Consider the following 288,358-nt stretch of genomic DNA (forward strand, 5'->3'; position numbering starts at 1 on the left):
TGGTGGTTTAGTAAAAATGTCCATCGTTGGTTGCTTTACTTTGGTCTTGCCATCCTTTGCGCCATCGTCTCTGTTGCCTGCTGGTTGGATTCTTGACGCGCAGCATCTTATGCCCTTACTGCAGTGCTTTTCTTTTGTTAGGCCACAATCCTCCTACTGCTAGTGTTTGAAGTTTCCGGTGGAACAGTTTCCTGGGTATTGTTCATTCTATTCCCCTTCTAGGGAGAGGGGGGTTTCACTGTGTGTTATGGTCTGCTTCTCTCTTGTGCTGGCCCACTGGCCTGTGCTGTCTTTTGGGGGGCCCCAGTGGGAGTTCTCTGCTGACTTTTGGCTGGTTTCATTCAGTTTACTGCAAAGCCCCACGGGCGCCTCTCCAGCGCGCTTTCAGTGGCCTCATTGTGTATTACGGCAGTGTTGTTTGCTCAGGGATAATTGCCCCGTGGGGCCTCCTTGGCACTCCTGTGCCTGGTCATCCGTCTGGCAGCACCCTGTCCAGTTAATATATCACCAGCCTAACCTTTGGCCGTGGCCCCCCAGGTCTTGGTTGCGCCTTCTGCTGTTGTTGCCCCGGGCCTGGCCTCTATGGTGCTGCTCTCCTATGCGCGCCAAGTCCCACGAAGGATCGGGTTCTGAGGGGGGAGCTCTCTCCCTTCCTCCAGTTATAACAGCCTCATTTGCGTTCGTGGCTATCGAGTGCCATTGGCCGTATCATGCCCTTTCTGGGCTCTCAGCCTCTCTTATTGCCTGCGGGTCCCAGGGCTGGCCGGCGGCACCCTGTATTTGATCTCGCATTGTTCGGGTCCCCTGAGGGTTTATTACCGCACGTCCCTGGCATGCTCTGGCTCTGTACTTACACCGGGGTCCGTAGTGCACCCGTGCCCCTTACTGCTCTGCTGAGCTGGGCTGTGCGCAGGGCTCTTCACCGGCACCTCCAGCTCCGTTTCTCACTTCCTTCCAAGACTGTGTGCCGCAACAATGTATATCTTGATACACACCCGGCTTGCCACAATGTATCGCTCGAGCTTGCTGTGTATGCAGCCGTCAAGAGCAGCCTGCTCTCTCTCTCGATGGTCGCTGTGGTGTTCAGGCGATCAGCATAAATGTCCATAGGGTGCGTCGCGGGCACTGTATCCCTATGTCTCTGTGGGTCTGCCATCTTGTTGTTTCGACTCAGGGTCCCTCTTTGTTTCGGGGCGATATCTTGTCTATATGACATACGTTCCGAGCGGCCAGGAGCTCAATGAGTGCACTACATGTTACGATCCCCATTAATCTCAGTATTTCTTCTTGTGGATTTTGCACGTAGCGTGTGGCAGGATCACCGTAGGATGTTTGGGAACCCACCGGAATCGCAGCATACTCCATGGCTGCCAAGTCATGCCCCCCCATGCTGTGCAAATATTGGGACACAATTATAGAGCTACGTTACCTCCAGATCGGTTCCATGTGAATATATCGCCTGATAAATGGAGTCAGGAAGGCAAATCTCTTTTCCTGACCCCCTAAAATACTTTCCCCAAATATGCTAGGAGAGGTGCCATTTACGATTATAAACTCCAATCTTAGAATATTTGGGGAACGTGTTGGATTTTACAAAGGGTGCATAGTTGGGGAAATGTCGCCCCTTGCCGTCATTTTCCTTGAAGAGATGATCACTGGATACCTCCAAATCCATAAGTAAATCCTTGCTTATAAATAGGTTTTCTTGCTTGTTGTGTAGCTCCTCAATTAAGGGAGTGCTTAAAATCTTTAAATCTAGCATAATACAGGGAATTTTATATGGCTTGGTAATATTCCCTGAAAATCACATTAATTGGCTTAACATCTCAGAAGGAAAGATCTGGCATTTAGCCTTAGGTTGCATCAGCGCTTTCTGGTTCATTCAATGAGGCTAGAATTGAGATTGACCTCTTCAACTCTACTTAAAATAAAGCGTATTCTTTTTATACTTCAAATGGTCTCTTCCCATGGCCACTCCTTACTGGGTTACTTTGGTGAACTTATTTTGTGAATGAAAAATGTTTGATGTGTTTGTTGAGTCATGTGTCTCATTTCAGGAAAACTATCAATTTATTTTATTTATTTTTTAAAATCACAGGGAAAGCAATGCATTTTTGGCACAAAAAAGCATACAGAATTTACCATTGATTAAAGAACGGAGAACCTGGGTCCTTTGCAATAGGGTGAGAGAATGTGACTTGAAGATCAGATCTTGCAGGGGAAGGTGGAAACATGAACCAGGGGCGAGGACAGGACAGAATGACATAGGCATGGGATGGTGGAGAAAGTGCTGAATTAATGATGGAGGGGTGACAGAAATGTGTTGTAGGGTTGTCCATAAGGTGTAGGGAGAGAGGAAACAGTGTCATGTATTAGCATACAGTGCTAGGAAAAAGGTTCTTCAGAAAGTAGAGCTTTGAGGTTGGATGTAAATAGTTGGATGTGTTGGAGTAGTACAGAGAGGGAGAGGAAGAGCATCCCAGAGTAGGTGAGAGAAGAGATAGAGATTGGAAAGGAGAAGGAGGTGAGCGGAGTATGATCTTAATGAGCAAGGTGGAGGGTAGGGAGTGAGATGAGCAGATAGGTAGCGTGGGTCGAGTCCAACGTCAGTTTTGAAAATGATGAGAAGAAGTTTATACTTAGCCCTTTGTTTCATAGAAAGCCAACCAATCTGGCGACGGCTAGAGGCTGTAGAGGTAAAGCGAAAAAGGTTGAAATATGAGCAGACTGCCAAGTTGAGGACTTTGTCCAGATGTGAAAAAGCATAGAGGAGACAGGTACAGTAGTCGGATCTAGAAAGCACTAAGGAGGATATTAGCTGTTAAGCAGTATCGAAAGGAAGAAGATGACAGAGTTTTCTGCTATTGAGGAGGATGAGTCTGGCTGCAGTGACAAATTTGGAGAGGAGGAACAAGAAGTTGTGTAATGGGTCGAAGATGACACCAAGGTTACGAGTGGAAGCAGAGTAAGGAATGTAGTCAGGAGAGAAGAGGAGAAGAGGAAAAGATAGCCTCTTTGGCTGGGAAGTAGAGAACTTTAATCTTAGTGGAGTTAAGCATTAACTATTGAGACCCCATTTAATAGTTGATAGTTCAGGGACAGTTTTAAATGTATAACAACAGCTTCTCGGATAAGGAGTGAAAGGAGAAGATCTGAGTGCCTTCAGCCAAGAGTTGATAGGAGAAGCTGTAAGAGGCGATCAGAGCGCCAAGAGCTGAAGTATAGAGAGTGAAGAGAAGAGGCCCAAGGACAGACCCTTGGAGAACTCCAACAGTAACGGGTGACTGGGACGTACAGCTGTTCCAGGTCACCTGAAAGTGTCTAGGGGCAAGGTATGAAGCAAACCAAGGGAGGGTTTTATCTCTGATGCCAAGGAGAGATAAAGTAGAGGGAAGGGCAGAATGGTATACAGTATTGAAGTCAGTAGAGAGGTTGAGAAGAATAAGAATAGATGAAAGGTTTGCTTGCCGAACGGAAGAGATAATGTTGCTGAAATTGAGGAGAGCTGTCTCAGTAGAATGCAGAGGTCAGAAGCCAGTTTGAAGAGGGTCCCAGAGGCTGTGAGTATCAAAGGAACTCAGTGAATTGATTGACTATTACTCGCTATAGATTTTGGAATAGTGTGGTAGAAGAGAGACATGATTACAATTGGCAGGACAGTTGGGAACTAGACCTGGTTTCTTAAGGAGAGGGGTGACAGTAGCTCTTTGTATAGCGTGAGGGAAAAATGGCATTGTCAAACGAGGAGTTGAAGAGGGAAGTAAGATGTGGAGAAATACTGGGAACTGCATGATTCAAAATGTGCTGGAACAGTCAGTAGGGGCATAGGAAGGGACATACTAGCGGGAGAGCAGGGTAGGAGTGGTGGATAAAAGTGAGCACAAGGAGGGGATACAAGGTAATTAGCAAGGGTATTGTGAATAGTAGAAATTTTAGATGCAAAGTAAAGAGCATGATCATTTGCAGAAAGAGTAGAGGAGATGGAGGTAGATTTAGGAAGTGTGAGGATTGAGATGAGAGATTGTTTTGCAGGTGCCTAGGTTGGGCGGATTACGCCAAAATAAGAGAGATAGAAGTCACGTTTGGCAGAGTCAAGAGTAGAGGAATGATTTTGAAGAGCGGTGACATAAGAGTTAGAGATCAGAGGAGTGTCTTGACCTATTCCAAGTGCAAAGCTTTCCCGCCTTGTTGTTTTCAGGGAGCGGATGAGAGGTATAATTCAGAGCCGAGGAGGGGAGGATTTAGGAGTGAGTGTAGTAAGAGGGCAGTGAGAGGAAAATGGAGTATAAAGAGCAGTGTTAAAGTTAGTGAAGGCTTCTTCAGTGGATGGAAAGGTGAGTTCAGCATAGGAGGAGCGAGATTGGTGTAGATTAGAGAGGTAGGGAGTTTGGAGGAGGGAAACCTTCATTTAGTTATAGTTCTAGGAGATGGAGAGAGGAAGAAGCAGAAGTGGAGATTGAGGAAAAGACGATAGTGATTGGAAGGAGAAGGCGCAGTGGAGATATTATTGGAGATATTAGAGGCGAGAGTTGAGAGGAGATGAGAATAATGTCAAGAGAGTTTACATTTGAATGGCAGAGGAGTGAGTGGTTAAGCAGAAGGGAGTTAAAGTCAGTGGATAGGGCATAGAGGGGAGATTGAATTCACCAATAACAATGAGGTGGTGATTGGGAGGGAGAGAATCAATTAGATGGGAGAGGTGGCTGAAGAATTGACCTACCAGAATAGGTGGTCAGGGGTCTAACCTCTATCCCTGGCTTTTCAACCACTATCTGACACCTCTTGCCCACCGCATCTCGACCTTCTGCTTTAACTTCCAGTGTTATGCAGATGACACCCAACTCTCCTTCAGGCTCCCCTCAGCCACCTCTGCTCCTTCTCTCATACCAGACTGCCTGTCCACAATTCAGGAATGGTGTGCCACCAATGATCTCTGCATTAATGCCAGTAAGACTGAGATCCTCCTCATCGAGACACCTGCTCCCTTCTTTCCTCTCTCTCTCTGGCCGCCCACCATGAGCACTCTACTTGCTCCTTCCTGTGAGGCTAAGAACCTTGGGGTCATCTTCGACTCCACCCTCTCACTTCTCTCCTCACATGTCTCTAAGAAGTCACACTATCAGCTACACCTCCTCAGAGGTATTCTTCCTTTTCTCACATTCCCGCAGCAGCTCCCTGTCTCCTGAGCCCTGGTCCTCTCTAGGCTGGACTACTGCAACACCCTCTTTCTAAATCTACCTGCCTCTAATCGTCACCCTTTACAACTTATCCAGAACACTGTGAGACTTGTCCTTGGTCTCAAGCCTTGTATCTCTCTAGCTCTGAAATCTCTTCACAAGGCTTTTTAGGGCCTGGGGCCGCACTACCTCCAACTTTCTCTTCCTAAACATCTTCCTTCTTGAGCTCTCCACTCATCCACCTCCAACTCTCTGAGAGTCAGACGCTTCTCTAAGCAGAGAGTGGGAGGTAGATCTCTTTTCTCGGCTGGGGCCTCTCTCTGGAACAGCCTCCCTGCCTCTCTCAAACTTGAGCAGGACCACCTCTGGTTCCGGAAGCAACTCAATACCTTCCTTTTTGCTTCTGCTTTCTCTCTCACTCTCCACTTCTGACTCACCTGACTGGTCCACGCACTGGTCACCTGGCCACCCACTGAACTTCAGGCCCAGGCTCCTGCATGTCCAATTCCCCTTGCACTGTCTCCAGCCCTCACTACACTTACAGGCCTTTATCTGCAACCCTACAGTCCCCTGTTTCTCTGCACTTATGAGCCACTCACTGGCAGCACTTATGAGCTACCTGCACTTTCCCTCCCCGTCACTGCTCACCCTCCAACCCCCCGCACTTGAGCGATCTGAATGACACAAGGCCTAGTATGATCGTTGTTTTGTCCTCCCTTTGTCCTCCCTTCTTTGTCTTGTTGTGCTTAGAAACACTTGTGTACAGGCACGTTATAAATGACTTATCATATCATGTCATATCATATCAGAGAGATAATATGTATGCCATAGGGGGCAGTGATTGTGGAGTCTGTTTAAATGAGGGAGAATTAGCGGGAGATAGGAGAGTAGGAGAGATAGGAAGTTTGGAGAATGAAAACAGTCCTACACCACCACCCCTGCCAGTGGGGCGGGGAGAGTGGGGCTCCACCAGTCCATCCTTGGAGCCCAGATGCAACTCAGGGGAGATGGCCACATGGACAGCCACCGTGCGTCTCCCCCTCCTTCCAGAGGGACCATAATACCGCAAGAACTCGGTGGTGTATCATTCGCCTTGGGATCCGAGACTGGGAAACCCATAACCACTCCCCTAACGAGACTGAGGCAAGGATTGCATTGTCCATGTGAACCCATTGTTTACTGGACTGGGGGTCCATGTGATCAACCAACACCCACAAGTGAGGGGCCTTGTAATAGGTCTGAAAATCTGGGAATCACACCCCACCCTCCTCCTTCGGGAGAATCAATGCCTTGTTGGCAACCCTGTGCCTAGCCCCAGCCCATAGGAATTTCAACCGGGCACCTTAACTTCATCAAAGGAGGACGGTGGAATCACAACCGGGAGTATCTGAAATAAAAACAAAAATATAGGTAACACTGCCATTTTGAAGAGGGATGGGGAAGCCTGCCACCACCCCCTCCTCCTACTAAATTCATGACAAGGAAGAAGGCTAGAAAACACAGCAATCACCCATTCTATTTTGGATGAATTCCCTATGGACCCATGATTGACAACGAGAGGTGTCCCCTCAACCAGCCATACTGTCCACAGGCCATGATCAGAGACACCTGTATGGACAGATTGGACTAAACACCAAGAAGCCATGGTGCTGACGTCATTAGAGAAACCACAACATAGCAGCGTTAGACGTGAAGCATATGTGCCGTGCGCACTTCGGGACACAAACACGCACTTGAATTCATGAAGAACAAGAGCGTACAGTTCTATAGTTAGAGGACAGATACATATACATAATATAATTGCTTTTATTATTTTTACCATTAGCCAAACACAGCAACACAGAAACCGCAAGGCGCAGGAGATCTCGAGCAGAGCTTGTAGATGCTTACACACGAATAACCATATGGAACTGCAGGAGCACCTATGGGACCCAACAGAGCCAAGTGTAACTAACCTATGGAAATGTAGCATAGCATGGACACTGTAGGAACCGCATTATAAGTTTAGAAGATTTACAGCAGGCCTCAAGCCTCTGAGCAAGAGACGAGCTGAGCTGATTCAGCTGGACAGAGAGCAAGAGCTGTGAGACAGGACCCACAGCCTAGGGCAATAGAGACGGATGACATTCCAAACCCCAGACGACAAAGGGACCAGCTGCCGAAAATACTAATACGGCCAAAGCAGACAATGGGCAGCGATCGACGGCGGGCGAAAGAGGGCCACTCTCAGCTGAAAACAAGCGTGCATGGTGACATTTGTTGCAACGTCTGAGGCACATTCTCATGAGTGAAAGGGGATACACACAAGTTACAATGCTGACACATAGCCATTCCCATCACCTTGAAGAGGTGAACCGGGTGCTGTGAGCAGGTTCAAGTTCCAGGCCTGGGGACGACAGCACTGACCAATCACAGTTTAGTATCCAGGGGTGGATGGAAGGGGGAGAGGGGCCAATGATGAGACCATTACTCTGCAACAATGTAGAAGATAGATGTCATGGGGATGGGACAGGCCAGCCACCTGACATGCAAGGGGCAGTATAATAACATCTATAATGCCCTATATAGGTAATAGAATCCTCAATACCCAATCACTTGGCCTGATAGGTTTTCTGGAGAAGGACCCAAGTTGTGACGAAGTGCTGATGACATTTGGAAGTAAAACCGGCCTGCGAGCCGAGGAAGAGCGAGATGTGCATGTATATTTTCTGTTCCTGTACTGAATTCATCATGCCTGAAGTCAGCGAGGAGTCCAGGCAGAACAGGACGGGGAAATGAGCACCTTCTGGAGGAGTCGGCACCCGAGCAGCACCAGCAGACCATGGAGACCCAGTCTAACGGCAACTGTGGGTGTGACAGAGGGTATTGAGTATTGTGAAGTATTGTGCAAGTGGGTGCCCCAGCGAGACGCGCTGTTGGAACGTTGTCACCAGCTGCTTTTAAAATTCAATCTGAATAGTGCACCTGCCGCTTTAAGGATCATTTTCCATAAATACGTTTGGACTACGCGAAGCGTAGCGGACGTGTTGTGCAATTGTTTGGCAACATGTTGGGCAACGGCGGGGGAGCAGCTCCTTGCGTTCTGTGCTCCAACTGGAAGCTGCAGGATTTATTGAATTTACTGGAGTTGGACCCTCATGGCGGTAACGTGATTGTTCCAGTTTTGTTCTTAAACCTTGATTTGTCAAGCATTTTCAGATACTCTAACGGGGCTTTATACAAGTACTATGAGCAGTGCACTGTGAATCAGTGTCTCCAAGCCTGCTTTTGTCTCTCCAGGCCGGGGGGGGGGAGAGACGGTCTCAGGTGGCTCCTCGAGCTTTCGGGCGTTTCCTGTGCCTGAGAGAGTTCATTTTGTCCCAGCACACGTCGTCTTGCAACGTGGTTTAGGCTCTTTCTTGTATGAATGGTAGTACTGCTCTATGTGAGTTGGGGCTGCGAGCAAGGCTCTCCCCATTGTGAAATATAAAATAGGGCATTCATAACATACCTATTGTTGGTGTTACCGTAGATAGTTTGGGGTTACAAGAAGTCTCTCACCACTCCAGCGGCAGCGGGCGAGACTGAGAAGCTGTGTCTTGGTAGTTTACGACAATCGCCATATTTATTGCCTGTTTTGTTTTAAGACCAGGGATTGGGGCTTGGAGTAAGTCTCTCCCCATTTCCCATGGTTGCAGTTCAGGCTGACAGAGTCATCCCAGGGGGAGACATTTTATGACAACTACAATATTTACTGCTTGCGTCGCCACAATACAGGGTTTCGGATAGTAAGCAAGTCTCTTCTTCATTTTATTCCCGTGTTAACTCAGAAAATTGGTAACTGAGTACAGGGGTCAGCAATTTTATTGACTGGGTAACGAGTGTGGTGGGGCTGCAAGCTTGTTTCCCCTAGGTATTTTCATGGTCTAAGGACACACTTGGACATTTTTAAAGTGTAAAAAAAAACCTTTTACATATTTACAGTTTTTTATTAAGCAAGGTTTAAATCCAATAACTTTGCAGCGTTCTTGGATAAACTACTGGAGGTGATCAATTGCCTGACCTAACCACAATAAATGGGTGTCACACTTAGAAGTATGGGTGGTTTGCCAGGGGAGGCCACACAACAGGGGGGTAGGTGTCCTCCTCAGGTAGTAATCACTCTCCCTTGGCCATCTCAATTGCTCCCAGTAGGTGTTGGGGGTGTTTCACAAATGACAGTCGAAGACATCCCGGCAGGTAGTCCATTTAGAGCCTCTAGGTTAGAGAAGGAGGTTCAGGAGGACGCCATGCAGGGACCTACAAAGTCTGTGGATTCTATGGCTGAGGTTGTGGGGAATATAAATCAGGTTCTCTCTAATATCGAATTAAATGGTGACAGAGGCAGTGATGGGGGAGATTGATCTAGTTTCAGAAAACTCAATCTTGACACCTTTGCTTTCACACGAGTTAGCCAGGTTTACTGGATTTTAAATCCAAAGAATGGCTAATCCCGGAATCCCCACTACGAGAAAGGGGCTGTATAGAGGGCCCACGTTATCAGCATTTTTTTTTGCAAACAAGCTAAGGGTGGTGGCTTAATGGGCTTTGGCTTCTCAAGGGGAGAGGGGTAATGTCAAGAAGGGTTAGGAACGACCCCAAACAAATAGTATGGGGATAGGTCCCGACGTAGAGAAAGAAGGATTAGAGGTATGAAAAGATGGCCCCCTTCAGGAGCAGTTGCCTCTAATTAATGAGCTCTCATTTCCAGTCCTCATGGATTCTATGGACAGAGGCAATGACACGTTAAACTTTGAAATCTGGGATCTTAGGAAATAAGTGAAGCAAGTCTTGAATAAGATGCATTTACTAGAGGGCTACATAATGGCTGTGTCAGTTTTTAACACTCTGCATCTAAAAGGGAATGGTTTGGTAGGGGCTGGCTCTCTGGAGCAAGGGGGGGTGCCCACAAACACGCAAGGCCTGGCGGCAAATGGGCGGTCTGGGGGGTGTGACTGTTCAGGCAGAGGCAGCAGATCAATCTGTTATAGGCCCTCCATTGGTGTCTTGCCTTGGTTTGGCACTAGATCAGGGAAATAAGCCCCTGGGTAGTAGCCCCAAGGGTAAGACACTTGTTAATGGAAATAGTTCGGGGCAAAAACAAAAAAAGTCTACAAATTGTAAGCTCCCCACTATCCAACAGAATACGGGGTCTAGGAAATGTTTGTGAAACATAAGGATGGAAGTGGATAAACATATGCAGATCGATAGGGACGCATTGGAGAGGGGAAAAAGAGACTTCTTCAACATTAAGTAAGGAGTAGTCAGCAAAGAGAGGGCAATAATAGTTGAAGTTGGGAAGCCCACATTTTGTGCAGATAACAAGAAGGAGAAGGACAGCCCCTCGTTTGATTTTAGCAACATTTCGGTATACCCGGTGGACGGGGATGGCTCAGAGGGTGAGCAGGTTGTGGGCATGGAGGATTTGTCTAACATCGACTATGGGGAGGGCAAGGGTTTAGAGAAGTGTTTCTTACTAAGGGAGGGTAGTGTGGTTCCCCTGCATGGCCCACAAGACATGCATGGTGGAACGCCCCCCGTAGAGGGTCCAAAGAGCCAGCCACTAAAGGTGGAGAAACTCTATGCTATATTTGCAAAACCGGTGGTGGTTAAGGATTTACCAGGGGAGCTACCCTTGACAGAGGTTCACTTGACTATGCCAGCACCACCATCAAGGACAGTGGAAGAAGTAGGTTTGGGTGTCCCAAAAAGTAAGTCTGTTGAAGTTTTTAGGGGGCCTGGAACCAGGGAGGAGATGCAGAGTAGGTCTCCTAAAAAATGGTTGCGGCAACAGCACGATAATCCTCCACAAAAAGTGGTAAAGGAGGGTGACTACCTATGTATTTTCTTGAACCGACTTTTTGAGAGTTCCAATAGGTACCCCTTGAACAGACATTATATTCTGGCTTTAATGCATGAAATCCCTAATTTGTGATTGTTATCATCAGTGGATATTAGAACTGTCGAATTTGTGTTTGACGACTGTTTCGATACGGTAAAGCTCCATTTGAAGTCACCTTTAACAAAGGAAATTATCATGGCTAAGAGAGAGCGCTTCTTGACATTGGGCTTCGAGGTAACCGTTACAGGACCCTCGATATTGTCAATCAAGATAGGAAGATGCATTAATCAAGTGACACCTATAACAATGAGATCTATAGCTCATGAGGTTATTCTCAAGACCCGATGAAAGGGAGTGGGGAGGGCTCGTGAGGGGGGGGGCAGAAATTCATATTACACATGATGGGCCAACTGGTCACTTATTACATGGAGTTCTAGAGGTTACAAGAATATTATGAATAATTACAATCTATTTGTATCATTCGATATAATCTGTTTATGCTTTTGGCCGGCCCTCCTCCAAAGGTCCCGATCCTGGCCCCATGTAACACGTTCTTCTTCCTCTGTTCCCTCTCTTTCACGCTGCAGCCGCCGGAGCGGCTGTAGAAGCTCCTTCTCCTTCTCCAGCTGATGCCTTCCAGTGCACCTCCATTTTCCCATGGCATGCCCCTGGGCAGTAGCGAGCGGCGCACATTTGCGCACAACACCGGAATTAAGGTACAATATTCATGTGAAGAACGCGATCGTCTCGCTGGACTTTCATCACTTTATGGAGCAAAGATCGCTCCGTTGCACTGAACTTTCTTGTGTGCGCTCACTGAAAGCCATTGTGAGCATGCCATTCCAAGATGACTGTGCCCTCTTGATTCGCACTGGAGTACTGGGGCTGGCGTGAGTGGGGCCCAGGATTGGCTGTGGCCTGCAACATCTTGGCCAATGAGGAGGCCGGCAGGCTTTTGGCCGGCCCTCCTCCAAAGGCCCGATCCTAAGTCCCCCTGTCTATGCCTGTCCACCACGGTTCGCCACTAGCCACTCTTGTATGCCCTGTGTGTGTCTCCTTGTCCCCCCTGCTCCCTGCCAGTGTCTCTTTGTCCCCCCTGCCCCCCGCCAGTGTCTCCTTGTCCCCCCTGCCCCCCGCCAGTGCCTCCTTGTCCCCCCACCCCCACCAGTGTCTCCTTGTCCCCCCTGCTCTCTGCCAGTGCCTCTTTGTCCACGCTGCCCCCCGCCAGTGTCTCCTTGTCCCCCTATCCCCCTGCCAGTGTCTCCTTGTACACCTTGTTCCCCGCCAATGTCTCCTTCTCCACCCTGCCCCCTCTCCCTGCCCCCTTGTATCTCCCTTTGTATGTTCTCCTGCCCCCACTCTCCCCTCTTTGGCCTTTAAGCCCTTGCCCCACCTTTTCCTTCTACCTCTCCCTTCCACCCCCCTTCCCTTCTTTCCCTCCCTCTGGCAATTCCAGCACTACCCCAATTGCTGTCAGGCTTAGTAATTCGTAGCTGCCTGTCTTATCAGCCTTTCTTCCCCCCCTCCTCCTTGAACTTTTATCTACTGCACTTACTTTTATCATCGTCCCTTAGACCGCTGATATCAGCTTGTCTGTCCCCCCCTTTACCCCCATTACCCTTCCTGTCCCCCCCCCTTCCCTTCCTAGCACTATCTTAACAGTCATTGACATTTTTGGTAGTCACTTGTTTTGTTCCTCTCCCTATCCCTTCTCTCCTCCCACCCCCTGCACTCACCCTACCCATCCTCTTGTCACTCTTGCACTGCAACAATTGTCGTCAGGCATAGTAATGTCACTGCTAGTTTTGTCTCCTGCCTTCCTCCCTCTCCTCTCCCTTTTTTGTTACATGCACTTGTACTATCTGTTATGATTGATAGTTAATTTTTCACATTCTGAATTGTTTCAAGGACCTGTAAGAATGTAACTGTATTTTCCCATGTTCCCTCCCTCCTGGAAGCGCTTTGAAACACATTGTGTATAGGCGCTATACAAATAAACAATCAATCAATCAATACAGGAAACCTTTTTGCAGGACATACCAATGATTGATGGATTTGATGTTGCATACATCAAGGCACGCAGGGGTCTGAGAGGAAGGCCGCATGAGGGACTAATAACAGCTGTTAAACGGTCTTTGGGAGTTAGTATGCCGAAAATTGAAACAGATAGGCCGGACATCCTGGTTGTCCTTTGGAATGGGAAGAGGCCGAGGGGGGGGGGGCTCTAAGTAAATTCTTCCTGGTAATTGTTTATTTTAGTCCTATAATGGACCAGTTGGAGGAGGCCCTTACAATTTTGTCCTTTACACTGCTGGGTGAGTTCCCTGTGGACGGGGCCTCGGTGATAATCGTTGGAGATTTCAATGCTGAATGTCCAGAGGATGAGTGGTACCTGGATCAAAACAGGAAAACTATGGGTAAAGAAGCTTGGGAGAGGGGCGGAAGAATCAGGCAAGAATTTGAGGCATGGAATCTAGTAATCGTGAATGGTAACATACAAATGGACATCCCCCTGCTTTTACATTGCAGAATGGGTTATGGAAGACGACATTGGCCTATGTTTTTGTATCACAAGATTTAGTTGAAAGAGGAGACCCCTTGGAAGTTAGATTAATGTCTTGGGGCGACCACTGTCTTCTGGTATATAGATCACTTGGCCCTGTGAAGACCAGGCAGCCCGAAAATGTTGTCAGTGGCAATAAATCCAGGCAAGAACGAGGTAAAATGGGTCCCAAGAATAGCAAAAGCTTTCCTTGGGGAAATAGTAAACCTCCCCGCAGTCAAGATGGTATTTTTATGCACGGCAGAGGGTTTTCCAGAGATAATCGGGGAGTTGCTGGGTAGGTTAACTTCAGACAGAGGCTTAAACCAGGGGCAGAAAAAGTTGAAAGGAACCCATTCCTTTGATCTAGAGATACAGGAACATAATAAACAACTGCATAGAGAGGTAAGGTTCCTCAAAAGGTCCTCGCCGGAAGATTATAAGAACGAGCTACGGAGATTAAGACAAATTTACAGGAATTGGGTGAAAGGTATGAAATTTGTGCTGTTGATCAAAGATGCTGAGAGAATGTTGGCATGTATGTCAGAAAACAAGACAGATAAGTTTTGGGAACTAATAAAGTCATCAGGGACACAGGCTTATCTACAGGCACAGGCGGTTAGTAATATAGCATGGGTTAACTACTTTTCTGACTTGTATAGGGTAGAAGGATTGGAATGCCCAGTGGTCAGGTCCCAGGCAGATTTGTGTGGGGCTATGGTTTGGGACTTGGAGGATGTCATCTACTTGATAAAGAGATCCAACGGTCAAATGTGTCGGGGCCAGACAGCCTTTCAAACATGACTTACAAAGACAACATGGCAGTTTGGTCAACAGTACTCTCAGACCTATTTAGCAGCATTCTTGCAAACAAAAGGTTTTCTAGGACCTGGTCTGCCGCCACAAAATTTGTGACATTTAAGGGGGGAGATAAGTCCTCACCTTTGTATTACAGACCAATATCCCTGTTGGATGCTTCAAATACGTTTTTTGCGAAATGCTATTGAAAGTTTTGCAAAAATGGGCATTGGAATCCAAGTCTCTTGACGTTTTTCAGTCAGGTTTTCGCCAGGGCTTGAGTACTGCCACAAATTGCTTTGTTTTAGATCTACTAGCACACCAAGCCAAGATCCAATCTAGGCCTGTCTTCATTGCTTTTCTAGACATTAGCAAAGCTTTTGATTTGGTGAACAGGTCTCTTTTGTGGAAAAAGTTACATGAGCGAGGGTGTCCGGCCAATTTGCTGGGTATCCTGGAGGCCTTGCACACAGATACAAAGATTAGGGTTAGGCTGGATGCTTTTGGCAGTTATACTCCCTGGATTCAGACAAACAGGGGCTTAAGGCAGGGGTGTGTATTGGCCCCGTTCCTTTTCTGCTTTTATCTGTTTGGGCCTGGAGGTCATCTTAGAATACTCAATACCTTCCCCCCCCAGGCTAGGCTCCCTGGTAATCCAATATTTACTGTATGTGGACAACATTGTTTTGTGAGATTTGACAGCTATCGGTCTGCAGAGAGCTCTATCAGCAGTAGAGGGCTTTCTGGGGATTCTGGACCTATCGTTAAACACAGCAAAATCGAAGGTGCTTGTTTTAAAAGGGGGGATAAAAAGCTGTAAAACTCTACCCTGGTCTTTGTAAAATGGCAAGCTTGAAGTAGCAAAACAAAAGAGGTGATGGCTGGAAGGTTTAGAAAAATCTTAAGTAGCGTGGGTCTCTAGGCCCAGCAGGCACGGGACCCACGTCTGGGCATACCCGTCCCAGTCGGGATGACAATAGCAAAACAAAAGAGGTGATGTCTGGAAGGTTTAGAATGACTCTTAACCTCTGGCATTGCTCTGGGCAACCCTCCAGACCATCATTCTTCACCTGCCAAGCCATTACAAAAGGGGAAAGACCATATGCAAATCAGGCTTGGTCCCACCCCCAAAGGGGTAGTCCAGCCCGAACTGCTAGGTTGAAGTAGCGAACAATTTTGTTTATTTGGGCCTTGCAGTTAACGATAAAGTTATAGGGTCAGAGCCGCAAGAAGATCTGAAGGCCAATTTCCTTGGGGCACTCGTGAACCTCCGAGGTTTCGATGGCAAATTCAGTAGATTTTCACTTCTACCAGCTCTGAAATTATATAAGCAGAAACTGATTCCCAAACTAATCGATGGTGCTCAAACTTGGAGTCAGTTTATAGATTGGAAAAAATTGGAGGGTGCTTTGTGGAGCGGTCTTTTGCAATTGCCACAGTCAGTTCCCCTTGCAGGGATTTTGTTTGAGCTGGGTCAGCTCCCTATCGACACTACGGTAGATTGGGTGAAACTCCAGCTCTTTATAAACATTTTGAACCCTCCAATAACCTCGGTTCTGGCGGAACATAACCTTGTAAGGATACAGGGTGGTTGTAGAGTTTTTAATGATTGAGTTCTAAGTTGTGAATCAATGCTCCTACGTGCAGACATCTTGCTGGAAGAACTGGGCTTTACACCAAAAGTGGCCAAGTTAAGATGGTGTAGGTACATCTGGTCAAATGTGAGATCAATGATTATGGGTGCTAAATGTTTTGGGGATCACTTTGTGGGGACTTGCAAAAGCTTCAATGTTCTCACTCCCTATTTGAAAAAACACCCTTCGAGGAGCTTCAAGTCTCAACTATTAAGAATTAGGTTGAATCTTACCCCAACTAACGAAATATTGGGCAGGCGCCTTAATATTCCACAAGATCAAAGACTGTGCCGCCACTGCAAGACTGAGATTGAGACTCTGAAGCACTTATGTGTTAGGTGTCCCAATTTGGAAACTTTGAGAATTCAAATTTTCTCTGGGAGAAGGCATTCATCTGAAGAACTGTGAAGGAGGATTCTAAATTGCAATGAACTGAGTGTGTGTATCCAGGTTTTAGAATTTTTAAAGAACGCTACAATACTTTTTTAAGACTTAAATTATTGTGGATAACATTTCCTTTCGTGTGGTTGTTTTGTGAATCGTATGAAATGGGAATTTGGTACTGTATTTGTATGACTTAACTATGTGATGTGTTAAAAGTACATTTGTACCGTGGTACAACAAAATAAATTAAAAAAATTAAAATAAATTGTGAAGTATTGTTTAGTATCGTCAAATATTGTCAAAGCATTGTCTAGTATTGGCAAAGTTAATAAGGACAGGAGCGGAGGCACAAGTCCTTCTTCTATGTTTAGGGCACATTCTGTTTTAGAGGTAAACGGTTCTGGTGAATAACCTAGACTATTGCCTCGAGGGCACGGATGACAGAAGATATGTAAATAAGTGGTTTTCCTGTGGGTTGAGTGTTTTAGCCCGGATCATAGATGACGGTATCTCCGTAAGGGTTAGCAAGGGAGCTGGCCTAGATTGCGGAAGGTGAGTCAGCTGGTTAAGTCTCCTGGAGTGAGGTGTTTTGCACATGAGGCGACGACGCAGGTACAGTTTGAATATTGGTATACTCTACCTAGGGGTGGGAAGACAGCTGCGGGGTTTTTTGTGTGGGTTGGGAGTAACGGGCTATTACAGTGTGCGCGCAGTATTTGATTTTTCTGCTCCACCTGGGTCAATAGATTGGTGACGTCACCCATAGGTTTGCACATAGGACACCGAGATCATGAGATGGTGAGGAGCTAGTATTGGAAACTTGAGATTGGCAGATGAGGTAAACCAGTGGCGGTGCGGTGAAGGCGCATGCGCAAGAATGTGGGTGTGCCTGAGGAGGCAGAGATTGTGAAGGAGGAGCAGTGTGCAGAGCACGCCTGATAAGTTATGGAGCCAGAGAGGCTTGTGGAAACTGAAAAGTATTGCCATTATACTGTACCTTCTTCCCTAAACAGCAGACTCTCGAAACCCTCCACTTGAGGTCAGATAAGGGAACTGAATATGTATCAGGGGAAGTGCGGGGGGGGGGACATGCCGCTTCAGCACCTGTGTAAGACACACCCGTTTTACAGGGACAAGATTTGAAAGTATAGTATAGAGTGGTGCAAAAGTACAGAGGGGAAGTTAACTAAACCATGGCCACCTTGTGGAAGTTTCTGCAAAGACGTGCAGCAATCATTACTGACGCACAAGGGGAAGAAGTTGATGAACCGCATAGCTATATTCGAGTTGTGGCGCATGTTTCAGGAGGGCGAGGAGGATGCAGCAAGGCGTCAGTGGATGCAGAGCTAGCAGGAGGTGAAGGAGCCAGGGACTCATCCCTCCGCACCTCCCCATGTTCCTCCGAGTGTAGCAACCAATGACACAGATGATGAGCAAGGAATGTACCCAATGCGAGAATTAGGGGCAGCAGGGGGAACTCAAATCCGACATATAAACCACCACCATATACTAAGGAGGAGATAGCGGTAGGTGCAGAGCAGCAAGCTATCGAGCGAGAGGTGAGCAGCGAGGCGCAGAACGGCGCGAAAGAGGGGCTCTGGAGCATAGCCGTGAACGAGTGGATAGGAGGACAGATACTCCTGAAGCGTGAAGGTAAAACAGATGGAGAGGCAGAAGGGGTGACTAAGGCAATGGAGGCTCTGAAGAGAAGCAGCAAAGCATCAGACCGGGCAGAGATTATGGATGAGGAGGATAAGAGGGAGAAGGACCGGGAGGAGAGATTAGAATGAGAGGACAGGACAAGGAAAGGAGGAGGGAAGAGAGGCTGGAGACAGAGGATAGGGAACGAAGGAAGGAGGAGGAAAAGGAGCGCATAGAAAGGGAGAGGTAGGAGAGGATCGAGAGAGACCTCAAGGAAAGGAAGAGAGCAGAGTAAGAGCAGCGGAATAGAAAGACAAGGGAAGTGGAAGAGATCAAAAGGCGAAGATGAGTAGCAGAGTGAGAAAAGCACAAGTTAGCTGAGAGGGAACAGAGGAAGTTACAGTTGGATAGATTGGCAAGGGAACGGGTGCGCAGGGAGGAGGACTTGTGAGCAATAAGGGCAGTAAAGACACAAGGTGCTCTAGACAGGGGAAGCAACAGACTTGAGGAGGACAGATGGACAGAACCAGAGAGCACAAGCTCAGGGGGTAGGATTTGAGGGACATTGACCTCAGCATGAAATCTAACACGGACTGGACATTGAGAAGACTGAGTTTCGCAGACAGCTTTTGTAGTAACAGGAACACAGGGTCTGATAATGAAGACAGGGACAGTGGGGATGTGAGGGGGAGCAATATCGATCCCAGTCAACAGGGGCGGGGCAGACAAGCGGGTGTCATGGGAGTTTAGGACACACACAGGGGGAGAAGGAGAGGGCACCTCGAATGAGCAGACACGACTGGCAACCGACTTGCACACCCTACATGACACCACTACATACATCGATAGGCTTAGAGACCTCCCAGGAACTCCACGACAGAAAACCATCTCTCTATTCTTTCAAAATCTATTTTGTACTAGCTCAGAAAAGAGCGGGAAAATTGTGGGAGGGGCTTCTTAATGGTTTGGTGCCTTGCGTGCCATTCAAGGGATAAAAGGCTAACACTGCTTTCAAATTCCTCAAAGCCCCCGTGATGTTCTCTGTGTCCCCCTCACCCCGCACTTGCCCCTGTGATGTTCTCTGTGTCCCCCCCATCCCCGTTTGGCCCATATGATGGTCTCTGTGTCTGGCCCCCGTGATGAGCTCTGTGTCCCCCACCCACCTCTGGCCCCATGATGTTCTCTGTGTCCCCCAAACACCCTCTGGCCCCCGTGATGTTCTCTGTGTCTCCCCACCCCCTCTATCTTCCGTGATGTACTCTGTGTCCCTCCACCCCCCTCTTGCCCCTGTAATGTTCTCTGTGTCCTCCCAACCCTCACTGGCCCCCTTGATAATCTCTGTGTCCCCCCACACCCCTCTGCCCCCCCATGATGTTCTCTGTGTCTGCCTACCCCCTCCGGCCCCCGTGATGTTCTCTGTGTCCCCCTGCCCCCCTCTGGCTCCCCTGATGTACTCTGTGTCCCCCCCACCCCCTCTTGCCCCCGTGATGTTCTCTGTGTCCTCCCACCCCTCTCTGGCCCCCTTGATGATCTCTGCGTCCCCCTACCCCCCTCTGCCCCGCCCATGATGTTCTCTGTGTCCCCCACCCCCTCTGGCCCCTGTGATGTTCTATGTGTCCCCCCACCCCCCTCTGCACCTCTCTTTTCTTGCCACCCTTCTTCCCCCCCCCCTTCCCTTTCTTGCATGAGTTCTCCTGGTCCTCAAAGGGTTCATGATTAATGATTTTCCCAGTGCTTGGATTTCAACTTTTGGACACTTTGACTCTTGGTGCTTCACCCCTTCAACTCTCTTGCTTGACCTCCCCTGGATCTCGCACTCAGGCCGCGCCTGTATTATGTTGTGCCCATCGTCATCGTTAATCCGTGCCTTCATTTTTCTGTTCCCTTGCAACACTGTATTTTTGCTGACCTCTGCACCTGTTGTCGCTCTTCCCTCTGCTTCTCTGCTCTTTTCATTGTTTTTCTTCTCAGATCTCCTCTCCTCTCCCTTCTATCTTTTTCATCCCCCCCCTACTTTTTTCTATGCACTTAATCTGTCAGAATTGTCCCTGCACCTAGTACGATAGTAACAAATGTCTGTCTCATCCCCCCCTCCTCCTCCCTTCCCCCTCCAGCACTATCTGAAATGTCGTCAGGCCTAGTACGATAGTCGCTCGTTTTGTTCCTCTCCCTCCTTCTCTTCCCCTCCCTCACCTCATGTAATTCTCCGGCTCTCAGAAATGTCGTCAGGCCTAGTACGGTAGTCGCCTGTCTGTCCCCTTTCCCTTCCTATCTGTGTCTTAGCACTATATGAAATGTTGCTAGTCCGAGTACGATAGTTATTTCACATTCTTGTTGTTCATGGCATGTAAGAATGTTTTGTATTTTTCCTTGTTCCCTTCCTTGTCATGAAGTGCTTTGAAACACATTGTGTATAGGCGCTATATTAATAAACAATCATATCATATCAAGACGAAGGAAAAGGGAGACAGCAATGGCATGTTCTAGGGGACAGTTGACAAGGAGATATAACGACAGCACCAGAGCAGCCATACTAGATAGATCTATGTGCTGGCATTGGGAGCGAGCGAGCGAGGGGACCGACAAGTCAGGTTGACTAGAAGGATGCATGAGGAGGAGGCAGGGTTGACTCAGATGCCCTTATTAGAGAGAGGAGGGGTACGCCCTCAGTATGTACCATGGAAGCACACAGATGAGGAGAATGTGATGTGTAGGGGCTGGAAAGTGGATCTATGAGATGGAGAAAATGACAGCGGGACATAGGTTAGCTGTGGGAGACCTAAAGGGACTCTTTGGGCCTCATCACGGGTTGGACCTTAACGGTAAATCCCTATTCCTGATTGGGTTCATTGGATCCTATGGGGAATTTTCTGTGCTAATACTGCAGGCTAATACAGCCGGCTGTAATGCAGCCCAAAACAGGGATTTTCACCTCCAGAAAAAAGCTGGAGATAAAACAGCCGATTTAGCGCCCAACTCGCGATAGGGCAAGCCCTTAAATGTGGCGGTAATAACTTTACCACCGCATTTAAGGGCTACAGCCCAACTCGTGATGAGGCCCTTAGTGTCAATTTTAGGAGATGCAGCTGATGACGTATGGAAAAGGGCGGGGTTTCAGGGGTGACGACACAAAACACAGCACACGATGGTTCGCCATTTGCGAACTGCAGAGCAGCAGTATGACAAGCACTAAGGAGACAATACCCAGACACATCAGATAATGGGCCGATTACATCTCAGAAAATGAGGGAAGATGACGACCCCGTGCAGTACATTCAGGAGATTCAAGAGTTTTGGTGCCTTGAAATCTCGAGAGCCTTGGGACAAAACAGTAGCAATATTTTATCACTTACTAGTACATGGGCTATCAGAACCTGTCCAGGAAAGATTAAGGAAATTGGTAGGGATGGAGACGAAATGGTGGCCAGAAATACAACTCACGATAGTTCACCATTGTAGGCTATGGCAGGTGAAGATTAAGGAAAAGGCAGAGGACAGGAAGATAGATAAAGCAAAACTAGTACAGAGAAAACTATTGAAGTACGCGATAGAAGGGGCAGTCTTGCCTAGCCCCACCGAACAGGGACAGCAGTCGCAGGAGCTGCCACAACCACAGCAGTTTGCACCGTCCATGGGGGAGGGTTCATGGAGTGGCGTGACCCACAGCAAGGGTTCAGAGGAAGGGAGGGCCAAGAGAGAATCGGGCATGGATTCGGACCACAGATGCATCACAACCAAGGGGTTTTCCAGGAGGGTTTTGAGGATATGGGCAACAGGTGCAGCAGAACCCAGGGGAGTTCTCGGGGGGGGGGTTCCAAGGGCAAGGGAGCCACCAGTTGGATGTGTGGGCAGTTAGGACACATTTAGAGAGTGCCAGGTACAGGGGGATGCAGCAGAATTGGGGAGCAGAGGGCCAGCAGCCATATCAATGGGACCAGGACGATTATTATGCACAGGGCCAACAACAAGGACAGATGCAGGGCACACATCAACAAATGCCACAAGCACAAATGAAGGTACCTCAGATGCCAGCACTGGTACCGCAGTATTCACGAGCACCACAGGTTTGAGGGAATACACAGCAACTAGCACAGATACAGAGCACTGACGCAGCAGCACATGTGGACTCAATTGCGACAGTTCCCTTCAGACAACTGGGAGAAGTTACCATGGTGTGGAACAACCCATTTACAGAGAATGGGATGTCCCTGTACCCTCAATAGGACAGCCCACAGACGAACTTGATGTGTCCCATCCTGTCGCTCACACCCAACCCTGCGGAGGCACCTCGCATAGGGGTGGCAATAGGTAACAAAACAGTGCATTAAGGAAGGAGCATTCACATTGTCAGGCAATGCCATGAACACTCAAGGATTCTCTGGGGCTTGGGAAGTGGTTCCTTTCACAGAAAATATTTCACTTCCTATGGAAGATCACAATATATCTCTGCCTTTACTTTACTCTTGGAAGACACCTGTAAATATACTAGGACGAGACATTATGAGCAGACTGAACATGACCATATAATTCACAGACAAGGGAATAGTGTACTCCACACCAGGAATACATATGCTCAATGTAAGACGGATTGTCCAAGCATATTGTGGACGTAAGGTACAGAGAGGGTGCCAGTGGACGCAGAAATGTTCCAGTATGGAACTGACATTGCCATTGCATGGCTTCCAGGAATTGCAGGGAAGATGTGGCAAGTTCCAAACGAGTACCTATTCAGGCCTGAACTACCAATGGACGAGGAAGAGGGAACTATAGTGCCAATAGAAATAGAGGCAGTGGTTGCGAGAGAGGATTGGATAGCAGTCCATGGGATGGATAACATAGGACGGGCTTGGAGAGCAGTGATTGAAGTGGCATAGGGGTGCAGGTTGACCTCAGTGACAGATATACAGCTATTCAGGGAAGAGAGACTAGAAATAGAGATGGTGTTCGAGATGAGGGTGACTTACTGGCTAAAAATACACTACAGGGAAGTACCACAGAGAATGGCAATGGAGGTGGAGGCGCCACACCCATTCTGGGAGGAGGACATGGCCAAGGTACCCAGCACCCTATGGACCACAGGTCCTTATGACGTAGGTCACATAAAGAGCATAGCGGGAGCGAAGATGAAGCTGAAGCCAGGAGCAATTTTACCAAGAGTGAAGCAGTACCCACTAACTAAAGAAGCAGATGGGGGCTGTTATGAGACAATGACCACCCTGATTGAGAGAGGCATCCAGGTACCATCAGAGTTCCCATGCAATACTGCAGTGAACCCTGTGAGGAAAGCGAAAGGGGAGGTCATGACGTTTCATAAAGGATTTAAGACCTTTTAAGCACATTGTCTAATCAGAATATCCTTTAGTTGCAAACTCAGTGACACGTGTGTGCAGCATTCTGTCGGAAGATGCCTGCTTCGCGGTCATTAATTTGAAAATGCATTCTTCTCAGTACCACTACACCCAGACTCATATGACTTGACCAGCTTTATGTATAGAAACCAGAAGTGGAAACATACTCGTCTTCCACATGAGTACTTCGAGTCACCATCTATCTTTAACAGAGTGATACAGATGGATTTAAGAAACATACAGATGGAGAGCATAGTTTTACAGTACATGGATGACATTTTGATTTGCAGCATGACAGAAGATCAGTGTAGTAAGGACTCAGTACATAGGCTGACTGTTAGCTGACAATGGATACAAGGTGGACGAAGCCAAGTTACAGTACTGTCAGAAAGAGGTGCTATACATTGGACAGACAATATCCCGAAATGGCCGACAGATCACCCAAGAGAGAGCAGAGACAATATGCAAAACACCTAAGCTCACGACAGTGAGGGAAATGCCACAGTTCTTAGGGTTATGCAACTACTGCAGAGCATGGGTCTTTGACTACAGCACTTACACAAGGCCACTACTGGGCACCCTAAAGGAAGCACAGAAAGGAAACAAGACACTAACATGGACCTCTGAGATGACTGAGGCATTCAGTGAACTGAAGGAAGCAATAGGCACAGCACCAGGGGTAGGGATCCCAGACTATAAAAAGGAATTTTTCCTATTCTCTCACACTGACGGTGTAGTGATGAAGGCAGTACTGACACAAAGGACAAATATAGGACACAAGTTACTAGCTTACAACAGTGGAAAACCCGACCCAGTAATGAGAGGTCACTATCAGTGTGAACAAGCTTTGGCAGCTGCCGCATTTGCAGTGGAGAAGTCAGCAGCAATAACCCTGCGGTGCACCACCACTCTTTACGTGGAGAACGCCCTCTTTGCAATACTGCAGAAGCTAGAGAGCACTCTGACTACACAAAGAGCATCAGGATACGAGGTGATACTATCAAATGTAGGACTGAAGATACTGAGGTGCAGACTTGTCAACCCAGCAACATTTCTAGCAGATGTCCTACAGGTAGGAGACTATGCACACAACTGTCCAGCAAACATAGAGATGTTCAGTGGCACTCCGAAGGTATAGGAGGATGCAGTTGAGGGGGTGACGTGCTCTACATTGACAGTTTGTCAACAATTGATCAAATAGATGGGGTCAGGCATATAGGGACTGCAGTAGTAAGACTGAAGGAGGACGGGACAAGTGAAGTGGTAGCCAGTGCGCGACTACCATCCCATTACTCAGCACAAGCAGCAGAACTAGTGGCCCTAATACTAGCAATGGAACACAGCATAGAGAAGGAGGTGACAATCTACTCTGACTCTGCCTATGTGACATCCACAGTACGCTCTGGACTGTCACAATGGCTGAGGAGAGGGTTCAGGAGGGTGGTCGGATCTCCAGTATAGCATGCACTTTTACTGGGCAGATTGATTGAGGTAATTACTTATCCAAGATAGGTAGCAATAGTGAAGTGAAAGGTGAAGATCCCATCTAAAGGGGGCAGCAGACCTTGAGGCAAAATGTGCAGTTTATTTTGGGGAGCCATGGGAACTAGGAGGAGCTCCGAACGCGCGAGTGTGCACCAGGTAAATGGTACTCAAGGAGGGGTGCAACGTACTGGCAGAAGCACAGATCATGGAGTTGCAGGGAGCTGCGCCCAGAGAACAGAAGGATCTGTGGACAAGGAGAGGATGCACACCATCTCCGACAGATGCCCTATGGTGGCAGGATAATACACGGAATGTGGTTATGCCACTAGCATTATTGAACACGGCATTGACACAATTGCACTACCCAAAAGACAGAGGGAAGGAGGTCATCGCTACACGCATTGGAGAAACATGGTTCTGTCCTAATTTGGTGGAACACATGGCTGAATTTGTGAGCAATTGTTTGATTTGTCAGCAGGGCATACTCTGAGAGCTGTAAGAGGATTCATACCAAGGCCAGTAGGCCCATTCCAGCATTCACATGTGGATTATGTAGACATGATCCAGGTTTGCCAAGGATACCGCTAGATGATAGTGGTTGTATGCCCATTCGCCAGGTGGTTTGAGGCTGGCTCCTGTTCACATGCTGACACCCTTAGAGCGGCTAGGTTCCTGGTCAGGGAAGTGTTCCCAAGATGGGGCATTTGTGAGTTCCTGCAATATGACAATGAGCCTCACTTCGCCAGTGAAATGTTCCAAAACATTACAGCACTGTTGGGCATTCAACACAAGTTCGCCTATATGTACCACTCTCAAGCAAATGGGGTGTGTGAATGTTTGAATGGCCTCCTGAAGGAGTGGATAGCCAGGACACAAAGAGAAATTGGCTGCACTGCTTACCACTCGCACTGTTCGCATGGTGCAATAAGCCTGGGTCTGACCACCATTTAACACCCCATGAGGTAGTGACGGGACGACGCATGCATTTCCCCCTGGCTTCTCCCACAAGAGCACTGAAGGATTGTGATAATAGTGCAGATGTGTTAGGGCAAGCGATGCATGACTATGTTACTTCTTTGGTGGCTAGCGCTTCTTTATCTCTCGCTAGATACGACGACAATGGGGAGGCCGAGAAGAGCGCAACTGCAACAGTGTACCACAAGACTTTGGATTTAAAAACCCTGTGAATGTGGGGGACATTGTCCTTCTCAGGAACTTCATCCGGCACTGGAATGCACCAAGGTTCACGAGTCCACACGTTGTGGAGAAAGTGGCCAACCGCGCTGTCAAACTAGAAGGGAAGCTGGTCTGGAACCACTTGGTGGATGTCAAGCCCTACAAAGCAGTAGCCTCGCCTGGCAACAAGGTCACCTTGACCGACAGGGCCAACGGTCAGCACGTAGGAGAGCTACAAGCGCGTTTTGAATTTATACGACCAGGAGGAGGACATCCAATGGACATACTCTACGAGCAGCAGACGTAGAGACCGACTTCTTGGGGGCATAGATTAGAGCACACTGTCTGTTATTTTACTTTTCCGCACACAGTCTACATGAAAGCCGATGGAACTGTTGCTGTTTGTTCATATCCATGTTGCCCCCTGCCCATCACCCAGATACTTTCTCAAACCAATTTGTCCATACCATGAGGAGACCCAGCAGATTCCGAGCCCGATCCCCCGGAGTGTACTATCTTGCCTTTATAGAGTATTTGGCCCAAATCTACACAAAGCTTGAACATGGCAATCCTCCCGTCCTCGCCACACCGAGACACCCATTGGTAAGAAAAATGTGGGAAGAAGTGTTTGCATTCGCTATAAGTGATTATTAGGTCCGCAGGGCTTAATAGCATTTACAATACTAAAAAAACTACGCATTTCTTTGCGCATTTCAGGCGGACAACTATATCTTCAAGCTGTAAAGATCAAGCAGTGTACATGAAAATGAATGACATATTTAAAAATGTGATGGTTCTGTTGGTTTACTTATTTCTAGCGATGTTATTATATCCGTATTTTGGAAAGTTACTTGCATTGCTTGTGCTACCGCTGTACCCTCTACTAACAGTCCCCCAACCCAAGCAGGTGGAACGACGATGTCAGGTGGACAGGGGAACACTGCTGATAAGGTAAGGAGAGGTAAGCGCAGTGTTGACACAGGCGTGAAGGGGGTAGACATGAATCTCAATGACACTGCTTGAGTGTCTAATAACATGTGGTACAAGCACATGGCCAAAGTAGGTAAGGAAACCAGCGGGGAGAGCTGTTATGTCTGCTCCTTAATCCCCTATGCCATGAGTGCCTCCAGAATGTTCATAGCAACTGAAATACCAGTAGCAAGAGCACAGTGCCTAATGTATCTCTCAATGGTGGCAACTCGAGGAAAATTTCAAGGGAAGACAGCAACGCTGAGATGGATGTCTAAAGCAACGTTCCCGTATGAAGCTAATTACATAAAGACATTAGACATGATGAACAATTATTGGCAGCTAGATGAAGCTATACAGTACATAATTGAATGGCCTGACAAAGGAGAAACAAGGACCATTACTCTTAAGGAACTACCATGTCCATGGACAAAAGTGAAGGAGACAGGAGGAGAGCCAGCTTTCTGGGAAAGACCACAGATTCTAGTGTATGGCCAAGTGCACACAGAAGATGGATGAAAGGATGGATTGGTGGGAAGCAAAGCACTGACACTAGCACAGTTGCCAGTGAACAAGGTACATGAAGAAAACAAGTGCCTGAAAGAATGGGAGGTGAGTGCAAAGCTACTGACATGGGTGGAAAATGAAGGTGGTCCAATTCCAATAATACCTCTGAAGACAGCAGCACTGTGCTACCAGAACAATGATGAAGTTGGCAAGAATGTTTGATGCAGAAGCATTGAACAACACACAGCTTTGAAGGCAGGAACAGCAGTACTGATGGACCACTACTGGGCTTGTGGATTGAAAGCACATGAGAAGCTGCCACCCGACTGGGGAGGAATTTGTTCACTGGTACACATCAACATGCCTTTGTTGGTCTTGCCAAAGAATGATGTGAAGCTCGATGAGTTCCAGAAGATGGACAATAACAAAAGAAAGAAGAGGTTGATCGAAGTGGTACCAACAGCCAAGGTAGAGAAGGCAGAGAAGCCAGCAGGATTGAGCAGAGTAATGAGAGGAGGAAATTAATTCTCAGAAGCATCAGAGACAGCACTAGATGTATATAAATACGTAGTGGTTACAGTTCACCCCCTGGGAGCTGATGGTAACGATCAATTCCACTGTGAAGGGGTTCAATACAATAAAGGAAGAGCTCAGAGCAATAAGATTGGTGGCACTACAGAATAGATATGTTCTGGACCTCCTCACAGCCATGGAAGGAGGAGTTTGTGCAAAATAGGGTGTTTGTGTGGCACATTCCTACAAGCCAACAATGAAGATAACGGAACACTATCAGATGCAGTGGCGCAGCTGACGCAAATGCATGCCAAAATGGAAGAAGAAGCAAGGGCGGCAGGAAAGGACCAGCGCTGGATAACGTACATATGAAATGATATTATAGTTTATTCATATAGTGCCCCCACTCAGATAGTCATCCCCCTATCTGGTTCCCTTGTTCAAGATGAGGCAAGAATTAACAATATTTATAAGAAAATTCAGGACTGGATGGTACTCAATGGCCTAGCCTTGAATAGCGCAAAGACCGAGCTTCTAATCATCGGCTCAGAAGCCAAATTAGACAAACTAGGGCCTAGCTATAAATCGCTCATTATTGATGACTGCCGCATTGAGGTCATGAGCAAGGTGAAAACCTTAGGCATTTACTTGGACAAAAACCTTAGCATGAACGCACAAGTGAATAACTTGGTCTCTTCCGCTTCCTATTTTCTCAAATTGTTTCGATGTTTGAGACCTTTCATATCGGAAGCCAACGCAGAAACATTGGCAACGGCCATAATCAGCTCTAAGATCGACTATTGCTGCAGCCTTCTCATAGGGCTGCCGGTATCTGACATCCACCGGTTGCAAGTCATTCAGAATGGAGCAGTTAGGGTAGTGAAAGGCTTAGCAAGAAGAGACCATGTGTCTGAGGCCCGGTGCAGCCTTCACTGGTTGCCGGTTAAGGCCAGAATTATGTTTAGACTGCTTCTTATCACCCTGAAATGCATACATGGAGTTATGCCACTATATCTAAAAGAACTAGTTTCAGTAAAAAACAACATCCGTACCCTTCGTTCTGATGAAACAAACATGTTGACCATCCCACGGGGGAAAACCAAAAAATCCAGAGATTCAGCCTTCTTCTCAGCAGCTCCCCTTAATTGGAATTTATTGTCTGTTACATTGAGGAATACCACCTCGGTAGAAATCTTTAAAAAAGGGCTTAAAACTGCGCTTTTCTCATAGGTCGGATTCACTTCCCGATTACTCTCCCCGCTTATGAACCTTTTTGCGTCCAACTGGGTTTGTCTCTCCTGTCCGTTTTTTTGTTTTGTGAGTGTTTCGTTTTGAAGCGCCCTTAAGCCCTCGGGTACCTGGTGCGCTATATAAGTGTTAAACATAAACATAAACATATACACAATGGGCCTCATCACGAGTTGGGCGGTAATGCCAGCGCTATTACTGCCGGCGCTATTAGCCCTACCGTCAAACCCCCGGCGCTATTAGCGCCGGATCACGGGTTTGGCGGAATGGTTAGTGCCCATCCCCCATTGGGCTCATTTGGGAATTCCTCATCCCCCATTGGGCCCAATGGGGAAAATGTATGCTATTACCGCCGGTGGATTTCCTGCCGGCGGTAATAGCACCGAAAATCGGTAAATTTGCTGCAGCTTTCCCCCAGCTCAGAGCTGGGGAAAATCCGCCATGGCCATGATCTGGCGGATCCTTAAATGCGGCAGTAATAGCGCTACCGCCCCATTTAAGGGTTACCGCCATTCTTGTGATGAGGCCCAATGTGCTTCAAAGTGCTTCACGGCAAGGGAGGGAACAAGGGAAACATACAATGACATTCTTACAGACTATGAACAACAAGAATATGAAATTAACTATCATTCTCGGCCTGGTGGCATTTCAGATAGAACAAGTGCAAAGACACAGACAGAAAAAAATGGGAAACAGACAGGCGACTACCATACTAGGCCGGACGACATTTCTGGTAGAGCTGGAATTTTACAAGAGGAGAGGGAGAAGGGATGAGAAGGAGGGAGAGGAACAAAACAAGCGATTATCGTACTAGGCCTAATGACATTTCAGATAGTGCTGAAAGGGGCGGAGGAGAACAAGTATGGGAGGGGGGAGGACACAAACATTGTTGCTATCATACTAGGTCAAGGCACATTTCTGATAGAATAAGTGCATAGAAGAGAAAGGGAGGGCGGGAGGACGGAGGGAGAAGGGAGAGGAGGAGAGAACAGAGAATAAACAGTGAAAAAGAGGAGAGAAGCAGAGGGGAGAGTGAATACAGTTGCAGAGGTCATTAAAACACATAATGTTGCAGGGAACAGAGAATATAGGCAAGGAAACAAGAAGGGTACAGCATGATCCAGGGCCACCCTGAGTGCGAGATCCCGGGGAGGTCCAGCATGAGAGTTGAGAAGGTGAAACACCAGGTCAATGTGTCCATAAAGTCAAATCCAACCGTTGGCAACAGGTCGGTGATGGTGAGACAATAGTGAATCGAAACAACTTCTGTAGTGAAAGAGGTGTAGGGTCATGTAGGTGTATATGGTCATGGATGCCATCATGGCTGTCAGATGGACTAACAGTGATGATGGGAGCCCTTTTGCTGGCAGCAACATCAATATGTGGGATCATAATCAGCATAGCAAGGTGCAAGAAAACAGCAGAGGAGGCTATTGGGATGAAGGACCTGATGGATTTGAATATAGGAGGAGCAAAAGATGAGATTGTGGCAGAAAGGAACAAAATAAGAGAAAGAATAGCACAATGTGAACAGTTCCCACTTGGAGCAATGAAGCTGGACAACTCATTTGATGCAAAGTACTATGAAGGGAAGTGTGTTTGGTGCAAGGAGTATGCTGTTATATAAACTGGCCATTTGATGATCACACAAAGTACTATGGCCACCTCGGAGGAATAACTAAGTTATGGCAGCCAAAAGCAAAAGGACTGTCGTATAAGGATGTGGTCGACAGGTTAAACAGAGGGGGACTGAAGAGGGATGGGGAAGCCTGCTACCACCTCCTCCTCCTACTAAATTCATGCCATGGAAGAAGGCTAGAAAACACTGTAATCACCCATTCTACATTGGAGGAATTCCAAACGGACCAATGATTGACAAGTACATCGAGAGGTATCCCCTCAGCCAGCCAAACCGACCACGGGACATACAGATCTATCCATGTTTGGATGAAGAGCCACAGGCCATGATCAGAGACACCTAAATGGACAGCTTCGACTAAACCCCAAGAAGCCATGGTGCTGACATCGTTAGAGACACCACAACCTAGCAGCGTTAGAAATGAAGCATACGTGCCATCCGCACTTCGGGACACAAGAACGCACTTGAATGCAAGAAGAACACGAGAGTGTAGTTCTATAGTTAGCGGACAGATACATATACATAATGTCATTGCTTTATTTTTACTATTAGCCAAACGCAGCAAAGTAGAAACGGCAAGACAAGAGATAGTGAGCAGAGCTTTCAGATGCTTTCACACAAATACTCTATGGAACTGCAGGAGCACCTATGGGACCTGACCGAGCCAAGTGTAACGAACATATGGAAATTTAGCATAGCATGGACACTGTAGGAACCGCGTTATAAGGTTTAGGAAATGTACAGCAGGCCTCAAGCCTCTGATCAAGAGACGAGCTGAGCTGATTCAGGCTGGACAGAGAGCAAGACGTGTGAGACAGGACCCCCAGCCAAAGTCAAGAGATACGGATGACATTCCAAACCCCAGATGTCAAAGGGGCCAGCTGCATAAAATACTAATAAATCCTCATAAATCAGAGCTGCACAGCTCGAATTCGTGGTCTCTGAACACTTGACGCGGCCGAAGCAGACAGTGGACAGCGATCAATGGTGGGAAAGAGAGCCACTCCCAGCTGAAAACAAGCACAGAGGGTGACAATTGTTGCAACGTTTGAGGCACATTCTAATGAGCTAAAGGTGGTACACAGAAGTTACAATGCAGACTCACAGCCATTCTCATCACCTTGAAGAGGTGCACTGGGGGCTGTGAGCTAGTTCAAGTCCCAGGCTTGGGGGCGACAGCACTGACCTATCACAGCTTAGTATCCAGGAGCGGATGGAAGGGGGACAGGAGCCTATGATGAGACCATTACTCTGCAACAATGTAGAAGACAGACGTCACGGGAAGGGTACAGGCTAACCACCTGACATGCAAGGGCCAGTAGAATAACCCAAGACTCTGCAAATGCTAAGTCAGATTGGGTTGTTCAAAATACTAATGTAGACAATATATCCTCTCTGAGAAATGCTCTGCGGATGGCTCCTGTAAGATAGCAAACGGACTCCACCATGTAACTAAGACCCTTACTAAGGCTGTTGCTCCTGCAAAACAATATACTTCATCATAGGATTCCTGGCAATTATAAGAATGTCCATGTGAGATTCTTTCCTGGCACACTCGTGGATTCATGCATTTATTTAAGGATTTTAGCATTTCCCTGGAGAAAATGTTCGTCATCTGCTTACAAGAAACGTGGTTGCGGATTGCACCCTCGAGAGATGGTTTCATCACGCTGCGTAATCCAGCAAAATAAAATGCTACGGGCGACCCTTTTCAGGTTTGGTAACAATGATAAAACAATCTCAAGCATGGACTATTCTGGACTCAGTCAACCCAAATCCATTCATACAGGCCACAATCATTTACACCAGCAATTTGGCTAAGATCCAACGTAAACATCTACGTATTATAAATGGATACTGGAATCCTGCTATGATTAATACAACGAACTTTGTACCAACAGCAAAACAATTAATAGATCATGCAACGATGGCCTATAAAAATCTTTCAATCATATGCTGTCGAGACTTAAATATGACATGGTTCGAACACAATATCGTTAAGGGAGTAAATACGCGAATTTCAAAAAACGCTCTTTTGTCTATAGCAAAGACCTGGCTATCCGCAGTGATAACCAGAAACTGCTCAATGTTGAACGGACATGTGAAGGGGGATATTCCCCCAAAGTCGACTTGGCATCGTACCACGAATCATTGAATACTTGACTATATATGGGCCTCTCAGAATCTTATTGATAAAGTTGTTGACTTACAAGTCGTATCCATGAAGTATAGCGATCAAAGCCTGCTGCGATTGCCTTGTCAACTTGATATGATACCATTTACACAGAAATATCATGGGATTGTTTCCAGCAATGCTCGTGGGAATCGCCTGTGTTTAAATCGTACACAAATTCATCAGTTAAACAAGATGTTTTCAACGCTTGACCATGCACAAAGCACTGATTATGAACCTTTATTAATTGGATTTACCCATTCTGCGACAAGAACATGTAGTTTGATGCACCCTCACAAGCATCTATATATATTTTTTATTTTTTTATTATTTGTTTAGTTGCATAACAACTTTTCTAATATATATAATCATAAAATTCATTTCATTACAATTCATTTCATTTACAATAAAACTATCAATTAAATTGACACTTAAAGTTCAAATTTAAAGCATCATTATTCACCTTCAGCCTTCCTACTTTGACTGTGGCCAGGCACTGTGATTTCTAAAAAGTGAACAATTGCTACTTTTACCGATACTCTTGGGCATGAGAAAACCATTTGCCAAGTTTCCTGTACATTTAGGTATGCTGTAATATCAAACACTCTTTGAAAAAATTGTTTGAGAATCGCAATTAAAGCAGGACATTGCACCAATAAATGTTTCAATGTTTCAGGTTCACATTCATTTAAACAGTACCGGCAATGTATTAACTTTTTAGAAATTATTCTCCTTCGCACCAATACATCGCACGTATGCCACAAATGAAGCCTAAAACGCATGTACTCACATCGAATGCGTGGTGAGGGACATTTGATCAGATATTCAGCCATTTGTCTATACCTTTTTGTCCCAAACAATGATCTATCAAAGTCCTTATATGGAGCACAGTTCTCCACATTCTGAATCCAATCAAATTGGTAGAGTTTGATTTTTGCTCGCCCAGGGTTGTTCAATAACAATTCCAAATCAATAGATGCTTCTGTCATAGCATTGTATGTTATTTTACATCAGGTTTTTGATGGTGTGTTGCAGTTTGATAGTAGATGTTTGGCTGCTATGCTCAACACATTGTGCATTTGAGTGCTCAGTATACATTTGCGTAACAAGGAACACATTTTCCATAACAATTGACAATATAGAGTGAGTGACCCCATTTTGTATCGGATCAGGGGTATAGGGGTGCAGTTGGGTAAATTCAATACTTTCTTCCAAAAACTGGTTCCAGTTTATTCCACTCCTCTTTTTTTATAACACAAAAGGCCTCCATGCCATATATTAAAATTGGTGTTACTTTCATTTATCTATATAGTAAAGTCATCCATGATGTGAACAAAACTTTGAGGAAGGACCTAAGACTTTTGAAAAAGAATCTGTCTAAAGAAGCTGTGATAGAGGCAGTTAAAATCACAAGAAGACAATATCGTCAATCGGCAAAATCAAATGCAATCATAATTTACCAAAATAGGGTGGAAATAATGATGGCATTGTAGGTTACTAAAAATACAAGAGCAATCTGGCAAATTCTGAATGTTGGGCATATGAATGGTTCATCTAAGATCATTAATGAACTTGAAAGTGCTGTATGGGAAAGAAACGTTGGCACAGTTTATAAGAAGCCAGAAAATGAACCTGTCATTTTGGCTCCACCTAATGCCACTGTTTGGGCTGTGGAAATGGAGCTCAGTGACATTGAAATGGCAATCCGAGGATTAACCAACTCACGCACAGCCGGCCCTGATGCAATTACAAATGTAATGCTAAAGAAACATGCTGCGATCAGGGCCATCTTTATTAAAAAAAGCTGTTCACTCGAATAGCAGAGAATAAAAGGATTCATGAGTCCTGGCTATGTCCCGTAATTTTGCCAACAATCTACAAGAATGGCAATCGTCTTGATCCGACGAACTGTCGCCCATTTGCCCTTCTTGATACTATTGGCAAGATTTTCAGATCTTTTCTCAGATGCAAGTCGACTATCTGGGCAGAGTCGGCTCAGATTTGTGACTCACGTCAAACGGAGTTTACCAAGGGAGTAGGGGTAGAGGTAAACTTGTTGATCTTGACCATCTTAAAATTGGAAGCAATGAAAGCTAAAAGAAAATTGTTCCTTTCTGACATTGATATGAAGCAAGCCTTTGACAGTCTTAATCGTGGCTAGCTTTGGGCAGAATTATATGACTGGAAGTGCCCGGATAACATCATAGAACCAGTCATCGCACTTCATTCGAACCCGTCTGTACGCATTTGTTTAAATAACAACGGCAACCTTTCTGACCAAATAACTACAGAGAAAGGGGTAAAACAAGAGTGCCCTCTTGCCGCTGAGCTGTTTAAATTATTCATGGCAGACTTACCACAACATCTTGAACAATTTAATTGCTTTCCGCCAAAGATCAATAAAGTTCCTGTGAGGTGCATAACCTATGCAGATGATCTAGTATTGATAGACTGTGCCCAGATTGGACTGCAGCGGTTACTCACTAAACTATATGAGTATCTCTCCATCAATGACCTCGAAAAAAATACAACTAAATAAAAAATATTGACTATTGGAGGCCCAGGCAATAAAAAAGATAAAGCCTTTAGATGGTCGATCTCTAGTCAACCTCTTAGTGTGGTTCGAGCGATAAGATATCTGGGTATCCAATTCAACAATTCAATCTGCGAACAACCATGGAGCCATGCTCTTCAACAACGGATGACACAGTTTGCCCTACAAGGTGCAAAGATACTTAGAGATCATGGAAAATGTACTATTGCACCTGTCTTGATATTTTATTTGCAAACGGTTGCTTCCTCGATTAACTTTGGTGCCGAAGCAGGCTGGAACATCGAAGCTCGTATTTGGCAACAACTTAAAGGGCGCTTTTGGCGTTGAGTGCTAAATTTAGCACAACACATTCCTATGATCCTATGTGGTAAGGCATGAATTGGCACTCAACTCCTTTTATTCTAAGGTTATGTGGAAATCGCTTGCAGCCTTGCGCAAAATGCTATCATCTCCACCAAACCGAGCATACCAGATCTTTACTGGCGGAAATAATCAACTGCAGCCTGGTCTTCTAAAGGAATGGAACAGTTGTTTATCGAATGTTATGTCCTCTGCAGACATTAGTATAACAGACTTGTTGAATCGCCCACAAATCGCTAAGAAAAAATGGGAAACTTGGCCTGGATAACGAATTTAGAACAACAAAATAGCTTTCAGTCTGCACTTCATCTGGGTACTTGCACTAACAAACTGAATAGTCCAGCAAGATATATCTGCTGTATTGCCCTTCACGATATCACCGTAATCAATTTTGGAGAATAATCTCTGCCGATTTTGCATACTAGACGTTGAATCTTCTGAGCATTTACTAATCCCATGTGTAGGCACGTGTGATCAACAAACCAAATATCTTGTGAACTTTGCGCCTGTAAATGATGACATTGGTGCGTGGTGTCTTATGTGGTTGGAGGAAACAACACAAAACTTATCTGCGCAGTGGTCGACTATAGATTCTGTCTTAGCGATTGAATTTAAATGAAATAATTTTGGGCCATGAGTTGAGTGAAACGGGGCTTCCTATTGGTTATGATTGTAAAAGACTTAGTGAATGATTGGAATTTCTGTCTTCTTAAATTAGAGAGTGGTGGACTGAATGTATGGATTTATGAATGAATGTATGAAACAATGCTTATGTATTAAACTGAAGTCTTTTTTCAATAAAAAAAAGAATAACATCTATAATGTCCTATATAGGTAATAGAATACTCAATACCCAATCACTTGGCCCGATAGGTTTTCTGGAGAAGGGCGCAGGTTGTGACGAAGTGCTGGTGACATTTGGAAGTAAAACCAGCCTGCGAGCCGAGGAAGAGTGAGATGTGTAAGGCTATTGTCTCTTCCTGTGCTAATCCATGTTGGTTTTGTCTGTAATAAAGAACAGTTTGAAGTTGTCATTGACAAAGTCCTCTGTGTATCCTGGGGGAGGGTGTTGGGTCCTCCAAGTCCGCGGACTTCCAGTGTCCCTCTGGGGTACCTGGGTGTCGGTCCCCAACATGTTTGATGCAGTTTAGACGTGCCATCCACGAGAGTGTCAACTTTTCCCATCTGTTCAGATCATCCCGGACCGACGACCATGCAAGAAGTTACCCAAACTACCTGTATGTCACTTTGCCTCCAGACGCAGGCTTATATTGCGTCTGGCAAATATTTGTCTTTATATTATGTTAATTATAGATTATGGAATCAAATTGTTGTTATGCTTAACAATCAAAAAGTATTAATGTGTCACTTATATATTTTTTACTTGGGTTTTATATACATTTGTATATTGTATGTAAGTAATGTTAACAATCTAATGAGATTAACTGCAAATTGTTTAATGGCCACAATTAAAAAGTCGATGCTCTTAACTGTAACAGAGTACCTTTAAAAGAGAAGTGCAATGTCTCTGCGAGAGAGCCAAAGCTCTGTCTAGTCGGAACTAAAAAAGGCGTGCAGTGCTGTTGCCAGCGCTGTTTGTACAGATGCGAAATGACCCGCATGTGCAGTGTTCATTGTTGCACGTTGTTCTGATGGGTGATTTGGTTTCTTCTTTATATCAATAAAGGGACTATATGCCCGCACTTAGAGGGCGGAGTTAGAAAGAGAGTCCACCCTCTTCTTAACTCAAAACGATGCCTCTTAGCAGGGACATGCGTGTATCCTGTGTGCACCTGCCTTGTGCCCATAACGTGGTGTCCTATGGGCCAGATTACAGAAAGTTTGCACCAGTGCAAGTGCAAGGTTTGCACAGTATTAGCACTAGGGCAAAGTTTGCCCTATTTTTAAAAACACTGGGACACATTAAAAAATCATTGCACCTCGACAAGTGCAGTTTGGCATGTTAACAGCACTAGGGTTTAAATTGCCCTCGTGCTAAAAAGATACATTTTTGATGCATTTTTGGATTAGGGAAAAGTGTGCCCTAGTGTTAAACCATTCCGTATTACCACTAGTGCCAATTTTGCCATGGTGCAAAAACGTATTGAAAATGTATCTTTTTTGCAATAGGGCAATTTTTGCCCTGGTGCTTTCAATATGCCGAACTTTGCACTTGTACCCGTGCAAAGTTTCTGTAATCTGGCCCCTGGCTGAGAGAGCACAGGTTTGTTCCTGTGACAGCTCCGTCTGCGCAGAGACTCCACCCCTCCGTCCTGGAGCCGGCCCTCACCTCTGAGCAAACAGAGCGCCCGGAGAGCCGCCGAGTACACTAGCAACAGACCTCTCCCTGCCCGGGCACAACACAGAGGGGCTGGAGCGGCACAGGAGAGCGGGCGAGACACGGGGAGAGCGACGCCTGTCCCGGCAAGCACCCAGAGAAGGGGGGGCACCCCCAGACCCGGCAACATGGCAACCGAGTTTGCCCCCAAGATTAGCTCTGCGCTGATGACCCCAGACCCGCATTACATCCCAGGGTAAGTGCTGGCTACACTTGACCAGCTGGTTACGACACGAGTGACCCTCGGAAAGTATCTGTTCCAGAACTGCTTTGGATGTGCGCTTATGTATGTGTCTTTGCCTTTGCCAGCCACTCTGCAACGGTGCCACTAACTTTTCATTTGCCGAGCAGACTCTAGCTTTACTGAGCGCATAGAAGCCGCCAGTTTGTGACATGATGGCGCTATACGAGCAATGGGACTGCCGCATCCACCAGTTAAAGAGAGAAAGTCACTGCTTAAAAGTGACCCACCTTGAGATCCAGGTGGTGCGATGCCAGCAGCCCTCTGTATGCGAAATGAACTCGTTGTGCGAGGAGTGTACCGTTCAAAGATAACCTGATTTTTAGTATTTCAGAGTCTTCAGTGTGTAATCGGAAGCGTTGGCATAAGTGCGCCCGGCATGTCTGGGATGTGGCGCTGCGTGTATTGGAATGTGCCTTCCTCCCGCAGTGGAGAAAGCGGGTACTGCACGTGAGAGGGCGTCCATGTCCAGGGCACTGGTTGCTATAGCAATGGCACCTGTGCGCATGTGATCGTTTCAAACACTCTAGACAACTTTACAGCGATGCTTCCGGCCCCGGGGTGTTGTTGAAGCCAAGCATGGATACAGCAGGTGTGCCTGACGCACTTTATCTATGCCCATAAAAGCGCAGTTTCTAGTCGCTATAGCGCTCAGAAGGACAGGGTAGAATGCGCAACTCCCATATGCAATCTCTGCACTTCACCGCCGCAACAACATTATCAAATCATTCAATGTAGACACCAACAAAAAAAATGTGTACTACAGAAACATTTACATTATCCATAATACATAATTGTTGGTTTTGTCACTGCCGCATTATAGTTTAGTAAACTATGACTGCCATGTGTTCTTATGGCGTAGACTGCAAACTGATTCACTTCTGGGGACTCTCAATATTGGCAGGTAAGGCATAGGGAGATGAAAGCATTTGCCCAGGAGCAAACACTTTAAGTGCCTGGATTACGGATGGTAATCTTCATTGCCCCAGTCCTCCTGACTCATCACCGTCTTTAAAGTTTGGAGGCCTCTCTGCCTTGCACACAGTCCCTAGATGTACCCTTTTTAGTAACCCCCCATCAGTGGTGTAACACAAACTGTGGGGGCCCCCCTGCGAGCCATGCTGAGGGGGCCCCCCAACTCGGCAACAAATCACGGGTCGCGCCACACTCTGGGCCGGCCTAGATTGTCACGCGTGCACAATATACACAAACGTGCTGCTGAAGGGGTATGCCGCACACTGCACTAGGAGAAAGATATAAATATGTATTTTAATGCAATATACAGCACACTTTCTGAGAAAAATTGGCTATAAAGCCACAGTGTTTGCAATTGTTTTGTAGGGTAACACCAATCCAATACATGCAAGTCACCAACAGTGCACAGGAACATTAATGCTTTGCTATTAAAAATGCCATGGCACAATGAAAACATGTCCCACTGGCTGCACAATGTAGACCAGTGTAGACACATGACATTACAGTAAAGCATGCCAGGCCACATTTAGACATAGCTAGACTGGTTGCACCAAAATGCCAGTCAAAGCAATAACACTCATCAAGAAGAGAGCACACATTCAAGCCTGCGTCCCCGCGGCCTCTACCAAACTCTTTAAAATCTGCAAGGAACTGGTCAATCCTTTTGCGGTCTCTACCTCTCCTGTTCCCTCAAAGGCCCTATGTACGGCTCTGGCCTCTCACTTCTCCGCTAAATCTCAGGACATCCTGTCCTCTATCTCCTCTTCCTCTCCCTCCTCCTCTCTGAGCCCCCTTTGGCCATCTCTACCTCTCCCCCTCATTTTTCATCTTTCTCTCTGACAACACCTGATGAGGTTTCTAGACAAGTCTGATCTATGAAAGTGTCGTCCAAACAGGTACTCCCCTGCTCCTCCAGATCCATCAAGGACCATATTGACACCCTCGCTCCAGCCTTGGCTGATGTTTGTAATCACTCTTTAGCCACTCGGTCGTTCCCCTCTCCACTTAAGCACTCCCTTGTGCACCCACTCCTCAAGAAGCCATCTGCTGATCCTACCTGCCTGGCAAACTATTACCCAATCTCCATCACCCCTTTCTTGGGCAAACACTTGGAAAAGCTTGCCATCTCCCAGCTTACTCTCCACACTGAATCTGTTGGTTGTCTCCATGACCATCAGTCTGGCTTCAGAGCTGCCACAGGCATGGAAACTGCTCTTCTGAACACGCATGAAGATCTGCTCTCTAACCTTGATTCCAGCATTCCTTCTGTCCTCACCCTCCTTCTTTCCTCTGCTTTCGACACAGTTAACAACACCATCCTGATCAATCGACTCCTTGAGAACCTGGGCATCACGGATCAGGCCCTGGAGTGACTGACCTCCTTCCTCTTGGACCGCCCCCTCTCCTCCTATGTCCAGCCTGGTCCCAATCTCTCTGCCACCTCTCTCTACCTGTGGAGTTACCCAGGGCTCTATACTCTCACCCTGGTTTTTCAACCTCTACTTGGCCCTTTGCCCACCTGATCTCTACCTTCTCCTCTAACTTTCTGTGTTATGGGGATGGCTCATCTTTCCTTCAGGCTCGCCTCAGCCTCCTCTCCACTCTTGCTCATTCCTGACTGTATCCACGATTCAGGATTGGTGCACCTCCAACAATGCCTGCCTTAATGCCAGTACGACGGAGATCCTTCTCATTGGGACCCTGACACCAGCTTTCCCTCTCTCGCTCTGGCCGTCCGCTTTGGGCCCTCTTCCTTCACCTTCCTGCGATGCAAAAAACCTTGGTGTCATCTTCTATGCCACTCTCTCTTTCTCCCCTCACATCTCGGATGTCACCAAGAAGTTCCACTACCAGCTGCTCCTCCTCATAGGGACTCTTCTCTTTCTCACTTTCCACCAGATGCTCACTGTCTACAGAGTCCCGGTTCTCTCTAGGCTGGACTACTGCAACAGCATCTTTCCCATTCTGCCTTCCTCTACTCTCCGTCATCTGCAACTAATCCAGAACAGGACTGCAAGTCTTATCCTTGGCCTCAAGCCTAGGGATCATATATCTCCAGCCCTGAAATCTCTCCACTGGCTCCCGGTGGTTGCAAGGATCAAGTTCAAGACCCTATGCATTGTCCACAAGGCTTTCTGGGGTTGGGCCCGCACTACATCCAACGCTCTCTTCCAAAATACCTTACTTACGAGCCCTTCGCTCAGCTACCTCCAACTCTCTAAGGGTTCGACGCTTCTCCAGGCAGAGAGTGGGGGGTAGACCTCTCTCCTCTGCTGGTGCCTCCCTCTGGAATGGCCTCCCTGCCCCTCTCAAACTTGAGCCAGACCATTTGAAGTTTCGGATGCAGCTCATAACTTTCCTTTTCTCCTCTGCTTTCTCTCACTCCCTCCCCTGCTGACCTACCTGTCCGCTCTATCGACCAGTTGCTTGGATCCCCTCAGAGTCTCTCTAAGTCCAGGCTCTTTCTTGATTGGTCACCCTTGCACTGTCTCCGTGCTTACCATGCACTTAGGGGCTGTAACTGTAACCCTGCAGCACCTTGTTTGCCTTGCACTACCAATAGCCGCTCTGCCCTGGCTGCACTTACTCAGAGCATTGCAGCCCTGTTTTCCTCTCCCCTCTCCCTTGCTCTTCCCCCCTCCCTTTTCTCTTGCACCTCTCATTCTCACAATGACACAATGCCTAGTGAGATTGTTTGTCTTGTCCTCCCTCTATCTTCCCTCCCTTGTCTTGTCGCGCATAGAAACACTTGTGTACAGGTGCATTATAAATGACTTTTATCATATAATTTTATCACAGATGCCCAGAAAAATATACAATGCCGCAGTAAGAAATGGCTAGACTGGCAGCACCCAAATGCCAATTTTTAGGCAGAAACCTGCGCAGTTCCCTTTGGGACCACTGCAAAAGGCTTAACACTACAGGTGTTGGCAGTAAACCCAATTGGTAGCAGTCTGTACCACCCAGATTTACCTGGTAGCTGTGGCTGAGCAGCCAGACTTCTCTCAAGAAGAGTTAAAGATGGCACTCCAATAAGTTAAGAAAAAGGGGAGGGAAAAGGCAGAAATTAGACTTAGCACACAACACAATACTTTAGAAGCACTCAGCAAGGCAGGAAAGTCAAAGTCTACTTGTCAGCAAAAAGTTCAGAGGCCAGGCTTGACTTCGAATTCGGGTTCCCCCTCTATGAGGATAGGTTCAGGTGGGGTGGTTAGTCTAGTTCCTGGTTGCACAGGCTTCAAAAGAGACACGTGAAAAACAGGATGAACACGCATATGACCAGGCAGGTCCAACTTGACGGCCACTGGGTTAATAATAGCCTTAATAGAATAAGGTCCCAAGTACCTGGGGTTAAATGTCCGTGTTCCCTTGAGTGGTAAGTACTTGGTGGCTAACCATACTTGGTCCCCTACTTGGTATTTACTCCTGTGTTGATCAGCATCCTTCTTGTATTTATCCTTAGCCTTTTGTAAATGTGCAGTCGCTTCTTTAAAGGCTTGTGTGATAACAGCATGAAGATGGTCCACCGCAGGCATCTCTAAATGCTGGGGAGAATCTAAGTCTGAGGTTCGAGGATGGTGACCATATATGGTAAAAAAAGGGCTTTGTTTAGTTCCTGAGTGTACAGAATTATTGTATGCATACTCGGCGATCCAAAGAATGTCTTTCCAATCCTCCTCAGATTGATGTAGCATACAACGTAGGTATTGTTCAAGAGTCTGGTTGGTTCTCTCAGTTTGACCGTCGGTCTGGGGATGGTGGCTGGTTGAAAGCCTAACATCAATTTGTGCCAGCTGGCAGCACTTCCTCCAAAAATGTGAAATAAATTGACTTCCCCGGTCTGAAATTAACACGGAAGGAAAACCATGTAGACGGACAACATTTTCAAGGAACTCCTTGGCCAGGATTGAAGCTGAAGGTATTCCTTTTAAAGGAATGAAATGGGCCATTTTAGAAAAAAGATCTACAATAACTAGAATGGTGTTATAACCTTTGCACGGGGGTAAATCCGTGATAAAGTCTAATGACAAGGTATGCCAAGGAGTAGGTGGTATGTCTAACGGTTGTAATAATCCAGCGGGTTTTTTCTTTTCCCCTTTATTTTGAGCGCAAATGCCACAAGACATGACAAACAACTTGACATCTTTTCGCCAGGTGGGCCACCGAAACTGTTTTTTGATTTTGGTTTCAGTTTTAGCAATGCCAGGATGTCCTTCCATCAAGGTGTCGTGGTAATGAGAAATGACACGTTTCTGTAGTTCCTCTAGTGGCAAAAATAGCCGGCCTTGGTAATAAGGTAGATTGTTGGTGACAGAATACTCTGGGCCTTTCCTTGTAATTATGGGTACAGGTTCTAAAGCTCTTTCTGTTTCTCCCATTCCTATTCGGGACAGGGCGTCAGCTTTTCCATTTTTACAACCTGGTCGATAGGTTATTACAAAATCAAACTCGGCGAAGAACAATGCCCAACAGAGTTGGCGTGAAGATTGGGCCTTGGCTACCTTTAGGTATCGTAAGTTGCGGTGATCAGTGATGACCGCAATGGTATGCCTGGCGCCCAGCAGATAGTGCCGCCAAGCCTTGAAGGCGGACTTGATGGCCAACAGTTCCTTGTCGGTTATAGCATAATTTAATTCGTGAGCCGAAAACTTTCTTGACCAAAACGCCACTGGGTGCAGCTGGTTAGTTTCGGGATCCTTTTGGGAGAGCACTGCTCCCATAGCTGAACTGGATGCATCTGTTTCCACTATGTAGGGAAGCTCTGGGCGCGGGTGTCGTAATACAGGAGCGGACGTGAATTTCTTTTTTAACTCTTGGAAAGCGTTCTCGGCTTCTTCTGTCCATGTAAAGCGTTTATTCTTTCGCAATAGTGTTGTAATTGGATGTACAAAGTGTGAGAAGTCCGGGAGAAACCTGCGGTAGAAACTGGCAAAGCCGAGCATGCTTTGCGCTCCTTTGACTGAGCTTGGCGAAGGCCAATTAAGAATTGCGTCCACCTTCCGTGTATCCATCCGGATTCTTTTCGGGGTCAGAATAAATTCAAGAAACTCTACTTCCGTAGTGTGAAAGATGCACTTTTCCAGTTTAGCGTATAACTTATACTGGCATAACTTTTCTAGGACTGCTCGGACGTGCTTTACATGATCGGATTCTGATAGGGAGTATACTAAGATATCGTCGATGTAAACGACTACACAAACATCGATGAGCTCTCGGAATACATCGTTCATGAAGAACTGGAAGGCTGCTGGTGCGTTACACAGTCCGAAAGGCATCACCTGGTACTCAAATAATCCGTACTTGTTGCGAAAAGCAGTCTTCCATTCGTCACCCTCTTTGACGCGTACCAGATGATATGCCCCCCAAAAGTCTAGTTTTGTGTATATACAAGTGTTCTTTACCTGGTCTAGTAGTTCAGGGATCAAAGGCAATGGGTACCGATTCTTGATAGTTATCTGATTCAGCGTGCGGTAGTCAATGCATGTTCTAAGGTCGCCTTCCTTTTTTGGCACGAAGAACAAAGTGGAAGATGCAGGGGACTTGTACGGGCGGATGAAGCCATTAGCAAGATACTGGTATAGGTACTGGCACAAGTGGAGATTTTCAGGTTCCGTGAGGGCATAGATTCTGCTGCAAGGTGGTTGTGCTCCTGGTATGAGATCTATTTGACAATCATACGATCTGTGTGGCGGTAAGGTGTTTGTCATGATGCCTACCCCCGGAGCACCAGGCCAGGCCCAGCACCCCCGGGAGCAGGCATCATGCCCCCGGGTAAAAGCCCAGCGGCCCCTTATAGGGGCTCTTTGGACTCTGTCCTGGCGCCTCTGGTGCCAGGCTCATAAAGGAAAGTGTTTGGTGCACTTACCTGATGCAGACCATGCTGCATACTCACCTGATGCATACCATGCTGTATGAAGACCCAAGTCAAATGAGGTTTAGGAGGGACTATTTTACTGAAGGGACTATTTTGTTACTCGGTGGGTCTGTGGAAGAATACTTACCTAGGACTTCTTCCAAGGCTACTTAAGCCACGCCCGGACAGCCACACGTGCTTCGCGTTGTTCTGCATCCCAGCAGCTGAACGCTCACCGTGTCTGCTCCTGCCCCTGGACTCCACCCACGCCCGCCTCAAACCTGGAACACCTGTAAGGAAAGAAGAGAAGAGAAAGGTGAAAACCAAGAACTTATTCAAACTTCTTACCTGCATCCGGAATCTTCACGCCAGCATTCTTGAAGAAAGACTTCCATTTAAAAGCATCGTGTTGCTCGCTGCAGTGCCGCGCTTCACTCACCTGTCCTCGAGACATCTCCCGGCTCCATCGCGGCTGTCAGCACCGGTCGCCACATCTCTGCACCTAGGGGAAAGAAGAAGAGACAAAAGGTGAGCAGAGGGAACACAGGAGGAAAGCCGAATTTTCAGCCATAATACTTACCGGCTTTTCTTGGTGAACCATTCCACATTTCGGGTCGGCGCCGCTTCGTTGGCAGGTAGCGCACCCCGGCCCCTATGGGGAAAGGACAAAAGACATTACTGGGGAATTATAAAGACATTTAGAGGGGTCGCCCTCATCGCTAACTCACCTGATTTTACCATCGGCAATTTAACCCCTCAACGCATCGCCTTCGTTCTGCACCTGAAATAAAGGACAGATCACAGGTTAGGAAGACAACATAAAAAGAGGCTCACACTTGAACTTTTGAATCTTCATACTTACGGTGTATCGCTCAGAAAAGTCAAGTGGATTTTGCCAGCGCCATTCTGAAAACCAGTGAAGTAACTGGACGAACGCGCGCCCCTGCACCAGAAGCAGGATGGAGAGTTCATCCTTCCAAACCATAAGGTGAGCTTAAACCGGGGGTTTTGGAGGAAGTCAGAGAAGAACGAAGGGGGAAAGTGGGGAGCAAGCACACTATTCTGCAGGCAGTTAATCCCTTTTCTCATCTGCAGAAGGATATTCCTACGGGCCAGACAAGCAAGATTTGGGGGTCCTGTTCAATCGGTGGTCCGAGTTCTGCGCATCACGCTTGAAGAGGCCACAGCAACCCAGACTAGACCAGCGCCTCCGTGGGAGCCAGGTGAGCGTTACAGTGTTTGCCTGCTCCTTTTGAAAGACATCCCGAAAGTCTTGGTATTCAGCAGGTAATTGTATGGCAGCTGGGATTATTGGGGCCAGTACTGAATTTAGAGTTCTCTTTGGGTAACAGGTGTTAGCAGATTCTGGGAAGGTTAGTCTCTTCTCTCGCCAATCAATACAGGGATTGTGTTTTTCCAACCAAGGGATTCCCAGTATCAGTTGAAACTGTGGAGCCTTGATTAAATCAAACACCATAACCTCTCGGTGTCCATCCTGACCCAGCAAAGTCATCTCTGCAGTGGAATGAGTTACGGGCCCAGAGGCAATTTCAGTTCCATCAACAGTGGTGACGACATCGGTAGTGGTCTTTCGGGTGAGAGGTAGATTCATCCTGGAAGCCAATCCGTAGTCCAAATAGTTTCCTATGGCTCCACCATCTACGTACGCCTTTACCGCGTGCATGCGTGATGGCTGCTCTGGATCTATAAGGACCATGGGTATGGTGAAATGCGAGGTCAGAGTGTCCTTCTTTAAGCTCAGCAAGCTGACCTCTACGCTTGCCGGGCGTGATCGTTTCCCGAGTCAGGCTTCAAGTGGTTTTCGTCTGCTGCTCCTATAGTTTTCTTGGGTGGTTTTACAGGGCAGTTCCGAAGGAAATGACCAGTAGCTCCGCAATATGAACATAATTGCTGTTGCCGTCTTCTTTCCCTTTCCTTCTGAGTTAAGGGTCCTCTAACCCCCCCGATTTGCATGGGTTCTGAGGCATCTACCCCCTTCGAGGGTACGTAGGTTTTAACCAAGACCTTGTTTTCAAACTTGGTTCGATCAGCCTTTCTGGTTTGAAGTCTGTGATCTAACTGGACCACAAAATCTATATATTCAGCACAGTCTAAAGGCGGGTTCACGACTTGGGCTAAAACATCCTTGAGTTCTCCCCGAAGCCCTCGATGGAATAATGTAATTCGCTTGGCTTCAGGCCATTCGGTTTCCACAACTAATCTATTGAAAGTTGCAATGTAAGATAAAAGATCCTGATTACCTTGCCGTAAGGATAAAAGTTCGTTATCCAAAGCCTGTCCTTGGGAATGTCGGGCGAACAGTCTTTCCATGCTAGTTCGAAAACCTTGGAAATCTCGAAGAATCGGGTCATCCTGATTTACTAGCGGAATGGACCAGTCTGCACTGCCGCTGAGATATGACAGTACAAAAACTACCTTGGCTTGATCGTTTGGGAAAGCTCCAGGTCTACATAAAAAGTGTAAGCGACATTGATTCATGAATATAGCAAACCTTTTAGGGTCTCCGGCAAAGCGTTCAGGCGGAGCTAAGGGAACGGCTCCAGGAAGGTTTATCTGCACAGGGTTACTCGGTGGCACTGGAGCTGGGCTGGCCCCGAGTCCAGGTAGAGGTGTTTGTCCAGCCTGGCTTTGTAATAGCTGTCTGGCCAAATCATCAGTTCGTTCTTTTGACACTATCAATTCCCTCCTGAGGGCATTGGTTTCCTGGCGGGCGGAATGCACTTCGGCCCTTAGTTCCCCTAACAATTGGGCCAACTGATCGGTTTCTGAGGTCTCCATGACGCCCAGGTGGGTATTTGTGGGTAGGCTTCCCGTTCTGTTACACTCACCTGATTCCCACGGGGGCGTCAATCTGGACTGGCCCGCTGTTGCTTCCACCAGAGTAACACGTAGAGCGGAGATGACAGACTGGACAGACCCCCTTAGCTTCGTTTGTTGGACTCGTACGAATAACTTTCTGCAATGGAAAAAGGGAATTAACCTCCCGTAATCTGAGCGTTAACCCGCCTTCCCACTCCCCTTGTCTGCTCACAGAACACTCCTGAAGTTCCCTCTTAATCTCACCTGAAGATTTGGAAAGATGAGCTCTCCATCCTGCGTCGAGCGCAGGGGCGCGTAGACGACCAGTTACTTCACTAGCGTGGAGGAATTGGTGAGTTCCAGTATTGACTCTAAGTCCAATTGTTCGTAAGAGTTCAAAAGTCTGATCTTCACTCTGCCAGATTCCTTGCAGGTTGCGGATTTAAACCACAAGAAGAGGTCCAAGTGGCAATTGGTAAGATCCTGGTAAGTCTATTGTGGTTCTCCTCTTTGGGGCTGGGGGACAGCAATGATGCAGAATTAACTGCGCCGACCCGAATGAGGTGAGTACCCCCCTGTGGTAATCAGGTAAGTCTTTGGGGGTGATTTGTATTGTCCTTGTTTTTTCCCCTTAGGGGCCGGGGTGCGGCAGTGATGCAGAATTGACTACGCCGACCCGAGATGAGGTGAGTACCCCCCTATGGTAAATCAGGTAAGTCTTTGGGGGTGGTTTGTATTGCCCTTGCTCACCTATCTGTTCTTGTCTCCCCCAGGTGTTGAAGAATGGCCTGGAGATGCTGGATTCGCGATGGAGTAAAGGAATGCAGCCTCGGTTGGTGAGTTCAGCGCGGCTCTGCGAGGTGCATGGCAATGCACCTGAGAAGGCTTCTCTCTTCCAGATCGACGATGTGCTGGATCAAGGATTCAGGTAAGGGTTTTGTTCTGACCTCTTCCCCTTCTCCTTTTCTTGTTCCAGGTGTTCCAGGGCTGAAGCGGGCGTGGCTGAAGACTGGAGCTGCTGAAGACATGGTGAGCGTTACGCTGCAGCAAGCAGAATAACGCGAAGCACGTGTGGCTGTCCGGGTGTGGCTTAAATAGCCTTGGAAGAAGTCCCAGGCAGGTAAGTATTCTTCCACAGCCCCACCGAAGAGGAAAGGAGTCCCTGAGATAAAGTAGTCCCTTTAAGCCTCATTTGGCTTCTGGCTTCGTGCAGCATGGTCTGCATCATGTAGGTATGCAGCATGGTCTGCAACAGGTAAGATTTCTGTAATAAGCCTGGCGCTGACTTTATTCTTATGAGCCTGGCGCCATAGGCGCCAGGACTGTAGCCAAAGAGCCCCTAGCTGGGGTTTTTGGGCATGCTTCAAGTGGCATGATGCCTGCTTCCAGGGTTGCTGGGCCTGGTCTGGCTTTCCGGGGGCAGGCATTGTGACACAGGCTCCCTCTTGGAGAGAGTAGAACACCAATGCGCCCAAGATCACACAGTTTAAAAGGCTTGGAGAGTCTTGCAGAGAGTTTAAAAAGGAATCAGTTCAGCTCAGAAAAGTTCAGTTAGCCAGCCTAGGGCCAACCCAAGTGGTAGGTTGAGGATTTAAGAGACACCCCACACAGACCGTTGCGAGGGAGGCCAGGCAGACACAGTACCTTGAAAGTGGAGAGAATCCTCCAGCAGGGGCAGTTGTTCCTGGCAGCGGGTGCAAGTCGCGGCGTCGTCCAGAGGAAGAGATGGTCTCGACGTGGAGGAAAGCTGAAGGTCATTGCACTGCCAGGGAAGAAACCAGCCGCAGAGTTCTCCGGTTAAAAGGTACTACCCTTTTATTTGCGGTAGTGGAAAAACGTGATATTCCGGTTGCTGGGGTGCTTGGCACAGGCAAGGCGGCCATGAGATGATCCGGGAAGGCGAAAAGGCGGGCAAACTGGTTATCCCCACCAGTCAAAGGAAGAAGACTATTCGGGACGAAGATCTCCTCTGTCGTTGGAAGAAGTGGTGAGTCGGTTCAGCAGGGCTCCACCGGTGGTGTCGTAATTGCAGGTCGGCTCAGCTTCTCCCTCTTTGGATTCTTTGGTCCTGTGGTGACATCTGAAGTCTGAGTCCCCAAAGCCCTGCTTTTATGCAGAAAACCCCCATTCATCAGTCCTAGCTGTCACTCAAACATGCTAAGTGGTGAGCCGGGCGGCTCACCACTGGGCCAATCACACAAGAGTGGAACTTGAGTTGCCGAGGCAACTCAGTCCAGGGTGCCTAAACTCCCTCCCACACCCCTTGTGGTACCCAGACAGAGTGGCACCACTTTTGGAGGTTTCTGTGGAGAAGCCCACCAAACAGTGGGACTAAGGGCTCGACTTGGGTTGGAGTCACAGAAGCGAACACAAACACCATTTTGGAACCGAGTTCTGGCAAAAAATACCAACCGGTGAATTAATATTAAATAAATAAACCGGCGGTATGTTTGAGGCTATGTTAAAAAGTATTAGCCTCGAACAATGGGAAAATCCCATAGGAAGATATTTGCGGTTGAATATAAAAAGTAGTATCCACTGCCACCCGACAAAACTCGCTCACGGGGGACTAACCGTGCCCCCTCGAACAACAGACCCAGGGGCAATCGGATTGCCTCTACCAGAACGCCCACAATATGATGGTTTGTACTGGTTCTGTTCACAATTTAGGACTAGTAAAGCCAATGGTGACTATACATGCCCTGGGAGACAGTAGTCAGTCCTAGGGTACGGAGTCTATGTTTGGGGGTCACTATGACATCCCTGTGTTACGGCACGGAGGGTGCTGTGTAACACTCATACCAAAAACACATGAAGCCCTATGGAGTAAAGGACCCCATAGTCCATAAAACACATACAAAGTCAAAGGATATCTCAAATCATGTCTAAGAGTGGGAGAAAAAGAGTCTCACTCTTAGCAGGAGAAAAAAAAAAAACCCAAAAATCCAGCAAAGCTGCTGGGGGACTCACTAGGTTTGGGAAATTAGCCTTTACAGAGAATTCTCCCTAACACCAATCCAGCCAGGTAATTACACTTAGCAGGACTGCTTTATCAGAAATTCCCAGTAAAAAGAAAGTCATACCAAACTGAGGAATGACTAGACTGGCTGCACCAAAATGCCTCTCTAGCCACTAATACTACATATCACGCCTGCTTAGCCTGGACATGGACAACCATTAAGATTTATCGCACAGTCCCGCCCACCCACACATCCCCTCTCCCTCCACCCCCTACCCGAACCTCCAAAATCATCTCCTTGGGCAAGAATTACCTCCACGTCCCTCTTCCTTGTCCCAGAGCTTACGTATGAGGTTCCTTGCATCATAGGTAAGTACTGGGATGAGGAAGAGTGGGACTAGGAGTAATGGAGATTACAGCTGGTTAAGTCAGGCATTACCTCCATGTACCTCTACCTCATCCCAGTACTTGTGTATGAGGCAGAGTACAAACTGGGACGAGGAAGAATAGGGCTAGGAGTAATCAATGCATTAAACACAAATAGTGGCGTAACACCATTGAGTTGACTGGGCTTTAGCACTCCCACCCACTGACATTTTGGGCTATGTTGACTCGACCTGGCTGACCTTTAGAGCAGTTGCCGGAAAGAACAGGACCCAGATGTTAAACGGCACCTGGGTTTTGCTGTTAATAAGGGCCCAGCAATTACCAACGTAAAGCATTTTACTGCTAGTACCTGCATTCAAATGCCACATTTTTTAGGCAATTGAAATCGCGATTTGGGTCTAGTACTTGCATGCCAGGGGAGTGATTGGAAAGGTAGAGAGGGAATAGGAGACTTAAAGGAGAGAGTTAACTGCTTGTAACATTGAAGCTGCACTAGAATAGTCTCATTAAAACGCGTAAAGAAGTTAGATGCCCCCACACAAATAGGTTTGACCCTCCCCCACCACCCATGAAGTTAGCGCCTCTCCCAACATTTGAAGGGTTAGCCCCCGAAATGTAGGTTTTGTTGTGCCCCTGTATACAAGCACACACACCATTCACCATATACACACCAAGACATCCTTACATTTAAGTGTGCACCCTTTCACCATACAGGCACACTTAGGCAGCCACCCATACATTTAAGTGTGCACCCTTTCACCATACAGGCACACCCAGGCAGCCACCCATACATTTAAGTGTGCACCCTTTCACTGTACACGCACACACGCACACCCAGCGACCCATACATTTGTGTGTATCCTTTCACCATAAAGGCACACCCAGGCAGCCACCTATAAATTTAAGTGTGCACCCTTTCACCATAAACTCACACGCACACGTCATGGGGTTGAGGGTAGCCCTATTACTTCAAAAAGAAATTGGGGCTCATTATGGGTCCGGTGGTAACCGTGCCGGTGGTACCGGCGGGTTGCCGCCAGACCTGTAAAAAATTACTGGCACCTGACTTACGGTGCCACCGGCTCTTCCAAGTCCAGCGGCCGGGAAGTCAGGCACCGGTAATTTCGGTAATCGCCATTCCCGTGGAGACCCATAGGACTCCATGGGATTGGGGACACGGAAGCTCCGCCACCGTTGTTAACGGTGCCGGTGCTTCCGTGACGGGTCTGCCTCCCGTGGCCGCTGTGCCCGGCAGAGTCAGACCTGTCGGGCACAGCGGCCCAGCAGGTAGACCTGTAATATGCCGGTCCAGAAACAATGGTGCCGGTAAGATTGCCAGCACCGTTGTTTCCGGGCCGGCATGGTCAGAATGAGCCCCATTGTTTCTTTTTGAAGTCACTCTAATTTCATTAAGAAATTATTTATGAAGGCAGAGTGACTTCAAAAATAAACAATTTATTTTTGAAGTCATAGGGCTCCCCTTCACGCCATGACATGGATCGCTCCAGCCTACGGTGTTCCATGTCATGGGTTGGGGGTAGCCCTCAGCCTTCAAAAAGAAAGTTTCTTTTTGTAGTCACTCTGCCTTCATAAAGAAATGAGTTATATTTCAGAAATAATTTCTTTATTAATGCAGAGTGAATTCAAAACGATACTTTTTTTTTTGTTGAGAATGTTTTTATTTATTTATTTTTATTCATTGGGGCCCCCTCCCAGGACAGGGGCTGCGGGGGCCCCTGTTACGCCAGTGCCCCCCATCTTTAGCTGGCCCCTCCCCTTAATCCACCTGTGTTTTCTAGACTACTGTAGGACAGGGAGATGGGAGCGGGCCATAAGGACTGTGACGAGTCAGGTGGACTGGGTCCATGAAGATTACCATCCGTAATCCAGGCATTACTCCCAGACCTCCCTCCTCGTCGCAGTCATTAAAGAATGAAGACATAGCAAGCAGTACAGGCCTACCCTGGACGCCCCTTGTTGAAGAAGGGATAAGACAAACAGAAGCCTAAATGTCAGGGGTGTTCAATAGAAAAAGCACAATCCACCATGTGAAAGGCGTAAAACTCCAGAACCCAAGTCCGTAGACCCGGGCACCGCCCAAGGACAAGCAGTAATGTCTCATGAAGGTGTGTGGAGAGGCCCCAGTGGCAGCACTGCAGATATCCCTAAGGGACATGCCCTGAGCCTCCGTCCATGAAGCTGCAATATTTCTGGTAGACGCGCCCTGTGGAAGGGCCGGGAGGGGAACATCCGCCACTGAGTAGGCAGCCATAATGGCAGGCTGCACCCATATGCTGAGGGTGGAGGTAGCTGCTTTCTCACCTTTGGTGCAACCACCATAGGCTACGAACAGCGGATCGGATTGTCGAAAGGATGCAGTGCGATCGGTTTGGGGTTGTTTGTTCGTCGAATAATTGATCGTGGCGAACTTTCAGAAAAAACTGCCTGCATGCGATCAATTATCAGAGGAACAAACTGCAACCCAAATGCGCACGACCAAACCCCACCCCTAACCCCTTGATCTGATAGGTTATTTATAACGCTCTTAATACCCAGAGGTTTCAGGGATCAAACCTGTGTTGCTTCTTGTCGTCTTGTTTCCAAGGGGAGCACGTTGCCGCTGAGCAATCCTCCCAATGACAATTACCTTCCTCTAATTACCTGTTTGCTCACCGCCAGGTTCCTTTCACCCCTGTGGCATCAGATCCATCCCTCTAACGCAGGTCAGAACTGAGGCCGCAGGGTCCCTTTTTCTTTTTTTCGGTCCCCCGCCTCCCATGTTGAGGAAGCGGGGAACAGCCCGCAACCCCCCAAGGCTTATACATACCGAACAAGGGGAGCGGGGGAGACCCGCGCAAACCCGGCTACAACTTTAGACCTGCCTAGCAATTACCCACCTATGTCAAAGTCGAATCAGCCTATCTTACTAAAAGTAAATTGCTGCTGCCTACATTGTTAGATTACAGCATCTTGGTATCACATACATCAACTACGCCGATGATGCTCAGATTCTCCTCCCACTTTCAGGGGATTACGTTAAGGATTTGGCCTTGGTGAATACAGTGTACCTCATCATCCAGGCATGGATGCCTACCCATGGTCTATGCCTGAATGATGACAAAACAGAGTTTATCATCCTGGGCACCCACGCTAATCTCAAAAAATTAGATCAGGTCTATTCCTCCTTCTTAATTGATGGCAACCTCATCAAGGTTGCAAAGGAGGTTAAGACCCTTGGCTTCTACATCGATTCTCCCCTCTCTTTTACCAAACAAGTGAACGCTATGGTATCTGCCACAGCTTACACTTGCAAGCTCCTTAGAACTGGCAACCCCTTTTTCTCTAACGAAATCTGCATTATCCTGGCCAGAGCCCCTATACTCTTGAGGCTCAATTATTGCAATACCCTCTGTATCGGGGCTAACAAATCTATCATCCAGAGGATACAAATGCTCCAAAACAACACCTTAAGACCGGCTCTAGGTGTGGCTAGAAAATCACACATAACTATAATTAGGTACCAAAATAACTGCCTCTCGATCTTCAACAGAATTCAGCTTAAAACCGCATTCCTCACACACAAAGCACTGAACAACGTAGCCCCCATCTAACTTATGGACAGATTCCACAGAAGAACCTCTACTAGACCCACAAGACTTTCCAATTCCAACTGTCTCATTATCCCTAGATTTAATCTTTCAAAGGTTGGCGGCTGTAGATACCCCGTCAAAGTTGCCCAACTATGGAACTCCCTGCCACATACCATTAGAGAAGATCAACCGTACTTGAAATTCCGACTCAACTATATAAACTGGCTCAAGTCCTCTGATCTTTAGCCCCTTCCACGCGAGTACCCTGCATTGTAATGATGTTTTCACCTTTTGTATATATTTGACTTTTCTGCTTTGTAATATTGCCACTGTGTAACAATTTATATACTTAATTTGTCAATGTCCTGTAATTACTTATTGTGTAACTGGTGAACCTAAGCTTTGCATATCCTGTAACTGCTGCGCCCTGATACCCTTGGGTCTGGTGCGCATTCGAAATTAATAAACAAACAACAAACAAACAAGTTCGGTATGGAGTAGCCTATTTGTTCGTTTTTAATCAATCAAATGGTACTGGTCATATTCAGTCAAATGTATAATTCGATCAATCAAAAATGAACAATTAGGCTAATACCGTGCGATCCACCTATATTTGGAGCGTCCTGACAGGATCCATGGTATGTAGCCTTTTTTTTTCAGGGTTTTGTGTTGAAGGAAAAAAGGCTGGCATGGCAATGTTCTGGTTTTGACGAAAATAGGAAGCAATTTTAGGCAAGAATGATGGACCTGTCCGAAGAATAACCATCTCTGGGATAAATTGGATATAAGGCTCCCTCACGAGAAGATCCCCTGTTTGCCTATTCATCTTGCTGAAGTAACCACCACCAGGAGAAAAACCTTCCAGGAAAGGAACCTGAAATCCACATCTGTCAGGGGTTCGAAGGGTGGTTCTGGAGTTGATGTAGGACCAAGTTCAAGTAGGCAGGAGAGACCTGGTAGGAGGTAGTTGAAGCCAAAGGCTTTGAAAGAGGCACTTGACGAGGAGTCCCACTCCTGCCAAGGATACCACTAGCTCCCTAAAGGCCAGGATAGCCGCACACTGAGACCTAAGCGTGGGTATGGCGAGAGGCAGAGTAAAGCCATCCTTGAAAAAGAGTAGAATTTACCACTGGTTTATCGAAATTGGAAGCTGGTTTCTGGCTGAACACCACACCTGGAAGCAAGCCCAATGAGGTCTATCTGAGGCTACAGTGGAATAATGCCTACACCTCTGTTGTGAAGGCTGCGTCACAAGTCCTTGCAATTCAAACTTCAGGCCATCAAGAGGAGACAATAAACCGACTCCCGGCATAGGACAGGACTGAGAGGCGGGGAAGTATGAGCTGGAAGATGAAATGGAGCCCAGGATGCTAGGCCCTGCAGGAGGAGAGATCATGTCATCTGAGGCCATACAGGAGCAATCAAGATGACGCTGCATGCTTCCAGGTGAATTTTCTGGTGGACCCTCACCAGCAGAGGAAAGGGTGTGAATGTTTACAACAGACCTGCCGACCACCGGGCTGAGAGGGCATCCACATTCCGGAGGTTCCAGGTGAAGAGTGCTGCAACAAGGCTGAAGAGAATGGGCCTCCAAGACCAACAGGTCTATCCATGGGCAACCCCATCTGTGCGCCACCAGTTGAAAAACCCTGGGATGCAGGGAAAACTCAACTGATGATGGAAAGCACCTGCTCAAGTGATCCACAGTGTGATTCTCCTTCCCGAATAGGTAGGCTGGTCACAGATCCAGTCCATTTTGAGCTGAGCCACAGTGTTGGGGCTGGGGGACTGCGTCCCCCCCCTGGCAGTAGATATACGCCCTACCAACCTAGGTGTCCGTCCGGACCAGAACTCGGCGCCAGTCACCTCCCGCTGTAATTCCTACAAGGCTTTCCAGATCACTGTCAATTCTCCCCATTTAGAGGAGCTTGAGGCCCCACTGCAGGGTGAGGTCCTCTGGTCTTCAGGGGACACCAGAGTGGTCCCTCAATTCCTGTCATAATTGTCACTGACGGGTCTGGATCTAGTTACATTCACCTCAGAAGATTCTATTGCTGCTCCCACCACGCCAGGGAGTTCCAGACCTTTGTTGTTACCGGTATCCGCCTCTCGTAATTCCTGGAGTCAGGAGACCAGTACTGAAGAATGTGGCAAACAATGGGTTTCAGATGGAATCGGGCCCATGGGAACTGTCGCCGTGCATGCCACCAAATATCCCTGCAGCCTCAATCGCAGTCTTGCGGTGGGAGCCCGATGGTCAAGTCTGCTAGGTGCTCATGGATCTTGGTAACTCTGTTCCCTGGACGAGCCGCTAATCTGAGCTAGTACAGAAGTGCATCCCAATAAAACTGCATGTCCTGCCTTGGCAGAGGGATGACTTCCCCAGCCAATTGTGGAGGTAGGGATGAACCATGATCCCTTTCTGGTGGAAAAGTGTGAAAATAAGTGCAACAATTGGAGCCACGATCTTTGTAAACATCCAAGGAGCGGTGGAGACCAAATGGTAGTACCTAGGACCGGAAGATCCTTTGGACAAGAGTAAATCACAAAAAGGGCTGGTGACACCCCCTGAGCGGTACATGTGGATAGGCTATTCGCAATCTATGGCTGTTAGCCAATCTCCATGATGGATATCCGAAATGACCTGCTGAGGAGTGACCGTGCGGAACTGCTTGTACTCTATATAGTGGTTTTACCCCTTGAGGTCCAGGATGGGGCGATGATTCCTAAAGGTTTTCTGCAGGTGGAAAAGTATGGAAAAGAATCCAGACGTGGCCTTTCCTGTAGAGTCACAGATAGCATTTTACGCTAGAAGATGCGCCACTTGCCGTTTGACTTGATTCCTGGTGAGAGGATTCCATTTCTCCTTTGAGAGTGGAGGTTGCTTTCTGGATTCCAGAGCATAACTTGCCTTGACAATCTCCCAAGCCCAGGCATCCTCCACATACTGCCAGGCCTCTCTGAAGAGGAGAAGATGGCCCCCTACCAGCATGGATGCGGCATACTGACTCTCGCCTCTGCACCATAAACAGTAGAATGCAGCTATCCCCCATGATTAATTCGACTTAGCTGCACACATAATTATACACCACCTTGCACACTTTAACGACCTTTAGAATGCAACTATCCCCCACGATAAATTCGCCCTCGCTAGACACATAATCTCATATACACGCACCACCCCTGCTAGAATGCAGCTACCCCCAAGACAATTCTGCCTAGCTGCACACATACTACTCGTCTCACACAGCCTTCACACTACTCCGAGCATTAGAATACAGCTACCCACCACGAAAAAGTCGGCCTAGCTGCACACATGCAGATCGCACACACGCACTACTTACGATCCCACTTTCTCCGCTGACTTGGACTATGGTCTTTGAGGCCGTTCAACCCACAGCGTGTTGAGATCATACCAATGGTGATCAGTGCTATACAAATGCTCAATGACTTAACATAATGTAGTCCTGCCTTATGCAGGGTAGGTGCCGATGAGACTGGGGTACCTGCAAGGTAAGGCTAAAACGAAAAGCACATAAAAATGGTAAGTCAGAGCTGCCACCATCTTGTCCATTTAGCACACCTAGAGTAACCAAAAATCCTTTGAGTGTTAGTCTAGGGCAAAAGAAAAAAGTGTACCCCATTGTACTGCATTGTAAGATGCATTGTACATTGATAAAAGTTACCACAAGTGATAACAAGTTGCTAAAAGTAGTAACTAAGTACTGACAGCCTGAAGGACGTGTCAGTTTCCCCATAACAGATGAGCAATAGACAGTGTAGTGAAGCTTAAGGCTTCACTGCACTGTGAAAAGTACAGGTCAGGATCAAAAATAAAATCTAAATCTTTGGGGGTCCATAAAAATGAAAGGGAAAGGTGCAGTAAAGAGAAATCTTCCCTAACACTGTGTTTGCAGTGTCTTGCTGTTCGGTGACGCCGCTGCAGCCTGTGGTGCCGCTATAGCCTGTGGTGCCGCTGCTCCTGCCTGGTGGAGTGGGAGGAAGAGGTTTGTTCTTGGATTGGATCTAAAAAAAAAATGAAGGCGAGTGCGTGGCCCAGCCTCCTGCAAGCGGCAGTGCCAGCTTGCATTTCGTTGTGCCGCCAAAACCCCCAGGGTGATCCTGGGCCAAACGGCATTGAATAATAAAGTGCGCTGTAAAAAAAAAAAGGGAAAAAATGGGAGGAAAAGGAGCAACGGGTCACGTGGCTGCCCACGCTCCTTCATAAGACGGGGCAGTGCCTGCCTGTACTCTGTCGTGCCGGCAACCCTCCTGGGGTTTCCGGGCCTTAGGCAGAGTTGTGCTCCGTGGTCGGAGCTCCGAATAGAAAAGGTACTCTCAACGATCCTGGACTGATAAAAGTGTATGGTCTCCCAAACCCATGGTTGTGCCTATCCTGGTGGCCACGATACACAGCATGTATCAGGAGCCGTTCACGCCCTCTACTCCCCACAGTCAGTGATGTGTGTGATGTTAAACTGTCGTCCTGCATTGCCTGAAATGCTCATGACTGACTCCCAATGAAAGGAGCCTCAGCTGGTACGTGCACCAGAACGGTGGCAGACTGCATGAATGGCACTTCTGCCTCGTGTCTCATTTATTGGGACTGCAGGCTGATGCCGTGTGACCACGGTACTGCAGCCATCACTGATCTGGGTGCCCCCAGATCAGTATGTGCACCCTGTGTGCCCCTACGCCACTGTCCAGCTGTGTGATCATGGCCATCCTGATAAGTCTGGCTGCCCCCAGCAACCACTTAAGCCTGTGTTATCACAGCAATCAGGGTGATCCCTGCCACTCTTCCACGCTGTGTGACCACCAGAACTGACTGGACTGGCCTATAGGGAACTCTGGAGATTTCCCTCTAGGCCTCTGCACCCTGGGCCTCTTCTGTGTGTTAATTCCACATTTGATCATAGGGAAAAGTTTGTGTATGCTCAAAATGTGTAATTCGGAGCCACTATGAAAATTATTTCCAGGGATTCTTTTGATTCCCAGTCCACCCCTGGTGACCACGGCGACACAGTCCTCAGCTGTGTGACCACAGCAGTGTCCTGGCTGTTTAGTGACTTCAATTCAGCACTCCAACTGAGTCAATGCCTAGTCTGGGATGCCCAACGGAAGCCCTTATTTATACATTTTTATGACAAGTTCATAGATCTGGATGATACACCCCTGTATAACGCCCCTCTCTTTGAATCCCCCTGACCTCACTGAGCCAAGAAGTAGGTTTGTTTTGCAAATGAAAAGATTTATTTTACAAATTAAACAATATATATATCACACTTTTATAAATAAATTAATATTTGATAGCACACTGATGAATATGACAGCGATCAACTCTGGATAATATTACACTAGCACACTTTTTTTAATCACTTAGGAGTTGGTATAGAAAGGATAAGGTAGCTGAGAATACTTTATGGTTTCAAGGAAATGCAATGATGAAAAAGAATGCAGCACAGGGATAAACTGATATGGTTTCAACAAGAGATAATATGATCACTTTTCCCCTTGTGGCAATTCACTCCCCCCTATGCAATATAAGGAGATGGAAGGAGAGCACACAGTTTTCAGGAATACAATCAAATGCAATACCAATTCCCCCCTAGCAGGCTTAGAGCAACCGGTATGCTTTTAAACAGTCAAAAATACTTTTAAATGTGATTTGCAATGAAGTGAAAAATATGATAAAAATGATTTTAATTCCCTATAGGAGATTCAGGGTAGGTGACAGCTACTTAGGATTGGTTCAGGTCAACACTATCAGTGATTCATGAGGGATTGTCAGGTTGAAAACGAATTTCAGCAGTTGCAAGCAAAAGAGAGCGATTTTTACAGGTGGAGAAATTGAGTCAAATTGCAATTCGCAGCACTTTTTCTGAGTGCGTCGAGCACAATTACGGGAAAACTATAAGGAGTAGAAAGTCGGTTTTGGGCTTGTGGCTTGTTGGAAATCCTGGATTCTTAGCTTTAAAATGAAAGTTAAATCTCGCTCCTAGGACACGCGCTTCAAAAGATACGGACGATTTAGTGGAGGTAGATTCTCCAAAATAAAGTAAGATTCAAATGACAAATGACACTTTCACAGGTTTGAAATCACAGAATGGACACACGATTTCTATGCAGTTCTAAATAGGTTGAAATGGATGGGATGAGATTATTTTAGACTAAGAGATTGGTTCTGCATAGTTCTGGCTGGATACTCACACTATAAATTTAAAATAGGCCATCAAGATCTGGTCAACAGGTTTAGACTGGACTTCTAGCGGGTGGTTCTGAAGTCACAGCTATCTGGGTCAGCTCTGCTCTGCTGGTCTGGATCTCTGGTTCTGGCAAAAGTTCTGGCACTGCACAGCGGTTTGGTCTTGGTCTTGGTCTGGTCTGCGGTTTGGATACAGCTCTGCTTTCTGGGTCTGGTACTGGCACCGCGGTCTGGTCTGGGTCTCTGGTTCCAGCAAAAGTTCTAGCCAGAAGCGAACAGCACAGCCCGGCTGTTGAATAGTTTGGTTAGGTGGCTGGATTCTGAGGCCTGCTGAGAAGGATTCAGCTTTTGGACTAGGCCTCTCTGCTGCAAGTTCTGAAGTCTGGATTCTAAGTTCTGGTTCTGGAGTCTTCTGGCAAAGCGCTTCGCAAGAAATCAGTTTGAAGTGGAAAGTGAATGTCTCTACCTGGGTCTCAGTGGCTCTTTTTATGTCTTTTGAAAGTGGGTGGGAAGGCTGACTTTCTATGCCCAACCCTCTGAGGATCCTGATAGGCTATAGGATTCTCTGTCGCCTGACTGGGGAACTGAGTTGTGAGTCATCCCGTGTCATGAAACATCATTTTTATAGCATACAGAAAGAACACTCCCCTTGTCACTTTGCACACAAATCTATTCTTGACTTAAATGCATATTTATCTATCTACAATTTTTCTAATATTATATGTCCAGTTAACATATTTTCTGTAGTGCCAAAGCATCTGATCTCTGTCTTTGTAAGATGTTGTGTTCACTTCTGACAGAATTCTGCCCTTTCATCCAGAACACAATCTCTAAACTTTTCCAGAATTTACACAAATCTGCGCAAGGAATATGGGCATCAGATGATGAAGTGTCAGATTTTTAACATACATACATTTGGAGTAATACCCTATTTTCCACTACTACCCCCCAGAACATACCACAGAGTCCTAACACCTCTTAAAATGTGCACAGAAAGATCACAGGAATAATGATATTATTGATATAATTTTGACAATGATGTACTATGAATTATCCATCTTTTCAAATGTATGCTCTGGCCCAGAGGGGTGTGGTTTCTGAAAGCACATGGGGGAATTTCTGGTTTGTCCACTTCCTCCAAGCTCAGCTGGCTCACAGATGCAGTGCCCCTCCTATTTCCTTCCAAGAGGAAGGCATTTACGACCCCCTGATTTAGCAATTGCTTGGAGCAAAGGGAGGTTCATTGTTCTGTTTTCCTGCAGTCCAGGTACCCCTCCCCATATTCAATCAGAGAGGTGTAATCTCCTTTTGGTGGGGCAGCAGAAGGCAGGCCAGGCCTGTGAATGCAGTTGCTGGGCAAGTTTCAACTCCTGTCGGGGGTAGTTGCCGGGCAGAATTCAATCTCCTTAAGCCAGGCTTCAGCCAAAGGTTACTTTTGTTCCCATTTTTCTTCATTCAAATCAAACTTACAATTTTGACACATGCAGCTAGAACGCTGATTCTAAGTTCAAAACCATGACATTTAAGCAGTTGCAACCTATGTGACACTCAAAAGTAGGTCACTCATTTATTTTAAACATTTCGATTTTAGTGGCTTTAAATCCCATTTCACTTAAGCTGCTGACATCCACAGCTCTGCCAGTTTTGTTATGAACATTATTTTAGGCACTTCATCTTTCCAGATTTGGTATGCACACAAGACATCATTCTACCAGACGTCTGCTGGTGTTCAGTAAGATTTCTGAATATCTTGCAATGTTTGAAATAGGCATTTTGAGCTTGCATTCAGAGGAACAAAGGTGATTTCAAAGCGCTCTTTGAGCTAACAGGCACTGCTGTTTTTCCTTTGGCACCACATTTCACTCATGGCGCTTCTGGCCCATCATGCTCGCACTGGTGGGTGGCAGGTCAGGCGACCATTTTGGTGTGTGCAAAAACTGCGCGGTTTTCCTGGATTCTGGCGCAAGTGTGGGTTTTTCGGCCATCTTGGATTTTCTAAGCCCACAACACCAAATGTTGCAGCATAATAACTTGAACGTGGGTCGATACACCTGACATGGCCTGCTGGGTGCCCCCACACTGATTGGGCTGGCCTGTGTGTCCTCAGATTTAGCCCACAACAGTCACCAGCAAGTACTCTAAAATTGTCCTTAAGTACTGTCTGTGCCAGAAAACACCAGTGAATTAGGGGGAGGGCGGGGCTTTATAGCCTCTTCTAGGAATGGTGGGAAAATACTAAAGAGGGTAAATGTGTGGACTGTTTTGGAAGGCAGAAGCAGTTTCAATCTGCAAGGACTGTGACGAGGAAGGAGGGCTGGAGCTAATGTCCACACCATGATTTTATCTCTGTCTGCAATCTATGTGCTCTACCACATCTTCCCTGCTTTAGTTGGCAATAATACTTGCTAGTATTTGGTTTGAAGCACATTTCGTTTTATAGAGATGTCTTAAACTGTACACACATCACATAATAACCCAACCTGACAATATATACATTGTTATAGTGACAATGCTGGGTTAAACGTGTCTGACTGTAGCTTAATGTTTCCCATAACCAATACAGAAAACAATGGGTGCTGCCAACAAATCTCAAAACAGACACGCAGTGAATGAAAAGGCGTGACAAGGTCACCTACTTGTAGTCTTTACCCCCACACCCCATTTCATCATCTGAGTACTTATGCTTCTTTACTAATAAAGGCACCAACCTTCTCACGTCTATTCAAAAATATCTTTATTAATTTTTTTTTTAATGTATGGTTCTGTCTCTTATTTCCGATGCATTAAACACTTCCATGGTTCCACATCCCTGCTTTCTTTCATTGTCCTCCCAGAAGGCAGCGATGACAGCTCAACCAGAGTGTGACAACATCATGGATGGAGCTAAGAGACGCACCCTTGTGGGAGTCCGTAAGGACTGCCATCTAGCCCACCTAACCCCCCCTGCCTCTCATCCGGTAGATGAGTCCTGAAGGACGGCCTATGCCCTCTCTGGTCTCCCATCCTGTAGATGACTCCTTAAGGATGGCCTATGCCCTCTATGGTCTCCCCTCAGATATATGAGTGCTTTATACAGACAGGCGTCCTCCAGTGGCCCTCTCTGGGGCACAGTGTGTCACACCGGGGCATCTCTAGGTCCCGAACTACTAGCCGGGCTTCATTTCTTGGAAGATGTGAGGGTCTGATCTTCTTTGGTATGCTTTAGTAGCAAGTGTGGGAACAATGGAGAGTGACATGGGGTCAAGTTCTCATTACTTACTGGTAATCTTCATTAATCCTGTCCTACTCTTCCTTGTCACAGTACTTATGCCCACCTCTACTTTCCTAAAGAGCACCTCGTCCCATCCTTGGGTATAAACAGGAGGATTGTGGGATAATGGGGGGAGTGGGGTTTATACCCAGGTTTAAAAGGGAGAGGAATAAAGTTTTGGAATTGACTGCTGTCAGAAGTGTGGTGCCTTTATCGGTAGGTAATGTGACGGGGAAGAGTGGGACTTAGAGTAATGAGGATTACAGTTACACCATGTATGCATTGTTTGACCCCGCATTCACACTTCGTAGTGGAGAGGAGACAGACAATAGTCACTCTCAATGACCCACTCACCCATCAACCACTAATCGCGTTTGTTTTAAGTGTGCTGGTGACACCAAGAGATGTATGCAAACAGTGTTTGTTTGTTTGTTTTATTATTTATAATGTGCAACATACCCTACGGTAACAGGGTGCAGCAATACATGAATATGCAAAGCTTAGTTACAGTAGAGTCAATAATTACATAATTACATACAGGTATTATGTACATGGGAATATACAGATAGAACATACATCTAGGCGGATGCTAGAATAGTAAAAAAAACAAATGATCCATACAACATATTTACAGCAGCAATATATACAGGTATAGGCAATGGTAGGGTGAATGTGTGTCAGTGTAGAAAAAAGGCAGAATGGCGGGGTAGTGGTAGCTCCGCGCAGTGAATCCTGAATGCTTGCTACATTTAGTGATCATTCGCTTTCAGCCACAGGATAGTGTTGGTCCTAACATTGTGGTAGGAAAGGTCAGATCTCAGTGTAGGTGGTAGGGAGTTCCACAGTTTGGCTGCTTTCACCGGGAAACTGTTGCCGCCGATAGTGGAGCGGTTGAAATTAGGAATTGAAAGGCAGTCTTTATAAGCTGTTCTGGAGGGTCTCAGGGAGATATGTCTGTTTGACAGACCTGCCAGGGAATACTGTGGGGGTCTCTTTCTTGCAAAGCAGCACAGTAGAAAGCTCAGACGTAAGATGGCTGTGCACAGCTGATCCTGTGCCAGGGGCAGCTGCCAGTTCCACCCACTGGCCCTTACCCTTTAAACACAGATGTGTTTGCGTGGACGTGATTCGTTGTTCGTGAGAAGCGATGTTGTAGCCATTGATTTGAGGGACTAACACCTAATACAATTTACTGATGAATTGATTGATCAACGTGAGTCCCATGGAGTTTTCAAGGGGTTTGTTTCAAAGCTGCTTTTTTTTAATGCAAATCGTCCACTATTTGACAAAGAAATAGAAAGAAAGAAAAAATACAAATGAAAGGAATTACATTTACTTTGCCATGCATAGTTTATGACTGGTCATTTGGGCAGTGCTTTCAAATGTGTGACCTAGAACGGTGACCAATGGTAAGCTAGATAGTGGTCATTATGTGCCCATCCATATGTTTGGTACTACAACTCCCATGATTCTTCACCGCTAAGTATGCTGGGAGAATAACAAAAGGGCAAGAGGTTGGAATCGCAGATCCGCGCTTAGAAATTGAACTCGGGTATGGTAGTAGGCACGTTATTAAGAAGCAATTAAATAAATAAATAAGATGGCTAGGAGTGGAGTGAAGTCAGCTGGGGAGGGGGCACATGAGAAACGATGCCCCGGGCTGATGTGCGCTTTAAAAATCCAAACAAATAAATAAATAAGGAGTGCTAGTCTTGCCCTGGTCTCAAATGGCAGCGATGGGGAGGCTGCGGAGGCTCAACGTGTCCTATAGCCGTAACTGGAGACCCAAAGCTAGAATGGGAGGTCATGGAAACTTTGGTGTAGGTATCAATTTGCCAAAGTGGCAAGAGAGGTCAGTGGTCACGTGATGCAGTGATCTTGATTTGGCGCAGGGCCAACTCAGCCTTTTATTCTGCCAATCTGATGCGGATGTAGGTTAGCGGATCTGCGCATGGTGGGGTACAAAACCCGCAAAATAAACAACGTGTCTATGTAGTTATCGGGAGAAGGTGTGCGAACTTTCAGTAAGCCGAGCAATCCTGTATCGGGTGCCTACGGTAAGGGGGAATGGCAATGAGTAATTGACCAGGTGATGTTAGTGAATGCCAGGAACATAGAAGAGGGAAAGGACAAGAGACACGACTGAGGGCACTCAGTATGCACAGGGTCCTACATGCAGTGGGGCAAGGCACAGGGTAGTTATGGAGGGGACGTTATGTCGCGAGGAGTTGAGTGTGTTTCTTCCAGTCTTAGAATGTTGAGCTTCAGAGCAGATTTAGGAGTAGATGGCGATGTTTTTTTGACGGTTCGGGTCTATTTGACCTAAAACATTTGACCTAATCACATTTGATCTAATTTATTTGATCTTTTTTTTTCTTTTTTTTTAATACTTTGGTTTGCAATCAAACCTCTCATTTTGTTTCCTTTTATTCTGATTGATCATCTAAAAAAAGGGTCAGGGTAGCTGGCAAGCCTTTCTAGTCTTTCGGAATCTTGAGGAATGAGCAATATGAAGCAACAGCTGGCAGGATTTTTGGGATCAGTAAAAGAATACATGCCTCGAATCAGAAAGGAAATATCTCCAGGGAAAGGAAGGCCTTAAAAGAGGAGAGAGACACAGCAGCCAGCAGGGGTGTAAACAAGTCCCGCCTAAAGGGGATAGAGACACAGCAGCAGGGGTGTAAACAAGTCCATCTTAAAGAGGAGAGAGACACAGCAGCAGGGGTGTAAACAAGTCCAACTTAAAGAGGAGAGAGACACAGCAGCTGGGGTGTAAACAAGTCCAGCTTAAAGAGGAGAGAGACACAGCAGCAGGGGTGTAAACAAGTCCTGCCTAAAGAGGATAGAGACACAGCAGCAGGGGTGTAAACAAGTCCATCTTAAAGAGGAGAGAGACACAGCAGCAGAGGTGTAAACAAGTCATGCCTAAAGAGGAGAGAGACACAGCAGCAGGGGTGTAAACCAGTCCTGCTTAAAGAGGAGAGAGACACAGCAGCAGAGGTGTAAACAAATCATGCCTAAAGAGGAGAGAGACACAGCAGCAGGGGTGTAAACCAGTCCTGCTTAAAGGCGAGAGAGACACAGCAGCAGGGGTGTAAACAAGTCCCGCTTAAAGAGGAGAGAGACACAGCAGCAGGGGGTGTATACAAGTCCTGCCTAAAGAGGATAGAGACACAGCAGCAGGCGTGTAACCAAGTCCAGCTTAAAGAGGAGAGAGACACAGCAGCAGGGGTATAAACAAATTCTGCTTAGTGTCGTAAGCATGGCACCAATTTTCTCGGAAAATAGGTGATCTTTGCGCCATATACCAGACACCCCTTCAGTATAACATTATCCAACCTCCAAAAAGAGGCCCTCTTCTGTACTCTGTGCTCTTTTCGACTGGTCAGTATTATCGTTGCATGAGGAAAAAGGTAAGAAGAGACTCATGGACACGTTTGGCCCAGGCGAATGGCTCAGGGGCAACGTGCTCGCCTTGGAAGCAAGACAATGGAGAGCAACACAGGTTCGATCCCCGGATCCTCGCTTAGAAACCAAAACATTGAAAAACTATGCTGTTCCATCAGATGCCACAGGGATTTGGGTTAAAATCTGAGAGAGGCTTTTCTTCAAAACAGGCACATGTTTTAAATGTCAAAGGTCCTTCTGGACTAGAGCAAACTAGGAGATACCCTACTGAGCCTCTCACCTTTGCACCTACTTCCGTGCACTGTGTTCCCAAAGCCTGGACATTCCAGGGATGTCCCAGGCATTCCTGAGATTACTCCAGCCTCAAGCTGTGTGAATCTGGAGCATGGTAGCAGGTGCACATCCCAAGGCATCTTAAGTATCTCCTGATTTGCTCCATCGAAGCCACTGCACTCCCCACAGGACCACCCATAGGTGATATGCATTGAATACAAAATAGATGTCTCGACGTCCAATATCACGTGACTCATCACTGTGCCACGCCAAGTGTAAAAACTACGAGAACGGCGAAAACATCATGGTCATTTGCAACTCCGGGGGCCACTCACAGTAAGCATATGCATTTCCAGAGAAAGCCTGGATAGCTCTGCAGGTTAATGCACATACTGTCGACATGTGTGTTCACCCCTGCAGGCACGTGATACGTCTCACTCAGATTTGCATCGTTATGAAGTAGATACAGTGGGTATTGTTTGGGGGCAAACTAAAGCACGAGATTACCGCACTTCAGAGCCACAGAACTACAGCACCAAGACACGTGATTATGTTAAGCAGGTATATGCGTTTTTCCTTAGTCCACACCGTGTAAAGAAGAGTCGCCTGTGCCCTAGGATGTTACACTTTCTTGAACTTTTCTGAAGTTGGCTGGGTTGGGAGCAGAGCCTGTTCCTTTGCTTGTTCATTCTTCCGCCCCCCTCCCCTTTCCCTAATTCATGGCTTCACTGACACACGAGTCCAACATTGCCTGCCATGGCAACGCGCCAAGGAAACCTGCTCTGTGACAGTGGCGGCACTACAGGGGCTGTCCTGTCGGTCTGTGTGGACTGTTAGCAACCCGGGGGCAGGCTGGAACTGGGGGCTGAGAGTGGGAGGCGTAAAATGCCCCACCCCCGACAGCCAGGGCTTGTCCAACCATGCCACGCCAGGCAGTGTTTTGTTTGGGCGCAGCCTCGGTTCCCCTCGTCCTGTCAGCGCCCAATTGTGCTGCGTTCCACAGCGTCCCAGTATCATTACAGGTTACCCTAGCAACCGACCTGTCTGTGGGGCACGCGCAGTGCAAGCCGGGCGCGTGCACTGAGCTCGGTGTCAAGGTTGTGCCTTTCAGCTCTCAGGTCTCAGGTGACCAAGCAGCAGCCTGGGCTGGTGGCAAAGGGGAACATTTTCCGATAGACGGGTGCCTTCCAGGCAGGACAGTTTCTAGCCAACTTGGTGCCCAGTGCTAAACACCAGATTGCGCCGCCCTCGAACCCCCACAAATGGCACATGTCACTCCCAAACTACACCTATATGTCGTGCGACGAAACGCCTCCTCGGTATGAATAAATAATTGCTATATAAATGAAACGGATGTGAAATCAGCTGTTGTTGTTCCAGTAAATGTTTTTTTCTGTCACCTGATCTTAGGGAAGGCTTTGCCTGAATGCAGTTTCAAACTGTCAATACTGGCACAATACCTGGGTCTGAGAGCCCACTGACAACTGGCCCTGTGTTGCAGGTGTTTTGTTCGTACTCCCTCACTTGTATTTCGCAAGGGGCAATACTAGACTAACCATATGAATTATTTTCTGAGGGAAGGTTATCATTCCAAGATGGATAGTCTGGTACACTTTTATTCTACTCTTTCAAACTACCTCTTTGAAAGCGGGAAAGGGGACAAATAGCACCAATGAGGGTTCCTGTATGATTTGCATTAAATCATTGAGCCTTTCAGGACTAGAACATCTTTAGGGAATTCTATAGACAGGACAGGATACCTTAGAAGAGAGACCCAATAAACAATGCACAGAAAGGCTACACAGAAAGGAATGTACCTCTTGCAAACTTTAGCCTTACCAGTAATACGCTGTAGAAGCGTTTTACACAAAACTGGCTTCTAATGCATGGTCTACAGTTCCTCAGCCACTACCCCCTCACTGTTACGCAGGCCTCGTGGGTTATTTTGGCAAATAAGAGCAGGCCCATGCTTTATCTAACCCAGCTGGCATTAGCATCTCTTATTAGTGCTGGCCTGAAGCTAGTGAAAATCATGGTGTGGCAGTGTAGAAAGGGTGTTTGTCCTAGTGGATGCACAATTTGAGGCAACTTCTTTGATTGCTTCATGCGAGTGTCTGCACAGAGGGGCATGCTCGTCAGCGTCACATACACAAAACATTCCAGTATGCTATTCTATGGACTTGGGAGGTTACCAGTCATTTGGTCGAAAACCAAATGGTCGAATGACCATTTGATCGAAGTAAAATGGTTGAAAAAAAAAGGTCGATTTTTTTTTTTAATTATTTTTTTTATTTTATGGGGGGTTCTCCCCTCAACCCCCCTTTTTCTTTATTAAAACATATTTTTTAAGCAACCAAAACTAAAAAACGAAAAAAATATATAAATAAATAAATAAATAAATAAATTCGACCTTTTTTTCCGACCATTTTGATTCGATCAAATGGTAATTCAACCATTTATTTTCGACCAAATGACCGAACACCGACTTGGGACACATAAGCAAAAAACAGGCATATGTGCTCTTACAGGAGTGCCACATAGATGTCATTACCCAGCAGGGTGGTGGCTTGTGCAGCGCACAAAACATTGCTGCACACATATCACTGCTTTGATATGCATGGACTACTGTCTACATGGTGACACTCAATGAACTCTACTTTCCTAATCAAGGTGCCAAGTGACATTGAGTTGTAATGTTATGCTGGTCAGAAGAGGCAGAGGGATCACCTGCTGCCGCTACTCGCCACAGTACAATCGCATCCCCCAGGCCAATCGCACCCTCCCAGGCTTAATTTCCTGCCGTTGGCAAATTGCGCCCCTCAGGGCAATTGGGCCCGGGCAAACGCTTGCTTCGCCTGGGCCAAGAAACAGGCCTGCTTCCAGGGCTGTCCTATCCGCCTGTCTGAGATTCTTCACTACACGGCCTTTGTCACAATTTGACCACCAACACTCTTCGTCCTTCCCACAGTTCCAGGGGCATTACACATTCTGTAATGGCCCCCCTAGCTGTGTTACCTGAAACATTCAGGACCACCTTTGAGGGAGATTTTGTCACAGAAATCTCCCGCATTGGACGAAATTAATTTCCCCATAGGACTGCATTGGGGTTAAAATTATTTTAGGCGGGAGAAAATAAAAAAAGCAATATTCTTAACGGAGACATCGGGAGTCTCCGGCCTAAATTGGGAGGGTCGGCATGTATGCTGGTTCCCCACACATAGCCCCACCCTCCTCTCCTGCAGCCACTTGTCAATCCTAATCTTTTTATTGGTGTGCAGTCATAATGTCGACTGCAAAAAGTCGTAAACAATAATATCGAGAAAAAAAATGTCGAAAAAAAAAACAGAATGTGTTTTTTTTTTTTTTTTTTTTTTGGGTTTAGCTATAAAAAATTAACAGGAGTTTGGGGAGGGAACGGGAGGGAACCCTCCCATAAAAAAAATGGGGGGGTTTTCGACTTTTTTGTTTTCGACATTTTGACTATAAACCCTTTTTATCCTACGCTGAAAATATTTTGGGACTTCTGCTTCACCGCCAACCTTTTTTTCAACCTTTGAACCATGGAATGCGCTCCGAGAGCCTCTGGGTAGGGCCAGAGTCTGAACAAAAATTAAAATACAATGACATAAAAAAAAGACTATTGCAAAGGCAGGTGTGCAAATCTTTCAATCGGGCGGAGCATGAAATGAAGGCGTAAAAAAAAGGGGTAATGCTCTGCCCCATTTTTGTGCATTTTCCATTTCCGCGTAGGTTTCCTGCTCCTTTTTTGAGGAGCTGCTGGTTTTATGTCTCTCTTACATTTGCATGTAGGGGTAAAACCAGTGGGTTCCAATGCAATACGCCTCGCATTTACAGCTGCAGGTGTATTCCATTGGAATCCATTCTAAAATACCACCTCAGAAAGCGGAGAGTGAAGGTGAAGAGTAAAGGAGATTTCGCCTTGATTTTCTCTTCAGGATTACACTCCACTTTGTGAGTGTTGAAAAGTGCATGCACGGGCCCAGCAGCACGTGAGTGCAAACATTTGCGGTCCCCTGCATGCAATTTGAATTTTGTGCAAAAGGCCCCCAATAATAGACATTGGGAGAGTATTGGAAAACCCGTAATGCTGGCCATCAATATGACACAGCAGGCTGAAGAATCTAGCTACAGGAAAGACTGTGTGGTGATAAAGTCAATAGGTCTGGCTTCATTGCATGCTGAGGTACGTTTAACGGAGGCTAGCAGAGGGGCAACGTGCTTGTCTTGGAAGCAAGACCATGCAGAGCAACAGAGGTTCGAATCCCGGATCTGCACTTAGAAACCAAACTCAGGTATTAAGCGCGTTATAGAAAAAGGGACAACCCCACATGCCCTGGTGCAAACCTTATATATGCTCATAATTCCTACATTCATGTAGCCTGGACTCACCAAAGCATGCCCAGATACAGCTCATATACCAATGCAGCCTTTTACGGTAGGTTCAGTGGCAGATCTTGACATCACATCCCCAGGCTCCTCACAGACTGTATGCACCTCTTGAGGAAAGAACCACATTGCCTCATCTCCAATAATCTACCCTGACCCAGCAGGACATTTCCCAGAAAATGTTCTGTGCCTCACTTAGCACACATGCCGCCGTCAACAATGTACGCTGCAGATCCAAATGCAGAAGCCCCAGAGAACCACACGTCACGGAATGCACTCTGCATTACTCCGCACAGGTGTTGTGAAAGAACTAGTTGCCCACGTGCAAAATCCCTGATAGCTTCCTCAACAATAAACTACATCAAGATCATGATCCCGAGATCAGAGCTACCCACTGTCGTGGAGGTCTCGGTAGAGTCTAGATCCGAACTGCGTAATTCTTTGGGGTTGTGCCATCATAAAAATAGGTTTCCCCTCTGTAAAGACTGGAAGGGGTTGTCTGTACTCCTGCTCTCTATATGGCAGAGTAGAGGCACAGAGGACCCCAGCCAAGATTCTCAATAGGGCAGCGCAGGTCGAGCAATCAAGGCCTAGCTTCTCAGAAGGTGATGCAGACTGGTTCTTAAGTACAGTGTAGTCCCCAAGCACCCACAAAGGAATGTCCGCACACTGTATTAGTTAAAACACAGTCTTTATATAATTAAGGATCAAGGTTATATACACAATCGCAATAACTCACTTTGTGCTCAGTTAATCTACAATGGCAAATATATACAATTCTAAGTGTTACCACAATTATTATCAGATTTCATGAAAGTGCATCAACTGTACTCTGGTCAAATGTCACACAAATCAATTAATAAAGGTAACCAACAATAGACATAGGAGGAAAGCAGTTGTTTAGAACAATTGGCAGGATACTGGCCCTGTTACCTAGACACAGTTCTGTGTGGAGACCCTGCCCCCCCCGGGCAAACTGTAAACTAAAGATATACTACAAGACCAGTCCATATATTGTTCAATGAGTCTTATTTCCTTCTATAATGTTTCTACCATCCCAATGTACTTGGAATAGCAGAGTTCGACGGGTCGTCGACGGATCCTTCTTGAGCGGCTCCCTTTAAAGCAGGAGCTGCAGATCATCGAGATCCTATGAAGAAAAGGGTGAACAACGGCGGTAAGGTGGCAGCTCTGGTCCTGGAGGTGCTCGCCCATGGTCGGTCGTGGACGTCCTGCGAGGAACAGGCGTGCGGGGCACCTCGGTGAAGATAGGTCAGGACCGCAAAGAGTTTGTGAAGAACTGTGGCCCAGCAAGGGCGTTGAGTCGTCTGGCATCTCTATGGTCTTTGGGTGGCGGCAAACCCGCCGGCGGATGCTCCTCGGCGCGTCAACCACCTGGCCTTCTCTGGCGGGATAGGGCGGTCGGCGATGCGGACGAGCGCGTTCGGGAATCAAATGTCTTGATTAATGGAGTGTTGCGGCTCCAGTCGTCAACGGCACAACGTCAAGCAGTCCCCACTTCTGGGCAACTAACTTCGACGTGCCTCCAGCGGTTATAGCAAACCTGCGAACCCTGGTCGACGATGGTGGACGGCTGTCCGGTGCTTCTCTTCGCTTCTCGTTGGCGGTGCCCGTCTCCGGTTGACAGTCTTTCGTAGGCTGACTTCCAGGGCAAATACTTCCAGGACTTTCAGCAAAGGTTAGCAGTGCACGATGGTCCCTCGTAGCTCAGGAAGAGGGCGCCTAACCAGGTCCTCTCTGGATCAGTTCCTGAAGACACGGCAGCTTTCAGATCGACGAAGTAGAGCAGCAGCAATCCTTCTCTTCCAGCAGGGTTTCAAGGTTAAGCTTCAGTTTCAATGTCAGTTTCAACTCCAGCTTCTGAACGATTTCGGGCAGTGAGAGGCCCCCAGATATACTGTTGATCTCCCATTCATTCTGCTGGGTCACACTCGGGCAACCAATCACTCAGAAGGGCATTCAGGCAGTCAGTCAGCCAATCAGGCGCACAGTGTATTCAGGCCATTCTTCTCCATCCAGACACTCAAAACACAGAATGTGGATTCGGACAAGTACCACGGCATTCAACACTACACACTGCATTCATACCAGTTTCGGGCAGTGCTGTCTCAGTCATTGTGTCAAATACTAGAAACCCACAACACAGAATGCATATTCGTCACACACTCCATTCACCCAGGTCCCACTCACAGGCGTACCCACAACATACGGTCGCTGGGAACGCTCCAGCCAGTCTGTTTGGCACTTCCCCACACTACCATACGGAACTTCCATCCAACAGCCAGTCAGGGGGAAGGGACAGAGTCAGGGGTTCCCGGGACTTCAGGAAAATAACGGTAACAGGTGATGGAAGGTAAGAGGCCACAGGGGCCATCTTGTTTCCATCACAAATCTACTGATTCCAATGACAGGGCCTGGGTACCCCGAAATGGAGGATACTCAGAGCACCTGTCAAATTCATCATGGAGCTGCCACCAGCCCATACCCTGCTCTGTGGGCCACACACAGGTGCCTAAAAACATATACTAGGGGCGCAGGGTTGTACCTCCGCCCATGGGTGCCATATGGGTTTACCAGGGATCTGTACACCAAACCAAAAGAGAGAGCTGCACCGCCAGGATACCCACATGAACTCCTGCGTGGAAAACATGACAGAACACACGATAAAAAGCAGTAAAGTACAAGGATACAGAGGCACTGTCCCTCCGATGCATTTCTAGCATCACACCCTCCTGTGGCAGTTAGTGACGCAACCCACAGATAGATTTGCGACACCTGCAGATTTGGTCATATCACCATATCTGGCTACCCCCCAGGAAGCCTGCTCCATCTCCAGGGAACGCTGCCTAACCTAGAAGGCCACTCTGCTCCACGTCACAAATTATCTGGCAGATACCTTTGCACCTCAGAGTCCCCTGAGATCTTCACAGTTAACCAGAAGTATGCCAGGAAATACTCTTTTTCAAGAATTATTATAAACGTTAGGAGTCCATTTTAGGTAGAGCTCTGAGAATATGGAACTTGCCACTTTCTGATCTTCATGCTAAACCCAGCCTCCTCACTTTTTCTAAGGAAAGGAACATCTTTTTCAGGACCCCCTTCATCTGTGATTTCTGGCCTTGCCCATACTCTTCATGGTCCCTAACTCTTGACTCTCCATAACGTTTGTTGAACCCTCCCATGGTATGGTGCCTTACACCTCACCTACTCCTGAATTTCCTCTGTACACTCATTTGATTATGTCCTGAATACCCTGGTATACAGATCCCACTTTGTTTCTTCGGACCTCCATACTGCTATGCTTCTTGCCCCGTGGACCTCGTATATGTAATTCTGCTGTTTTTACGTTTTGTTCAACCTCTTCAAGATCCTCCACCACTTAGGTGGCTGCACCCATCCTAAGACTTGACTGTAACAAACCCCATTGGTTGTGTTGCCCCGACCCCACGTTTACCTTCTGGATGACCCTCTTCTTAGGGGAAGGTGCTTGAAACAAACCCAATATTTACATGTGTTCATAAAGGGGTCGTTTGGCCAGAGGAGAATTGTGGAACATGGATATCCTTGTAAGTCTGGGGCGCTCTCTCCTTGTCGAAAAGGTGGTCCTTGGCAGTGAGCTTGAAACTGTACTTGCAGATTATCAGATTTTTGATGTATTTGAAGAGACCTATAATTAATTATACATTCATCTGTTATGGGATCAATACCTCTGCATGTTCAGTAAGATTCTGTACGCAAGATTGTGCATATAGCGCAGGTGTAATGAAATCTATATATTTGAATATGCATATAAATGTAACAGTGAGTATGACCGCCTCTCAGTGAACACTGGTCCTGGTATGTTGTTGTGTGGTGTGCTGCGTGGCTAGCATAGTGGGGCCCTACCCTTAACCTACTAAATTAAGAAAATTAACAGGTTACCCTAGTGATACGCGCTTGCCAACAAATAACATTTTGAATATTCTCCAATTATGTCATATACAGTATTCTTGATTAATTAGAGTCCACTTTTTCTAGGAAGAAACAGCCAACACGTGTTTCGACACTAGTAGGCAGATTCATGGAATCAATGTGCACCGAAAATTTCGGCGCAAGCATGCGAAAACGTGCGATCCGCAGTGAAAGAGCAAAAATCGCAGTGCAAGTACGAATATCACAGGGAAACCATCGCACATCTATTCAAGGAAGTCCGTGCGCGAGTAAAATCAGGGATGTGCGCTGAAAAAGTGCGCGGCGCACGCCGGCCCACAGGTCATCTAATGGCGTGCGCCAAGGCCACAGCGAAAGCGCACATAGCGCAGCGCACATAACAAAAGTAGGCGGGACACGGGGCAGAACACTCGGAATGGGGAACAACTCGTGAAAATGTGGGCGTCACGGGGGAAGTACAGGAGGCAAGTCCGGGGAACGCCCACACGCTCGCCTACAACACGTATTCATGGAATCGAATAGGGCAAACCAGCGCACGGGCAAAGACGCGCACTGACCCAAACCCGTCCGCCACAGGAAGGCAGGCGGTAGCATACCTGTGCTGGAAAAAAATTTGCGCCAAAATGTGCGCTAACAAAAAGCTCGAATAAACAGCTCTGATGAATGGCCCATATTGTGGCCCCCTAGGACAAATGACGTGCAAAGGGGTACGCGACAAACAGCGACACCCGCTGTGTGAAAAATTAGCTTGTGCGTGTATTTCGTGTGTGCGCGTGAAGTTTCAAACGTGATCGGGCATGGGGGAGCGGGGTACGTGTATTTCAGTGGTGTGCATGAAGTTCCACACGCGATCTTGCCTGGGGGAGCGGGATACGTGTATTCCAGGGGTTCGCGGGAAGTTTCAAACGCGATAGGACCTGTGCGATTGTGGTGCATGTATTCCTGGGGTTCGCGTGAAGTTTCACACGCGATTAGGCTGGGTACATGTAAATCTGGGGTGCGCGGGAAGTTTCACACGCGATTGGCCTTGGTCGAGCAGGGAACATGTATTTCGGGGGTGCGCAGGAATTATCACACGCGACAGGCCCTGTGTGAGTGGGGTACGTGTATATCTGGGGTGCAGGGGAGTCCTACACGTGAATTGGCAGTGTGGGTCCTCCGAGGTGTTCCCTCTACACCCTCCACAGCCCCTGCAGGCAGCCCACACCACAGGCGACTTCATGTTCTGCAGGCAGCCCATCCACCATGGGCATGCCCCCCAGGCAAGCCACATGTCAGCTTGCACCACTACTACTACTGATCACCAACGCATGACCCCCTGCACCCCCACCCCCCACCAGTGCGGGGCACCTGCCAACAGGCCCCCACTCATGTCCCCCTGCACCCCCATCCCCCAGCAGTGCGGGGTACCTGCCAGCAGGCTCCCACTCATGACCCCTTGCACACCCACCCCCCAGCAGTGAGGGGCACCTGCCAGCAGGCCCCCACTCATGTCCCATTCATGTCCCCCTGCACCCCCACCCCCCACCAGTGCGGGGCACCTGCCAGCAGGCCCCCACTCATGTCCCCTTGCAAACCCACCCCCCAGCAGTGCGGGGCACCTGCCAGCAGGCCCCCACTCATGTCCCACTCATGTCCCCCAGCACCCCCACCCCCCACCAGTGCGGGGTACCTGCCAGCAGGCCCCCACTCATGTCCCCTTGCACACCCACCCCCCAGCAGTGCGGGGCACCTGCCAGCAGGCCCCCACTCATGTCCCACTCATGTCCCCCTACACCCCTAATCCCCAGCAGTGTGGGGCACCTGCCAGCAGGAGCCCACACATGTCCCCTTGCACACCCACCCCCCACCAGTGTGGGGCACCTGCCAGCAGGCCCCCACTCATGTCCCCCTGCACCCCCACCCCCCAGCAGTGTGGGGCACCTGCCAGCAGGCCCCCACTCATGTCCCCTTGCACACCCACCCCCCAGCAGTGCGGGGCACCTGCCAGCAGGCCCCCACTCATGTCACACTCATGTCCCTCTGCACCCCCACCCCCAACCAGTGCAGGGCACCTGCCTGCAGGCCCCCACTCATGTCCCCTTGCACACCCACCGCCCAGCAGTGCGGGGCACCTGCAAGCAGGCCCCCACTCATGTCCCACTCATGTCCCCCTGCACCCCCACCCCCCACCAGTGCGGGGTAACTGCCAGCAGGCCCCCACTCATGTCCCCTTGCACACCCACCCCCCAGCAGTGCGGGGCACCTGCCAGCATGCCCCCACTCATGTCCCACTCATGTCCCCTGCACCCCCAGCCCCCACCAGTGCGGGGTACCTGCCAGCAGGCCCCCACTCATGTCCCCTTGCACACCCACCCCCCAGCAGTGCGGGGCACCTGCCAGCAGGCCCCCACTCATGTCCCCTTGCACACCCACCCCCCAGCGGTGCGGGGCACCTGCCAGCAGGCCCCCACTCATGTCCCACTCATGTCCCCCTGCACCCCCACCCCCCACCAGTGAGGGGCACCTGCCAGCAGGCCCCCACTCATGTCCCACTAAGTCCCCCTGCACCCCCACCCCCCACCAGTGCGGGGTACCTGCCAGCAGGCCCCCACTCATGTCCCCTTGCACACCCACCCCACAGCAGTGCGGGGCACCTGCCAGCAGGCCCCCACTCATGTCCCACTCATGTCCCCCTGCACCCCAACCCCCCAGTAGTGCGGGGCACTTGCCAGCAGGCCCCCACTCATGTCCCCTTGCACACCCACCCCCCCACCAGTGCGGGGCACCTGCCAGCAGGCCCCCACTCATGTCCCCCTGCACCCCCACCCCCAGCAGTGCGGGGCACCTGCCCGCAGGCCCCCACTCATGTCCCCCTGTACCCCCACCCCCGAGCAGTGCGGGGCACCTGCCAGCAGGCCCCCACTCATGTCCCGCTCATGTCCCCCTGCACCCCCACCCCCCAGCAGTGCGGGACACCTGCCAGCAGGCCCCCACTCATGTCCCACTCATGTCCCCCTGCACCTCAACCCCCCACCAGTGCGGGCACCTGCCAGCAGGCCCCCACTCATGTCCCACTCATGTCCCCCTGCACCCCCACCCCCCACCAGTGCGGGGTACCTGCCAGCAGGCCCCCACTCATGTCCCACTCATGTCCCCCTGCACCCCCACCCCCCACCAGTGCGGGGTACCTGCCAGCAGGCCCCAACTCATGTCCTCTTGCACACCCACCCCCCAGCAGTACGGGGCACCTGCCAGAAGGCCCCCACTCATGTCCCCTTGCCCACCCACCCCCCACCAGTGCGGGGCACCTGCCAGCAGGCCCCCACTCATGTCCCCCTGCACCCCCACCCCCCACCAGTACGGGGCACCTGCCGGCAGTCCCCCACTCATGTCCCCCTGCAACCCCAACCCCCACTAGTGCAGGGTACCTGCCAGCAGGCCCCCACTCATGTCCCCTTGCACACCCACCCCCCAGCAGTGCGGGGCACCTGCCAGCAGGCCCCCACTCATGTTGCACTCATGTCCCCCTGCACCCCCACCCCCAGCAGTGCGGGGCACCTGCCAGCAGGCCCCCACTCATGTCCCCTTGCACACCCACCCACCAGCAGTGCGGGGCACCTGCCAGCAGGCCCCCACTCATGTCCCACTCATGTCCCCCTGCACCCCCACCCCGCACCAGTGCAGGGGAACCTGCCAGCAGGCTCCCACTCATGTCCCACTCATGTCCCCCTGGACCCCCACCCCCCACCAGTGCGGGGTACCTGCCAGCAGGCCCCCACTCATGTCCCCTTGTACACCCACCCCCCACCAGTGCGGGGTACCTGCCAGCAGGCCCCCACTCATGTCCCCTTGTACACCCACCCCCCAGCAGTGCGGGGCACCTGCCAGCAGGCCCCCACTCATGTCCCCCTGCACCCCCACCCCCCACCAGTGCAGGGTACCTGCCAGCAGGCCCCCACTCATGTCCCACTCATGTCCCCCTGCACCCCCACCCCCCACCAGTGCGGGGTACCTGCCAGCAGGCCCCCACTCATGTCCCCCTGTACCCCCACACCCCAGCAGTGCTGGGCACCTGCCAGCAGGCCCCCACTCATGTCCCCTTGCACACCCAACCCCCAGCAGTGCGGGGCACCTGCCAGCAGGCCCCCACTCGTGTCCCCCTGCACCCCCACCCCACACAAGTGCGGGGCACCTGCCAGCAGGCCCCCACTCATGTCCCCTTGCACACCCACCCCCCAGCAGTGAAATGGCGATCCCACGACACAAACCAAAAGTCAACTATGTACTTCAACACATGTCCGCCACATGAAGGCAGGCGGTAGCGTCCGTGCGCATTAAAAAAATGTGCGCTAACGAAAAGCCGTATATACAGCACGAGGAATGTCCCATACTGTGGCCCTCTAGGACAAATGACGTGCAAAGGGTTACGCAACAAACACGGGCACCCGCTGTGTCAAAAATAGTGTGTATTTTGGGTGCTCACGGGAAGTTTCACACTCGATTGGGCCTGGGCGAGCGGGGTACGTGTACTTCAGGGGCTCGCGGGAAGTTTCACACGTGATTGGGCCTGGCCGAGCGGGGTACGTGTACTTCAGGGGCTCGTGGGAAGTTTCACAGGTGATTGGGCCTGGCCGAGCAGGGTACGTGTACTTCAGGGGCTCGTGGGAAGTTATACACACGATTGGGCCTGGCCGAGCGGGGTACGTGTACTTCAGGGGCTCGCGGGAAGTTTCACACGCGATTGGGCCTGGGCGAGCGGGGTACGTGTACTTCAGGGGCTCGCGGGAAATTTCACACGCGATTGGGCCTGGGCGAGCGGGGTACGTGTACTTCAGGGGCTCGTGGGAAGTTTCGCATGCGATTGGGCCTGACCGAGCGGGGTACGTGTATCACTGTGTTGGGCGTGGAAGTACAGGAAGAAAAAGTGCGGAACGCCCACACACACACGCAAAAAAAGTCACGCTAATCCGGAAACACGTTCGCAAGCAGGAAGCAGGCGTAGGTCGACCCGCGCAGCATAAAAGTGCACGCAAACAACAAACAAGCTCAGACGCCAGGATGAATATACCGTTCCTAGCAGCAGTCGCCGTGGGATACCGCAGGAGGAGGAAAGGATAGCCAGGGCCAGAATTTTTACACCCAGAACCAGCCTTTTTGCCATGCCTGATGACCACGTGTATGGGAGGTGTAGGTTTCCACCTCACATAATACTCAACCTGATCAGTGAGTAGGAGGATGAACTCACATCACCCACCCTCTGCTCCCAAGCACTCAGCCCCCTGGTGAAGGTCCTTAATGTACTGTACCTCTTGGCCACTGGATCATTTCAGCAGACAAGTGCCATAGTGGGGGGGGGGTCACAGGCCACGCAGTCACGCTGCCTACACCAGGTCTTGGCCATCATGACTGCACGCCCCTCAGTCTGCAGGCACATATACCTGCCCAGAACACCTGCAGAAAGGCAGGCTGTCGTTCAGGATTTTTACGTGGTGGCACACTTCCCCAAAGTGCTAGGTGCCATTGACTGCACCCATGTGGCTCAACGTCCCCCCAGGGCATCTGAGCACATCTATAGTAACCGCAAGCACTGGCATTCCATCAACGTGCAGGTAGTATGTGATGCCAAGGGAATCATCACCTCAGTATATGCCAACTATCCAGGGTCCACCCACGACAATTTCATTTACAGAATGTCAACCCTAAACCGGGACCTAGAAGCTGGTCGGCATGGCGATACATGGCTGGTTGGTGAGTATAAATGCCACAGCACATGCATGCATTTCAGATACTGAGTAATGTCACAATCCCACTAATGATACCCATCACCACCTCCCCAGGGGACAGTGCCTACCCTCTGAGCACCCACATGATGACGCCAATTCGGAACCCCATCATGCCACTCAAGGTAAGATACAACACAGCCCATATTGCAAGCCGGGGCATAGTGGAGCGCACATTCGGAGTGCTCAAGTCACGCTTTCGCTCCCTTGACCGCTCTGGTGGGCAGCTGTTATATGCTCCCCCATTAGTGTGCAGGATCATAGTGGCAGCATGTGTCCTGCACAATGTTGCAACACGCAGGAGCCTGCCGCGGACATGGTGGTGCCCCCACATCCCCAACCACATGCACGCCCGCTGAGGGGAAAGGGCACGGTGTGAGGCAGCCCGTACGCAGCTGGTGGCTAATTACTTAACCTAAAATCACACCGCTGTGGAGTGCACACAGCCCTGGCACATACCAGCTGACTATCAATGATGATGAGTCAACTGACAGTCAACTGTCACAACCATACCAGCCTGAGATTGTTCACCTGGTAGTGTTCCATTGTGTGCATCCCTACCTACACAAACACCACCAATGCTGTGTCATCAAAAGACACACTTCTATGCTGCTAAAATCATTACCCCCTTGCAAGATACAACATGACAACAGTGCCATGTCACCCAACACCTCCCCAGCACCGCCCCCCAACACACCATGGCATGTCATGCTATGTGAGAGCAAACAAAGGAATCCCCAAAACATGACACAAGTGTCACAAAGTACAGTGTCCCGATGGGAAAATGGCCACACACAATGTGCTCCCATTAATGTAGAACTGACAACACACATGACCAAAGACTTACCACAATACAATGCAGCTAGCCACCCCAAACATAGCATTCACATGACAGTACTAAGTTAAAGGATACGTAGACTTACAATCTGGTGATGCTAGCACATCGACCACCCCCAACTGTACAGTGTTGGTGCCACGCAAATCTGGAAGTGCACTGCTTACAACATGAACTCCATCTCCAAAGTAGACGGCCTTGTGAAGACATGTGGAATGAACCTGCAAATTAGGAGGGAGACATGGATGCACAAGCACACATCAATACACCATGCAGTGTGCAATACTACAACAATATGCACTAGGAATGTATACACAGTATTGACTACAGACTGCCCACACATGTCATGGGGGTCCAACGTCACTGTGTAAGTTACTGTCACTTGGGCACACCCTTTGCAAGCCCATGGTAACGGGAAGCAGGAGGGGTGTGTGTCTCACGAACACAAGCATCTAACCCAAACTCAGGACAAGCCTGCATGTGCCCAGCCGCAATACAGTGGATGCCCACGGGAGCCACACAAGGCAACACACTGTAACAAAAAAGCAAAAATCAAAAATCAAAAACCAAAATCCAAAAATCAAAAATCAAAAATGGCCATGTGGGAGCAAGGGGGGTTGGGGGAGGCCACCCAGGAGGTCCGAGGACAAGGTGCACACCAACAGCCACCTGTGTGGATGTTGCGAAAAAAAAACACCTCCATGGGCTCATGGCCTGCACGGCTACGCTAATGTGAGAGATTCTGAATCGCTGTGGTCGCTCTCATCACCCTGTGCTGCTGCTGCCACAGGAGGTGGTAGTGCTATGGGAGGCAGCCCATGCAAAGCCCTAGTCTGGTCCTCCATGGCCGCAAGCATGCGGGTGTGGAAGGTCTCGTTCTGGAGGATTATGGTGCAGAGATCCCCATGCACCACCTGACGTGATGCCCGGACCTCCTCCTGAGTTACCTGAATCTCAGCTGAGAGCGTACGTGTGACACGCTCCAGCAGCTGTTCTGTCCTCATGGCAGTGGAAGCCTCAAGCTCCACAAGAGTCTGCCTGAGGTGACGGACTTCTACCCTCAGGGCTTCCCTCTGGCCCTGGGACTCTAAAGAAATGGCTTCCCGCAGAGTGTCCAGGGCCGCCCGTCTGTCCCTGTTGGATGCCAACATGTTGTCCCTGAGTGATTGGCAAATTGAGTCTGTTGCCTGCTGTAGTTGCTCCATCTGCCTCTCTGGGGGGACAATGGAAGTGGCCACCCTCTCTATAGCTTGAACCATCATCTCAGATGCTGCTGCCTGTTGGTTTGCCATACAGTATATTGATCTCTCCCATGCGATATTGCCTGGTGGCGTACGGCCACCGCGTTGGCGGGCACCACACCTGTCTGGGGCAAGGCAAACTGTGCCTTGCTGTGTCGGCACTGCCTGAGGCTGCAGGACTGCATTCCCCTTCTGATCTGCTGGCCCAGGAACAGGATCAGATGTTGCGGAGTGTGGCCCTGCATCCGTAACCACTAAAGGCGGACCTACCAACACTGACATCCCCATAGTGGGCTGTACCCCTGGTGCAGGTGGGTCAGACAAAACAGAATCCCTTCCAGAAACACCTACCTGCGAAGCCACATAGGTCTTATCATCCGAATCAACACCCGAAAAGAGGTCTGGTGAGGTGCACCCAGAGACACCCCTGGAGAGAACGGTCTGCAGCAAGAGTGGGTTCTCACCCCCCACCACACCCCGTCCCCCACTGGTGCCCAGTCGTGCCTGAGATCCCTCCTGGGTCTGCACCATCTCCTCACCCTCAACAGCATCAAGTGCGTCATCCCCTGCAGAACCATGAAAGACAAAAAATGGAAACAGGCATTAGCACCATGGCACACAATTAGGCCTCACGAGGTACAGAACCAGTACTTCATTGACACATGTCCCACATGACTATAACCCTCCCATGCATGCACTGTCACTGAGTTTGAAGGGGAGGAAAATGTCAGACACTGATGACACCAAGATGGAAGAGCAACACATTAGCTGCATGCTGGCTAGCAGAGCCATCACACATTGGCCTGTGAGTGGCATGTCCAATCCACATACATGACCATGCCATCACACAGATGGCATGTACCATAGGCATGTCACATATCGTTTGACAATAGGGCTCAGATATGTGTAGTGAAAGTGGGGGGATCGAAACAATCAGCCTGAATGAACAATGAGAAATACGGAACAATGTTGTTGCAAGATGCCACTTCAAGGGCGACTGGCGTGATGTTGCACAAAAAGTCTACTGTGGGCAGAAGGGATACTGTAATACCCATATACAGGGGCGCAGAATGTTATGGATGAAGCACATGGGTGACCCAAACCACTCAGGCACACACACCCTCACCTGGCACTCAATCAGAACCCCTCAAACACACAACATACACATGGATCACACACACATGCATGTGCACTCACCGGACAATGCCTCGTAATCTGGCAGATCTCCCACACCTTGGATCTGTTCCTCTCTGACGTAGGTCCCAGCAACAGACTCATGTACAGTGAGTTCAATGTCCTCTTGTGGAGACCCACCTCCAGTCACCAGAGTAGCGGCATGACTTGAGGCCAGCTGTTTCTTTGCCCTGCGCTTAAGGTCATTCTAGCGCTTGTAGCACTCACCAGATGTGCGCCTCACTGATCCAAGGGCACTTATGATGTCCGCAACGGTCTGCCAGTGTGCCTGACATTGAGCAGGTGTGGTCTTGCACCCTGCAGTTATCAACATTTCGCTGTCGTGTGCGGACACATACTGCACAAGTGCATCACGTTCGGCTTCATTGAAGCTAGGTTTCCTTTGCGTGCCGGACTGCATAGCCGTGTCTGGGGTATCAGCCTGTAGTGGAAGAGCACTCTTCCTCTTTTTCTTGGAAGGTGGTGGGGATCCTGAGTGGCCTACGCCGCTCTGGCCACCAGGGGCAGGAGCACCGGTGGACTGGGTAGTTGGAGTGTGGGAATGCACACTGAGCATGGGACTTGGTGCAGGCATTGGCTGAAGTGTTTCGTAGTCAGGGGGAACGTTAGCAAGATGGACTGGGACCAACACTGCCCTGGCTGGGAGAGTCAGAGCTGGGGTGGATGGAGCTGCAGCTGCACCTGCAGCCTCCGCACCCTGGCTACTCGGGGCAGCAGATGACATAGCTGCTCCTGATCCACGTGGCCTGGTGACACCAACTTGCACCGCCACACGTGGCCTAGACTTGGCGACCTGGAAATCAGCCTGGGAGTCACCCTCTGCCAGGTCAGGTGCCACAATGGGCCGGTTCAACAAGGGCTGATCAGAGATGGTGTCAGCCACGTTTCCCTCAACTGTGGGGGGCGGGGGCATGGGTGTCCATGACTGGTCCTCCACACATGGGGGGCTAGGGGTACCCTGCAAATCCCGGCCACGTCCCCTACCGTGCCCACCACGGCCATCTCGTGAGGCTCGGCCACCTTTGCCACCCTTAACGCTTGGTCGCCTCCCAACCATGGCACTGATGTTGTTGTGCGTATGTGAGTTGCAGTAAACTATTGTCCTGGGCAATTGGGTGTCAAAGGGGTAGGGTACTAGATGGAATTCGTACCCTAGTGCTCTAGCAAGACTGTATGCGACCCCTGGGGAAAGATGATGGGTCACGCAACGCACAGGCATCCCAAAAACAGTAAATAACGTGCACGCAACCCCTTGTAGACCACGTGCGTGGAAAAATGAACCCGCACTACGCTGTGGCACCCAGAAACACAAAAATGAAGGTACGCATGTTACACGCAGCCTACAATGACCTCTGAAGGGCTACGCGACACACGGGGCAAGCACAGTTGGTAAATATGTGCGCGACTCACCGTCTGCCTGGAAAATGAGCGTGAAAAATATGCGCGTGTGTGCGTTGGCAACACCTCCGCCAAAAGAAGAATTGTACACTGTCTGAGGAGACAGGACAAAAGAAGAAGTGAACGCTGTTTGAGGAAACAGGCCCAACAGAAAATCAGAAAAAAGCTGTCAGAGGTAACAGGGAGTACGAACTAGAAACGCTGTGAAGTAAATCGCGTGTGAACCGACAAGAAGTACAGAATTCACCTACTCGCTCTTCACAAAAAGCACGTACAAGGAAACAACGTCCTACACGTGCCTTTTGAACCGGCCCACATGTCCCACGTCACTTCTGCGTATACGCGCTAAGGCCCTATCCTCCAATTACATAAGCTGACACTCGGACGTGCAGTTCTTGGATGTGTAACATGCATCCGTGTACAGGGAAATGCCTGCGCACGCACGTCACAGACGCGCTTACGCGCTAAGGGCCTTTGGTCCAATGAAATCGCGTACGCATGCTGATGCGCTTACGCGCTAAGGGCCTTTCCTCGAATTACATGCTGATGTGCAAGATTTTTACGTGCCAAATCACTCCGTATCAAGCTGGCCACGCGTAAGCACACGGAAGACCACGCTCCTGCCCAGAAGACCGAATTACTGCCCCCCAGAGCCCCGACCACGCTCCCACCTGCCATCTGCTGCTGCCTGCCTGCCTGCTGCCCACATGCCCTGCTATTTGCTGCCTACACATCAGCCAGGGGTGCAGTTGCTGTGACCACCCCTGCTGGAACCGAAGACTCCCGACTGGATTACCATCTCGCTCCACAGCCCAGCCCCAGGACCCAGTTGCCCACCCACTCCTGCCCCTGGGGTTGCCATGTCGGGCACTACACCATCTGGCACCACTGGCAACCCCCAGCCAGAGAAGCAGAGGGTCACCAGCTTCACTGCCACCGAAGTTGGTGTCCTGGCGGAGCAAGTCCTGGGGCAGTATGATGCCTTCTACAGAAGTTCTCGCGCCGACAAGGAAGGACGGACCCGGATCTGGACGGACATCGTGACTGCCATCAATGCGGAGGGGGTGGCAGTACACCGATTCCATCATGTCAAGAAGCGCTGGGATGACTTCAGGTCCAAGACCCTCAGCAAGGCCCGGCACCTCTTGAAGGCAGAGGTGAAGATCAGATGAGAGTCCCGGAACGCATATCCCCAGCGCTCCACGTCCAGGTCCTTGGGAGGCAGACCCGTCTGGAGTCGAGCGGTAAGTGTACATGCATACTGATTGTATGCTGTGCGTGTGGTGGTGTGCCAGTAGTGTGCAGGTTGCACATGTGTTTTTGTCGGGCCATGTATGTACAGGGCCGTGAGGCTGACACATGCGAGGCCTCTCATGTGTGGCACATGGATGGTGCATGTGTGTGTGAGCTTGCATGAAAAATGCTGATGTGTGGGCACACATGTTTGGATGACTGTGTATGTAAGTTGGGATGGTTGTGGTGTTACACATGGATGTTGGTTCCAGCTGCATGTGTTTGCACCATGTGCATGTGCATGTGTGTGTATTTGACAAGGGTGCAACAGTGATGCAACATGGATGCCTGGGACACTGATGTGTAGAAGACTGATTGCCAGATGTCACATGGGTGCAAATCTCATCGCTGCGACAGTCGTAGGAGGTATACACATGCATGTGAGTGTGGTGGCGTGTGTGCCTGTCTAGTGCCCTCCTTGTGTTTAATGTGATGTCAGGCTCACCTTTGGCTGTTCATGCTGTTGTATGTGTATGGATGGTGCTGGATGTTGCAATATGGCTGTGGAATAGCTCATGTGTGTGAGTTTAAATGACATGTGTGTCGGGGATTGTGATGCCATGTCTGAAGTTTGACAATGACACTCGTGTGCATCTGTCATGTGTGTATGAGTCCATTGTACAGTGCTCTGATGCCTGTCTCCTATCTCTCCCTGTCTGCAGTGTCAACTGATGAAGAGGGCGGAGAGGGTGCTGTGGGACACAGCGGCAGGGATCGCACTGCCAGCCGGAGACGCAAGGCCCGGATCCCCTCCCAGGTTGTCATTTCGTCAGGGAGTGAGGAGTCTGTTGCCGCGTCCCAGGTCGCAGCTGCCGAGGGGAGGTCCAAGAGGCGGAGGTCGGAGTTGGACTCCTCGGAAGCAGAAGGGGCAGCTGAGACAGGGTCTGACGGAGGAAGATGGCACGGAGCCATCCAGGTTGGTGGGGGGTTTGGTGGAGGAGGAGGCCGTGCAAGGGACAGAGACGGGGTCTGGAGGTGGGGATTCCACTGGTGCTAGTGGTGCAGTGCAGGGGCAGGGACAGGAGGCAGCAAAGGCCGCCGCGCAGGTGCCTGTGTGCAATCCTGTCCCTGATCCTGTCACTGCATCATCTTGCACCAGCAGGGATGCCTACGTACAGACCCGTTCCCAGGGAGGGGATTGGCTTACACCAACTGGCCTTCCTCTCCCTGCGGATGTGGCTATCCGGCACCGGGTTGAGCCTGTCCTGGGTGGGGTGGCGTTGCGTCAACGTGCCATGCGAGCTGACCTGCAGTCTTTTCATGAGGAGACTGCACGTCTTCTCGCATGGCTTGTTGACTGCGTTGATCCACTGGGCCAGCTCACCAGGGCCGGATTCCTCCGTTTTCTGGACCTTGTTCCGACCCCCCCCTCAACTGAACCCCCTATGCCCCAGTCGTCCTCCATGCCATCTTCCCACCCATGTATCACCTGGGTACCCTGTGGAGCTGCCTCTGACCCTGCGGCCAGGCTGGTGGAGGACACATCCCTGCCACAGTCGGGAGTCGTACGTCCAGCAGGGGTGGCCACATCAACAACTGTACCCCTGCCGGAGGAGATGTGCAGGCAGCAAGAGCCAAGGCACAGGCAGCGGCACAGCAGCAGCAGCAACAAGGTGGGAGCCATGATAGCTCGGGGCCTTCATCATCGGAGGGGCAGGCATCGGCGGGAGGGCAGGAGGACCCTGGACGGGAAGTGTCTTCCGTGCGGCAGCGGTTGGGCCATGCCATAGATGCGGAGCGGCAGCAGGCGGAAGAGGCACGGCTCACGATGGTCAGGGCGGAGCACTCTGAGGCGGGCAGATGCCTCGAGGCCATTCGCAGGGACCTGGAGATCCGGATGTCATCGTCTCTGCGAACCCTCAGGGCCATGGAAGAGGACCGCCTCCAGGACATTGAGCAGGAGTTCGATGATGCCCTGGCCCGGGACATCAACCAGTGAGTCTTTGGACTTGCCCGCTGCCCTTGTAAATAGTTAGTTAGTGTTAGGTTTCCTTTAGTTTTTTCTTTATTTTGGACCGCTTGACCACTGAACCACATTTTTGTATATAGTTTTTTTATTAGGTAGTAGTATTTTGTAGGGTTCATTTATTTAGTTGGGATCATTGACCCTGGATTCTTCGATTGTACATAGTTCTACATTGGATTCATCTTTTTTTATATTTTTTTGTGTTCACCATGGAGCAATGGTTTTTACTTTGTTTTAAACCTTGCCTTTTATTATTTGGACTGTGACTTTGGACACCATTCCTATTTGGATTTCTTTGGCTTATAATTTCTTGTTTTTCATTATTTACCGAACATGGACCATTTCTTTTGTTATTCCCATTGTTGTGTGTTTGATTTGATTTACGTTCATGTTATCTTCAATATATGTTTTTTAATACTTCCATTTGTGGTATTATCTCATTGGTTTCATGCATGTCATGATTTGTGTTTTGAGATTCACTTGCACCCATTGTGTGTGTGTGACGGACAGGTGTTCATTTACGTACTTGCCATTGGGGTTGTATCATGTAATTGCCTTTTCGATATGGGTGGATGCAATACTTGGTTGGGTCTTTGTGCTGGGTAGGCTGGCCATAAGAGCCATGATTTAGGATCGTCATGACCTGGGGGCAAGGGGACATGAGCGGGGACCTGCTGGCAGGTGCCCCGCACTGCTGGGTGGGGGTGCAGGGGGACATGAGTGGGACATGAGTGGGGGCCTGCTGGCAGGTGCCCTGCACTGCTGGGGGGGATGCAGGGGGACATGAGTGGGACATGAGTGGGGGCCTGCTGGAAGGTGCCCCGCACTGCTGGAGGGGGTGCAGGGGGACCTGAGTGGGACATGAGTGGGGGCCTGCTGGCAGGTGCCCCTCAATGCTGGGGGGGTGGGGGTGCAGGGGGACATGAGTTGATGATCAGTAGTGCAAGGTGACATGTGGCTTTGCTGGGGGGCATGCCCATGGTGGATGGGCTGCATGCGGGACATGACCAGGGGTGCAGGGTAGTCCCCTATGGTGTGGGCTGCCTGCAGGGGCCGTGGAGGGTGTAGAGGGAACACCTGGGAGGACCCACACTGCCAAATCACGTGTAGGGCTCCCCAGCACCCCCGTAATACACGTACCCTGCATCAATCGCGGGTGAAACTTCCCGCGAACCCCAGTTATACACGTACCCTGCTGAAATCCCGTGTGAAACTTCACGCGCACCCCAGGAATACACGTACCCCGCTCCAACAGGGCCCTTTCACGTGTGAAACTTCATGCGAACCCCAGGAATGTTGGGCCTGTGCGAGCGAGTGGGGTACGTGTATTACTGGGTTTCGCGGGAAGTTTCACCCGCAATTTCTTCAGGGTACGTGTATTACGGGGTTCGCGGGAAGTTCTACACGCGAAAGGGCAACGCCCGTGCACAATACGTCACAGATGCGCTTACGGGCTAAGGACCTTTGGTCCAATTAAATCGCGTTCGCGTGCTGACGCCTTTACGCACTAAGGGTCTTTCATCAAATCACACGCTGACGTGCAATTTCTTCACGTGCCAAATCACTCTGTATCAAGCTGGCCACGCGGGAACACACGGAAGACCACGCTCCTGCCCAAAAGGCCGAATCACTGCCCCCCAGAGCCCCGAGCATCCTCCCACCTGCCATCTGCTGCTGCCTGACTGCCTGCTGGCCGCGTGCCCTACTATTTGGTGCCTGCACATCAGCCATCTGCAGGGGTCCAGTTGCTGTGTCCACCCCTGCTGGAACTGAAGACTCCCGACTGGGATACCATCGCTCCACAGCCCAGCCCCAGGACCCAGTTGCCCACCCACGCCTGCCTCTGGGGTTGCCATGTTGGGCACACCACCATCTGGCAGCACTGGCAACCCCCAGCCAGAGAGGCAGAGGGGCACCAGCTTCACTGCCACCGAAGTTGGTGTCCTGGCGGAGCTTGTCCTGGGGCATTATGATGCCCTCTTCGGATTATCACGCGCCAACAAGGAAGGACGGGACAGGATCTGGGACAATTTTGTGGTTGCCATCAATGCGGAGGGGGTGGCAACCCACAACATCAAGCAAGTTAGGAAGCGCTGGGAGGACTTGAGGTCCAGGACCCTCATGAAGGCCCGGCGCCTCGTGGAGGGGGGCCGGGGCACCATGAGTACCATCCAGCTGAGGGTCCTGGAACGCGTATGCCCAGCGCTCCACGCCCAGATCCTTGGGAGTTGAGCGGTAAGTGGCCAAGCATTGCCGTGTGAGACAGGGCATGTTGCAGTGTGCTGGTTGTCTGATACTTGCCTGTATGTGTGACATAGGCCATGTACGTATGTGTGTGTGCAGGGACATCATGGTCATGCATGTGGGACCAGTAATGTGTGAACCACATGGTTGGTGCATGTGTTGAAATGCAACATGGGGAGCTCTATGCGGAATGGACTCATGAAAGCATGCCAGTCTCTGTTCCTGGACATGGGTGGGGGTGAGGGATGGGTGCTGATGCCATGTACATGTATGGTGTCCATGTCTGTTTGTCTGACCTGCATGTCTGTGACTTGTTAATGCCATGGATGCATGACACATGTCTGTGACAATGTTTGGATTCACTAATGCAGCCTAGTCACCCTTGTATCCACTGTGTCTGGGGTGTACGAGTCCAGATGGATGGAACTACGTTGAGGTGTGTGCATGTGATAGGCATGACCCATGATGCATGTGAGTTTCAAACCAACATTGTATGTTTCAAGAGTCCCTTGGACATGTATGCTAATGTCCATGGCATGCGCCATGCCTGTGTTTTGCCTGCACTGACCCATGTGTTGTGGAGGTACATGATGGAAGTAATGTTTGACAGTGCCACTCATCTGCTATTGCTTCCTGTCTAGGGGACCATTGTACAGTACCCTGATGCTTGTGTTCTATGTCTCCCTCTACACAGCGCCAAGTGAAGAAGAGGGCAGAGACGCGCTGTGGAGCAAAGCAGCGGGGATGCCCCCACGGCTGCAGCCGAAGGGGTGGGTGAGCCCCCACAGGGGCTTGCAACGGCGGAAGACGGTGTGGAGCCATCCAGGTTGGTGGTTTCCACAGAGGAGGAGGAGGCCGCTACTGAGCCACACATGGGGTCTGGTAGGGGCATCCCTGCTGGTGCAAGTGGTGCAGTCCAGGGGCAGGGGCAGGAGGCAGCACAGGTCGCCATGGAGGGGCCTTTGCATGTCACTGTTCCTGACACTGTGACTGCACCACCATGCACCAGCAGGGATGTCCCATTCCAGGCCCGTCCACAGGTAGGGGAGATGTCCATGTCATCTGACACTCCTCTACCTGCGGACGAGGGGACCCCTGGCCTTATGGAGAAGGTCCTGATTGGTGTCTTGTTGCGCACGGGTGTCATTCGTGATGAGGTGCGTGCTTTCCGGGGAGAGCACGCACGTCATCACGAAGAGCACCGTGCCAACGTGGCCCAGTTGGGAGCGACCATGGTCGGGGGTTTCCTACATGTGTCGGGCACTCTGGCGACCCTCTCCTCCTCTGTGGAGGCTATGCGCCAGTCGTTCTCCATGCCGTCTTCCGGACCAGATGCCTCCAGGGCCCCCTGTGGACCTGCCCCGACCAACGCAGCCAGCTCGGTGGGGATCCCATCCCTGCCACAGTCGGGAGTCGGTGGTCCAGCAGGGGTGGACACACCAGCAACTGGACCCCAACAGATGGAGGATGTGATGGCATCATCGGGCACGGCACGTGCACGACGGCGTCGGTGGATTCCATCAGCCTGGATGCCGTTGTGCTGGCAGAGGCAGTTGCGTCGGAGGCAGCGGCAGGCTTGACGTGGGAGGCTTCATGGCTCGGGGCCATCAACATCAGAGAGGCAGGCATCGGCCGGAGGGCAGGAGAACCCTGGAATGGGAGTGTCTTACGTGTGGGAGCGGTTGGGCCAGCAGATAGGTGCGGAGAGGTGGCTGGCGGAGGAGGAACGGCTCACAATGGTCAGGGCAGAGAACTCCATGCGGAGGGCACTGAGGCGGGCTGAGTGCCTCGACGGTATTCGCAGGGAGTTGGAGCTGGACACTGCATTATCCCTGCGAGACCTCGGGGACAGTGAACCTGCCCGCCTCCAAGCCATTGAACAGGAGTTTGATGATGCCATGGCCCATGACATCAACCAGTGAGCCGTCGGAGTGGCCCGCCGCCTTTGTATATAGTTATTTAGGTTTAGGTTTCATTTCTTTATTATTATGATTTGGAGTCCACGGACTTTGCTCCACTTTTTGTATATAGTTGTATTTTAGATAGGGTTTTTGTTAGGTTTCATTTGCTTTTGGGATAATGGACCCTTCAGACTTTCTTTTTCAATTTTCAGGACATGTATATACTTCCTTTTAGTCATATTCACATGGAGTAATTTTTTTTATGCTTTCCATCTTTGGATTTCGTTCTATGGACTTTGGGGATGCACCACTTATATTTTTTAATTTTTTGGATTTGGATTTTTGGATTTTCTTGCTTGGATTTGACTTTCTTTTTCTTATTTCAAAAATTATTTCTTCTTTTGCATGTGTGCTTTTCATTTTGACATTTGTTGTACTTTTTAATACATTTATTTATTCTACATTATTGGTGTGGTGTACAGTGATGGTTTGGTGCATGTCTCCATGAGCATTGGCACAGTCATGTGTTGCAACCGTGTGGCTCTGTAGGACATTTGCTGATGGGCATGCTGGTTCTTTTCAGACTATCGTGGAATGGGTGATTTACTAGGGAGTGGGTGCAGTGGATCGTTGGGTGTTTGCATTGGGGGGGTGGAGGGTTGGGATTTGGGTTGGCATTAGGGTCATGGGTCTGTAGAGTCATGGCGTGGTGTTTGGGGGACATGTGTGGAGGCCTGCTGGCAGGTGCCCCTGACTGCTGGGGTTGGGGGTGCAGGGGGACATGAGTGGGTGCCTGCTGGCAGGTGCCCCTGACTGCTGGGGGGTGGGGGTGCAGGGGGACATGAGTGGGACATGAGTGGGGGCCTGCTGGCAGGTGCCCCGCACTGCTGGGGGGTGGGGGTGCAGGGGGACATGAGTGGGGCATGAGTGGGGGCCTGCTGGCAGGTGCCCCTGACTGCTGGGGGAGTGCAGGGGGACATGAGTGGGACATGAGTGGGGGCCTGCTGGCAGGTGCCCCTCACTGCTGGGGGGGGGGTGCAGGGGGACATGAGTGGGACATGAGTGGGGGCCTGCTGGCAGGTGCCCCTCACTGCTGGGGGTGCAGGGGGGCATGAATGGGACATGAGTGGGGGCCTGCTGGCAGGTGCCCCGCACTGCTGGGGGGTGGGGGTGCAGGGGGACATGAGTGGGACATGAGTGGGGACCTGCAGGCAGGTGCCCCTGACTGCTGGGGGGGTGCAGGGGGACATGAATGGGGCATGAGTGGGTGCCTGCTGGCTGGTGCCCCGCACTGCTGGGGGGTGCAGGGGGACATGAGTGGGACATGAGTGGGGGCCTGCTGGCAGGTGCCCCTCACTGCTGGGGGGTGGGGGTGCAGGGGGACATGAGTGGGGGCCTGCTGGCAGGTGTCCCGCACTGCTGGGGGGTGGGGCTGCAGGGGGACATGAGTTGGTGGCCAGTAGTGCAAGGCGACATGTAGCTTTGCTGGGGGGCATGGCCATGGTGGATGGGCTGCCTGCGGGACATGACCAGGGGAGCAGGGTAGTCCCCTGTGGTGTGGGCTGCCTGCAGGGGCGTGGAGGGTGTAGAGGGAACACCTGGGAGGACCCATACTGCCAATACACGTACCCAGCCCATTTGCGTGTGAGACTTCCCGCGCACCCCTGAAATACACGTACCCAGGCCAATCGCGTGTGAAACTTCCCACGCACACCTGAAATACACGTACCCAGGCCAATCGCGTGTGAGACTTCCCGCGCACCCCTGAAATACACATACCCAGCCCATTCGCGTGTGAGACTTCCCACGCACCCCTGAAATACACGTACCCAGCCCATTCGTGTGTCAAACTTCCCGCGCACCCCTGAACTACACGTACCCAGGCCAATCGTGTGTGAAACTTCCCGCGCACACCTGAAATACACGTACCCAGGCCAATCACATGTGAGACTTCCCGCGCACCCCTGAAATACACGTACCCAGCCCATTACCGTGTGAGACTTCCCGCGCACCCAGCCCATTCGCATGTCAAACTTCCCGCACACCCCTGAAAAACACGTACCCAGGCCAATCGCGTGTGAAACTTCCCGCGAACCCCAGTTATACACGTACCCCGCTCGCACTGGCCCTTTTGCGTGTGGAAGTTACCGCTAAACCCGTAATACACGTTCCTCGCTTGGCGTTTGCTGTTTGGCAGTCCGGTAAACTGGGTTTGGGTTGGCGCAGACCTTTGCACTGGATTGGGGATTTTGATGCCTTTTCCTTGCGCCAGGCCGTTCTTCGGGGCGTAACTGGCGCTGCTGCAGGGTCGCGGCGCCACTCGGCGCCACGGCTGGTTTTGGAGGCTAAAATCCATGAATACGCTGTGCGTTGAAATGGATTTTATCGCACGTGGCTGGCGCAGTCTATCGCACGGGAACACTGTGCGCCAGCCGCCTGTGCCACTTTTGTGCGAATTTCCATGAATTACCCTGTAGGTCTTTCTCAAGGCCAACCATTATGTTCCCGATTAATACAGTGTGCCTTATCGAATTCCTTTCGCGCCGTTAGCATTCATCAATTGGCTAGTGTGACAAATATATATATATATTATTTTTAAAAACATGTTTTTATTGTTTTCGCAGTATAAACATAATGCGTTTTACCAGGGACACATTCCCACAACTCCCCCTTAAGTCCCCCTCTCCCTCTCCCACCTCCTTCCTGAAGATATGCTCCTAGTTCCGGATATTCTCGGGAAAATCTATGATGTAAATCTGTCTGCAATTCTGATATTGTGTGGGCACCATTGTTCCATATAGTCATATAGTCCGATTGTAGGTATTCCAGGACCTCCCCCCCCATTCCTTCATGAATTATCCATTGGAGCCCTGTAGATGGTGTGTGATCTTTTCCATGGTCATTTGTGACCAGACCTTTTGTAGACAAGTGAATATTAGTGGTGGGTCGTGCTTCTTCCAGTTTTGGGCAATTGTTGCCCATGCCGCAATGACCAGGCCCATGCTTCTGCGTTGTGCTTTGTTGTATTTCTTGGTTTGATGATCTATCATTCCGCATAGCCACACATTCTCGCCCAGTTGGTCTGCCTCTGGGAACATCTTTGTCATTTCAGTTATCAGTTCTGACCAAAATCCCTTGACTCCTTGGCAGTCCCACCAAATGTGCCTCCACGTGCCGGCTTCTGGGCAGCCTCTCCAACAGCGGTCAGAGGCTTCCGGTACATGTAGTTGAGCCTCTCCGTTGTGTAGTGCCATTGGGTGACCACTTTTATCCACATTTCCCTGGTCTGCACAGCTCGTGTTAGTTTTGGAGTGCACGCCCACAACGCCTGCCATTGCTGTATTGGTATTTCTAGCCCTAGTGTTCTTTTGCCATCTTTTCATGTACACCCATTTTATTTCTTCATCCTGTGTGTTGATGAAGTTATAGAGTGTAGAGACCAACTTCTTGGCTCCTGAATTGGATATGATGTAATTTTCAAAAGGGGTAAGTTCCCTCGTGGCCGCCTGCGTTATCTCTAGAGTTGCCAGCCAATGTCTGAGCTGTTCGTACTTGTACCTGTCCGCTTTTGTTAAGTTCCACATGGTTTTACATTCTGTAAATGACCTTACTCCTTTGTCATGGAACATTTCCCCTATTTTCCTGCACCCTGCCTCTTCCCATTTCTCAAAGGCCCCATGTTCTTGTCCTGGTGGGAATTGTGGGTTCCTGCAGATGGGCTTGAATGGGGCTGTCTCCGTGGTCATGGTACCCTTCCGAGTCTGTTTGTCCCAGGCGTTCAGTGTGGATTTCATGATTTCACTAATGCGAAGATTAGGGTGTCTGTGTTGTTTAAGCTTCCATAGAACATCTTCCAGTGGGGTTCTAGCAACCGCCCTGTCTGCACCCTGCCTCTTCCCATTTCTCAAAGGCCCCATGTTCTTGCCCTGGTGAGAATTGTGGGTTCCTGCAGATGGGCGTGAATGGGGCTGTCTCCTTGGTCATGGTACCCTTCCGAGTCTGTTCGTTCCAGGCTTTCAGTGTGGATTTAATGATTTCACTAATGCGAAGATTAGGGTGTCTGTGTTGTTTAAGCTTCCATAGAACATCTTCCAGTGGGGTTCTAGCAACCGCCCTGTCTTGGGCTACCCAGATCGTTTGTTGGTCATCCCTCAGCCATTCTTCAAAACACCCACAGTTGCGCTGCTTGGTAATATTTCTTGAAGTGTGGGAGTGACAATCCCCCCTCGTTGACGTGTGTCGTTAGGACTGATCTTGCGACCCTTCAGGGGTTCCTATTCCAGATATAAGACGAGATTGTCTTTGGCAGTGTCTTGAAGAATGAGTTAGGAATTGTTATCGGGAGGGCATGGAAATGGTACAGCAGCTTGGGGAGAGTGTTCATTTTCACCGATTGGATTCTACCTCACCAGGATATCATTAGCGGGCACCAACGCTCCAGGTCCTTCTTCACTCTGACTAGTAGTGGGGGGTAGTTCCCTTTATATAATGTGTCCACCCTGTGTGTCAGCATAATACCCAGATATTGATGGTTAAATGATGGTTAAATGGAAAGTGCAAAGTGAAAGTCAGAAAAAGCCTGGTCAATGGAAGGTGCATAAATAGGGTAGAGATACAGTAGAGAAGTCCTCACATCATTTTTCCTCTTGGTCATCGAGGAGGAGAGAGGAGGAGTAGAAGATGGAGGGAGAAAGTGTTAAAGTAAACAATGGAGTGATCAGAAGGAGAGGACTCAATGTAGAGGTCAGAGGAGGAGGCGGAATTAGAGAGAAATGCAAGGTCAACAGAGATCTCCCCTGAGCGAGTAGGTTGATCATGGGGCTAGTAGAGAGAGTGGTCTTTGAGGAGAGTGTTAAGTTCAAGGCAGGAGGCAGCAGTGGGCTTGGGAAGGCTAAAGTTTCCTAGCATGACAATGGGGATGTTGGTAAGAAGTGACTGAAGGAGAAGGTTCAGAGCAGGGAAGAATGGGTTGAGAGGACCAGGGGATCGATAGAGAGCCAAAACAGTGAGAGAGGTAGGAGTAAGTAAGACCACTGGTGCCTGGTTCAGTTCCCTCTATGCATTAGTCCAATACGAATGATAACAAACTAAAATGAGCATCGGCAAAGCAAATAGTTTTGAATAGGCACTGTATAAGCATTTGTCAGGTATGACCATTCTCTGCTCAACTATTGGCCAAGAACTTGCATCATCACCAAGAATTGATTTCAAATATTGACGTACACAAACCATTGGCATAACATATGTACAGCTTATGTGCAGGAGCAGAGTGTGTGTTCGTGTGTGTGAACAGTGTGTACGGGAGCAGTGTTAGAATGTGTGGGAGAGTGTTTTTCATGAGTGTATGCTGTATTTGGGCAGTGGATGTGGGGGGCAGCCTGTGTGTGTGCATCCTATGTGTGTGCATAGGGGTATAATTTGGGGACAGTGGTGTGGGGGAAAGTCTGGGTGGGGCGATGTGTGTGTGGTGGAAGTGTGTGGGGAGGTCTGTGGCGGGTGTAGAGGTGAGCAGATTGTGAGTGATGGGTCAGTTTGTGACTTTTTGGGGCAAAGTGTGGGGGTACAATGTCTGGTGGCAGTATTAGTGTGTGTGGACAGCGAGTTTGGATGTGGTGTGTTTGAGGGCAGTGTGTGTGAGAGAAGTATGTGGGGTCAATGGGTGTGAGGGGACAGTGTGTATGTCAGGGCAGTGTGCATGTTTGTAGGGGGCCACATCTGTGTGTGTGAATGTATAGAGGGAAGTATATGTTTTGGGCATAGTGTACGTGTGGGGGCAGTGTGCGTGAATTCACAGGTAAGTATGTGTGGGGGCAGTGTTAACTTTTAGGGGAATTATGTGTGTTGGGGGTAGTTTTAGTGTGTGGGGGAAGGTTGGGCACCCCTTGTTAGTTGGGGGCGTTGTTAGTGCGTGGTCAATACAATGAGGGGAAGTCTGCGCATGGATGATGTATGTGGCGCTACTGCGCATGGTGGGGGTGCAAGGGCTCTGTTGACAGTGTGTGCATGGGAGTGTTTGGGGGCAGTGTGTGTGTGTGAGGGTTTTGTGTGTGGACAGTGTGTTGGGGCAGCGTGTGGGTTTTTATCTACATGTGAGGGGAGAGAGCCAGCCCCTTTGGTGACAGTTTGTGTGTGGGTGTACAGTGTTCATGGTCTGGATAGTGTGTGAGGGAGGCAGCGTGAAAGGCGGCAGGGTGTGTGTGTGCTCGGGCAATGTAATGGGGCAGTATATGGAGTAGAGCAGTGTATGTGGGGTCAGTGTGTATTGTGTGGTCAATGTGTGCATCTGTAGTTGGTCAGGAGGAGGTGGATTTTGGGCAGTGGATGTGTGGAGGTGTGTGCAACAATGAGCGTGTGGGGCACAGTGTGTGTTGTGGTCTGTGTATGGGGGGGGTCAGGGTGAAGTGGGGCAGTGCATGTGTGTTGATAGTGTGTGTGGGGGAGTGGCAGCGTGTGTGGGGAAGTGGCAGTGTGTGTGTGGGAAGTGACTGTGTGGGGGATACATAGTATGTGTGTGGGCAGGCAGAATGTGTGTATATGGAGGAAATGTGTGTGTGTGTGTGTAGTGGCACTGTGTCTTTAGGCAGTGTTTGCATTGTGAAAGTGTGTGGGAGCAGTGTGCATAGGGGAAGTGTTAATGTGTAGGGGGCAGTCTGTGGAGGGTTAGTGTGTGAGGGAAGTATGTGTAGGAGCAGTGTGTATGTGGCAGTAAGTGCATGGGGCACCTTACAGTGTGTGTGAGCAATGTAAGTGGGTGCAGTGCAGGGCAGTCAGTGTGTGTGGGCAGCAATGGCTTCTCCCCGATGGCTACAAGATCATCTCTAAGCCGCGCACTAACCGCGATGGCGGTGGGGTTGCCCTGATCTTCCCTGAGTGGGTCCCTTCTTCCTTATACCTGCCCAGCCATACTCCTCCTTCGAAAACCTGGTCTTTCAAGCTGGTCATCTCTCCTACCTCCTCCTTGACCATTGCCACTATTTATTGCCCACCTGCCTCTATCACACTGTTCCTCTCAGAATGGGCTGATTTCTCCTCCCCTGTCTTGACATCTACCTCTAAACTCCTTCTCCTAGGTGGCTTCAACCTGCACCTTGACTCCTCAATCATGGCATCCACTCTCTTCTGTGACCTTTGCACCTCGCTCTCCCTCTCCATTCTCCCCTCTGATCCTACCCACTTGGCTGGACACACTCTCAATGTCTTCATCCACACTGATCTTCTGCTCTACCCCCTCTCACCATCCTGCTCTCCTGGTCAGACAACTCCCTCCTCTCCTTTCACCTGCACCATTTCAGCCCCTTGACCTCACCTCCCCCAGCTCTGCTAACCTCTTTCTCAGACATTCGCCTGATGAAACGAGTGTCAGCTGCTGCCTTTGCATCTACCTTCATCCCCCCTCTTCTGCCACTGCAGACTCCACCTCTGACACTGCTCTCAGCAACCGCTATCTCGCCATCAAAAACACTCTTGACATCCTTGCCCCAGTCATGTGGATCTGCCTGAAACATGCCACCAAGTGTAACAATTGGTACGACTCTGATCTAGAAGCCCTGAAGCAGAAGTGCAGAGCTACGAAATGGAAATGGCAGACCTCAAGCTCATCCTATGACAAACTGGCATTTGTCTTCTCCAAAGGCAATCTCGTCTCTCCATTTACTCCAAGAATAGGGCCCAGACAGTATAAGGTAATAATATCCCCATATATATGGTCGCCCTAAATAATATCGCTGGGAAAATGTCGTGGCGATATTATTTGGGTGACCATATATGGGGACAGGGGCAACAAAAGAAAATGTCGCCACAAAAAATGGCCATTTTCCAGCGATATTTTTGCATGGCGAGAATTTTTTGGCGACATTATTACATGGAACCGCCCAGACCCAGGCTTGTGTCTCTGGTGCATCCAACAACACGGCTCAACTCTTTAAAATCTGCAAGGAACTAGCTAATACTTCTGTAGTCTTCACCACACCTCTTCCCTCTCGGCCCTCTGCACTGCATTGGTCACCCATTTCACTGCAAAAACTCAGGACATCTTGAACACTCTCTCCTCACCCCTTTCCCCCAACCCCATCCCATCCCCCTACCACCTCTGGCCTCCCATCCTCCCTCAGCCTTCTTCTCTTTCTCTCCTATCACATCTCAGCCTTCTTCTCTTTCTCTCCTATCACATCGGATGAGGTCTCTAGGGTTGTCCGCTACATGAAGGTCTCCTCCAAACAGGACCACCATTGTTCTTCCAGAACTATAAAGAACAACATCGGCTCCCTTGCCCCTGCACTTGCTGATTTTTGCCATCACTCTCTTGCTACCGGGTCTTTCCCCTCTTCCCTAACACACTCTCTTGGGCGCCCCTCCTAAAAAAAGCCTTTTACCGACCCCTCATGTCCAGCTAACTATCACCCCATCTCTATCACTCCCTTCCTTGGGCAACCCCTGGAGAAACTGTACAACAATCCTAGTGGCAAAACAGTCACTCAAGTCCAGAGCTCAATTTCGATCATACGACCAAGGAATCAACCAAGGTGAAACAAGCCAGCAGTTAAACATATGTACAAAATCAATGGTTCATAGAAATACAACAGTGTGGTTCACAATCACATTAGCAATGTCAAAAAATCATCAGATATTCAAAACATTTGATTAAATAATGAAGACACATGAAGAGAGAGAGAAAAAAGAAAAAGATCAAAATTGGTTAATATGCTATCACTGTTATCACTGTTATCTATGGGCGCAATGAAAACGCACCAAAGCGGCAGCAAATACTCATTCAAAGAATAAATGTTGAAAATATTGTAAGCATTAAGCATACCTCTAATGCTTCGCAGTTGCGGGAATACAATTAGAGTGGAGTCAAATACCTATAACTGACTCAACATCATGAAATGATGTAGACCGCAATCGTGCGGGGGTTCTAGTCTGAGAAACTGGTCTTCCCACAACTGACCCCGCATACTGAGCTGGTTGGTTGCCTACAAGACCATCAAATTGGATTCCGAGCATCCAGCCGCATGGAATCAGCTCTCCTGAACACCTGTGAAGAACTGCTTGCATCACTGGACTCCAACTCTCACGCTGTTCTCATTCTACTTGATCCCTCCTCGGCATTTGATACGGTCAACCACTCTATCCTCATAAAACGGCTCCACCATACCCTTGGTATCCCGGAGCGGGCACTGGACTGGCTGACCTCCTTCCACACCGACCGTCCCTCCCAGGTTAACTTGGGTCTTTCTCCTCTCCCACCTCTATTTATACTTGTGGCACCCCCCATGGCTCCAACTGCTCACCCTGGTTCTTTAACCTCTATCTCGCTCCACTTGCCCACCTTATTTCCACTTTCTCCCCCCAATTCCGGTGTTATGCAGATGACACTCAACTCTTCTTTAAAATTCCCTCGGACCCCCTCGCTACTTCCTCTACCATTCCTGACTGCTTATCTGCTATCCATTTCTGGTGTGCCTCTAACGATCTCTGCCTCAATGCCAGCAAGACTGGGATCCTTCTTATCAGGACTCCTGCTCCCACTTTCCCCTCTTCACTCTGTCCACCCTCTTTGGGCTCCCCCCTCTCCTTCATCTGAAGCCAGAAACCCCTCCCTCTCTTTCCTCCCTCACATATTGGACCTTGACAAGTAGGCCCATTTCCAACTTCACCTCCTCAGAGGCATCCTTCCTTTCCTCACCTTTCCCCAGAAGCTCAAAGTCTCTAGAGCCCTGGTACTCTCTAGGCTGGACTACTGCAACAGCCTCTTTCTTAAACTACCCTCTTCCTCTCTTTGCCCCCTCCAGTTTATCCAGAATAGGGCTGAAACTCTTATCTTTGCCCTGAAGCCCAGGGACCACATCTCTCCAGCCCTACAATCTCTCCAATTGCTCCCAGTTGCTGCAAGGATCAAATTAAAATCCCTCTGCATCATCCATAAGGCTGTCTGGGGCCGAGGACCACGCTATCTACAACTTGCTCTCACAAAGTAATTTCCTACAATATCTCTACGTTTCCCCGGCTCCAACTCTCTGTGTGTTAAGCGCTCTCTATGCAGTGAGCTGGAGGCCAATCTCTTTCCTCGGCTGGCTTCCTCTTCTGGAACAGCCTCCCCCTCCCTGTCCATCTGTCTCGAGCAGGGTCTCCTCAAATTACAGAAGCACCTCAAGACTTTCCTCTTCACCTCCTCCTTCCCTCTCTCCCTGCCATGCTAAAACCCTCAGTCGCTGAGATTGGTGGCCTGGACACCTTTGGCATTCTGGCCTTCTTCCAAATCGCCTTCATCCTCCTCCCGCTCCCAGCACATGCCCTTGTCACCCACTGGCCTGTTTTCCCTCACAGGACTGCACTTATTTTATTGACAGATGACCACTCTTTACTATATGACCTCTGCCAGGGATTTACCAGTTCCCGGCAACTTAATCCCTGGCACTACCCTCTTCTGTGGAATACCTAGCACTTACCCCCTTCAATTGTCCCTTCTCTCTCTTTGCACTTGCACAATCCGAATGCTCACAAGGCCTAGTAGCACTGCCTCTATCCTGTTCATAATTGTATTCTATTGCCTCTGGTTCCATGTTCCCTCCCTGTTGCCCTGTGGGCCGTTTGAAACACAATTTCTTGATGTATAAGTGCCTTAGAAATGCACAAAAAATAAATAAAATAAAATAAATAAATGTGAGTGGCGTCAGTGTGTGGTAGAATCGTGACTGGCGGCAGTGCATGTGTAGGATGTGTAAAGGGGGCAATGTGTTTGTGAGGGCAGTGTTAGTGTGTGAGGCCAGTGTTTGTGTATACCCAGTGCGTGTTTGGAAAGCATGTGCAGGCATTGTGTGTTTGGGATCGCTGTGTGTTTGTGTTTTGAGGAAGTGCATGCACAGAAGATGTACGTGTAGGGGCACATAGCATATGTGTTGGGAGCAGTGTGTGTTTGTGGGTGGGGGGAATAGTAGGTGTTCGCCTTGTGTGCCAGTGTATATGGGAGGCAGTGTGAAGGGTGTGTGGGTGTGTGTGTGCACTGTGTGAGAAGGGTGTGCGGGGGAGGTCAGTATATGTGAGGCGGATGATTATATGAAAGTGGGTTCAATACCATCATTGTGTGCTAGTGTCCACCCAAATACTTTAAAAGTATGAGTCCGCCCGCAAGAATCCCAAAATTGGAAACCCACCCACTCGGGTTTGGATTGTGAAGAACAATTGAATATGTTTTCTTGATATGGGCTTGCGCTCTGGATTAAGTATTGGAACTGATAATTGTTATACAGAAACAATAACTACAAAACACACTGGGTGGAAGTATAAGGTGTACAAGAGACCATAGGTTTATGCTAAAATAGCCAGAAATGTATTCCATGTGAAGTACAGTCGACACGTGTTTCGACCACCTGGTCGTTCTCAAGGCTGTCAAAGTACATTGAAACAAAATGCCAAATAAAATTGAACAGAGAAACAGTTGTATATGTTCCCCATGACAAATCCAAGATCATTAGACAACATAATGGAAAATGTATTGGGATTGCAAAACATAAAAATAAGCCCAACATACCACATTCGGGGTTGGAAGCGGAGAATCACAGCGGAAGTGATCGAAGTTGTGAAAAAAAAAAACTGTTTTAACGTAAATATATAAGTAATGGAAGCATATTTCCATAAAGCAACCTGCTCATCAATAAATAATAAAATGATACATTCAAACATTGAGCATAAACACAAAGATAATATGTGTAAATATAGAGATTGATGTGACACTACACCGATTTGCCACCGTGAGTTTAAGCGCAATAGCACCCTTACAATGATGTGAGTTCCCTGATGTGAATCTCACCTTATCGAAAAAATGAATATCTCTGTGAGAAAGAGAAACTTTATAAAAATGTATGTACTCTGTTGCATAGAAAAGCATTGTGCCACGTAAAACATGCCATTATTCGGTTGTGTCCCAATGTATGGAAATTGATTGGCTTAACCTGGGCCTGTCTTGTGAAATTGACATAACCTGTAATCATAAATATGAGCATACGTGAAATGCAAAGAACTGTTGTCGCTGACTAATTATGGCTTGGCTAATGAGAAATGACAATCAATGGCTTCTGCATAGCCGAGGGACTGAATAGTCCTCTTAGGAGTCTGTTTCAGATTGGATCAGTCAAATGGGTCATAATAAGGCAATGATTGCCATTTTCAGTCTGTAAAGTAACCAATATGTGCCGAAAAATTACCTTGCAAGTAGTGAAAAAGAGCCTAGAACAAGTATTGCTCCCATATTACAGACATAACCTTGATTGCCAATTAAGCCAATGTATGTAAAGTAGCAAAGTCACTTTAGAGTCCAAAGTGTGCCGTACAATAAAAAAACGTTATCTGCAAACCAAACATGAATATTGAATCTCTAAGCTATCCTATTAAATATGGTCACAGTCCACATAACAACCAAAACTAAATGTTACCGATATCAAATTGTATTCTAAGGTATTCTGTTCAGTAATGATAAGTGTAAAACTCATTGTAAGAAAAACCTTCAGCAATATCTATGTTTGTGTCATTCTAAATCACCAGTCATCACATATAAAGTAACAATGAACATGAGTGTTTCATGTATGCTGTACTAACCTTAGCACAATGCTCGTATGCCAAATATCATGGTTAAATCCCAGACTGACAAAATCACGTCCGCACAGTGATTCCAAAGAGAGACCCGTGTGTGCCGCTTCCTTTAATCAAGCGGTGCTACTGCATCCCGCTGGCCGTGCGTCATAACGTCCCGATGTCACACGTACCCAACTTGTGACGTCACATGTAAACATAAAACGTCACTTCCGGTGCCTGACTTAAAAATCGTCAATAGTCCGGCAAATTCCATATAAGTTCGATTGTTGAGGCCGTATGTGTAGTTAACCAGAATATGCACTGGCAACCAAAATTGTATCTGAAGTTATTGAACATTAATTATCTAATGTGTGTCCGACCTGAAAATAACAGATAATATAACCATACCACCAATAATCTGAACCAAAGTCAATAAATGTGACTAATTGCCCTATTGGTGTGTTGAGAGAAAGAAGGAATGATGTTGGGCCAAATCAATAAGTAAATGCTGATTCTACCCATAAATGTTATAGAAAATGGGAACTAATCGAAAAGGGAAAATGCCAGTGGAGTACCGCACATGACATGGTTAATGAGAATGATAAGAATGAATATGAAGCGCAAGTCTGTGTAGATTACACCTTCAACCTAATGATACTTAGTTGACATATAATCATCACAAATTATCCAAAGTATGGCCAATTGGTACATGAATTGGCAACTAAAATGAACAGAATGAAAGTTTGAACACATTACAAAAAAACATACATCTCATGATCTGAATTTAAACCTCGTATGTTAGATCGTAAGAAACAGATAAGTTTACATTCCAGCTGACGCAATTTCAGCTGAATGTTCCCATGTCTTTTTCCCCTTTTCACTTTCATAAGTCCAATAAAGCGTAAATCGTCTTTATTGGCCAACTGGTGTTCCTGTTGCCAATGCATGGCTAATGGTAATCTGGGATCTGGATTTCTTAAACTTGCTAAATGTTCCCTGATTCGTATTCTCAACTGCCTAATAGTGCTGCCAATGTAGAGTTTGCCACATACACATATAATCGCATATACCACATAGCATGTTTTACAATTCATGAAGTTGTTAATCTTAATGGAAATACCTGATCCATCCAAAAAAAAATGGCAATTGTCATGTGCATATTTGCATGAGTTACAGTTACCGCACTTGAAAAAAACACTCTTAGATTGCAACCAATTCTTATCAGAACTCTCATCTGTAATAGCAAGAACAGAAGGACTACATTTTTGTTTGATTGTAGGAGCTCTGGTGTATGTGAATTTTGGTTGATCCGACAAAAATGGTGCAAGATCTTTATCCAATTTCAATATGTGCCAGTGTTTGGCAACCAGTTTGTATAAGGTGGAACAGTCCTTAGAGAATTGGGTGATGATGGAAATATGTTGAGTCTGAGTATTGCACTTTATTTTATCAATCAAAAGTTCAGATTGTGTCAGATCTGCGAATTTATCTGCAGCCTTTTTGATGATATCAATGGTAACCCCTATTCAGAAAATGCTCATTAAGAATAGCACATTCCTTGGCATAGTTACAATCACAACTACAATTCCTTCTGACCCTATCAAATTCTCCCTGTGGTATATTGTTGATCGTACTCAGTTGATGGCTACTTTTAGCATATAACACCAAATTAAACTCTGTGGGTTTACGATAAGTGTTGGTATGAATTTGATCATCCACAATGAAAATGTGCAAATCCAAGAAATCAATCTATGATGAACTAGCTTGACCCGTAAGTGTGATACCAAAGGAGTTGTTATTGGTGTGTATTACAAATTTATCAAGAGTCCTGTGATCCCTTCTAGATGATTAGGATATTGTCTATAAAACGTCTCCAAGCAATCAAATTGTGACAGAATGCCTCTTGATTGTAGATGTGAGTCTTTTCATATTGTTACATGAAAAGGTTGGCCCGGGAGGGTGCAAACTTAGCCCCCATGGCCACCCCTTGAGCCTGCAGAAAATATTGATCGTTGAATAAGCAAACATTGTTACATAAAGTGAATTCTAAAAAGCTTTTGAGCATGTTGACATGTTGCCAATATGATGCTGATGAGTGTAGTCTACTGTCTTTAAGGCCACATCATGGTCCATACATGTGTATAATGCAGTCACATCTAATGTTGCGAGCAAAACATCTGACTGCCATACAGGGGTTTTCAGGATTGTATGACATGCGTGCTATCTATAATATATGATTTTATCTCCAAAACAAAGGGTTTAAGTACTTCATCTAGGAACTGTGAAAGCTCTGTCACTGCAGCTGCCAGGTATGGTTAGTGGTGTGCAGTGACCTTGCAGAGTCACTGACTGACCCCTATGAGGTCATGTTTCAGTTGTCTAGCTCAGGCTTGTTGATAAGTCTGTGAGACAAGCAGCTGATTGACAACATGGTGAAAGAGTCCACAATGGGCATGGCATGGGTCGGAGAGTGGCAGCAGTGGGAAGGAAAGTCACATAGGCCTTAGCATGGCCATAGGCATTGATAGGGAGGACAAACAACCAAGCACAATCTGCAGGCTATGTGTCCCTCCTCATACACCATATCCCCTCTTTCTGCAATTCCCATGTCAATAGTTTAGGCTTTAGAGGTGGCTTGCGCCACCTAATAGTCTAAACCTAAAATGAAACTCTGAGGGAAAGACGGGAGAATAATGGATAGGTCATATTAGCATAGCGCAACTGTTTGCCTGAAGAGGGTGCTCAAAGAGGGTGCTCGAGCAGTGCAGAATACAGCAGACTTCTCTAAAAAAAGGTAGCAATGGAGACAGGAAAAAGAGGGCCCACAGGTGCAAGGTCTAAAAGATTACATGTGTTTATATCACCTCAACCACGAAAAAAGCAGAAACTCCTCTGAGTGCAAGATGCAAAAGCTACATAAACATTTCCACTAAATCACCACTCTAAAACACCCTATATAAACTGCACCCTGTAAGGGAGAATTCTCTTCTATGGCTAGTTTCCCTTACCTATAGAGTCCCCAAGCAGCTTTGCTGGATTTGAAGGGTTTCTTTTTTCCTCCTGCTAAGAGTGAGACCCTTTTTTCCCCACACTTAGACAGATTGCTAGTGTGTGTTTTAGGCTATCTTCTGTGCTTATGGTCTATGTGGTTTTTCTCACCCTCATAGGAATCATCTTTTTCCATGTGTGGTACACAGCACCCTCCGTGCCGTACCACAGGGGTGGCGTAGCAACCCCAAAACATAGACTCCATACCCTGGGACTGACTACTGTCTCCCAGGGCATGTAAAGTCCCCATTGACTTTACTAGTCAAATCTTATGAACAAAACCAGTACAACCCATCTTACTATGGAGGTACTGGGAAGGGTTAATAGTTTTTCTTTTTGTTTTTTTTTAAAAATTATTTTTATATGCTTTATTACACACCTTTAAAAAAAAAGAAAGTATTACAAATCATCCATAAATTGCATCAACACTAAATCGATAAAATCAACACACTCTTCAAAAAAGTCCGAACTGGCATCCTTTGAATGAGGTTACAAATAACAACCAAGAAAAACTTAAGTATGAACACTATACACCCTATACATAAAAATAGTTCAAGTGCATATACTGGTCCTTCCAGCTCACATCATTACGGTATATATCAAATGAAAAACCAGAGAGATGAAGACAACTTATTACAGTTCCTCATTTACAGCAAGAAATCGAAGCAATATATCTTCAAGGAAAAATGTTACTGTTATCGTCAATGCCCTGTCGGTCTCATCAAACATTAATTGCCACCAATCTAGAGCGGTTAATGTTGAACAATTTCGGATGAATCTTCCTAAATGATTTGTTCTTTCCCGCCTGAGTGAAGGGCAGAACAATGTTAAATGTTTGAGGGTTTCCTCCGAAGTTTTACACAGTCTACATTCATCACTTAGATTGTTGGGGCCCGCCCATAAATTAGTTTCTTCTCTTGTTTTAAACAGATTTAAACGAAATTGCATGTACAACTTTCTTCGATGGAGATCCAGAAATAATTTCCAGAAATTTTGGATTTTGTTGTATGCTCTCTTCTCTTGTGGGACGTTTTTCATTATTCAATGTTTTCTTTTTTGATCACAGGTTGAGCACCAATCACGTCTCCATAACATTTTTTTGGCGTGTTCTGGATTTGTTTGTAAAGTCTCCAGCTTGATATCGAGATCTAGCATTATATCACTGCATCGTTTCATCCATAAAGCAAAGACTGAGTTCTCGTTACATTGAGTGGATGCTTGTAAAATCTTAAACTGCATTGGAGAATCTGTCATCGTGATTTTCCTGTATAGGGAAAGCATGTTCCAACACACTCTAGCTTTTATAGATATTAAGCTGAGTTTGTGTCGGATACAATCGGTGGGAGTTCCCTTGGGCAGGCACAAAACTCTAGACCTGAAGATGTTCTCAAGCGAGCTCCAAAGTTCTTCTGGGCAGCCAAATGCGCATTCTGCACCAAAGATTAATGCAGGAACTGCTTTTTGTTTATAGAAGGCCAAAGCAGGTAACAGCGAGTATGTCCCATATTTTCGATTTAGGACCGTCGCCTGAACTGCTAGAATGTGGCATCTCTTTTTCGTTGTTTCGACCCACGGGGAGTCATTGATATTTGAATTAATTTGCATACCCAAATATCGTGCATTCATTTTGATGTTCAACACAGATTTGTCCATATGCCATCTAAAATCTGGGTGAAATTTCTTCTTTTGGCCACTTAAGTTCTCCAGAACAAGGATCTCAGATTTTGACGCATTGATGGACAGCCCGTTTTTTTCTTACATATTGATTCAATGCGTTCAATTCTCTTTGGAGGCCAATAGGTGTTAAATCTAATAATATCAAGTCACCTGCATATAGGAGATGACTTATAGGCGCTCCATTTATTTTTGGTGAAAATGACCTGGGGCTCTCGATTGCCTGATCAATGTCGGAGATGAATAAATTGAAGATAATCGCAGCCAAGGGACAACCTTGCTTGACTCCACATCGGGTTTGTATGGGCGCAGATAGATTACCCAGGCGATCCAAACAAATTCTTATCTCCGTGTTCGTGTGTAGATCTTTTATTGCCAACAACAAGCTCGGAGTGCAATTCCAATTCGACAGTTTAGACCATAATTTCTCTCGGTCTATACTGTCAAATGCGTGGGATAGATCAATTATGGCTAAATAGATCTTAGAGCTAGATCCTATTGCATCCATCTTCAGTAAATTGACAATTAAGAGATTTAGGCTGCAGCCCACTCCTTTAACAAACCTTGTTTGCCTCTGGTCGATGTGCTCACTAGCTATAGCCCAAGCTAAAAGTTTGCATTGAAGGAGCGTGGCAGACATCCAGTAGCGCAATAGGGCGATAATCTGTTGGATTTGCACGATTGCCCTTCTTAAACACAGGTATGATTAAAGCACTTTTCCAGGATGTTGGGGTAGTGCACACACGTGCGATAACTTCAAATAAAGTACAATAAAGGTCTGCCCAGTCTTCCGTATTTTCTTTGAATATGAAGTTGGTTAACCCATCTCGACCTGGCGCGCGTGAGGTACTTATTCTGTTGATGGTTTCAAGAATATCAGAACGTTCAAATTGTAAATCCCACCTATCCAGGACTGGCAATTCTGGGTCAACGGAATCTCCTTTCTTTTCATATAGATGTTCATAGTGCCTTATCCAATCGGATTCCGTGACCACACTTGATTGTAGTGCAGTCTGCAAAGCCTGTTCCTCCTTGACTAGGGCCCAAAACTGACGGGTGTTTTTGTTTTGTATTTTTGCCAGCATCCGTTCTGCATCTTGCTGTAGCATGATTGCTCGATGTGACTTCAACCAATTTTTGTAGGACTGTTTAGCCTTTTTGATGTTAGCCAAGATCTCATCGGTATACAGTTTATCGTATGCTCTACTTTTGCTTCTTAGCTGTCTTTTTTGTTTCATGATGTCAAGATCAAAGGCATGTTTATTTGTAAATGTTTGTTTTCTGGCACCTTGTGTTTCAGCGAAGATACCTAGAAGAAGTTGATATTCCACACAGCCCGGTTCTTCTTGATAGGCGTGGTTAATCATTCTCACACTCTCTTCTTTAATTCTAAGTCTAGTGCGGCTTGGCTCAACTACTATATCATGTTTCCATAATGTAGACTGCTTATATTGCAAGCAATGGCAGCTCAAAATAATTAAATTGTGGTCGCTTTCAGTTTTAGAGTCAAAGTTCTTTGACATGGATTTGTAGAGCTTCTGAGGCAAAGTAGTAATCCAATATTGATTCCTGTTGCTGTCTCTTCCAGGTTGGTTTTGGTGGAATGTCACCTGGTGTATTGCCATTCAGAAGATGTCAAATTCTCATGTCCATTTCGGCACACCATTGCGCGGCTTTACCAGCACTTCCAACATTTCGTTTTTTATGGGGTAGATCTAAGCAGTTGATATTCAAGTCTCCGCAGATTAGAATTTTCGGTGCCACTTCCTGGTCATAAATTGGATCTATTGGGTGTGTAATTTGATCTATAAAGGTGGCTGAGTCACTGGAGCTGTGATGCCAGTATACGTTAAATAGGTCTAGATAGTTTGTACATTCTCAGCCGGTCCTTCTAAAATCACTACTACCTTCTGAATGTATGGTGATGTATTAAGCACTTCCAGAATTTTATAACCAGATTTCCTTTGCACAAATGTCAATAATCCAGACGATGGCCGACCCAATTCTTTTTTAATAGCTGGATTTATAGCAACTTCATAACCTTCTACTGTAGGGCACTCAACCAACCATGTTTCCTGCAAACATGCTATATTCAAATTTCCCAACCAATTGGTTTGGAACAGGTGAGCAAAACCACGAGTGTTCCAGCATCCAATGGTGCATTCACTTGGATTTCCCGAGTCCTGGCATTAGCTGCGATTTTGGGCAGCCAAGGGTAATGCAATCCAGCTCCAGTCAGTGACTTCACTCCAAGGTTAAATTGTGCAGGGTATGATATTTTCTCCGCCTGATATTGCGCCTTTATGAGCAAGGGGTATTTTGATTGGTTCTCTAGTTTCTGGCGCTTGCAAGATTTCTTGTTGTGATTGTAACATGTTCTTGACAGTAGGTATTTGATAATTATGTAGATTGCTTCCAGGTTCTTTCTGTCTTAACTCATTCAGTTTGTGACCCTGATTTTCCATTCTGTCTCTTTTAGGATCAGCATCAGATGAATATTGTTTGTCTTCCAGATTCAACTTTACTTGCGATTCTGTAATATCAAAGCCCATGGATATTAAAACAGGCACAGCATCCAATATGATCTTACAAATTATGCGGGAGTCAATGTGGAGTTTTACCGCATCATTTTGATTTTCTTTAAAGAATTCGACAATTTTTATGTCGTTTGAGTTAATCATAGGCAGGCTTGGTACGTAATGCAACAATTGTAGGACATTACTCCGGTTCAAGGACAAATCATCTTCAATGTTCTCTATGCGTTCCAGGCATAGACAGTACTTTGCACTTAAATGATTCTTAGCGATTTGTCTCTCATAATTTCTTTTCACAGCTGTTGTCTTGTGGCCGTTACGGCCTTCACTCAGAGTTGGCCCTCTCAACTGTGAATTGACTTGCTGATTAGTATTTCTCACTCTTTCCTCAACAGTACTTTTGATGATGCGTCCTTTTTCCACTTCACTGTCTGTTTTCGGACCTTTGTTTATTTGTATTGGGTCTTGACACACATTACGCTGAGGGACGGTGAGTTTGTCCCATTTTTGGAAGAGCGTCACAAAAGGTGGGCTCTGTGGTTTCTCGGGCTCTGCCAACATTTTCGGTTCCGAACAGACGGGTGGCAATATCATACATACTCTTGCCGATTTATCTTTAATGGGATGCGACATCACAGAAGGATCAACACATTCATGAACGGCACCCTCAACCTCTTTGAGCTCTTGAACTTGTTCGACATCATCCAAATCAACATCCTCATAAACAGATAAATCCAGACGGTCAGATTGAATATTACAGTTGTTTACCTCGTTCTTTTTTGTGTCATCCTGAACCACTTGACTTATCTTCGCAGTTTGAGGAGCTATAGGAGTTGCCTGTGTGCACACAGCATTTGAATTGATGGTAAAGCTTACAGCTTTTATATTTCTAAGGAATTTTCTCAAGTTGTTACCTAACCGAGCTCTGTTCCCTTTTTGGTTTTTAGATTTTTTACTTGGAAGTGGTTTTGGTTGTGCAACTTTTGCAGCTACTTTTTGCGGCGCTTTAAAGATCGCAACCACCTCTTCAGTGGTGTTTGTGTCTGAGTGAGGAGGCAGCACAGGGCTCACAAGATCTATGGTGCGGCCTCTAAGGTCAGCTGATGTTGAGGGCATCTCTTATTTCCTATGCTTTGAGCACTTTCTACTGCTATAGCAAAGAATGTAATTTCAATACATAGCTCAGTTGTTCTTTCGAGCAGCTTTTCCCCCAAAAGGACATTCACTCCGTTCTGGGGAATGAGTGTATGTGAATTTGCTTCGTGGGCCACTTCACCAAGTTCACCGTTATTTATTAGTTGCTCATCTATTGCAACTGGAATGTCCATTGTTATTTGACCTGCTCTCAGGTTCTGATCTGTTTGTTTCAGTACAGTCAAGGCCTCTGCAGACCTTTCAAGAGGTACTTCTTTAGTAACAGACCCTTTGTTTAAAGCCTTTACTACAGGTCGTACCCCAGAAGATTCACAGTCATGGACACCGGGGTCCACTCTAAGTTGTGGGTTTAGCCCCTCGTGGCAAGATATCTTTGTTGCCTTTATAGGTTGAGAGCTTCTTTTGCCACTCCAGCTAAAAGCTTCTTATCATCACTGTTCATTTGCTTTTGGTCTACTAAGGTCGCCAAAGAGCTGTCAATTTTATTTGTTGATTCGTAGAACATTTGTTTGAATAAGTTGTTGTCGTATTCCAGGTTGACCACTTTGGAATTCATCAAGGCGACTAACGTAGTTAAATCATTCAGGCTGTCCTTCACTTGCTCATACAACTTAATGAACGGACTCATAGCCAGGGTCAATGTGGATATTAAAGTTGGTTGCAAGTCTTGCATGATGGAAGTGAGCAGCTCATCTTGATTTACTGGCCTTTCTGTTATGTGCGTCTTGGGACGGCGCTGTAATCTACGAATTTTCGGATATTCTCTTTCTACGAACGATGAGTTAGTTGAAGAATCGCCAGAACTGGACTCTTTTTCACTATTTGTTCAGCTCCTGTTTATGTTTAAAGTTGTAGGTTTCTGAACCAGATCTTCAATATTATGAGCAGGCAATTGAGTATTTTGTAACTTCTGTGCTCTTATTTGTGAGCAGATGATGCCTGTCGAATTGGTATCATTGATCTTTCTGCGCTTTGAAGGGACGGAACGTCCCATGATATCTTGGCACTTTTTGTTTTGTGTTGATTAGTGCCGAAATCTAGTGCAGCCTTATTACAACAGTCATTCATTCATTCACTTGTCAGCTTTTGAAGCAGTTCGAGACAGATTTATTTTCGTTAGATCATATAAAAGCTTGTTGACGACCGCAAGAGAATTTAAACTAGGTTTTGCTGCAGTATGGGAAAGTTCATTAGGATCTACTATGGAAGTTGTGTCCGTGGTTTGTCACACTTCGGGCCTCATTTGAGCAGAGCTTGTATTTTCAATCGGGGGCTCCAACCCCACAGTTGTTCCGCTTACAGCATAAACCTCTTGAGTCTTTCTTTCTAATAGTTTTTCCGTAGTGTTCATTTTCGAGGGGGTACCGTACAGTCCCTCTCTGAAAAGTTTCTGACTGTTGGCAGTGGTTACTACCGTAAATATTCGACTGCAGATATTTCCCTATGGGATTTTCCCATTGTTCGAGGCTACCACTTTTACTGACAGCCTCTAACATACCGCCGGTTTATTTTAATATTAACTTTACTCCGGTAGGTTTTAATTGCCAGGACTTTGATTTAATTTCTTTCTCTTGTCTTTCTCTATAGTCCTAACCCAGGTCAGAGATCCTTTGTTCGTCCTTTTGGCGGACTTCTGCACAGAAGCCCTCCTCTAGGCGCCACTGACTCTGGGGTAGACAGGATGTGTGGGAGGGGAAATAGGCACCCTGGACAGGGTTGCCTATGCAATCCAAGTCGCACTCTGCCCTGATAGGCTGGGGGGTTCTCCCGCCAGGAGAGCCACCCCACTGTGTGAGTGACAGCTAGGATGTGTGAACGGGGGTCTTGCTGCATAAAAGCAGGGTCCTGTGGACTGGAGGACAAGACGTTGCCATGGAACTAAGAAGCCAAAGAGGAGAGAAGCTGAAGACATCTGCAACGACTGAACCACCGGTGAAGCCCTGCTGCAGATCCTCACCACTTTTCTCCAACGACTCGAGAAGATCTTCATCTGCAAGAGTCTTCTTCCCTTGAGCTGGCGGGGCCAACCAGTTTGCCAATCACCTTCCAGGACCTGCCTTGGTCGAATCGCTCGTGCCAAGCACTGGGAGACCGGATAGCCAGGCACCCGTCCACCCGGACCGCGATTTAAAGGAGCGTACCTTTTATTTGTTTGTCAGCACCGCGGGTGGTTTCATCCCTGGGCAGTGCAGTAACTCGAACCTTCCTCCGCGATGAGAGCCTCTCTTCCTCTGCTGGATCTCCCGAACTGCAGGAACTGTCAGGAACTACCTCCACCGCAGGAGCCTCTTCCACTTTTAAGGTACATTGTTCCGCCAGGCCTCCCTTTTCATTGGGTACTGCTAAAGGTGTTTTAAATCCTTTACTTACCTACTGGGATGGCCGCCCCTATCATCTAATATTGTCTTTCACCTTCTGCAACCGCCTTTTCGAATCGTGTAACAAAGACTTGACTGCAGCTACAAGAACATTTTGCTCCTGGGCCATTTGCCCTGTACCACTGACTCTGTCACAGGCCTATTGACTCTGGCCAAATCTGTTACAACTGCCTTCTCTAGATTGCTTCTCACCTAGAAATGTGTTGGTGCACCTAACTCTTATAACCACCTTTTTCTTCCCTCTTTTTAAACTTGTGAAGTGCCATTTTGCTCGGTTTCACCTCAGTAGTATACATGCTAAAGTACTGCCTTGCCTAACTTGTTCACAATCTTATTGGGAAGTGTTGCTGGTGTGTTTTAAGAGTGTATTCCTGTATAACTTGGCCTTTCCCTCCCTTTTGAGAAATTGTTAGAGTGCCATTTCTGCTTGGTTTTCACTGTGCCATTTCGCTCAGTTTTCACTCTTGCTCAAACTTGTCTACAATTTAACTAGGGAGTTGTGTATACTTTTCTTGACTGATTTAACTTGCTTTTATAATGGTGATTTGTGTGTGAACATCAGAGTGTGTAAAATAAATATATATTCTTTTTGATACAAAGCTCTGGTCAGTGTTTCCTTGTTCCATAGTATTGTAGTTCCTAATGTGTAAACCCTGCATACTGCTCATCTCCCTCTTGAGATAAGTCTGACTGCTCAGCCACAGCTACCAACTAAATCTTTGTGATACGGACTGATACCAAAGGGGATTTATTGCATATACCTGTAGTCTTAAACTTCTGTAGTGCTCCCTAAGGAAACTGCACAGGATTCTGCCTAACACACCCTACTTTTGTCGTCTGACATCGCAGACTGCAAAGGATCTGGGAGAGTCGCTTTGGGGGACTGTCTGCGGTTTATGCAGTGTAGCCCGCTTTAGCATTGGATTCTGCGGCAGAAAGGGCTGCTACAGACCAATATCCTGACGCTGAAACGTATGATGTCCATTCACGAGGGAAGGTGAAAGAAAGCTGCACTTCTAAACATCTTTTGCTCTCTATCATAACCTGATGAGAGAATGCTCAAGATATAAAATATCTTGATACTCCAATAGGGCGGTTCAGCCCTGGAGGATTGCGGCCAATGCAAGTGTATTTTCATATGTTCCTTCAGAAACAAATTGAAGATCCACAAAGTGGAGACCTCTGTGACTTCAGCCCCATTTCATTGCAAACATTTCATCCAATTGCAAGTGCAAGTCAATGCCTTTGATCCGCCTCCAACTCCGTCGGGGTCAGTCGCTTCTCCAAGCAACGAGTTGGTGGTAGGTCTCTATCTTCGGCTGGGGCCTCCCTCTGTAACAGCATCCAAGCCTCTCAGAGACTTGAGGAGAACCATCTCCGGTTCCGAAGCACCTCAAGACCTTCCTCTTTGCTTCTGCTTTCTCTCCTCCTCTCCCCTGCTGATCTCCTGGCTGAATCTTAAACTGCACTGGTCACCTGGCTATCCTCTGATCACGGGTCCAGGTCTCTTCCCCCACCAGTTCCCCACCTGCACTACCTCCTGGGCAACCCCTGCACTTGGGGGCTGTTTCTGTATCCCTACAGTCCCCTACCAGCTCTTGACACTTGTTGTCTGCACTTACCCCAGCACTTGCCACACGCTGGCTGCACTTTTTACCTATTGTTCTTATTTATTTTACTGTTGATCCTATGTATTGCACTGCCCCTTCCCACTTCCTACCGCAATTTTCCCTGCCCCCATCCCCTGCAATTGCGCGATCTCAATGTCACACTTGGCCCAGTAAGATCGTTGTCTTTGTCTTCCCTCAGTTCCCCCTCCCTTGCCTCGTCGCGCCTTGTAACAATGTGTATAGGCGTGTTATAAATGCTATATCATATCACATCATATCACACAGCCCTCTGACATTTCTGCCAACCCAAGTGAATAGTAAAGAAAAGTGCCTTAATCGTCAAAGTTTAACCACGATGTAAAGGATGAAACTAAACGGTTATGGGCAGGACACACTCGGACAGGACCAGCAGGCCTGCAATTCTAGGAGAAACGAGACAAAGAGTGATAGGAAGGACAATAAGGAGTGGGAACGGAATAGCGCCACCCTGGGTAATTTGATGAAGCAACGGGAGAAGATCTGTAATTTGTTAGAAAGCCTTGCTTGACGAAGGAGAATCTGTTGAAGTGTGTTAAAAAGTCAGACAACACAAACTAAAGCAAATGTCCTAGATATGTTACTTAGAACGTGCAAGGTGGGTAGATTTGGCTACCAGAATTCAGCCCAAGAAGCAACCCACTACCAAGAGAAAGATTGCAGAGAGGGGTGATAAAAGAAAAGGGGAGCAGGTGGAAGGGGGCATTTGGAGGGCTTAAGCCACGATGAGTCATGTAGGAGATAGAAACATATTGAAATTGATCAAGAATAATTGGAACCTGGGGACAACATGCCATATGCTCACAAACCAATGAAGAGAGAACTGAGAACCTCCCTAAACAATAAGACCTTGCCATGGAATTATTGGAAAAACATGGGTATGGTTGGTCAGTCTGCAGAACCCGATGTTACTCATCAAGGAGTGGTCACCTGTAATATTGTCAGATGTCTCAATCCATTTGGGGATAAACGAAATTGAAAGATCATCCTGCTTGGCCTCATGATGAAATAGGGTTACTCCTTCCTGCCTTAGTCACCTTGATCAGCCCCCTCCAACAATATATAGTGAGAAGTGACGACTCTACTACTGCACATGGCACCTCACACTCACAACTCTAGCATTATGCTTTTTCCCGTGCCTAAATTACTCAGGTGGAGGGACACTACTCAGGTGGAGGGATACTACTCAGGTGGAGGGACACTACTCAGGTGGAGGGATACTACTCAGGTGGAGGGACGCTACTCAGGTGGAGGGACACTACTCAGGTGGATGGGATACTACTCAGGTGGAGGGACACTACTCAGGTGGAGGGACACTACTCAGGTGGAGGGACACTACTCAGGTGGAGGGATACTACTCAGGTGGAGGGACACTACTCAGGTGGAGTGATACTACTCAGGTGGAGGGACACTACTCAGGTGGATGGGATACTACTCAGGTGGAGGGACACTACTCAGGTGGAGGGATACTACTCAGGTGGAGGGACACTACACAGGTGGATGGACACTACTCAGGTGGAGGGACACTACTCGGGTGGATGGGATACTACTCAGGTGGGGGGACACTACTCAGGTGGATGGGATACTACTCAGGTGGAGGGACACTACTCAGGTGGAGGGATACTACTCAGGTGGAGGGACACTACTCAGGTGGAGGGATACTACTCAGGTGGAGGGACACTACTCAGGTGGAGGGACACTACACAGGTGGCTGGACACTACTCAGGTGGAGGGACACTACTCAGGTGGAGGGACACTACTCAGGTGGAGGGATACTACACAGGTGGAGGGACACTACTCAGGTGGGGGGACACTACTCAGGTGGAGGGATACTACTCAGGTGGAGGGACACTACTCAGGTGGAGGGACACTACTCAGGTGGGGGGACACTACTCAGGTGGAGGGACACTACTCAGGTGGAGGGACACTACTCAGGTGGAGGGGTAATACTCAGGTGGAGGGACACTACTCAGGTGGAGGGATACTACTCAGGTGGAGGGACACTACTCAGGTGGAGGGACACTACTCAGGTGGAGGGATACTACTCAGGTGGATGGGATACTACTCAGGTGGAGGGACACTAATCAGGTGGAGGAACACTACTCAGGTGGAGAGACACTACTCAGGTGGAGGGACACTACTCAGGTGGAGGGACACTAATCAGGTGGAGGAACACTACTCAGGTGGAGAGACACTACTCAGGTGGAGGGACACTACTCAGGTGGAGGGATACTACTCAGGTGGAGGGACACTACTCAGGTGGAGGGACACTACTCAGGTGGAGGGACACTACTCAGGTGGATGGGATACTACTCAGGTGGAGGGACACTACTCAGGTGGATGGGATACTACTCAGGTGGAGGGACACTACTCAGGTGGAGGGACACTACTCAGGTGGAGGGACACTACTCAGGTGGATGGGATACTACTCAGGTGGAGGGACACTACTCAGGTGGAGGGACACTACTCAGGTGGAGGGACACTACTCAGGTGGGGGGACACTACTCAGGTGGAGGGATACTACTCAGGTGGATGGATACTACTCAGGTGGAGGGACACTACTCAGGTGGAGGGACACTACTCAGGTGGAGGGACACTACTCAGGTGGAGGGACACTACTCAGGTGGATGGGATACTACTCAGGTGGGGGGACACTACTCAGGTGGAGGGACACTACTCAGGTGGAGGGACACTACTCAGGTGGATGGGATACTACTCAGGTGGAGGGACACTACTCAGGTGGATGGGATACTACTCAGGTGGAGGGACACTACTCAGGTGGAGGGACACTACTCAGGTGGAGGGACACTACTCAGGTGGATGGGATACTACTCAGGTGGAGGGACACTAATCAGGTGGAGGAACACTACTCAGGTGGAGAGACACTACTCAGGTGGAGGGACACTACTCAGGTGGAGGGACACTAATCAGGTGGAGGAACACTACTCAGGTGGAGAGACACTACTCAGGTGGAGGGACACTACTCAGGTGGAGGGATACTACTCAGGTGGAGGGACACTACTCAGGTGGAGGGACACTACTCAGGTGGAGGGACACTACTCAGGTGGATGGGATACTACTCAGGTGGAGGGACACTACTCAGGTGGATGGGATACTACTCAGGTGGAGGGACACTACTCAGGTGGAGGGACACTACTCAGGTGGAGGGACACTACTCAGGTGGATGGGATACTACTCAGGTGGAGGGACACTACTCAGGTGGAGGGACACTACTCAGGTGGAGGGACACTACTCAGGTGGATGGGATACTACTCAGGTGGAGGGATACTACTCAGGTGGAGGGACACTACTCGGGTGGATGGGATACTACTCAGGTGGAGGGACACTACTCAGGTGGAGGGACACTACTCAGGTGGATGGGATACTACTCAGGTGGAGGGACACTACTCAGGTGGATGGGATACTACTCAGGTGGAGGGACACTACTCAGGTGGAGAGACACTACTCAGGTGGAGGGACACTACTCAGGTGGAGGGACACTACTCAGGTGGAGGGATACTACTCAGGTGGAGGGACACTACTCAGGTGGATGGGATACTACTCTGGTGGAGGGACACTACTCGGGTGGATGGGATACTACTCAGGTGGGGGGACACTACTCAGGTGGATGGGATACTACTCAGGTGGAGGGACACTACTCAGGTGGAGAGACACTACTCAGGTGGAGGGACACTACTCAGGTGGAGGGACACTACTCAGGTGGAGGGATACTACTCGGGTGGAGGGACACTACTCGGGTGGATGGGATACTACTCAGGTGGAGGGACACTACTCGGGTGGATGGGATACTACTCAGGTGGGGGGACACTACTCAGGTGGAGGGACACTACTGCACTTTCTAGATTAGTCACATCTGTTGGATTTTGCACTCTGCAGCATTTCTGCACGTCATTGTTTTGCTGGGGCACTGTTTACCCAGTTGAACGGCTACTGCACTGGAAGAGGTGCAGTTTAATATGTTTTCCTTTCTGAATTAAAGGGCTCTACATACTTTTATGCCACTAACGGATTTGCATGAAACTGGCCTTTATGGATGTCTTTACATGTTTTTAGGCTTATTTATTGAGGCAATATTCCCTGAGGTGGTGGGCCGTGACCTACAGGATGAGGGCCGCCACTGAGTGGCATATCGCCATTAGCACCCGTGTAGATCCTTACACGTGTGCTGTGTTTTTTCCAAAAGAAAGAAAACGTTCATTTCTCTCGCTGCATAGTGATGTCAGCCAGGAGGCCAGTTTTCAATGTTGATAAGGGACTGCCTGGCTCATAGGACTGGGCGGCATTGGGCAGCAACTGAAAGGTAAGTTTTCTTTTTTCGTTTTGAAAAAAAAAATGAAACACCATTAGCACCAATTTAGGGAGCTGCACAGGTGCTAAGATGAAGGGGGAGCAGGGAAGGGAAGCGCCCGACACCAAGGATACTGCTTGAACGCTGACTTTCCCTAGTGAATAGAGCCCACGTTCCCAGCATTCTCTTTGGTGAATGGCGCCTTCCAGAATGCTAATGGATGACATTAGATTCTGCTACTCTAAAGGCTAAAGCGTAATGTGTTTTAATAAATCTTGCACCTCACAATGTGACTCATTTTCTTGTGAGCCGTAACATAAATGAATGCCGTAAAAGCAGTGTGCAGCGTATTCACACCATGAATTAACGTCACCGCTCAGTTTCGTCCATTTGTATGGTGAAGACGAGGGACTGAACGAAACTTGAGTTTCCACCACCTCCTCTTCCGCTCTGCCAGACAAATGCCCCAGCATTTGCACAGGCATGCATGCCAGCCTAAATGCTGGGAATCCCTATGGAGCCCGCAGGCTTTATGTGCTACCATAAAGCCGGCGGACTCCACAGGTACCCATTATCAATGCTACCTGCCAGGCGAGCAGCATGCAACATTTCCAATTAAACGCTGCCTGCCATGCACACATGTCAGGCAGTGTTTAATTGGAATTGTAAATGCTGCCTGCCATGCAGAGCTTACACATTTTGCACACTGGAGTGCAACAGTGCAGGGCAAAAGGCGGTGTTCACACTTGAATGCCACCTTTTGCCCTGCGCTTTTTCACACCGATGTGCAAATTACCAAAATGTGGTGGCTTGTAGCCGTTTACGTTGCAGTTACCCATTTCGACCAGGAGCGAAATGAGCTCCAATGTGTTACTGGACATGCATAAACTGAAAACATGCTTCTATGAACATGTAGAATGAGGATATAGCTTTTTTCTTGCATGTCAAAACTGGCAGTATTTGCACATTAGCCTTGTGGCAAGTAGCAACGCCCTTTGCTGGACATGTGGGAGTCACAGGCATCTGTACCTGGTCACTGGGACTGGCAATAGCATTTAATGAGCTTATTGAAACTGGCAATGCTTGTTATTGGGCATGTAAAACTTGAAAAACACTTAAGTGGGCAGTTAAATGCTTGACAAAGTTGGTATGGCAAAATGGCCAGAGCTGCTAAGTGGTCTTGTGGAAAATTGCCTCAATTGTTGCTGGGCATAGGAAGACTGTCAGTGGCTGATACTGTGCATGTGCATAAGTGTGTAATGAGAATGTGGCATTTGAGCATATCTTTCGATTGGTAATGTGAAAACATGTAATAGACGATAGGAAATTGTCATTCACTGTTACTGAGCATGTGCGCTGTTCGCACTGTGTTTGTGTTCCAGGTATGGCGGCTTCTGCCCTCAGTACAAGTACCACTTGGGGAAGACATATGGCAAGCTGACGTCACAACTCCTCACCAGCCCGGATATCAAGCATTCAAACCATCTCGTGCTGCAGTCCACGTTTCCACCCCCTGGCAAAGGCGATGGAGCCAGGTCGTTCAACCACTTGCCGAGAAGCCGGAGGCAGCGGCTGGGGGATAAGAAAGTCAGCTTCAGCATAATCCCAGGATACACAGGTAACATTAATGACCCATCAATAGCTTCTTCATTACTGCTTAGATAGTCCTTGACCAATGGGTAGACCCACTGAGACGTTCCACCCCCTGGCAAAGACGATGGAGCAAGGTCGCTCAATCACTGGCTGAGAAGCCGGAGGCAGCGGCTGTGGGATAGGAAAGTCAGCTTCAGCATGATCCCAGGATACACAGGTAACATTAATGACCCATCAATAGCTTCTTCATTACTGCTTAGATAGTCCTTGACCAATGGGTAGACCCACTGAGACGTTCCACCCCCTGGCAAAGACGATGGAGCAAGGTCGCTCAATCACTGGCTGAGAAGCCGGAGGCAGCGGCTGTGGGATAGGAAAGTCAGCTTCAGCATAATCCCAGGATACACAGGTAACATTAATGACCCATCAGTAGCTTCTTCATTACTGCTTAGATAGTCCTTGACCAATGGGTAGACCCACTGAGACGTTCCACCCCCTGGCAAAGACGATGGAGCAAGGTCGCTCAATCACTGGCTGAGAAGCCGGAGGCAGCGGCTGTGGGATAGGAAAGTCAGCTTCAGCATAATCCCAGGATACACAGGTAACATTAATGACCCATCAGTAGCTTCTTCATTACTGCTTAGATAGTCCTTGACCAATGGGTAGACCCACTGAGACGTTCCACCCCCTGGCAAAGACGATGGAGCAAGGTCGCTCAATCACTGGCTGAGAAGCCAGAGGCAGCGGCTGGGGGATAGGAAAGTCAGCTTCAGCATAATCCCAGGATACACAGGTAACATTAATGACCCATCAATAGCTTCTTCATTACTGCTTAGATAGTCCTTGACCAATGGGTAGACCCACTGAGACGTTCCACCCCCTGGCAAAGACGATGGAGCAAGGTCGCTCAATCACTGGCTGAGAAGCCGGAGGCAGCGGCTGTGGGATAGGAAAGTCAGCTTCAGCATGATCCCAGGATACACAGGTAACATTAATGACCCATCAATAGCTTCTTCATTACTGCTTAGATAGTCCTTGACCAATGGGTAGACCCACTGAGACGTTCCACCCCCTGGCAAAGACGATGGAGCAAGGTCGCTCAATCACTGGCTGAGAAGCCGGAGGCAGCGGCTGTGGGATAGGAAAGTCAGCTTCAGCATAATCCCAGGATACACAGGTAACATTAATGACCCATCAGTAGCTTCTTCATTACTGCTTAGATAGTCCTTGACCAATGGGTAGACCCACTGAGACGTTCCACCCCCTGGCAAAGACGATGGAGCAAGGTCGCTCAATCACTGGCTGAGAAGCCAGAGGCAGCGGCTGGGGGATAGGAAAGTCAGCTTCAGCATGATCCCAGGATACACAGGTAACATTAATGACCCATCAATAGCTTCTTCATTACTGCTTAGCCTTAGATAGTCCTTGACCAATGGGTCGACCCACTGAGACGTTTCACCCCCTGGCAAAGACGATGGAGCAAGGTCGCTCAATCACTGGCTGAGAAGCCGGAGGCAGCGGCTGGGGGATAGGAAAGTCAGCTTCAGCATGATCCCAGGATACACAGGTAACATTAATGACCCATCAATAGCTTCTTCATTACTGCTTAGCCTTAGATAGTCCTTGACCAATGGGTCGACCCACTGAGACGTTTCACCCCCTGGCAAAGACGATGGAGCAAGGTCGCTCAATCACTGGCTGAGAAGCCGGAGGCAGCGGCTGGGGGATAGGAAAGTCAGCTTCAGCATAATCCCAGGATACACAGGTAACATTAATGACCCATCAATAGCTTCTTCATTGGATCACACATACTGCTGAGATAATCCTCAACCAATTAGTAGACCCACTGAGACGTTCAGGAACAGCAGTTAGGTCTGAAACATAGAACCAGCATCTCCTACAAGAATAAAACACAGTAAGCTTGAGAAAATAATACATTATTTTCTCTGCTGGGCAGCACAGGACCGCATGTTACGCTACCATACAAATACAAATACCATTCAGCGATACAAATTTGCACTCTGAAACGTTTGTGTATGAGAGCAATACAAATAAAATATCATATCATACCAAATGTAAAGTCATAAAATAAAACTTTTGTGCCCTACGTGGACAAGGAAATTCCTTAGACGCAGGCGTAAAGAAAGCACAAGGATAATCGAGCAACCAATTCTCAAACTTTCCAGGCCTATGAACTATTTCCCTTTATTAATGTCCAATCTGGAAAGATCTGAGGTCAGGTCTTCTGCTCACAATGGTCCAGAGGGTTGCCCAGAGAAATTGCTAGAGACCTATGATTAATTCTAAACCGTCTAACCATCACCTCTTTGTTTTGCTTCTGCTAAAATCCCTGATGGGAGGCATAGATTTTGCAAAGCATGCTGTCGAAGCATAGTCCTCTTGCGTAACAGTGAGATAATAGTGACGGAAGGTGTAGCAGCAGTGCCCTCTGCCACTGCCAGTCAATATGAAGCCCTGCCCCAACCCCACCAGTGCCTTGTATCTATCCAGTAAAGAATCTATATCGACGCCCATAGCTTTCAACATTGGGATCAGGGGTGCCTAACATGCCTGGTGCTTGGGCTGTGAACAGCCTTAGGACACAGCACCTGCCTTTGCATACAATTAGAGATTGTGGAGATCTCTTGGTTCACTAGTGTTGGGTTCATTTATAAATGATTTGCACTAACTATGGCGTTCAATATTGGTATTAATATTTCAGGCTGTTCCCGTGATAATACTGATATGCTGTAATTTTAAATATATGACAAGGGATTTGTTATTCTACTCTTATAACATAGTGTTTCTAATAAGTACTATCTACCATAAAGGTTATTCTTCTTTCCATTATGCAGCAGTGCTTCAATTCCTGGATGAGAGTTCCTCATGTGTACTATGTAACTTTATTATTATTATTATTATTATTATTACTGAATTTATTGAGCACTGACCTAGCTTCAAGAAGCAACGGAGCACTTTACAGAGGTATACAATAATGCAGATACACAACAGAGCTTTATACAGAGGTACACAACAGTACAGCTGCATAACTCAGTGCTATCCAGAGGTAACAAAAGAACAGATAAGCAGCGGGGGTAGGATATACAGAGGGGCACAGAGGAGGGGTACAGCTGTACAGGGCGCTGGGAAGGAGACAGACAGATGGCGTTTATTGAGTCAGGTTGCACGGTGGGTCAACGTGATGGCCTAGGTGTTGAGGAGGAGAGACTCCTTGAAGAGGTGGGTCTTGAGTTATTTTCTGAATTGTAGGAGCGTGGGTGCAGGTCTGATGCTGGCGGGGAGGAGGTTCCAGAGTCTTGGAGCTTAGGCAAAGAAGGCTTGTTTACTAGTCCTTTCCTTTTTGCAGCGGTGGATTTCACATCTGCACGTGTCCTGGTTTCTGGTGGTACGCTGTCCACCGGAGATGCTGAGTTTCTCCACGCGGTAGCTGGGTGACTTGAGGTTGACTGCCTTATAGATGATGCAGAAAGTATTGAAGGTGATTCGTGGATTGTGGGGTTTAATGGCAGCCAGGATCAAATGAACTGAAAGTCCATGTTAATCCCAAAATGTGCAGAAATACCTTCTTGTCATGTGAAGGCACTCTGGCAAACTGAAAGACCAGCATCACAATGTCAATACTGCCAATGTGCCTTGTGAATTCTAAGGTATGTACTTCTGCAGTTGAAGAAAGGAACCTGTGAAAAATGAAACCAGACTGCACAAGGGTATTTGAAAGGCACATTGTGGACAAATAGACAAACAGCTGCATTTCACTCAAAACTGCCACACATCAAAAAGCTGTGTATATTGAAAATCAAGACTTGCATGCAATTGTCTAATTTCAAAACCAGAAGTCTACTTTCCATTATAGGCAATGGCATGTTTTAAGTATAAACGTGCTGACACAGAGAGCAAAGAATAAAGGGTGGCTTTGAAAAACCCTTAAACAGTTAACATGGAAAGGAGTGCATTTGCAGCTTAAGAACAATGAAAACACGGACAAAGAAATCTCCAGTGCACAGTCATGCGAAATATGTGTTATAATGTAAAATTGACTTTGATGCCATGATGCGAGATATTATAAGGCCTCATGTGAAAAATGAATAGCAACACCTCAGTTTCTGCTCACTTCCCCCAGCATATCTCAAGGGCGAGTTCTGCCTTTCCCCATTATCTGAAATCTCTTTTGAAGAGCCAACTTGTGCTGGACTGAGGCTTTTATTGGGGTGGAGCCATGACATCTGATTACATAATGGCAGCTCTTAACGAGTTGAACTTTGTAAAATTCCTTGAGGAGCTCCAGGTCGGATGCAGTCTTGAAGCAGCACCAGGTTTTCTACTGTTGCCTGATGACTCTTTTGCTGAGGTCGAGTTCTTGTGTGTACCAGAGTTCTCACAGTTTTGGTTTGCAGGTGCATTGTTTCAGAGACGTGCCTCGGTCGATGGAGGCTGAGAAGGTGGCGTTGAGTGCTTCCAGCAGAGAGTCGCAATTCGGTTTGCAGTGTTTGGTCCATGAGAGTTGGAGATTGGCAATGTCGTCAGTGAGGGCTTCCACCTGGAAGTTCTTGAAGGACCTGAAGGTTTGTCTGATGGGTTTATGCTGGGAGTGCTTGACTGAGATGGTGTGCAGGATGTTGAAAGGCACGGCTAGGAGGTCAGACCAGTCAAGCGGGGGAGGAGAGCTGTAGTGGAGGGAAGGCAGTGCAGTGATGATTAGTCGAGGATGTTACCCTTCTCATGCATTGGATCTTTCGTGTGCTGTGTGAGGCTGAGGGTGTTGAGAAGGCCGAGGAGAGCTTCCTTCATGGGTTTGGTGGCCTTGTTGCCTGGGAGGTTGAAGTCGCCTTGGAAGATGTTGTTGGCGCGTGTGAGGGACATGGTGGTGACATGGTGGTGACCAGGTTGGTGAAGTCTCTGATGAAGGCAGTGTTGAGTTTGATGAGATGGAAGGGAACTGTGTCCATCGCGGAGAGCAGCAAGTGGCAGGAGCGGTCTAAGAAGGAGCCAATGTTCTCAACATCAAGTCTGGTTCAGGGCCACAAGGTCGTCTGAATAACTGTGAGGCTACCGCCTGTCTTGTTCCACCGGTATGTGTGTTGGATGCTGCAGCCGTCGGGGACAAGGACGTCTAGGATGATGGTGGAGGTGGGTGTCAGCCAGGTCTCAATGATGAAGATGTCATCAAGGTCATGTGTACTGATGAGGTTGCCGATGTCTGCAGCATGGCTGATAGCTGAGTGGATATTGGCGATCATCAACTTCCGTGTTGTGGACAGTGAACGGGTGCTGATGGGCTTGAGGCTGATTTGGATGAGGTTGGCGCATTGCGGGAGTCCATAACTTAGAGCAGGGGCAATGTCGTTGACATTGCCTGGTGATGGTGGGGATGGCCTGTGGTGACAGAGGGAGAAAACACATGTCATCGCCTGCTTACTTGTTGTCTGAGCAGGGGTTCGGGCACTGGGTCCTCCCGGTACTAACAGATCCAAAGAGGAACTGCCCTTTTCTTTGTCTGCCCTTCACTTTGGATGCCCAGGCGAGAGACACCCTTGATATTAGAGTAAAGAACAGAAAGGAAGAGGCAGGTCTCAGAAGGTGAGTGGGGCTTAGGCCACATGGCCTAGATTCTCTTCCACCTGCTGACCAACTGCAAAGGGAAAGAGGCTGGAGGGCTGCTTAAGTAGGCAAAAAGGGCAGCAAAACAGGAATGCACAAACAGTTTAGCGGCGATTGACAGCTGGGTGGAGCTTAGTCATATATAAAACACGGTCCTATTGGAATTTATGTAATCTTTCTATCTCCACTGGGATTCTAATTCCGCCAAGTGAAACTCTCTATTACATGCCCACCTGCTCTATAGTCAGTCTGCATGCAATATTGGTATATGGCACATTGAGGAACACTATGATATAGTATATATAGGATGAGCTACCTGTAACTGTACGGTAACAATGTCCAGTCCCACGTGTTTTTTTTGTAGAGCGCCCCCTTAAGTCCCTTTGATCCTTCCCTTTCCAGCCCTCCTTGATTACCCTCTTCCCCTTACCCCTGCCTTGCAGATGGCAAGCTTTTAATTAAAACAATTGTCAAACACAGTGCATACAAGTTTGTACCTAGCCCACCACAGTCTATAGGATAAGAGTAGAGGACATTAGCGGTAATGTAAAGAAGCAGGACATTATGAAGTCAGAAACAAATGAGTAGCTTGATGTCCAGGCAATATACTAGGTCACTATCACTCTGATGTGAGAACTGCTGAGAAGTGCACCCTAATTTACGCAGAACACTAAGTTACATTAGTCTCTGAGATTTAAGGGGTACGCTGCAAAGTACATTTGAATGCTCTTGCCATCTTGTAGATGATCAGTTTTAGGGAGATCTTCCTTAAGCTCTGTGGTCAGGGTCCGTTGGGTGTATTTTCCAAAGCTCACCAGGCTCCCCAAGTCGTAGTCATGACAGAGCTGCCCATGCCTAACTCTCAGGAGGTGGAATGGTGTGGTTCACAGGTACAGCACACACATTTAGTTAACAGTAACTAAGAGAATGTCCAGACACTATATTTGTATATACGGGATAAAGTACCCATACCATACGGCCAAAGGCCGAGATCGGTTCTAAGATACACAAAACTCATAGATGACTTGCAATATCCTCTATAATTACGGTAGGAGGGTAGTTTATTGTTTATAATACATAGCCACACACTGTCATCCTCTTTGACACCTGGCCTCATGCTGTATCTAATTTTAGAAATAGTCCATTTGCTAATCCATAGGTCAATGTAGAATCTGTTTTTTATTTAAAAAACCTAATATGCAGTTCCTAATGTGCTGCAGAAAAATAGTTCAAGCAATTTAATAAAATGCCTTTGTGCCTTAAGAAGTAACAACAAGCAGATTATTGCACACGTGTAAAACTCCCGCAGTGCACAAAATCCACATCCTACCATGAATAGTTAATTGCCAATTAAAGGCTATAACGTGTCACAGAAAAGAATTGTACAAGCAAGGAATTTGAAAAGCTTGTCACAGCTTTACTTAAGTGCTGCTGTGGCAGCTGGAATTCTGCTCTATGCTGGCTCAAGCAGCAGAAATTGTGAAGTCACAACTCCAGTGTAATGACTCATTACAGAACAGTTGTGATGTAATTATCTTATTACAGGTAGGTTAGTAGTAATGTCACAACTAGCCTGTAACCAGAACATTGTTTCCAGGATTTCATATGGACATTGCAGGCTTCTGTGTATTATAAAAAAAATACGTTTATGTAAAAAAGGCTAAAAGAAAAATAAACAAACTCACAGGCAAAAAACGTTGTAAAACAGAGGATGCCACAATGTGTAAGGTAAGTAACACAGTGTTTAGTAACATTTTTTTGGAGTCGATAGGGAGGACCTGGAAGAAAAGGAAAGGCAATACCAGGTATATTTGGGGTTTTTGTTTCTAGGTTGGCAAATTCAAGAGCAGACCAAAGAAATGGGGGCTGTCTTTGACAGGACACAGTTGCCTTGGTATACAAGTGACCCAAGGCGCAGTTCCTGGAGTTCCCTTGGAGAAAAGCCCTCAAGGGTTCCTTGAAGATGAGGAAGAGGCCCAAGGATGAAGACATATGTGAAGAAATTACTTGCCTGCAGGGCAGTGGTGTCAGGAGAGTAATACTCTGGGACCAAAAAAGCAGTTATGGCGCAGGTGGTTGGTGATTTCCATATGCAGTTGCTGTGCACATTTTTCACGAGGGATCCAGCGACAGGTCACCTGTGCAGAAGGGACCCAAAGACCCCTGGGAAGAGTGATCATCCTCGAACCAGTGATTCCCAGGTCAGGGGTTCGGCCCAGAGAAGAGTAAAGGGGAGTGTGCAGCGGTTAGCAGGTGCCAGTGATGCAGATTTCTTACGTCATCCTCTGGCACAGGATTTGGCTTCTGATGACGGGGTTTGCTTTTATACAGCCAGGACACAACTGGGGTAGTGACGAAATGCTCTGAGGCAAATTTTAACACATGCAGAGATGGTGGTAAATGTTCGAGCTATGTGGATACATTTCTGCAAGGCCCTTCAAACCTGAAACATGAAATGACACATATACCACAAAAAATACAATTGTGGCAATTCTTTGGGAGTTCCACAGATATTATGGAACGCACCATGAATTCCACCAGCTTGTGAACATTAGCTAATCTTAGTTGATTACTTTTGAAAAGTGAACCTCAACATTCCAGAAGTAGTTGCAACATACACTTCATTGCCCTCTGGAACTTGATGAAGTATTTATATCATGAAAGGAAGCCGAATGTGTGGTCACAATCACAGATAACAGGTTCGCTGCCCTCCTGAAGATGCTCCATTAAATGTTGACCTGACAGAGTGATTCTATCAAGATTTGATTCGATATTGCAGTCCCTATCGAGGTTTGTAGTAGGGATGTAACGGTATAACGGTATACCGTTAAAGATACCGTGAACCACTTAATTGAACAATAATAACCGTCACATTGTTTATACCGTTATACCGTTCATACCGTTAAGTGTGCTTTTCAATCTGATTTGGAAAGGCTGCAGTAAGCAATTGCTGCGCAGTCTTGGTTTTGCACTGTAGGATGTGCCGTCTGCCAAGTAGTTTCAGTTGGAGCAGTTTTTAATGCCATTCCATAAACCACACGTGCCTGACACAAAATCAATATGTTAGCAATAGGAAGAATAGATACAGTGCCAAGAAGGAATAGGGTTTACTTTGGGGTGGCGGCTTTGGGGTTTATATATTTATAATGGATAATGTTCTCTAAACATATGGCAATGGGGGATTTCCCTGGTTCTATCATTGAATTTACATATAATAAGTCACAATGCGAAATTCACTCATATCTGTGGGTATTCCCTGCTGCCATACCAAAGGGTAACATGTCAGTGATTACTGAACACCTTTTGGCCCGCAAGTAAACTAAAGGCTGTAACGTAAAGAGCAAGTGCGTGTGTGTGTGTGTGTGTGTGTGTGTGTGTGTATATGTGTGTGTGTGTGTGTATATGTGTGTATATGTGCACAAGCGTATACTACCCTCAGCCTCCATTGATCTGTGGCATGCAGGTTATCAAGATGGCACCATGTTCATCTTCACCAGTAGCCAGTGGGGAAGCAAAAAGCCTAAATGACCACTTAAGAAAAGCTATTCAGTTTGCTTTGCCAGTTGCAGCAGGCCTCCACCCCACCCCCTCCTCTCCACACGTGTGTTTGGTGGAAGCAAGGCATTTCAGTGGAAAGTATGTTGAAAAGCCCAATTCTGGCCCTGGGTGCCTGGTTTTGTTTGTGATGATACATCTGTCAATTTATGACCTTTTAGAAAATATTTGTTGAGATCAGTTAACTCCACCTGCTATACCGCGATAACCATGATAGACCGTCATTTGGCAAGAAGGTTATCGTACCGTCATAAAACGAATACCGTGACACCCCTAGTTTGTAGACTCCTTTTGAAGGAATGCTATATAGAATTTCTTTATTGATTGGGACAATTCTCCCAGCACATAGCAGGGATGGCCATGGGGGCTAATTTTTCACCCAGTGTGGCCAATCTCTGGTGATTGGTTCCAGAAGAAGACCATCTGTGCACCAGAGAATACACTCATGGAGAGATAGATCTTGACATTGGCCAGGCACTTAGATGAAATCCTTCTGATCTAGATTGTCATGCCAGAGGAACATGGCATGTTTGAAATTTACCTATGAGTCTGGTAAGGAAGGAACACATTTTCTCGATGTTAGACTACAGAAACATGAATCTTACCAGATGACAAGAGGATTCCCAAATCGCCAAATAGAAACTTTCTCTTGCATTTTGGCAGCAGCCAACCCTGAACATTGAGGGAAAACTTGCTGTTCATGGTGAACAGCTCTACAAAGAGAACTAAAACAATAGATTTGGAAGTGAACACCTCTGTAGCTAGAAAGGTTTCATGAACCATGAGAAAGTAATTTATCTGATAACATGCCCTTTAAGCACAGGCACCAGCCCACCAATTTCACGTGGCCCGTCAGGGATACAGGGGAACTACTTTAAAAAGGGAGTGATAACAAAAGACTCCTACTCTTTATAGAACAGAAGTTGATGTTTTGCATATGAACGCTTTGTGTGGCATTGGCTAGCTGTTCGATACATTGTTGATTATTAGCAGTATGCGAATAAGTAAAGCCCTAAATGCTTACATAGATAAGACGTATAGGGGCTGATTTGATTAAAATTGGTAATTTCAAGCACGTGCCATTTGGTACCTTGCATGTCATTCTTTTTCATTTTGCACAACCAAATGCAAAAGTAAAGAGGGATAACAGGTGAACTTTCTTTTACTCCCTGCTTTTATGCCCTGTTTTGTAAACATTTCATTGCCATCTGCAAATTATGCTTCACAGGAGGCTTCACTGGAGGCATGTACAATGGATGCAAATAGAATCTGCCTGATTAAATGCAGGTGGACTTCATCGGACTCCATTTCCTTTACGTATGTGATAATATTATGCAGGGAGAGTGGGAATGAGGAGGCTCTGCATGCAAAACAGATGTAGCATCCATCTCAGCATAACAACAAGGTGTAACCCCCTTATATGTTTTACCACCTGCCTTTTATGTTCTAATGTTGAAAATGACTAGCAGTGGCCTTTAACAACATGAGAGAGCCCAATATTCAATTCCCCTTCACCCGGCGCTAGAATATGATGCACATCAACAGATATGGATTGTGTATTTTACACTTGATGACATTTTGGAAATAAATTATGATTAATTAAAAACCTTTAGATTGAAATGGGTGCTGTTTTTCACCGCTTTTCACCATTTGATTGCATTTTACAAGTTGACTTTGTTAACTGTAAAATACAATAAAACAAATAATTTGATGTATACTTATACAATTCACCCAGACAAGAACATAGCAGGTTACTCCAGGACATCCAGCCAGTCCATAGCCCACCGTGGCAGACATCCCGACAGGACAGTACACCATCCACACCAACCTGCCAACGGGCCAGATTGGACTACACGTTCTAGCTTTGATAAAGACCGAGAGAGGTTGAAACACATGTCGACTGTCCATCAATCACCCTAATAAAAATGTACACAAACCGCCACAAACAAGGATATGAAGACTAAAAATCCTTTCCAAAGTGCAAGGTACCCAGGTTACAAGCAAGTTCTTATACAAATAAATATTATACAAATATTGTGGCTGAGGAAATTGAGAGGGTAGACACAACTTTATAGATGTTGCAGTGACATTCTCACAGTCAGCTTTCATAAATAGGATCGACAATAAGCTAATGGGATGTTCCAGGGTTCTTCGAATGTTCCTGTGTAGATGGCGGTGAGTACATGCGTCAGACTGCCTTACTGCTCTGCGCAGCAGTCGTGGATTCCTTTGCTCTTCACCTTTGGCACAAAACACATAATGGGCGTGTATAGACTAAGTAAGAAATGTATCTAAGTGTGTGACCGCGACTGGGAGGAGAGATGCCAACATGTAGATGGCTGCCCTGTTGATGTCTACTGATAATAAGAGCTGGCAATGTATCCGGATGTGTGGCTTGGTCCCTCCAAGATGGCGTCAAGAAGGTCCCTTTCTAATGCATTTTTGACACCAGGTTTAGTCATGGTCCCCATGGATCCACTGCTTTGGCCTCTGTAGTGGCAGTACAAAAGTCATCCAGCGATCTTCATGCCAATTTAGCGGGTTGACTTTGAGCTGCAGGGAAGTCTTTCATACTTTACATATAGGTATCACTCAAATGTATCACTAGTCATTACGCTAGTCCTTTTAGTTTCAAATGATTAAATTGGACTAATCTGTATATTAGCACTATTCCACAAATGTAAACAGTGGTGGATTGCTCTGGGTTACGAAGATATATCTTGAAGTAGGCCCCACTTAGCATAAATGTAGTCTGTGATAACTTGTGTAATCGCTGATTCATTTGAAGAGAAAAATGAAATAGAAAACAAAAGAACTTTCTAAAAGTATTGATTTTGGGTACTGATATTTTGAATAAACATCCCTGCAGCACTTGGTAGCCTCTGACCACTCTGCATTCAGCCAGGAAAGATCTGTTACCTATGCTGAGGACCAAAAACCTTGTGGTGAGCAAAACAGCCATGCTAGTAAACTTCCATGCAAGAAATGCTTCATACAGTAGGTAACAGAGGACATTGTAACTGATTGGTATCGCTGGCCTGCATGATCACTGCAATGGATACCCACCAGCTATACAATGTAAAGTTGCCAAAGCGATTTGAACAGAGAAAAGGGTCGCTGGCAGTGCTCGCTCATGTAGGTGCTCATGAGCTTGGACCGTTGAGATATGGGCCCAATGATAAATCTAAAATGGCGATCTCCCCAGGTAAAGCTTCTAATGGAGGACCCCTGTTTCAGCATGCACAACAGCCAGGAACAGCTGGCAAGTTCACTAATCCCCAGCGAGCGCTCCAACCACAGTGTTCGCCTGCAACAACCCTCCCTCCGATGTGAGTTACAGAAGATCAGCAGGGGGACTCGCTACAATATAAAAGAAACCAGGTGACAAGGAGAGGTGTGGGAATCAGGAGCTGGCAATGTGAGGATCATGGAAGTGCATGGCGGTGCAGCAAGGATCATAGATGAGGAATGGGAAACAACCAGAAAGGAGAGTAGGAGAGTAGGAGGTGAGGGGTGGAAAGCCATGGGCAAGAGTGCAGTGTGGTATATCATTGAGGAGGAAGGAGAGGGATGAAGATAAAGATCAGACTGAGAGAAGTGGGAAGAGATAAAGAGGAGGAGGTGCCAGAGACAAGCACCAATAAACTACAGGCAGTGGCCGTGTCTGTAAATAGCATAGAAGGGGGGTAATCTTGACAGGTTCAACATGCATCCTTGCTAAAATCCATGACAATCAGAGGCCTCGGCCAAGTTCAGGATTTACAATGGCTGTATGAGTGGTGGTGCTCGTTCTACTTCAAAAGAAGAGCGACATCCAGACACGTTCTGTGAGAGTCATGCATCCAACTTCAAGAGCATTGAAAGAATTGATAGAGCAATTAAAAAGCAAAAGGACTGTGAGTTATTTATTTTATCCGCCAGGTGCTGGAGTCTAAGATAGGGGGTCCTAGAGAGAAAGCTTGATTTGTCATCTCATTTGAACCTAATCCCTTAGTTTTCTGTTCATTAAAGACCCTTGCATCTCAGCCCGTGAGCTACCTCTTCATTGACACATGAAAGCTCGGGGCAGTGAGTAGCAGAGGGAAAGTAGAGCCTTTCCTGTAGTGTTTCTCTAGGAGGTAAATTGACTTATCCCGTTTAGCTAGTTATCAAGATGCAAAGTGGGCTATTGTTGACACTTCATTTTTTTAAAACTAGAACTATGCTCATATTGGCTTTCATCAAACATAAACTGCCACAAAGTATCAGTTACTATGGCATTAAACCCGATCAATAAAAGAAATAGGGTAGTCCAGATTTAATAAATCTCTGTCTTCTTTCCCTTGGTTTTGCTGTGCGTGATCAGGCTTCATCCCTAGATCCCAGAACTTCTTTGCGAAGACCTACATGGAGACCAGCAAGGATGCCCTCACCGACTTTGAGCTGGACCAGCTCAGGATGGCTTCCGAGGCGCAGGAGATGGCCCTAACCAATGCGCTGCAGTCGGGACAGCGGCAGCCTCACACTGAGAAGGAGAAACAGGTAAGAATGTCTTGTTACACCTTGTGTAATCAGAATATGTATGTATGTGCTGGTTTTTACTGCTATTATTATTAGTAGTAGTAGGGTATTAATTAAGCGTGGACCGAGCTTCAGAAAGCAATGGAACACTTAACAATCATAGAGGGAGGACAAACATGGTAAGGGAGGCAGAGAAAGAAGAGAGTGAGGAGCTAACCGGGGAGCAGGTGGGAGGGAAATTTGTCAGCAACGGATGCAGAAGCAACCAGGGGAGGAAACAGTGGGTATCAGATCACCCAGTCTCAGGTAGGGTAGGGAGTGGGTGGAATGTGGACCTAGGTGATAGGGAGAACCAATTCCTTGGAGAGGAGGGAACTGAGCTCTTTCCTGATCTGTAGAAACAAGAGGGCAAGTCTGATGTTGATGGGGGAGGAGGTTCCAGAATCTTGGGGCAAAGAAAGAAAAGGCCTGTCTTCTGGTTCTTTCCTTCCTGCCCTGGTGGAGTCTGCCTATGTCCTTGCCTCTGGTGGCTCGTAGGCCTCCAGAGATGCTGATTGTCTTAGTTTCTTAGTGAGGTAGCTTCGGGACTTCAGGGTGAAAATGGGCAAACCTAAATATGACATGAAGCAACAGAGTAGTGTGCTACAAGAAGACACAGTGATAGGCTACACTAATATGGATAGACTTAAAAGGATACAGCAATGAGGATACATTTGGAAGGTCGTAGAGAGAGGAGACACAGAACACAGAAGGTTACAGACAGAATATTCAGCTTATAGGTGGACCCAGTTCTTATTAATTGGTTTCCGGATATTCAGCTGTGCCTCTGTTGAAGCTATATTACTTTACGTTTTACAGCATCAGTCTCTCCTAAATGCTCTCTTGTGTCCCTGGTTCATGCCTTCTTCTGCCATCAAAGGAGAAGCAAAGTGTATGCTCTTTTACTGTCCCAAGAAGACTTCAGAGACAGGAAGTAAATAATCAACACCACCCATATTTTGTCAAATCTGATCTATGGCAATGTTTACTGGCTTTAGAAAGATATCCATCATAAAGAAGCACTTACCACATTAAGTATCCCACTGCATAAATAAAGTGCGGGTCCGTTCTTATGCTAAAATGCTAAATAGCAGCCTGACATGTGGCTAGATGGGGAAACTTAACATAAAGTCAGAAGGCAGTAACGAGTGTGGACGGGGAGGATGGGGTCAATATGAAGATTTCAGGGGGTCCAGGTGAAGGCCTTTTGATGTTCCTCACTGTGGCTGGAGAGGGAAAAGTGCATCACGTCTTGGTTAATGCCCCAACCACATCTCCATAGGCCATGCAGTTGTGTGTTTAGTTAACAAATAGAGCTGAAACAATTAAGATCACAGGTAGACTTATCTACTTCAGGAAGGCCTCACATCTTGGGGACTGACCCGCTCTAGCATGAGAGGCAACAACAGCATTAGCACAGGCCTCACAGTTGAGTTATTATGGAGAAAGAACTGCTAATAGCAATGAAAAACATATTTAATATATTGTAATAAGATTTATGCAATCTTTGTGGACTTTCAAACAGACTTCGATGGTGTCCCCAGAGATTTGCTGTGGCGGGGCCTAAGGAGCGAAAACATTCCTCTCCAATTATTAGAGATCATTAAAAATCTGTACTCAGATCACAGGGCGGCTGTGGGGTGGGGAGCAGGAGATGAGATGACCCGTCCTATAGATGTACAGAACGGCGTGCGCCAGGGGTGTGTCCTGGCTCTGCTGCTTTTCTGCATCTACATCGACAAGGTGATCGAAGAGCTGGTGGAGCCCTCACAAGATCCTCCCAGATTGGGAGCAGAGAGAACAGCGTGCCTCTTGGTCGCAGGTGGCACCGCCCTGTTGTCAACCATGCCAATGGGACTCAGACACACCTTGGACAGGTTTATTATAAAAAACAAACAACTTAAGCTTGTGGTAAGTAAGGGGAAGACCAAAGTGATGGTCTTCAGGCCTACAACATCTTGATATAAGAAACTGAACATTGACAAATAATGGCGAAAGTGTAGAGCAGGTCTACTTTTACGATTACATTGTGATCCGATTTTATGAAAATAGTATGTGGACCTCCCAGGGAACCAAAGCATTCGCAGTGTCAGGAGATTTGCTGCGTACCGTGGGGGCGGGAGGGACTATTTTGCCAGTCCTCGACATCTATCAAATTCAACCCTTAGCTTCGGCTCTGTACCGAGAAGAAATATGGGGATATGCAAATTCTCAGGTGCTGAGAACTGTGGAAAGCAACTTTCTGAAGTTCTTGCTCTTGTTACCGAAGAGTACACCAAATGCTGCCCTCTCCATAGAAAGCGACTTGAGACCAGCCATGGAACACGTGACCAACACACCATTATATGTATTTTTGTATTGAGCCCGGATTTGGGGGAGACCAGGGTTGGACAAATATAGGGTAACTGTCTCATATTATTATTTGACTGGAGGCAGGGCTCTACCATGGATGACATTTGTTAAGAAAAAGGTTTGGCAGAGTTGAATTTATCATATATGTGGGAAACGCCACCAAGAATCAATAGCCAAAGCAGAAACTCACCATGGGCACGTCCTTACACACACAGAGTAAAGAACAACAAAATAGGAATTTTGCATTCTCACACATATCAGAAGTTATGCTCAAAACATTGCAAGAAATGCACCCTACTTGGTGCCTCGGGGAGATTCTACCATCGAAATGTGCTTTGCAAAACCCCAGTATTTTTGCCACCTCTCGAGTGAGATTTGTGAACCCATTGTTTAGACATGAAAGCATACCTGATAGCCTTCGACACGTAGTAGTAACTCCTCATCCAAAGAAGTTCGGGCAGATCAAAATAACCTGAGCAACCTACGCCCGATCACAAACACACTTTTCCTGCTGTAGGTGATTGACAAAAATGACTCAATCCAGCTTCAAAATCATTTGGAAAAGGGCAATATTCTGCATCTCAGGGCACAGAAACCGCCTGGTGGATTTACAAGCACATATGCTGGATACCACAGAGGAAGGTAAATACGGATTATTAATCCTTTTAGACCTATCCACCGCATTCAATCTGATTGAACACACCCGCCTATTGGGCTGTCTATGCACTTTTGGTAAATGCTCTAAAGAACCAACAAATTGGATAGACTCCTTCCTTGGGAAGAGGAGTTCTAGAGTGTGCTCGGGCAAAGCAACGTCTGGGCCCGAAAGGGTATACGATGGGGTCTCGCAGTGTGCCTGCCTATCACCTATGTTGTTCAACATAAATATTAAGCCCCTGTGTGATCTCCTGACAGCCTCAAATCTACTCTTTGCCAACTATGTAGATGGTACTCACCTCCTGATGGAGCTGAGTGGAAACCATAACCAGGACACTCTACAACTCAATTTTATCTTCAGTTTAATAAATAACTGGGTGACACAAAATGCCATGTGCTTGAATCCAGCCAACACAGAACTGATGATTTTTGGATCAACACAAGCTAGAGGCAAGCTCAGCTCACAATATCTCGATATGAGCATTGAAAACAAGGACATAAAAGTTAAGGAGAACATTGAAAACACTGGGGGTTTACACGAAAGCTGCGGTTAACTCGGAAGCTTGTGTGGATAGCATTGTTTGTAACACACAATACCATCTTAAGGTACGAAGACAATCTAAACCTCTCCTGACACAAAAGATAACCGAGCATCACTGGCTAGGGCAATTGTGATGCCCCGCCTGGATTATTGTAATGCCCTCCTGCCTGGGGCAAACACTAGAGACATCAGAAAATTACAAAACGTACAAAATGAAGTGGTCCGTGTCGTATATGACATCCCTAAAAGGGGACACATTACAGTGGCCAGGGAAAAACTGCACTTCAAGGCACTCACCCTGACCTATAGTACGGTAATGCACCGGTTTACCTAAAGAGCAACATGACTTTGTACGTTCCCAATAGGCAACTAAGATCAAGTACTGACAATAGGTTGTCAGTACCTAGCATAAAAAGATGTAGAGGGCTGGGCAAGCCTTTTATACACTTTCTGCCCAAGCTTGGAACTCCCTACTGATAAAACAGAGACCAGAAACAAGACAGCAGGATTTTAGAAAACACACCTTTTTGAATGAGTTCTGTGGCAATCACCTAAATGGTCTGATAAGCCTCTCCCCATGGAAGTAAAAATGGATGTTGTCCCGTCTCCTTTTTCGTACATGTTTATGTAGCGCTCCGATGCCTACAAGCTTTGGCGCTTTATAAATAAACAAATAAATAATTAATTAAAATGTGCCAATTAAGGATGCATCTGTTATTCGATCTGGAAAGAAAAAGGAGGACGCCTGCGACCAGTTGAGCACGGGAGTGTTGTATCTAACGAACAAAATCGACTTTGGTTTTGAAGTGTCCCTGGATTGCATAGATCCTCCTTACACTAGAGCCGGGGTCAGCTACCTTTGCCTGACTAGATTTTTTTGACTACAACTCCCATCAGCCCTAGCCAGCGAAGTTAATAGTGAGGGAACAAGGGCCTTGTAGTCCACATCATCTGGCAAGCCGCAGGTTGCAGACCCCTGCACTAGAGCAATCAATGTAGAATATAGATTGAATACATTACAAGCGTCAACATTTACAAAGAATTGCAATGTCTCTAATCCAGCATGTTGTCAAGCCTGTGCCAGGGGTGAAAAATCTATTCATCATTTGATGATATTTTGTAATGGATAAGGAATGCTGACAAAACTGTATATGTATTATTTAGAGTGTATGGCATTAGGCGGTTACATGCCTTTATACTGAAAACCTTTATATTGAAAGACCATATATGGAATATTTTATTACAGAAAATGTTATAGTGAATGCCCTTTTTTTGGGGAGGGGTCCTCCATAAACCCCTGTTTTCAACCCCTAAAAACCCACCGACTGTTTCCAAAAATATTTAACCCTTTAACCCACCCATAATTGCATTCACTATACAGGTTTTCGTAATAAAACCTTGGATATACAGGCATTCAATATTAAGGATTCAATATAAACACTGTATAGGCCTCATTAGGCGTGTAAATGACGCACAGGCTTTTTGCATGCAAGGCAACGAGGGATCTAAACGTCGTTTTCCTTGTAGCCAAGTAAATCCACCCAGCCTGGCCAGGGAGGACCAAATTGATTAAACTGCTCATTAAAACTGCGCAGATGCAAAGTCAGTTATGTACAAAGACTTGCATCCATCATGAGCCGAGGAATCTTAAAGTCTGGACGATATGTTTTTAAAATGACTACCACTGGGTCTACTCCTTTTTTTTTTTATGTAGAAATGCTTTTAGATTTTATAACATGTTTTTATACCTGCTATTTTTTAATGGATGCAAAGTAGGTTTTTGTCATGGTTTTTTACAAGGAATAAATTGATGAGGATTACATTTTAATAACCCCTCACACCTCTCATCCTACTGTGAGAAAGCAGTGATGAATTTATTTCTTTATATATTTATAAGGCGGTGTAGCCCGGAGGCATCAGGGCGCGGAGAAAGGAAGATAGAAGCAACGGAGGAAAATATAATAGAGAATCTCTAATAGGAAAATAGCCTAGGAAAATAAAAAAGCCTTTAATGATTTTTTTAATTGCCGGCAGACTTCTTTTGCAGCAAAGGTTCACAGGTAATGAAGCTTAGGTTGGCAACCTGTTTGTTTGGAAACATGTATTCGAGGGAGCCTCACAAATATTTGACAATAGTGACCTGCCTAGCATTTTGGTGCAGGACATCCTAGCTGGGCGGGACCAGATTGATATGCAAATTACATTCCTCCTCTGTAAAGGTACAGCGAGCTAAAACGTGGTTGTAGACCATCCTGAGTGGGAACCTACCCACATAACAGGGTATTTGGCCACGTTCGTTCTCAGTAGAGGGCCTCCCAGACCTTTGTATATTTCACCTTAAGTTATAGAGGGTAATGCAGAAGAGCTTCACCTCACCGATGAGGCCCAACAGGGCTGAGACACATGTCAGAGGTTGCTATTGGTACTCTTGTTCATAGGAGACTTGTCTAGCATTTTGGTGCTGGACTGCCAGGTGGTGGACTAGACCGGTAAGCAAATGGATATTTCTCCTCTGTGAAAGGTACAGTGAGCTAAACGTGGTTGTAGACCCTCTTGAACCTAAACACAGAACCGATTATTTGGCCTTGTTCGTTCTCAGTAGAGGGCCTCCCCGATCATTGTATCTATGTATTAGAGCGAGCCACACAAATATTTCACAACGGTCAAAACTTTATTTCAGAACAATTCAGCGTATGTTTCTATTTAGATAAAGTGATCTTTGCATTTCCAAAAATCTGGCATCTATAAAAACGGTGCTATTTAGTTGCCCTATTGTTGGAGAATTGCCCCAAACTCTCTCCACTTCATAGTGGGACTCCCCCAGGCTCATGTCCACTGTCTGCGTTTCCCTGAACTGATCAACACGTGTCCATATGATCTATATTAACCTCCCACGGCCTTGTGACCTGCATGTTACTCATCTCGCCTACGCCTCTTGTCTTTGTCCCTTTGTCCATGCCCTCTTCTCATCCCTAGGTTCACGGGGATGGCTCACACATTCATTACTTGCCCCAGACAATGGGGGGGCCTGCTCGTCGCGGGTTTGAATCCCAGCAGGGCTTTCTCAGCCTACCAAAGTGGATAAATAGCGTGCCATTTGATTGGGTATATTAACAGCCATTATCACAGTGCCTAGAAGTCGAAGGAATTCGGCATAATGCATTATACGAAATCTTGATATTATCTGGAATATGTGGCCATTTTCTACGTTCTTGCCGTAATTGGGTCTCTGATTTATTTCAGAGCACAAAGTCCTCAGGCATCTAGGCGCTTGTTACAGATAGTTCATGATACATTGTTGGAGTGCGAGAAATAGCATATGGTTACAGACATACAATGACATGTGTAATCATCACCTCATGTTACGGGGGGCTACATCAGGCAGCATAAGAGTCAAATATGAATGATTATACGCACTGACAAAGCATCACCTTAAGTTACGGGGGGCTACATCAGGCAGCATAAGAGTCAAATAGGTATGATTACACGGACTGGCAAAGCCTCACCTCATGTTACAGGGGCTACATCATGCAGCACAAGAGTCAAATAGGAATGATCATCCAGGCTCTAAAAGCTTCACCATAAGTTAAGGGGGGGCTACATCAGGCAGCATTAGAGTCAGTTAGGTATGATTACACAGCCTGGAAAACCTTTGCCTCTTGCTACGGGGGCTATATCCAGCAGCATAAGAGTCAAATAGGTATGGTTACACAGACTGGCAAAGCCTCAACTCATGTTACAGGGGCTACATCATGCAGCACAAGAGTCAAATAGGAATGATCATCCAGGCACTAAAAGCCTCACCACAAGTTAAGGGGGGGCTACATCAGGCAGCATAAGAGTCAGTTAGGTATGATTACACAGCCTGGAAAATCTTTGCCTCTTGCTACGGGGGCTATATCCAGCAGCATAAGAGTCAAATAGGTATGGTTACACAGACTGGCAAAGCCTCAACTCATGTTACAGGGGCTACATCATGCAGCACAAGAGTCAAATAGGAATGATCATCCAGGCACTAAAAGCCTCACCACAAGTTAAGGGGGGGCTACATCAGGCAGCATAAGAGTCAGTTAGGTATGATTACACAGCCTGGAAAATCTTTGCCTCTTGCTACGGGGGCTATATCCAGCAGCATAAGAGTCAAATAGGTATGGTTACACAGACTGGCAAAGCCTCAACTCATGTTACAGGGGGCTACATCAGGCAGCATATGAGACAAATAGATATTAACTGCATTCATTAACTCATTCTTTCTTCAAATAAATATGCCACTTGTGTTTTCCAAAGAAGCTTCATAATATTTATGCAAGTAGCCCAATAAATAAAACTCACCCCTGTATTATACTCAGATGAACAGCTCCAACTGGAGAATGCAATATACTGCAAAGAGTAGCTACAGAACTGTAAATCCAGCAAAATGAAGGCTCCTTGTCCGGAACTCTGTTATTGAAATGAGGAGGGGAATTTTATACATATCAGAACATTTTAAAATACCTGGGTGTGAAGTTTAGAAATCACTGGAACATCTTGAAGAAATCCTCCTGTAGGAAGCCTGCCGGAAAGCCGAGCGTGTGGGGGAGGGAACACGTGCATTCAAAGTAGCAGCATGAGGATGGCAGTCCCTCAAACCTAAGCCAGAACGTGCAGCTGAAAAATGAATGAATGAGCCATTAAGGGGATGGAAGCAGATGGCAAGGAGAAGACACTGCTCAAATGGGACGAATGAAGAGTGCCTTGGGAAGAAGTAGTTCTCATCCGCATACATTGTGCAGGCCAATCTGAGCATCGAGTCTACTCAAGATAGAGCCATGTGCGCTCCTATCTTCAAAGCAATAGTTCCGAATCGGGGGGGGGGGTGGGGAAAGATTGTGCAGCAGGATTCCTGATTGAGAAGACCTACAGGGATTCCCTGCCTCCCGATCTGAAGGCCTTGTGTGAGCACTAGAGAAAGAGAGCAAGCTGGATCTCTGAGAGATGAGGGAAATCACAGGAAATGTCCCCAGTGAAGGTCCTACCAAGACTCCTAAAACAGCAACAGAACCCTGCTCTCCATTCAACAGTTATTCATGGCCTGCATATGGCATCAGGGCACCAGAGTCTCTGTATCAGAAACGATGGCTGCCCACCAAGCTCCGTCCACTCTGATGCCACTGTCCATCCAGCAACACTGGCGTAAAGCTTACCATGCACATTGGGGCACAGATGTAAAAAAACCTTTTCATAGTAGCGCTGTTCCTAGACAAAGCATAGGAGCTGCATAATAAATACAGGGTCTGGTCCAGACAGCAGCCAACCTACCTACCAAGCGGTCATCAAGGTGGGAGACAACCAGAGAACTCGGGCGATGCGCGGGAATATCAGAGCTGATCTGATGAGGGAAAGAAAAAAGTACTGCGTCCCGGAGAGGCATCACTGCATCACAGGCTGGTGCTTTGTATTAGGGTGGAGTGCCTCTCAGGAAGGGGTTAGAGATCAACATACATCTCTTCTTTTTCCTAGCATGCCTCCACCACCCTCCCGGGCCCCTTTTCCTGTCCTGTTTCCCCCATCCTTCCCATGGTCTGAGGATGGGCGTCTAATTAAATCTGACTATAATGGGCTTCCTCCCTAGGCGGGTGCTGGCAAATTCTTCTCTATTGTTTGTGTTTTCATTGTTTGCCTTTGAGCAGTTTCAGCTTCATTGTCTTTTTCCTGCCACTGCTCTTCCAAGAATGGACACAAAGTTTCACCATGGGAAATAGAGGGAGACACAGGGCACCCCTGGAAGAATCTTAGGGTTCATAGATGTGTTGCCTTGTTTTGGTTCACCCAATCTTGAATCAAACACCTGTGGTCTTTGTCATTCTTCAAAGAGTAAGAGTCTGCTATGATTCCCTAAATTGATTAGGGATTTTTCTGTTATAGAAAAAGGAGTCAGAGTGTGTTGCAGCTTTTTAATGACATCACTGTTGTGATTTATTTCACAATCAAAAGTGCTTTGTATTTCCTTCTCTTTGAAGCCAAGTCTTATCTGATGTCGTCAACGTTCCAACGGAATCATCCAAAAAGTCCAAAAATAAAAGACCGTATGGCAAATTTGCCCGAATTTTGGCTATGGGAAAAGCTTGTAGAGCCTAAAAATTCAAACAAAGATGCCATACGAAACATTACAGTGAAGAATGGCAGCATGGGTTGTGGTGGTGTCCCCCACACCCTTATTCAATGTAATGCGAGCGGGGGTTGGTCCCCCCCAACTCAATAAAGTATAAAAAAACAAATAAAAGAAAAGAAGACCAGGTGGCGCTGGTTACCATACACGCAGGTGAAGGGAACCGGCGTCGCAGAGGGATATTGGAGACGGTGGTAACAAGGAAGTGTTGCGCCCACAGGTCAGTAGGGGAGGTGGGGACAAGAGCGAAGTCCGAAATGTTCAGGGGATTGAAGACGGAAAGTTATTTTCAGAAGGCTTTCAACCCAAATCCTTTCCAACTGGTGAGCCCTTTTTTCCTTCAGCATGGGTGTGGCTCTGTGGGAATACCCACAATTTACTTAGATTTGATATGATATGATATGTTATTTGTAACGCGCTTAATACCCAGAGGTTTCTTAGCGCGGACCTGGGTATAGAACCCCTATTACTCTGTGTCATCTTGCTTCCAATGCGAGCACGTTGCCCTTGAGGAATCCTTGCGAGACAATTTCATTGCAATAGTTGGTGGTGAAGTGTCTGTTTTGGTTCTACCTGTTTTTGCTACCCAAATATTCATAGCTATATGTTTCCTTATTCAAATTGCATTGAAACATGTTTAACTGTGTGTTATTCTTTCTTTATGGGTTTGCTATAAGGTCACCCAAATGTATTTATTTTTTGTTTTGTGGTCCTGCAACTATCAAGTAGCCAGCATAAAGGTGATGGCGGGCCCCCAAACTCTCTGGCCCTGCCACAACGTGGCCTACGCCCCAGCTTTCCTTGCAGCCCTCCAGCTTGCCTGACAAATAATTAGATTTGCCCTATTTTTCGGACCGCTCACCCTCCCCTGTGCCTCTTTGCAACCCTGTTCACCCTGGCTCTCTGGATGCTTAACCTCTATGGTGCCTCAGCCGTCTGCCATCCGCCACACCCCCAGCCCGGAAACAGTTAAACGTAATGTGATCCGCGGGTGAAATAAGGAAGCGTGCTCCTCCATGGGATCCGAATCAAAGGTGGGATGGTTCTATTTCTAGTGGGTTCCAAATGTAAGTTTCACACTGAAACGCAGACCTTTTTTATTTCTTTTGACTCGGAAACCACTGCTTATCCGGCCTCTGTGGTCATTTGCTATCTTTCACGGCCCGTCCTGGAATAGCTAAGAGCTCTAGTAGACCTGGGAAGGCAGTCGCGTGACTGTCGTGATAGTCCATGGTTAGGAACCTGAGATGCAAGAATTTAAGGTGTAAGGATGTGGAGGTGATAACTGATTTGTTGAGAATAGTTGGGAAGATTCTTGTAAGGGTGCAATTGTTAGCAAGTAGTAGTATTTCCCCTCTGTGACTGTGCTCAGGGTACAGCTGCAGCCATACTGCCAGGTTACAGCAGGACCGCTATGCTGCAATGGGCTCCATTTTCACTAGTTGTTGTTGAGGGCAGAGGTGACCCAGGTAAGATGGTTGCACCGACATTCCCAGATCTTGGGTGAATCAAATTACCTTGAAACCCAATCATAACCAGGTTCCTAGTCCGAACCCTAATCCTAAACTGACACTTATTTTGTCCCCAAATGTGGGAAAAATCTTTGCGGCACCCGCTGGGGAGGGCTGTGTTACACTCTTATCTAATCGTAATATTGTGTTCCAACCAAAAGGATAGACCAACTCTCTCAGTGGGTAGCTAGGGCAGAGCAGGCACGCTTAACTCAAAGGCGGGAGGAAGGGTGGTAGTAAAGTAAAGTTATTCCCTATAGTTGCCCCCCAAAGAAGACACTACACTGGTACAGCGAAGAACATAAACTCTTTTAGAAGATCATGAACGAACATCTTTCAGACCAAAGTACTGAGGATAAACGCGGTACAGAGTAGACCATAGTTTATGTGTAAAAACAGTAAAGGTCAGTTAAGACCCAACCCACTCCCAATACTGAAATGTGAGTCCGCAACCTGGTGATAGATGCTATATATACAGTCATAAAGGGTGGGAAGAAAAGCAAACCATAGACAAGAAAGACATTCTTTCATCAAGTCATCATCAGGAATCAAAATGGCGCCCAGAATGTACTCACAGTATTCATCCTAACGTATAGCATATAGTAGCATTGATATTAAACATGTACAATAGACAGTTCTATATCTCCTAGTGAAAGGGAAATGGGTTAACACTTTAGCCAACACGGCCCAGAGAGTTTCCATTGTTGGTGAAAGCACCCCAAAGGAATCAATGGAACAACATCTGTAGGCAGTACCACGGTTATGGGGAAAAGCAAGGTAAGTCTCAGTTCGACCTCAGAGGTGCGGAGAAGAAAGCAACCAATTGCATGGAACACCAGAAGGGACTCTCTTGAAGAGCCCTTGGAAGAAGATAAGCAAAGCAGGATGTGTGCCAATGGAGGTCTTGCAATAGAATTTGCAATAGAATGTGGCCAACAGAACTACAACCATGTAAAAAACGGTCCTCTGAGGGCAAGTATCTTGAATAACCCAATAACCCAGGATACAGAGGTTAGTATTCAAGGTGGCACTGCCCAAAAACACAACTGAAGAACAGTGAAACAACCAGGTGAGTAAAAGATATTTTTTAATTTTTGAAAACATTTTTTATTGTGATTTAGCTTATAACAAACTTTTTACACACTAAAACATCCATCTTTAAAAGGTCTCAAGATGTCAAATTATTTTCCATCAGTCTATACATCTTAAGAGATATTTATACATCTGATCATCCATAAGAGCATCTTTTTGACTAAATATAGACAGGTCACTCATTATTTTGTCTAGAAAATTAATTCCTGCACATATTAATGCTGGTTTCTCTCCATAAAGGAACACATTCCTCCATTCATCTGTTGTCAAGATATTTTATTGCAGTTCAAGTCACATGATCTGGTCAGTCTGACTGGACCCGGTTGGTGAACCCTGGACCAACGATGACCAAGATATCCCAAAAGAAGAAAGATTGCACTTCAAATGAGTGGGGCCCACCAACCAGGCATGAAATGAATGGTAAAGATAGCTCCAGGAAGATGGAGAAAACTGATCAAGCAGATTGTAATGGCTCAATGGCCAAAAAGGTGCTGTGCATCCCATGGTGGAAACAATGGTGCAGGCAGCCGAGGACTGCCAATCGAACTGCACTAGTGATATAGTGATTGTTCAGCTCCCTTCTGGACGACAGCAGTTTCCTAACCCAATGTCCATGGCCAAGGTGGTAAATCAAGTGAGCAGTGGTAAAATGGATCAGAAAGGGTTCCAGCATTGAGGCCCCTGCCCACCCAGTGAGGAGGACTATAGGAGTATGAGGACATCCGAGGACAGATGTCCAGCAGTCAAAACCGAAACCTGGAGCTAAGGGTATGGAACACAAGCCCAGCCAGTCTGCCAAACTTGGTCACGAAAATTGCAAATGCAGCTGCGTGGAAATGAATCCTCTTCTGGGTAAATGAACATTCAGAGTTCAGCAGAACTGCGGCAGGTTTAGGGGCTCTCATAAGGACCCATGCATGCATGCACCACACATGCATGCACAGCCTGGCTAAGCCAGCTCTCCAATCACACACAAGAGCACCTAAACAAAGGTTTTGGCAGCCAGCCAATCAATTTGGCTCTTAAAAACTGCTGATCACTTAGGTCAACCCACACCAGATAGGGCCAGGAACCATTCTGAACCCGCCCAAACCACATTAAAGTGTGCAGAGCTGGGCTCAAAGTGTGACTATGTGTGCACTGCACAAGAGCCCTTGTTAGGCCTTCCTCATGATTTCTGGACAATGGCATGGTTCAAAGACAAAATGGCTAAGAGCTGGACTTAGAAAAACACAGTAGTACCAGAATGCTTACCAGTAAGTTACAGTGGGATACTAATGCAATAAATCAGTTTGCATCACTACATTAAAAATAGATTACAGCTGCCACTGGCCTACTGCTACAAAACCAATGTAGGGTGACAAAACCACAGTGGGACAGAAAGGGGTGGGGCGGATAAAATAATTGTCACCCCTGTCCTAGCATTTATATCGCGTACCAAACAAAACCAATCGTATCTGGGCGCAGATGGAAAGAAAGGTCCGCCAAAATCAGCCACCCACACGAACCTTGTCAGCTCCACAATCATCAGTGTCCAAGCAACTGGCTATTTCACCAAATTCACTAATTTAACAGAAGAGATAAGTCTTCAGGGCCTTTCCGAAAAGCAGTGAGTGTTTTTTGTGCCTATCCCCGAACCCTGACCCTAACCATACATTTAACCCAAATCAAACGGTGACTCTGGCCCTAAGCCCAAGCCTAACCTTCACCATGGCCATAACCAAACTCTGCCTGCGGATGGAACCTAAGCCTAACCCTGATTCTAAATCTCACTTTGACCCTAAACCTATCAAACATAATCCTAATTCTTTCCTATCTTAATCTAAACCTAATCATATCTAGTCCTATTTTGGGCATTTATCCTACCCCTAACCTGACACTAAAGGTCACGATAACCCTAACTGTAATGCTAATTTTGACCGAATCCCTTTTATTATTATTATTATTATTATTATGGTATTCACTGAGCCCGGACCTAAAGTTCGGGAAGCACCGTAACGCTTCACAATCATAGGGGAAGAAAAAGGTTAGGGAGCACAGAAACACGGGAGTGGGGATCTAACAGCAGGGGAGGGAGGACAATAGTCAGAAATGGGTCTACAATTTACCAGGGGAGGAAACAGCAGGAGCAGCTCACCCAGTCTCAGGTTAGGTGGGGAGTGGCCAGTGTATGGATCTAGGTGTTAGGGAGGAGCCATTCCTTGAAGAAGAAGTGCCTTGAGCTCCTTCCTGAACTGTAGAGGCGAGAGGGCGAGTCGGATGTTGATGGGGAGGAGGTTCCAGAGTCTTGGGGCATAGACAGAGAAGGCCCGTCTTCTGTTTTTTTCCTTTCTTCACCGGACGGAGTTCAAGTTTGCACATGTCTTTAGAGCCGGTGGATCTCTTACCTTAGGACTCTAATTTCAGCGGGTTGCATTTTCAATGATTTTGTTTTACAATTAAATGTTTGTGCTATTACATGACTTTGCAGTTACAAAACACATTCAAATGTCTTTGTAAAACATGATATAATTTTAGGGGATGGCATTCCCGTCTATCGATAATGCCCTGTTGTGAGGCCAAGTTTGTTATCGGCAATGCGCTGTTGTGAGGCCCAGTATCTTATCGACAATGCGCGGTTGTGAGGCGCAGTTTGTTATTGACAATGCATGGTTGTGTGGCCCAGTTTGTTATCGACAATGCGCGGTTGTGAGGCGCAGTTTGTTATCGGCAATGCTTGATTGTGAGGCCCAGTTTGTTATCGACAATGCGTGGTTGTGAGGCACAGTTTGTTAACGACAATGCGTGGTTGTGAGGCACAGTTTGTCATTGACAATGCTCAGTTGTGAGGCCCAGTTTGTTATTGACAATGTGCCGTTGTGAGAACCACTGAGTTATTAATCTGCACTTTTTTTTCTGCTAGCTTCTCACCGCCAAGTACAGGACGCCGCTTCCTGCAGTGGCAAAAGACGCGGAGCCCTTTTCCTCGCCCAACGCCTTCCAGTCCGAGGGCTCGCCCTACTACATGGATGATGAAAACCCGCACAAGTACTTCATCTCAGGTGAGCTGGGCCGGGCGACCCTGATTGAGGAGGTGGGAGTTCAGGAAGAAGGGGAGATGGCTGGTGGCTCCTCTAAGCCTGGAGTCTTCGAGGCTCCCTTATTTTCAGAGCCCCTTATGTAAAAGGCCAATGCTTGGCTGCATACTTGCTACTGGTTGGCAGAAGACATAAGCTTGAAAAAGTAAAGCTGAGTTAAGCGGCCTGCCTTCATATCAACCTACACGTTACCTCTTCTCATCCTGCGTTTATGGCTAGAGAAATGCTGTAACAACTGCAATAATACCATTTATGTCTTTTTTTCCGCATTCTACATAACTCGGAATTAGAACTGTATTTGTTGAAACAAACAAGCAAATCGTTTTTTTCAGGTGGCAGGGATTTAAGGAATAGTCAAACAAGGGTTTGGGAGAGCCCAAATAACCATTTTAAACAAACAGTCCTCTACCCTAATTTCGGGAAAGTGAGACTAATCAGTAAGAAAAAGGTAGAGAAAAAGTTTCTTCAACAGTCACTCACTCTCGAACATCACTACAAATCACATTAACCAATCAGTGATGAATAATCAATACAAAATGATTTTAATATAATTCAATACAAGATAAAAATCTCATGGGATTTAAGGAAAGCAGGGTGTTGGGAGGAAGGATGTGGCAGGGGGAAATACATAACATGCATTGGAACGACTAAAGGTTTTGGCTTTTGTGGAGGCATTTATTCATTTATGTTTACATTCCTATAGCACACTAAACCGAGGGCATCGAGCGCTGTTACGTTACAGGTTGCATTTCTCGTGTTGACAAAGTGCTGTGAGGGAATAGGCTAGGCCTTTGATGTGAGCTTGTAAGGGCCTACTGCCTACCTACTGGCTAGAAACTGGTGGCAACTGGCAAATGGTGTGAATACATGGCCATTATTAGTGCCTATACAAAAGGAAAACATACAGTTGTGTTTCCTAGAGCACAAGGTAGAGGTTTACTCAGTGTTAAAAACCACTAAAAACCAAATGACATCATGAAATATGTCATAGAGACAAATGCCTGTGAAGCAGGAGTACTTCTGCACTGTACAAATAAAAACAACAGCTTTTCATATTGGCTATAGCTGGTAATTGAACCTATGTTATGACTTCTTGAACCAGTCCTGGCTTACGTGGCAACAGCGCTTTACACACTAGGAGTAGGCACATAAATATTATGAGGTCAACTAAACTACAAGTCCCAGAAAGCAAATGGGTGTTGGTTGAAATGCAAGGACTGGCGGAAAGGTGGCTACTTAGCAGCGTTCATTGTCACACGCCAAGTATTTTCTCTCTACAAAGTTTGGAGTTGTGGAAAAAAGACTGGCCTGCCAACTTATAAACTCTATAATCAGGTTTGGACTGGCCTATAGGGAACTCTGGAGATTTCACTGTAGGCCTCTGAGCCTTGCGCCTCTTTTGTGTAGTATTTCTACATTTTCCCATAGGAAAAGAGTTTGTCTTTGCTGAAAATGTGTAATATGAGGCCACTTTGAAAATAATTTCCAGTGCCTCTTTTGGTTTCCAGTCCACCGCTGTCTATAATACATATGTCATGTTTCGATTTAGCCAAGGTACTAGGACTAAGTGCAAGTCATTAACATTTCATGGCTCCAGCTGCTGCTGGATTTATTTTGTGTAAGCTTCAACACTGATTATCCAGCGAAGGAGGAAGGGTGAACTTCTACAGTCCCATTAAACTGTGTGTGTAGGGAGGAGCGGGTAGTGGTTGGGGTGGGAGCATCCATAGGGATATGCATGGCTATGGGCTATCAATGGGTGCGTAAAAAATCAAACACCCCCCACAGGCTATGGGTCTCTCCTTACGTCACATCCGCCTCCTATCTCTACTCCTGTGACAATAGTTCTGGTGTATGGGTGGCGCCACAACACCACCTAATAGCCAAAACTAAAAGGAATCGCGTGAGAGGCGCAAAGTAAGAAGACCAAAGAGAGCCTCTCAAAGCTAGATCGGGATCGCACTCCTGGGGCAACACCGAGTCCTCATAGAGAGTACTCGTAAGAAGTGCCTTCTAGTGCTGAGCAAACCATGGCTGGCCTTTTCAGAACCCTCTCTAACATGAGCAAGACGCTGACCCAGCTCACAGATCCGTCTTTACTAAATACCTTCATCAAGGCCACACACCTTTAAGTGACTGTCACTGCATGGGCCTGTTCAATGAACCGGAAGAAGATGGTGCTTAACTATTGGCATTTAGCAACTCGCACGACCCCTTAAACGTTTCCCAGTGACCTCTGTGTATTTATCATGGAGGTCCCACACCAGCCGTAGATAATGTTCTTGTATCATGTTAGACATGTCTTTTGCATTCCGATGAATCTAGTTAGGTCATCAGAACTGAACAACCATAATCTACATATAAAAAAGGCCAGGTGTAGGTTTGTTTGATGCAGCCATGCGCAGTAGAGACTGCCTGCTTTGCCTGTTGTCACCGCTAGAGGGAGCTGTTGCCTTAGGATATATATTGTGGTCCTACTGTGTGAATGAAAACCTACTGTAACTTCTGTATCCCATTGCCTGTTGTCACCACTAGAGGGATCTGTTGTTTTAGGATATACATTGTGGTCCTACTGTGTGAATGAAAATCTATAAAGTTTTTTTTCTATTAACATGAATTACAACTAATTACAATAAAATATACAATATACTATTTTAACACACTGAAAGCATCTTTTGTTATGCACTTTAGTTTAGTTTAGTTTAGTTTATTCATTTGTATTGCGCGCCAGACCCGAGGGTAAGAGGGCGCAGGAGCCAACAAGATTATTCTCAGCTTAGTTACAGTGAGTACATTGGTTGGAACGGTTACAATAGAGGCAGTGATATACAATTTAAAAATATACATATTTACATAGTTTACAGTGGCATGGTAGGTTAGGCAGTCAATTAACAGTCATTGGCCCTCATTACGACCCTGGCGGAAGGGGTTTACGCCGGCGTAAACCATGGCGCCCCTTTCCGCCTGAGTACGAGTTCCCTTAGCGCCATGGTGATTTTAACGCCTGCTTTTAGCAGGCGTTAAAATCCATGGCGCTAAGGGACCTTGTTGTTAATTACGCCACCGTAATTTACGGTGGCGTAATTAACGCCTTTCCCACTCCCATTATACCCTATGGGGCAAAAATGGGAATGGGGAAGGGTAAATGGGGATTGGGGACTTACCGCCACGCCAAGGTCGGAATGGGGCGGTAAGTCCGCCTACCACCATGGCGGAGTTGGCAGCTTAGCGCCATGGACCATGGTGCAAATAGCACCATGGTTCTCCGCCAAGGTCGTAATGAGGGCCATTGTGTTTTATCCACTGAATGTAGTTAGGTCTAAAGTGGGTGTAGGATTGAGGAGTCCTTAAGGAGGGCGGTAGGGAGTTCCAATGTTAAGCTGCTTTCACCTGAAAGCTGTTGCCGCCCGTTTTGGTTCATTTGAACCTGGGAACTGTGAGCAGATTTGCTTTTGAGGTCCTGGTAGGTCTGTTAGGGGTATAACTATTTATTCTGTCGACTAGGTAGCGGGGGCAGCATTGTTGAGGCATTTATGAGTTAGGGAGGCTACTTTTAGCATGATTCTGTCTGAAATAGTAAGCCAGTTATGAGCTCTCCTGATGTTGGAAATATGTTCTCTCTTAGGGATGCTGAGCGCTGCTCTGAGAGCATTGTTTTGCAACGTTTGGATTTTGTTGGTAACCTGTTTGTTGGCTCCCACGTAAAGGGCATTGCAGTAGTCTAATTTTGATAACACAAGGGCTCTGGGTAGAGTGATGCAGCTCTGTGAGGACAGGAAGGGTTTGGCTGCTCTTATAAGCTTACATGTGTATGCCTTGGAAGATGCCATGGAGCTGACCTGTTTGTGGAAGGAGAGGGAGGAGTCAATGTATATTCCTAATGTTTTCACTTCTTTGGCTATCTTGATCGGGTTCCCGTCAATGAAGAAGCTGGTGTATTTGTGATCCAATTTGGTGACGTTGGGGGTGGAACCGAGGATGATGAGTTCGGTCTTGTCATCATTCAGGCATAGACTATGAGAAGCCATCCATGCCTGGATGATGAGGTACACACTGTTCACCAAGGCCAAATCATGGTTGTAATCTCCCGTCAACGGGATGAGGATCTGGGTATCATCGGCATAGTTAGTGTAGGTGATACCCAGGCCATCGAGATCGTCAAACAGGGGCTTCGTGAACACGTTGTACAGTGTGGGGGAGACACAAGATCCCTGAGGGACTCCGCAGGTGATTGGGATGGGGCCCGCGGAAGCTGAGGTGGAGAAGACGCGCATAGATCTGTTACTTAGGAATTACTCAACCAACCGATGGCTTCTTGGAAGAAGTGGGTAGCTGAGTCCAAGTGGTTGCATAGAATTTTGCGATCTACTAGATCGAATGCTGCCGAGAGGTCTAGGAGAAGCAGTAGAGCAGTTTTCCCATTATCTCTCAGGTTGTCAATTTGCGCCTTTAGATCGAAAAGGGCCGTTTCTGTCCCATGTTGGGGTCTAAAGCATGATTGCCAAATACCCAGGAGATGGTTTTGTTCAAGGTATTTTTGTATTTGTTGGTATGCTGTCTTGTCTAATATTTTGAGCAAGAAAGGCACGGTGGTAATAGGCCTGTAGTTGGTGGGTATAGTAGGGTAGAAGAGGGAGGACCCAGGACTCTTTAAGGTTGCTAGGGATGGTGCCTGAGGAAAAGGAGGCGTTAATGAGTTTGGTAATGAATGGTGAGAGGTCTCTTGCCGCGTCTTTGATAATTTGTAAAGGGCAAGGGTCACCCTTGCAGTTTGATGGTTTGAGACTGAGAATGATTCTTTCCACTTCTAGGGTGGAGACTTTGGAAAAGCTGAAGCGGGTAAGTGGGTTGGGCATAGGGTGTTGGGGTGTGGGCAATGGGGCAGTGTTAGAGGAGTTTGTCAATTTAGTTATGGATTCTTTCTTTTTGTTAATTTTAATTTGAAGGCCTGCTACTTTGTTAGACAGGACATTTTGGACACTAGTGCACCATTGTTTGTTTTTTACGCAAGTATCTGGGATTAGAACAGGTGTTTCCAATTCTTTAATGGTAGTGAATAATTCTTTGGTACTAGAATTGGCTTGTGTTATTCTCTGGTTGTAGGACTCTTGTTTGGCGGCTATAAATTCTTTTTTTTAGGTGGATGTTATTTTATTGAGAATCAACTTGTTGTCTGTGGGAGATTGTCTCCAGGCTTGTTCCTTTTTGTGTTTCTCGAATCTAAGGGCTTTAAGGTGCGAGGAGAACCAGGAGTTCAGGTGTTTTTTCGGCTTGCATTTTCTAAGTTTTAGCGGTGCAATAGAGTCAAGGGCTAAGCTCATTATTTGGTTGTAACCTTCTACAAGGTCATGAGGGGTGGAGGTAGCTGGGAGTTGGTTTAGAGTCGGTAAGATGAGTGGGATTAGTTTTTCCACTGTGATATTTTTCTTACTTCTTGTAGGGATGGCTGAGGCTAGCACATTATTGGTGATAGGGCTTGAGGCTTCGAGGGCAAAGGAAATGAGATGTGGTCAGACCATGGTTGAGGGAAGTTAGCTGAAATGGAGGCCACACAGTTCTGGTCTGCTACCCAGTCGCGGATTCTCCCTTTGTTGTGGGTAGGGGTGAACACTCTTTGGGTAAAGCCTAGTCTGACAGTGTATTGTTGATGAGGGTGGCCTGGGGGTCTTTGGGGTCTTTTAGGCCTAAGTTGAAGTCCCCTAGGAGGAGGCACTGGGAGGTGTTTTTTAGGTTATTGGTAAGGATAGTAGTGAGGTCTTCCTTGAAAGAACCTAGGGGTCCAGGAGGTCTGTAGAATAAGTTAATGGATATGGTTTGGGAATTGGCGGTAAGCCGCTTAGCTGTGAGTGATTCACAGGATGGGAGGTGGTTTGAGGATTCAAGTCTAATGTTGAGGCGTGTTTTGGCAATTATGGGACCTCGCTGGGTTGTGCTGGGACCTTTAGCCAGTGTACACAGGTTTTCACACAAGTATAATATACTCAGCTAGTTCTGACATCATCACTTTGTACATGAGGGTGAGGAACACTTTGTTTCACTGCCCTCTCGAATCAAAGTCAGTCTTACCATTCTTCTAATGCCTGCCTCCTTAACTCACCAAATAAACATCCTGCTCCCTGTCTGAGGCCCATCGCTGAGTCCCATGCACGCTTCAGGCCCATCACAGTTCACGGCCTAGCCCATCTCTTACATGAGGCCAATTCTTGGTGCAAGGTACTCTCATGCCCTGCCGACCATGGCTGCCAAACCTGCCCGAGGCCCATCTCTGAAAAAAGGCCCTCTCACCCCAAAGCACAATGGCCCATCAAACAGGCCTTTCTCCCCATCAAGTTCATCCTGGTCTGCAGCCTATCCCTGCTTCGAGGCCCAGCCTTGCCCTAAGGTTCAATCACGCTCCAAGGCGGAGCCCAACTATGAGGCCCAAACCCGCTTTGAGGACTTTTGCCCCAACACCCATCCATGTGCATCACTCTGCTAGAGAACTATTAGCAATGCAGGTCTATCTAAAACTTTCAAATACATTGCTATGTTGGCTACTCATAACATCAAATGTGTCACTTTTTACCATTGGTATGGGATTTTGAATATGAACATCTTAAAATAATACATTAAGATATATTAAAAGTCACCTTAGAGTTCTGAGCCTGTGTAAGGCACTCTTGCGTCCTTCTTCTTTACATGACTCAGGATATGCATGCAAGGAAAATGTAGACCCTGCCAATCCAAATACCTATTATTTATATTCATAAATAGAGGATAGAGCTAAAATACATGCTCGCATAGGACTAGGCCAGCTGAATCCAGTCTAGTTTTGTGCACATTACCTCCATGCAAATAAACTGTTTGTCAATTGTTCTCGCACATGGCCATTGGAGACATCCAATGGATTGATGTGGCCAGTCTGACAGCCTCATTCCAAGTACGGATGTGCAGTAAAAAATGGCGGTAACAGAGTTATGCAACATTACCGCACTGCCGTGCTAAAAGTCAGACAGTAAAGTAGAGGTTTCACCTCTAGCAAAAAGCTGGAGGTAAATTCTCCACGTTACCACTCAAAATCGTCAAAATTGGCAGAGTTACCGATGGTTGTAATTCTGCTGAAATCCCCATGGAATCCTATGGGCTCCAATTAATGGGAACTAACACTGCCTACCGCCACTTGTAATCTGGCCATAGTTCCGCCAGACCAATTGGCGGTAACAGAAATTCCGTTTCATATGGGTAAATCCGTTTGGTTGCATTTCAGATTTACCTCTGGAATACCACCAAACTTCTTCTAATGAGACCCTAGTCTGTTACAAACCCAAATAATGCACTCCAGTTTTTATAGTTGCCGCATTCAAGCTATTTCTCAGGGGCATTGATTAGTTCTGGCAACTTTGAATCTTCCTACCGTCCTGCCCGCGCCCCACAAAAAAAAAGTTTGCTGTTCTATGCATGTCTGTTTTGCATTAGCTTCTGTTAATTTCTGACCTTGTCCCGCATGCAGGTTTCACTGGGTACGTGCCCAGAGCCCGTTTCCTGATTGGCTCCGGTTATCCCACCATTACAAACCGCGCAATGGTGGAGTTTGGACATATGGCAGAAAGCAAACATGTATCCGAAGGCAGGCTTGGCGAGACTCGACTACACAGCAAAAGCCTGCCTGAGCTGAGCAAGATCTACCCATCCAACCTAGGCTTACTGCCCCGCTACACTGGTTACGTGCCGGGTAAGTTTGACGCATCCGTCGGCAGCTCCGGGCAACACTGGGACATGATCAGTAGGAGGTGATGGGATCTGGCGGGCAGACACCAAATCTTCCATTGGCGAAAGTCCTTTTTTCTGGGGGGCAATTTCTGAGATACTTCAAGTTTTTAAGCAATATGTCCAGCTGTACAAATGCCAGTCCTATAACAAGCATTGGCATTGCCAAGTTTCGACTTTTTTTGTAGGCATGGGAAAAGCACTTGTCAGGCACTGCTGTACTGACCTTAACTGGCCATTGATGGCATCAGGGGCAAAATGGTGCAGGTACCTGGGCATCCAATAGGAGTGCCTGCAAATGCCTAATACTTATACACTAGCCAAAACGGTTGGCTTTGCCAATGCTTGTGATTAACTGCATTCCAGTGAAGTACACTCATAGTGATTATAAATTAAATCGAGTGGCTGAAGGCAGACCTGGCTTAGACACTTCTATTGCAACAGTAGTGGATTTACAGGTCCAATTAAGTCATTAACTCTCAGACGGCTTCTTTGAAAAGACACTGGAAGGCACTTTGAGTGCAGAGTTTATTGGTAAGACTAAAAGAGTTCCCATAAGGAGGTGATTAGGTCGGGAAGGGGTAGGAAAATGCCCTATGGATAATCATGGCTATGGGCAGTCAAGGGGCGGACAAATAACACCTTCAAGCTGTGAGCCCCTACTCACATGCCATTTCTCCCTATGTGTACTGCAATGCAATAGTTTTGGCTTATAGGTGGCGCTAAAGCAACACCTAATACCCAAAACTAAAAAGGCATGTGAGAAAATGACGTTATTACATTTCTGCGTTCTGTCTCTTTCTTGGTTTCCCTATGCTCTTCCCTGCATGTCTTCCCCTTTGTTCCCTATGCTCTTCCCTGCATGTCTTCCCCTTTGTTCTTAGTCCCTTCTTTATCCATATGCCCTTCCCACATTGTCTGCTCCAGTCTGGTGTTCACGTCTCTCACCTCACTTTGCTCTCCTTCAGGGCCTCAGGTGTCAAAAGAAAACAAGCCGGAGCTCATCAGGAGAGGTCACCTGCCCCCATTAGGGTACACACCCTTAACTAGCCCCTGCTTAATGGGTTACAGACATCCCCTCACCCACCAGGCAGCCCTTTGCAGAGATCAGCATCCTCTCCCCCACACATCTCCCCCATGATCTCTGGATCTATTAACAAAAGGGATGCCTAGCAGGTGACAGAGCCTCACTCTTTCAGCCTTAATGGTGGGGCTGGCCCTCGCCAGGTATCCCTTTTGTTAATGGATGCAGAGATCACTGCACTCTCTCTCACGGGAATGCCTAGTGAGGGACAGTGCCATCTTTAAAGCTTAAGTAGTGAGGCCTCCGGAAACCAGGGCCATTTTTTCTAAAGCCTGATGCTTCAGTGAATGAACGGGAGCTTCAGCTTCAGGCTTTGGAAACAAATGCCCTGGTTTCCAGCGGCCTCACCTTTTCTTCCATAATGGTGGCACCAGTGTATGGGCATCTCTGGTGCCGGCACCACCACATAAGCAAGAGCTTCAGGCTTTAGAAAACAAGCCTTGGGCTCTGGCGGACGGGACACCCAGAGGGCTAGAGGGAGCCACAGCAGGACCCCATCTCAGAACCATATTTCTGAGCCTGCGAGGTCCCTGGCCCACTTAAAGCCCTGTTCCCCATCATGTTTAGTTCACACACGCTGATGGCCTCCATCCTCCTATGCACAGGTCCCACTGCAACCCTGCAATCCCCATATTCCAGGACTCTCCACTTCCCCGTATTCATGCCACTCCTGCTCCATTTGTTCTTTACCTCTCCTGTTTAAGCTCATTGTCCGCCTGCCTCCCATTGCTCTGCCTTCTACCCATCAGGGTGGGGCTCCCAATCTGCCATTGCTCATATGTTTCTTGTACAGTTGATCTGAAGCTGCGTTCACGTGGCGGAGCCCCCGCAGTCACGTGGCTGAGCCAAGGCAGTCTCCAAAAACTACTTCTGAACCGGGGCACTGCCGGGTCTGCCAGAGTCCCCCACCAGCTCTAGCCAGCTCCCCACCCAGCTCTCTTCTTCTGTTTGCTGTCTGAATGCAAAATACATACTGAGGCCAGTTTACGTTGTACTCGGAGCCTCCGTTCCTCGCATCCCGTTTCCGGTGAGCCTGCAGAGGAGTGGTTGCTGGGCCTTTCGGTGCAATTGTAATGGAAGTTCCTGTTTGGTGGCGAGGGGGTGATCGCGGTGAAAGGAAAGCTTGCTGTGCTTTGGTGCTGCCATTAGGGAACACAAGTCACTGCTGACTTTACTGAAAGACATCGGGCCTCATTACGACCCTGGCGCTAAGTGAAAAACGATGGCGGTAAAGGGTTACCGCCATTGTTTTCCGCTAGGTCCGATCATGACCTGTGACCGTTAACTACGATGCCATTAGCGGCATCGTAGTTAACGCTGCCGCTAACTGCGGCAAGGGCACGCGCACGCGACCTCCCACACCGTACTTAGCGCCATGGCGGAAAGGTACGCGAATGCCGACCCAAGCGGACATGCACCTAACGCCATCACCCAGCCCGTTAAGTACCTTACCGCCATGGTGCTAATTACGCCATTGCGAACCAACCGTAAATGGCCATGGAAAGTGAATGCAGCTGCCACAGGTGCACAGAAACAGCACAGGTGAAGGCAATACAGATTCAGGAAGTACAAAAAGAGCACACCCCACCCCTTCCTACACCCAGTCACACTCCACAATGATACCAATACGACTAGCAATGTTGGGGCTGGAGGACCTGATAGCAATGCAAGTGCTACAACAGCAACAACAACAACAGGCAGCACAGAGTAGACGCAGGAGGAGAAGGAGGGCAAGGCAGGCCCAGCAAGCCCCACCAGCACAGCCAGTGCCACCACGCAGGCAGCCCCCAATCCCACGCATCAGAGCCAATCCATTCAACCTCACTGCTGAGCAGATCCACACCCTGTACCGTTTGGACCGGGACACCATCACCGCCATCGTAGACATGACACACAACGACATCGTCAGCATGATAGAAACTCCAAACGCCATCCCACCCCGACTGAAGGTAGTGTCTGTACTCCACTTCCTGGCCACAGGCACCTACCAGCACACAGTGGGGCACTTGCATGGCATCTCACAACCATTATTCTCACGAACACTCATCCAAGTGCTCGATGCCCTCCTCAAGCACACAGACGACCACATCTCATTACCACGGACTGCCCAGGAGATTGCAAACACCAAAGTGGGTTTCCATGCACTATCCGGCATACCTGCTTGCATTGGTGCCATCGACTGCACCCATGTGGAATTGGTGGTTCCACGTGCCATGGAGGTACCGTACCGCAACCGGAAACAGATCCACTCAATCAACGTGCAAATGGTCTGTGACTCCAACAAGACCATCACACATTGGTGTGCCCGATTCCCCGGATCAACCCATGATTCTATGGTCCTGAGGAGCTCCACAATACCACGCTACATGGAGCGACATGCAGGCCCAAGATCCTGGCTACTCGGTGAGTCCAATGTCATGACCATGGAAATGTGAAGTGGGTAGGTGAATGACGTACCGATGCATACTCTACCTGGCTGAAAGGGGGGGGGAATGATGCATGCTCCACCTGGCTGAAAGGGGGGAAATGATGCATACTCCACCTGGCCGAAAGGGGTGCGGGGGGAATGATGCATACTCCACCTGGCTGAAAGGGGGGGAATGATGCATACTCCACCTGGCTGAAAGGGGGGGGAATGATGCATACTCCACCTGGCTGAAAGGGGTGGGGGATGATGCATACTCCACCTGGCTGAAAGGGGGGGGGAATGATGCATACTCCACCTGGCTGAAAGGGGGGGGGAATGATGCATACTCCACCTGGCTGAAAGGGGGGGGGATGATGCATACTCCACCTGGCTGAAAGGGGGGGGAATGATGCATACTCCAATTGGCTGTGAGTAGCAGAGAGAACGGAGACAGATGATACCCTAAAGTAACCCAAACTCCACCCAACACCAGTAAAGCCAATACCCAATGTATGCAGCTCTACCATGTGAATGAGGTTGTGTCCCAACCATGACACAACCATCTGCAAGTGCATTCTACCAATTCAGACCATATTGTCAACAATGAAAAGCACCTACATGCACGTCACCAAACACCATCAACCGATAGGCCTGTCCCCGATAACTGCCCACGAAGGAGGCACATGACGGACAGAAACATCAACACACCATTACACAGACAGCAGGGCCCCCAAAATGTCCCTGTCTACATCAGCATTGCTCACTGGGGTCATGATGAGGCCCACAGCAATGTTGCAATGATGTGCGCATTGCCACCACAGGACATGTGCCAGGCCAACTAACTAAACGGCATGAACGGACACAGTGGATGGGCACTCACAATGCACTCCACCCCTCTGCATACATTGGGTGATGGCATGCAAAACAGGCCATGGGAGCCATGAGCATATACTGGTTGCATTGTGTGAATCAATTAGTGCATGTAGAAGTGAGCCAAAGTAACAGTTGGATGCAAGCCATGGTGGCACATCATGTTCTTGATCAGACGTCATGACTGACACATACATTCTCGCCTACATACAGGTGATGCAGGCTATCCCCTGAAGAGGTGGCTCCTTACACCAGTCCGGAACCCGCAGAACCAGCACGAGGAGGACTTCAACCGTGCACATACACGTACTCGTGTGGTCATAGAGCAGACATTCGGCCTATTGAAGGCACGGTTCCGAAGCCTCAGCAGGTCTGGTGGGGCACTCCTGTACCGCCATGAGAAGGTGGCAAAGATCGTCATGGCATGTGTCATGCTACACAATATGTGCGTCAGATGGAATGTGCCCCTGCCCCCTGACGCAGAACTGCAACCACCTGACGATGAGGATGAGGAGGGTGCAGATGGGGCAGCACCCCATGGAGGAGGCGATGCACAGGAGGGGCGTGCAATGCACCAAAATATCATCGACCACTGCTTCTAGCACACACAGCTGGTGTGTATCACATGGGGACTGCACTTGGGGCACTGTGTGTCTCTGGGACATGCACACTGTGGACTGTACACCAATAAAGCACACATATGCAATGAAAATGTCCACACATTTCATTTCGGAAAATCAAAAAGTGTATTTCAATCATTAAACGTCGTGACACACTCCCTTCCACCTTCCCCCTCCCCCTGCACACCCCAACACACCCCCTCCCACCTCCCCCCTCCCCCCTGCACACCCAAACACACCCCCTCCCACCTTCCCCCTCCCCCTGCACACCCCAACACACCCCCTCGCACCTCGCCCCTCCCCCCTGCACACCCCAACACACCCCCTCCCACCTCCCCCCTCCCCCCTGCACACCCCAACACACCCCATGTAAGTGTGAACAGATGCCTGTGACAGTGGCCACAGGCTGTTACAAGCCCCCTCTCCCGGACCCCGGGGCACCCCTGGCTGTGGAGCGCAGGTTCCGTCCAGAACGTCGGACGGGGCTGCTCTGTGCAGAACTGGCAGCGGAGGATGTCCCTGCCTGCTCCCGTGCATGCACGTCCTGCAGGGTGTGGGTGAGCTCAGTGAGCGCACGACGCAACCCGGCAAGTTCACCACAAATGTCCCTAGACATGGCCTGCATAGCATCCCTCAGGGTGGCAGTGCTCTGCGCTATTTCGGCCCTTAGGGTCTCCGTGGCCTGTTCAATGGTTGCCCTAGCCCCCACACATTCCGCAGCATGCTCAGTCAGCATCGTGGACAGATGTTGCTGCCGTTCTATGATGTCCTCGAGGGACTGCTGCCTCTGCTGGGCCATGCCCAGTGCTGGTGGTGTGATGGAGGGGCTGCTCCCCTCCTGTGGACTGAGGACTGGGCATGGGGTAGAAGGCCACTCCTCTTCCTCTGTGTGCCCCTGTGTGTGATCCTCATGGGGGCTGGCATTTGACAAACAGGGGGAATGTAGAAGGTCAGTGGGGCTTCTGACTTCGTGCTCCTCAATGTCAGAGTCTGAACATGCAGCAATTGCAGCTGTTTCACCCATGTTGCTGCTGGCCGCAGACCCGGTGCCTTCTGTGGCAGGCAATGTTGGTACAGGTAGAGCTGCTGCTGCTGGCCTGCTGACTACAGCGGTGCTTGCCGGTGGGCCGTCCGGTTTGCTTGCAGTGGATTCTGCTTGTTGTGGGGTCTGCCTCACTGCAGCTGAGGTTGCGGGTGCGGGGATGGTATTATTGGCCTTCTTGGCTCTCTTCGTCGCAGGGGTGTCCTGGTCCTCGGGGTGTGAATCTGTGCCTGTGGTGGAGCAAAGGAGGGAGGGCGTTATTGATGGGTCTGCGGACTTTGGAATGACAATGATTGACATGAATCTGGTCAGTAGATGAGGCAGATTTCAGGCAGGGCCATGCAGGTTGTCTCCTTTTTGTGTGGTATGTGGATGCAGGTATGTGGGTGCCAGCAGTGTATACAGGGTGGAGCTTGCATGTGGCTATGGGCAGTGTCGAGCTAATGTGTTGCATTTACACTCTAGGGCAACATTGTGCTACACATGAATGGACTGCAGTGACTATGGCATGTCTTGTTTGAGGCACCTAGCTTCATCGCCTGATGTCGGAACTCCCCTTTCCATCCCTCCGACGCCTTCAATGCCTTCCATGCCAATCGTGGATGCACAAATCTCCTCCCATGGTTGGAGTTTCAGTGGGGATTCCGAACCTCCACCGGTACCCAGGGCAAGGTTGCGGTTCGCAGAGATGACGGCTCTGACCCGTATGCGAAGGTCATCCCAGCGCTTCCTGCACTGCTGTGGGGTGCGGGGTACGGTCCCCACCGCGCTGACGCGCTCGGCCACCCGGGCCCATATGGCCTTTTTTGCTATCGCTGGCCTGGTCATTTCCGGCGAGAAAACGACAGCTGCATTGTCTTGCAGGGTCTCCGCAAGCATGCAGAGTTCCTCCCGGGTAAATCTTTCCTGGCTCTGGCGGTCACATGCCTTCTTAACAACTTTAGGCATTTTTGGGTGGTTGGATGGGTGGGTGATGGGTTGGGACAGGTGTCAGGGTTGGATCTGGTGTTGTTCGGAAGGATGGCAATGGATTGTGTTTTTAAAGATGGCCGACGTGCTGTTTCCCGTTCTGCCGCGATGACGCTATTTCCGGTTCTGCTTTTTACGGTGACCGCTAATTGCGGCCACCGCTAATTACGGTGGCCGCTAATTACGGTGGCCGCTACTTACGGTGGCGGAAGTGCACCTTGCTCGCCCTACGATGCCGGTAGGGGCCTTTTCCGCCATGGTGTTATTTACATTACCGCCATGGCGTAATGCTCGTGCGCGATGGGTCGTAATTTGGCGCACTTTACGCCATCGGCCCATGTCGTAAACGCTCATTACGCCATGGCGGTAATGTCGGCAGATTACCGCCTGGGTCGTAATGAGGCCCATCGTCTGGCTGAAGAATCCGGTGCCTTCATTAGTGAGTCCATTGTTTATGTGATTTTGTGATTAAGGAAAAGAAAGAGGTTGGGTAGCTCACGGGCAACGTGCTCGTCTTGGGAGGTAGGCGACGCGCAGCCACACAGGTTCGATCCCCGGGTCTGCCCTTAGAATCCCCTCCGTAAATAACCAAATGTCCTGCTGTATTAGTGTTCTTCTTGGCTTGGATAGGTTAATATCAATGAAGTGAAGGGTATTTCTCACTCAAGCTGAACCAGCGATATTGAAAAATATGCGTTAAAAATTTCCATTGTGTCAGCCAACAAATAGTAGGAACAAAAGTAACTAGTGGTACTCTGGCTGCTTCCAAAAATGTGGGGGCGGGAGTATGGCGCGGCAGATGGGAGAAGGATGGGGGATGGGGTTTTGTGGGGAGTGACGGGGCAGGGCAGGTCGGGTTTTGACCTTTAGTTTGCAATGTTTAATGGATCTTTTTGGATTGTGGCCAGACTAGACAGTGGCTTGAATTATAAACGAAATGCACTAGATACGTCCCCGACAGAAATATCAATCCCAAATATTCATAAAGAGAAATCCCTTGCACCACTGTGTTTGCAAATTAAGCTACTATTTGAACCCTATCTTTTTAGAACATGTTTATTGTTATATGTGAATCATCATTCAAACCAACACACACAATTACAAATATAGTTTAAACATATTTTGATTGGCAACACAATTTAAACCGTGTAGGGCTCTACACATTGGGCCTCGTTACGTGGTGGGCGCAAAAGGATACCGGGCACCGTTAAGGACATCAGTGCCCGTAACCCTTTGCGCCCTATTCCGAGGTCCCTTAGCAGGTCCCTTCCTTAACGCCTGGATAACGAACATTATAAGGCGAGGAACCTTGAATGGAGGAGAAAGAATAAGACGCAGAGGCGAGCCTCTGACGGGAAGATGTCCTGGAAGGGCGGAGCTATGCTAGACCACATGGCCAGCTGTGGTGTGGTTTGGCGTCCGAGCAGCAATGAAGCTAAGGCCGAGAACGAGATGGAGACGGTAGAGAGACCATCACGCCTGGAAGCGTGACCACGGCAGAGCTTTGGTGGTCCTGGGCCCATTATGTGACGCCGAGACCAGACCAGAAAGATCGAAACACTGTCCTCTGCATGCAAAGTTTGCCAACTTCCGAGCCAGGCAGAAAAGGGGAGGCAAACGCTCCAGAGAAGATAACACCAGGTAGAAGAGCAAGCAGGTATGTCCCAGAGTGTTGGAGAAGCCAAAAGGGTTATGGGTGCCTGAGAAACCCAAACGATGAACACGGACATACCCCCAACCAGGGCCCAGATAAATTAAATATATCAGTGGGCCAGAGGGCTTTGGGAAGCCCCAGAGAACGAAGTGACATTCAGATCAGAGGCTGGGAAAACAAAAGTGTTATGGGAGCGCAATAAACCTGAGTGCTGAACAGGGGCAGACGCCCAACCGAGGCTCAGCTCCATTAAATATAGCAGAGGGCCAGAGTGCTTTGGGGAGCCATAGAGAACGAAGTGACATTGAGATCAGAGGCTGGGAAGCCAAAACCATTACCGGAATGCAAAAAACCCAATGCTGGACACTGACGGGTGCCCATTGAAGACCCTACTAAACCCACAAAAGGGCAAGAGGGCTTCAGGGAGCCCTCGAAATACAAACACGAAAGGAAATGACTGGGGCGAGGGTGAGAGGGAGGATTCCATTGCCCAAACACTAAACCCAAACATGATCAAATACAAGCTCAAAAATGGTGGAAACACACTAAGAAAATCCTTTGACCCTTTAAAGAATGGAAAGTATTGGATGTGTGTGAATACTTACGACTGGTCATTCAAAACCTGCAAAGAGGCTGGCGAACTGTACTGTGATCTTTGACCATTTAAAACCCCCTTATTTGGGAGGAATCCCAAGAAGTTTGGCCAAGTAAAGCTTGAGTGTAAAGGCTGTTGCTCTGGCCTGTTTTTTGTCTGTGTTTTCTAAGTGATAGGGCCAGATAGCAAGTAGGTTTTGGGCGGAAGAGTATATCATTTTGGACATTTGACGATCACCCTTCGCTTAATTTTTAGGTAGGGGAATACCCTCATAGCAATAGGGTTAGATAGGCATTTTTCTTATTATTTAAATAAATACTGTTGAGAATGCTAAGTCCTAGTCTGACTCCCTCTTCTGGTTTACCACATAACTCAGAAATAACACTGGCAGGCCAACGTTTGATGTTTCTGCTTGAAAGAGCTAGTGCAAAGCCATAACAGGAGGATGTGTTTTGGGCACAAGGTTCGAGCCAGTAGTGGGTGGGAATGGCCATGAGGACCAAAATGGCTGAGTAGTCAAGGGGTTCATAAATAGCTAAACCACACCCACAAACGCCGTCGGCGCCGTTAACCCTTAACGCCTGATTACAAGTGATTACAAGATTACAAGTATTTTACGGTGCCGTAATTAGCGCCTTCCCCATTCCCATTATGCCCTATGGGGGGAAAAATGAGAATGGGGAAGGGCAAATGGTGAATGGGGAATTACCGCACCACTCACCTTGGAATGGGGCGGTAATTCCGCCATCCACCACGGCGGAATCGTAACCTTAGCGGCAGGGACCGTGGTGCTAATAGCACCATGGTCCTCTGCCAAGGTTGTAATGAGGGCCACTGTGTATCATCTGCATAGTTAGAAAACCAAATCTGATTCTTCTCCAGTAGAGTAAAGAGTGGGGTTGCAAAGATGTTATATACGATTGGCGATAATCAGGCCCCCTGTGGCACCCCATAATTCAAAGGGACTGGTGCAGTTTGTGCTATGGTGCTGCAGACTCTAATGGTTCTTTTTCCCAAAAAAGATTCCATCCATGCCAGTGCCATGGAAACTTATGCTGCCCTAAAGGAGAATCAGAAGTCTAGGGGAAAGGAGTGCCCCCTAGCCTTGGAGCTTGATACCACACTAAAGGAGCATAAGATGTCTAGGGGAAAGGAGTGTCCCATAGCCTTGGAACTTTATACCCTGCTAAAGGAGAATCATAGGTCTAGGGGAAAGGAGCACCCCCCTAGCCTTGGAAATGTATACTGCCCTAAAGGAGAATCAGAAGTCTAGGGGAAACGAGTGCCCCCCTAGCCTTGGAACTTCATACTACGCTAAAGGAGAATCAGACATCTAGGGGAAAGGAGTGTCCCTCTAGCCTTGGAACTTTATACCCTGCTAAAGGAGAATAAGAAATCTAGGGGAAAGGGGTGTCTCTCTAGCCTTGGAACTTCATACTGCGCTAAAGGAGAATCATAAGTCTAGGGGAAAGAAGTGTCCCTCTAGCCTTGGAACTTCATACTGCGCTAAAGGAGAATAAGAAATCTAGGGGAAAGGAGTGTTCCTCTAGCCTTGGAACTTTATACCACATTAAAGGAGAATCAGAGGTCTAGGGGAAAGGAGTGCCCCCTAGCCTTGGAACTTTATACCCCGCTAAAGGAGAATAAGAAAGGTAGGGGATAGGAGTGCCCCCCCCATCCTTGGAACTTTATGCAGCGCTAAAGGAGAATAAAAAATCTAGGGTAAAGGGACACCCGATAGCCTTGGAATTTTATACCGCACTAAAGGAGAATAAGAGTCTAGGGGAAATGAGTGCCCCCTAGCTTTGGAACTTTATACCCTGCTTAAGGAGAATCAGAGGTCTAGGGGAATGGTGGAGTGCCCCCCCCCCCTTTGGAACCTTATACTGCGCTAAAGGAGAATAAGAGTCTAGGGTAAAGGAATGCCCCCCTAGCCTTGGAACTATATACCCTGCTAAAGGAGAATAAGAGTCTAGGGGAAAGGAGTGCCCCCCTAGCCTTGGAACGTTATACCCTGCTAAAGGAGAATCAGAGATCTAGGGGAATGGTGGGGTGCCCCCCCCAGCATTGGAACCTTATGCTGCGCTAAAAGAGAATAAGAGTCTAGGGGAAAGGAATGCCCCCCTAGCCTTGGAACTTTATACCACACTAAAGGAGAATAATAAATCTAGGAGAAAGGGACACCCCCTAGCCTTGGAACTTTATACCCTGCTAAAGGAGAATAAGAGTCTAGGGGAAAGGAGTGCCCCCCTAGCCTTGGAACTTTATACCACGCTAAAGGAGACTAGGGAGTCTAGGGGAAAGGGACACCCCCTAGCCTTGGAACTTTATACCCTGCTAAAGGAGAATAAGAGTCTAGGGGAAAGGAGAGCCCCCCTAGCCTTGGAACTTTATACCCTGCTAAAGGAGAATAAGAGTCTAGGGGAAAGGAGAGCCCCCCTAGCCTTGGAACTTTATACCCTGCTAAAGGAGAATAAGATGTCTAGGGGAAAGGAGCGTCCCCTAGCCTTGGAACTTTGTATTTTGGAACATTATGTTCTTAATAACTTAAACACCAGCAAAGCTGAGAAGGTTTCTGTTTGTCGAGAATACTATGAACACTTTAGATTTGGAGAGAAGATTCCTTGCACGTTTTTCTAATACTAATTGTGGGGACAGAAGTAGGGTCTACGGATCCAACAGTGACTAACTCTATAGTTTCAGACTGCCTGACAATTCCATTAGTTTCTTCTGATGTAGGGAAAACCCTCCAACACTTTTATTATTTAATAAAAGCCATAAATATACCTCCTTTTGTGCCGGACTCTTGCTTCTAACCCTCTAGTCTCAGTCCATCTCTTCAACACACTTAAGATATCTTGAATCATCTAAAGAGAAGGTTGTCCTTAGGGTTGTCTTTTTTCTTCCTGCTGATTTGACCGTTTCTTGCCTATCGAACAGTTACACATCTCTTGCGCACATTCCTGCTAACATTTGTTTCCCCTAATGTTTGTTACGTAGGTTTGTTCTATTTCGTTCACCTATTTTCCCCAACTCACTCTCTCCTTCCTTTCACTTTCCGTTTATCCTCTCCTCCCCCAGACTTAGGGTCCGTTTAAAACCATGGAAGGGGTCACAATTTCGCTCACCGACGGACAAGGACTCTGCTTTAAGAACTCTATGGTGGTCACTCGTGCAGTATGAAAGCCAAATAACATAGCATATGCATGTCAGGGCTGGTCCCATCCTAAAAAGAGCAGTCCAGCATCAACTGCTAAGTCCCATCCCTAGACCACAAGAAAAGCCAAGGAATGGAAGGTCTGTAGGGTTGCCCAGAGAGATGCCAGTGGTTATGATTAATTCACAACCTTCCAGACATGAACCTTCAGGTCTGTTTGCAGCTCTCGAATCCTGGTTGCAGGCCGTATGGGCGTGTGTTTGATTGTGCTGCTCGAGTTCCTACGGTGGTGCAAGGCTCACCTGGGCATCATGTGCACCATGGGTCCATCCCCAGGTTTCCTCTGGTGCTGCAGTGCCCAGCTTTTAGTAAAAGAGGGCAGCAGGGTGAACTAGCAGCATACAATGGCATGCGTCTCTTTAGTAAGCAAACACTCTGGATTGTGTTGACCTACGTTTAGGTAAGTGGGAATCAGTGAGTGCTGTGTCTGTGTCTGGAGGCTGCGTACCCCACTACTCTGCTAGTTAGGGTTGTCCTTGGATACTCCAAGTGAACGGGGGCTGGAGAGTGGGCAAGTGATCCATGATATAGCAGAGTAGGTGTGGCATCCGTATGGCAGGGCCCAACGCCCGCGGGAGAGGTGGTGTGCAGGGGCATCATTGAGCATCAAGGGGGAACTGGATTTTGAGGGAAGCCCTGAGTGCATCAAACATGGGGGGGATGTGGATGAGTAGGTCTAGACTTCGCACTGCTGAGGAATTATATATATTGGAAGCATTTGCCCCCCAACCCCAATCTTTTGCATCAGCTCTTAGGGATGTTCAGAGATCCTTATTGGGTGACCTGAAAGACCGGGTGGGGAAGTCAATCTTCTTTGCCAGTTAACTCGGTGCAAGGTTGTACCAAAATGTACACACCAGACACAGTCCTTCGAAGGGAATTCTGCTCCCAACTGGAAGCCAGTAACGAGTGGCAGAAATGAGTGGTCAGAACTGATCTTGTCCAATTGGAGATGAGGCAGATAGCAGCATTCTGAACCCTTAGTAACCAACACATTTGTAATTCATGAATCCCCAAGCTTAGTGAGTTGCAATAGTTGAGTATATAATTGATGAACGCCCCCACTAAGGCTGGAAACTAGTTCCTTTTGCTATAAGGGAGTATTTTATAAAGCAGGCGTAGTTTGTAGAAGGCAGTCTTGGCTGTTCCGCTAATCTGAGAGTTCAGATAAGATCAACTTGCCAGAAAAGCCAACATGTTTGATTTTGGGTGCAAAGCAAAGTGGAGACCGAACTAGGTGTGTGGGTGTGGGGGGCAGATGGCTCCTGCGTTTCTGTGATTTTTTGGGGGCTCTAAAAATGAACTCTCTTTTCGTGTGATTTAACTGAAGACAATTTTGAAGCATTCGAGTTTGAACTTCAAAAAGACAACGGGATATATTGCTGAAAGCGTGATTGAGGCTGTCGATTGTAATATGCACGTTTGCCTCATCAGCATAAGACTGGGATGCCAATCCATGTTTTTAATAAATATATCAAATAATGGCTGGACATAGAAGTGAAACAGTAGCTGGGAAAGAGGAGAACCCTGAGGTACACCACAATTAATTTCCACCGAAGACGAAAGTAATGGCCCCAATTTCACTAGATTACAGTTATCCATTTAGCAGGATATAGGACGCCAATCGCCTCAACAAGATGGAACCGTAAAATATCAAAGTCCACTGTATCAAAGGCCTGCCGACAGGCGAGCATGATCATAAGTGTTGAGTGGCCAACGTAAGCTCCGGCTCAGATATTGTCCCAAACCGTGGGAAGGGCTGTTTCGGTTTCATGTCTGGGCCGGAAGCCAGACTGACAATTATGCTGTATATCATTGGTTTCGACATTCTGTTGAAGCTGCGGTATCATCATTTGCTTCAAAACAGTAGAGGGCCATGTGGAAGGCTCGCCTCTTGCCGATAATGGGGTAATACAAGAGAGGTTCAATCTCTTTGAGTCCACCCCGTCAACTATTCATGGATGCTGTGATTGCATTTACCATCAGGCAGGCAAAGCTTTGGCGTCCTTTCCTGGCAGGGTATCCTCAACGTGATCAGTGGGGCGGAGATAAGTCGGAAGCAGGAGCACATCAGCTGAGGGCAACAAAGTCAAATCAAACTGAAATCCAGGGCTACATTTAGTCTCAGAAGATATGACAGCAATAATAGGAGCCTTGGGAGAACCAATGGATGAGAGCCTGTCTGAAATGTATTATCATGAATTAATTTTCAAGAAGGAAGTTCGGGTTCAGCAACTTCCACTGACATGCTTTCTACTAAGTCCATCAGAGGGATTTTGGATACATTTTGCAAATAAACGTACAATGCTATTAAGAGAAAATGGTACCAAACATAAATATTAAATAAATGAGTCAGCTAGAGGATCTAAAATTAGAGAATGGAATAGAAGACTTGTAATTTGCTCCTAACCCTTACAGATCTATGGGCCTCATTACAAGTATGGCGCAGCAGTAAACGGAATTACTGCCTACATTTAGACTAGAGGCACCCTGATCTCATTGTACGGCTTCTCCTATCAACTCTTCTATGACGACACTCAGATCTTGGCACAACCCATGAAAAAAATGCATTTTAAAAAACGAATGGAGAAATTACCACATTTCTTTTTTGAAAAAACAAAATTCCTACTTGCATTTTGCACTTTATTTTGTTTTAATAATTAGAGGGTAGACCCCACTGCATCCCCCCATAACCCCCTAACTTAACTAATACCCTTACCCCAGCCCACACCTATAGTTATATAAAACTGTACCAATATTTTGATAAAAATTGGCCAAAAGAATTTTGTCATTTCTTCCTCGATTTATTCGGATTTATTTTTTTCTACAGATACCAAATAAAAGAGCTATTGGATGGAGGGTTTAGAATTCATCTTAACCTCTTGCATTGCTTGGGCAACCCTCCAGACCATTGTTCTTTGCCTGCCAAGACATTACAAAAGGGGAAAGACCATATGCAAATCAGGTTTGGTCCCACCCCAAAAGGGGCAGTCCAGCTGGAACTGCTTGATCACATTCCTTCTGCACGAGACAACAAGCATCCCCAGACAAGTTTCAGCCTTGTTCGGCCTCATACGCGAGGAGTAGCGTGGGTCTCTAGGACCAGCAGGCATGGGACCCATGCCTGGTGTGAGAAACCTGAGGGTATTCTCCCAAGTAGACCTCTGGAAACCCTTATTCAATTCGCCAGGGAGGGCTGGTACTCTAAGATCACAACCCTGGGGGTAGACAAGCGAGGGAGGATCACCTAGGTTAGGGGAGCCCGAGGTTATGCTCAGGGAAATGCTCCAGGTGAGGCGCGGTACTACATTGTGGAAGACAGAGAGGAGGACGAAGTCCCTGAGATTTTCTTTGGGTATTCTACATCTACCTCCTTTCTACCCGAAGAAGCTCCCATAGTAAAACCCAACCACGCCTACACATCTGGTAAACCAACTACGAGCACAATCCCATTACACCTGAAGACCACATTTCCCAGAAGCCCTGCATTCCAGTTTTCTACCAGAATACTCCTAACCATTCTTCTAATAGTCCCTCTGATTGTTATTTCCCACACTCCCAATCTACTCAAACAAAACACTATCGTTCCCACAATCCCCCCTGTTCATCTTATGAAAATTCTGGTCATTCCTGGTTGCTTCACAAACCCTGCCAAATGTACCCTTCCGAAATCACATATCTCCCTAGGACGAAAGCTAAAATCCCATACAACACCTCTTCCTCTCTATACCCCGTAGGATATTCGAACATTCTAACTCCCTACCTTTCTGACACAAACACCTTCGCACAACACAAAAGACAACGGACTAATTATTGAACTATTTACCTGACATGCCCCAAATTAAGGGTCAGACAAAGTCAGGCAATCGACCAAAACCACACACACCTGACAGCCCTTTCCTTTTCCCACAGGGATAAAAGGTGGAGCAAGAGAGCACAATAGGTGCAAGTCAGAACGCACGACATGAGAGCTAACTCAGCATGGCAGTTCAAGAGGAGGCAAAAGACGGCAGAAGTCAAGAGGATACCAAGGGGAGAAGTGACCTTGCCCTTATCAACAGAGACTTGTGAAGCCTCAAGAAAAGGAATCGTAAGATCACGAACAAAGACCAGTCAGTGTGTGTTGCAGATGTCGATTGTACACAAGACTCTCCTTCGCTGATAACCAAGCCAGGGAGAGACGCTGGTCTTTGTGGCACCAAGCGTCTCTCGAATGAGAAGAAACTGAAGAGGTTCATCACAGCCGGTGAGTCGAGGAGAAAAGGCGATAAGAAACCAGGCTGTGTTGAACGAAAGTAGCAAGCGGCTAATTGAACTTTAAACAAACAAAGGAACTATTGAGAAAGTGGGGGGAAAAGCCTGCAACAGAGGTGTCTGGCACCATGTGGGTGCTCACGCAGAAAACTCTGGGCGATTCCCCGAAGTTAGAGACTACCATAGCCAGAAGGACTTGGGAAGAGGTGTAGAGACGTCAAAGTGATCATACAGAGGTCTGGTCAAATCCTTTGTGTCGTTGAAAGTCTTTGACCGACAGACGATTGTGAAGAAGGGGAAGAGAATCCTGCATGGTGAAGATTAGCAAGAGTTAACCCGGTGGAGGAATGCTAATGAAAATAGGGCGACGTCTAGAAGTCCCATGAGGAATTGTTGGTAAAAGTTGTAGAGAGTGAACCCGGCAGAGGGAAGCCGACAACCAAGGGCCAAGCCCAATGATCTGTGTTTCATAAAGTTGGCAAGAGTGAGCCCGGCGGAGGGAGGCTAATGAGAAGGGATGAAGTTTAAAGTCCCATAATGAACTGTGTTTCTTAAAGTTGGCAAGAGTGAACCCAGCAGAGGGATTCTAACGAAAAGGGGCGAGGTTTGAAGTCCCCTATGAACAGTGTGTGAACAGGAGCGAACCACATTGAGGGAAAGTCAAACTGCATTGTTTGAAAAAACATTAAGATTCGTCAAAGCAGGAAATATTGCAAGACAAAGGGAAGAGAAATGTCCCTCTTGTCATTTGGGGTCCGAGCCCAGCCGAATGAGATCCAAGGGTGAAAAGTAATCACCCAAACTTCATTGAGAAAAGGAACTGTTTAGTGTTTTGTGGAATACGATAGGCGAGGGGTCTGCCATGGGGAAGTCATCACCCAAAGTATTTGTGGACCAGAACTTTGTGTTTGTTTGTTTAAAGCATCTGGCCCTCAAAGGCAAGAGACTTTTCATTGAAAGCAGACTTAACCGTCAAAGAACCTGATTACTGATACAAATCTGTTGGCTCGTGCTGAGAAGGCTCGAGTGTGTGCTACGCTCCAAAGTCCCACCTTGTCCCTTGCTGAAAACTTGGGGAAGAGAGACCACTGGCAATCACATCCTGACTTATTTTTTGTGAACACTTTTTTTCTTTACTGAACCCTTACCCCACACTATTTGTGTAATTAGTTGTAAGGAATTAGCGATAGGTTTTTCTTAGTATAGGCCATTTTATTTTGACACGACACCACAGGGACTGCCTTATTTTTCTTTTGATGGTTGATGCTTGCTCCCATTTCAGATTTAGGTTTAGATTAGGTGTTTTTCTCAGCCATTATACAGTTAAATAAACCCCTTTGAACTGTGATCACTTAATGTCTGTCTTTACTGTTGCCACCATCGTTCCTTACACTGGGCATAGATGCTCCACTTGGGTGACTAAGCAAAACAAAAGAGGTGATGACTGGAAGGTTTAGAATTCATCTTAACCTTTGGCATTGCTCTGCGTAACCCTCCAGACCATCGTTCTCCACCTGCAAAGCCATTGCAAAAGGGGAAAGACTATATGCAAATCAGGCTTGGTCCAGCCCGAAAAGGGGCAGTCCAGCTCGAACTGCTTGGCCACATCCCTTCTGCATGAGACCACAAGCATCCCAAACATGTTTCAGCCTCGGCACTCAGATCTTATTCTCCTTTGCCTCCTCATTCGACAAGCTGTTGTCAAAAATTTCAAACTGCCTCCACTATTAAATATTGGATGATGTCTCACTAGCTAATGCACAAATCCACTAAGACTGAAGTTATATACTTCCCAGCTAAAAAGAGTACATGTCCCTCTCCCCCTCTTCTTCTCTTCTCTCATGATTACCTTCCTTACTCTGCTTCTGCTCGTAACCTTGGTGTCATCTTAAACCCATCTCACATCTTCTCTCTCTTCACCTCCAAATCTGCCACTGCAATCAGACAGAACGTCCTCGACATCAGCCAAATCTGTTCGCTTCTTCCTTTCAATATTGCTAAAAAGTTAATCGCCTCCTTTGCCATTTCTAGATCTGACTACTGTGTCAGTCACCTCTGTGACCTTCTTAACTAAGCTTTTTCACCTCTGGACAAAGTCCTCAACTTCGCGGTTTGCACACTTTTCAAGCTTTCTCGCTTTACCGCTTACCTCCTCTGCCCATAACCTGTCTGGCTATCTATGAAACAAGGAGTATGTGAATATATATAACAATATATATATAAATGTTATATATACATATAAACTTATCTTCAAAACATCCATGGAATTGCCCCACCCTGCTCATCTCACTCCTGACTCTCCCCCTCGCTCATTACGATCATGCTTGCTCACCTCTTTGCCACTATTCGAGCCACTGCGCTCCCTCATGTTTCCGCTCTCTCCTGCTCCTCACCTCCCTACATTGGAATGCTCCTCCTCTCCCTCTCAGCAATACTCCAACCCTACATCTATTTTAATCCAACTTTAAAGCCCTCCTCCTTTCTGAAGAACCTGTTTCCTAGCACTCTACGCTACTCATCAACCTATTTCCCTCTCTCCCTACCCTCACGGACAACCCTACAGCACTTTTCCATCACCCCTACATCCTTAATGTAGCACTTCACCCACCATCCCGTTCCTATGTTATTCTGTCATGTCCTCGTCCCTGGTTTTTGTTTCCACCTTCCCCTGCAACATCTAGTCTTGAAGAATCATTCTCACATTCCATTGTAAAGGACCTCTGCTCTGTTATCAATGTTACATTTTGTAAGCGTTTTTGTGCTAAAAATGCATCGCTTTCCTGTGATTTCTATACATAAATAAATATAAAAGTAAAATAATAGAGGCAAGTGATAACAATGGTGGTGCGTGCTCTACGGGTGCAGGTACACTGGGTGATTGTGGAAGGGTTTACCAAGGTGAGTAGATGGGTTCCCAATGGGTGATTTGTGACGGACAATCCCAAGGTGTGGGTACAGTTTTCGATGTTGGAAGTTGGTAGAAGTACTCGCCTGCTTATTAATAATTAGAGGACCCCGTCACTCTGAAAGGCAAGTTAACTCATCATCCACTTCAGTACTTTTCACTTCCATTTCACAATGGCTCATCTGACTTTTCAATACTTTGTTTCCTGCAGGTTACAAGTACCAGTACGGAAAGACCTACGGCCATCTCACCCAGAATGCTCTGGGCTTAAGCACTTTAGAGAAGCAAGTGCTGGAGCTGGATTAACATTCATTCAGTGCTTTTGAAGTTATGAAGAATGCAAAAATGCTGTAAACACTTTATTTTTAAATATTGGACCAAGTATTCGTGTGGTGTTTGAAAGGGAGACAAATGGAAATTAAAAGCAGTATGCACAGGTTGATAGCCTTGGAGTATGTATGATTTTTGATGCTTGAACCTCTGCAAGTGTTATTACATTGCGCAACATGGCTGCATGTATCCCGGGTTCCTGTTCCAATACTTTTCCCTGTGTGCCTTTCTGAGATGAATGTACCACATTGCAAGGAACATGTCCTTTACTGTCAAAAGAAGGTACTATTTACGTGCTACAAGTTTCTGCTGTAAAAACCATGCGAGATTGGGAAGTACGAAAAAACCTAGCACAACAAATAGGACCGTTGGCAGCTGTCCCTCAAGCAAAAGAAGGTATACGGTAAAGAATGCTACGGAGGGAAATTGGCGGAATCCATAATGTTACAAGTTTGTGAGATATTCTGATTCCACTGATTCGTCTGCAATAAACAGATGTGTAATTAAAAATCAATTTATAAAACACATATGTCCCTTTTTTTGTCCGCTGTAAAAGGTTTTGACTTGACTCAAATTGCATCCTTCAGTGCTTCTTCTGAATAGGTCTCAGTGATGCAGATGTTGGGGCAAATATGTCAGCCATTGCATTACCCATTCTAATGTGCTTACTCAATGTCAAGATGTCGCGATCTATCACACAACAATGATCATTGAATGTCTAGTCCGATACCGTCCAATAGGCCCACCTCATTTCCGAGTCTTGATGAAGGGGAGGCTGGAGATTTTGGGACTAAATTTTAACATGCAACTCCATATCACAATCAATCACCATATTTACAGATCTGTAAGGGTTAAGACTAGGATCACATGTGTCTCCAACCACTTATAACCATAAGAACCTGACATCACTACTTTCAACACAGGGGAGTTATTAAAAGCATGGCAGTATTCCACTGCAAAATGGTGAACATCGTACTTAACAGTACTGCATATGTTATTCTGAGAAGATATATGTGTTGTGACTTTATCACTGTAGGGGCAGGAAAGTTATGCCAAACATGCAGGATGCCAGAATTGCTCATATACTTACATGCAACAAATAGAAAAATGCATTTTGATGCCTGTTTAGTGGTGCAGACTGCTGCTGTTCAGGAAAAAAATCAAATGTGCAGAAGTTGACAGTAATTACATTATCTTGAATTGCAAAGAGTGTACATTGATATGATATATGATACTTTATTTATATTATGCTCATACACAAGTGTTTCAGAGCCCGACCAAGCAAAGGGAAGTGAACAAGGGAGGATAAAAACAGCAATATTACTAGGCCCAGTTACATTAAGAACACGCAAGTGGGGGGACGTGGCTTGGTAACCATAGAATAGGCTGCTCTCTGTGTGTGCTCCTGGATCCGACAACTGATCCGGACGAGCACATGCCTTGAAACTGTCTTTTACAGCAGGAAATGTAGCAAGAAGAAATAGGAAAGCGAGCTGAACCCGATGCATGTTCCCGCGTGCAGATCAAGTGAACTTTACAGGAGTTACGACACTTTGCAACCTCGATGGCTGATGTGGGGCTGACAGAAAGATGGCGGCGAAATCCAAACAAAGGAACCTCTGGCAACGCAGATTGAGCCCAATGTGCAGATCGCTATAGTGGAGGAACAGAAGCGTGCTCTTAAGAGCGGACCATGGCTGGGATACCCAGCAAGAAGCGGAGTGAGCGACCGTGTGTCGTGGCCCATGCTGGAACATCTGGGTCACGGTGCATGCAAAGAGGGACCCCGCAGATGGCGGCGAACGGAGAGTGAAACTCAGTACAAACATGAGCATGATCGTGCGGCGAAGCTCGGGGCCCCCCAAGGCACAGATGCCAAGCCCCCAGAAATTGGGCAGAATACAGTGGCCATATGCGCTGTGATGAGATGCTGTACATAAGAGGACTGAGCGGCCGTGCATTTGAAAAGGGAACTTGAAAGTGCATGAGAAAAAGACGCGCGGCCGCAGCAGGATTGTGTAAAACAGACATGAACTATGAAACTTTGTAGCAATAGAAAATGCTGGCCTGGGAACAAGACGGAGGCAGTTTCTAAACACAGTAGCCTCCGGAGTTGCAAACAGAGCCTGGCGTTAGGACAGCTGCAACAGGGGAAAGGGCGAGGGCACACGATGACGGACGTCGACTGGCAAACCCAGAAGTGCGGCGGAGTGGGTGGCCGAACATCGCCGCCTGTGCCGGAGCACCCGAGACTCAGAGGAGGCTGTGAGTGACCCCGCGGGAAGCTGTGAAAGAGGTACAAAACCCTGCGGGAGCGCACGTACGACCGCGCTGTGAAGCCCGAGGCCCCTGAAGCATGGACGCCAAGCACCCAGAAAATGGGCTGATCCCAGCAGCCATATGTGTCGCAAGCAGCTGATGCACCCAGGGAAGCACACATGAACGAGCAGCCACAGAAGGTACAGAAGAGCTGTTCAGAAGACGCAGAAAACACTGGAGGACTCATTACTAAGTGACTGCAAGGCAGCAAGTATAAACTATTGCCCAAAAAAAACGAACAAATAAAGGCAAACACAACAAATGTAGCCACCCTATATATAAGGATATATAAAGATGTTAAGTAACACAAGGGCAACTCCACCCCGCAGCCAATGGGCATTCCATAGATACAACAACATATTCTGACTGAGGACATAAGAAACAGAAACAGGGTGCAGGGAATTTACCGGGAGCATACGAAAATAGTTTTTACCCGAGGAACCGGTAACACACCCAAGGAAACCAAAAAGTGGTTACGGATACACGTGTACACCGGAGCGCTGCTGGGCACAATAGCATAGCACCTTGAGAACGCTGGCAAAGACTTGCCATAGAATTGCGGACTAGTAAAAGCCCCACAGAGACAGTGGAACCAGATAGTAGCTGAAGGCACACAGACAGAGTACCCGGGCGCAAAGGTGGTGCGCATCCGGAAGTGCCTGCGAAGTGTGGCTGTTGGGCTGTGTTCGCTGCTTCGCTGCCTCTTTAGATCTTTCTTCCCGCAGCGCCGTCGGCAAGAAGAAGGACTTGACTTGAATTTTGCGCGTAACGCGCACCTTACTGGATTAATGTGGACCTTCACACTGGGTATTTGTTGAGGACTCTGCACCCCATACTTTAGTGTCCGCGGGTTTCCCGCGGGTTTTGTATGTTGGGCAACCTAGTGACGCCATTCTTTTCTCTTTTCCCCTTTAGCCACGCCCCCCTGAACCTGCCCGTTTGCCCGCCCACAAACCCACTGACCACTCCCTTATTTGCACTCGGACCCGCGCATCCGGCGCGCGCATCCGGAAGTGCCTGCGAAGTGTGGCTGTTGGGCTGTTAGGTGGTAAGGTGGCTTGGTGGTAGGGTTACCTTTTGTGCCCTTAATATAGAAAGGTGGTGCACCACCCCGTGAGGAACTTATTTATTTATTTATTTTATTTAATTATTTGCATTTGTATAGCGCACAGCTGCCCGGGGGCATCATGGCGCTGAAAAGGAAGGCTTACTTAGTACATCTCATGTAAAATTGCTTGGTATACAACAGGTAAGTATTTGCGGATGTGGTTTACATTCAGAGCATACAGAAATTACAGGAGGTCAGAGCATATAGCCGATACATCACATTGCAGTACATAGTTTACATTCAGTACATACAGAAGTTATCATGCATCAGTGTGTTTAGACGATACATCACATAGAGGCACCCCTACAGGCCTAACAATCAAGCGGAGGGTGTGCATCTGTAGAGTGTGGTGTGGTTTAGTTGAATAGAGTGGTTGAGTAGAGTGGAATGAAGCCGGGAGCAACTGAAGAGGTGAAGGGAAAAGGGAAGACACCTTTTATGTGAGGCAAAAGACCCTGTAAACGCCCGCAGATCAACTGAACTGGGACTGGGTTTGCACCCCTCCCTGCCAACGAACCAACCCTAGATGGAGTCCAGACACACTTAGAGGGCCAGTAAGAACGCCAACTGGGCGTGGGAGGCACGCATAGTATATAAGGAGGTGAGGTCCAGAGGCGACGGTGCCAAAGCAGAAGTACAGAACCAGTGTACCATTGAAATCCCCAAGGAACAACTACGTCCACCAGAGTTCGGAAGTTGCGGGATCAGAACGACATGTCATACACATGATAGCCTGGCACACCAAAATAAGTGCACACTGCAGATAGGGCCACAGGAAGCCCTGCACCTGAGAAACTAAGGCAGAGGGCCAGATGAGCACCAATACACTGCAGCCAAGTCATCAGCCAGTGCAACATACAGACAGGCTGGGAGCGTTGGGGTGCAATGGCTCTCAAGGGAAGCAAAGGTAAAAGCAAGCAGCCAACAATGGATATCTTTACCAAAACACAGCAAGCCATGAGCTCGCCTGCACAAGCCACGGCCAACACACCGGATGAGATGACCACGCAGAGAGACGACCACCAGATCCTGGTGGCCATCACGGAACTGAAATCCTCATGGGGAGCTGCAATGGCAGACCTCAAAGCGGCATTGGAAATCAAGATAGATGCCGCGGGGATAGAGGTCAACCTTCTCAGACAAGACGTAAGAGCATTAGCAGACCAAACGAGTGGTGGGCCTACCGGAGGGAGAAGAAGGCCAGGACCCTATGGACTACGTGGAAAACATGCTCATTCAGGAAATAGGTGCCGGCAAGTTCTCCAAGGGGTTCGCCATAGAGCGAGCGCACAGGGCCATTCTGAGAAGGCCTCAACCTGGGCCCCCACCCCGAGCTATATTAGCCAAGATACTGAACTACAGAGACAGGGAAAAGATCTTTTTTCTGAAAGGAGGAACAATAACGTGAGCGTCGGCGACTGTCACGGCGTATCCGGATTACACCATGCTGGTAAAGAGACAACGGTACAGCTACATGGCGGTGAAAAGAAGGTTGCGGACCGCTGGATTCAAATACATGCTTTTGTACCCTGCGAATTAAAGGTCATACACAAAGGGAAAGTACACTTTTTTTAAAGCCCCAAAGAGGCGACAGGCTGGCTGGATACCCAAGGATGGCCAGACTCTGGAGATGGCCAAGAATGAGAGGAACTGGATAAGTGACGCAACGCCATGTTTTATATTGCAAGGAGGGGGAAGATGCAACAGTAGATATAAGCAAAAAGGGAATTGAGCGCGCTAGGGAGGCACGGATGCTAATTAATGGATAAACAAAGCGGGCGAATTTGTTACACTGGAATATAGAATAGCATATAGTAAATATGAGCCATAAACGTGCTGCGAATAAGAGTCGAACTAGGAGACACGAGATGAGGACGACCTACCCCAAGTAATTAAAGTAGTTGAGACACCAGTAGGGCGTTATCTCCCTGCTGTGCCCCGAGTACTGGCAAAGGCCAACAAACTGGCAAGATGTGGGGGTGCCTGAGATCCAGGGATGGAGCTGGGCAACAGTTGGGATGGGCGAGGGAAAGTAGGGAGTTGGGAATTGAGTTGGGGCAGGGAAGGGAGGGGGGAGGGAAGGGAGGTGGGGAGGTTTGGAAAGTTGAAGCGTTAATAGTTTAGGCTACTTTTGGTTGGGTACGAGCTTATACGCGCCAGCACTAGCGTACTGGTCAGGAGTCGGGGAAGCACGAAAGGAGGTGGGGATAGGCTAAAACATGGGGGACCGCAAGGTAATTTCTTGGAATGTCAGGGGGCTCAATAGCTACCTAAAAAGGAATAAGATTATGATGTACCTACGAAGGCAGAAAATAGATGTAGCTCTATTACAGGAGACCCACCTCACAAAGAAAAAATTAGAGAAGATCCAGAAAAAGTGGGGAGGGACTGTCATTGGCGCAACATATTCCGCGTATGCCAGGGGATTGATTACGTGGGTAGCACCACATGTCCCATTTCAAATACTGCAGTCCGCAATTGAAGTGGACGGAAGGATGGTGGCTATACGAGGGCTGCTGGAAAATAGAGAAATAAGTATCATTAACACATACGCCCTGAACCAGGATACAGTCACATATTTCAAGACCCTATAAAGCAAGTTAAGCCCGCATATGGGGGAGGAGGTGATCTGGGGAGGAGATTTTAATTGCACATTAAACCCGAAGGTAGAGAGGTTGGATAATAAACAAGGAAGGCCCGCCCCTGCAGCCAAGGCCTTGCAGGCCTTACTAACCGATTTGCGTTTGGAAGATGTATGGAGAGTGCGCTACTGGCAAGACAGACAATATTCGCACTACTCAGCCGCACATAACCTGCATACGAGACTAGACTATATATTCACCATGCAGGAAGTAGTAGCAGAAGTACTACAGACGGAATACAAAGCGAGGGTTCTATCGGACCACTCGCCCTTGGTCATAATATGGCAATACTGCTCCCCAAGAGCCAGGATACCAACTTGGCGTCTCAGAGCTGAAGCACTTAAAGATGTAATATTTAAGGAGGACCTAAGAGGAGAAATTGTAAGTTACTTTGAGACTAACACTGGGAGTGTGGAGTCGGCTGGGCCGTTATGGGAAGCCTTTAAGGTGGTGGTGCGAGGGGTGGCAATGGCCAAATCCAAAGGGCTGCAGGGAGGTATACTAATGGAGCTACAGAAGGCCAAAACTAAGTTAGAGAGAGCTTTGAGCAGGGGGAGGGGGTCAGCACAAAAGAGGATGCCGAAACCATAAATCAACTGCAACTGGAATGTGCAGAACACTGGGAGAGACTATGTAACCTGAACTATAAAAGGTATATAGAGAGGCAGCATGCAGGGGGAGACAAACCGAGAAGGATGCTGGCATGGTTGTACAAAAGGGAGACCCCCAAACCTACGACAATGGCAATAACAGGAGAAGATGGGCAACTAGTAGACACCCAGGAGGGCATAAATCGGGAGTTCCCAGAATACTATAGGAAGTTATATAGTGATGAGGGAGGCATCCACGATGGGGAGATAATGGACACGTAAGGGGGACAAAGGTTTGCCAAGAATCAGTGCTGCGGAGCGGAAGGCCCTAGATGCCCTGATCACGCTAGACGAGTTGGAAGAGGTTGTAGTACAACTACCCACTAGTAAGACCCCAGGAACAGAGGGGCTCCTCAGCAAATTTTACAAAGTTTACAGAAATGAGGTGCTCCCGCCGCTGCTCGCAATGCTAAATGAGGCCTTCAAAACAGGGATTCTGCAGGAATCCCTAAGAGAGGCAATCATCATTCCTCTCCCAAAATCTAATAAGCCAGGTAAGGTCTGTGGATCCTTCAGACCGCTATCGATGCTGAACCAAGATAGTAAAATACTCACAGCGGTATTAGCAAACAGAATGAGGCGATTCATTAACAAATGAATACACCCAGACCAAACAGGGTATGTCCCGCGCAGGAACATATCGGACAACCTCAGACGACTCCACCGGGCCATAGAACACACGACAGGGAGCTCAGGGGAGATGGCAATTGTATCACTCGATGCAATAAAAGCCTTTGACTCAGTCAAATGGCCTTGGCTGATGACGGCCTTGTCCAATTATGGGATAGGCCCAGGGTACCTTAAATGGGTCAAACTACTGGATAGTGCCCCACTAGCTAGAGTCAAAACTGGAGCCATCATATCCGAGAGATGGCAACTGAGCAGAGGTACGAGACAAGGATGCCCTTGCTCTCCAATGCTATATATCTTAGCGTTGGAACCTCTGGCGATATACCTGAGAAAGCAGTATAAGGTAATAGGGATTGGAGTAAAGGGGGAGCCGCATCTAATCTCGCTATACGCGGATGACATGCTATTATACTTAAGATACCCTGAGGAAAATCTACAATATGTTCTGGAAGTGATGGAGCGATTTGTGACGCTGTCAGGTATAGCAGTGAATCCCAGGATATCATGCATTTACCCATTGGGGAGGTATGTAGGGATCCCATGTGATCAATTACTGGCATTGCAAATACCATGGGAGCCAAAAAGGTTTAGATATTTGGGGATAGACATCTACCACCTGGTGGAGGAGGAACACCAGAATAATACTGAGAAAACGATACAGAAAATAGAAAACAGCATGAGATTCTGGGCCAAGCTCCCCCTGGCGATGATGGGCAGAGGGGTGCTGCTGAAGATGGTAGTATTGCTGAGACTATTACATTTTGCCGAGACTATTACATTTTTTCGGTAACATACCATGCCTGATACCAAGGCGATTCTTCTTGACGCTACAGGGTATATGCAGGGAATTCCTATGGCATGGGACGAGAAATACAATTGCTTTGTGGAAATTGCAGAATACACACGACAAAGGGGGCATAAAGCTGCCGAATAACGAAATGTATTACCTAGCAAGTCAACTGCAATACGTGGCCAAATAGCTATCGGAAGACCATACCTCGGAAACGAGATTGTTGCGACTAGAATGTGCCCCTTTCTTCCTAAAAGAAATAATATGGTTACCTAAATCAGAAATAAAAGAGCGCTCTAAAATGCTGGCACTAGGGTGGGAGATATGGCGAAAAGCTTGCCAGGTCATGGAGAACCCGACACCGTGTTCTCCATAAACACAGCTAGTTGCACTGGCGGAAGGGGATGAGCAATTAATAAAGACAATAAGGAGGCACTGGGAGCCGGGGGCGTGGCCATCTTGCCATGGAGTAGGACGTGCTCCGGTGTGCTGCTCCTGTTAATCCGACGATGATCCGTGCTAAATCACTTAAATGGACTTAAATGTGACTAAAACTCGGAGCAGAGGCGTCGGAGCGTGTTCCCCACTACGGCAGCAATGGGCGAGTGAATCATGTCAGATGCGGCGGAGATATGAGCTCCTTTGTGCATGCCCTTGATGAAAAGGAGCCTCCCAAAATGGCAGAACAACAAAGACAGCGAGACCCCTGATGGCTGGAATCTCTGAGCTGCCAGCGGAGACTGCAGAGCACCCTCCGAACGAGGCACACAGAGCAACATTTGGACCCTGTAGCAAGAGCCCACGTTGAGCAGCAGTGCACGGGGAGTTTTGGAAAAGTGGACTCCCAAGTACGTAGTGGCGCGATTACTCCCGGCGAACAGCAGTAAAAGCATTTGCATTAGACCGAGCGCCCGGATCTCTGCGACGCCGGCTCGCATCGCGTAGAAACCTTGGGAGGCTTGATCAAAGGGCATCGAGCGGGCATGGCAGCGGGAAGAAAACCCTGCAGAAAATAAACAGGGAGATCGTAGCAATATTCGTTCATGCAGCGCCACAGCGCGCGACATTCCCGAGAGAGCTGAAGGGATACTTTAACACGATCAGGGCTCCCAAGTGTTCTGGAAGCCACATAAATGCTTCCCTAAATGGAAATGAGCACCGCGCACACGGACCTGTGATGCAATGTAACAGGATCATATTGGACAAATGACAATGCGGGCAAGCCCAGCTGGATAGCAACATATGACATTTCGGCAGAAGGGGCAGCTGATGTAAAGGGAGGCTTCTCCCCGGCAGTTTAAGCAGCCGGGTGATGGAATTTAGCACCCCACAATAACAGCCATTGAAAGACACTTTATATGCCACTGGGCAGATATTAATGGGGATGGTTCTGCACAAATAGGGGTTAAGGGGGGTGCAATCCTGGGAGCTGAGGGTTTGCTGGGAAGCTGAAGAATCAGCAGGTCACCCCGAAGAAGACATAGAGCCTAAGAGCAAAGGTCATTACAGAGAAGCACGGCATATGGTAGTATGCAAGGAAGATTGCTGAAGACATATCCAACAGTGCACAATGTGCAAAGAGCCCAGAAGTCAGGTGCCTAAGGCAAAGGAAAGAATGATCTCTGCGATCAATAAGATGAGTCAATACGTGGGAGAGCACAACCCACTCCAGGAATAGCCCGGCAAACGCAAGCCTACACGGAAGCTCTTCTGGACAACTTCCTCAGATCTGTGGTGCAGCACTGGGTTCGCATCAAAACAGAAGTGCGCAGCCGACACGTCAGAGACTAAGCAACCTCAGACAAATAACTGCGGCTACAAGATGATGGGATGAGGGGCCACGACCAAGAGTAAGAATAAACAGTCCACTAAAGAAGCATTTGCCAAGACGCAGCTGTCTCCTGTGACCACAGCACTCAAGGGCGCAACAGCACCGATGGAGAGCACCGCAATGACCGAAAACCACCAGATTTTGGCGGCTATCACAGAACTAAAAGATTCATGGCGGTTAGCAATGGCGGACTTGCCCACTTCCCTGGAGGCTAAGATAGACGCAGTGGGCATCGACGTCGCCTTGCTGAGACAGGATGTTAGGGCGATGGCAGAGAGAACGAGCAGCTTGGAGAGTGCGGTGAAAACCAACACGGACACTAGTAGCAGCAAGGCAAAGGAGGTTCACGCGCTGAAGCAACAAGTAACTAACCTGGAGAATCGGGCGGAGGAGGCGGAAGGGAGAGCAAGGAGGAACAACATCCGCGTGGTCGGCCTTCCGGAGGGGGAGGAAGGCCAAGACCCTACAGACTACGTTGAGAACCTACTGTTACAAGAAATAGGGGCTAAAAGACTTTTGCAAGGATTCGCAGTGGAGCGCGCGCACAGAGCCCTTATGAGGAGACCTAAGCCTGGGGCACCCCCCCGGGAGAATAATTGTGAAAATATTGAATTATAAAGATCGCGAGAAGATATTAGAGTACTTTCGCAAAGGAGGAACAATTGAAAGGGCTTCATGTACTATTACAGCGTATCCTGACTATACAATGCTAGTCCAGAGGCAACGGTATAGCTATGTTGCAGTCAAGAGGAGACTACGCATAGCGGGAATAAAATACATGCTTCTGTACCCTGCAAAATTGAAAGTGCCGCACAAGGGCAAGATGCATTTCTTTGACACCCCGGAAGAAGCAAAGACATGGCTGGACCTTCAAGGCTGCCCGGAACAAGATGCAGAACCAGCTCGAGCGGGACAAGATAAGTGATGGGGACATTGCAAATATATTGAGGGGATGCAGAGTGAATATCCCAGCGGGGCCATTGATAGTGTTAAAAATTAAGGGAGGCGACTGAGCAAAGCTTACACTCTGCTGGGATACCCTTGACATTGTTGATTTAAGAGACTGGAATATAGTAGTGCGCATATATGCGCAGATTGTGTAGCAATATGTAATTAACTGTTGCGTACAGGAGCGGTAGGACACAAGCACCCTAATAATAATTGTAGTTGTAGTAGGTTGGTCACTAGGACGACCTCACCCTGCGGAGCTTCGAGTACAGGCGCGAGCCAGAAAGACCTAGATGCGGGGGAGCCTGAGATCCAGGGATGGAGCTGGGCAACAGTTGAGTGGGGTGATGTTGTGGGAGGGAGGGGATGAGAGAGGGGAGTTTGGGAAGTTGGGGAAGGGAAGGAGGGAGGGAGGGAGAGCTGTGTGGGGTGTTTGTAGTTATGGGTAGTTGGTATCAGGAAACAAGCCTACATAGTCATAAATGGAAAGAGGAACTGGTCTGCACTGGCGGGGGGGGACGGGAATTCTAACATGCCATGGGGGACCTTACAATAATTACATGGAACGTCAGAGGCCTCAATAGTTATTTAAAAAGGAACAAAGTGATGTTATACTTGCATAGACAAAAGATAGATATTGCGCTGCTACAGGAGACTCACTTGACACGGGAAAAGCTGGGAACAGTTGTGAAGAAGTGGAAAGGTGTTGTAGCGGGCTCGACATATTCTGCATATGCCAGAGGCGTGCTTATCTGGGTGTCGCCGCATGTCCCATTTTACAAGTTGCAGGAAACTGCGGAAGCAGATGGGAGGATGGTTACGTTGAGGGGACTGGTGGAGAATAAGGAGGTATGCATTGTGAACACTTATGCCCCCAATCAGAACACGGCGACATATTTCAGAGCCCTGAGTACTAATCTTAGCATGTGTATGGGAAGCGCGGCGATTTGGGGAGGCGATTTCAACTGTGTATGAAGCCCTATGATAGACAGATCAGACCGGACGTTCGATAGACCTGCCCCAGCAGCAAAAGCGTTACAGACACTGCTAGACGACTTCGATTTGGTGGACGTGTGGAGAGTAAAACATCCCCATGAAAGGCAGTACTCACATTATTCTGCCCCGCAGCAGCTGCATACGAGGCTAGACTATGTCTTCATCACGTCTGAAACTGTGGTAGAGGTTGTGCAAACAGAATATAAGGCGTGGGTCCTGTCGGACCACTCGCTCCTGGTAGTTGGCTGATAATACCGCCTCCCAAGAGCGAGGATACCGACGTGGCGCCTCCGTGCGGAGGCACTCAAAGACCCCCTTTTTAGGGAAGATATAAGGGAGGAGATTATAAATTACTTTGAGGTGAATACGGGCAGCGTGGACTCAGCGAGCACGCTATGGGAAGCTTTTAAGGTGGTGTTGCGGGGCATAGCCATAGTGAAATCTAAAGGCCTGCAAGGGCGAATCCTGGCTGATCTACATAATGCAGAAAGGGAATTGGAAAAGGCGCTGAAGGGAAGAGATGATATTGGGATAGACGTATAGTTGATACTTAAATGGCAACAGACATGCGCGGAGCTATGGGACAGACTGCCTAACCTTAACTATAAGAAATATGTAGAAAGACAGCATGCGGTAGGTGATAAAACAGGAAGGCTTTTGGCATGGTTGTACAAGAGCGAGATCCCCAGGCCCACCATCAGGACAATAACAAGAGAAGATGGCAGTGTAGTTGGCACTCAAGAGGAAGTTGATCTGGAGTTTGCAAATTACTACAGGGACCTATGTAGGGATGTGGAGGGAAGCAGTTGTGGAGAAATAAGAGAGACACTAGACGACATAGGTCTACCAACAATAAGCATTGAAGAAAGAGAGGAACTGGATGCACCGATTACCATGGAGGAACTAGAAGAAGTGGTGAGGCATCTACCTACTAGCAAGACCCTGGGGGCAGATGGGTTTCCAAGCAAGTTTTATAAAGTGTATAAGGCAGAAGTGCTCCCCCGATGCTGGACATGGTAAATGAAGCATTTGAGAAGGGACGGCTGCCAGAGTCACTTAGAGAAGCGATTATAATACCACTTCCAAAACCTAATAAACCGGGACACAGCTGTGGCTCTTATAGGCCGCTCTCAATGCTGAACCAGGACAGCAAGATACTGACAGCTGTCCTGGCAAGCAGACTGCGTAGAGTCATTGGCAAACTAATACACCCAGACCAGACAGGTTATGTCCCAAACAGGAACATAACTCATAACCATAAGCGACTCCATCGGGTTGTTGAGTGAGGGTGCAGGAATGTGGGCGAAATGGCGATAGTGTCCTTAGACGCTGTGAAGGCTTTTGATTCTGTCAAGTGGCCATCGCTGCTGGCAGCCTTGGCGGAGTATACTATGGGGCCTGGATACATAGGTGGGCAAAGATGCTATAAAGCGAGCCGTTGGCCAGGGTCAAAACAGGAGCGGTGATTTCAGAAAGTTGGTAACTAGGCAGGGGCACCAGACAAGGGTGCCCATGGTCCCCTATGCTGTACATATTAGCTTTAGAGCCTTTGGCTCCATTATGTCTTGGAGGTCATGGATAGGTACACAAGGCTGTCTGGCATAGCGGTGACCCCACAGAAATCTATTATTTTACCATTGAGTAACTATAAAGGGCTCACTACTGAGCGATTGCCGGTGCTGCAGGCTCCTTGGGCTGTTGATACTTTTCAGTACCTTGGGAAAGATGTGTATCATACAGTAGAAGAAGAGCATAGGCATGATACTGAGGTAAGAAAAATCGAAAAGAGCATGACTTTTTGGGTAAAGTTCCCTCTAGCAATGATGGGGCGAAGTGCAATGCTCAAAATGGTGGTCTTGCCCAGACTCCTACATTATTTTGAAAATATTCTGTATCTAATACCCAAGAAGTTTTTTATCAGATTGAATGGCCTATGCAGAGACTTCCTGTGGCAGGGTACCAGGAATAGGATGGCGCTATGGAAGTTGCAGAACTTCTATGAAAAAGTGGGAATAAAACTACCTAACTATGAGGTCTATTATGTAGCTAGCCAGTTGCAATATGTTGCCAAATGGCTCTCGGACGAAGTGACACCTGAGTCTAGGTTGTTTAAAGCAGATTGTGCCCCATATTATTTAAAAGAAATGATCTTGCTGCCTAAGACAGAAATGAAAGCGCGTCCTATGTTGATGACGCACGGGATCCCCGCAAATACCGCTAGTGGCATTGACTAGGGGAGATGAGCAGCTACGAAGGACAATTAGGGGCCAGTAGGAGTCGGTGGGTTGGTAACTATGGGAGATGTCTGGCGGGAAGGGGCTATCACAAATTTTGAAGAGTTAGAAGAGGAAGTGGGGCTACATGTGAGTCAATATATTACATATTATAAAATGGTGCAGAAAATTAAAAAAACTTGGCCTGAGACAGTACTGGTAGGAGAGCCTGATGCTACCATAGACATGATATATGATATAACGGAAGGAGGGCACGAGATTTCTAGATTGTATGAAATGCTGATGTCCAGGGTTGGGAAGGAACCAACGCAATTAAGATTAGACTGGGAAGCGGAGATGGGAGCCCCGATGGAGGATGGGTTGTGGGAACGTGCCCTGGGATACCATAAAAAGGTGTAGAGAAATGCCAGATTAAAACAGATACAACTATATACCACGCATAGGGCATATATGACACCCCTGAGGATATCGAGGTTTGAAAACGCTAGCAGACAGGCATGCCCAAAATGTGATGAGGAAAAGGCTGATATGGTCCTGCCCGGTGATTGAGTGCTTCTGGAGCGAGGTAGCGGGAAAACTGGCGGCAAAGGGGGTTACTATTGTCATAGACTCAGTTTGGGCTTGTTTACTGGGAGGGTTCCCCAGATCGCAGAAACGTAAGCATGTTGCTCGCAAAAAGGAGAATTGCCATGGGATGGAAGGCTTATCCCAGGCCACGGGTGGAGATGTGGTGGAAAAAGTTGCAGAAATGGGCGGAGACAGAGACATTGGTATGGCAAGAAGCAAGTAATATAGGGGGAGGGGAAGAGGTGGGAACCCTGATGGCATGGAAATTGATGGTAGCAGAACTGTTTGGAACAACACAAGATTTTACAGAATCCACCGGAAATGTGACCCCACCACGTGGTGCGGATATAGAGCGAGAAGAACAATAGGCTCGTAGGGGAGGGTAGGACAAGGGGAGCAGTGATTAATATTGTGTGTTAAATAATGCAGAATTGTATTGTTGCTTGCACTGCGTGTTTGGTTGGTGTTTTGTTTTGTTTACTTGAATATATAATAAAAATTGTTTAAAAAAAAAAAAAAGGAGGCACTGGGAGCCGATCGGAATTGCAACAATGGGAGATATGTGGCAGGGAGGGGAGATAAAGGCGTTCAGGAGGCTGGTAGAGGAAACAGGGTTACATGAGGGGCAGTATATTGCGTATAACAGAATGACATGGCGGATCAAAGAAACATGGCCAAAGATAACATTAGAAGAGCAACTTGATGCCACCATTGATACGATATATGATATAGCAGAGGAAGGACATGAGATATCCAGGCTATACAATCTTTTGATGACTAAAGTGGGGAAGGAGGTGACACGATTGAAACAGGACTGGGAAGAAGAGGTGGGGATACCAATGAGTGATGGCATGTGGGAGCAAGCGCAAGTGTACCATAAAAAAGTATCGAGAAATGCTAGGCTATAGCAAATACAGCTATATATCACTCACAGAGCATATATGACCCCCCAGAGAATAGCCAAATTGAATAACGTAGAACGGCAAACATGCCCCAAATGAGGGGAAGACAACGCGGGGATGACACATGTGGTCTGGGCATGCCCGGAAATTGTGAAATTCTGGGAGGAAATAGCCCATCGTCTCGAAGAGAAAGGGATAAAATTAAATATTGAAGTAGACTAAATGTAAATATTGAAACGTTATAATGTGTGTTGTGAAATTTCTGCATTTTGTTTTGGTTGTAAAACAATAAAACATTATTTATTTTAAAACACGCAATTGCAAGGAAAGGGTAAAAGGGGGAAAGTGAGAGGACGAGGTAGTGGAAAGTGCTGCACAAAGAAGAGAACAGAATACATAATAAGTGTAGTAAATAAATAAATGCAATAAATAAAATAAATACAGACTGAGGCAAATGAGTAATTTGTCAGATAGGGTATAACTGATAAGTGCAGAAGAAAAGTGGGGGATTGTATGGGTTCAGATACAGATCCCAGTGCCGGGGGTGGCTCGGAGGCAGTGCAAGTGGGTGAGCAGATACCTGGGCCTGAAGGACAAAGGGTGGCCAGGAGCATGGTGCTGATGAGAGAAAGCAGATCAGCAGGGGAGAAGAGGGGCGAAGGCAGAAGCAAAGAGGAATGTCTCGAGGTGCTTCCGGAACCAGATATGGTTCTCCTCAAGTTTCAAGGTGGCTGGGAGATTGTTCCAGAGGGAGGCCCCTGCCGAAGACAGAGATCTACCCCCAGCTCGTTTCTTGGAAAACCAACTGACCCGGAGGGAGTTAGACATAGAGGAGGGAAGGGCTCGAAAGGGGAGGTATTTACGGAGGGATAGTTAAAGGTATTTTGGACCCATGCCCCAGAAAGCCTTGTGGACAATGCAGAGGGTTTTAAATGTAATCCTTGCATCCACTGGGAGCCAATGAAGGGATTTCAGAGCTGGAGAGATACGATCCCAGGGCTTGAGGCCAAGGATAAATCTTGCAGTCCGGTTCTGGATTAGTTCTTAGGGGGCGGAGAGTGGAGGCAGGTAGATTAAGAAAGAGGCTGTTGCAGTAGTCCAGCCTAGAGAGAACCAGAGCTTGGAGACAGTGAGCTTCTGGGGGAAGGAAAGGAAAGGCAGAGTACCTCTAAGGAGGTGCAGTAGGAAGTTTTACTTTTTAGAGATGTCAGAGATGTGTGCAGAGAAGGAAAGTGTGGAGTCAAAGATGACCCTGAGATTTTTAGCCTCACAGGTAGGAGGAGGGCCAAGGGAGGCTGGCCAGAGAGTGAGGGGAAAGGATGGTGAAGGTGTACCAATGAGGAGGATCTCTGTCTTGTTGGCATTTAGACAAAGATAGTTGGTGGCACACCAAATTTGAATGGTGGTTAGGCAATCTGAGATGAGGGAAGGAGAGAAGGTGTCTGAGGGAAGCCTGAAAATGAGTTAGGTGTCATCGGCGTAGCACTGGAAGTTTGAGCAGAAAAAGGAAATTCAGTAGGCGAGGGTAGCCAGGTATTGGTTGAAAAGCCAGGGCGAGAGGTTAGACCCCTGGGGAACACCACAGGTAGAGAGGGAGATAGAGGAAAGGAAGAACCCGAGTTGTACCAGGGAGGGTTGATCAGATAGGAAAGAGGTCAGCCAGGCCAGAGCCTGATCTGTGATACCCCGGTTGTCACAGAGACAATTGAGCAGGATGGTATGGATGACCATGTCGAAAGCAGAGGAGAGATCAAGTAGGATGAGGACAGAGGGAATGTTAGAGTCAAGGTTGGAGAGCAGGTCTTCACAGATGTTCAGGAGAGCAGTTTCGTGCTTCTGGCATCTCTGAAACTAGTTTGGTGGTCGTGGAGAGAGCCAACAGAGTCGGAATGTAGATTAAGCTGCGAGATGGCAAGCTTTTCCAGGAGCGTCCCCAGAAAGGGAGTAATGGAAATTGGGCGATAGTCCGGAAAGATCAGCTGTGGGTTTCTTGTGGAGAGGATGCACAAGGGAGGGCTTGAGACGGGAGGGGAAAAGAACCAGAGGCAAAGAAATGGTTACAAAAATCAGCAAGGGCCGGAGCAAGGGTATCGATGTGGTGCTTAAAGGTTTTAGAGGAACAGGGATGAACCTGTTTTGAAGAGGCATTCATCTATCAGACTTGTCTAGTAACCTCATCCGGGGAGAGAAAAGAAAGGAGGCGAAAGAAGAGGAGGGGTTTAATGGAGGGTCAGCAGCAAGGAGGGAGAGGGGAGGGGAGCGAAGGAGAGGGAGGACAAGATGTCATGAGTTTGGAATTAAAGTGAGAGGCAAGAGAGTTGTAAAGAGCCTGGGAGGCGAGAGGGGGGGGGAGACTGCAGCAGGGTTGGCCAGCTCCTTGCAGATTTTAAAGAGTTTGGCCAATGTTTGCAACTTGAGGTTGTTTGTGTGCTACATTTTTCATGCAAGTCAAGGGCTGTGGTAGCCTTTAACTTGAGGGGAAACATATCTTGTAGATGCCATCTCTGTTTACTGCTTAAAACTCCTTGTACCTCCACCTCTTGGAAGGAATGAAAGCCTACAATCATACAGTGTTTATTGCATAATGCATTCTTAAATGTAACATTGGCATGCACACCCTGATCATGTGGCATGTAGCAAAAGCATTTGGTATTTGAAATACCTCCTGTTTTTACTGATGTCACCAAAACCATACGGACTCGTATGCATTTCTGAGTGGGTTTGTGCATATATTTCATGTGAACAACTATTGGAGCCAGGTATGTCTTTTCGGTTGGACTTTTTTGGGACACTTAGTGGGATTTGCTTTAAGGTCGGGTATTATTTCAAGTTGATGATGTTCCTGCTTATGAAGGGATTTTGCTGTTCCTCCCCAATCCATGATAAGAATTCATAAAAGGATTGAAGAGTCTTGAAGGATTGAAGAGTCATCACATGCTCCATTGTCTCCCTGGTGTTCAGACGCAGCCATCAAACTCCTCACAATGAAGAAATCCGGCTAAGTGGTCATGCCCTTCATCTCCACTCTTTGCCTACCAGAGAAGGCCCATTCCTGGTCACCACCATCTCCCTCCTTTGCATGGCAGGGGTCACTTGGCTCCCAACTTCTCCAGAAAACTCATAGAAACAAGCCCTGCATCCCCTCCTGTTTTGCACCTACAATAAACACAATATATTCCGAGACACTGCTACTGGCGACACTGGAAGTTGCCTGGGTAACAGCTGGTAAAGGAAGATTACTAAGCAGGGATGATGAGGTGGGGCATGCTCACAGTGACCCAGCGTGGAGCCCCCACCTGAGCATGTGCGGGATCCCATTGAAACACAAAATTACAACCAGTCCTAAAGTAGGCTTGGTCAATTCCACCCCTGCACTACAAGACCTATTAATGAGGGAGGGACACAATCATTTAAAAAAAAAATGTTTTTTTTGTTTTTTATCATTTTAAAATCACACAAACAGTGCACCCAAACATGGTGCATACCTATTCAAACCCCAACTCCCCCCTTCTCCTTACCCTCCCCCCAGTAAAGTCTCTGTGAGGAGCCATCACGGTCCACTAGTCCACTACTGTCTCTTTTTTCTGTATTCCTGGGAGCTATCCGTGTCCAATTCGTCAGATCTCAAGCCCATCAAGGATGCAATCAAGTGCTGCCATGCCATCAATGTTCCTGCTTCCTCTTCACCCCCTTTGCATGCTGCCTCCCTCCATACCACTGTTTCAGCCTCTGCCCGCTGCAGAAGGTCCCTCCACCAGGTCTCTACATTGGGTCTCGCCTGAGGTTTCCATCCTATGGCTATCCTTCGTTTAGCTAAAATATAGGCCAGGTCTTTGAGCTTGCTCACATGCTTAAGTTTACGCGGTCTGGGGAAGCCCACCACCATACATGCCCACAGAGTGTCTATTACCAGTACGATCCCTTTGGTTTCCAGCCAGTCCGCTATTTCCTTCCAATATCTGGCTACCTCTGGACAAGCCCAGAACATGTGCACCATCCCAGCATTCTCTTCCCCACATTTCGGGCATCTCTCTATAGCTGCGTTTGCAAACTGGGCAATTTTCTTGGTGGTCTATATGCTCTGTAAGTGACATACAATTGAATTTGTTGAAATCGGGCATTCGTCAACACCTTTTTGTGGTACCCTTGCACCCTCTCCCATAGGCCGTCACTCATTCTTTACCCGCTTTCTTCCTCCCAATCTCGCCTTGTTTGAACCACCTCTTTTCCTACCCTAGACATCAATAATTCATAGATTCTAGAAACCTTGTGTCCCCCGTCTGACACCGCTTGAAACATTTCCAAGGTCTCATCTGGGTGTTGGGCCAGTTCTACTTCTGACCATGTTTCTTTAAACGTACATGATATACTGCCCGCTATGTAAGCCTGTGTCCTCCCTTAAGCTTTCAAACTCCCGCAACCATCCTGCCACACGTCCCCTACCGTTGCCACCCTTACTGGTTCCCAATATTTCCTTATGGCGCGTCTCAGTTGATCGTCTATCCCTATCACTAGAGGGACCTGCGGGGAGTACGGTGTCTGGCTTCCCAGTTTCCTACAAGTCCTCTGCCATATCTTCTATCCTTGGGTCAATAGTGCCTCCCTCCCACTTGTCGGTGGCTCCATTGTCCAAATCCATTCATTCCGGAAGTACGGTGCACATTCTGGCCTCAATAGTCTGGACTCTGCTGTGGTATCTTCAGAGAGCCATCTAGCTACATATTGGAGTTGGCTCGCCAAATAGTATACTTCAAAATTGGGTAGTTTAATACTTGCTCGGTCGTATGGGTTTTGTAATTTCCACAGGGTCACCCTATTACTAGTGTTGTGCCAGATGAACCCCCTACAGATTGGTTGGAGTTTATTGAAAAACCATTTTGGTATAAAGTATGGTACATTTGCGAAATTATGCAGCAACCTGGGCAATAATATCATTTTGAGCAATGCTGTCCTCCCCATCATGGTTAGGGGCAGCCTCTACCAGAATGCCATACTGCTTTGGATCCCCTCCACTGCCTTCTCTGTGTTATTCTTGTGTTCATCTGCAACTTTGTGATATACATTTATCCCCAAGTATCTGAATGTATCTACTGCCCAGTCAATCTGTAGCACCGGCAGCGCCTCCCTGGGCATTCCCTTATATCTCCCTAACGGGAATATCATGGACTTCCTTGGGTTTACCGTTATGCCCGATAATAGTGCGTAACGGTCTAGTACCTCTAATATGTATTGTAAGTTTTCTTAAGGGTATTTCAGATACAATAACATGTCATCTGCATACAATGGTATCAGGTGCTGACCGCTCTTTGTAGTGATGCCCACCTCCCCATATTGGTACCTAAGGTACGCAGCAAGTGGTTCCAGTGCTAGAATGAACAGCATCGGGGACCAGGGGCAGCCTTGTCTGGTTCCTCTGCTTAACCTCCACCTTTCCGAGACCACCGCCCCTGTTCGCACTATCGCTAACGGTGCGCTGTACAATAGCTTCACCCACTGCAGATACACTGGTCCCATCCCAAACATTTATAGGACTGATAGTAGCCAGGGCCACTTGACTGAGTCAAACGCCTTGACTGCATCTAGTGAGACTATTGCCAGTTCTTGGGCGCTTCCCTCGGTCTGATCTATAATGTCATGTAATCTCCCGAGATTATCAGATATGCTCCGCAGGGGGACGTATCCCGTTTGGTCGTGGTGTATTAGGGTGCTGATCAGCGGCTTCAATCTGTTCGGCATTACCGCTGTAAGAATCTTATTGTCCTGATTTAACATCGACAGCGGTCTGTAAGAACCGCAGTCAGTGTCTATTTTACCTGGTTTGAGTAGCGGGATAATGATTGCTTCCCCCATAGTGCCCTGTTCTAATGCTTCGTTCAGCATGGCCAGTAGTGGTGGAAGCAAGCCTACTATGTAGGTCTTGTAAAATTTGCTTGGGAGGCCGTCGGCCCCCGGCGCCTTATTAGTGGGGAGGTTACGGATTACATACTCCAATTTGTCCAATTCCAGTGGTGCCTCAAGCCTCTCCCTCTCCTCTGCTTGAAGCCTAGGCAGGATAATGTCCTCCAGCACCTCATTTACGTCCATTTCCTCTGCCTCTACTCTCTCAGCATATAGTTCCTTAAAATATCTCTGAAAACATTTGTTCACCCCTTCCTGTGTCTCCACCAGTATGCCCTCCTCACTACGCATCTCTCGGATCACTTGCTTTGGGGTCTCACTCTTACACAGCCAGGCTAGTAATCGGCCTGGTTTATCTCCTTCCGCATGTTGCCTCTCTATGTATTTCCTGTAATTGAGGTTGCATAATCTCTCCCAGTGTAATTGAATTTTTCTGTTAATTGTCTAATCGCTTCCGCCTTTTCCGGGGTGTTTAGTCTCTCTTGCATTTTATCTTCAATTTCATTTTCTGTAGTTTGTAGGTCTGTCATTATACCGTTTAATGACCCAGTAGACTGTGCTGTTGCTTTCCCTCTTATCACCATCTTAAACGCCTCCCAGAGTGTGCCGGCCGACTCAACGCTTCCATTATTTAATTCAAAGTACTCTTGTATGGCAACCCTCAGGTCTTCCCTAAATATGGTGTCCTTGAGAGCTTCAGCTCGAAGTCTCCAGGTCGGTATTCTGGGCATGGGTGGCGAAATCTGCCACATCACCACAAGAGGAGTGTGGTGTGGGAGAAATACCTTCTGGTTTCCATGGTTTCCATGTCTTTACGCTGAGTGTATTTACTGTGTGGGTCTCCTCCATGCATTAAATGCATCGGAGCACTTCTGTTGCTTCCCAGTCCCTCTCCCATCGCGACGTTCACCTCAGCACCTTCCTCATTCCCCCGATACAGCCCCGCTTCCCCCTCTTCTGCTGCATGTCACTAACATTGCTTCGGTGGTCTCCCCCTTGAACATCCCCAAATCGCCCTAAACCGACTCGCTCCCTGTCTGCTTTTTTATACACACTCCTTTCCCCACTGATCGGTTCTTTACCGTGCTACAAATGTGGCATGGCAAAGACCCGCATTGCAGCAAAGACATGTCACCAGTTCCAGCACTTGGGTGACAGTATTTATTTCTTCTTCTTCTTCTTCTTCTTCTTCTTCTTCTTCTTCTTCTTCTTCTTCTTCTTCCTCTTCCTCTTCCTCTTCCTCTTCCTCTTCCTCTTCCTCTTCCTCTTCTTCTTCTTCTTCTTCTTCTTCTTCTTCTTCTTCTTCTTCTTCTTCTTCTTCTTCTTCTCCTTGTATTACCTGACACTTGTCCATTGGCCTCAGGGTGCACATCAAAAGACGAACAATACAAGACAATACATTACATGTACCATGGTATCAGACACTAGTATGTAGTCCAACCTGGTGTATAAGTCCTGTGGGGCTGTGTAACAAGAGTACCCCCTACAACCCTGCCCTCCTTGAGTTGGAAGTTTCTTATAAGTGCGATCAGGGTTTTTGCTGCCGGGCTGGGCCTGGTCAATTTGTCGTCTGATCTATCCATCTTGGGGTATAGGGTACAATTAAAGTCCCCCCTGACTATGACCTCTCCTTCGTCGTTGTTCGGGACATAGATATTAATCAGATTAAACATTTTATTGCCCACCATCCCTTTTACCAACACCATTCTACCATCCTCCTTTACCTCCTGTCGTAGCAATTTGAATGGGACGTGGGGCGCGATCCATATGAGGAACCCCCTGGCATATACTGAGTATGTAGCTCTTATTGTGGTCCCTTTCCATTTTCTCTTCATCACTTCTAGTTTCTCTTTGACTAAGTGCATTTCCTGTAGCAGCGCTATGTCTATCTTTTGCCGTTGTAGGTACATCATAACTTTATTGCGTTTGATATAGGTGTTTAACCTGACATTCCAGGTCACAATTCTAAAATCCCCAATCTCAGCTATATCCTACTCCACCCACCCTTCTTCCCATCCTCTTCCTATACAGGATTAACTGCACTTGTGGACAAACCATGATGTGCTCCTGTTTCCTCTTCATTTTCTCCCGCCTTACCCTTTTCCCTCCCCCAACCAAACTTCCCATGCTACCCCCCACTGCCCTCCAACCCAACTCCCCCCCCCAACTGTTGCCCAGCTCCATCCCTGGATCTCAGGCTCCCCTACTTCTCGACCTCCACCTTGCAGCTGCAGGTGAGGGTCGCTGCAGGTGGATTTTACACTACAATATCCTCCCTAAACTACTCTATAGTGATAGAGCCCGGACTACATTGCTGCCCCCTTGTTTAATCTCCAGTGCACCTCCAGTGGCCATCACTTCACATCAACCCCTCATTTCCAGCCCTTTATCTTAATTGAGGGATAAAACGGCGGTTCACTTTTCGTTCTCCTTCGATGCGCGTTCTGCTGCTTCATCTGAAAAGTTCTTCCAGTCCAACCACTTGGTTGCGTCTTCCGGGGTCTCAAAGAAGAGTAATTTGCCGCCATGTTGAACCCTGAGTCTTGCTGGATAGAGCAGCCTGTATTTCAGGTTGGAGTCTCGCAGCCGTCTCTTAACCGATATGAAGTTCAGGCGTCATTTGTGTACCAGGAATGTGTAATCTGGGTATGCTGTGATGGTCGCCGACGCTCTAGAGATTGTTCCACCCTTCCTGAAGTATTCCAGAATCTTTTCTCTGTCTCTATAACACAGTATCTTGGCTATGATCGGGCGAGGCGGGGCTCCGGGCGGTGGTTTCCTTGTCTGGGCCCTGTGTGCCCTTTCCACTGCAAATCCTTGAGATAGCGTGCCTGCGCCTATCTCTTGTAGTGTCATGGCCTCGATGTACTTGGTGGGGTCAGGGTTCTCCTCACCTTCAGGCAGTCCCACAATACGTATGTTGTTCCTTCTCGCCCTCCCTTCCGCTTCATCAACCCTGTTTTCTAGATTGTCCACCTTCTGTTGCAGAATATGTATCTCCCTTCTATTTTCTTTGCTGGTTTCCGTGGTGGCTTTCATCTCTTTTTCCAGTGTGCCGGTTCGTTCGGCTATAGCCCTGACATCATATCTTAACGGATTGACGTCCACACTAACCGCATCTATTTTGACTTCCAAGGAATTTTGCACTTCGTCCAGTTTGGTCTCCCAGGCGGCTTTCAGTGCCGCAATGGCCTCCAGGATTCTCTGATTTTCTCTCGGTGCCTCGTCTCTCCCTGGTGGGGTGCGCCCATGGGGGCTGGCTCCTTCTCCAATTGGACTTGGTTTAGCGAATCTGTCCAGCAATGACTGCTTTACTTTGGATTTGGCCCCTTTAGTCGACATCTCGAGCATGTGGGTTGCCTTAGTGTCAGGCTTTCGCGTCCCATGTGTTTCTGAGACCCTGTGTCTGTAGACTGCTGCCCGGGCCTTCCCTGTCACTGTTAGTTCAGCATTCACTGCCTTCTACCTTTATTATGGGTCTTCTGTTAATCAGGCCTTTATTGTGGTTGATATGAGGCACCTCCCCTCAGAAGGTATGAACAGTGTCTGGCGCCCCCTGTTGTTTATCTGTTGGTGGGTTCCTTCTATTGAGTCTCAGCACTTCCCTGAATCCACTCTGCTGCCCCATTTACTTTTGGGTCCACAACTGTATATGGGATGACTCAGGTCTTGTTTCCTCCCATGCATAATACTGCGTGTGGCACCCGGGCCCCAGGGTCCAGTCTGGGTGTGCATGTTGATGGTGCAGCGGGGCTCTGCTGTGCGGCAGTTCTTGATGGCGCTACTTTATTGTCTCCCACTAGGGCACAGCTGTAGCTCGCTCCCTCTCACACAGCGCTGCCCTTTTATCCACTTCGGTGTCTGTTGTGGGGGATATCCGCAAGCAGGCCTCCATAAGGACCTGCGTGTCTCCGGTGCACGCGTATCCCAGCAGGTCCCTCTTACTGGATGGTGGTCGTGGGAGAGCGTGGGGCCCGGTACCACCTTTGCAGGCCATTCCAGCCTGTCTCTTGCACGGAACTTCTGGTCCCCTCCGCCCTTGGGCTGCCGTGTCAGCTACAGCTGATGTGCGCCTTCCGCGCTTAGCCTGTGCCGGAGCTCCTGTTTCTTGTGCAACATTGTTGCACGTGACACTCCACGGTATTCCTCTCACCAGTCTCCGACCTGCTGAGCCCTTCTGAAGCCGCACTCTTCCCCATGGATGGTGGGGGGGCGCAGACAGCGCGCTTCTCCGAACTCCGCTCCGAGGTATAGTAGGTCCTTCGTAGCCACCCGCACTTAGGGATGATATGTGGGGCTTTGCCTGAAGTTGAGCTGGTGTGCCGTTCCGTGCCCCAGCCCCACCTCTGTGTTTCGGTGCCTGGTAGCCCCGGTCGCCCACGCCGCTCACTGGTGTGAGATTGGTCCGGGTCCCATTGTTCTCATGGCGTCCGCCATCTTGGATTTATACGAGTGCGACCCTCCTCTGCTTTTTCCTCCCAGAGGCACCTTTCCTTCGCATGCTCCTGGCATCAGATATCAAGCTTCTGGTCTCCTCTGGTTCACACGTATGGGGATGCTACTATTGTCCATCACACGCACGCTGAGGTGCACTTTTTTGTCGGATCCGTGTCGGATGGACGGGAGCTTCTCCGAATCCACGTCCTCTTACATGGCTCTTAAGCCATGCCCCCAATGAGGGACATAATTGACTTTACTCTGCTTTGTCAAGTCCACCAATCCTAATGTAAGTTACATCAGGGCTTTCCAGGGACATCTAGGGCAATAGTGACCTCCCATTTGGCAGGCCTGGGTCAGTACTAAAGGACCGAAGAAAGGAGCCACAGACTGAAGAGTGGCTGGCCCAAGACAGTTGTAGAGTGTTAGGAGATGGAGCGATGGAGAGACTTGTAAAGGGAGAAAAAGCAACTTTGGCAAAGGTAGGAGGAAGCAGCAGCAGGAACTAGAGCTGGAGCCAAGTAATCAAAGAGAGGTGACCAAAGAAGGTGACGTTGATCAGCAGAAGAGTAGGAAGGACTCAAGGTGGAGTGATGGGTGAATGTGATACAAGAGCTTTGGTGTGATAGCTGGAGAGCTGAATAGGAAAGTTTTGGGGTAGAAAAAGAGAATTGGAAAGTGTAAGGTGTGGTTTCAAAGCATGGTGGCATGAAAAAGTAGCATGGAAGTTGCTGGAAAGAACAAGAGTAGGGTACTGAGGTGATGATGTTTCTTTTAGTGCAAAGAGAATAATAGGGCAAGACCAAGGGGATGCTGAGAGACACCGTACAAAATGTATTGGCAGACGAGGGAGTAACAGAGTTGGGATTTTTCTGGATAAGCAAACATTTGTGAAATGTGATAGATATGGAAAGCAGAACAGGCAGGTGTGGGTTATGGATCACCAGACATGGGGTGCAGGTTGTTCAAAGTAAAAATCTGGAAACATTAGTGAAGGTGTTGAGAAGGGTGAGTAGGAGGAGTTTGGCAAGGAGAAAGGTTAAGAAATTAGGTAGATTGAGAAGCGGCCATGTGAGGCCTATGTTAATGAAATTAATGAGGACGGCTTAAACAAGGAGCTCGGTGTAGGAGTAAAAGTGGCCTCCACGTGCATGATGGGTAAATGTGAGGCAGGAGATGGAATGGGCATGTGGCGAATTGTTAAGGAAGAGAAAGAGAGAGAGAGAGAGAGAGAGAGAGAGAGAGACCGAGCAGGCTGGTCGGCATAAGCTCTAAGATATGACATTAATGAAGTAGAGACTGAGTAGTTGGCCACCCGCTTGACCTTCCACTCTTTTATGGCAAGCATCTGGGGCTCTGGGAGCTACCACAGCCTCCACCCTCTTTCCTCTGCCATATTACATTGGGCCAAAAGTAGAAGAGTACATTGACGAGGCACAAAGTTCTTTGTGCCTGAAAGGAGGGAATCACCCAAGAACAAGAAAGGCCAAGACACGGAAAAACAAGAGGAATGGGAAGCCGTCTCCTTGAGGCTTCTACTAGGATGTGGTCTCCTAGGAAGCCCAAACCAAGAGAAGAAATGAGGCGCTGTGAAAACCCACAAACAGTACCAGAAAATATTCCAGAAAGACTCTCCTAACCAAGTTAGAACCTCTAGACAGAGGAAAAGCAAAGCTGGACGTTTAGTTAACCATGAATCATTAGTTTTACATTGGGGCATATTACAAGTATGCCAGCCCAGAACAATGGTGCCAGTAAGATTACCTGCACTGTTGTTTTCAGACCGGCATACTACAGGTCTGCCTGCCGGAGCCGCTGTGCCTGACAGGTCTGACTGTGCCGGGCACAGCGGACACAGTAGGCAGACCGTCATGTAAGCACCGGCACCATTAGCAACGGTGCCGGTGTTTCCCTGGTACTGGACTCTATGGGAATGGGGACTTAGAATCAAGCAGCGCCTGATTTTCCGGGCCACCAGGGTTTTAATCTCCCGGTGGTACTGGGAAGTCAGGCACCGGTAAATATTTAGGATTCCGGCGGCAATCCACCGGTAGCACCGGCAGGGTTACCGCCGGACCCGTAATGATCCCCATTGACTTTTTTTTTTTAAAAAGTCGGGTTTTAAAATATTTTATTAGCCAATATTTGGACATTGGGTCCGTATGAGTCCAAGCTCTCCAACATTTTAATTCCCATATTACAAACCATTCACAACGCAATCTATTTTACTGAATATTCCATCTCTGTACACACCCCGGATGACAGCTGAAGGCACCCAAATCATCATTTTGCCAAATCAATCAAAATGAAAAGCTAGAATTGGCGTGAAAAAGTGGCATCCGTTTGGACACGTATGAACCAGCTGCAACTTGTATGCCATGTTCCAAAAATACCAAAGCCAGCGGTTACAACAGCAGTAATGTTTTAGACTGCCCTATATGCCCCTTTTCCCAGCAGAGGTCCAAAAGACAGACAGGAGTAGGAATGACTTGTCAAATAGTTAACATCTGCAGCTGCAGAAAAGAGCAACATTTCAGCATGGTTTAACCGGCCAACATGGAGTCACCTTCACACTAACCAGCAGAGCAACAAGTCCTTTCAAGTAGCATGTTCAATACACAGGCTAATGCACTAGTGTCTTTACAGTGCCACAGAACCAGAAAATCAATTAAAACAAACAGAAAACAGTACTGGTGGTTCCACAAGAACTGCATCCTTAAAAGAAGTACTTACAGTGTATAAAAGTTCACTTGTTAAGGTATTTGAAATACAACTTTATTATGGTCTAAACGAAAAAAAGGAACGGGAATGACAACAACAAACGGGGTTCACCACTGAAGTGATGTGACTGTAGCAGTCTTTAAATTAGATTTTAAACTTGAGGGGTAAAGTAATTGCAGTCCAAAACAGATAAATATGCAGGTCCAAAATATAAAGGAATTAATTTTACTGTCACATTCACTCTGAAGCCCATTCATCTCCTTCAGCATTTCAAAGATGAAGCACATGTTCTGCTCAGCTAGATAATAAAGGGGCAAACACGCTGCACCATCGACATCACAGGACAGGTGCCTATAAAACTAGAGTTCTGACGCTGGGCTCCAGCCGCACTCCCTCACAGATCGTCGTCTTCATCTGGCAGTGCAGTGGTTTGGGCAATCTGTAAATCTTGTTCATGCTGTGCTGCCAATGCCTGGTCCATAACAACTTCAGGGGGTGCAAGGGCAGGCATTGCTACAAACTCCAAGTTGGGATCACCAATTAGCTTTCTTGCAAGCCACAGGAATGGTTTTTCAAAGTTGTAGTTACTCTTGGCAGAAATATCGTAGTACTGGAGATTCTTCTTCCTGTGGAAGACTATGGATTTCGCCTTCACTTTCCTGTCTTTAATATCCACTTTGTTGCCACACAGCACAATGGGGATGTTTTCACAGACTCGCACGAGATCTCGATGCCAGTTGGGGACATTCTTATATGTGACTCTTGATGTGACGTCAAACATGATTATGGCACACTGAGCTTGTATGTAGTAGCCATCTCGAAGACCCCCGAACTTCTCCTGTCCAGCAGTGTCACATACATTGAATTTGATGGGCCCTCGGTTAGTGTGGAAAACCAGAGAATGTACTTCTACGCCCAATGTTGCAATATATTTCTTTTTGAATTCACCAGTCAAGTGGCGTTTCATGAAGGTCGTTTTGCCGGTGCCTCCATCTCCAACTAAAACGAGCTTGAACTGGACCTGCGGGTCTCCCTGTGAAGCCATGGTGCGCAGAGGAGATCTTCCAGAAGAGTCGGAGCGGCTGCCCCCCATTGACTGTTAATTAATCCTGATCATTTATGGAATCTGGACTTTTAGTTGAACTTCCCTCCTTTCACATTCTTTCTTTATTTTGTGCCACATTGTATTGTTTCCCTATTAAAACTTTAACTCTGATCACCTTTGTTGTGTCTTCTCACGAGCTCCATGTCCACCTGGTGACAGGAAACATTGCTGCTTTTTCAGCTAATGGTCATTCTCATGCCCTGAACCTGTTAAGTAGGTTTCCCATAGAAAATAAACCCAATAAATATCTACACTTTAAATGTACCCAGTTCTTAAGACCCACCCTTGTTGGACCCTTATACCTCTGGCTCTCTCTTGGTTAACCTATCCTTAGGTGTCTTGGGGGGTCGAATAGCAGCCTAATCATTGCCGTGACACAAATATGGAAGGTGGCAAATGTACGCTTAGGAAAATTTGAAGAAGTGCAGCTTTTGGTTGATAGTTAAGTATTCAGCTGTGATAAATCTGTTGTAAATTTGTTAGCCTCTTCTTCTCTTTTCATTTATCTGTTTTAACCCTTTGTAGTAATTTTATTGTTGAGTTTTATTCTACCAATATATATTTGTTTTGATAGGAGTTTATTGCAGTTTTTCTTTTTCTTTTACCATAACTTACCTTATCCTATCTGTATTTATTTCCTTTTTATCAAATGTTGAAAGTGAAATTGTAATTTTCTCTCTATCTTTGGTGAATTCTATTTTGTGTTTGTTATGCTATATTTGTGAACAGTTCTTTGAACTGAAACACAATAACATCAAAATAAAACAAAACAAAACAAAAAAAACCTGCAAAACATTATGAACGGTACCGCTGCTACCATCCTCCCCATTCCCATTGAGCCCTATGGGGGCTCAAATGGGAATGGGGACATCCGGCTCCTGCAAAAGGGAAATTACCGGGCCCTCCAAGGTCGGAATGGCATGGTAATTCCCCTTTCGCGGGACCCGGAGCCTAACTAGAGTTTGGGGGTAGCCATGCCCTTATTAAGGGCATGGCTACCTCCAACCTCGTAATGAGGCTGTCAATGCTAAAATGAGAAAGAAACTCAATGACACTTGGCTAGGTTGGATTTGATGTTATCCTCATCAGTGAGAAAGTGGCTTGTATATGAAAGTTCATTTGACCACAGACTCTTATCAAATCACCTTCATCCACAGATGTTTATTGCGGTCACCCCCCAAAACCAGTTTGGGATTAGTATCTACAAACATGTCTGTGTTATGTAATTATTTTCTCTCTCTCTTATGAGAAGGTATTCTAGGAGGGTTATCACTCCAGTGTACAACAAATAGGCACAAGATAATAATGACTGACCTGGCCTTCAGAAGCAGCTTGAAGAAAGAGAGAAATTCACCTGATACACTCTGTACCCGCCAATTGTATTGGCAAGAAGAGAAGGCACCAGGGAAACCCTTGTGGGGAAAAAAACCCAGAAATCCTGGCGATCGTGGATTTCGGTGAGCTGGAGGGTGTTTGAAGATGGTGATCCTTTTCTCCCAAGGCGTGGATTGGGAAGTTAAGTTGTCATCCAACTCCCGATAATGGTTCTAAGGATATATGAAGAAAGAGGTTAATATCCGTCACTGCTAACAGAACCTCTAAATAAATGGGTAAACAACGAACCATCCTTTCAGCGACTGCAGTCTAATTAAGGAGGTAGTGGGTGGTGTCCTGAAGAAAAAATGGATCCAGAGAAGAGCCTGGAGAAGAACAAAGATTTAAAGGAACAGTAGGATGGATAGAAAACAGTAATGAGGGTCTTCGGGAATCTAACGTACCAGGTAAGAGATTTCTTCAGTGATTTATTGCTCGCGGTCGCGGTAGATACCGCAAATGATTTGAAGAGTATGCTGGGAGTTGAAGTCTGATGTACGTTCGTAATCCGTACCTTCGGAGAGAAGCTGTCAGGATTAGTCAGGCGAGTACAAAGGCAGCGAATATGGCAAGGGAAATGTGCACTAAATCACACAGTGAATAGCTTCGAATTAAACTACGTGCACACAGGAACAACGACTCATGTATGCTAGAACCCAGGAGTGCAAATAGAGTGTGACAACATAACCAATATATGAAAAGGGATGTGGGGTAAGCACCTGACCGCGAGGAAAGTCGGCAAGCGCCTTACCCCCAATTGCTGTTACAGGTACTGACAGCGCTAAACCCACGTGGAGGGCAAGCAATGACAGGATCTGTGAACTAACACTCTTGATGGTATTAAATAAGGGAACTAAAGAACTGTACTCACGAGGACGAGATAAACCTCTTGAATGTCAGCTAGCCCACGAATCCTGTTGATGAAACTGGGACCCAGAAAGGCTAGAACAGCAATGGGAGGAAAACTAAATACCTAAGTTGGAATAGTGATTACAAATTAGTGAGGAAAACATAAGCATTCAACACAGGAGCTAGCTACAACCGCACACCACACCTAATAATCAAATGGGAAATAAATGCAGAAGTGCAATGGAAAACATGGAATGGATCCCAATAGAAAGTAAGGATCAGGAGCAGGGAAAAACGAAATAACCAATGCAAACTTCTCCCTACCCCTCCAAGGAAAAGACAGGAAGCTAATCTAAGAGGAAGGCTAAGGCATACGGGTTTACAGCAGCAAAGGACAGAGTCAAAGAAATATAGAACACAGACAAACTGGGCTGCATCTAAAAGGGGAAAGCACTGAGAAATGCTGCCTGCAAACAGAGGAAGACAAAAAGGGAATCAAGGGAGCAGAAATCAATTAGCGCATGAATCCGAGATTCAGGGCGGAGGAACAAGAAAACAGGAACTAGGAACTAGGTACAAAGGCAAGGAACAAGGGACTAGTCACAACAGGAACACTGCAAACGATGACCAGCGCTGGACTGAAGTAAGACTGAGGCTTTTAAAGCTGCTTAACGAGCACACGCCTCAGGTGTGCTGATTGCTGCACCTGCAGCCACAGCTGTTACCTATCCTCCACCCAACCTTGTCCTGCAAGGGTGGAGGTGGAGCAGTGGGCCAGGCATTCTGGGAAGCATAGTCATTTGGTTAAAGAAGCATGCTGGCTGCCAAAAACCTGGAATGGATCCGGAAGGGAAGTAGCTTGGAAAATAGGGATTTAGCGCTCCCAATTCATCACAGCACTAGCATAAGGTTCGGAGGAAAGGTCCAGTAGGGAATAAACCCCAAATCATGCCCCCAAGTGGTGGGAACGGGAGCGAAGGGAGCGAGTCGTGACAGTATACCCCCTCCTACGGCCGTCTTCGGGTGCCCGCCACCCGCACGAGACATCTTCTTTCCATGATGGGAGTGCTTTTTCTTTGGAGGTGGCACTGATGGAAATGGTGGCCTGTGGGCAAAGGCAGATGGACTTCCATGATAGGAGTGCTTTGTCTTTGGAGGTGGTACTGATGGAAACGGTGGCTTCTGGTGAGGAAGAGACTCATGGTTCGAAGAAAGGCATGAAGGACTTGCAGGACCTGAAGCAGAGGTGGAAGGTCCAGGAAGCTCAGTCACTGGGAGTGGACCCTTATAAGTCTTTGAGGAGGGAGGCAGGCTGGTGCAACATGCCTTAGACAATGGTAGAAGCCCTGTTAGCCTTTCTGCCGAGAGTGGACATGCGGGAGGTGAGGAAATTGCTGGCTTCAGGAAAGGTTTATGTTCCGCCATTAGAGAAGGTGGCGGCTGAGGTAGAGGTTCAGATTTTCTTCTGTCATCCATCTGGGAAAAGGCTTGCGGTTGAAAGTGACTAAGGTTTGACTGCACATGTTCTACGCCTTGGAGACCTGAAAGTCCAATGGGTTGTACAAGGCTGGTACTCCTGGTGACAGTCGTGTAACCACCTTGTTGCACGTGGGATACAACAGCAGGGACGTTTGGCATACTGATAGGAGTGATAGACGCAGTACTTGGTATTTCAGGCACACTCTCAGAAGGAGCAATAACAGACACATTTTGAACTGCAGCAGTCATTCCCTTCCTTTGGCTACTAGGACCCAACTGGTGCTTCTTGGCGGAATTCTGTTGCACAAGTCCTATAGGTAATACGCCGGTCTGCACCACCCCCTGTGCACACCCAGGTGAGTGGTTCTGACTCACCACTTGGTCCAGCTTGATGACTCTGAAGCGGGAGCTGGCAAAAGTCTCAAACTCTGATGCTGCATTTTTAGGAGGCTCTGATGCTAAAGTGAAGCAGTTGGGAGAATCGTCTTGTGGAAAAGGCAGGCATTCTGGTGCTCCTCCTGAAGCAAAAGAAAGGCAAGCTAGACGTTCATCGACAGTAAATGGTTGGGATTCAGGAGGAATCGCTGGAGCAGAAGAAAATACAGCAGGATCTGATGGTGTAGACAGGTATACCTCTGATATTGGCAGCGAGGATAAGCAGGATACAGGCGTCTCATGAACTGAAGGCAAATACTCCGTATACTCCGGGACTGAAGACATGCACTTTTGATGGACTACCGGAGGCTCTAAAGCTGAAGGATGATCTGCAGGATGAGACACTGTAGCTGAAGACAGGCAGGCCAGGGGAAACCTTGAGGCTGAAGGCATGCAAGCTGAAGCAATCTCGGTTGCTGGATACAAACATGTCCAGGTCTTTGGGACTGGCTCTTGAGTAAATGGCAGACATGGCAGCGGTTCATTGGTTGAAGACGCGTGTGCCAAAGATGACTGCAGGGCTGTGGATTGGATCATAGAAGAGTCAATGGTTGTAGGAGGACAGACAGAAGTCTCAGAAGTTGACAGACACATTGGTGGCTCAGGAATGGAGGGCACCTTTAGGGCAGTAGACTCCTTGGCACCAGTAACCAAAGACTGAGCTGTACCCTTGCAGTCCCTTTCTTTAGTGGGTGACACAGAGTCTCTTTCTTTGTAGAAGTCAAAATCAACCAGTGGAATCACCATAGTAAAGTCTCTGTTAATCAGGATTTCGTCAATTGTCCATTCCTCTGTTTTAGCTTCTGAAAGAGGCAGATTAACAATCAACAGTTCAGGAATCGCCTGCCGGTTTTTTGGTTCTGTATACTGTGGAATGAGTCCATCAGAACATGAAATCTGTACTGTCTCTGACTGTTCGTATTGATCAGAATTGGCAGAAGGAAGAGTGAACCCAGAGGTAACATCGTTTTCCACATCAGCTTTAACATCTACTTCAGTCTCAGCAGCTGTATCAAGAGCAGGGCCTAAGCCTACTGTAGTGACTGAATCTGTGTATGCCACCATTGTGGATTGTGTTTGGAAATCAGAAGCTTGTATGTGTGCTAGCTCAGAATTATGACAAACTGCTACACAGGAAATTTTAGGTAAAGGAGTGGCTTGTAAATCTTCAGCTAACTGCAATCCCTGACAAACAGCAGAACAATTGTTAGAAACTGTGCCCAGATTAAGCGCTGTGCTAGACGAAAGACCTTCACTCCCAATAGATCTAACATATTGACAAATATCATGGTTTACCAAAGTCTCTGCACTCAGGGGCTGAACAGTGTTCACTTCCTCAACATCAACAGATAAAGTCTGAGGTGTATTCAGTAAAGAGTGCAAGGTTTTATTCTCCTCTTGTAAAGAAATGAATTCTTGTCTTAACTCCTCAAGCTTAGCTCTTAGCATGCCCTGCATTAACTGTACATCACTATCAGTAGGCACAGGGGGAGGCATAGTGGCATCAGGGCTGGATCCTGCACTAGCAATTTGGATGTGCACCGATTGTACATTGTCCTCTACTGCTTGCAGGTTCTGTGATTTATAGTTTCTCTTATCAACTTGGTCTGTGTTTCCCTTAAGCAAACTATTGACATTAGACCTCTTGGCATTAGGGACTACAGTATGTACCTGTGCAAAGGAGTATGCTTTAGACTGAGGGTAGAAAACAGAGGTTATGCAAGGAACCCCTCCATTCTTTATGTTTGTACCATGAAACTGTTCTATCTGAGGTGAAGCACAACTGGAATCATGGGGTTCAACAACAGAGGTACTCTTGTATAATAAGTCTAACAGTGTGTTGTTTTCTGTGGCTAAGGCTTGCGCTGACATAGAATCGGGATCAAAACAAAAGATAGAACTAGGATCAGGCAATGTAGGATGTGCCATCCTATGGGAAAAATACTTTGCACGTAAATGCCCATTCGTGACAAGGAGTTCATTTAAGTCAGGACTAGTGATTTGATTATCACAGGTAAATGTAGGGGAAGCTTTCTGTACAAACTTGTTAGAGGCCTTGCTGCCTTTCTTTCTTAAACTTGCCATATTCAATGGGAATTTTGGGCTGGTCATTCTGTCAGGATTAGTCAGGCGAGTACAAAGGCAGCGAATATGGCAAGGGAAATGTGCACTAAATCACACAGTGAATAGCTTCGAATTAAACTACGTGCACACAGGAACAACGACTCATGTATGCTAGAACCCAGGAGTGCAAATAGAGTGTGACAACATAACCAATATATGAAAAGGGATGTGGGGTAAGCACCTGACCGCGAGGAAAGTCGGCAAGCGCCTTACCCCCAATTGCTGTTACAGGTACTGACAGCGCTAAACCCACGTGGAGGGCAAGCAATGACAGGATCTGTGAACTAACATTCTTGATGGTATTAAATAAGGGAACTAAAGAACTGTACTCACGAGGACGAGATAAACCTCTTGAATGTCAGCTAGCCCACGAATCCTGTTGATGAAACTGGGACCCAGAAAGGCTAGAACAGCAATGGGAGGAAAACTAAATACCTAAGTTGGAATAGTGATTACAAATTAGTGAGGAAAACATAAGCATTCAACACAGGAGCTAGCTACAACCGCACACCACACCTAATAATCAAATGGGAAATAAATGCAGAAGTGCAATGGAAAACATGGAATGGATCCCAATAGAAAGTAAGGATCAGGAGCAGGGAAAAACGAAATAACCAATGCAAACTTCTCCCTACCCCTCCAAGGAAAAGACAGGAAGCTAATCTAAGAGGAAGGCTAAGGCATACGGGTTTACAGCAGCAAAGGACAGAGTCAAAGAAATATAGAACACAGACAAACTGGGCTGCATCTAAAAGGGGAAAGCACTGAGAAATGCTGCCTGCAAACAGAGGAAGACAAAAAGGGAATCAAGGGAGCAGAAATCAATTAGCGCATGAATCCGAGATTCAGGGCGGAGGAACAAGAAAACAGGAACTAGGAACTAGGTACAAAGGCAAGGAACAAGGGACTAGTCACAACAGGAACACTGCAAACGATGACCAGCGCTGGACTGAAGTAAGACTGAGGCTTTTAAAGCTGCTTAACGAGCACACGCCTCAGGTGTGCTGATTGATGCACCTGCAGCCACAGCTGTTACCTATCCTCCACCCAACCTTGTCCTGCAAGGGTGGAGGTGGAGCAGTGGGCCAGGCATTCTGGGAAGCATAGTCATTTGGTTAAAGAAGCATGCTGGCTGCCAAAAACCTGGAATGGATCCGGAAGGGAAGTAGCTTGGAAAATAGGGATTTAGCGCTCCCAATTCATCACAGCACTGTAGCATAAGGTTCGGAGGAAAGGTCCAGTAGGGAATAAACCCCAAATCATGCCCCCAAGTGGTGGGAACGGGAGCGAAGGGAGCGAGTCGTGACAGAAGCAACCTGGTTAGCCCCGTATCGATTTCCTGACACTAGGTATGCTGAAAGGGAGGACGTACTAGTCTGAGATCCCAATTTGCTATTACTCTGGCATGTGAATCCTTGTTGGAAAAAGAATGGGTGTCGCGCTGGAAGCAGGATATTCTGAGGAGATAGAAAAGAAATCAAGGGTCTGAAGAGGGGTTAAGTTTTAAAGCAAGGAGTAAGTAAATACAGGATGAGTGGAAATTTACAAAGCGCGGCCACTAAGCACAGTAGCAACGCACTGCAGCATCTGTTCGGCGTACTGAAGTACTGCTTCCTGGCTTAGGGGAGGAGCCAGGTCTGTGTCGGACTGCAAGACTCGACCGACACCCGGAACTACGGGTGCCATCTTGCAAGAGGGAAACCGAACCCTTGGCAGACACCGCCAACAATGCCAAAGAGACCATCGTTGCGCACCTTTCATGACAGTATGCCCCCTTCCAAGAGAAGCGCCTACGGGCTTCCCCGGATGTCGCCTGTAAAATTCACGAACCAGGCGCAGGGCATGAACAGCAGAAGCCGGTTCCCAGGACCTTTCTGCTGGAGAATAACCCTTCCAATCAATCAGAAATTGGAGAATCCCTCGCCGATACCGGGCGTCACATATTCCCGCTACTTCATATTCCAGGCCCGTATCAGTGAGGACCAGAGGCAGTGTCCCGACTGGTACACGATGGAATCTATTTCTGACATCAGGTTTCAATTGAGACACATGGAAGGTGGGATGAATGCGATTCCATGACGGTGGAAGACAAAGTTGGAAAGCGGCCGAACTTTTCTTGTTCAATACCGTAAAAGGTCCGTAGAATTTGGGAGAAAGTTTAGAAGGAACAAGTCTCTTGGGAAGGAATTTGCTAGCTAGCCACACGCGATCCCCTACTTGAATTGAAGGAGCAGGAATCCGATGTTTATCTGCCTGTCTCTTGCTCCTGATTTGTGCATCCAGTAAGGCTTTGTGAGCCCTGTGATGGCCTTGTTGGATGGCATCCACCAACCCTTCCAGATTAGGAGATTCCTAATGTGGCACAGAGATGACGCCAATACCTGGAGGTGTATTGAGGACTGCTATCAGAAATGATCGTTTCTGGAAGTCCATGCAGCGAAAATATACGTTCCAAGAATATCCATGCCATCTGAGCTGCTATGGGCACCGAAGGTAGAGGAATAAAGTGTGCCATTTTAGTCAGTGAATCTACCGTTACCATAACCGCGGTACAACCATCTGAAATGTGGAGATCCACGATGAAATCCGTGGATATCTTCTGCCAGGGTTTAGTAGGGAGTTGCATTTGAACTAGTTCTCCTATGGGTGGAGTCCGCGGCGACTTGGTTTGAAGACAAGTTGTACAGGAGGAAATGTAATCTTGAACGTCTTTCCTCACAGAAGGCCACCAAAAATGCCATAAAATTAGCTCCAAGGTATTCGAAAATCCTCTGTGTCCGGCTGCTTTTGAATCATGACAAAGTCATAATACTTCTTTCCTGAGTTCTTCATTTGGAATGTACATCCTTTCTTCTTTAAAAAGTAAACCCTTACTGTGAGTTAGATTATACTTTGAAAGGAGTTCCTGCAATGAGGTGACTGTTAAGTTACTAACACTTGTTTCCACCTTGTGTAGGGAATTGTGGACCACGGAGATAAAAACCGCTTTGGGAAACATGGGTTCAGAATTGAAGACCGTCTTCTCTGAAGGATCTCTTCGAGACAATGCATCTGGCTTCAAATTCGTTCTGCCAGGAATGAATGTGAATATGATGCGGAAGGGTGAAAAGAAGTGAGCCCATCGGGCTTGATGACTATTGCACGTTTGTGCATGTTGTAATGTTCTGAGATTGTGATGATCCGTTCTCACTTCCACCGGATGTTGAGCTCCCAAGAGAAGGTGTCGTCACTCTTCGAATGCACGCTTTATTGCAAGCAGCTCTTTTTCTAATACTGTGTAGTTGACCTCTGCTGGAGTTAGACTCTTTGATAGATAGGCCACCAGTCTCTCTCTGTTCTTTGTATCTGGTTGAAGGAGAATTGCCCCTAATGCATAATGTGAAGCATCTGATTCTATGATGAATCTCAGTCTTTGGTCTGGAACTGCTAGAACCGGAGCTTTAGTGAACGGGTCCTTCAGGGAGTCAAAAGACTTCTGTGTTTGGGAGGTCCATAGGAAAGGAATTCCCTTCTTGAGAAGGTGTGTCAAAGGCAAGGTGAGAGATGAAAAATGGGGTATAAAGCGCCTATAAAAATTGGCAAAACCAAAGAATCTTTGGATCTCTTTGACTGATCGAGGTGATGGCCAATCGGTAATCGCAGTGACTTTTGCCGGGTCCATAGTAATGCCCTGATGAGACAAGATATATCCAAGGTATGTGACCGAGGATTTGTGGAATTCACATTTTTCCGATTTTGTGGTGTAGGACTTCTTGAACATGGAGTATATGATCTGCTAAAGAGGAGGAAAATACAAGAATGTAATCCAAGTACATGATCATATAGAGTAGAGAGATGTCTGCAAAAATGTGGTCCATAAACCTTTGGAACACAGCTGTAGCATTCGCTAGGCCAAAGGGCATGACACGGTATTGGTAGTGCCCGAAAGGTGTTCTGAATGCTGTCTTCCATTCGTCACTGGTTTTAATCCGGATCAAGTGATAAGCCCCCCTTAGATCAAGTTTGGTGTATATTTGGGCTCCGCGAACAGCTTCAAGTATATCTGGGATCAGAGGCATGGGTACTTGTCAGGGACTGTGATCTTGTTTAGACCTCTAAAATCAATGCAAGGGCGGAGTTCTGTGGTGTTTTTCTTCGGGATAAAGAATAATGAGGCTGCAGCTGGAGAAGTGGATTCTATAATAAGTCCGTTTTGCAGATGTGTGTTTAAATATTCTTTCAAAACTTCTTTTTCTTTTGCCGAAAGAATATACATGCATCCAAATGGCAGTGGACTATCTGGGATCAGCTCGATTGCGCAATCGTCCCTTCTATGAGGAGGGAGTTGCGAATATTCTGTCTGAGAAAATACTTCTTGATAGGGAAGATATTCCGGTGGTAGAGCTGAAATTTGATTGAGCACTTTATTATTAGTTTCATTGTCTCTAGTCTCTTGTAGCTCTGAGAAAGGGACCCCTTTGTGTTCCCTGCAATGTTGGACACATTGTTCAGATCCCAAGAAGAGAGTTCCAGCCAACCAGTTGATGTATGGATTATGAGCCCTCAACCAAGGAAGTCCCAAAATGACTGGATAATGTGCTGTTCTGATGAGATCTAGAATCAGCGTTTCTTGATGTGAGGCTATGACCATAGCTAAAGAACATGTGTGGTCCTTGATGGGTCCTGAAATAAGAGGGCTGCCATCCACACTCTCAACTGGGATGATTGTAGATTTGGCTGATCTAGGAATTCCATGAGTTTGGGCCCAGGAATCGTCAATGAAAATACCAGCAGCACCACTGTCTATTAAGGCTGGTACCTTCTCGAGACGAAAATTATTCCAAGACAAAGAGACCTCTAAGACTATCATGGTGGTCTCTAAATAAGATGAAGAGTTGGCATGAGTGTGATGTAGGGAACCAGAATGTGTACTAGGGCCAGAAACTGTGGTTCGCTTTATGTTCGGGCACTGGCGTTTCCTGCCTTCTGAGATGGTATGTTGGGACATTCCTTGACCGTATGAGAGTTAGCCCCACAATACATACACAATCCCGAGGACTTCCGTCTGGCCCGTTCTTCAGATGGCAAAGGACCACGGGTCAGTCCTAGTTGCATCAGTTCTTCCGATGAATTGGGTTTATTAAGAGGGACTACCCTTTCAGGATATTGTTTCGAAGAACGCTCCTTCTTTTTCTCGTAATGTCTCTCCTGAAGACGGTAATCTAATTGCATAACTAAAGAGATACATTCAGACATATTATGAGGACGTGGAACACGTGACACTTCATCTTTTAGTTCCTCTGATAGTACTCTTCTGAAGATGGTAACGAGGGCGTCGTCCGCCCAGGCTGTGTCTGCCGCCAGTTGTTTAAATTTAGTGATGTAGGACAGAATGTCCTGACTACCTTGTTTGAAATCTAACAATCGCTCCTGGGAAGACACGGTAACCTCCTGCCTGCAGAACATGCTCTTCACGCTATTACAAAAGGCTGGGTAGGAGTCCAGTATGGGATTGTTACTGGTGACTAATGGGGTTGCCCAGGCCAAGGCTGCTCCTGTCATTTGTGATATCATATGCCCTACTTTATCATGGTCCGTTGGGAAAAAAGCAGCCTTAAAGGCAAATTGGACCATGCAAGCCTCTAAAAATTCTTTTACTAAATGAGGATTTCCGTCAAAACGCCCAAGAGGCCGGGGCCCTGGGGGAACTTCAGAGCTCTGGGCAGAGCAACCTACTTGCTGGCGTAATACTGCATTCTCCTGTTTCAATTGTTGCACTTCAGAAGAGAGTGCCTGCATAGCGTTGGCCAGCTGCTGGATTTGTTGATCCATTTTCCTCGTGAGTCAAATTCTTAGGGCTTGTGCCCACGGGTTGACTCCAGAGTGTACCCGGGGTAACCTAGACAATACTCTTTTCAGGCATTGCTCTCTGTTATGTAATTATTTTCTCTCTCTCTTATGAGAAGGTATTCTAGGAGGGTTATCACTCCGGTGTACAACAAATAGGCACAAGATCAGAATGACTGACGTGGTCTTCGGAAGCAGCTTGAAGAAAGAGAAATTCACCTGATACACTCTGTACCCGCCAATTGAATTGGCAATAAGAGAATGCGCCAGGGAAACCCTTGTGGGGAAAAAAAACCTGTGATGCTGGAGATCGTACGTTTCGGTGAGCTGGAGGGTGTTTGAAGATGGTGATCCTTTTCTACCAAGGCGTGGATTGGGAAGTTAAGTTGTCATCCAACTCCCGATAATGGTTCTAAGGATATATGAAGAAAGAGGTTAATATCCGTTACTGCTAACAGAACCTCTAAATAAATGGGTAAACAACAAACCTCTCCTTTCAGCGACTGTAGTCTAATTAAGGAGGTAGTGGGCGGTGTTCTGAAGAAATGGATCCAGAGAAGAGCCTGGAGAAGAACAAAGGTTTAAAGGGACAGTAGGATGGAAAGAAAACAGTTATGGGGGTCTTCGGGAATCTACCGTACCAGGTAAGAGATTTCTTCAGTGATTTATTGCTCGCAGTCACGGTAGATACCGCAAATGATTTGAAGAGTATGCTGGGAGTTGAAGTCTGATGTGCGTTCGTAATCCGTACCTTCGGAGAGAAGCAAAATGGTTAGCCCTGTATCGATCGTTAATCCCGATTTGCTATTACTCTGGTATGTGAATCCTTGTTGGAACAAGAATGGGTGTCGCGCTGGAGGCAGGATATTCTCAGGAGATAGAAAAGAAATCAAGGGTCTGACGAGGGGTCAAGTTTTAAAGCAAGGAGTAAGTAAATACAGGATGAGCGGAAACTTACAAAGCGCGGCCACTAAGCACAGTAGCAACGCACTGCGGCATCTGTTCGGCGTACTGAAGTACTGCTTCCTGGTTTAGGGGAGGAGCCAGGTCTGTGTCGGACTGCAAGACTTGACCGACACCCGGAACTACGGGCGCCATCTTGCAAGAGGGAAAACGAACCCTTGGCAGACGCTGCCAACAATGCCAAAGAGACCTTCATTGTGCACCTTTCATAACAGTCTGGCTCTAAACGAGATACTCGGATCATGCGCAAAATATCAGAATTGCTAGGACTTATTGATCTAGAACCTAGCTGGGAAGCAATTACCTGCCGTACATGGCGGATACACCCAGTAGGTTAGAGATAGGGTGTGGGGTTAGCAGAAGTAGCTGAGGTAGCTGAAATGGATATGTAAGGGAGGGAGTATTGAACTCCAGAGGGAGAGAAATAGCATTGAGTGGAACGGACGGCGAGATGTTCTTTGAAGAGTAGCGTCTTCAGGTTCTTCCTAAAGTGTAGGAGGGGGCGGGGGCAGGGCACAGTCTTGGTCCAGAGACAGGGTGCATAGCAGGAAAAGGCTGGTTTCAAGTATTTTTCATTCTTGTGGCAATGTTATGCCTCCCGATGAAAGCTCGTCTAAGGAGATGGTGAATTTCTTGGCCAGGTACTCTTGTTTATTGGCTGTATCTCTAACCATCTCACTGCATGGGATGTACTACTGTATTGTACGGCTGCCTTTTTATACGGGGTCAGCCACGTACTGACCTGTCCTACCACCCCCATTTACCCTTGCCCCGCAAGCCACCTCACACCTGTTTTAAAACCCTCCTTAGTCCCTCTACATGCGCACAACTGCCACGGATGAATGTGGTGAAATGTCCGATAGCAAAGTACAGAAGCACAACAGCGGTGGATGGAGGGGGTACCTTTGGCTGTCACTGCTTTGTAGGGGGTTAAGGCAATTATGAACATCAACATCATCATCATCATCGTCATCATCATCATCATCATCATCATGATCACTGCCTTTGGCTGGGATGCATAAACAATGATGCTGCTTCCATCAATAAGACAGTGTCACAGATCAGATGGCCGCAAGCAGAACCTAGGAACCTCCATTTCTCAAAGTGACTATGAGTGTGGGATGGACACTCAGATTTTAAAAATGAGCTTTCAAGGCCCTCATTCAGTGCTTAGAGGATGACATCCCAATGGTTAAATTGAAACAGCGGCATGGAACTGTGGAAGTCACAAGGCACCAAAGGTATCCAGATTTTCATTTGCTACAAATACAAATGACCAATCCCCTATAATGGGCTGTACTGAAAAGAATTCAATTTGGGCACACACCGTTTTGGAATCCCATGCATTAATCAAGAATCTGAATCCCCTATACATTAGGGAGGCATGTGCATGTATGTATAGCTTCACTGGGGAGCATCTTGATAAATGCAGCCACACAACTCTCTGATTAATCCCAGCACATTGAATGCGTTTGAGGCAATGGCCAAGTGAGCAGAAGACCAAGCTATTCGAGTGTTTCTGCCACAGAAAATGAAACGTGAGACTGGGAATAGCTTTTAACATAAGGTTGTACAGGTACGTTCCTGCGAGTGGAGCCAGAGATCAAAGCAAAGGTCTTGGGAGGATAGCTCAGCGGCAACGTGCACGCCTTGGAAGCAAGACGACATAGAGCACCACAGGTTCGATCCCCGGGTCTGCGCTTAGAAATCTCTTGGTATTAAACGTGTTATAAATAACATATCAAATCCAATGACCCGAAGATCAGCCTCATTAATACATGGAATTCTCGTCTGGGCGCATACGTGCCATCCCAGGCAAAACAATGCCATGGATATGGTCCTGTGTCACCCATCTCCAGTACGCATAGAGCCGGCTGACACAGAACTATTTCAACACCAAGTCAAAAAATACACCCTCTGCAAAGGTACAGCTTGGTCATTGCATCTCCAAAAACCTAATTTCACATTTGTGCTTTTCTATTTTACATTTGTGGTTTTTTATATTATCTCCAAGAGGTTTTGAGGTTACCACCAAGGACATGTGAAGTTAACCTGTTTTCAGAGATGCAGCACAGGATCTGTAAGCGTGTGTCCAACAGAACCCAGCACAGGACATTTAGAAGTAACCAAGGGCTGTAAAGCAATCAAAGGTCTAGTAAACTAAGCATACACATGTGAAGCCCAGCCAAATGTATTGGCCTCAGCCTGCAGAAGAGGACAAAATGCAATGCAGGAATAGCATGACCTTAAGGAGTTTGCAAAAGGCAGATGGGATCTTTCAAAGATGACCAGGCCCTTAAAAGCATCAGAACGCTGTGCTAGTAATTCATAGAAGCTATACAGGAGACCAAAGGAAAGCACAGTAATACCAGTGAAACACATGCAACTCAATGATAAGTGGACATGGGTTCAGTAAGATACAGACTGATGACTGCCAAGGGCGGCGATCATTTATGGTGCTATAGAGGTGCATACATTGGACAGCATACATGGGACGTCTGAACCACCAAGGCATCATCTACTAACATGATGAAAAAAAAACATTGTGTTGACAACCTAAGAAACAAAAGAGGTTGACATTGTTGAACTATGAAATAAAAGCATAATATTGATAAAACTGGAAATCAAGGGATCTCCTAAAAAGACAAGACAATTACAACAATACGGTAGTGTTCCTGCTATATACAGCCCATCTGTAAGAAAAACATATGTCCCCTCAGTGACTTGGTTGCAATAGAAGTTGCGTGTAGGATTGCAGAAGAACATACACTAGTAAACATGTAGAAACAGTGTCCCCTGGGCTTTGTATTCAGATTATCCTTTGCTTCAAGGACCTATCGTAGGAGAGAAGTAGACGGTGAGGATGGTCCTTGGGGTGCGGTAGAAGAATGCCTTGCTGGTGGTGTGGACATGCAAGAGGTAGACACATAAGCTACAGCTAAAGGACAAAAGTACAAACAAAGGGATCAGTGACGTGTTGGGAGCCAGTGGGAGGGAAAACTTGAAAGGTCGCCACAGACCTACATTTGTGATAAATTGAAGGGTCAATTCCTGCGGGTGAGAGGTTTCCAAAAGCAAGAAGGCTCTGAATTCCTTCCTAGATAAGGAAGGAGGAGGTAAGTCAAAGTAAGTGTGTTTACCATCTTGGGGCAAAGCCCAGGAAAGAGTGTATGAGGGATTCTTCTTCTTGATGCTCATAAACATCTCAGTGGTAGACTTTCTGTGTACCAAAAACCTGTGAACCCACAGAGAGGGCTAGCTTATTACCTTAGCAGTATGGGATGCTTAACCTCATGTACATCAGGCTGGCCATCTTGAAAGGCATGCAGCTTCAATGGATAACCATGGCAACAAGATAAAAACTGTGGCAATTTGATCAAAGTGGGGAGGGATGGAGCGAATACAGTATGGCAGTAGCATTAATACGGAAGGTTATCAGGAGAGCGTTGCTGCGCTCCAATCTGGGGGCAAATGATCTTACATTTGCGCTGCTGCTGAAAAGGGAGCAAATGTAGTTGGGTCCAGTTTGGCTGCTTATGTCATATGCAATGGAGCAAACAGGGTTTCCTAATCAGCTCCAGAAGCATGGCCCGGAGTGAAGCATCCAAACGTACCATTCTAGAATATAAAACAGAAGGACCCCAGAAAGGAAAACAGTGGCCAGCTACTTGCTTGAGAATACTGTGCATAGCAACAGCAGGGCATGATATCCCATGGTGCCACACCAGATCCCTCATGCAAATAAGAGGTTCAATGTATCACAATGAAAAGTGGCAAAGAGGGATGGTCCAATGTTGTGCAGAGGGATTGGTGGGGTTAGAAGAAAGGGTTATGAAGAGAGTAAATGTGGAGTGTGGGGAGATATGGAACAGTAGCATACATGCCTTAACCTAGAAAGAGGAAAAACACCACCCCGTTGACATAAAACCACTCGCACAGTGTAATTTATGTTTCAGAGCAAACAGAACAGATATACACTGGCTCTGAGAGGGCGATGAGTGTCTCAGCGTTGAGAGAGGGGCTGCTACAGTGATGGACATCTGGGTGGGCCTGTGAAACAAAAGCATATACCCAGCTGCCACATGATTGGGGAAGAGTGTGTCCACAGGTGACCTTACACAGCCCTGCATTGGTGGTGCCTCGAGCAGATTTGGCACCATTTGGTAATGTGTTGGCACAAAAAAGAAGGGAGGAGGATATAGGGCCTTGCAAGTCACAAGAGGAGTGACCCAAGATAACAAGGAGGAAGAAGGCCAGCAACTACATCTCAGCAGAATCCACACAAAGTGTGAATGCTATCCCACCACATTTCAGACCCTTCAGCAAGGCATCTGTGTTCTTCACCTCCCTCCTTCTGCCGATGTGCAAATCGCCCCACTAATGCAACATTAAATTACATTACAGTATTTGTATAGCGGACTATGGTCCCAGAGGCATAAAGGCGCTGACTATTGGTACCAGACAGATAACATCAAATATTTATCTCAGAAGGATCAGAAGTTCAAAAGGGGCTGGTCGCAGAACAAGATGTGTTGAAGTTATGTGAATAGATACGTTTTTAGGTTTTTCTTAAAAATCAACAGAGAGCTTTGGAGTCTTAATGTCATAGGTAACTGGTTCCAGAGTCTAGGGGCCGCTAAATGGAAAGCTCCCTTCTCGACTTTTAAAGTTCTACTCCTATGGAGAAGGAGCAGACCCTGTCCGCAAGACCTCAACGTTCTGCCAAATAACTTGTTAATGATAACATCCTGCAGATATGATGGCATAAGACCTTGCCTACATTTAAATGTTATGACTAAAATCCTGTGCTTAATATGTGCTTCAATAGGAAGCCAGTGAAGAGACCGTCTACCATCCGTTATGCGATCTCTACGAGCCAGGCCCAGCACTACTCTAACCACCCTATTTTGAATGGTCTGGAGCCGATGAATATCTCGCTTACAGAGATCAACCAATAAGCTAGCACAATAATCCATCTTGGCCCCTATGATGGCTGTGGCAATTGTTTCTGCACTAACCTGAGTTATAAGAGGCCTCAGATGTTGAAGCAGTTTAACATAGTACGCTGATGCCGAGACCATGCTCGTACCATGAGGACTCATAGAAAGCGACTGGTCTAGAATCACCCCCAGGATCTTAAGTTGGGGGACGGGATAATATGGTCAACCCCTAAACTGAATGAACCATATTTACTATCCAGTTTAGTAAGGACGGATAAGCTACCCACTATCATGAGTTCAGTTTTAGTTTTATTTAGAGCCAGATGGTTGTTAAGCATCCAGTAATCTATGATGTCAAAGACTCTATTTAGCTCAACTTCATCCTGAGAGTGACACACTGAGAGCGGGATGACACATTGAGTGTCGTCCGCATAGTTCAAAAACATAATCCCCTCTGCCTCTATGCTGAAGAAGAACGGCGCCATGAAAATGTTGTACAGGCAAGGGGATGTACTCGCTCCCGAGGTACTCCAAAAAGAACCAGGATAGGCGAGGATTCTACTGCTTCCGAGCGTACTCTACTGTGTCTATTCTTCAAGAATGATGCAATCCACGAGATTGCCCTAGGTGAGAAGTTAGCCACCTCGGATAGTCTACACATCAATATGGAATGATCGACCAAATCAAATGCTGCTGATTGGTCTAGCGAAACTAACAGTGAGAGAGACCCTTTATCTAGTGGATCCAGCAGTTTTGACTCTAGCTCATGGAGTGAAGTGTCTGTCCCAAAGCTCTGCCTGAAGCCTGATTGGTGCGCATTAAGGATCAGGTACAGGTTTAGATGTTCCAAATATATGCCACCTTATCCAGTATTTTTTAGCAGAAACAGTGTTAGAAATCGGGCGAAAATTCAGAGGATTATCCCTTGCAAGACCTTTTTTTTTCAAAATAGGCGTGACCATGGTTTGCTTCAGGTCATCTGGAACTTTGCCTTCACACAGTGAAGCATTAACAAACGTGCAAATTGCCTTAATGAGAGGAAGGGGGCAAGTTTTTACTATCAAGGAGGAGCATGAATCCCCCTTACACTGAGTTGGTTTTAATTTTTCAATGACTTTTTGTAAAATGTCCTATGTGATTGGATGAAAGTTAAATTGGACAACCGTCGGCTTACTCTCAGGCAACTTAGGGTGCTCGCCTATAGCCTTTAGTGGTGACTCCGTCTTTCTTTCCAGCATCCCCGCTCTTATACCTAAGAGTTTGTTTCGCATGCCATCTTATGTGCGCGTGATAGTTCTGCTTGGCTTCCAAGACTGCTGATTTGTAATCCTTTACTAAGAACTTGTAGGATTGCAGAAGGGCTGGGGTTAGTGAGGATTTCCAAGAGTAGAAAGCCTTAAGAGTTAGGACCTTAAGCTTTATAAGCTCAGCCGTGAACCATGGTTGACTTTTATAATCTTCATTATTCAGTTTGTTAGGCTTCATCAACGCTAAAGTATTAGAGATGTTGGCCATATTAAGTGCTAAACAAGAAGACATGGTTTGAAGTGGAGTATCCGCTGAAAAGCTAATATTTCTGTCCAATAACGGCATGATGTTATTCAATGTAAGGCGTTTTAAATTTAGAGACAAAGAGTAATCCTTAGCCAGGTTCCTCAATTTCACAGGAAATGGAACTGCTAATGAAAAATGTATAAAAGCATGATCTGACCACGGACATGGCAAGATGGAGACATCATAGCAGTTAGTATTAATTGTTGATAACCAGTCGATGGATCCAGATTACAAGATACGAGTTGCTTCAATTGGTTAATGCAACTGAATAGGAACTAAATGCAGTCCGAGAGGAGTTTCGAGCTTTGTGCCTAATGACCGTCAAGAACAGATTCGTACTTGACTTAATGACAGCAATGGAAGGGAGCATGTGCCACAAGATTGGCAGCACATGTTGCACCACCATACCTGCAAATGATGCAGCAAATGGAACACTTGCAGAGGCTGTCGAGGAGATACGAACAATACATGAAAGGATGATGAAGGAAACACAGGACATTACTTCAAACACCCTGGTTGGATAGTCTATTTGAATGGGGACCGGCCTGGTTGGCAGCAATGTTCAAAATAACTGTCCCCTCCTGGTCGTGTTCCTCGTCACCAGCTGCATCAGCCAGTGAGTCATCGGGGATAGGGCAACCTAAAAGCGGGTGGAAAATACATGGGACAACTAAAATGCAGAAATAGCATGAGAAGAGACCATATGGGGAATCACAGGAGTGGGGACGTCTTACGTATATTAACAGCCCAAAGGGCCCACATATAATTAGTACTCAATAGAGATGGCCATTCTTAAATAGAACACACTCAACAAGGGAAATCCCAATGTCTGGGAAATCCTACTCCAAGTACATGATCAACCTTCCACAGGCCAGGGTTGCCAGGGAGCAGAGTTCACACAGCACAAAACTGGTAGATTGAGGCAGCTGCAACCTCACTGGGTGATGTCAACACAGGGCAGCAAGCCAATACAGTGGGCACTCAGGGATAGGGGGGAGGTGGACCCGAGCCAGCGATCCATTCACAGGGATATGAATGTCGATTGGCAGGTGTTTATGTAAACAGAGGCCGAGCAGAGTTGCGTTCCTGGATGAACCAATCAGGCGGTACGTTTTGTGTCCCTGGGAGGTGGCCATCCTTCAGAGTATCAACTATAAACACTGTGAAGGCCAATATTCAGAAGGTACCATGCAACTGTCTCAATTTCCACCAGAAGCAGGGTGTCTCGTGTCTCAATCGCAACAGTGCTGACCAATGTCAGAATAATAAAGCCCCAGCGGTCAGCACAAATGTTATATTACTAATTACAGATCATTCCTGGGAGGGATGAGAATCGGTGTGGCGCCACATGGGAGGGATGTCTTGGGATACAGTTGATCTGGCTGTTCCAATCATGTCTCACTAACAAACGCACGGGGCCAAGGATATGACATAACAGAGCCATTGACTATCTTGGTCACAATGGAAAATACGTACATTCTACCGTAACAGTCTGAAATGCTTGGACTATTGTATGGATCCTATAAAACGAATGTTTGTTGTGCGCCCTCTTGTCAGCTCTCATAAACGAGTGCCTGTCCACTGTCCTGTATGATTTGTGCTTACCCAGCTGTAATAAACAGTGTTACTTCTTTCCCATAGTGTGCTCTTTTTGACTATGATTGTTTATGGTGTGATCAGAGGATCCCTGTGTACAGGATTCTCAAACTAATGTACATCAGGCTGGCCGTCTTGAAATGCATGTGGCTTCAAAGGATAAACATGGCAACTAGATAACGACTGTGGCAACTTGATCAAAGTGGGGAGTGCTGGAGCGAAAACGGAATGGCAGTAGCATTAATACGGATGCTTATCTGGAGAGCGTTGGTGTGCTCCAATCTGGGGGCAAATGATCTTACATTTGCGCTGGTGCTGAAAATTGACCAAATGCAGTTGGATCCAGTTTGGCTGCTTATGTAGTATGCAATGGAGCAAACAGGGTTTTCTAATCAGCTCCATCCCTCATTACACAGGAAGAAAAGTTAGTTTGCTCAATTGTCTTACGGCACAATTCAAAGTGTAGATAATCAGGCCCCTGGAGACCACAAGAGAGGACACCACACTGCATAGTTGACACAATCAGACTGACAATATGCAAAGGTAAGGTATTACTTAATGTTTTCAGGGAGGCACAAGTAGTTGGGGATATATAAGAGTTAGCATAGATCTTGGTGGGGAAAGGGGGAAACTGTTGGATACAGCAAAGAGAACAAGGGGTAGGGCTCAGTTGCAAATGCTTTATTGGAGCACTTTAATGAAGCCCAGTGCAGGGTTCGGAAGAAAGTGTCGGAAGAGTCACTGGCTGGCGATGTTGGAGCACACCAGCAATATGTTCTAAAACCACAGTCATGCCCAAATGCACAAAACACCACACAAGGGTCCTGATGAGCACCTTTTTTTATTAATATGCATAATAAATAGACAAATAAATAGTAGCACTACACACAGAGTACAAATTAGATATGGCGCAACATCCGTATTGGCATATGTACAGGCAGGAGGTATACATTTTAATACTAGATTTCCCTTCATAAGAGTATGGTATTCTGGTGGTTATGCAGGCAGCTTGGAGAAGAAAGGAATGGGACATAAAGGAGTTGCAAATGGAGGGGTTCAGGGTGGAGAGACAGTACAATTGGTGGCAACAGAGCGTAGAAATAGATGTGCGCAGATCTAGGCATGGGAGGGGCATATGACCGAACCCGTTCAAGACACAGAGTCCAACCCCTCCCCTTTGTCACTAATACTGCCTGTTACAGTGACTCGCCAGGGAGAGTGTGAAAGAAGGCACCCAAGTGTCCCTTGATCCACTAAACAGTGCAAACAGCAATTGCCTATCAATTTTAAGGTGTATTGCCTCCCGGTGGCGCCTCCTGGGGTTCAAACATTACATATCATACCGGAGCCACAAACAGCCACTGGGACTTACCAGCCTTCCCAGTGCACGGCGTGGAGCTGGTAGCTACCAACACACAGAAAATATCTAGATTCAACAACCAACAAAAAGCTGGGCGCCACCGATATTGGCTCACACAAGTGCATTAAAAAATAATTTTATTATTGATTACTTTTTTTCCTATAAACTGATGGGACGGTCCCGCCAAGTCATAGAATGAGATCAGTAAAATGATGCCAATAAAAGTCTGCACATCTTTGCTTCCTTTACTTAAAAAAATATAATAAATAATACTAAAATAAAGCCAATATTCCACATACTTTATCTGCTATGTAAGAAAAAAAAGAATACAAGATCAACCTCTCTCGATAGGGATGAAAAGAAATTAGAACCTAGAAATTAGAACCTTAAAATATGTGCAGCTCTTCTGAGCGGAGAACAGCTCCACGATACATCAACAAGCAACAAGCAACCCCATGAATGGCCCGGTGAACAGGATGGGTCTTCCATGTCTCCTCGAGTCAGTAACAATAAGGCCTTAGTCAATCATCCATATCACCTCTGACAAGTTCTACCACTCCCTTTTTAATAAGGCAGAAGATCCAGCCAAAAAGGCTAAGCACAACCTCAGTGTAATGTGTATGATACAAGGCCTATGGCTCCTCTGTACAATACACGGCATGGTCCACATCTCTGTCTGCATGTGGTTTGCTCACAGTGAATCAGTGCAAATTGTGAGCCTTGGCAAAGTGTCTGCTGGGTGATGCCACATACATATGGATGGATGCCATTAGGCAGGGTGCTTGCATAATTTCAAGCATGCTGCTCCCCTCTTTGGAATTTGAATGTACGGGGGTCATGTCCTGCATGCCCAACTTTGACAGGAGATGCGGTGGCTAGTGCTGGTGGCCCTCAGGGAAGGTACTGAGCATAGGGAGAGGTTGCCTTCTTTCCCACTCCTGATCTGCACTGCACAGGCCTCATGCAGGTTAGGATACTAGCTGCTCAAATAACAAGACGTAGTATTTATAGATATCTATTCAAGGAAAGGTTAGCCACATACATACACTGTTCTAAAATATTGCAGGTATGGCAATTCAATTCTCTGACCCTGCTACGGTACCTAGGTTAGATCCATTACACGTGTGCGTGGTGGTGGTGGCGGTGGAGCTGTACACGTAAAAGCACAGGCAGTCCCGCGGCACACAGCTGCATGCATGGCGAATTCCGGCTACACGACACCTGTGGACGCACAAATAGCGCGAGACACGCCTTTTTTTTAAACTATATGGCCCTTGATGGTAGCTTGATGGGTTGGAAAGGTAAAAATATATATTCAACCACCTAACGTTATTGGGCTTCTTTCAGTCATGATCTGGCAAAGAAACTGACAGCAGGCATGTGTTCACTGGTTGGCTGGAGCGTCTCTGACTACTCGTGTCCCATTGTGCAGTTTTGGGGCAGCCTACACTGCTGATCAATTGCCCTTGTCTTCCATTTTGGTGACGTACATCCAGGGTACCAGTCCACTCATAGCCCTTAAGCCACAGTAGAGCCACTCAGAGTCCACTTGGGAGTTCACTTGCAGGATGTCCCCCTTCTTGAAGCTGAGCTGCCCTACTTCAGTCGCAGTGTGATTGCAAAGGGCTTTTACTTGCCTGCAGGAGGTGAGTAGAAGAGGAGAGAGTGTTAGAAGATCCATAAATTAAACAGAAGTACACACCAAGATCACCATTGTATAAGCCAAGGTGACGCACTATTCAGACAATCAATACATAAAACACCCAGTGAAGGAGTGGGATCACTTTATGAGAGGCAGTAGCTGCTAATGAGCTCACACTGCGAGGATCCACCCAAAAGGCTCCTCAGCACACTACTGTGCAGCCAAGGCGTCCACAGCTGTTGAGTCTCCAGATGTTTTGGATTATAACTCCCATCAACCCATGCCAACATAGCCAATGGTGATGGATCATGGGAACTGCAGTCCAATATATGTGGAGAGATGCCTATTACAGACTACTGGTATAGTAACTCACTATTATCCTGTCCAGAGATGCATGCACATCATTTGAGCTGGATAGTGAGAATAGTGGGTAGTGAGAATTGGAAACAAAGTTGCTAGAGACAGGTTCCTGCCAACTTTAAGCCTACATGTGTCCTATCTACCTGGTCTGAAGGCCTTAGAGGTACAGCATACCAATGGGGAATAGAGGCAACAATTGGTTCTACTAGGCACAGTGTCTAAGCACTCCACCATGCATCAACCCCATGTTGCATGATATTATCCTGTTGCCCAGGGGAGAGCCTGGTCCCTGAGCTTTCCTCTGGTACTATCACAAGGTGCCACAGTTAGCAGGAAGGAGGACGCAGTGGTGTTTCAGCTCACTGGGATCAGGCACAGAGGTCTGTTGGAAGGCCCAGTGTAATAGATTTTTCTTAAGAGTTTTCAGGAACATCCGAGGTTCTCTTTATATTGTGAGGTCAGGGGGAGAGAGGGAGAAGTATGCTTCTAGATGAGTTGCTGTACCCTCGTACCCAATTGGGAGTGTGTGTACTGTTATGTGTTGTTTTGTCACCATATATGATGCGGACCAGTTAGTGGATGGGGACCACTACTTCTTGGCACGGGTCACAGAAAGTTTAATAACTTCTGACTGGTAACAGGAGTTTTGGCCACAGCAGATTCCATCAAAATAGAATTCGTCAAATTGTTTTCCTTCGGCTTCTGCCACAAATCTATGTGGGGGTTGGGTTTGATGTTAAGGGGAGGGCTCTGGGGGTCTCATCCCACACATATTTGCGTCAAAATCAACCTGTAAAAAATACAAAATGACGAAATCTACTCCGATAAAATATTTTCTGCTGAATTACTTAGAACCCTTCTGGCTTAGTCCCTGTACGCATGGGATCGATAAAGCACGAACGTAGCTGTAAAGTAACAGCTCATGGTACATAGCGGATACACTTATGGGGTTACAGGTAGAGTGTGGGGGTAGCAGAGGAGCTGGCATGAGCATGGAAGAGGGGCTCCAGAGGGGGGTAGTAGTCTCTTATATCATTCTGTTGAGGTTCCATCATACAGGCACATACACAGGCTTGGGATCAATCCCTGGAAAACATCAATGGAAAGACTGGTACCAATACTCCATCTTTTTGTAAACCCCAATGGGAACTGGGTACCCAATATACAATAAGAAAGTCGGTTCCCTAAGTACAGTGTTAAGAATATAATTCTAATGAAGAAATGCATCCTTCACATATAATCAACTGAAAAAAACGATATGAAAGCAAATATCATTTAAATATATATTTTAATACAAATATGATAAGAATCGTATATACACAAAGTTAAATAATTATAGAGGTTATACCCGCATTCATACACTATGACAAGCAAACACACATTAATCTAATTCAGAATAATATTTGCAATCATGAAATATGAATGAGTAATTCTCTACTAATGAAATATTTCATATTCCAGAGAAAGTGCAATACAGGATATTCATTTTAACCATGTAAACTGGCCGATATAAAGAATATTTGTCAAAATAGTTCTATGATGATCTGCTTCAGGAGAGTTGATTAAGAGGCAGGGAGGTCACATCACGAAAATGCCCTTGGCCCTGCATTGGCAACAGGAACTGCAGATGGCCAATTTAGAGGATCTGCGCTTTAATTGTCTGATGAAAGCTAAAAAGGGAAAAAGGGGAGGGAATTTACAGCTACAATTGTGCAAAATGGAATCCAAACTAATCTGTTTTTATAAGATCTACAGAGTGCGGTTTAAACACAGATCATAACATGTATGTATTTCTATAACCTGCTATCTTTAACCAATCACCTTCTTATAGTATTTAAGAATTTAAGATTAACTCTAACTACATGTCAACTTTACTACAAGTCAAGTATACAGTGTCCATGATCCACTGATCATTGAATCTTATCTGCAGGACTTTAATCGCCATATCCTCTGTAATGGATACTCTTTGCGTTATTGCCATTACCAGAAATTGGTTTTTTAATCAAATCAGATATTGCAAATAATTTGATTACCACATAACGATCTGATGTCCTGAAAATAATATTGCAAATGAAGATATACTGGAAGTAATCTCTCCAGTCAAAATGTAACTTTTGATCATATTTGTACATTATAATAAATCAGCCCCCTTGAATAATACATAGGATACATCCCGCGAGATTTTCCTGGGTAAATGACGTCTTTTATTTACGTGTGATGTCATCACGCCGCTATAGTGTTTTCCATAATTGCACCATTCCAATAAGGAACACGAAGCATCCTACATGTGCGGACGCCATTCAGGCAAGGACTAGGTTACGGGGGTCTCTGCAAGACCAATCCCTGTGATTCACTTCTTGAAATTAATGGTATTAGGAATTATAATTAGCAAAACAAAAATAAATACTTTCTTACTTTGGCACCATTTTGGGTTGCTTAAGGTTATGAGTGTTGTTTGATTTAAATGCATAAGGAGTTTATGGCATAATTCCACAAAACTTCTTTCGTTTTCTTTCAAGAGAACAAATCAATTTGACTGGGAATTCAACTCTTTGAATGATAATCAACCATTTACTAGTCGGGGTATTTTACCTTTTATCCTTTCAACAGGAGTGTAACGTATTGGGAAATTTGTCATTCAGTGCAACCACCACTTACACAGAGGCGGGACGGATTGGTCCCTGAAGTAGGTATTCATTTGTAGATTTAATAGACAACCAGCCATTCTGGTTTTACACTCAATTTTTTTCTCATCGAAAAAAGAGTAATTCCAATGATGTTCTCATTGCATTTGAGATTTGAAAAATAAGACATTTGAGATCGGGGTAAACCCATGTTTTGTATTCCTTTGGGTCTTTCACCAGCAATGTATATAGCATGCCCTCTGGGGAGATCTCAATCAGAGCGGGACTACCTTCTCAATCACTAATTTTCTAAATGACTTATGGATCCCCACTGGTTGACACACACACAAATTCACCTACCATGAGCTTTTCGCTTCTTAAAAACAAGACAAATGATATGGTCATTACAATTTTACAACAATTACACCAATCTTAAATACTCACTTATCATTACATGGTGAATGATCAATGTTTCTGGACAGTGGAACTTGTATGGGTCATTATAACATTTTTGTGATGGATACTACTTGAATTTTAATTTGTTTCAAGTTCATAGGAACCTATCACCTATGATATGAAATTGATTCATGATGATACAATGAACAATGTTGATTTTAAATTGTAATTTTTCTTTCATCTGAAATCTGACCATGACATTTGCAATCCTCAATGCCAACAACCTATGTGGTATGTTTTATTTTTATTTCACCATTTTGTACATTGGCAATGTGCATGATTTTCATTTTCTTTGCTAAACCATGCTTCATCATTTTGCTTTTAATATATTGGTTACAATGATAATGTACAGCCTTGAGAACGACCAAGCTGGTCGAAACACGTGTCAGCTGTTATGGGAAACTCATAAATAAATACAAAATTCAATTCTTTGAATTCAAGACAATGCTCATTGCAAGAATTACTTAGTTCATGGAACTCATATTGTGATACAACTTTGGACTCTAAAATTGTGCTGAATATTAATGAACCGAGCGCGAAACATTATCTCGGAATACTCACTTTAACACTATTATATACTTTGAACCTTAGTGGGTGGTTTTCAGTTTTCGAGGTTTCGCAACTGGTTTGTTGAACAAATTAGAAATACAGTTTGGAGATTAGCGCACAGTATTCCGTAACTAACCCGCTAAACAAGAATCTTTCATGTGATTAATTTGCATTCCCTTCTTTTCTCCCCTTCCTCCACCACTTCTTCCTTTCTCTGACCTTTACATCCATGTAATTCTTAACTAAATGTTACACTATGCTGCCAACCAGCACTTTTTGTTCTTTGTGCTGTTAACACAACCATTTTTCTAATGTAACTTGTTTATTGAACTCACTCTCACTATGTCACCAACCTCACCACTATGTCACTTTGGCCACTCTTGTCCTGACACTTTACCTTGTGAAACAAAAATGTGACAACTGTGACCATTATTTGTATAACCATCAGCTTAGAAAGACCCTTCGGGGTTGAAACACGTGTCGGCTGACCACCCTCTTTCCAACTATGTGTCCACATCATGGACAATAAAATCACATACTAAGACACAGCAACCTGCGTGAGATCCTCATTATTTACAAGGGTCTAATATATCACGTCTAACTGCAAGGTAACTAGGACCTCTCTGTACACATTTTCAACAAGGGACATTGAGTTTGCCCCTTCCTCCCTGTACTTTGCAAAGAACGACAGAACAATAACTACAAATACACAGAGCTCAGCACAGGAGCGTTCATTTTCTAGAACCCAATCCCTACCTCCATATTCAATAACTAGCGGACCGAGTGAGGATAGAATGTGCTAGCGTGCGGGGAACGCTTGCAATCTTTCACTACTTTCTGTCCTGAGAAGGCAGAGCTATTATCCTGCAGTGACCAGCAAACACTAAAAATATTCACTCTGCAGCGAGTGATGATAGAGTGTGTTATCGTGTTCCTGTGGTACAGTGTGACAGAGATCAGATCGCACTGACTTGAGGCTGCAATATGGAGTAACTGAATTCCTTGCTTCGGCGACCGTTACGACTTATCATGTACTGTGAACTTTTTAAAACTGCAGTGACATAAGAGTTTCTTTTGTCATACTAAGTACATTGTCATTGGTTTGCAGTAAGTCGGGAGTGTGACCATCATTGGACATAGCCTGATCGTATTGTTGCCTTGATTTGTGGGTGGGGAGAGTGATGCTCACGCCATAGCCCCGGATCTGAGTATAGAGTGACAGTAATTATGTGTCGCCAAATTCGCTGTTGGCCTTGATCCGCATGTAACCCCACGATGCCGGCACACAGCAAAGCATGCAAGCCTCAGTACAACCTTAGAAGAGAAGGTGGCGATGAACCAGCCGACTCCCCTAGGGTACTTGCTGGCAGCATTAATAAAAACAAAAGAGGCACCAAGGTGACTTTGCCAGTCTTCAAGGGGATACCAGCTTTTTTTCAGGCCGGGAAACCTAATGGAGAAGACATTTCGGTACATGTGGAAGCAGAAAGTACCGATCTAGAGGGGGGCCTATCACAGGGTTCCACGAACTACGATGACATTGACAACAACTTGTTACTAGATCTCTGTCTTTCCATTCAGAGATCCATGACTCCAGCTGCGCTAGGACCTCCCAGATTCCCAAGGCACAAGGGGTTTGGGGGAGTTGTTGCCTGTGCTCAAGTGCTTAGGGCAGATGAGAGCACTGGATCCATGGCGCCCACTTGGCGGTTGCCTGCTTCACCCAACTTAGTGATGGACCCAGAGGGAGCAGTGCAAATTGAGGAATCCACATTGATGGAAGCCTCTGCGCCAAACTCATCCTCCTTTGCTGAATTGCAGTCATCTACTGTATCCCTACAATTTGCAATGAAAATATTGCTCAAACTTTGTGGATTTATCCATGAGAACACTTTATTATATATGGATAAAGCCAACCATTCACTGGGGAAGGCACAAGAACCAGAGGGTAATAAACTTCCTGTGGATAATAAGTCATCACCTGCTGCCTCTCTCAATACAGTAAAAACTGAAGCTAACATTGAGCATTTTGTTCAGGGAAACGGCATTGTTTGGCGAAACACACTGTACTACAGAACATACCTTGTAAAGTGGCATCACCACTCCCCAATACCATTCCCCCGGGAAGAGACCTAAAAAAGAGCAGAAAAGAGCAGTCCGCGCCAAGAAATTTGCAAGCGAAGGGATTGGTAGCCTCACCAGCTGGATAATCCATGAAAAATCTGGTGAGATTTCCATTGCATGTACGGATAATCAGGATTCTGACCTATCCCAAAACGAGGGACAAGCTGTGGCTAATTATTGTACACCTAACAAGAAATCGAAGAGACCGCTATCCTCTGACCCAGTACTTGCAGAGTTGCCAGAGGGAGAAATCCCGCCTATTAACAGTTTACCAGAAAGTAAAACGTGCTTCATAAAGAATCGAAATCAGAAATATTATAGGAAGTGGTTAGCTGGATCCACATTTCTAACCAGACTCCATTCATTTCCACAGCCATGGGTCTTGCTGATGGATGATTTTGAATTTGTTGAACCTCTGAAAGGGCTTAATCCTAATGTGACGGCAATTCATTGTAAATTACTAGCCACGGCTCAACTGCTTCGCAAACATCGCAAATCCATGCTATCAGTAAATGTTGAGATTGAAGTAGACCCCGAGCAGGAGGATCCATCTTTAGCAATCCAATCACCATTGTCAATTTGGTGAATAACAACTTGAGAAAGCCAGTTCTCCCTGAAGGAAACAACATCCAGATGTCTGACATACAAACTATGTTAAAATGGCTGGCGGAGGCGCTACCAGCTGTTATCCACCAACAATAAGACTGCAGTTTACTGTCCTGGAATTCTCTGGGATTCACACATTTTTTCTCACCCACTATGCTTTTTTCCTACAGGAAATGTGGTTGACTGTCCCCATAGTGAGGAATGGGTACACGATACATCAATCCCAAGATAAAAAGGGCGCCCTGGGCAGGCCCCCCGGTGGGCTCATCACCAGGGTGAACCACACTTGAAGTCCAATAGGATACCCACTAGCCCGGGCTATTGTATTTTGGCTGTGGAAGTGACCATCCAAATAAAGGGGTATTGGGAGAAGCTACTACTGGTTAATGTATATATTCGCCCTGGGGCGGGCCAGAGAGAACATCTCCAAGAGAAGCTACACAAGATATTTGTTAACTGGGCGAGCAGCTCTAATAATCATCATATCCTAATCGAACATAGAGTGGTAGACACAGAGGGACTTAATTGATTGAATTTGGTTGAATTTGTTTGACAGCTGGGAACTTGAGATCATAAACGGACGAACCAAGTGTGACTGTCCAGGGACGGCCACTTGGATGAGGGGTACTTCACTTAGTACCTTAGACTATATACATTGCTGGCCCTGAATCCGGCGTGCTCGCAGCACACACAGTGAGTGCATTGCTTTTCTACCAAAACTCCCCCGACCCGCTTCTGTGTTTATTTATTTATTTGTTTTTCTTTATTTCCCATTTTACCTTTGGTCCCTCCAATCCCCTCTCCCTGTACCCCCTCCACCGTCCTCCCGTTCCGCCCAATACAGCTCTCGGCCCGGCGACCCCGGTGGCTAAGGGCCTCTAGGTAAAGGGCGGCTCCAGCTAGTGTCTGCAGGCGTCTGCAGGAGAAGCCAGTGGCCAGCCGTCAACCAGCAGCGATCAGTAAGGTAGGAGTGGTCCAGGTAATGAATCGAGCCTTCACCCTGAATACCCTGCTACATAGAAACCTTACCTATCCTAGATTAATACTGTGATTTGTAGCCTGTGCCACGCTTTGATTTGCGCAGTGACATTTGCAAAATTATTTAAATTGCATTGTGAAACCTAGGCCTTTTTTCCATTTCACAGGTCTCTCAGACTTGGGTGTGATTTTTTCTGGTATTTCAATTGCATTGTGAAAGTATTTAACTTGCATTGTGAAACCTAGTCGTTTTTCCCACATTACAGGTCCCTCAGACTTAGGTGTGATTGTCTCCGGTTTTAAATATGCATTGTGAAAGTAGTGCTGTTCTTTGGTTTTACCTTCTTAGCAAAGCATTCCTCTAGCAAACTGTAGCAAACTGTTCTACTGTTGTCTGCGCTCCTGTCGTCTTGTTCAATTGTCTACTATTGTCTCATCTCTCTTTGTCTCGTCTGCTTGCGCCCATCCCTGTATCCTTCCCTAGTGTTCTCCCCGACCCACTCTCCTCTTTGATAGATGCTTCCCGTGCCTCATCAATTTCCTTTCTTCTCCTGCTGTCCCTTCTCTTCCCTCTAATGATTCCTTGCCCCCCTGCAGTCTCCTCACTGGCTACCTTGCCCTCTCCCCCTTTCTCTTCATCCCCTCTCAGGCTTCTTCTACACCTCCGCAGGACATACTTCTGATTTGTACCCTTCCCCGGAAGTCTTTCAAGGACGGCAACCTTCTCCATATTACCACTCTAACTCTCACTCAGCTGTCAAACACTCTTCTGACATCTGCCGCCACCTTGAAGTACTAGATCTCGATGTCCTCGGTCTCACGGAGAAAATGGTTCACGGCCAACTCTGTCATGAGCTTTGACACTCTTCCCCCCAATGATTAAAAGATCCTCTCCGTGCCCAGATCCAACCGTCCTGCAGGGGGTGTAGCCCTGATCTTCCTGGAATGGATTCCTGCCTCTGTCATTCCTACACAGACCTACTCCTCTTTCAAATATCTCGCCTGCAGGCCCTCTCTCTCCCTCCTAGCCATTTCCTTACTGTGGCTATCATCTATCGGCCACCTGGTCAGATTTCCTCCTTCCTCTCTGAGTGGGCGGACCTCTCCTCTTCCCTCCTGGTCTCCGCCACTCAACTCCTCCTTCATGGAGACTTTAACATCAACCTGGATGCTTTCTGTCCTTCCTCTGGACTCTTTCGCGACCTCTGCAACTCTCACTCTCTATCCTCCCCTCTGGCCACACTCACTCTGCAGGGCACACTCTGGATGTTATCATCTCTACAGACCTTCCCTTTTCTATCACTCTCACCACACCTCTCTCCTGGAGTGATCACTTTCTCATCTCCCAGCTCAAGCCAACTCCAGCGCTGCCACCTACCTTCTCGGTTATCCGACCCATGAACCGTGTGTCAGTTGAGGCTTTCACCGCCACTTTCTCACCACCCCTCCCCCTTCGGCTGACTCACACCCTGACACAGCCCTTTCTATGCTCCATTCTGCTATATCTGATACTCTTGATGTTCCTGCCCCTGTCATGAGGATCCACTCGAAGCTCAAAGCTAAGTGCAACTCCTGCTACGACTCAGACCTCATCACCCTTAAACCTAAGTGCAGGGTGGCTGAGAGGAAATGGCGTGCTTTCTGTACATCCTCTGACAAACTGGCCTGCTGCCTGCTCCAAAGGCAATACCAGGTCTCTGTCCAGACCAAGAAGAGAGCCCACATCCAAGCCTGCATCTCTGCGGCATCCAACAACTCGTCCGAAATCTTCAAAATCTGCAAAGAGCTGGCCAATCCTGCGGCAGTCTCTACCTCTCCTGTCCCCTCCCAGGCCCTCTGTACGGCCATGGCTTCTCATTTCATCTACTCAGGTCATCCTATCCTCTCTCTCTTCCTCTCCTACTCCTTCCTCTGCTCCCCTCTCTTCCCCTGGCCCTTCTATGGCCACCTCTCCTCCCTCCTTCTCTGCCCTTCCCCTGTTCTCCCCAGACAAGGTTTCTAGACAAGTCTGATCTATAAAAGTCTCGTCAACACATGTTCTCCCCTGTTCCTCTAAAACCATCAAGGACCACATTGACACCCTGGCTCCTGTTTGGCTGACTTCTGCAACCACTCCTTCACCATTGGAGTCTTCCCTTCCCCCCTGGAGCACCCCCGTGTGCACCCTCTTCTTCCGCTGACCCCTCCTGCCCTGCTAACTACTGCCCAATCTCCATCACTCCTTTCCTGGGCAAACTCCTGGAAAAGCAGGCCATCTCCTAGCTTCATCTTCACACTGAATTGGTTGGTTGTCTCCATGACCATCAGTCTGGCGTCAGAGCTGCCAGAAGCATGGAAACTGCTCTCCTGAACATCCGTGAAGAACTGCTTTCCAACATTTTCTCCAATTCCCCTGTGTCCTCATCTTACTTGATCTCTCTTCTGCCTTTGACACGGTCAACCATGCCATCTTGCTCAACAGTCTCCGTGATAAACTGGGTATCACTGATCAGGCCCTGGCTTGGCTGACCTCTTTCCTCTCTGATCGACCCTCCCGGGTACAACTTGGATCCTTCCTCTCCTCTATCTCTACCTGTGGTGTTCCCCAGGGGTCTAAACTCTCTCCCTGGCTGTTCAAACAATACCTGCCACTTCTTTCCCACCGCATTGCCGCTCTCTGGCCCAACTTTCAGTGCTATGCAGATGACACTTAGCTCATTTTCAGGCTCCCTTCAGCCACCTCTTCTCCTTCTCCCATCTCTGACTGCCTGTCCGCTATCCAGGAGTGGTGTGCCACCAACGATCTCTGCCTTAATGCCAGTAAGACTGAGATTCTCCTCATTGGCACACCCGCTCCCTCGGTCCCTGCCATCTCTGGCTGGCCTCTCTTGGCCCTCTTCCTTCTCCCACCTGTGAGGCTAAAAACCTCGTGGTCATCTTCGACTCCACTCTCTCTTTCTCTCCTCACATCTCTGACGTCTCTAAGAAGTTGCACCACCAGCTGCACCTCCTCAGAGGTATTTTCCCTTTCCTCTCCTTCACCCAGAAGCTCACTGTCTCCAGAGCTCTGGTTCTCTCTAGGCTGGACTACTGTAACAGCCTCTTTCTAAATCTGCCTGCTTCTACTCTCTGCCCTTTGCAACTCATCCAGAACAGGACTGCGAGCTTTGTCCTTGGCCTCAAGCTCAAGGATCATATCTCTCCAGGACTTAAATCTCTGCACTGGCTCCCAGTGGCTGCGAGGATTAAGTTCAAAACCCTCTGCATTGTCCACAAGGCATTCTGGGGCCTGAGGCCTCAATACCTCCAACTCTCTCTTCCTAAATATCTTCCTTCTCAAACTCTCCGCTCATCCACCTCCAACTCCCTCAGGGTCAGTTGCTTCTCCAAGCAACAAGTTGGTGGTAGATCTATTTCTTTGGCTGGGGCCTCCATCTGCAACAGCCTCCCTGCCTCCCTGAATCTTGAGGAGAACCATCTCCAGTTCCGGAAGCACCTCAAGACCTTCCTCTTTGCTTCTACTTTCTCTCCTCCTCTCCTCTGCTGAACTCCTGACTGAAACTCCACTGGTCACCTGGCTACCCTCTGATCTCAGGCCCAGGTGCCCTCCCCCACCAGCTGCACACCTGCACTGCCTCCTAGGCACCCCCTGCACTTGGGGACTGTTTCTGTATCCCTACATTCCCCACCAGCTCTTGGCACTTGATGTCTGCACTTACTCCTGCACTTACCACTAGCTGGCCACACTTTTACCTACTGTTTTATTTATTTAATGTATTCTTTAATGTTGATCCTATGTACTGCTCTGCCCCCTCTCTCCCCCCACCCCCCACACGAACCTTCTACCCCCTCCCCTGCACTTGTGCAATCTCAATGTCACCTGGCCTAGTAAGATCGTTGTCTTTCTCTTCCCTCTGTTCCCCTCCCTTGCCTTGTTGCGCCTTGAAACTCTTGTGTATAGGCGCATTATAAATGCCATATCATATCATATCATATCATTTCATATCATATCATATTTATTAGTTGTGCATTAGCTGCCATGGTAAAGGACATGGCTTTTAGTCATAGGGGGGGTCATTACAAGGTGGGCGGTCAGGGATACCGGGCACCGGTAAGCAGACCGCTGCCGGTAATCCCTTACCGCCTTATTCCAAGGTCCCTTGGCGGGGACCGTAAGGATCATGTGGTCTGACCACATGTCCCTTACGGGTCCCGCTAAGAGACAAGGGCGCTAATAACGGGCTTGCAAGTCGCCAGCCCGTTATTAGCGCCCTCCCCATTCCAATTGAGCCCTATGGGGGCTCAAATGGGAATGGGGAATGGAATGTTCAATGGGGACTTACCGGTCCCGCCAGGGTCGGACTACACCGGTAAGTCTCCATTGAACTACACCGGTGCCGGACCCGTTATTGGTGGCAGTCATGGCGCAAATAGATCCATGACTACCACCAATCTCGGAATGAGGCCCACAATCTTTGGAGCGATTATGAAGCATTGATTTTGAGAATCAGAGGCTTCGAATTAAAGTCCTACAATAAACCTATGGGTGATCTAAAGATTAATTACACAGCAAACCGAATAGTTAGGTCGGAGAGGAACATCAGTAATGCTGTAAGAGATACATCTTATTTGTCTACTTCAAACCTCAAAATATTTGAGGAAATGTCCCTAGAAGAATTTGAGAGGTGGCTTACTTATGTTGGTAATTCCCATGCCACATCAAAGACAAACTTGGCTATAGGAGAATCTCAACCAGGAAATGTCTTTGATAGAACGATTAGGAAATTAAAAAATAAGTATCACCTGTGGCTCAAACAATGGAGATGCTCCTGCACAGACACTTTATGGCAGAGAATTGTGACAAGATTATGCAGTAGGAATTCCCGTAGCATCTGGTCGATTCTGGGTGAAGCTAAAGGTAGTAGAGAGTATTCCCTCATCAATCCAATTAATGCACACACTTGGTGTTTATTTCTATCAAAACTTGGTTGTATGTTAAAATCTAGACTGCTTGAACATAAACCAGAGAGTTTTCCCTTTATTGTCAAGGTTGACGATTTAGTATCTAAAATCAAGAACCTTAAATCTTCTTGGGCACTGGGCCCGAAAGGGTTGGAAAATGTGGTCCTCAAGAATAAACCCGATTTCTGGTCCCGTCTTCTTAAAATACTTTTTGATAAAGTGCTCTTGAGGGGATGATTCCCAGTACATGGCAAAAAGCAATATTGATCCTGGTGTTCAAAAGTGGAATTAAATCTGAGCCGGGTAATTGCCAATTGCTCTCTCTATGCTGGATTGTACTAGGAAACATTTTGCGTCACTCTTACTCCGATGTTTGCAGGCTTGGGTTGATAAAGAGGGAATACTGGACAGATTCCACAGTGGGCTCAGGCGCGATTAATCTGCTGCCCATAATCTATTAGTATTGGACAAATTTAGCACCAGAGCACTGTGTCCTAATAATCTGGCTTTATTGATCGATTTTAAAGCTGCCTTCGATACAGTGTGTAGGGAGCATCTTTAGCAAAAACTCTATCTGATGGGCTGTCCCTCTGGAATTCTGTACTACCTTAACCTTTTTCATACGAATACCACTGTGCGCCTTAAATTGGACGCACAGGGAACACTGACTGACTCCATCAGTCAAAACTGTGGTGTAAAACAGGGGTGCGTAACAGCCCCACTGTTATACAATCTTTTTCTCTCTGATCTCCCAGTGTCATTTGTAACTGTTCAGAATTGTCCTCTTAATATTGGTACTACTCACTGTACAGTGCTGGCTTATGCCGCTGACATTTTAGACCACACTTTTGGTGGCATACAGCGATTGACAGCAGCACTGTGGACATATGCTTATACCAATGGCCTTACTATCAATCGGGATAAAACTCTATTGATTCTATTTTCTGGCAAAAAGATCATCAGATTATGCTTATATGTCCAGGCCATCGAAGTGATTTACAACCCCTCATATAAATACCTTGGTGTTGAATTTGATGCTGATGGAGGTTACAATACTTGCATTCAGATGCGTACGAGGAAGGCGGCGCAACTGACTTGCTTTAATATGCCAATTTGCGAAAAAAAGAAGCGGGGGAGCTCGAGAACTCTATATTCAATGCCTGGTCCCAACTGTGATACATGGGCTGGAAGCCCTACCCATGATTGATTGATTCTGAAGGAAGCTTCTGGGGCTTCAAATCGGTGTACCCATGGCAATAATCGGGTTGGAGCTGGGTATTCTCTCATTAAGATCGTTGGTGCTAAAGAAAAGAGCACAACTATAAGTTAAGATGCTCAATGTCCCACCTAATTCATGCTGGTTAGCATGGGCGACGAGGAACGCACATGCCAAGCGACTTCGTATTTGGGCAAGAGTATGGATGCTCTCTTTCATGACATAGGGTGGGTACCCAAGTGGGGAGGAGATTACCTTGGTATGAAGTTCTCCTTGGGGAGATGCATGGACCTTTGCGACTGGCATGGAAATTTCACTCATTTCGGCCAACTGAACAGCTATGCATTTATTTCAACCGCACTGTGCTCATTTAAGAGACCCCAGAGCTATTTGAATCTTTGCCCTTCCCCTAGCCTTAGACGATTGATTCTTCTGCTAAGAATCAACCATCTCCCAGGCTTATCTGTAGTTGGTGTGGAGCGTGGTATTCCGAAAGCTGAACGTTTCTGTCGGATATGCCTGAATAGGGAACAGAGTGAAACTGCAAAACATGTTTTGACAGAATGCCCCTCTCTGGGAGTAACCTATATAAACCATCTGGGCAGATGTGTCCATCAGCTGGAGACAATTAGAGATCCTTCATTTAGGAATTAATGCATTAACACTAGCAACCATATTCTGTTTAGGATATGGAATATAGTGGGAAAGCACTGGGCTACATTGGTCTAAACTGGCAAAGTGAACCAGTGAGTAAGATCAAAACGATCTCTGGAACTCGTGTGCAAGTGGCGGATTTGCAAGTGTCCTTTTGGTCTCACCTCTATGACTATACATGTACCTACTTCCCACATGAATTGTTGCCCTTTAAACCAACTATTGGGAGTATGGTTGAGCACCTTTGTGGAACGCACTGTGTGTATTTTTGTACTTATGTACTATGCATTTGCATCTGGCATTTCGAATCAATTGAATGTAAATTGAATGTACATTGACATTAATCAAATGGAATTTTAATGTTCTTTTGGGGTTCACATATTTCCTTTTCTCTATGTTATCACTCTATTTCTGCTCTAAATTATAACCTTTTTATGTTTTAAGTATATATTATGTTTTTCTCTTTGTATATAATCTTAATTTATCATGTGTAAAGTTTGTTTCAAAACTATATCACATAAAATAAAATAAATAAATAAATAATAAGGGTGGTTTGGTTTGGCTGGGGTCATGGTGGAACCTTATGCGCTGCTGATAATGACAGACATAAGTATGTGTTGCAAAAAATGTGTTTCTTAAAGGAGGTTTATAGTTCTTTGAAATATATGAAAAGAATTATTTTTTGTAACCAGAACTTTATTCATGTATCAATGTTCACATATATATTCACTTACATGTATATGTGCGATTCATCATAACATATTGCTTATCCTCCTTTTATATCAACTCAACAACAACACCCCCACCCCTCTCCCCCACCAGTTCTTACAGGTGGCGTCTCGAGTCCTCCGATCTACTGCTCAGTCCTCTCCTCCTTCTAGAATCCCCAGTGCTTGCAACCTTTTCGGGATGCACAGATGTGCCGTATCTTTGATTGCATAGTTTATGAAGGGGGACCATATCTTATTGACCTTCTTCAGAGATCCTTGTATTATCGCTGTCATTTTTTCCCCATCTACCGTATCCCATATTGCATAGAGCCATTGTATGATAGATGGGGGTTCCGTCTCCTTCCATTGCTTGACTATACATCTTTTTGCAGCCATCATTAACTTAGCCCATTATCTTCTTGCTCCCAGCCCCACGCCATGCTGGCATTTAGTATTATGCGGAGCACCTCTGATCCAGTTAATTCCTTATCCAGACTCATGATGTCAAGCACTTTGGTTTTCACCTCTTGCTAGAAATGTCGATGCTGCTCGCATCCCCACCAGACATGCTCCATCGTTCCCACTTCCCCACACCCCCTCAAACATTCTGCCGGCATAGAGGGAAATATTCTATGAAGCCTTTCTGGGTTGTAGTGCCACTGGTGTACCACCTTGTATTGTAGTTCTCTGTGTTGTACTGAGGTTTACGATATGCACCAGCTCTTTAATGCCATATCCCATTCCCTGTCAGTGAACACCTTTCCCTCACCTTCCCCCATTTGTCCCTCAGTGCCGTTCCATCTTCCTCCTCTCCCCCTAGTAATATTTTATAGAATGATGAAATGAATCCCCTGTTGCCCTCTGTGGACGCTATCAACTTTTCCCATTCTGTGTGTTCCCTTGCAGCCCCTTCCATCATTGTGGGGGTACCTGCCCAGTGTCTTAATTGTTGGCATGCAAATAGATCCCCTTGCTTCAGACCCAGTTAACTTCTACATTCTGCGAATGTCTTAAAGTGTTCCCTCGTATAGATTTCCTACCTCACTGATCCCTCCGTCGGTCCACCGTTTAAATCTGCCATATTCCCTACCTGGAGGGAAGGTGGGGTTGCCAAACATGGGTGTCCTCGGAGATGGCCAGGGGGATAACCTACATTTACTGTTTAGTTGATCCCAGACTTTTGTGGTATTTCTTGTGATCGGGTTCTCCCCTAGCCCCACCGGTCTAGCCGCCACTCTCATCCACGCAATTTTCCAGAGGTGCTCTTCCGCCACCGCCTGCTCCATGCAGACCCAATGTTTGATATTGTCACCCTCCCCCATTCCGCCATTGCTCACAGTTGTGCCGCTTCGTAGTACTTTATTATGTTGGGACAGGCCCTCCCGGACACTTTGAGCCGTGCTCTTCAACAGTGTCTTCCTCCCTATCCTTGGTTTCTCCACCCCCCCCCCCCAAGATAAATCCCATAATACATTCCTGGATGTCCTTTAGCGTTCTCCCCGGGACTACAAGTGGTATTGCCTGGAAAATTCATAGCAGCTGGGGGAGTATATTCATTTTGACAACCACTATCCTTCCAAACCATGATATATATAGCCCCCTCCATCTCATCAGGTCAGTCTTGATTTTTTTTTATTAGGGACGGATAATTTTTCCAATTTCTTTGTTGTATGGACTCAGTTAGGTTCACCCCCAGATATCTGACTGGCCCAGGCACCCATCTGAATGAATTGTTGTTTTCTAGCTCTCTCCTTTCTCTCTAGCCTATGAATATATTCAAGATCCCTGACTTCCCAAAGTTCACTGTGAATCCTGATACTGTTGAGAAGGCCCTTATCTTATTATACAGGCGTCCCCCATCTCCCATTGGTAAGTGTGTTTCCTGTATGCAGACTATTACTGACTCCTCTTTGTTGATCTCCCTTAGAATTGTGGCTCTCTTATAAGGGCTGTTTAGCCCCCTTACATTCCATGATATTAGTTTATACATCCCTTCCCATCTCGGATGTCCCTCTGTTGCCCCGGGAAACCCCCTGTACCCTCTGATCGGCTGAGCTTACGTCCTGTAGAATCACACCCCCTCTGAACTGGTCCCCGCCTCAACCTGTGATTATTTGTATTTATTTGTATTTGTATTTATTTATTTGTATTGCGCACCTTGCCCGGAGGCTTGCGGGCGCATGTTTAGTAGGCAGTTACAAGTTGCAGAGGAGAAGTTACAGGTTCCAGGAGAAGAGGTTAACAGTTACATAGGTAGTGATACAGTATAACATGAACGGTGAAAATGACAATGATACAGTATAACATAACGGGTGAAAATGACATAGATAATAACAACAAAGTAGCAGTACCCAAGGTTACAGTAGAAGGGTACGCGCTGTGAGCAGTTACAAATTTACAGGATGTCTTGTTCCCGTAACCAAAGTTTAGCTTTGGTTTTGAATACGTGGCAAAGCGGAATGTTCCTTAGTGCATTGGGGAGTGAGTTCCAGAGCTTGGCAGCAAGGACCGGAAAACTTGACCCTCCTGCCGAGCGTAATTTGAAGCTGGGGATGTCCAAAGTGTGCGCCTGGGCAGCTCTCAAGGGTCTGGTGGCTGTGTGATGCGAGAAACGTGATATTAAGTAGGCTGGAGCTGCATTGTTCTGTGCCTTGTGTGTGAGCACAAGTGAAAGAGTGATATGCGGTGCAAGATAGGTGACCACTGGATGTTGCGTCTGATAGTGGCTATATGATTCCGTCTAGGTATGTTGAATGCTGCCCTAATGGCGTTGTTTTGTGTGACCTGTAGTTTGTCCAGATTTCTTTGGCTCGTCCCAAGGTATAGGGCATTGCAATAGTCTATTTTGGATAAGATGAGGGTTCTGGAATCGTTGTCCAGGTTCTTGATGTGGCCCCTCCTGTGATACGTGGATAGCTTTTCTCCCCACCGCCTGTATAATTCCCCTCATGTTACCCCCATCAGGCTATATTCTAGTCCTTGGGGTTTTTGTAGTGAGGTTCTTCCCGAGCCGCTGTGCCCACTGTCACGTCGTCTTGTGCTTATTCATAGTCCACGCTTGAGGCCTGGCTCATGCCTCATCTGATTTCTCTCCCAGGTAGGTTTTCGCACTGTCCCCCCTCATCTCTCCCTGTGCCAACTCTAGGGCTCTCAGAGCGTCCTCCACCTGGGACACCGTCTTTTCCTCATTATCCATACGGAATTGCAGTCTCGTCAGGTAGAGCCACCTGCATCTCATATTCCTCTTGTTCAGTTCTTCCGTGAGCGATTTGAAAGAAAGCCTCCTTGTGCACCCTTTCTATCTCCATATTTCGAGCCAGCTCTCCCTCCACTAGGTTCTCAAACAGTTCTCGGATGCAGCCTTCCAGGTCGGGCCCTCTACTCCTTCCCCCAGGTCTTTCATTTGAACATTGTCTCTCCGCAACCTATTTTCTAAACCCTCACATTTATCCTTGAGTGCCCTTAATCTCTCCTCTGCCTCCTGCGTCAGCTGTGACCATTTGCTCCCTCTTGTGTCGAACTCCATCAGACGTTCTTCCATTTCCATTACCCGCTCCCCAAGGGAGTCTATATCTTTCTGGTTGCTTGTGATGGCCTGTGATAGTTCCTCTCCAATGCTCGTTCCTTCTTCCTTAACAGTTTCCATGAGCTTGCCTTTGAACTGGGCCAGTGCTGCCAGAAGGTCCTCCTTTGTGAGCGCCATTCCGGTTTCGCTGTGGTCTTTCGAATTTCTAAAGGGGAGCTTGGTTTGAATATGTTCCTTGTGATGCTTTTCTCCTTCCCACTCTCCTGTGTTAGTGTTCTTCTTCTTTGGTCTCAATGACTCTCCCTTATTCCATTCCTGTGGGTACCACTGCATGACGCCCCCCCCCCCCGATATGCTGTTGCACTTCTTCACCATTTTGTAGTTCAGTTGTCTTCCCTCTTCTTACTGCATCAGGATTAGCCCTTTACTCTTGGGGTTTGCCCCCAAACGTTCCCCCTTGTGCCTCCTCTTCAGCAGATCTGACTGCTACGGGGCCGCTCTACTGGTGCCCCCTGGGTCCTCATTTCCCCTCGCTGTAGCTGGCGTCATTCGTTGCCCCTTTGCTGCCTCCTGCATCCTCCTCTCTCATCAGTGAGGAACCTTCACTCTCAGGTTCTGCCACCAATGGATCCTGGTGCCCCTATTGTTCCTGGGCTGTCTTAGTCTGGACCCCTCTGAGATGAGTTCCTATTGCTTACCGCGCCTCCCCTCGCTCTCAACTGAAATGAGCTCTTGGTACTGACCCCACTTCTAGACTCTCCTGGCTCTAAGGGAGTCATGCTGTTTCTGGACTTGTGGCTCTGTTGTGCACCATGTACCTAAAAGTGCATTCAGGCCTATATCTGCTTTCCAGGTTTCTTCAGTCACTTATGGGTATGGACATATGGGCCCCCTCTTCCTCACTTTTGCAGCTGTGTCTGCCTTTCCCTTCTCCCTCCTATCCCACTGTGTTCTTGCAGAACGGGTTTGTGCCTGTGCTCCCTCTTGCTGCCTTTCACCCTTTGGCCTGCCCTGGATTCTCATAGCTCTGCTTGGATCGCTCCGGTCCTCCTCTCTCTCGCAGCTTCCGACCAGCTGCTCTCTGCTCCTACTTCTGGTGCTTGGCTACTCACTTTCGGACTGGAGTGGCTCCAATTCGATACTCCTCCTCAGTCCAATGCCTTTTCCTTCACGCCACCGGCAGTACTGTCCCTCCTCCGCAGAAGCAGTTGGCTCCCTGAATCATCTCTGGCTCCTCCTCTTCAGGCAGTGCCACCACTCTCGGTTGTCACGTTAATCAGTCTAGGTGGTTTCCTTTGCGCTGGCTACGTCACTCCTCCCAGCCGTTGGGTCCCGTGGTGCTGTTGGGCTGGTTCCCGGTGCAGCAGACCCCTCTCAGATCGCCTGCCTTCCTCCTGCACCATTTTTTGTTCCTCTTCGCCCGCACCTCTGTTTCTCCTTGAACCCCGTTGCAGTGCTCTTCACACGCCTGCTAGTCTGCCTCCTCCTCCAGACTGCAGGGTCCCAGTGCTGGGGCTCTCTGCTTGTGTCCGCCTCGCTCCCCGGTGCAAGTGAAAGCAAGCTGCCATTTTTCACCAGGGGCTTCTCTCTGCAGGAGCTCTCTCCTCCGTCCCTCATGGGACGTCTTTCTCTCACCGGTCAGGATGTCTCTCCTCTACTCTGCACGGTCTCCCCACCACACACGCACTCTTTCTTTCACTTAACAAGCGTGCCTGATGTCTAATCTTCTCTTGTCACCGCGGGTGGGGATGGAGCTCTACTATCCCACGTCCACTCAGCCCGCCATCTTGGCCATGCCCCGGAAAAGAGAAATTATTAATAACTTATATACAGTGATGTAACACCATGAAACATTTTGACTTATAAAAACCTATTAAATTGAAGTAAAAAATGTGTTAAAGGGATGCTACGATTAAGATGCATCCCACTCTTGGGAGTCCTATTCTGCTGCAGTTAGCCAATGGCGTTCCACCTTGACATCCCTTGGTATTTGCCTTCTGGGTTCTCATGAGCACTTGCCCATTCGTGCTGCCCCTTCTATTTATGCACTTCTCTCACTACACAATACTTATGTGCATTAATAGGAGCATTGCTTACAATTTCTTTGTATAAGTAAGGGAAATGCAGATGCAAAAGATTTGTAGAAGATTGTTAAGTGGCAGTTGATGTGTGGAAGCTTAATATGGTCATAGGGTTATAGGTACCATTTTGGAAGTGATTGGTGGATGGATGTATGACTGTTTGAAAGCAGGCATTGAGGTAGTGTTACAAATAGAACATTAAAAAGAGTAGAAGGGCTGCCCTGTACAATGGTGTGCACGTGCAATCTGGGTCTTTTAATGATTCATGGCCTGTAAAGGGAACTGTGAAGCCTGTGGATACTTATAAAGAAAACTCGATTATGGTATTTATTGTATACTAGAGAAAAGTATTTGGGACACACAATTGTTTCTGTCCTTTGATATTTTTCTGAAGTATACAATCATCCATTAGCACCCTGGGCAAGGGAGCCAGCCAATCAAGTAGGTAGGAACGTGGGCTTGAACCGCTGGTAAAAGCCTGCGTGCCATGCCCCCTGACGGTCCGTTCTCTGCAACGTCATCTTCCCCCTGACCTTCCGTCCCATTTTCTTTTACGCCCCATACCCCCACCTTTTATTATTTCGGTGGCGGCAGGTGCCACTGGCGCATTTACTCCTTCTCTTCGCCTCTTGCAGGCCGCCATAGAAAGGGAATGCGTGGCTCCGGACGGAGACCCGCCTTCCCTTTCCATGGCAGCCATTTTAGAAAAGGACTTTCCTTCCTATAGCGGGACACTGCGCGCATCCTGTTGTAGGAAGGAACATTTTTTTTTTTAGCACCCGGGTTACCCTTTTGGGAACCCAGGGTGCTAATGGCCTTCATCCCACATTGCAGCAGCAGGAAAGGGGATAACGGACCTCAAGGGTGTTGCTAGGTCTGGAAAAGATTCAGGGCTAGGCTAATGTAGGCACTGTCGGGACTCTGGGCTAGCTAGCCTTTTGGTTGTAGACACTAAGCTTCTATCCAGGGCTACAACCAAAAGACCCGGGCCTTCAGTCCCTTCAGCCCCCCCCCAGCAACACATCTGATGGACCGGAGCGCTCGTTATCCATCCTTGCTTCGCTTGGGCCGATAACTTGGGCTTCCGGGCTTTTATACCCCATTCCAGCACCTGGAACGGGGGATGAACGCCACATTATTTCCATTAGCATAACACAAAATGCTAATGGAAATGTTGGAGAATCTTATTGAGTCTATCTACTTTATTGAGAAAGGTAAAGTAAATATAGTCTATAAGATTATTTTTTAGTTCTATTTTTTAACTGTGAAATGTGTTTTTTAAAGGAGCCTTTTTTTGTTTTTTTGTTGCTGGAGATGTCAGAAAGTAAGGTGGGAGAGGGAAATGAGAGCGGAGGCACCAACTGCTAATATGGAGGGGCAGGTGGACAGGGGGAGATGTTGTGTGTGTGTTACATTTAAGGTAGGGGACTGTGTTTCTCATGCTCATTGATTACAGCTTCAAAAGCACTTCTAAATTACTCCCCCCTGCACAGTGGTGTGTTGCAGTATATACAGATGACTGTTGTCTTAGAAAGACATGGATCAACAGCCACTTTTATTGCTTGCAAGGTAGCTGGTGGGATTTTGTGTCCCCAGAAGTAGGCCGTGTGGTTACACTATTGATTGAGGAAGATGAGGTGGAGGAAGACAGCCTACTACTTGCTAAGAAAGAAACAACCTTTCTGAGAGCATTGCGGTGGTTGGATTTGGTGTAGCGGCGCATGGGGTTGGTCCCGTAGGAGTACTGTCCAAGTAGTCTATGACTGCACTGAGTGCATTTTACTTTGGTAGCTTTAGCCTTTGGTACATTCCCAACAGTGGTAAAGGACTGCCACACTCATGATTCTCTCTGGGTGCTAAAGGTAGGTATTTCCTTTACACTTTCTTCTTGGTCTTCGTTATTGTCTTTGGAAGTACTGTGCTTTTTTTGTTGTGTAGGTCCGACAACTGATGGTTGTGGGGGCTCATGAGGAGGAGGGATGGTAATAGCTGATGCCATTTTTAAGATGCACAGCAGTTTTGCTAATATTCTTCCAAGTATGTACTCTGTGCTAGATTGTTAATGGATAATGAGTAAGAATTAGTGTAGGAGCTGTGCAAGGGTACATTTTGAGCTTTAAAGTTCGTAGATCAGCTGAAAATGCAGTTCCAAACTGATCGCGAAGCACAAACCTGTTCGCGAAGTGCAGAGGTGTCAGCGAACATTTCATCATGCCGTGCGCGTGTCATGGTCACCTGACAGTGTCCTAAAAGTCTGCTATGACGTCAGACGTTTGCATGCGTCAACGAACACAAAACAGTGGAAAATGTAGCAAAAAGTGTAGAGAAGTGTTAAAAATGATGATAGAAGGTGGGGAATGGCAGTTTTAAGGTGAAACTTTGTAAATTGGAGAGAAATGTTGCTATATTGGGTTGCGTGTGATATTAGCAAGTTGTAGGAAATTAGCGTGCACTGGTAAAAACCCATGCAATTCACTGAAAAAAACTTTGTTAAAGGGTTGTTGTGGTTAAGTGGCACCAATAAAAACCTATGAAATTCACTGAAAAACTTTGTTAGAGAGACTTTATGGTTCAGCTTATGCAAAATTGGTGTTAGTATAATGTTTTAAAAATCATTTTTAAACAGAAACATTGTTTGCAAACATTTAAAAAGGGGCAAAACATACACGCCATCTGTTGAACATAGACAAAGGTTTTTTGTTGTGATTTGGCCGAGGGGCAGCTGTTTGGATCGACAACCCTGGGGTCTCTGTACAAGGTCTAAGTGCCGCGTAATGGAATGCCAGCATTCTGGTTGGCCAGAGTATAGTTCACAAATCCAGACAATAATGCATCTTGGACGGTGGTTCCATTTACACGCACACTACTCTCCTGAAGACTTTGTTGTTATGTGGCACTGCACCACCTGCAATGGTTCTAGTTATGAGAATAATTTGTTTTTTATATAGTGCTTAAATCTAAACTGCTTTACATAGGACACATGTACATGCATCACTATTATTAGCCAATCGAAATTGGTACTAATGTCTCAACCTTGAAAGGATGAAAGGCTGAGTTGGCCGTGATGGAATTTGAACCCGTGACCTGCAGATCAAACACAGATCACAGTAACTTATGAAAATGGATCAATTAAAAAAATCCAAATGTGACAAAGCAAAAGGGAGGGGACAAACCTCTAAAGGTAGCCGGAGCTGCTTACCGAGGAGGGCCTTCTGGTTGCACGATGCTTGGTGATGGTAGCTGTTCGGGCAGCAGCTCTTTCTCAAGCTTCTCTCCCTCTGCGGACGTGTCTCTCCAGATTCCAGCACTGACCGTCTGTGCCATGAACTGTAGCATGGAGCTGTCTAGGCTCAGCCAGTTGGACGGTAGTCTGAAAGAAGAAATGGAAGGGTTGAAGGAGATCTGACAGCTTGACAAAAACAAGTTATCTTCGATACAGACTTGGTATAGCAATTATTCCTTTAATACATCCTCAAATATAGGAGTGAGACCTTTACTGAGCCACTTAGGCGATTGCAGACAGACACATCCTGCAGTATATCTCACCCACTTGACCAGGGGCCCAGAATGGCAGGAACACGTCACTGGGCCATGTACCTTCTCATTGGAAAGGTTCTCACATGGTTAGAAAATTTTGAAACACTTGGGGCTCCAACCTAAGTCAGTAAGGGTAATCCAGATGTAGTCACCTTGCTCTCAGCACCACAGCCAGACCTTCAATGACGATCCTCACCAGAAAAAGCAGAAACCCGTGCCTGGAGTTGCTTTTGGCACCTCTGTCCAGAGTATTATTTGCCCAGCATTCTGGTGCAGGGCTGTTCTAGTGAGTGGTACCAGACTGATATGTTAATGGATATTTCTCCCCTGTGAAAGCACTGTGAGCTTAAACAAGATTGTAACCTCCACTGTGTGGGCACCATCTCACAGAACAGGATATTTGCCTGTGCGTATTCACAGTACAGAGGCTCTCACATGTTTGGCAAAAGACAAAAAGAAACTTTATATCTATACCTAGATATCTCTGGAATGTGGAGCAAGGGTTGGTACAGTATTTACAACCATCCTCCAGCAAATTCGATCATATAGAGATATATATTCACAAACAAAACCTTAGTTAAGGTGCAGTTAATTTTCGGCAGATTTAATACAGTAAAACCCTTAAAATTCAGAGAATGTGGGAAGTGATGACCAGCTTAACTCAGTACTGTAAGAAAGACATGGTATCAAAGTAAGACAGACACAAGTGATCACAGTTCAAGGGTGTTTATTAAACTGTAAAATGGGTGAGATTAATGCCTAATCTAAACCTAAATCTAACATGGGAGCAAGCTACGACCATCAAATAATAATACAATCCTAGTGCAGTCTAGTCAAATGAAAAGGACTATGCTAAGAAAACCTATTGCCAATCCTTACCGCTATGCTGCAAAATAGTGTTGGATAATGTTCCACAAGAAAAGAAAGAAGTGTTCACAAAATGATAGTCAGGATGTTATGGCCGGGGTCTCCCTTCCCCATGTTTTTAGCATGGGGCAAGGCGGGACACTTGAGCACAGCACACTCCTTGGTTTCTCCGGCACGAGCTTACAGTTCCTTTCTATATCAGGGCCTTCTGCGTTCAAGTCTTTTCTCATGCAAAGTCTCTTGCTTTGGTGGGCCTGATATGCCAAAACAACAAAACAAACAGTTCCTTCTGGCAATCTTCAAGTAGGGTGATTAGTCTTCACCCCTGGATCCCCCTCAGCCGGGCTACGATCCTCCTCTCAGTGGTTATCCTCCCTCAATCGGGCTCAGACCAACCATTCACTGTGGACATCCTTCAGTCGGGTTCATACTTGTTATCACAATGTTATTCAGTAAGCTTCTTCACACTTTTCGCTTGATGTCCCTCAGACGGGTTCACCATCGTCTTTCACTCAAGTTCCTTATTTGTAATATTCAAAAGTCTCAATATCTTTTCAAACAACAACCTTTTAGTTAGGTCCCCCTCATCCTGTCTCAGACCTTCCACTGCACTTGCCAAATTTAAACAAAGACTTCCGAAGAGCGTTCATGTCTCTCTGGGTCACTTTGTTAGCCTGTGGCAAGGGTGTGTGTGTTTCTTCGCAGTAACCAGTTCGCACAGCGTTCCCCTCCGCCGGGCGCAAGCGCCTGTCTCACAATTCCCTCAGTCGGGTTCACACACCTACAATCATCAAACTTTAGCAACGTGTCAAGGACTTTCTATTGTACAAGGAGTTTTGCTTGACACGTTATGACCACCTTGTCACCTCACTTCAGCCTTCCCTATGGCCTCTTGGTACTGGTATTTTCTTTACTCTTTTGGTTAAATACAGTCTCTTTGTTCAGGAGAGGGATACCAGTTACAGATCTCTGGGGGGGGGGGGGACCCATGCCAAACTTTATGTTTGAAGAATATCAGCCAAATCTGTGATGCATGTCAAATGTTATTAGCAATTCAATGTTCAGGTTTCCTATTTATCTTGATACTTAATTTACCACTGCACTATAATATATTCATATATAAAAAGTGTTGTTCCCAAAAAGATAACAAGATGATACCTTAGTTAGGCTACCAAAGTCATATATTTGCAAGATGTCATAATTTTCAAATGACTTCAACTCCCTGATGATAGAATGAGACCACACTATATTGCACTAAGGTCACGCAAAGGTCTATTGTCATGCATTGGGGGCCATCAGGGCCCGCGGTTCATGCTTAAATTCGCAGTAGCAGATGAAGTGTGTTGAAGTATGGCTTGCAATGGTTGATAAATTACTCTGTCGTGAACAATATTACTGGCATCCAGAATCGGTCCCTCTCTCTGGGATTACTGTTAGGTTAAGTTTCTGTGAGTTCTAAGACTAATTAGTAAGTGCTCTAAGGGCATCAGTAGTGTAGTATGAGAGAGGAGGTGATTGGCATCAGCCTCTCCGGGCATCCTCCACATACGTTCTCTGCATAACTGTGGAATCTCTGTAACACTCAGAAGGAATCTGTGCTAGTCTGCACACGATCCCACTGTTTCGCCGAATGAATCTATGCCATTCTGCACATGATCACGCTGTTGTGTAGAAGGAATCTGTGCCAGTCTGCACATGATCCCACTGTTGCTCAGAAGGAATCTATGCCAGTCTGCACATGATCTCGCTGTCGCACAGAAGGAATATGTGCCAGTCTGTACATGATCTCGCTGTCACACGGAAGGAATATGTGCCAGTCTGTACACGATCCCGCTGTTGCGCAGAAGGAATCTGTGCCAGTCTGCACGCGATCCCACTGTTGCGCAGAAGGAATCTGTGCCAGTCTGTACATGATCTCGCTGTCACACAGAAGTAATATGCACCAGTCTGCACACGATCCCGCTGTTGCACAGAAGGAATCTGTGCCAGTCTGCACACAATCCCGCTGTTGCACCTTTTCCAGGGTTCATAAAATAACATTGCTGTTGCAAGAGATGGGTTCTTCCCATCCAATAAGGAGGGAGGGATTCCTAGCGACTGCCTCCTCATCCCAACAATCTTTTCCCAAATGATTAAAATACAACCAGTATACACTTCCGGTAAAACCGTAATGTGAAATTCTGCAGTGACCTCAAAATCGAGCTTTCCATTGCCACTCAATTCTGATTTAATCATTAAGTTCACCTCTACACACAACCAGATATCCCAATCGCAGTCAGCAAACCCGAGATCGCACCCTGAAGAATAACGAACACATTACACACACTATAACCAATATACTTCCAAACAGAGTTTCAGTTCCTCGTAAGCAATAGTGTAGAAGAAGGGGACATATTAAATTAAACATCCTCTGCCCTATGCAGAAAGGCTATGCGTACAAATAGCCCAAATACCCACAGACACTAGCCCACCACAAAACTCTTTCAAGGAACCTTAGCTCTGGCAAGAGTAACTCAAGCTGTTGAGCCGACTTTAGCGAAAGAGCAAGGACCGTCCCGCCACCACAACACTCTGAACACTACCCACCTTCTTTGTCTTTAGAAGGCAGCTACGATCCAGGTGGTGGATGATGCCCTGCAAATCATGGATAATGGCGACTCATGCCTTCTCGTTCTCCTTGACCTCTCGGCTGCATTCAACACTGTCGACCACCGCATCCTTCTCTCCTCCTTTGCTGACAGGATGGGATTCTCTGGGACTGTCCTGAATTGTTTTATCTCCTACCTCTCATGCAGACACCAGGCCGTCTAGATGAACTAGTTGCTCTCTAGCCTAGCCCAGGTTGCCTCCGCCATCCCCCAAGGTTCCATCTTCTCACCAACCCTTTTTAACCTTTACCTGGAACGTTTGGGCACTCTTCTTAAATATCCCAATATAGCCATCCACCATGATGGAGCCGATACTCAGTTGTACATGAGAGTAAAGAGCGCAAAGGACATAATTCGTCTCTGCGATTACCTAGTCATCATCCAGTCCTGGATGTCGACTACCTACATCAAACTAAACCCATCCAACACTGAATTCATCCTCATAGGTCCGCCTGCTAAAAAACAACTTTTCCAACAATGGCTCAATGATATGCGCCTAGAAGGATTTGATCCACAACTCAGCAAAATCCCTAGGCTTCACAATTGATAGCAATCTGGCCTTCCAGAAACACATAGTCAAGAATGCCCAAATAGCCTCGCCCAGAATCTCTACCCTTTGACAAATCAAACCCTTTATCCCGCTGCAAGACTTCCAGATAGTAGTGCAGGCCCTGGTGGTCTTGCACTTCGATTGGGGAAATGCTCTCCTGACAGGGCTCCCAGCTGAACTCTTGGCTGCCAAAACACAGTCCACCATTCTGCAGCAGGTCTTGTTACGGGAGCACTGATTTTTAACCGAATCACCTCCAGCCTACGCAAACTACATTGGCTTCCACCCCAATTCATGGTACAGTTCAAGACTGCATATGTCATCTACAAAGCAGTCGTGAGTAGCCTACCAGCTGCTCTCGGGGTAGTTGAGCGCTTTAAACAATAAAAATAATAATAGTGCCTAAAATCTTAAAAGCCAACCCCTATTTCCTTCTTCTGGCTACATAGGATTTTGTCACACCCATTTTTACAACCCGAGTATGTTTTCGGTTGACAGAATTTGAGTACATTGCCTGTCTAAAAATTACATAATTCTATATTTTACAAACTAATTCAGTATGCAAAATTGCAGTATACACCAGGTACTTATAATACCAACATATAGCCAGTTTATACAGTTACTAAATATTTTCAGTTTTGTCCAAACGTTGTATATTCAGTTTGCTAATACTTATATGCCCAAAATGGTGCAATAGCAGTTCAATTCCAGTTACACAACCAAGTACCTTTCCATTTTGCAAAATTCTACTATAGAGCCTGTCTGCACAATTCCATTATTCTCGCAGATTTGCAATCCCAGTGTGCTCCAGGTATGTCATTCCCAGTTTTAACAATGCCCGCATATTCCCTCTTTGACATGCCAATATATTCCCAGTTTGGCACACCCAATAAACTTTCACTTGACAATCCTACTATACTCCCAGTTTGAGCAAAACAGAATGCTCACAGATTGGCAAATGCAGTGTGTTTTCAGTTTACAGAATTCTAGTACTATACCAGTGAAATCACCCTGGAAAAGTCCCACATTGACAATCCCAGTAAACTCCCAGTCTGCACAATCCTAGTATATTCTGAGGTTGTCAACTTCAAAATAATTAGAGTTTTTACAATCCACTTTCACAATCCCAGTTCCACTACAGCAGTACATTTCCAGTTTACTACTATGCTTTCTGTTTCTTGTTCACTAAATCTTAGTACAGTATCAGGTTGACAGGCCCAGCATTTTGCATTTTGCACAGCATGCCAGGATAAATCGATTGAGGGTTCAAGATGGCAGCATATCACCAAAACCCCAATGTATGTTCAATGTGATCCTTCCACCAGATTTCCACTTTGTCTAACCACAGCATATTCAGTGTGACATCTCCAGTGAATTGCATATTTGCCAATATCTGTAAACTTTCAGTTGAACCCCACCAACATGGTCACAAGTTGCACAGTTCCAGTAGATTCTCTGTTTGACCATCCCAGTACGTTCTTAGTTAAGCTAACCCAGCACACTCCTAGCTGGACAACTGTAGCACGCTTCCGGTTGGGTAATCGCACTACTTTCCAAGTCTGTGCAATCGCACTATATTCTCGGTTTCACCATCCCATTGTAAATTCAGTTTACAAAGTCACAGTTTGATAACCCCTCCTTAGTTTCATTTGACAATCTCAGTATACTCCCAGCTTGAGAAATCCTTTTTATTCTGTTTACAAAATCCCAGTACACTCCCTATTTGATAATCAGAGTATACTCCTAGTTTAACAATGCCAGTACACTCCATATTTGATAATCAGTGTATACTCCTAGTTTGGCATTCCCAGTACACTCCCTATTTGATAATCAGAGTATACTCATAGTTTAGCAATCCCAGTACACTCTCAGTTTCCACAATCCTAGAGGTTGTAAAGACAGCTTTTTCTACACTAGTCAGTTTCAAATGTAAATCCAGTATAATCTATTGTGGACAATCCCTGTGCACGCCTAGTTGGATACAATCCTAGTACAATTTGAGATTGACAACCCCATTATAATTCTAGTTTTAACAACCGTTCTATATGCTCTATTTGACAGCCCTAGTGTACTCCGAGATTGACAACTCCAGTATAGTTCCACTTTTCAGTGTGGCAGTATACAAACAGATTGACAACACTAGTATATTGCTAGTTTACAATATAACAGCACCTTCCCAGTTTGCAGAATCCCAGTATATATGTAGCTTCCAAACACCCAGCATATTTGCAGTACACAAGTTCCCAGTGTACTAAATGTTGGACAAAGGGGTAGGTATCAGCAGTTTACTGCACACACAATTACTGCATGGCTGAAAATAGTGCATCATTTACAACACATTGATGCGTAAATATAGAAGGGGGGTGTGTTGGGGGTATCCGTTAAAGCAGTAATGGATGCGCAGTCATCACATAGACCCGCCCGCTATACTTCCAGTTTAACATTCTGAGCATACACCGAATTTGCAAAATAACACCACCTGTTCAGTTACAGAATGGTAGTTTATTCCCACTTTGCACTATGCAAGCATCGTTCCAGTATTACAAGACTGGTATACCTCCAGTTTGTTATAGCAATGTGCCCCCACTTTTTCGGCTCACAGTTTGCAGAGGTTGAGCATAGTATCAATGGCACTATTCCATTGAGGTGAGGTTTTACTAGTCTATATATTCACACTTATCTGACCCGTATGCTGCCTGATGTAGCCCCCTGGAACATGAGGTGAGGCTTTGCCAGATTGTATATTCACACCTATCTGACCCATATGCTGCCTGATGTAGCCCCCTGTAACATGAGGTGAGGCTTTGCCAGTCTGTATATTCACACCTATCTGACCCATATGCTGCCTGATGTAGCCCCCAGTAACATGAGGTGAGGCTTTGCCAGTCTGTATATTCACACCTATCTGACCAATATGCTGCCTGATGTAGCCCCCATAACATGAGGTGATGTTTTGCCAGTCGGTATATTCACTCCAATCTGACGCATATGCTGCCTGATGTAGCCCCCCGTAACATGAGGTGATGTTTTTCCAGTTGGTATATTCACTCCAATCTGACCCATATGCTGCCTGATGTAGCCCCCCGTAACATGAGGTGATGATTTTCCAGTTGGTATATTCACTTCAATCTGATCCATATGCTGCCTGATGTAGCCCCCCGTAACATGAGGTGATGTTTTGCCAGTCGGTATATTCACTCCAATCTGACCCATATGCTGCCTGATGTAGCCCCCCTGTAACATGAGGTGATGTTTTGCCAGTCGGTATATTCCAATCTGATACATATGCTGCCTGATGTAGCCCCCTGTAACATGAGGAGAGGCTTTGTCAGTCTGTGTATTTATACCTATTTGACCTATGCGGTGCCTGATGTAGCCTCCTGTAACATGAGATGAGGCTTGATAGCCTGCGTACACACATCTTTTTTCACGACTGTAACTATATATGTGCTCTTGCACTAATGTACCATGCACTTTCTGTAACTATCGCTTAGATGCATGAGGGCTTTGTGCGATGAAATAAATGCCAAATAAATAAATAAATTCCAGTAACCTCAGAAATGTGCATACCAGGTATATTCCCGGTTTAAGAAACTCAGCCTACTCAAGCTTGCTCAACTGTAACATATTCACAGTTTCTCTATGTTTACTACTCCAATATGTTCACCATTTTACATTCCAGTGTGAAGAATTCCAGTGCACGGTTACACAATTCCATTGCACTTTCAGTTGCAAAATCACTATATATTTCCAGCCTGCGCGATGCCCACTATACAACCAGATTGGCAATGCCAGTATATTCCATATTTGACATGTCCACTTTGCACAATCTATGCATATTCACAGTATTTTCACAGTATTCTACTCTATTATCGAGTTGCCCAGCGATTGTATATTACCAGTTGGACAATCTCAGGCTTCTCCCAGTTGGCACATTCTCAGTATATTACCAGTTTAACAATCTTGGGCTCCTCCCAGTTGGCACATTCCCAGTATATTACCAGTTGGACAATCCCAGGCTTCTCCCAGTTGGCATGTACCCAGTATATTACAAGTTTGATAATCCTAGGCTTCTCACAGTTGGCACGTTCCCAGTATATTTCCAGTTTGACAATCCAAGGCTCCTCCCAGTTGGCACATTCCCAGTATATTACCAGTGTGATAAACCTAGGCTTTTCTCAGTTATGACATTCCCAGAATATTTCCAGTTTGACAATCGTAGGCTCCTGCCAGTTGACACATTCCCAGTAAATTACCAGTTTGACAATCCTAGGCTCTTCCCAGTTGGCACATTCCCAGTAAATTACCAGTTTGATAAACCTAGGCGTTTCCCAGTTGGCACATTCCCAGTATATTTCCAGTTTGACAATCCTAGTCTCCTCCCAGTTGGCACATTTCCAGTATATTACCAGTTTGATAAACCTAGGATTTTCCCAGTTGGCACATTCCCAGTATATTTCCAGTTTGACAATCCTAGGCTCCTCCCAGTTGGCACATTCCCAGTATATTTCCCCTGAGCATAGTCCAAACAGGCACGTAGGAATGCGTTAGGAATTTTTGCCCATTTCAAAGCACATCCCATTTGTGTACATTGAAATGCGCAAACGCATGCCTTATTTATGCAATTGTGCAAAAGGGAGTGCAATAGGGCATCTGAATGTGTGCATCTTTGATTGATTGGGGTGCACCTTTTTTGGTGCAAGGGATGAGAAAAAGGTTTTGAGAATCCGGACAAATGTGCGCAACTGGACTTCTCGTTACCTGGCTCTTATTCATCTTATTTCTGGGGTGCGCTTCGTAAGCCATACACCAGCTGAGGGTGTTGTGTGGCTGAAACTTTTCCCTCTTGAATAGAATCTTACCTGGTGGAAGCGGATGGGATTGATGGTATTATATTGACTTCCGGGCCAGTGGGTACAGGCACGTTATATGGAGTTTGATTGGGAAACCACAGAGATGTGCTTTCCTTCACGTAGATGGCATCTGACATTTTTGGGTTCCTTTGGATACTTTATTGATGAGCTACACTTTCCTAAGGATTGCACAGCAGTTATCACTGTTGAGATTATTTCTAAATTAGCATATTTTACCAAACTGAAAGACATCACAAAAGACCAATCTTTATTAAGAGGACTCAAATATAGTTGGTGGAGATATTTTGTCTCTATCGATTAACTTGTAAAATCGTTTACAATCAAACATTTCCAAACGATCAAGACATTTTTGGGCAGCTGTTTGTAGCACTATGGGGTGGAATGTGCTGTTTCCCCTGTTGATCATCTGCAAACCAATGGCCAGACCAAGAGGACTAATCCAACTCTGGAGTAATATTTATGCTGTTTTGTCAATGGTACACAACGACAAATTGAATTGTGTTCAGACAAATTGGAAAGGTTTGCTACTGATGTTAAAATAAATTTGTTTACAATTATTTTCTTCATTCTGCTACTCAAATAATTAAATGAAAAGAGGCATAGCAATGTATATACCTGAATAGACTGATATTAAGATTCATGTACTATGTTTCCAATATAAAACAACTACAAAGACAGTAGATCATATTTCTTTTGGATATTTAATGACCTGGACCAAACTGTAACCAGAAACCTACTATAGATGCAAAGGGCTCACCAGAATCCCACATTAGTACTCTAAAATACATATCACATTCCATACTCCTTCCAGGTGTTTGTTCCTACCTGTTCGTCGGTCGTCCTTCCACATGCTGTTTCCTGGAACCAAAGAGACGTCCCCATTTCATGGATGAGCTCCCTTCACTGGTGACTGGGCTGTCCTTTTTATCCTCTTCTGTCTCCTGCTTGGGCTCAGTTGTATGTGATTCCTGCATTGTCCTCTTCTCCTTTTGACTATTCCCTTTGATCTCATTCAATACAGATTCAGGAGGGCTGCCCATCCATGATGGCCGGTTCTTCTCTTTTGGCTCCTGTGTACGTGAGTCCTTCACAGTCTGTTTAGCAGCTTCCATGCATATTCCTTGCCTTTCCCTTTCACCCATGCCACCTTCAACATAGGCCAAATCTTCTGCCCCATCAACCACCCCTTCCCGAGGAGGAGGTGCTTTCCTGGTTTCGGTCTCTTTGACCGAGGTCACTGCCCCTGGCTTCTTCTTTTTCTCATAGCGCACAAACTTCGGCCCATTTCCTGAACCCTCAATATAGACCTGAGAGCTCTGCATAAGCTGGTACCACCAGCCTGCCTGCTTGTCCTTCTTCACCTCTGTGCTGCTTTCCTTAACCTTCTTCCGCTCCTCATCCTTCTCACTCTCTCCTACTGAGGCTCCCACACCATTTATCCTTTCGTACTTCACTTTCTCCAAGCCCAAGCTCTGCGGGATGCTCTCCTCGTCATCCCTCTTGGCATCTTCTGTACCATCACACCGGCCACTGCTGTCCTCTGCACTCCCGCCACTGCTGTCCTCTGCACTCCCGCGTGTCCGCATCAGCTGCAGCGTGGAGTGCACCGAGTGCTGAAGGTCCTGCTTCCCCCGTAGCAGCTCCTTCTTCTGCTGCTGCTCCCGGCCCATCTGGAAGAGGTGGTGCTCAAAAAGTAGGTCCAGATTAAAGGGCAGCAGTGACAGGGGCTGGAGCAGCAGAAGCACTTCCTCAATGAGGACCTGGCAGATGCTGTGAGACAGGGACATGAAGCCCACTGGCTGGAAGTGCGCCAATATAATGTCTGCAGGAAGAATAAGACAAAAGGAGTCAGAGCTTGAAAGACCCGGCAGCTACAATACATGCATGGAAAGCAGCACTTCAACTTATAAGGCACAAAATGTGAAAGTGCATTTCTTTGGCTTCAGTCATTATTTTTTTAGTAATTTTATTGACCGCCCCTTTAAAGAAATTAAAAAATCCTATTTCAAACTTCAAATCCCGTAGGTCCTACATCAACAGACATTTATCCTTCATGGAGCACACATCAAGGAAGACACACACTACTTGATACCAATTTTCCATCCTGCAGAATATTAAGCCCTTTATTCAAGCAAACAACTTCAGATCTGGTACCCAAGCCTAGGTCCTTTCCCACCCAGATGGTGGCAATGCGCTTTCTGGCGACCGTCCTGGCACCCCCTGGTCTGCATCCTACATGCTGCAGCAGAACTCATCAAAGGACTCAGCAAATTCGACCAAATCATCCTGACCCGATTCGGACTGCACTGGATACCGCTGCAAGCCAGTATCATCTTCAAATCCAGATGCATCATCTACAACAAGGCTGTCGCCCTCAAGTTCCCAAGTTATCTCACTGAAAAGAACAGCATCTCCAGAGGCCTACAATCCATCAGGGGTAAGGACATGTGCAGACTTGAACTCTGCTGGTGCAGAAGGGAAAGAACCAGAAGACAGTCCCTCTCGTGTAGACCCAGACTCTGGAACCTCCTCCCTGTCAACAGGAGACTAACCCCTGCAATTCCACTTATCAAGAAGCAGATCGAGACACTCCTCTTCAGCAAATGGCTCCTCCCTAACATTTAGTTCTACACACATTCGCCACCTAGCCTGAGACTGGGTGATCTGCTCCTTTACTCTCCCCCTGCCCAGTTGTTAAGTCCCCACTCCCTTGTATCTCTGCTTCTCTCACTGCGTAGTTCCCTTATGACTTGTAAAGTGCTCTGATCTTCCTAGCGCTAGGTACATGTTCAATAATTAAACTAATAATAATAATTATTATTAACAGGTGTATGTTTGTATTCTAATGGAGGAGGACAGATCAGTCTGTAAATCATGGATCTTCTCCCAGATACTTTGAACTACAATTCCCATCAGCCATAGACAGCATAGTGAAAGTTGAGGGATCTTGGAAGTTGTAGTCCAAACCCTCTGGAGAGCTGCAGGTTGCAGACCTCTGCTGTGTGTTCTGACTGTAACTTCCACCAGACCATTCACAATTCTCTTCAATAATGTCCCCATCGTCTTGCAAATGCCCCAATAGACTGTTCTGGAAGGGCTTTGTGTTGCTTCACAACTGCTAATGTGCAATACAATTAATTAGTAGCGTGCTGCAGTTCGTTGCTAGTAAGTAGGAATTCATTTGCAGAAATAGCCCCCATTATTCTGCAACAAAGTATTGCACAATACTATTACCCTACCTCAGGGGACTCCAGCCTTTGCCTTTCCGGATGTTTTGGACTACATCTCCCATTAGCCTTCATCAGCATAGTGAATGAGGGGGATCCTGGGAGTCGTGGTCCAGAGCACTTGCAGAGAAGCAGTTTGCAGACCCCTACCTTACATTGTCAGATTGTATCCAACATATTTCTCTTTGTACAACGTCTAATGTTTGTGATGCAATTTATTCTTTGTGTTATTGACGCAAAATCTCTGAGTACACAGGAAATGGCCCTCAATTAGTATCTGAAATATATATTTGTCAAAAGAAATGGTCTAAATTAAAGGAGTTGTGGCCGTCCTTGAAGCCAGGATAAGCCTTCAGGTCAATTTAAGAAAGTGATTTAATTCAAGTCTAGTCATTCATTCATTCATGCACTCATCAGAGTAACTTAATGTTAGTTAAAGTTCATGCGAATGCTTTGGTCTGTTCAACGCTTCAATTATATATTTAAACTAACACAAACGAAAACTAAAATTAAAAGTCACTTAAAACTGGCGTTTCGAAGACAGGGATACTTTTTTCAATTGCTCGGAAGAGGGGAAACACTTGCTAGAGAAAAGAAGAGGGCTTCGATGAAATTATGCAATAACGAGAAAGCAATCAAATTGCTCCTGTCACATGCAAAGTTTCGACCCATGCACACATCTTCATCAGGATGCTGCTCTTTAATCAGTCAGCATCAGGGCTAGAGTTCACCCCAACTAACAATTCTGTAAGGCTTTCCCCCTGAGTGGGTGTTTTCTACAGCTGTTGCCAGTGACATAACAGCCAGTAGGAGAAATTGCCCTAGAGCAACGTGGGCCCCAGTGGTCAGTGGGAACCTTCTCAAGGGTCATGGTAAGGGCAAGGAGTGGAGGTCAGAGAAATCGAGCAGTCCCTCCTTTCTGCTGTTTCCCACCACTCTCAAGCCACAGCTCTTACAAAGGGGGAGCAATATAGGACAGCTCATGCCTTAGCAGAGGCGGTCCTCTGGTCAGTCACTAGACAACATCTCCACCTACATGGTCCATATGACTTCAGTCCTAAAAACAAGAAGGCCATTATGTTTAAGAGGGGCTGTTTAGTTTTGGCTAATCGGTGGCGCAGCTCATGGGAAAGGGCTGACGAGAGTAACTGGACTAAGAACTGCGTTCCAAGCATTGCAAGCTGAAGGTAGGGTGTTGGAAAGGGATCCACAGAGCACATAATCCTGTGAACGGCATATTCAGGCAGTGTGGGGACTGTCATGGCGGCGGTGGACTGCCGCAATGAAGGCCTTTTCTACAGTGTACATCATCCCAGCTTCACAACACCTGGCCAATGATCTCAGGAAAAGATGGTAAAACTGGAAAATGATGATTGCCGGGAAAAGCCTATATAATGTCTCTAGACTACTGGCTTTGTCAGTGTTCCCACCTGTTGGAGCATAGGTCTCCACAACTCGTTCATGACACAGACTTGCAGAGGTCCAGCAATATAATGGTACTATGTGGCATGCTTTTCAGGAACTCTAGTCCATTCATATATCCTTTTTTTAAAAAATATATTTATTATGATATAGTCAAAACAAATTAGAATTCGACTTTTCACAAAATGAAAACGATTGTTAAGAATCATTAAACCCATTTCTCAAACAAAACGAAAAAAACAACTTATAAACAAAATAGGATTAAAAGAAAAAAATAAACAACAGAGCAATCCAATGAACCCATACCATCATAACACATAATTTCCCTACATAATAATATTCAATGACAAATTTGTCAAACTAAAAATCTAACTCAGCAGTGCATCAGAAAATGTCTCTCAATTATTCAAACACTCTCAACAAGGTCACTTTACATGTGAGAAAATCGTCATTGCCTGATACCAGCCTCCTCCAAAAACAACCAGTATCCAACCACCAATCTTGGGGTGCACATCTTGCTAGCCTCTGTGTTCTTTGGTCTATGATCCCAGGGCACTTGCTCATCAGATGTCTAAGGGTGTGTATCCAGTGTACTCAGGCGCCAGCTTGCGAGGCCTTGTGGATTGCGGGACAGACATTTGAAAGTCCAAACGTATTGTTGGACACCCTCCGTTGGGGATTATGTTTCTTCTAAGAGAGCGCAAATCCTGCAAAAAGTGACCATCGTTAATAAAGCAGTGTATGCTATTGTCACTATGAGAGAATATAAGGAACATCGCACTGCATCCTGGGAAATCATTACATAAAGGTGCTTCAGGTTTTCTACTTTAGAAACAGTGGTCTTGCACCAGCGGCTTTCCAGATATTATGAACTATGACTCCCATGATCCGTAATAATTGAATATGTTGGCTAGAGCTGATGGGAGTTGTAGTCCATCTGGAGAGCCAATGGTTGCAGACCCCTGCTCTAGAACATAAACTCTTGGGCATCGTCTTAGTGCATGATTTGACTTTTGTTAGGGCAACAAAGTATTATGGGATGGCCTACAACCAGAGTCTCGGTCGCGGACACGAAGGATAAGGTGAGAGTGCGGGAAGGCTTTAAACAGGTGTCCATCTTGCAGGTGTCATATGTTACTTTCTCAGTCAAAGATGATGCTAAAGAAAGACCCCCCCAGCAGTAGGGCCCTCGAAAGCGGACCTGGCCCGCAGGATCTAGGGAGCTATAGACCCGGCTCTTTTTGTAGTAACACCAGATAGAAGATCAGGGGCTACAACCAAAAGGCTAGCTAGCCCCGAGTCCCGACAGTCCTGACATTAGTGTAGCCCCGGACCTTTTCCAGACCTAGTAACACCCCTGGCCCTCGATATAATCTTTTGCCTAGGGTTGCGCCTTCATAGCAACGATACATCCCGATTCTCTTACCTTCATGATTATAAAGATGATTGACCCAGAACTCCAGAGAACGGATACTACAGGAAGGAAACAAAAAATAAATACTAAGGTCAACACTACCACAATTTCCTCCAAGGGTAATATTCACGGTTCACTCACGCCATGCCATTCACAGTAATCCAGTGGTAATGTAGGGATAGTGCCCTCAGGGCACAGACTTTGGTCTCCTTCATTCTGGGAATGGACAGGGTGAGGGAGCATATACCGCTCGCAAGTCACCAGCAAGAACGTTCCTGAGAACTGTGCTAAGCATGCTGGAAATGATGCATTAGAAATTGAAAGAGGGCTTAGGCAAGCACTACATCCTGAAGCTCCCTTTCCAGTAAAGTTCCCAATGCACTGCATTTTCCACCCCACCTCTGGTTGTCCTCGTTGCCCTAATCTGCATTTTTTCCCATGTATGTCTCTGTGCCAATCTCTTCAGCTTGTAACACACGGAACACAACTGCTGTAGCAGATTTATAGAGGCGCGTGGACCCTCGACTACCACCAGAGTTAAAGGTACTTAACCTCTGAGCAATTAATGCAACCTCCTATTGCTGATTGGTATGAACCTCAATGTAAAATACCAGATGTGCGTGTTTGGATTATGAGATATGCATTGTGTAGTGAACTCTATGTGATTTGTGTTGAATCATAAGCTACTGTGAGTTGCATTGTTCATCAAGTGTTGGGCATCTTGGAGAAGGATTATGATTCGGAACTTGTGGGGTCGGTCTGGAAGAAAATGCTGTGGTTGGGAGGTTGGTTTGGGCAACCTCCAACAACCTCTGAGTGTGTGGTGTGGGCTGAAACTAAGGGTGGTTGGGCTTCTGCAACCTTCTACGATGCGATGTGCCAGCAGATGTCTGAGTGGAAAGGGACAGTGGTTGAGTTGTCAGGAGTATGAGGATACAGCATACCATGGTTTGGCACATTTAGGGGAGTGTGGTTATCATAGATGGCATACATAATATATAAATAATTGGTTATTTATAACGCGCTTAATAACCAGAGGTTTTTAAGTGCGGACCCGGGGATCGAACCCGTGTTGCTCCACATCGTCTTGCTTCCAAGGTGAGCGCATTGCCCCTGAGCTATCTTCCCGAGGCATATCAGAGAGCACACTTCTGTGTAAGTCCCCACATTTGTATTCAGATTTAATTGAACAATAAGAATACCAAGTTAAAGAAGAATGTGTGTATCTTGGAAGTGATACAGACGATAGAGACGACCCTTGTTAGGTTCCTTTATAAAAGGGATGGATGACTGAGTGAGAGTAGACCATTAGATATTGGTGTAGTAGGAGATCGCGTGCCATAAAATGGTTAAATAACAGGCTGCTAGTGCCTTCACATGTAATCTATGTACATATTGTTAGTTTATTGATAGTTTATTTGTATGGCGCCTATAAACACACATGTGTTTCAAAGCACTTCAAAGCAAGGGAGGGAGTGAGGAAAAATACAATGACATTCTTACAAGACCCTGAGCCAGTAAGAGTGTGGAATTAACTATCGTACTAGGCCAGACAACATTTCAGATAGTGCAAGAGCTTTGACAGTGATAAGGAGGGGAGGGAGGGAGGGAGAGGTAGGACACATTTGTACATGTGTACATTTGGTACGTGGAAGTGGGACATAGTCAGAAGAGATAAAGTGGGGTCAGTTTGAGAGGACCAGTGAGGGATTGGGAACCCTCCCTTGCTTGGTTAATAGTGGGTCTTAATTCTTGCCTTGAACAATTCAACTAATGGGCCGGCTTTAATGCCGAGTGGAGTGTGCTCCAGTGGAGGGGGGGGGGGGCGAGAAGTGAGAAGGAGTAGACATGGGAGGAGGCCCAGTGGGATCGGTAGACAGAGAGGTTTAGGGGAGAGAAGCATCACAGAGTTTAGAGGGCGAGTAGCGAGGGATTCGGTCAATTCACACTCTGACGCGATCCACACATACATGTGTCCTGATGTTGTATAGGGCTGGCTGGTTGCTTGGGTGGAGTTTCCCATTCATGTCATGGGACGTGCAAGGTGGTGACTGAAAAGAGCCGACCTCCCCCTGCATCATTTCTCTTCCACTTCTGGAGGACCCTAAACTGAAACGTGTGCAAAAGTAGCAGGATGTGCAATCTGTCTGATGTCTGCGGACCCAGATCCAAGTCTGCGGACTCAGCATCTCCTTAAAAGACTTTTCCTGCTCTAGAACGAAACAAAGACCTGCTGGTCCTTGGAAATCTGTTCACATGGGGTGTGGGTGACAATTGTGCTCTTAGCTGTGATCTCATGAAGAAGTCGGGGTCATTGAGCTGGTGGTCTCTCGCCGCTGCCGAGTGGTAGAGACTGATGATTATTGATGTTTAACTATTCCCCCACAGTACATTTAGAAATGGGGGGACTTCAGCAGGGAAGGGATGCAACACTGTAGAATTAACCCTTGACAAGATGAAGACAACCATTGGGGTTTGTAGGTTGTGCTGAAGCAAATAGACAGCATTAGAACAAAGAAGGTCAAAACACAACAAATACTATAACAAAAAAATATTTGTGGCCGTCTTGATTTCATGAAATGATCAGTTCGTCAGACAAGAAGTGACACATAACATTTGAACAATTTCAGATGAAACTGAAATTCATAGAAAGACTGGTAATTCAATTACAAGACTATTTGTAAAATAATATAGTGTTGGTTAAATACAAAAATGAAGACACTGGAAACCCATATTAGATCAACTTATTTTACGCCTAGGCCTCTGAGGAACTTTGTGGCTGCCAAACAAACATAAAACAGCAGGGCTAATAATATGTGGATGACTCCTATCACTGATATCAACTTCCCTCCCAGACCACAATGGCGTGCACCCAAGCAGGGGACCACTGACAGGGCCTTACAGGTGCCTGCTGACCCCTGCAATAGGTGGAATGGAGCAATGGCCCCTGGGGAAGGAACACGTTGGGCCAGCCAACATTACCATTTCTCCAGCCGCAGGTGTGAAGCTCGGGAAACAGGGAAGCAGACCTTGTGGTGCAGTGATAAAACACCCACCCCATGAAAAGATGAGTGTGTGTGGCAGAGAAGCAGCAGCAGCACTTACTTGAGAAGGCCAAAGATGAAGGCGTTGAAGCGCATTGTGTGATTGGTCAGCTCGGAGTACTGACTGATCTTGCAGAAGAGGCTGTGCAGCACTTTAGTGGATGGACCTGAGGAATGGAAGAAGCACAGATGGGTTGCAAATCTGAAGTAGGCGATACTGTACCATGCATACAGTCACCCTTGTGCAAGAACCTTGCATACACTTGAATGATACACTTGCATACACTTGAATGATCACTTGCATACACTTGAATGATACACGTGCACACACTTGAATGATACACTTGCATACACTTGAATGATCACTTGTATACACTTGAATAATCACTTGCACACACTTGAATGATACACTTGCATACACTCGAATGATACACTTGCATACACTTGTTTTGATCACTTGCATACACTTGAATGATCACTTGCATACACTTGAATGATCACTTTCATACACTTGAGTGATAACTTGCATACACTTGAATGATACACGTGCACACACTTGAATGATACACTTGCATACACTTGAATGATCACTTGCATACACTTGAATAATCACTTGCACACACTTGAATGATACACTTGCATACACTTGAATGATCACTTGCATACACTTGAATGATACACGTGCACACACTTGAATGATCACTTGCATACACTTGAATGATCACTTTCATACACTTGAGTGATAACTTGCATACACTTGAATGATCACTTGCACACACTTGAATGATAAAAGTGCACACACTTGAATGATACACTTGCATACACTTGAATGATACACTTGCATGCACTTGAATGATCACTTGCATACACTTGAATAATCACTTGCACACACTTGAATGATCACTTGCATACACTTGAATGATCACTTGCACACACTTGAATAATACACTTGCATACACTTGAATTATACACTTGCATACACTTGAATGATCACTTGCATACACTTGAATTATCACTAGCACACACTTGAATGATACACTTGCATACACTTGAATGATCACTTGCATACACTTGAATGATCACTTGCACACACTTGAATGATACACTTGCATACACTTGAATGATACACTTGCAAACACTTGAATGATCACTTGCACACACTTGAATAATCACTTGCACACACTTGAATGATACACCTGCATACACTTAAATGATACACTTGCATACACTTGAATGATCACTTGCACACACTTGAAAGATACACTTGAATGATACACTTGCATACACTTGAATGATACACTTGCATACGCTTGAATGATCACTTGCATACGCTTGATTAATCACTTGCACACACTTGAATGATAAACTTGCATACACTTGAATGATACACTTGAATGATCACTTGCACACACTTGAATGGTACACTTGCATACACTTGAATGATCACTTGCATACACTTGATTGATACACTTACATACACTTGAATGATCACTTGCACACACTTGAATGATACACTTGCATACACTTAAGTGATCACTTGCATACACTTGATTGATACACTTGCACACACTTGAATGATCCCTTGCACACACTTGAATGATACACTTGCACACACTTGAATGATCACTTGCACACACTTGAATGATTACTTGCATACACATGAATGATACACTTGCATAAACTTGAATGATCACTTGCATACACTTGAATGATACACTTGCATACACTTGAATGATCACTTGCACACACTTGAATGATACACTTGCATACACTTAAATGATCACTTGCATACACTTGATTGATACACTTGCATATACTTGAATGATCACTTGCATACACTTGAATGATCACTTGCACACACTTGAATGATACACTTGCATACACTTGAATGATCACTTGCATACACTTGAATGATCACTTGCATACACTTGTATGATCACTAGCACACACTTGAATGATACACTTGCATACACTTGAATGATCACTTGCATACACTTGAATGATCACTTGCATAGACTTGAATGATCACTAGCACACACTTGAATGATACACTTGCATACACTTGAATGATCACTTGCATACACTTGAATGATACACGTGCACACACTTGAATGATACACTTGCATACACTTGAATGATCACTTGCATACACTTGAATGATCACTTACACACACTTGAATGATACACTTGCATACACTTGAATACTCACTTGCATACACTTGAATGATCACTTGCATACACTTGAATGATCACTTGCACACACTTGGATGATCACTTGCATACACTTGAATGATCACTTGCACACACTTGAATGATCACTTGCATACACTTGAATGATCACTTGCACACACTTGAATGATACACTTGCATACACTTGAATACTCACTTGCATACACTTGAATGATCACTTGCATACACTTGAATGATCACTTGCACGCACTTGGATGATCACTTGCATACACTTGAATGATCACTTGCACACACTTGAATGATCACAATGCCACACCAGCATGTGTGGCTTCAGGGCCAGGTGACTGCCTGTGCCACTGGATCCACATGCTCTTCTGTGTCCATTTCATGGCAGATCTTTTTACTGCGAACTGTGAAGCATTTTGTCTGTCATTTATTATTATTTTAATTTTTTATGTGGGCGAAGAACCATTAACCACTTTTCTTTACTCCTTTTCCACTATCTCTGCCTTTTTAAGTCGTGTCTTGTTTGAATTCAGATTTGTTGAAAGGCTGAAACTGTTTCCAAACAAAATAAAGAAAATAAAAATTGATTCACAATTGTCTATGGTCCTAACCCTAAGTACCAGGAAACTGACAGCAGTAAGGGAACCTGACATGTCTATGGCAGAAACAGGAACATATAAGTGTACAGTGAGCAACTGCAGAGCTAGAGACCATTTATGGTATGGGAGTTGCGAATAAGATAAATGAGGGACTGGATTGGCTTTGAGGTCCTTGTCTGCCGCTATATTATATGTTCCTTTGACTGAGAAATACACAGCTTTTCGCTCTGGGCTCAGGAGCCGCCATAAGGTTGACAATCTGCCCTATATTTAAGGAGAATTTGTTGAGTGCAGTCTCTATATTACCTTGGGTAACCTGTATTAGCTGAATTTACCATCCAAAGTGGGAGTGTGCAACCTTTGGGCTTCCAGATGTTTTGGACTACAACCCCCACCAGCCCTGGCCAGTTGGGAATAGTGAGGAATCATGTGAGTTGTAGTTCAAAACATTTGTAGAGGCGCAGGTTGCAGACTCCTGGCCCAGAGTCTAAGAAATCTCATTGCGTAACGTCGAAGTGCAAGCCTCCTGGGGCTCACCCAAAGCTGGAACCAACTACTGCTCTCGAGCTAGAGCTCTGCCAAGGTTCTCTGAGCAGATTTCACCACATGGATTTCCCCATGGTCTACACAATGAAAAGATGAGGCACTACCACTTTTGTCCTCTAGATGTCACATTCATCCCTTGTTTAGTTTCACATCACCACTATGCTACATTTGGAGAAGGACATTTTCTTTTGTTGAAAAATCCTAAAAGGGAAAATATGCTACAGAGAAAACATTTTGATTTTTGCCAGAGAATATTTTATTGATATCGTATCTATAGGATGATTGAATAGAATTGAATGTTAATATGGAGAAAGTGGAATTCATAGCATATTTGTATGTCCGTCCATAGTTTTACTGCTGTTTAATTACCCCCAATTTAGGACATGTCACTGATTCCAGTAGATTAGGTTGGCAGGAACAGCTGAGGTTAGGCTCTTCTTGGAGTTACTTAGGCCACATAGGGATTAAAGGTGCGTAGCTACTTGCCATTAATAGTCCGCGCCAATTACTTATTAAGTCTGGTCCCAAGTATTGTTCTGAGACTCGTTAGTGCCCATACTGTATTTCTTATCACACTTACAGCACAGATTATTTAAGAAGAGTGGGCGAGAGAGTGTGAAGAGTGTGAGACTGGGAAGAAAAAGGATGAGGAGGGCGAGATGCTGGGGAGAGACTCTCCAGCCATGACCCAATGCTACCTATACATTACCACACGCGCGCGCACACACACACCATCAAAGAAATATTTGCTCATACTATGGTATTAGTCCACCTAATATTTCTGAAATTAAAATGTAGGTATTTTGTTTTATTGTTTTCCATCGATGTCAGCCCGTAAAGAAGTCTTGAAGGCACTTGGGGGAGTTTTCTGTTATCATGTACCAGTCACTTTGGGATTTCCATGACCCTGCTACTGTGGGACCGATTATAGGTTTTTAGTTTGAAAGAGCAACACACGTGAAAGTTAAATCTTGAAAATGAAAGTTTGAAAACACACCTTTTTTAATACTTTGTATGTATATAACTTCCATTTCTTAAAATGAAGCATGAAAAGTGTATTGGTGTCTTTCGTTTGCTAATAGTGTGCAAAGCGATTTTCCTTAGCAGCCCCACACACTTATTTGTCCTGCCCCCATCGCCTGCTATCATTCATGATAATCCCCTCTTGCCCCCATTTTGCCTGCTGACCCTCGCATCATTTTCCTGAAATAATTTGCCAGTTGTGTGTGAGGGTTGTTGTAGCATGTTGAGAGACCGGCCAATGAGAATCTATCTCTTTGAAGGGTCAATCATTCATATGGCATCATGCCCTATTCCATTCGAGAGACACTAGACCATTGCTGGTTTACCTTTCCGTCTGAAATGTGTAGTCCTGGATTTTCCCATCGTTAATTAAGGACTACAAGTCCCAGAATGCAAAGAAATATGTGGTATTACAGGTTGGCATGTATGATAGCTTCTTAGTCATTTTTACTACTCTGATAGAAGATGGTCAATTCCTATTTAAGGAATAACAGCACTGGAGGGTAAACAGACAGACATGATAGCCAATAGTTACAATCTATAATATTATTTGCTAAAAATTTCCTTCCTGGTAACATGAGTGGGTCTGCAGATGTTAATTTGGACTACAACTCCCATCACTCATAGCCAGCCCAATCAATGCTAAGCGTCCTGGGAGTCGTAGTCCAAAACATCTGGAGAGCACCAGGTTGCAGACCCCTGGCAGATATTTGAATTATCCAAGTTGTAGAAGTCGACCGAACAAAAGTAGTGGAACTGTGGTCTGGGCAGTGGAGAGGGTAGGCGGAAGCATAGTGCAACATGTCACAAGTGTTGCAGCTGGGGCATTTCAACAGGATAAGGGCCTGATTCATGGAATATTTAGCATGATGCAAAGTGAGCTTGCATTGTTCAAAAGTGAGTATGCACTGCTGACGCAAAGCCTGATTCATGGAACTGCGTAAAGTGTATTTTTGTAGTGCAAAGTAATTTTTTGCAGTATAGAGTGACTTTGCACAGAATTTGCACTGCAAAAATACACTTTGCACAGTTCCATGAATCAGGATTTGTGTTGGCAGTTCAAACACACTTTGAGCACTGCAAAGTCACTTTGCACCGTGCAAAGAATTCCATGAATCAGGCCCTGAGTGACTAGTAAATAAATCCCACCAGTACAACATTACACATGCATAGGGACATGTATAGGCAACTCCACTGTACAGAATGGTGATTATGGTCAGAAAAAGTAGAGGAATGGTAAACAGAAGGGAAAAAAAGTAGCGGGACACAGTTCCCGACCTTTCCCGCTCACTTCGATCACTGCATGGACCAAAGTTAAGAAACGAACACACACCATTGACACCCAGAGACAGGAGAAACATCTTTGCTGCAGCTATGAATAGCAGGGACACATAATTAAAAGAGAATTATATTTTTTAGTAACCCCCACTCCCTCTAGCCTGGCAGCCTCAAGAATCCCAGCCTGAGACCGATTCTGGAAAAGGTCTGATTTATGTCTAGGACACAAGGAGAGTTTAATTAATTCAAGAACCCTTGTCACTGAGGCTGGCCCTGCGCCTGCGCACTGATGTCCAAATAAACAAGGCTGGGGTCCACGAGAGCTTGAGACTTGTCTGGTTCAGTCAGATCACGGAAGGAGAGCACCATGGCTGTGACTTCGCTGGGAGGTGAATGTCGTTCTACCCAGTGCCATAGCGTAGCTTCACTGTCAGGAAGGATTTAGGTAGAGTTCACATTCAGGCAGGGACTCCCCTCCATCAGTGTTTGGGTTGGTATCTTCTTCTGTACTTCTCCCTCCGGGTGCAACGCGTAGATGGAGCAGACCACAATTGTGGTGCCTTCAGAGCCTGTCATATGAGGAGACTCACTGTGGTAAAACGGGTATGCGGTGACCACTGGCCTTGAGAGGCTTTGGGTCCGTCATCTGACACAAATGGTCCTTGTGTCTCTGACGCAGCATCAGACGAGGGCTGTTCAGGGAAAATGTTGAGTCAGGCAGTTCTGGTCAGGCACAAGTCACAGGGGCCTCATGCCAATGTGGTAAAATGAGACTTTCAATGCACGATCCTATTTCCACAGAAGACTGCAGCTCTCCAATCAAAGCATGAACCCGAAAACTAGGTGTTGAACTCAAGTAAGAGCAAACCTCCCAACAACCATGAGGTCACGACATCGAGATACAGGCGTTTTGCCAAGGGCAGTGCGCCTCTATTTGAAGTCAATCTCCTCTTTCATTAATGTTCTCTGTAACTGCTGCTGCCACTTCTCGATGGTGGCGAGGAGAATTACCGCAACCCTCTGGATTTGGTGCTTAGAACTCAAGATCCAGGTGTTGATCTTAGCTGTATGAAAGGAAATCCTAGCTTATCTCATGACAGATATTTGACATGGATTACACAAACCTGCCACAGGAACATGTGTGTGCTAATCCTTTCTCACACAGAGGATCAGCTGCATCGGCTCAGCTTCTTATCACCGCCACACCAGGCAGAAGCCCCGAAGCGGCACAGAATTGCTTTTCATATTGTGTGTGACCATCAGTACTTATTATTGGGTAGTTATTGAGCGCAGACCTAGCTTTGGGGAGCAATGGAGCGCTTTACAGTCATAAGGGGGAGAACACACTGAGGGAAGCAGAGAAAAAGGGAGCTAACAGGGGAAGGCGATGGGGCGGGCAATTGGCAGCAAAGGGGTCTACAAGCCACCGGGGGGGGGGTGCAATGGAGAGCCTCAGGTAAGGTGGGGAGTGCAGGGTGTGTGGACACAGCAGTAAAGGGAGGAGCCATTCCTTGAAGAGCCAGGCCTCGAGTTCTTTCCTGAACTGTAGAAGCGCGGGGGCGGGGCTGATGTTGATAGCTTCAAGCGGGTGGTTAAACCGAAGACAGGGTTCCCTGAAGCGGGTGGATCGCTTACATTTCTCATTCCTACATGTCCACCTATGTCTCTTCTGCAAAAGGAATGCCCATCAGACAGGGCAGGAATGCGCCATGGAGGGAGTGTGCTACTTGCTCCAGTATTCAGATTGGCAGCAGCTAAATAATAGCAGCCCTGCATCTCTGCTCTCCTCATTCAACCATTTGACTGCATTAGGGTGCCGATTTATCTCTCAGAAAACTGTCCAGTCTTTATCAAGGTGTTCATATACATCCTACACCGGTGGGATATGTGGCAACAGGGTCCAAGGGACATTGCCCAAATCTTTCTCTTTTGGCTGAGGCAGTCTGGATCCCCGGAGGTTGGGGTGGGTGAGCAGTTAAAGGGTTAAATACGAGTGGTCAGTCTGCAAAACTGGATGTTATTCATTTTAGGGACATCAGAAGATCAAGAGTCAACTGTCAACTGTGGGGTGCATAGATCTGTGGATCACTTCATTAACCCACTGGATTACCACATTAGACAGTGAGTGATTTAGGCGGTCAGTCAATGTGCGAGTCACTTTCATTGATTACATTCAACACATTCATCGGGACTCGCTAACACCCCAAGTGCAGCCTTCCACTCCAATCTCACGCTTTCACTCGCAGCTGGTAAGAGGCCGGGATGTGTTCTTCAACGTGCAGCTGATGACCCTCCCACCACCACCACAACAGGTACGGACACTAATGCAAGAGCACAGGAAATGGACCCGTACCTAGCTGCGTGGAGGCCTCCACCACACTCCACGGTGTGTTGCGCCTCTGCCCGATGATCATGTCCAGCACGTACGCCTTCAGCCCGTCACCCAGGATATTCCGAATCGCCGGACACAGGTATTTCAGGATCAGGTGCCCTACATTGGGGCTCACGGAGCTGTTCCCTAGTTTTGCCTGCCAACACAAACCAAAAGCAAGCCAAATTACATCATTGTTCTATTTTTCAAGTCTTTATTTTCCTATTTCATGCAGCACATTACACAATACTATATAGGAAACACACAGGATAGCCAACTATGGAGCTCCAAGTCCTAGGCAATGCAAACCATTTGCAAGACCAGATCTAAGGTAATAGCCTGTGTTTCGAAAGGTCTAATACTTGCCAACTGACTCTTGTTCTCTAGTTGCCGGGACGTAATTTCACTAAAATGCCAGGGGTAGCGGAAGTGACATCACACAACCCGTGACCTCCGATGACATCACATGAAGTGATGTAATTTGCTCCCACCCCGAAGTGACATTACTGGAAGCGACGGAACACAACCTTTCAGCCCTTGGCAAAAAGAGGAAGTGGCATCACATAGCATTGTTCCTAAGTACACTACAAATAATATGGTTACAATATCACTATAATGTGATATACATTTCCTACAAGAATGGATCACCATATGTATCGTTAATATCAGTGTGTATAGGCCCATATTTCCAGATTACTGTGAATGCAAGCAGTGGTCCATGGTTAAATGATAATGATGTGTTATTATACAGCACTTACGCTTAAGCGCGTTATATAGAACAAATATACATACAATATCACCCAATCTATGATGGTACTCATTTATCGACCTCAGAAGGATAAAAAGCTGAGTTGAGGTGTTTAAGAACAGACTAAATCAGTGACTCACCCCCTGAAGCGTGCCTGAAATAAACCTTTAATGAGTTTAGCAATTATTGTATAGAATTCCAGAAAGACAAATTATTGTGTTATTCCTATTCTTTCTTGTTTAGGGGCACTGCTCAAAGTGTTACACTTTTGGTACCCTTGTTGATGTCTGAACAAGAGCCACTCCAGAAACAAAGAGTGCATGGCACTGACCACCACCCAAGAGCTTACATCTAAAAAAGAATGTTTAGGTGTAGCAAGGGAGTCCACACGAGTAGCAAGGGAGACGTCCCCCATCTGGTTGTGCGCTTGATACATTTCCATCACTTGTTTTCCTACAACTCCTCTTGCATGGGGCTAGATGAGTCCCATGTTCAGAAAGCAGCATTCACTCTTCAGATGTACACATGTGCAGGGATCAAAACTATTTGCTGTGGAAGACTCAGTAAGAAACTGCACGGGGAGGACTAAGGCGGGAGCACAGGTAGAGGTACAACACACTTCATCTGACCTCTCAAAATGCCCTCCTCGGGTGTTTGAAGGCAGAAGCAGACAGATCCTAGGAGAGGGGCAGTTGGATCGGTCAGGATCTTACTTACATAGTCCGAGGAACTTTGCAGGATTTCGTGTGATACTCAAAACCCCTAAGCCAAAGGGTTTCAGGGTTGTCCAACTCCAGGCCTCGAGGGCCGGATTCATGCCGGGTTTTCAGGATACCCCTCTTTTATATTCATGAGACACATTTGCATACAGTGATTCTAAATGTATGCAAATTGTTCCTCATGTATATTAATGAGGGATATCCTAGAAAACAAACTCAGGATTCCAGCCCTTGAGGCCCGGAGATGGACAAACCTGGTTTAAACCTTTGTACACAAACCGAAGATCTCCTTGGAGTGCAAAGAGTTATCGAGCTGTAGAACCTAATGGTTCAAATAAAAAGGCATGTGCTGCAGCTCC

At 46.8% G+C, this 288,358-nt stretch overlaps 3 protein-coding genes across 6 annotated transcripts in view; 1 reads left to right on the forward strand and 2 right to left on the reverse strand.

Moving 5' to 3' along the window:
* Positions 1–38,302: 38,302 nt before the first annotated feature.
* CIMIP2B (ciliary microtubule inner protein 2B) lies at positions 38,303–182,718 on the forward strand. Its single transcript, XM_069626789.1, has 6 exons — positions 38,303–38,542; positions 125,197–125,432; positions 138,927–139,102; positions 154,324–154,462; positions 161,988–162,209; positions 182,073–182,718. Exons 1-6 carry the CDS (start codon positions 38,475–38,477, stop codon positions 182,165–182,167), a joined length of 936 nt encoding a protein of 311 aa, XP_069482890.1. The 5' UTR covers positions 38,303–38,474; the 3' UTR covers positions 182,168–182,718.
* Positions 182,719–211,243: 28,525 nt separating this feature from the next.
* Positions 211,244–211,970, reverse strand: LOC138510884 (GTP-binding nuclear protein Ran-like). The gene has a single exon (XM_069626537.1). The coding sequence runs from the start codon at positions 211,955–211,957 to the stop codon at positions 211,259–211,261; it is 699 nt and encodes a 232-aa protein (XP_069482638.1). The 5' UTR covers positions 211,958–211,970; the 3' UTR covers positions 211,244–211,258.
* Positions 211,971–233,931: 21,961 nt separating this feature from the next.
* The window catches only part of RUSC2 (RUN and SH3 domain containing 2), a 377,627-nt gene continuing 323,200 nt past the window's right edge, over positions 233,932–288,358 (reverse strand). For 3 of the 4 annotated variants that reach the window (XM_069626791.1, XM_069626793.1, XM_069626790.1), the window contains 6 exons: positions 286,515–286,689; positions 278,581–278,686; positions 275,488–275,534; positions 270,238–271,234; positions 260,136–260,306; positions 233,932–236,106 (listed from right to left, as the gene is read on the reverse strand). In XM_069626791.1, coding sequence (XP_069482892.1) covers positions 235,926–236,106; positions 260,136–260,306; positions 270,238–271,234; positions 275,488–275,534; positions 278,581–278,686; positions 286,515–286,689 — 1,677 coding nt within the window. In that variant the 3' untranslated portion in view covers positions 233,932–235,925. Of the gene's footprint in view, positions 236,107–260,109; positions 260,307–270,237; positions 271,235–275,487; positions 275,535–278,580; positions 278,687–286,514; positions 286,690–288,358 lie in introns of all 4 variants that reach the window. The other variant, XM_069626792.1, reaches the window with a different exon arrangement.

Source organism: Ambystoma mexicanum, chromosome 6p, assembly GCF_040938575.1.
Source record: "Ambystoma mexicanum isolate Mex_15411 chromosome 6p, UKY_AmexF1_1, whole genome shotgun sequence".
Classification (NCBI taxonomy): domain Eukaryota; kingdom Metazoa; phylum Chordata; class Amphibia; order Caudata; family Ambystomatidae; genus Ambystoma; species Ambystoma mexicanum.

Excerpts from the sequence above, each read along its gene's own strand:
- CIMIP2B (XM_069626789.1), top strand. The coding sequence starts at position 38,475 with ATGGCAACCGAGTTTGCCCCCAAGATTAGCTCTGCGCTGATGACCCCA. Across the intron at positions 139,103-154,323 it reads ACACTGAGAAGGAGAAACAG|CTTCTCACCGCCAAGTACAG; the intron begins GTAAGAATGTCT and ends TTTTTCTGCTAG. Across the intron at positions 162,210-182,072 it reads CTACACTGGTTACGTGCCGG|GTTACAAGTACCAGTACGGA; the intron begins GTAAGTTTGACG and ends TGTTTCCTGCAG.
- LOC138510884 (XM_069626537.1), bottom strand. The coding sequence starts at position 211,957 with ATGGGGGGCAGCCGCTCCGACTCTTCTGGAAGATCTCCTCTGCGCACC.